The 267,931-nt window shown below is 36.8% G+C and overlaps 29 protein-coding genes, 3 non-coding genes and 1 pseudogene across 39 annotated transcripts; 10 read left to right on the top strand and 23 right to left on the bottom strand.

The window, feature by feature from the left end:
• Positions 1-533: 533 nt before the first annotated feature.
• Positions 534-37,832, bottom strand: LOC146137128 (ubiquitin carboxyl-terminal hydrolase 32-like). Of its 2 annotated transcripts, XM_083393237.1 has the most exons (32): positions 37,694-37,832; positions 36,779-36,906; positions 36,021-36,126; positions 35,131-35,252; positions 34,464-34,626; positions 33,955-34,086; positions 33,204-33,311; positions 31,705-31,892; positions 29,394-29,551; positions 28,807-28,897; positions 26,849-26,942; positions 26,583-26,716; positions 25,392-25,495; positions 24,736-24,841; positions 24,336-24,438; positions 24,126-24,268; positions 23,984-24,065; positions 20,121-20,207; positions 19,901-20,053; positions 19,394-19,485; positions 17,200-17,373; positions 15,112-15,286; positions 14,544-14,695; positions 13,953-14,257; positions 13,540-13,609; positions 10,691-10,872; positions 7,064-7,274; positions 5,886-6,077; positions 4,433-4,550; positions 3,475-3,752; positions 2,405-2,503; positions 534-1,169 (listed from the first exon to the last, which is right to left on the bottom strand). In XM_083393237.1, the coding sequence occupies exons 1-32, from the start codon at positions 37,749-37,751 to the stop codon at positions 999-1,001; spliced, it is 4,479 nt and encodes a 1,492-aa protein (XP_083249363.1). In that variant the 5' UTR covers positions 37,752-37,832; the 3' UTR covers positions 534-998. The 2 variants fall into 2 exon arrangements, with proteins under 2 accessions (XP_083249363.1, XP_083249364.1); XM_083393238.1 differs by lacking the exons at positions 35,131-35,252; positions 36,779-36,906; positions 37,694-37,832 and having other exon boundaries at positions 36,021-36,095.
• A 1,117-nt stretch (positions 37,833-38,949) lies between these two features.
• Positions 38,950-51,717, bottom strand: LOC146137129 (IQ motif and ankyrin repeat domain-containing protein 1-like). 2 transcript variants are annotated; one of them, XM_083393883.1, is made up of 12 exons: positions 51,558-51,717; positions 50,938-51,079; positions 50,696-50,777; positions 49,399-49,563; positions 48,845-49,016; positions 48,149-48,294; positions 47,198-47,337; positions 46,957-47,104; positions 46,322-46,430; positions 45,958-46,189; positions 41,845-41,973; positions 38,950-39,761 (listed from the first exon to the last, which is right to left on the bottom strand). In XM_083393883.1, exons 1-12 carry the CDS (start codon positions 51,622-51,624, stop codon positions 39,593-39,595), a joined length of 1,701 nt encoding a protein of 566 aa, XP_083250009.1. In that variant the 5' UTR covers positions 51,625-51,717; the 3' UTR covers positions 38,950-39,592. The 2 variants fall into 2 exon arrangements, with proteins under 2 accessions (XP_083250009.1, XP_083250010.1); XM_083393884.1 differs by lacking the exons at positions 50,938-51,079; positions 51,558-51,717 and having other exon boundaries at positions 50,677-50,778.
• A 391-nt stretch (positions 51,718-52,108) lies between these two features.
• Positions 52,109-54,506, top strand: LOC146137130 (IQ motif and ankyrin repeat domain-containing protein 1-like). The gene is made up of 5 exons (XM_083393730.1): positions 52,109-52,155; positions 52,228-52,323; positions 52,729-52,969; positions 53,430-53,558; positions 54,290-54,506. The coding sequence occupies exons 2-5, from the start codon at positions 52,272-52,274 to the stop codon at positions 54,444-54,446; spliced, it is 579 nt and encodes a 192-aa protein (XP_083249856.1). The 5' UTR covers positions 52,109-52,155; positions 52,228-52,271; the 3' UTR covers positions 54,447-54,506.
• On the bottom strand, positions 53,270-65,963 carry LOC146137131 (uncharacterized). Its single transcript, XM_083393729.1, has 18 exons — positions 65,817-65,963; positions 65,115-65,234; positions 64,486-64,567; positions 63,288-63,468; positions 63,003-63,073; positions 62,686-62,804; positions 62,053-62,231; positions 61,562-61,757; positions 60,918-61,040; positions 60,403-60,547; positions 59,085-59,298; positions 58,264-58,423; positions 57,282-57,466; positions 56,772-56,962; positions 56,138-56,242; positions 55,940-56,077; positions 54,710-54,842; positions 53,270-54,563 (listed from the first exon to the last, which is right to left on the bottom strand). The coding sequence occupies exons 1-18, from the start codon at positions 65,887-65,889 to the stop codon at positions 54,528-54,530; spliced, it is 2,451 nt and encodes an 816-aa protein (XP_083249855.1). The 5' UTR covers positions 65,890-65,963; the 3' UTR covers positions 53,270-54,527.
• A 14,067-nt stretch (positions 65,964-80,030) lies between these two features.
• Positions 80,031-81,314, top strand: LOC146137132 (transmembrane protein 203-like). The gene has a single exon (XM_083393731.1). It carries the CDS (start codon positions 80,118-80,120, stop codon positions 80,523-80,525), a length of 408 nt encoding a protein of 135 aa, XP_083249857.1. The 5' UTR covers positions 80,031-80,117; the 3' UTR covers positions 80,526-81,314.
• Positions 81,315-84,288: 2,974 nt separating this feature from the next.
• LOC146137133 (uncharacterized) lies at positions 84,289-89,401 on the bottom strand. The gene is made up of 4 exons (XM_083393365.1): positions 88,193-89,401; positions 86,948-87,086; positions 86,647-86,740; positions 84,289-86,347 (listed from the first exon to the last, which is right to left on the bottom strand). Exons 1-4 carry the CDS (start codon positions 88,307-88,309, stop codon positions 86,116-86,118), a joined length of 582 nt encoding a protein of 193 aa, XP_083249491.1. The 5' UTR covers positions 88,310-89,401; the 3' UTR covers positions 84,289-86,115.
• A 7,171-nt stretch (positions 89,402-96,572) lies between these two features.
• Positions 96,573-101,931, bottom strand: LOC146137134 (neo-calmodulin-like). The gene is made up of 5 exons (XM_083394316.1): positions 101,856-101,931; positions 99,600-99,775; positions 98,096-98,208; positions 97,260-97,395; positions 96,573-96,650 (listed from the first exon to the last, which is right to left on the bottom strand). Exons 2-5 carry the CDS (start codon positions 99,766-99,768, stop codon positions 96,610-96,612), a joined length of 459 nt encoding a protein of 152 aa, XP_083250442.1. The 5' UTR covers positions 99,769-99,775; positions 101,856-101,931; the 3' UTR covers positions 96,573-96,609.
• Positions 101,932-104,558: 2,627 nt separating this feature from the next.
• On the bottom strand, positions 104,559-120,749 carry LOC146137135 (coiled-coil domain-containing protein 81-like). The gene is made up of 17 exons (XM_083394310.1): positions 120,534-120,749; positions 120,162-120,380; positions 119,991-120,088; positions 119,765-119,923; positions 118,612-118,700; positions 117,903-117,967; positions 116,023-116,164; positions 112,204-112,340; positions 111,750-112,030; positions 110,550-110,657; positions 110,120-110,203; positions 109,865-109,950; positions 109,554-109,632; positions 106,857-106,981; positions 106,351-106,452; positions 105,745-105,912; positions 104,559-105,115 (listed from the first exon to the last, which is right to left on the bottom strand). Exons 1-17 carry the CDS (start codon positions 120,598-120,600, stop codon positions 105,019-105,021), a joined length of 2,106 nt encoding a protein of 701 aa, XP_083250436.1. The 5' UTR covers positions 120,601-120,749; the 3' UTR covers positions 104,559-105,018.
• Positions 120,750-121,124: 375 nt separating this feature from the next.
• On the top strand, positions 121,125-131,105 carry LOC146137136 (copine-3-like). Of its 3 annotated transcripts, none has more exons than XM_083394313.1 (16): positions 121,125-121,259; positions 121,884-122,047; positions 122,274-122,453; positions 122,854-122,931; positions 123,437-123,508; positions 123,842-123,918; positions 124,319-124,415; positions 124,775-124,861; positions 125,307-125,393; positions 125,663-125,722; positions 126,057-126,190; positions 127,555-127,658; positions 127,933-128,072; positions 128,903-129,033; positions 129,265-129,382; positions 129,953-131,105. In XM_083394313.1, exons 2-16 carry the CDS (start codon positions 121,892-121,894, stop codon positions 130,058-130,060), a joined length of 1,629 nt encoding a protein of 542 aa, XP_083250439.1. In that variant the 5' UTR covers positions 121,125-121,259; positions 121,884-121,891; the 3' UTR covers positions 130,061-131,105. The 3 variants fall into 3 exon arrangements, with proteins under 3 accessions (XP_083250439.1, XP_083250441.1, XP_083250440.1); XM_083394315.1 differs by having other exon boundaries at positions 129,265-129,370; XM_083394314.1 differs by having other exon boundaries at positions 121,129-121,750.
• An 814-nt stretch (positions 131,106-131,919) lies between these two features.
• On the bottom strand, positions 131,920-134,301 carry LOC146137137 (troponin C, skeletal muscle-like). The gene is made up of 5 exons (XM_083394317.1): positions 134,253-134,301; positions 133,499-133,642; positions 132,835-132,949; positions 132,543-132,685; positions 131,920-131,954 (listed from the first exon to the last, which is right to left on the bottom strand). Exons 1-5 carry the CDS (start codon positions 134,299-134,301, stop codon positions 131,920-131,922), a joined length of 486 nt encoding a protein of 161 aa, XP_083250443.1.
• A 2,334-nt stretch (positions 134,302-136,635) lies between these two features.
• LOC146137138 (heterogeneous nuclear ribonucleoprotein R-like) lies at positions 136,636-145,023 on the bottom strand. Of its 2 annotated transcripts, XM_083394312.1 has the most exons (13): positions 144,820-145,023; positions 144,015-144,124; positions 143,392-143,523; positions 142,900-143,013; positions 142,070-142,246; positions 141,473-141,608; positions 140,938-141,038; positions 140,662-140,766; positions 140,170-140,319; positions 139,859-139,980; positions 139,198-139,443; positions 138,165-138,253; positions 136,636-137,313 (listed from the first exon to the last, which is right to left on the bottom strand). In XM_083394312.1, exons 1-13 carry the CDS (start codon positions 144,977-144,979, stop codon positions 137,288-137,290), a joined length of 1,668 nt encoding a protein of 555 aa, XP_083250438.1. In that variant the 5' UTR covers positions 144,980-145,023; the 3' UTR covers positions 136,636-137,287. The 2 variants fall into 2 exon arrangements, with proteins under 2 accessions (XP_083250438.1, XP_083250437.1); XM_083394311.1 differs by lacking the exon at positions 136,636-137,313 and having other exon boundaries at positions 137,338-138,253.
• Positions 145,024-146,201: 1,178 nt separating this feature from the next.
• LOC146137139 (PEST proteolytic signal-containing nuclear protein-like) lies at positions 146,202-151,068 on the bottom strand. 2 transcript variants are annotated; one of them, XM_083393389.1, is made up of 5 exons: positions 150,983-151,068; positions 150,013-150,182; positions 149,387-149,470; positions 147,531-147,586; positions 146,202-147,034 (listed from the first exon to the last, which is right to left on the bottom strand). In XM_083393389.1, the coding sequence occupies exons 1-5, from the start codon at positions 151,002-151,004 to the stop codon at positions 146,908-146,910; spliced, it is 459 nt and encodes a 152-aa protein (XP_083249515.1). In that variant the 5' UTR covers positions 151,005-151,068; the 3' UTR covers positions 146,202-146,907. The 2 variants fall into 2 exon arrangements, with proteins under 2 accessions (XP_083249515.1, XP_083249514.1); XM_083393388.1 differs by lacking the exons at positions 146,202-147,034; positions 147,531-147,586 and having other exon boundaries at positions 148,029-149,470; positions 150,013-150,154; positions 150,983-151,049.
• On the bottom strand, positions 151,049-152,282 carry LOC146137140 (mortality factor 4-like protein 1 pseudogene; annotated as a pseudogene).
• Positions 152,283-154,305: 2,023 nt separating this feature from the next.
• Positions 154,306-156,335, top strand: LOC146137141 (small ribosomal subunit protein mS23-like). The gene is made up of 4 exons (XM_083393184.1): positions 154,306-154,451; positions 154,877-155,065; positions 155,537-155,644; positions 156,088-156,335. Exons 1-4 carry the CDS (start codon positions 154,402-154,404, stop codon positions 156,236-156,238), a joined length of 498 nt encoding a protein of 165 aa, XP_083249310.1. The 5' UTR covers positions 154,306-154,401; the 3' UTR covers positions 156,239-156,335.
• LOC146137142 (chitinase domain-containing protein 1-like) lies at positions 156,081-162,726 on the bottom strand. Its single transcript, XM_083393181.1, has 9 exons — positions 162,601-162,726; positions 161,145-161,297; positions 160,566-160,695; positions 160,251-160,295; positions 159,713-159,881; positions 159,229-159,324; positions 158,351-158,602; positions 157,723-157,846; positions 156,081-156,811 (listed from the first exon to the last, which is right to left on the bottom strand). Exons 1-9 carry the CDS (start codon positions 162,715-162,717, stop codon positions 156,713-156,715), a joined length of 1,185 nt encoding a protein of 394 aa, XP_083249307.1. The 5' UTR covers positions 162,718-162,726; the 3' UTR covers positions 156,081-156,712.
• Positions 158,779-158,853, bottom strand: Trnai-gau (transfer RNA isoleucine (anticodon GAU)). The gene has a single exon. It is a non-coding gene; the product is annotated as a tRNA-Ile (tRNA).
• Positions 162,727-162,734: 8 nt separating the features above from the next.
• Positions 162,735-164,698, bottom strand: LOC146137144 (DNA sliding clamp PCNA-like). The gene is made up of 2 exons (XM_083393183.1): positions 164,666-164,698; positions 162,735-163,986 (listed from the first exon to the last, which is right to left on the bottom strand). The coding sequence occupies exon 2, from the start codon at positions 163,930-163,932 to the stop codon at positions 163,144-163,146; it is 789 nt and encodes a 262-aa protein (XP_083249309.1). The 5' UTR covers positions 163,933-163,986; positions 164,666-164,698; the 3' UTR covers positions 162,735-163,143.
• Positions 164,699-164,969: 271 nt separating this feature from the next.
• On the bottom strand, positions 164,970-173,459 carry LOC146137145 (cyclin-dependent kinase 8-like). The gene is made up of 11 exons (XM_083394816.1): positions 173,428-173,459; positions 172,418-172,643; positions 171,553-171,663; positions 170,233-170,424; positions 169,682-169,823; positions 169,211-169,325; positions 168,608-168,779; positions 168,158-168,255; positions 167,510-167,600; positions 167,118-167,240; positions 164,970-165,658 (listed from the first exon to the last, which is right to left on the bottom strand). Exons 2-11 carry the CDS (start codon positions 172,619-172,621, stop codon positions 165,449-165,451), a joined length of 1,458 nt encoding a protein of 485 aa, XP_083250942.1. The 5' UTR covers positions 172,622-172,643; positions 173,428-173,459; the 3' UTR covers positions 164,970-165,448.
• Positions 173,460-173,816: 357 nt separating this feature from the next.
• LOC146137146 (uncharacterized) lies at positions 173,817-174,846 on the top strand. Its single transcript, XM_083394282.1, has 3 exons — positions 173,817-173,967; positions 174,038-174,180; positions 174,619-174,846. Exons 1-3 carry the CDS (start codon positions 173,946-173,948, stop codon positions 174,733-174,735), a joined length of 282 nt encoding a protein of 93 aa, XP_083250408.1. The 5' UTR covers positions 173,817-173,945; the 3' UTR covers positions 174,736-174,846.
• A 356-nt stretch (positions 174,847-175,202) lies between these two features.
• Positions 175,203-179,017, bottom strand: LOC146137147 (uracil phosphoribosyltransferase homolog). The gene is made up of 5 exons (XM_083393669.1): positions 178,855-179,017; positions 177,529-177,704; positions 176,609-176,770; positions 176,205-176,303; positions 175,203-175,815 (listed from the first exon to the last, which is right to left on the bottom strand). The coding sequence occupies exons 1-5, from the start codon at positions 178,998-179,000 to the stop codon at positions 175,709-175,711; spliced, it is 690 nt and encodes a 229-aa protein (XP_083249795.1). The 5' UTR covers positions 179,001-179,017; the 3' UTR covers positions 175,203-175,708.
• A 3,985-nt stretch (positions 179,018-183,002) lies between these two features.
• Positions 183,003-187,739, bottom strand: LOC146137148 (uncharacterized). The gene is made up of 3 exons (XM_083393563.1): positions 187,573-187,739; positions 185,589-185,685; positions 183,003-185,304 (listed from the first exon to the last, which is right to left on the bottom strand). Exons 1-3 carry the CDS (start codon positions 187,701-187,703, stop codon positions 185,089-185,091), a joined length of 444 nt encoding a protein of 147 aa, XP_083249689.1. The 5' UTR covers positions 187,704-187,739; the 3' UTR covers positions 183,003-185,088.
• A 1,996-nt stretch (positions 187,740-189,735) lies between these two features.
• On the bottom strand, positions 189,736-189,817 carry Trnas-uga (transfer RNA serine (anticodon UGA)). The gene has a single exon. It is a non-coding gene; the product is annotated as a tRNA-Ser (tRNA).
• Positions 189,818-206,395: 16,578 nt separating this feature from the next.
• LOC146137150 (choline/ethanolamine transporter flvcr2a-like) lies at positions 206,396-207,820 on the top strand. Its single transcript, XM_083393734.1, has one exon. The coding sequence runs from the start codon at positions 206,396-206,398 to the stop codon at positions 207,818-207,820; it is 1,425 nt and encodes a 474-aa protein (XP_083249860.1).
• A 774-nt stretch (positions 207,821-208,594) lies between these two features.
• LOC146137151 (choline/ethanolamine transporter FLVCR2-like) lies at positions 208,595-210,361 on the bottom strand. The gene has a single exon (XM_083394021.1). It carries the CDS (start codon positions 210,343-210,345, stop codon positions 208,900-208,902), a length of 1,446 nt encoding a protein of 481 aa, XP_083250147.1. The 5' UTR covers positions 210,346-210,361; the 3' UTR covers positions 208,595-208,899.
• A 2,323-nt stretch (positions 210,362-212,684) lies between these two features.
• Positions 212,685-212,766, bottom strand: Trnas-cga (transfer RNA serine (anticodon CGA)). Its single transcript has one exon. It is a non-coding gene; the product is annotated as a tRNA-Ser (tRNA).
• A 356-nt stretch (positions 212,767-213,122) lies between these two features.
• Positions 213,123-218,922, top strand: LOC146137153 (chromatin assembly factor 1 subunit B-like). The gene is made up of 10 exons (XM_083394047.1): positions 213,123-213,335; positions 213,828-213,945; positions 214,541-214,643; positions 214,943-215,143; positions 215,420-215,569; positions 215,842-215,929; positions 216,334-216,469; positions 216,809-216,947; positions 217,656-217,938; positions 218,172-218,922. The coding sequence occupies exons 1-10, from the start codon at positions 213,210-213,212 to the stop codon at positions 218,301-218,303; spliced, it is 1,476 nt and encodes a 491-aa protein (XP_083250173.1). The 5' UTR covers positions 213,123-213,209; the 3' UTR covers positions 218,304-218,922.
• A 188-nt stretch (positions 218,923-219,110) lies between these two features.
• On the bottom strand, positions 219,111-224,498 carry LOC146137154 (delta-aminolevulinic acid dehydratase-like). Its single transcript, XM_083393366.1, has 6 exons — positions 224,395-224,498; positions 223,654-223,806; positions 223,245-223,403; positions 222,714-222,887; positions 221,946-222,122; positions 219,111-220,387 (listed from the first exon to the last, which is right to left on the bottom strand). The coding sequence occupies exons 1-6, from the start codon at positions 224,489-224,491 to the stop codon at positions 220,131-220,133; spliced, it is 1,017 nt and encodes a 338-aa protein (XP_083249492.1). The 5' UTR covers positions 224,492-224,498; the 3' UTR covers positions 219,111-220,130.
• A 617-nt stretch (positions 224,499-225,115) lies between these two features.
• LOC146137155 (uncharacterized) lies at positions 225,116-227,842 on the top strand. Its single transcript, XM_083393735.1, has 7 exons — positions 225,116-225,175; positions 225,534-225,675; positions 225,782-225,818; positions 225,984-226,180; positions 226,544-226,730; positions 227,244-227,343; positions 227,642-227,842. The coding sequence occupies exons 1-7, from the start codon at positions 225,158-225,160 to the stop codon at positions 227,840-227,842; spliced, it is 882 nt and encodes a 293-aa protein (XP_083249861.1). The 5' UTR covers positions 225,116-225,157.
• A 6,702-nt stretch (positions 227,843-234,544) lies between these two features.
• Positions 234,545-236,103, bottom strand: LOC146137156 (adenosine 5'-monophosphoramidase HINT1-like). The gene is made up of 3 exons (XM_083393475.1): positions 235,945-236,103; positions 235,395-235,499; positions 234,545-234,748 (listed from the first exon to the last, which is right to left on the bottom strand). The coding sequence occupies exons 1-3, from the start codon at positions 236,050-236,052 to the stop codon at positions 234,581-234,583; spliced, it is 381 nt and encodes a 126-aa protein (XP_083249601.1). The 5' UTR covers positions 236,053-236,103; the 3' UTR covers positions 234,545-234,580.
• A 2,378-nt stretch (positions 236,104-238,481) lies between these two features.
• Positions 238,482-244,654, bottom strand: LOC146137157 (syntaxin-16-like). Its single transcript, XM_083393301.1, has 9 exons — positions 244,468-244,654; positions 243,878-243,978; positions 243,719-243,771; positions 242,914-243,020; positions 242,372-242,534; positions 241,712-241,815; positions 241,076-241,219; positions 239,848-239,928; positions 238,482-239,543 (listed from the first exon to the last, which is right to left on the bottom strand). The coding sequence occupies exons 1-9, from the start codon at positions 244,549-244,551 to the stop codon at positions 239,442-239,444; spliced, it is 939 nt and encodes a 312-aa protein (XP_083249427.1). The 5' UTR covers positions 244,552-244,654; the 3' UTR covers positions 238,482-239,441.
• Positions 244,655-246,135: 1,481 nt separating this feature from the next.
• Positions 246,136-249,146, top strand: LOC146137158 (uncharacterized). The gene is made up of 5 exons (XM_083393488.1): positions 246,136-246,348; positions 246,946-247,057; positions 247,365-247,497; positions 247,920-248,080; positions 248,500-249,146. Exons 1-5 carry the CDS (start codon positions 246,218-246,220, stop codon positions 248,701-248,703), a joined length of 741 nt encoding a protein of 246 aa, XP_083249614.1. The 5' UTR covers positions 246,136-246,217; the 3' UTR covers positions 248,704-249,146.
• LOC146137159 (uncharacterized) lies at positions 249,061-254,019 on the bottom strand. Of its 2 annotated transcripts, none has more exons than XM_083393487.1 (7): positions 253,738-254,019; positions 253,358-253,441; positions 252,876-253,016; positions 252,288-252,431; positions 251,608-251,945; positions 250,675-250,824; positions 249,061-250,183 (listed from the first exon to the last, which is right to left on the bottom strand). In XM_083393487.1, the coding sequence occupies exons 1-7, from the start codon at positions 253,952-253,954 to the stop codon at positions 249,761-249,763; spliced, it is 1,497 nt and encodes a 498-aa protein (XP_083249613.1). In that variant the 5' UTR covers positions 253,955-254,019; the 3' UTR covers positions 249,061-249,760. The 2 variants fall into 2 exon arrangements, with proteins under 2 accessions (XP_083249613.1, XP_083249612.1); XM_083393486.1 differs by having other exon boundaries at positions 252,288-252,434.
• Positions 254,020-255,452: 1,433 nt separating this feature from the next.
• Positions 255,453-265,738, top strand: LOC146137160 (DCC-interacting protein 13-alpha-like). The gene is made up of 18 exons (XM_083393443.1): positions 255,453-255,585; positions 255,987-256,085; positions 256,218-256,277; positions 256,468-256,539; positions 257,058-257,122; positions 257,489-257,612; positions 257,912-257,965; positions 258,230-258,322; positions 258,880-258,962; positions 259,468-259,638; positions 260,061-260,223; positions 260,624-260,816; positions 261,434-261,747; positions 262,439-262,475; positions 262,814-262,941; positions 263,348-263,497; positions 264,725-264,910; positions 265,227-265,738. The coding sequence occupies exons 1-18, from the start codon at positions 255,535-255,537 to the stop codon at positions 265,329-265,331; spliced, it is 2,148 nt and encodes a 715-aa protein (XP_083249569.1). The 5' UTR covers positions 255,453-255,534; the 3' UTR covers positions 265,332-265,738.
• The last annotated feature ends 2,193 nt before the right edge of the window (positions 265,739-267,931 follow it).

A 267,931-nucleotide genomic window follows, 5' to 3' on the forward strand; every position in this document is an offset into this window, starting at 1 on the left:
TTTCATCCGGTTTGTTCAACCGCTCAACACAATCACATTTTTTCGCGTTTCGCGCGAACTTTTATATGACTTCTATATATCTTTACAGCTGTGAAGTTCCTCATAACATATTTGTTAAAATCAGCCTAAAAATCCAGCTTTCACATTGCCAATTCATCTGCTCATTTTTGATAAAAGATGTTACTACGTCACTTGCCTGGTGCAGAGATCAGACGGTTTACATCGAAAAACGTTAAGACTTACATTCCTGCTTGTAACATTGCTGATGTAATTTGAAAGAAGGAGAACAAACTGTTGAGAAAAAATTTAGCAGGGAATTTATGGCCTTTGTGTTTGGCCAACGACAAAAATATATATGTTTTGATTAAATGAGTTGTCGCTTTAAATTTACCAAAGTTATATACCGTGAAGTTAAAAGGGTAAGCCCTTTCACAAAACAAGAAAATAATATTATTTAAATTACGCCAGATTCGAAGAGTAATGAGCCATATTAATTCCATCACAAATATTTGTTTCAGCTTCTTTATTATTGATCATAGATATTTATAATCACAGCATATCAAGGTCACCGCTAGAGACGGTAGAGGTGCATAGAATCACTTAAAAACATAGAAATCTCAATAAACACAAGTGCCATCTCGATATTTACAAGGTGATTCCCCGCCTGGGAACGTTCTTCCCATACTTCGGAAAACAACGCAACATTCATTAGGGGGCGCCAAACTGCATAAACATCGAGCACCTTCGAACCTAGGGCGGGTGTGACGTCATAATGAAAGAATACCTGGCTCATGACGTCATGTTGCCTGGGATACGTCACCCAGGAACGACGTCATAATGCGGAGGTAATTGGAACAAATTTTGCGGAACGCTTCAAGGAGTAACTGTTCTACATATGACGTCATACAACGAGTACCTGGCCAATTGACGACGTCACACAACGAGTACCAGACGTGTTCCGCTTATGACGTCATACATTCTATTGTCTATTGTTTACGTCATTGTATGGAACAATAGCGTTTGTAGTCGGAGTTGAAATCGTCGTCCATGGAGTCGGTGTTGATCGGGGGCTTCCCCTCGGTAGCTGGCATGAAGTCATCAAAAGTGATGTCATGACGTTGGTAGAACAACGTGTAAGCTGTCTCCACGCTCAGCCCATCCGCAGCAACCTGTAACGTGTTTATGTTACTACAAACCTTACTGAATACTTTGTCAAAAATGCCAATATTAGGAATTATTACGAATTCTTAAATAGGTTTAGGTTAGCGATTGTTCAAAAGTGTTTTTACATTCCGAAATTGCTTCAACGATTTTGCTTTTCTGCATATGTGTACATTAATCTGGTTTGTTGCGACGATGTACTTATTGTGATTGTAAGTACTGGTGAGTAATGACGCTCATGTTGAAACAGTGTTTGGCGCATTCTGTCAAAACAGAGTTAGATAAGAATAATCGGCTTCGCTGCTAGGGCGTGGCGAAAACATGTTGATTTTATCCCATAAATTGAGCGTACTATTGTGCTAAATATGCCAGTTTTGATTCGTGTTTCTGCAGTAGCATATTTTGGTTTACTGAAAATATTGTAAGTAGATTTTCATAATGCCAATATTAACCCTTCTTTGATGATAGTCAATAGCGCTCATCTAAAACATATAACACAAGATATTCTGAGGTAGTACAAATGTGGTGATTTTCCCAAGGACAGAATAAGATTTTATTAAACCTGATAGAACTCACAGCGGCTTTAATTTTAGAACATACTAATTACGTAGGATATTAAAATAGGTGACTGAAATATAACTCGCTATATTAATTGGTGCCTTCGAGTTTCCGGTTGCATTTTTTTGCATCCTTTTGAATCGTTTTTCGGTTTGATTTGACGGAACAATTTGTTGTTTTGGGATAAGACGTGCGTTAATTTCTTTTTTTGTTGAAAATTGGTTAATTTTTGTGTTTGTTGTTCGGTTTTTGATTCTAATTTTGCGACATGATATTTATAAGAATTTTTTTTTCAAATTGGGTTCAATATTTGTTGGACTGTTTAAAATTGCAAGGGTATTTTAAGATAAAAATGATTAAACTTATGTTAAAATATGATTGATTTCACAAACAGCGTCGTGACTTTGCGATAGCCATTACGATTTGCGCCGTCTTTTTGTGCAATGAACATAAAAACTTAGTGTTTTCTGTTTGTCGAATTGTTTGTTTTGTCTTGTAAAATCGTTTTTCTGCCTAAAGTTGAATTGTTTGTGTTCCCCACTGTAGATTGTTGTATTAAATTACATGGCAATGGTTGGAGCCTCGTGTATTAAAACGCAAAATATACTAGAGAAGTTAATAAGTGATCGAAATATAACTAACAAGTCGCTACAGGGGTTTGGTAGCAACAGAAACACACACTCACCTCTTTGCAGCTGCTGTCGTTGTAACAGAACCACTTTCCCGTTCCTTTGTTCTTGGCGTAAGCGATGTAATGCCCCCCTCCAAGTATACCAGAGTGGCACTAAACAAAAACATCGTTATTAGTACAATATCAACATTATATAAGCGATGTAATGCCCCCTCCAAGTATACCAGAGTGGCACTAAACAAAAACATCATTATTAGTACAATATCAACACTATATAAGCGATGTAATGCCCCCCTCCAACAATACCAGAGTGGCACTAAACAAAAACATCGTTATTAGTACAATATCAACACTATATAAGCGATGTAATGCCCCCCTCCAACAATACCAGAGTGGCACTAAACAAAAACATCGTTATTAGTACAATATCAACACTATATAAGCGATGTAATGCCCCCTCCAACAATACCAGAGTGACACTAAACAAAAACATCGTTATTAGTACAATATCAACACTATATAAGCGATGTAATGCCCCCTCCAACAATACCAGAGTGACACTAAACAAAAACATCGTTATTAGTACAATATCAACACTATATAAGCGATGTAATGCCCCCCTCCAACAATACCAGAGTGGCACTAAACAAAAACATCGTTATTAGTACAATATCAACACTATATAAGCGATGTAATGCCCCCCTCCAACAATACCAGAGTGGCACTAAACAAAAACATCGTTATCAGTACATTATCAACATTATATAAGCGATGTAATGCCCCCCTCCAAGTATACCAGAGTGGCACTAAACAAAAACATCGTTATCAGTACAATATCAACATTATATAAGCGATGTAATGCCCCCCTCCAAGAATACCAGAAGCTTTTAAAATTGGTAAACCTGTCCAATCGTAATAATTTGACGCCAACTCACAAAAACAAAACTTACAGTGATCAAATTACTTTACTTGAAACAAAATGGAAGAACCAAAATTTCTAAAAACCTGTTCAATTGTAAACAAGTCTTCTAAACACGTAACTTGAGTCCGCTTTTTTTTTGATATAGCATAGAAATCTTACCGATATAGCATAGAAATCTTACCGATATACATAGAAATCTTACCGATATAGCATAGAGATCATATAATGGAGGAGAATCTTCACGAAAAGATGGCTGGCGACACCTAGCGGTTCCGACAGGACGAACTTTTTGACCTTCAAGCCCCTTCCGCTCATCCAGTCCGTTACTCTCAACTTTTCGCTCATCCGTCCCCTTCATTTCATCCGTTCCGTTCGTCTCATCCGCAAACCTTATGTGTTTCGACTTGGGGGAATTCCTCCTGCTTGCGTCAATTTCTTCGTCGTCCGAAAGTTCATTGACCTCGAGAACCGAGCCTTGATCTGTGACCAAACAAATGATAATTTCCAGGTTATTTCCCAAGACGATTAAACAATATTTTTAGTTTACAAAGAGTTTTACAATTCCGATATTATCGGACGAGTATCTACATAATAAAAGAGAAAGTTTGTGAGATGTGTGTGTGTGGCAAGATGTTCGCACAGTCGGTGATGATCATAATAAGAAATTCGAGCAGCGTAATGTTGCCCCGCTTTAGCTGAGTGGTAGAGAACTGGTTTCGTCAACCAAAGGTCGTGAGTTCAAACCTCACTGGTGGAAAACTGTTGTGAAGCTCACTTTCAATTTACAATGTGTTGCATTACAATATTACGTCACACTCAATGCGATTTACAACATGTTCCAATGTGATTTGTCACTTACCAAGATTGTGTTGAAGCACGTATCCTAGGCCCCAGCGTTAGTTAATTTAATAAAGGTATATTTAGAAGTTTTTGTGTTAGGCAGAGTTTAAGTAAAAGATAGTCCAAGTTTAACGTATCCGCGCAAAACTTTTTTTCAAGCGCAATTACCTGCCGGGAAATAAAAAAATTAAAGTAAGTATTTCCCTTAGTAAATAGAAACAGTTAAATTAAACTGGTAAATTTAACCTGGGCAACGCCAGGTATTTCATCTAGTACCCGATATTATCGGACGAGTACAGACCCGGTATTATGTGCCTCACCTTGCTGGTTGCACGACATGAAGTGCGAAGGGTCGAAGTTTGTTCTCGGGAAATCGACAACTTTGTGTGATTTAATCCAACGACCGTTTACGAACTGGAATCGCTTCAAGTGGATTATCTGGGTTTAACAAAACACAGGCGCTACATAATGTATAGGAGCACACGCAGGACTATGGTTCCAATAATCTGGAACAACTAAGACGTTTTAAATGAAATCAATCAATGATTAATCTGAAATGATCGTCAATCTACGATCATTAATAAACGATCAATGATCAATCAATCAATCAATGATCAATCAATCAATCAATGATAAATCAATCAATGATAAATCAATCAATGTTAAATCAATCAATGACCAACCAATCAATCAATGACCAACCAATCAATTAATGATCAACCAATCAATCAATGATCAACCAAACAAATCAACCAATCAATAATCAACCAATCAATCAATAATCAACCAATCAATCAATCAATGATCAACCAATCGAAATCAACCAATCAATCAATGATCAACCAATCAAAATCAACCAATCAATCAATGATCAACCAATCAAAATCAACCAATCAATAAACGATCAACCAATCAATCAATGATCAACCAATTAATGATCAATCAATCATCAATGATCAACCAATCAATGATCAACCAATCAATGATCAACCAATAATCAACCACTGATCAACCAAGTAATAAACGATCAACCAATCAATCAATGATCAACCAATCAATCAATTAATCCAGTGATTCCCAAACTGTGTGCCGTGGCACACTATTGGGCCCTGAGAGATTGCCAAGTGCGCCGCAAAACTTTTTGCAATTTTTGAAAATAGAGTATTTGTATTACCAATAGGCATACACGCAAGCATTTTAAACTTAAATACGTACTACCCATTACAAAATTGATAATATTGAGACATTTATGTAGTTTGTCGCCTGTTAAGGACGATTGTAAAATAACTCTATTGTTGTTCTGTTATGCGGCGAATTATTTAAGATATTTTTAGTTAGTGCCGCTGTCCAAAAAAGTTTAGAATCAATCAATCAATCAATCAATCAATCAATCAATCAATCAATCAATCAATCAATCAATCAATCAATCAATCAATCAATCAATCAATCAATCAATCAATCAATCAATCAATCAATCAATCAATCAATCAATCAATCAATCAATCAATCAATCAATCAATCAATCAATCAATCAATCAATCAATCAATCAATCAATCAATCAATCAATCAATCAATCAATCAAACCATGATCAATGACACAATCAATCAATGTTCAATTAATTAATTATAATTAAATCAATCTAACATTTTGCCAGTAAGAATAGGTTGCATTTAGTTGCTAGTCGTTCCTACCATGGCAGTTAACCTAAATTTGATATCGGACATAATGACTTGATATCGGACGATTACCGATATTATTATCGTCGACTCACGAGTATGGGAGGAAGCCTCCATATGTCGAGCTTTTTCTTTGCAAGTTGAGGTTTCTTGCACTTTCCGCAGTGGTAAAGCTCATCCCCGCCCAACTCCTCCTCTGATGTGAAGGCGCGGAGGCAACTGTCGAGGTCGATCCGCTGACGCTCTCCCCTCTGACCCTCCTCAACACTGACGTCATCTATCACCTCCTGGGGCAAAGGTCACATCCAAACTTACTGGTTTTGAAACGTGATTTAAACGGTTTGTTTCCAGTAAGGAGTGGTTGACAATATTCGGTTTTGGCGGTTGGTTTAAATTTGCTTTTTAAAAAACATCGAAAATTGTTCACGTGAACCACTAGGACAGGGGTGGGCAAACTGCGGCTTGCGAGCTATGTGCGGCTCGCGGCATGTTTTTTGTGGCTCTTCTAGTCGAATCGCAAAATTCCAAAAAAACTGTAAAGGCTGCCAAGAGTGCCGTTTAGGAACGTTTCTCTCTTATTATTTTCTTTCTTTAGGCCAGCATTTCGTTTATGACGTTACACTATAGAAATAGAATCAGAAAACGCAATTTTATTGCTAAGGTTACAGAGATTAGCAAAATAAAATACTGATATTGATAACTATTCTGGCTTGTGCGTGTTATTTTGTCATTATTATTGCTGATCTTACATTATTTACCGTTTTTGTATCGAAATAATTTTGAGGCTCTTTGATACTTGTATTTTCTGCAAATGGCTTTTCCATTGAATACACCCACCCCTGCACTGGGATATATTACTTGGCTATTGAGTTATTTGTTGATTCCACACATTTATTTAGGTGCGAACTCTCAGGTAGCTTGGCATAAAAACAATGTTCTATCGGGGAACACATGTCTGCAAATACTTCCACCGAACCAGATATTAAGGTCATTTAAACGCTTATGTGCGGCAGACAATAGCCTCTGTATTCTCCATTGTTAAGTTTGCTACATGTTTCCTGTTTTTCACCAACACAAATGTTCAAATAACATCAGCATAAAGAATCAAGAAATGCAAACGCCTAGTCGACAATATTACTGAGGAATAGCTTTGTGTAAAAATTAATTTATGTTATACGAAGAACATAATATTAAATGAAATGTGTGATAGATCGGGAACAAAACAACATCCTTGTATCGAGTATCGGGCCCGATCCGATATTATCGGACTTACTTTTTCTGCGGAAGGTTGGTATCGGAGGTGCAGTGCTGTGGGATCCCAGTCTATGGCAATGTATCCTGACGACTGGGACCATGGTTGGTCGTCGCATCGGATGAGACATCCGTTGCAGAATGAGAACCAAGGGCATTTGTTTCCGCACGCGAGACCGCATTGTTGCACGCAGCGAAGCGTGAAGGGGTACTGCGACCCAAGGCTCTCGTCGCTACAATAAAGTATTGTTTAGAACCACTACAAGTATATTCAGACGGGAGGTCTAATGGAACACACCACTACAAGGCGTACTATTAAGGGAAGCCCAAATAATATTGAAAATACGCACTAGATTAAAGGGAATAACTAGTAAAGGAATAAGGGTGAAAACCTTCTGGACGGTATAGACCAGGGGTCGGCAACCCCTGGCACGCAAGATGATTTTGCATGGCACGCCAATTGAATTAACGCGCACGTTATATCACCTTAAGAAAGTGCAACCATTACATCACTACCACATCATTAACATTACTATTACATCACTACCACATCATTAACATTACTATTACATTACTAACACTAGCGCTAACTAAATGGTTGCACACATTGCCAGTTCGTGTCACAAATAAGTGTCTTAACTGTGTTGTATTTAATATTATTTTTTGTGGGCGTACTTGTTGTTTACCACTAACCGTTCGTATTACGGCACAATACCCCAAATTTGGCATAAAGTTTACTACGTTAAAGCAGGGCACTCTATCATCAGTGGTTCTCAACCGCCGGTCCGCGTCAACTTTCCTGCCGGTCCGCCAAATATATTACAAATTTATCTCTCAATTGCAAAAAGCAAGATGTTGAAAGCAGCTTGTCCATCAAATTTAGAACTTAGCTAGTTCCGTAATTTGTAACATTGTGACGTAACATAGAGTTAACGGTCTACTTTGGACTTCATCTTACGTCACAATGCTGCAAGTGTTGTGTCCAACTATTTAAAAGTAGGCTACAACTCGTTTAAATCCTAAACTTTAAGACCAGTTGTACGTGAAAAACTTCAATAGAACCATGTATAACACGTATGATATCAAAAAGACAGCAGCAAATTTCTCATTACACAGAAGTTTTCGTTATTTGCTTTTAAGTTGCATAATTTTGTCATAATTACATTTTGGGTTGATTTTAATTTTTGAAGGTCCACCGGTTCGCAAAAATTGTTTTAAAATTGTACTGATCCGTAAGCTAAAAAGGTTGAGAACCACTGTTCTACATTAAAAGCAAGCACGTGTGTTTTTATGCGACTGAGAAACCAACAAAAAGCGAAACTGATAGTTAACACTTTTAGGTATCGGCCTAAAAGCATCGAAGTATATTTAAAAAAAGATACGGAAATTAGATGTCAGATCACAGCAGGGCTGCTGAGTCGGACTCGGGAGTCGAGTGAGACCAGGTAAAACTACCCGAGTCCGACGTGTGCGGCATGCGCAGTACCAAATTTCGAAACTGATAAGGCAGCAAACTGTAAATTGTTAAGGTGGAATAGCATATGCTCGTGGCATATTTTCCATGACCCTAGAGTCGATTGCGGAATACCCACCTTATTTTAGTTACGTAAATTGGTGAAATACAGAGGCTGAATCGGACTCGGGGCGTGATGAAATCTGATATTTTCCCGGAGTCGGACTCGGGTTGTTTTTAACCAAATCCGCAGCCCTGATTGCCAGTGCGAAACCAAACATAGAAAAATGTTTGGCACGCGAGTTGTTAATATTTTGACATTATTCATAAACTGGCACACTGCGTACGAAAGGTTGCCGACCCCTGCTATAGACCCTATAGAGCAGCGTTTCTCAACCGGTGCGCCGCGGCGCACTGGTGCGCCATGGAAGGCTGCTAGGTGCGCCGCGAGCGAAAGGAAAAACCATGTCGAAATAAGTCAAATTTTCAAAATTAATCGGAATAAGACTTTAATGGTCAAAATAACGTTTTTAGTCTCAACGGCTGGAAGTCCCTTTAAAGATATTCAACTCTAAAACCCATATAATAAGAAAACGCAGGCAATTTAAGAGAAATATCAGTACACTTCAAAAATTTCGCGCTCGCTTCGCTTTTAAGGTGCGCCGCCACGTTTTCATATACGTCTCCAGGTGCGCCCCCAAGTAAAAAAGGTTAAGAAACACTACTACAGAGTATAAATAATAATTTTCTGGAATAGAATTATGTGTGACGCTTTTAAATGCTATGCACAGCTTTCTTAACATGTCACTCACCAGTCTTGTGCTTAATATGTCACTCACCAATCTTGTGCTTAACATGTCACTCACCAGTCTTGTGCTTAACATGTCACTCACCAGTCTTGTGCTTAACATGTCACTCACCAGTCTTGTGCTTAACATGTCACTCACCAGTCTTGTGCTCAACATGTCACTCAGCAGCCTTGTGCTTAACATGTCACTCACCAGTCTTGTGCTTAACATGTCAGTCACCAGTCTTGTGCTTAACATGTCACTCACCAGTCTTGTGCTTAACATGTCACTCACCAGTCTTGTGCTTAACATGTCACTCACCAGTCTTGTGCTTAACATGTCACTCACCAGTCTTGTGCTTAACATGTCACTCACCAGTCTTGTGCTTAACATGTCACTCACCAGTCTTGTGCTTAACATGTCACTCACCAGTCTTGTGCTTAACATGTCACTCACCAGTCTTGTGCTTAACATGTCACTCACCAGTCTTGTGCTTAACATGTCACTCACCAGTCTTGTGCTTAACATGTCACTCACCAGTCTTGTGCTTAACATGTCACTCAGCAGCCTTGTGCTTAACATGTCACTCACCAGTCTTGTGCTTAACATGTCACTCACCAGTCTTGTGCTTAACATGTCACTCACCAGCCTTGTGCTTAACATGTCACTCACCAGTCTTGTGCTTAACATGTCACTCACCAGTCTTGTGCTTAACATGTCACTCACCAGTCTTGTGCTTAACATGTCACTCACCAGTCTTGTGCTTAACATGTCACTCACCAGTCTTGTGCTTAACATGTCACTCAGCAGCCTTGTGCTTCACATGTCACTCACCAGCCTTGTGCTTAACATGTCACTCACCAGTCTTGTGCTTAACATGTCACTCACCAGTCTTGTGCTTAACATGTCACTCACCAGTCTTGTGCTTAACATGTCACTCAGCAGTCTTGTGCTTAACATGTCACTCACCAGTCTTGTGCTTAACATGTCACTCACCAGTCTTGTGCTTAACATGTCACTCACCAGTCTTGTGCTTAACATGTCACTCACCAGTCTTGTGCTTAACATGTCACTCACCAGTCTTGTGCTTAACATGTCACTCACCAGTCTTGTGCTTAACATGTCACTCACCAGTCTTGTGCTTAACATGTCACTCACCAGTCTTGTGCTTAACATGTCACTCACCAGTCTTGTGCTTAACATGTCACTCACCAGTCTTGTGCTTAACATGTCACTCACCAGTCTTGTGCTTAACATGTCACTCACCAGTCTTGTGCTTAACATGTCACTCACCAGTCTTGTGCTTAACATGTCACTCACCAGTCTTGTGCTAACTACTCACCAGTCTTGTGCTAACTACTCACCAGTCTTGTGCTAACTACTCACCAGTCTTGTGCTAACTACTCACCAGTCTTGTGCGTGGTTGGTGTCGCTGGGGAGTTGGGGACTCACGAAGCGCGACACAAGCCGCCACACGGTGGCGTACAGCGATCGGTTGGTTTGTCCGGGGAGACAAGGAACCACTAGAGGGAAGCCGAACAAGCTCGGGCGGTGCTTTTGTGACGACAGAAAGTAAACGTCCATGTGGAACTGAAACAATAGATGGTTAATCAGGGGAATCCCCAACAATGACGTAGTTGGACCCCGAAGCAAGGGTTTCGAACTTGGGTTGTTTAAATTATGTTTACGGCAAGATCTGATTTCAGAGAAAATTTAAAGGTAAAATGGTGTTCGGGTCAATTTCATGTATGCAAAATCTTTAAACCTCCGTCTATCGCAATGAATCTCGTTTGCACCAAAGCGCATTTGGAATAAACTAGAGGCAAATTGCAAGAATGTGTTTAAACGTGTAACAACAGTGGTAATTTAAGATGTTTTATTGAGTATTTCAGACGTTTATTGAGTTGTGTATTTTGACCTGTGTATTTATCAAATATTTTATGATTTGTCACTTTTCGCCTTTTACCAAACACTCGCTGTCACTCTGAGAACAAAGCATTCGGCTGTTTCACACATGACAAACGTTATATCGCGACACATATTTTCGTTACAGATAAAAGTATTTTGCCTGTGTGAACGCATTATTGTAACAGTTCCCGGCTGCCAAAAAGGCTCCGGGTTATAAATCATTTCCGTTTTTTGGTGTCGCCTTCTCTCTTTCATGCAAACTTTCAACTTATGCGAAACTTATATCAATATATATCCAGTCTTGTCCAGTTAATAAACAGAATGGTTGCTGCCGCAAGGTCGAGCGATTGTTTTTTGAGCTAAGGTTTAATACGAAGCATATTAGAAGTATGAAGCGGAAGATGAACAATTCAATTTGAATGCAGTATCTACATTGTAGTTGTAAGTTTGATACACCGAGGCACAAAAGACAATTAAATGATTCTCATTATCAACCACATCCACAAAATTGTTGCAACGCGAGTGAGGAAGAAAGAACTCTATTTCTTATGGCCAAGAAAAGTCGTCGAACGAAGCTCAAAGAAAAGATGTACCCTAAATCTGTCCTAAACCACCTACGAACGACCGCCTGAAATCTATTGTGTTTGGAACCTGCAAGAAGCTAGCTGTTGGAAGAATTGATTTCGACGAAAGATACATCGAAAGATGCTCCATATAGTCAGCAAAGCATTTGCTTGGAATACGGAACACTAAATATAAACAAGCTTTGCCGATGAACGACAGCACCGCTCGGAATTATGGAAAACGCACTTGCACATGGATTTCACAATAACTGATTCTGGCAAGTTTATCAGGTGAAAAGCTATTATACTTTTGAAAATATTTAAAAATAAAAAAGTAAAATTACCGACCGAAAGGTCTGTAAGTTTCTTTTATGTGACTTTTTGTTAAACCATTACGTATCGCATTTCGCAAATTATGTATAGCCTATATCTATGAAGTCTAAGCTTAAACGTCGATCGCAGGATCTTTTGATAAATTTTAAAAGAGCTTAATTTTTGTGCTTGGAGCTCAATAGTTTGAAATCAACGCGTTAAACTTGTGAATCACGACTTAATTTTGTTGTGCACGAAATAATTTCGTGTTAAATTTCCGAATTCTTTTAAACATTTGGTACGTTTTGGGTTTTTGTCTGTTTTTCTCTCATCACGCAGCCGCGTTTACACACGAGTTTAAATACCTCGTATCAAAAAGCATAATGATTTATCCACACGCGAAACATTAGCTTTCAAATCACAACTTTAGGAACACCCCATTTCCTGCCTTTTGTTGAAAGCAATAGTGAATAAGCAGCAACTTCAAAGCGTATTTTCTTGTGATGCGTCGTTATTTTAAAACTTACATTGAACGAATTGTGCAAACTAAAAAAAAAATGCAAATTTTTAAGGAAATGTTGCTCAATGTTAAAAATCAATAGAATTTAATTCCGAACAAATAACTGCCCTTCCTTTCTTTTGTTTTCACAGTTTAACGTTTTTTCATCATTTATGACGAAAGGACTGAACAAGACAAAGAGACAACAACAAAACGCCTGTCGTTCGTTGACTTTTCGACAGAAGAAAACATCTTGTTGTTGAACGTGTTGCTAAAAGCTACAACTCGTGACTCATTGCCTTGTTCATGTTCATTTCGCTCAAATCGTATGAAGCACTTTCTAACAAAAGTAAATTGTGTTAAAAAAATAGCAACCTTTCGGGTATATTGCGAAAATCAGCCGCCGTGTTATATTCACGGACGGCAACACATTTTGTGTGCGAGTATCTGTAGCGTCATAAGTAATAATTAGTGGATAATTTGGAATTTATCGTATTGATTATTTTTACCTCGTTTGCTTTCACATAAAATCTGTATTTTATCGCTATAACGTAACCGTTGCTAACCAAAACATTCCCAGCAAAACGCGCCGTTATGTGATGACACACATTTCCGCTGCCCTAAAAAAGGTTTTTCGTGCTATGACACGTAACGTGTTTCCGTCATGCGAAGTGTAAATATATTTATGTGTTGGCGTTTCGATATACCAGTTGGTCGCCAGTTAATACACAGACAGGTTGTGTGGCTGGCCGGCTTCAATGCTGGTTTGTCCATACCAGTCAACAAAAACTGTGTGGATTTGTAATCAGACTACAGCAAATACCTTGAAGTAATAGTGTGGTTGATTGGTCGAGGCAAATTAGTTTAATGAGACTTGTAATTAACTGCTTGCTTCAAACGTGACAATACCAAGCAATAAATCACCAGTTATATTGCCACAATGTGCAACTTTAGGTGGGTGTTGGTGTAACTCACAATTTTCCTGTGGAAAGCGACGACGTATCCAGGATAAGTGACAAGCTGGTGTGTCGGGCTCAGGTCTCCTCTGTGACAACAAAATAAATAACAAGGAAATAAGTGACATTAAACCTGCAACAGCAATGCACATTTTTTGGGTCATATTAAGGTAAGTATAAGATAAGACAGGGTGTGTGATGGTTGTACTTGAACAGTGGATGTCTTCAGGGTAATTGCAATCAGTCGCTCTGTCATATAACATTATGCAAAAGCAAAATAAAATAGCCTGTGGTGAGATTCGAACTAATGACCTTGGCCTTACTGGGAACATCGCTCTAGCAACTGAGCTACACAGGCTCAGAGGGGAGCAAGTCGTGAAACAACCATAGCACCGTTTACGTCATAGGAATTATTAGATCACAAAGACTCACCCCTCCAAAAGCGCGGGTTTGTTGTTTTGTTCCGCCACAACGTCGTCATTGTTCAATTCGTCTTTAGAGGCTTCTGATTGGTGGAAGACCGCTGCGTGGTTGGTCACGCTCTGCTTGTTCGTCTCGTGAACCGATGACCCCACGTGCGGGGCAAAGGTCAAAGGTGAAGCGCTGACAGCATCACCGTTGGGTACTTTCCCCTTGTTGATGCTGGATAGCGCTGCTTTCTTGGGTGGGGGGATTTGGTAAGCGTACAAGTTTCCGAGGGGAGACGAGCGGACCTTGGTGTTGTCCGAGAGAAAGTTCTGCGACAAAACTTGAACGACTGAAACTAAGTGAATGATTCAATGAAACATTTGGGACGGAAGTCGTATAAAATGTAATGCGTAAAAACCACCAAAAAAGGAAATATATTAGGTAATTAAAAATATATATCATGGCAATAACGTTTGGACCGTAACTGCTTTAGTTAATATTATAACTGGATCAACTGAATAACAAGTCAAAATTGTCATAAATGTAAAAAACTGTATAATACTCTAATTTTACCAAGTGACTTGAATGTTGTCCAGTTATAGCTGCAACAATTACCTTGATGGTCGCTCCAAAGACTTCGGCAAGAAGTAGCTCACCAACATCGAGGCGACACCTGGTGGCCAGCTGGCTCCTCACATCGAGAATTGTCCCATCCATTCCGAGCCTCATTCCGTAACGAGTGGGGGTTTCACCACTAAGCGGCAGCACTGAGCAACAAACACCCTCACGATTAATGGCAACTCTATGTGAGGAAAAAAATTAAAGGTGTTGGTGCTTTAAGCATCGGATCGGCTGCGAACAACTAGAGCTGTTCTAAATGGAAGGTTACGAGTAACCTGTAACATGTTTTTCTAGTTGATAACATGGTGCCTCGACATTGTAGTTGTCCTTGCAGTAGTTGGTGTTACTACCTTGTCGCGGTACGAGCTCACCTTGTTGGTTACTTGCTAGTGATTGGCATGGTGTTGAACTTACACTGATGTTAATTTGTTTTAAGTTATAATCTATCTGTTTAAGCCATTGTGTTGCACAAATACATCAGTATCGGCTCCACTAGTTATATGGTAGCAGAGGATGGTTGATTTGGTTAATATAACTGATATCTAAATAGTTCTTTACCCACCGATGACGTCGAGGTACATGGAGTTGTCCATTGGAAGCGGCAGTGAAAGGAAGGTGAAGGGATCAAACCTCACGCTGACCGAGTTGCACTGGAGACACCGAACCTTGGACCTTATCTGGCCGTGGAATAAATCGACCACGATCGACTGGTTCCTGCTCAAGTGGTTCTCCCAAGCCTATACAAGGATAGAAAGAAAAGTATGTTTAGAAAAACCGGGGATTATGGGTCGACCAACTACAGACCAAGTGCCGACCAACTACTGACCAAGTGTCGACCAACTACTTACCAAGTGCCGACCAACTACTGACCAAGTGTCGACCAACCACTGACCAAGTGTCGACCAACCACTGACCAAGTGTAGACCAACCACTGACCAAGTGTCGACCAACCACTGACCAAGTGTCGACCAACCACTGACCAAGTGTCGACCAACCACTGACCAAGTGTCGACCAACCACTGACCAAGTGTCGACCAACCACTGACCAAGTGCCGACCAACCACTGACAAAAAAAGGGTGTCGATCAACCACTGACCAAGTGTCGATCAACCACTGACCAAGTGCCGACCAACCACTGACCAAGTGCCGACCAACCACTGACCAAGTGCCGACCAACCACTGACCAAGTGCCGACCAACCACTGACCAAGTGTCGATCAACCACTGACCAAGTGTCGATCAACCACTGACCAAGTGCCAACCAACCACTGACCAAGTGCCGACCAACCACTGACCAAGTGTCGATCAACCACTGACCAAGTGCCAACCAACCACTGACCAAGTGCCGACCAACCACTGACCAAGTGTCGATCAACCACTGACCAAGTGTCGATCAACCACTGACCAAGTGTCGACCAACCACTGACCAAGTGTCGACCAACCACTGACCAAGTGTCGATCAACCACTGACCAAGTGTCGATCAACCACTGACCAAGTGCCGACCAACCACTGACCAAGTGCCGACCAACCACTGACTAAGTGTCGACCAACCACTGACTAAGTGTCGACCAACCACTGACCAAGTGTCGACCAACCACTGACCAAGTGTCGACCAACCACTGACCAAGTGCCGACCAACCACTGACTAAGTGTCGACCAACCACTGACTAAGTGTCGACCAACCACTGACCAAGTGTCGACCAACCACTGACCAAGTGTCGACCAACCACTGACCAAGTGTCGACCAACCACTGACCAAGTGTCGACCAACCACTGACCAAGTGCCGACCAACCACTGACCAAGTGCCGACCAACCACTGACAAAGTGCCGACCAACCACTGACCAAGTGCCGACCAACCACTGACAAAAAAAGGGTGTCGATCAACCACTGACCAAGTGTCGATCAACCACTGACCAAGTGCCGACCAACCACTGACCAAGTGCCGACCAACCACTGACCAAGTGCCGACCAACCACTGACCAAGTGCCAACCAACCACTGACCAAGTGTCGATCAACCACTGACCAAGTGCCAACCAACCACTGACCAAGTGCCGACCAACCACTGACCAAGTGTCGATCAACCACTGACCAAGTGCCAACCAACCACTGACCAAGTGCCGACCAACCACTGACCAAGTGTCGATCAACCACTGACCAAGTGTCGATCAACCACTGACCAAGTGTCGACCAACCACTGACCAAGTGTCGACCAACCACTGACCAAGTGTCGATCAACCACTGACCAAGTGTCGATCAACCACTGACCAAGTGTCGATCAACCACTGACCAAGTGCCGACCAACCACTGACCAAGTGCCGACCAACCACTGACCAAGTGCCGACCAACCACTGACTAAGTGTCGACCAACCACTGACTAAGTGTCGACCAACCACTGACTAAGTGTCGACCAACCACTGACTAAGTGTCGACCAACCACTGATCAAGTGTCGATCAACCACTGACCAAGTGCCGACCAACCACTGACCAAGTGACGACCAACCACTGACCAAGTGCCGACCAAGTACTGACCAAGTGACGACCAACTATCGACCAAGTGCTGACCAAGAACTGACCAAGTACCGACCCACCTCTTGATGGCCAACTATCGACCAAGTGCTGACCAAGAACTGACCAAGTACCGACCCACCTCTTGAGCTACTTCCTCGTCAGGCCTTCCATCGCTGTCTTTTAGTTCAACGTACGGTTTTTCGTGTACTCTGTTAAGATCCTCGTGCAATCCGTCCAACACAAACGCCAGAAGTTCTTGTGAGTCGTGTTGAGAGAATCCGTTGAAGCGGGGAGCGTACTTGCTGATTGTCCACTGCACAACACAAGCCGTGTATGGCTATTCAGTGTTTTTAAGTGGGTTTACCACCCACGAGCTGTCTACTGATGGTGCGATGATTATATCAGAAAAAAAACCTACAAGACCATTCAATAAAATAAAGTATGTTTGTCGATCCTGAGAAGTGCTTACTATCATTAAAATAAGTTACACGATTTGCATCAAGGTTGAACAATTTAACAAGTTCGAGCCAACCTTAAATCAAGTGGAAACCACCCTCACTTTGGGGGACTTACCCTTAGTTTAGGGGACTTACCCTCGGTTTAGGGGACTTACCCCTAGTTTAAGGGACTTAACCTTAGTTTAGGGGACTTAACCTCGGTTTAGGGGACTTAACCTGGTTTAGGGGACTTAACCTCGGTTTAGGGGACTTAACCTCGGTTTAGGGGACTTAACCTCAGTTTAGGGGACTTAACCTCGGTTTAGGGGACTTACCCTCGGTTTAGGGGACTTAACCTCGGTTTAGGGGACTTACCCTCAGTTTAGGGGACTTACCCTCAATTTAGGGGACTTACCCTCAATTTAGGGGACTTACCCTCGGTTTAGGGGACTTACCCTCGGTTTAGGGGACTTACCCTCAATTTAGGGGACTTACCCTCGGTTTAGGGGACTTACCCTCAATTTAGGGGACTTACCCTCAATTTAGGGGACTTACCCTCGGTTTAGGGGACTTACCCTCGGTTTAGGGGACTTACCCTCGGTTTAGGGGACTTACCCTCGGTTTAGGGGACTTACCCTCGGTTTAGGGGACTTACCCTCGGTTTAGGGGACTTACCCTCGGTTTAGGGGACTTACCCTCGGTTTAGGGGACTTACCCTCGGTTTAGGGCAGTGGTTCTCAACCTTTTTAGCTTACGGACCGGGAAAATTTCAAAACAAGTTTTGCGGACCGGTGGACCTTCAAAAATCAAAATCAACCCAAAATGTAATTACGACAAAAGTATTTGCAACTTAAAAGCAAAGACTGGAAACTTAATTCAATAAGCAATTTTCTTCTGTCTTTTTGATATCATACGTGTTTTACGTGGTTCATTGAACGAGTTGTAACATTACGGAACTGGCGAGTGGCGAAGTTGTACATTTGATGGACAAGCTTTTAACATCTGGCATTTTGCAACTACGATATAAAATTGTAATATATTTGGCGGACCGGCAAGGAAAGTTGACTCGGACCGGCGGTTGAGAACCACTGGTTTAGGGGACTTATCCTCGGTTTAGGGGACTTACCCTCGGTTTAGGAGACTTACCCTCGGTTTAGGAGACTTACCCTCGGTTTAGGGGACTTACCCTCGGTTTAGGGGACTTACCCTCGGTTTAGGAGACTTACCCTCGGTTTAGGGGACTTACCCTCGGTTTAGGGGACTTACCCTCGGTTTAGGGGACTTACCCTCGGTTTAGGGGACTTACCCTCGGTTTAGGAGACTTACCCTCGGTTTAGGGGACTTACCCTCGGTTTAGGGGACTTACCCTCGGTTTAGGGGACTTACCCTCGGTTTAGGGGACTTACCCTAGGTTTAGGGGACTTACCCTCGGTTTAGGGGACTTACCCTCGGTTTAGGGCACTTACATTCTGGTTATGGGACTTACCCTCAGTTTAGGGCAGTGGTTCTCAACCTTTTTAGCTTACGGACCGGGAAAATTTCAAAACAAGTTTTGCGGACCGGTGGACCTTAAAAATCAAAATCAACCCAAAATGTAATTACGACAAAAGTATTTGCAACTTAAAAGCAAAGACTGGAAACTTAATTCAATAAGCAATTTTCTTCTGTCTTTTTGATATCATACGTGTTTTACGTGGTTCATTGAACGAGTTGTAACATTACGGAACTGGCGAGTGGCGAAGTTGTACATTTGATGGACAAGCTTTTAACATCTGGCATTTTGCAACTACGATATAAAATTGTAATATATTTGGCGGACCGGCAAGGAAAGTTGACTCGGACCGGCGGTTGAGAACCACTGGTTTAGGGGACTTACCCTCGGTTTAGGGGGCTTACCCTGAGTTTTAGTGGGGCTACCGTCTTGCTTGTACCGCTCCATAATTCCTGGGTGAGATCAGAATACCGTTTAGCGATGTGACCCTTCATGCCTGCCGCAAATATCAATGGTAAAACACTGTTGGCTTACAGTACTGGCATTCCAGCGATTTTTAACCTACCATTTTTAATATGCAACATTAACTGCCTGGCAAAGAGAAATCGTTTCAATTTTATGTTTTTGGGTTAGCGAAAATCAGTTAAAGCTGTTAAAGTAAGAGTAAAAAAACTTGGAACTTTTTTGCTGTCGTCAATCATAACCTATTTACTCACACTATCGTAGTTTTTCAAAAATCTGTTCAAGATGTTTATAGTTTTATGAAGCAAAAAAGTAGAAGCCATTTCTAACTGTAATCAATAAGAATAAAATGTGATTAAATATTTGCATTTCCGAAAACAGCTTGAGCCTGTAGAAAGGGGCTGTATTTACAGGTCCAGGCTTGAGACTTTTAGTTGAGGTTTGCTCACCAAGCGGGTTTGTTCGGTTGAGTTCGTAGAGATGTTTCTCTGCCAGGAAGTATTGAGTCAGGGGTTGAGTGTTGCTGAGACATTGGATGCTGGAGTTCATGAAACATGTGTTGCCAAGGTTACTGAGACCCGAGGTCCCTCGCAGAACCGAAACTAGAGGGCAGCAAAGGATGGTTCCATGTGGGTATTCACACAACTATTGAAGTAAGCAAGTACTTACCTGCTGACCCCTGACTCTTGACCTTCTGCTTGTGGTTCCGGGCGATTTGTGAAAGTTCTTCAGGCCAACTCATGTCAGCGTTGCGCACTAATTAACAGAACACACAGACTTGTGCTTAGCGAGTATACAAACGCATCAAGACAGACAACATTTAGCAACAAGCACAAACAAACCCACTCAGACAGACAACTTTTAGCAATCAAGCACACAGAGAAATTTTAGTAACAAGTACAAATAAACACACTCCGACAGACAACACTTAGCAACAAGCACAAACAAAAAAATACACTCCGACAGACAACACTTAGCAACAAGCACAAACCCATACACTCAGCCAGACAACTTTCAGCAACAAGCACAAACCTATACAATCAGACAGACAACATTTTGCAACAAGCACAAACCCATACACTCAGACAGACAACTTTCAGCAACAAGCACAAACCTATACAATCAGACAGACAACATTTTGCAACAAGTACAAACCCATACACTCAGACAGACAACTTTCAGCAACAAGCACAAACCCATACACTCAGACAGACAACATTTTGCAACAAGCACAAACCTATACAATCAGACAGACAACATTTTGCAACAAGCACAAACAAACAAACACACTCAGACAGACAACACTTAGCAACAAGCACAAACCCATACACTCAGACAGACAACTTTCAGCAACAAGTACAAACCTATACAATCAGACAGAGAACATTTTGCAACAAGTACAAACCTATACATTTAGACAGAGAACATTTTGCAACAAGCACAAACTTTCAGCAACAAGCACAAACCCATACACTCAGACAGACAACTTTCAGCAACAAGCACAAACCTATACAATCAGACAGACAAATTTTGCAACAAGCACAAACAAACACACTCAAACAGACAACATTTTGCAACAAGCACAAACCTATACAATCAGACAGACAACATTTTGCAACAAGAACAAACCTATACAATCAGACAGACAACATTTTGCAACAAGCATAAACAAACAAACACACTCAGACAGACAACACTTAGCAACAAGCACAAACCCATACACTCAGACAGACAACTTTCAGCAACAAGCACAAACCTATACAATCAGACAGACAACATTTTGCAACAAGCAAAAACAAACACACTCAAACAGACAACATTTTGCAACAAGCACAAACCTATACAATCAGACAGACAAATTTTAGTAACAATCACAAACAAACACACTCAAACAGACAACATTTAGCAACAAGCACAAACAAACAAACACACTCAGACAGACAACACTTAGCAACAAGCACAAACCCATACACTCAGACAGACAACTTTCAGCAACAAGCACAAACCCATACACTCAGACAGACAACATTTTGCAACAAGCACAAACAAACAAACACACTCAGACAGACAACACTTAGCAACAAGCACAAACCCATACACTCAGACAGACAACTTTCAGCAACAAGCACAAACCTATACAATCAGACAGACAACATTTTGCAACAAGCAAAAACAAACACACTCAAACAGACAACATTTTGCAACAAGCACAAACCTATACAATCAGACAGACAAATTTTAGTAACAATCACAAACAAACATACTCAAACAGACAACATTTAGCAATAGGCACAAACAAACAAACACACTCAGACAGACAACACTTAGCAACAAGCACAAACCCATACACTCAGACAGACAACATTTTGCAACAAGCACAAACCTATACAATCAGACAGACAACATTTTGCAACAAGCACAAACCCATACACTCAGACAGACAACTTTCAGCAACAAGCACAAACCTATACAATCAGACAGACAACATTTTGCAACAAGTACAAACCCATACACTCAAACAGACAACATTTTGCAACAAGCACAAACCTATACAATCAGACAAACAACATTTTGCAACAAGAACAAACCTATACAATCAGACAGACAACATTTTGCAACAAGCACAAACCTATACAATCAGACAGACAACATTTTGCAACAAGCACAAACAAACACACTCAAACAGACAACATTTTGCAACAAGCACAAACCTATACAATCAGACAAACAACATTTTGCAACAAGCACAAACCTATACAATCAGACAGACAACATTTTGCAACAAGCACAAACCTATACAATCAGACAGACAACATTTTGCAACAAGCACAAACCCATAGACTCAGACAAACAACTTTCAGCAACAAGCACAAACCTATACAATCAGACAGACAACATTTTGCAACAAGCACAAACCTACACAATCAGACAGACAACATTTTGCAACAAGCACAAACAAACAAACTCAAACAGACAACATTTTGCAACAAGCACAAACCTATACAATCAGACAGACAACATTTTGCAAAAAGCACAAACCTATACAATCAGACAGACAACATTTTGCAACAAGCACAAACAAACACACTCAAACAGACAACATTTTGCAACAAGCACAAACCTATACAATCAGACAGACAACATTTTGCAACAAGTACAAACCTATACAATCAGACAGACAACATTTTAGTAACAATCACAAACAAACACACTCAAACAGACAACATTTAGCAACAAGCACAAACAAACAAACACACTCAGACAGACAACACTTAGCAACAAGCATAAACCCATACACTCAGACAGACAACTTTCAGCAACAAGCACAAACCTATACAATCAGACAGACTACATTTTGCAACAAGCACAAATCTATACAATTACACAGACAACATTTTGCAACAAGCACAAACCTATACAATTAGACAGACAACATTTTGCAACAAGCACAAACCTATACAATCAGACAGACAACATTTTGCAACAAGCACAAACCTATACAATCAGACAGACAACTTTTAGCAAAAAGCACAAACCTATACAATCAGACAGACAACATTTTGCAACAAGCACAAACCTATACAATCAGACAGACAACTTTCAGCAACAAGCACAAACCTATACAATCAGACAGACAACATTTTGCAACAAGCGCAAACCTATACAATCAGACAGACAACTTTCAGCAACAAGCATAAACAAACAAACACACTCAGACAGACAACACTTAGCAACAAGCACAAACCCATACACTCAGACAGACAACTTTCAGCAACAAGCACAAACCTATACAATCAGACAGACTACATTTTGCAACAAGCACAAATCTATACAATTACACAGACAACATTTTGCAACAAGCACAAACCTATACAATTAGACAGACAACATTTTGCAACAAGCACAAACCTATACAATCAGACAGACAACATTTTGCAACAAGCACAAACCTATACAATCAGACAGACAACTTTTAGCAAAAAGCACAAACCTATACAATCAGACAGACAACATTTTGCAACAAGCACAAACCTATACAATCAGACAGACAACTTTCAGCAACAAGCACAAACCTATACAATCAGACAGACAACATTTTGCAACAAGCACAAACCTATACAATCAGACAGACAACTTTTAGCAACAAGCACAAACCTATACAATCAGACAGACAACATTTTGCAACAAGCACAAACCTATACAATCAGACAGACAACTTTCAGCAACAAGCATAAACAAACAAACACACTCAGACAGACAACACTTAGCAACAAGCACAAACCCATACACTCAGACAGACAACTTTCAGCAACAAGTACAAACCTATACAATCAGACAGACAACTTTTTGCAACAAGCACAAACCTATACAATCAGACAGACAACATTTTGCAACAAGCGCAAACCTATACAATCAGACAGACAACATTTTGCAACAAGCACAAACCTATACAATCAGACAGACAACTTTCAGCAACAAGTACAAACCTATACAATCAGACAGACAACTTTTTGCAACAAGCACAAACTTACCTTCGAGTAATATCTGGGCGTTGTCGGCGATCTTGAGCGTCTCAAGTTTTGCTGACTCATCCTCCAGCAAGTTGGCATTGTTCTGCAACAATCAAAGCATTGTTATTAATGTGTTCGTTGGCCTTACCACAAGGTGTCGCACCTCGTCGAGTAGGTTCCACAGGCGCATGTTGTCCAGCGGAACCCGAAGCCGGGTCGACAAGAACGTGCTCACTTGCCCCACCGTGTGGCGGCGACTGAAGGTGGCTCGGTGCATCACGTGACGTTTCGGCGTCGAACCGCTCCCTGCAACAATCGCCATTGTTCAAACACAATCACTTGCCAACAAACAAACAAGTGGTGACGTCATTACCGATGACGTAGTTGAGCGATTGTTTGAGGATTCCCATCGGTGTGGCGCCCCCTAGCGGACCTCCTGACGTTGAATATTGTTGGACTTGGGGCGTCGTTTGCAGCTGCGAGACAAACACCATTGTTGGTTCATTGTGACGTAATTGAGCAGCTGAGATTGTTCGTTTTAATGTAATTTAAGTTACGATTAGGAACTTAGTGCAGCAACAAAGGTTAGGGTAATACAATTCACAAGTTTAAGGAAATTTTAATCTCAACCATTTTTTAAACAAATCCTCTTAAATAATTAAAAAAAAATCGGTTGATATCTTGACAGCGAGATTTTTGGTTGATGGTTCGGAAATAATTTACAAAGTAAACAATGCTGTTTTGATTTATTGTTTTGTGGGTATTCCCCGAACCTGGTGCCGCAGCAGGACAATGTGGAGCCGGTGAATCTCGAGCCAGGGACTTTCCCCTGGGTTCGGGGCCGGGACGATCCGGGGCAGACTCGGGGATCCCCCGTACCTGGAAAAACAACAAGGATTGTGACGTAACTGAATCATGTTTGTGACGTAACTGAGGCAGGCAACTTTATCAGAAACAAAGTTTATAAAAGTGTTCAAAGCAGTCACTTATAACCAGAGATGATAAATTACCATCCAAACATCAGATTAAACAAAAACGCTACATTAAACGAAACACCAGATTAACCAAAAACACCAGCTTAACCCAAAACAGCACATTAAACAAAACAACCAAATTAAACAAAACAACCAGATTAAACAAAACAACCAGATTAAACAAAACAACCAGATTAAACAAAACAACCAAATTAAACAAAACAACCAAATTAAACAAAACAACCAGATTAAACAAAACAACCAAATTAAACAAGCAACCAAATTAAACAAGCAACCAAATTAAACAAAACAACAAAATTAAACAAGCAACCAAATTAAACAAAACAACCAAATTAAACAAACAACCAAATTAAACAAACAACCAGATTAAACAAAACACCAAATTAAACAAAACAACCAAATTAAACAAGCAACCAAATTAAACCAGAACTGACCAGTGATGCAAGGCTCTCCACACAGGTTCTGGTAGAATCTCGTAATCCACTCCCCGCTCCAAACCATCCTTGATTCTTCCACCTTCGTCCGTCAAAGTACCAACCTAAACAACAAATGAAGTGAGGGTTACAAGATGTTTGGGAATGCACGGTGACGCTGCAGACACGTCATAACGAACTATGTGACGTCATAACGAATTATGTGACGTATTCCATCTTTACACAAACCACTTGACAATGTCAACACAATGTATCTTGGTTTGTCTCCCTTGTTTATTTCAACATCGCATATTTAAAGGTTTTGTTTAAAGCATCCGCACACAGTGACAAAGACACGTATGTATACAGATATATAGACACGCAATGACAAAGACACGCATGTATACTAGGGTTGTTCAAAAAAACACATTTTTGTCAAATTTCAGTGGGGACCCCCTGGAATTGTTAGGTTGCGTCTAAAACCCCACAAACCAAATCTGAGCACGTTTGGTTCAGTATTGACCGTGCTACGTCAATTTGAAAATTCAGATTTGGGATAAAATTAAAAAAAAAAATTAATTGTCCTCCCCATAAAAAAATTTTTTTTCTTCTTTTGCTGCATTGCTTTGCAATTGAATAGCCATAAATCAACCTGTTTTGCAGTAAAAAAGTGAGTAGTCATGGTACAAATGTCACATTTCAACAACATTTGTAGGCTGTTATGTATGAAAAATGGCTTAAAATTTTTAAATAAAGTAGATGCAGCAAACATGACATCAAATTAATATAATAGTGCATTTAATAATTCACACAATTATATCAATTACTTATCTAAAGTTCAAAAAATGCGCTGAAAAGCCATTTTTCATACATAACAGCCTAACAAATGTTGTTGAAATGTGACATTTGTACCATGACTACTCACTTTTTTACTGCAAAACAGGTTAATTTATGGCTATTCAATTGCAAAGCAATGCAGCAAAAGAAGAAAAAAAATTTTGTTATGGGGAGGACAATTAATTTTTTTCAATCTGAATTTTCAAATTGACGTAGCACGGTCAATACTGAACCAAACGTGCTCAGATCCATTTTGTGTGGTTTTTAGACGCAACCTAACAATTCCAGGGGGTCCCCGTTGAAATTTGACAAAAAAGTGTTTTTTTGAACAACCCTAATGTATACAGATATATAGACACACAGTGACGGACAAACCTTTAGAGATTCGTCTGCGATGATGGGCGAGTTGTTGATTGGGCCGGGTACCAGGGGGGTATTGTTGGCCATCGCAGGGGGTTTATTCATCCGGTGGGCCTTACCGGGATGCCTGGATGTTCCCCTACTCACATCTGGAATTAACAAAAATAGAAACAAAACATTAGAAACTCATGGATTCTTGGTGAACCTAATAATATAGTTTGTAGTTGCGCAACATGTGTGTAACGTAAACATATTCTCACACAAACCTATAGAACACTCACCGCTGCCAACCGTGTCAGTGCTTTGCGTCGAGGCGATTGTGTCGACTGACTGGGATTTTGTCATCTTGCCATCAGAGGGAAGCAAAGAGTCAGTCTTCACATAACAAAGTAAGTTTTACTATTTGGGTTGCTTAAACTTAACCAGGCAACCAATAATTGTGCACAAATTCAAAATGCCATTCGTAGTTTACAGTTTCAAAATGCTAATTCTCCATATGAACTAAAATGAGCGTACTTACATTGTAGTGAGCGTACTTACATTGTAGTGAGCGTACTTACATTGTAGTGAGCGTACTTACATTGTAGTGAGAGTGTACTTACATTGTAGTGAGCGTACTTACATTGTAGTGAGCGTACTTACATTGTAGTGAGAGTGTACTTACATTGTAGTGAGCGTACTTACATTGTAGTGAGAGTACTTACATTGTAGTGAGTGTACTTACATTGTAGTGAGAGTGTACTTACAATGTAGTGAGCATACTTACATTGTAGTGAGCGTACTTACATTGTAGTGAGCGTACTTACATTGTAGTGAGCGTACTTACATTGTAGTGAGCGTACTTACATTGTAGTGAGCGTACTTACATTGTAGTGAGCGTACTTACATTGTAGTGAGCGTACTTACATTGTAGTGAGCGTACTTACATTGTAGTGAGCGTACTTACATTGTAGTGAGCGTACTTACAATGTAGTGAGAGTACTTACATTGTAGTGAGAGTACTTACATTGTAGTGAGTGTACTTACATTGTAGTGAGCGTACTTACATTGTAGTGAGCGTACTTACATTGTAGTGAGCGTACTTACATTGTAGTGAGCGTACTTACAATGTAGTGAGAGTACTTACATTGTAGTGAGAGTACTTACATTGTAGTGAGTGTACTTACATTGTAGTGAGAATGTACTTACATTGTAGTGAGCGTACTTACATTGTAGTGAGCGTACTTACATTGTAGTGTAGTGAGCGTACTTACATTGTAGTGAGCGTACTTACAGTGTAGTGAGCGTACTTACAGTGTAGTGAGCGTACTTACAGTGTAGTGAGCGTACTTACAGTGTAGTGAGCGTACTTACATTGTAGTGAGCGTACTTACATTGTAGTGAGAGTACTTACATTGTAGTGAGAGTACTTACATTGTAGTGAGTGTACTTACAATGTAGTGAGAGTACTTACATTGTAGTGAGCGTACTTACATTGTAGTGAGCGTACTTACAGTGTAGTGAGCGTACTTACATTGTAGTGAGCGTACTTACATTGTAGTGAGCGTACTTACATTGTAGTGAGAGTGTACTTACAATGTAGTGAGAGTACTTACATTGTAGTGAGCGTACTTACATTGTAGTGAGCGTATTTACATTGTAGTGAGCGTACTTACATTGTAGTGAGCGTACTTACATTGTAGTGAGCGTACTTACATTGTAGTGAGCGTACTTACAATGTAGTGAGCGTACTTACATTGTAGTGAGCGTACTTACATTGTAGTGAGCGTACTTACATTGTAGTGAGCGTACTTACATTGTAGTGAGCGTACTTACATTGTAGTGAGCGTACTTACATTGTAGTGAGCGTACTTACATTGTAGTGAGCGTACTTACATTGTAGTGAGCGTACTTACAATGTAGTGAGAGTACTTACATTGTAGTGAGAGTACTTACATTGTAGTGAGTGTACTTACATTGTAGTGAGTGTACTTACATTGTAGTGAGAGTGTACTTACATTGTAGTGAGCGTACTTACATTGTAGTGAGCGTACTTACATTGTAGTGAGTGTACTTACATTGTAGTGAGCGTACTTACATTGTAGTGAGCGTACTTACATTGTAGTGAGCGTACTTACATTGTAGTGAGCGTACTTACAATGTAGTGAGAGTACTTACATTGTAGTGAGAGTACTTACATTGTAGTGAGTGTACTTACATTGTAGTGAGAGTGTACTTACAGTGTAGTGAGCGTACTTACATTGTAGTGAGTGTAGGCCTGCCAATGTTTCCACCACTTTCCAGCCACAATGAACCAGGTCTCACTTGGCTTGTATCCGTAGTGACTCGATCTAAAAGCAGAAGTTAATAAGCGATCGCCATAACATTAGCTGCCTATGAATTTCAGTGTGGAGGAGTAAACTAGCACACTTAGCATGAAATGCATGTTGTCTTTCCAATAATTAAGCTGGTGTTGCTACTAGTTAAGTTTTTATAGCCTTTTGTTATTGCAAGTAAAGTTATGTTTATCACGGTTCTTTGATGTCTTTCAATTAATGCAGAGTTGATAAAACACCAAAGAACATGATTAACAATCTTTTATTCATGAATAGGATTTTTTACACTCATTTTGTTAATGAAACCCAATGTTTTAAAATAAAACATAGCTTTGGCTTCTTGTAAATGGAATAGCCACTATAGTTAGATGTCAGTCAATAAACTTCGAGAGCCAACTTAATAATGCTTTTTAGATTCTGTGTTTGTTAAGTCTAATGTTATCCATTCTATTGAAACTCTTTTACTTCATGATATATAAATATTGTTGTACGCCTTCTTGCATCCACCAACCTCTGCATCCATCCCCTGATGATCGATCCTTCCTCCAGGGGAGTTGACGGCTGCAGACCGAGGATCACGTGACAGATCTCCACCACGATGCGCAGCAGGTTGCTAGGCAACGGGTCCTCCAAGCTCCACAGCTGGTACTCCTCCAGGGAAATACCCTCCTGCGTGGATGAAAAAGTTAAATTACGAATAAGAAATCTAAAATGTGAAAAAGATGTATAATCCTGCAACTTGAATTTTTTATACTTGAATAATTTTTTTCATTTCAATATGTCATAATGATGGCAAAGATTGCAATGTCATTACAATATTAATTTACTAATGTAATTTGAATTGGAAAGGAAACAAAAAATAAGTTTGATACTTCCAATTATCCACAATTGATGAACTGGTGAAAGTTTGTAACTTTTAAGACAATCAAATTGTTTTTTGACAAACAAACCAAATTGGAAACCAGTAATATTTTAACCTAACATTAGAATCCCAGTGAGACACCCAACATTATAATCTAGGCCAGTGTCCCTAATCTGCTGAGTCAAATTTTGTGAATGTGATCAACATATAAAGGTGAATCAATTATATTGATGTTTGTATTTAAAGCGCTACCGACTAAAATGCAACACATTATCAGCAGTGATCAGTGACAAACTGTGGTAAGCTTGCAAAGTTGAACCACCGATGCATATTATGTCAGAACAGATCCTTCACGCTTAGTTAAGCAGAAAAGACCAAACAGCCTAACAACAGTAGAAAACAAATGCTTACTAAGCATTAGGAGCATTCCCAATCATAATTTGCTTGCTGCAGTAATTGTATTCACTGTTATTTTGTGGAATGTTGCTTGCATGGTTTGTGATTTAGATTTTCACTCATTCTAAATCTTCTATTAAACATTGCATTTTACAAAAACAGCATTATCTATCCAGGGATGGCGAACCTTTTCATCATGCGGGTCACTAACACGACCTTAATCCTTACAAAATGCACAAGTGCTCATATATTTAATCATTTGCTAATTTTATGCAAAACTCTGCTGCTGCGTCGTTCTAAGTGTTATTTATTTTTTCAAGGTTTGGGATGATTTTCATTCAGATTCCCTCAAATATTAAAAACCCAAATAGTTAACAAATGCTGCAGCATTTTATATGGGATTACAGGAGTTCAGCAGAAAGCTTTTCGGCATGGTTTATTGGTTTCAGGGTTTTTAGAACTTTTAGTTTGCAAACTCTTAATTTCCCTTAAAAGATCGTCACCCTTTACGCCAGGGGTTCACAGCCGTTTTGTGACCTCGTACCACTTGGACGCTCTGTACTGACACGCGTACCACTTTTCGCAGAACAACTAATTTGATCGAATTGTATTTTATTCAGAAGAAGAATATTGTCCTATTTTTAGCTTACAACTAGCATTATTCTGATGTAGCTGAAGCTATAAAACAGTAGATGATATTTATCAAGAGCAATCAAAGTATATCTATTTCTATATTTGACATAATTAACGCCTACTGTCCCACAGCGTTGTACGGGATTTGAAACAACTGTGCACAATTGACATGACCTGTATTTTGAAGATCTTATTGTTATGAAACAACAGAAATAGTTACGTAACAATTAGAATAGGCTTTGGTATTATTTTTTTGTAAACAAAACCAGATAAACAAAGTATAAAGTTGTGAATCCATTTTTCATGAAAAAAACGGAAGCTACTCGTGTACCACCTAAAAAAACTAGTTGGGGCATTGTGGTAATCGTTTGTATTTTGGCAAACAGACTACGCCATTCTCCGGCAGGGCGAATAAACATGAAACAGTTTAGGAAATACTGACCTAAATATTATATAAAAGATGTGTCCGAAGCAGACAATCAAGAAATATTCTGTTGTCAAAAAAACTTTTAATAAATTAAAAAGGGTGAAAAACTTAATTTTTTGACACCCTTGCACTATCCAACTACAACTAACTTGTATAAGTCATTCAGTTTTATTTTTTTCCAGGTCACAAATTTTAAGGTGATTTTAATCTGTCCTTCAGAATTTCAACAAAGTATGCAGAGTTTATGTACAAGCATGTGTGAGTAAAAGGAAAAGTTTATTTTGCTATATAACTGGTTTAAATGTTCTATGTTTTCCTTGCTCTCATGTGGTTTGATATTGGTTTATCCCTTGCTCTGTAGTTTAACCTCAAGCAGTAAGGGTCGCTACAGTTGCTTACATATAGTAATATTTTTACTATATTTAATATTGTTGCTGTTTCTTTTCATATTAAATAAATTGCATAAGTTCTGTAAATTATCAGACTTTGTTAAAGTTGATTAACCTTTGATGCTGATTGGTTCATGACGCGACGGACAACTTCCTCAACCCTCTCTTTCTTTGACTCGTGTTGTGAGAAGCAAGTTTGCATCAGGTTGGCGTCCTCCACTTGCAAAAGCAACTCAGCCATCGCTGTCATCTCAACCTCGTTCAGTTTATTGTCGCGGTCAGCGTCAAATATTTTAAAGCAAACTGAATAAACAAAATGTTGATTTTAACAAAATTGTAAAGCCATATCATCCAATAATATCAACTTGTGAGAATAAGTAATGATATCATATTAGTGTAAAATACAATTAGAATAAAAATGAAACAAAATCACAAATTCTATAATAAAAAGAAAGCAGGATATACCAATTGCTTTTGAAAAGCTGTGTATTGTGTTCTAACTATTTAAGTATTGCTGCAATTTTTGCAGACTGTTTCTCTTCAGGCCAAATTTGCAATAAGAAAAGGTTATAGCACTGAAACAGCCATTCTGTTGTTTCACAATGATAATATTAACTAATGAATGACCAGACTCAACAATAGTAAGTAGTTTTGTTGTGCTTCAACTGCTACGTTTACTGTTGATTTAAAAGTTTTAAATGGAGGATGTTTAAGATATTTAACCAGCTGTGACTTACAGAAGGTACATAAAAAAACACAACTAACTAATTCTAATTTACAACCCACAAAAAAGGGGAACAGGCTTGACCAGTATGGCAGAAGGCTGGCGACTTGGCAACTATGGCTGAAGCATCAGCCAGAAAAAAAGAATATTTTTTTGTGCTTTTTAATCGGATTTGGAGCTGCATGTTTTCACACAAGTTCGACTGAAAACAGCTTATCTATAACAGTTTTAGAGTAAGAAAAGCAGACATGTGCACCCCAAGTTGTACCTTCACATGTATTTGTTAATGACATAATGTCACAAAAATGTGCACCTTCGGCGCACTGTTTTCTTGTCTAATTTTATTAATACCCTCGTTTATCACCAAAAGGTTGATACATTCCTTAGGCAAACACATTATTTAAGTTTGGGGGTGCGACAAAAACTGAAGAATTTAGGCCAAAAATGCTTGTCACTAGAAGGCTGGCAGAAGCCTTTTTTTGACAACCTCGTTTGAGATGCTGTCAACCAGAAAACTGGAAATCGGATGTATTGGAATTTCCATATTAAATCATCGCATAAATTTAAAGTTTGTGATTACCCAGCTCATATTTTTGTAATTTTTACTCTGTGCAAAATATAGTCCTAAAATAGTTTGCAAACAAATTTACACAAATACCCCTGTTAAGAATTTGCTTCGTAAATACTGGCAACTAATTGTAAGCTGACGGACAACTCTAATTCAGAAGTAAAGCGTCTTACAAAGATGATTTATAGTTTGAAAAGTTCCTTCACTTAAGTGTGAAGTCTCACTTGTTTGACTTGTGCATTTAACAGTGAAAAACAATTATCAATTAACATTGCCCATATTGGCAATAGTAGGTACAAACAACAACTAATTATGAACTTACACTTTTGTCTTTCTGCAGTGGGACCACGACAGCAAGCGGAAACACCACACGATATCTCCTTGAAGTCGATGTGTCCGTCAGCATTTTCATCAAACGCAGCAAACAAACCTGAACAAATGAAAAAAACAACAACATTATAATAAACTGAGACACAGAAGTTTAGCTTCCAAAATGCAATGTTTATAAACATTTTTGTTTATTCATCGTTTTAATAACAGAAATCCTTAATTAAATGACATAAAATTGCCCGCAATCAAATATGGTGCAAATAATTGACTTTACAATTTGCATTCATGTTCAAATATAATACAAATATTTGTAAAATCAAAACCACTTTTTGTTTGAGTGATAAAAATAGCAACTCTTAGCATTCAGATTCAGATTCAATTTATTTTTGTGCATGTTTGCAAACATCGAAAAAAACAAAATAACATAAATAATAACACAAGGACAGCGAAAGGACCATTCGGTCATCGAGTCGAGCTGCCCCTTGCATTGTTAAAATTACTAAAAATTACTTAACAAACGTTTTAAACCATTAAACCATTTTTAGTGTTATTTAGCTGTACTCTAGTTTAAATACCACTGGCCTGTACAAATAAGCAATTAGTGCTTTAAAACTGCAGGAATTAGCAATTCATTAACTTTTAACAAGCAAAGAATTACACCATCATCAAATGGTAGAGGTTCGTGAATTATATTTTATGAGCAACCATCAAACAGCAGAGTTAAGTTTTGTGAAGTGAGGTACCTTGAACGAGTGCAGGTGGTAGCGGAGGTGAAACGAGGGACTGGAAAAGTGCGATGTCGAAACGACCACTTTTTGATTGCGACTTGAGCTGCCAATATCGCTTCTCAAGCTCTGTGATGTCAGACTCTTCAACTGGAAAGTTAATGTTTAATTTATAGGTTTGTGCCACACAACAAACATTCCCTGATCAGGCGATAATCATAACGGCCTGATTTCCTTGAGGATATGTTCATTTTATCACTGTTAGCTTTGGTGAGCTTAAGCGACAATAAACAATTTTAACAGAACATAAATAGATGTAAAAAACATTAAAATAAAGTCCTCAGGTAAATATATTTTGACGAAAAATAACCGCTCTCTAAGCTTTATTCTTAACCAATAATAACACAACAAAATATTTCAAATAGAATATATAATTTGTTCAACATTTTGTTACTGTTCTTTAAAAGGAACAGATATTATTAGTTTAGCAACATCACTAAACAGGTGAAGAATTGCAGAAGACTCACGATGTGTGACGCCGGCGAGGGTTTGGTAGAAGTTGGGCATCTCATTGTGGTCAGTGAGGCTCACTACAACGCCTCCGGTGTTCACAAGCCATCGAGTGACCGATGTTATTGTTGAGTATTCCATAATCCACACTCGGAACTGGTCGTACGTCACTTTGTCAATCTAAATAAACTCCAATGATTAAACATTGTTTTAAGTGTAGAACATGTGCATACAATCGAGGGCAAAACAAAATCAGTTAATATCACAAGTATTTAACTCAGATGTAGATTTTAAGTTATCCCGGGAAATTCTGGATATTTTATAGGTTTGGCTTAGATCTAACATCACATTTCAATGTAGAATACTTCAACATAAAAACTTTCTTTCATATTTGTGTCCATGTTATGTTTTAGATAGAGCAATGAATCACACTTTGTTTAGCAATTTTAAATACTTATTATACTAAAGTTTTTACAATATCAATCAACCTATTTATAATAGTTTTGGGTTAAATGATTTAACTAGCAATTGAATTAATTTGATATCAAGCAAGTTTTGGAATAATGAAATGATTTCATGTTTTAAGTGAAATCAATCAATTTATATTTGATATAAGTTTTGTGCACAGAGACTTTTGAATAATTTATTATCTTCATTTAAAATGTGTTGTGTGATATTACTCACAGTCTTAAACAACTTGAATGCTTCAAAGGGCAGATCAGTTTTTTCGCAAGCCGACACCATGGCTGACATGCTCTGGCTTGTAACGTAGGCTCCGTGTTCGTCGCAATAAACAGCGAACACAACTGAAACAAACATAAAGTCACTTCCTCAAATGTCGGCAGCAAATTAATTGCCAACTGTAGCTGATGAAATATTATAGAGAAACTTGGAAATAAGCAATCCATGCTGGTTAGTGGCTTAAAGTTCATCAACCAAAAATGACACATGACATAAAAATATATTTGTCTTAAGGTCAATGATTTCCAAACATTATCTGAGATTGCTTTCTAGAGGAAACTAAAGTGTAAATAAACATATTTCGTAGATAAACCTGACCATGAGCCCAACACAAATGTTCAAACAACCAAAACAATTTAGTAGTATTTTGCCTTGAATAAAAAATTTTGTTAGACATTTTGTTCAAAAAAATATCTGTCAATGTGCCCGACAATACAATTTTATTACTATGAGCAAATCCAAACCCAAGGATATATGAAGCTTTATTGGCAAACTAAGAGCAAGGTCTTTTTAAAATTTCCTTAAAAATCAAAGCATCTCAGTCTAAAATTTTGCTTAGGAACAACATAATTAAATTGAAGTTAGGGAAAAAGGTTTAGGTAACTGATCTAAAATAAATAATAATTGGCTGCTAGGTGCACCTTGACAAAGTGCGATATGCACAACAAAATAGAAGGCTGTAGCTGGTATGACCAGGTGAGTATTAACACAACATTTTGAAAAAATATATTTAGGAAATAGTGTTAGGTGCCTGATGACTACAGTAAATACAACTTTCGGCAGAAGGGACCAAGTAATATTTGGTGTAGCAAAAAGCATCTTTAACAACTTACGCTTTAATCTTTCCTCCGATCTTCCTCTAGTGAGCAAGGTCAAGGTTACGAGAAGGTCACGGAACGACATTCCCCGAGTGTTGGTCGACATAATTGTAAATATCCTCTGCACAAGATAATACAAGTTAAACCACTCAAAAGAACATCCGCAAAATGCAAATTGATGTCGCAGCAACAATGTAATGCTTCTAATAAACATAGAAAGGCAGGAAATAGAGTGTTTGAATATAATCAGCTGCGAGAAAATACAAGTGATGTTAAATCAGTCAAACACCAAAATCACTTTGCTGTAAATGAATCTTTATAAATAACTTGTATGTGGAAAAAACACTTGTAAAATAACATTACCATAAATACAACCAGTTATTGCGCAACCCAAACTAGCATGTTGTTTCAGGTTTGTTAAAGCAAAACTTTGAATAACAACTACCAAACAAACTAATAAACAACACGCTACGCTGATACCACCCAATGTGTGTAAAATTGTGGATTGTAATGACATGTGGCCACGACAAAAATGAAACTCTTGACAATTTCCCTCATTAGAAATGTGTTTAGCAGATGAATATTGGGAGACATAACCCAGTCAAAATGCATTAACCAAGCTTTCAACAATAGAAAACTAATATTCTGTTTGACATTTAGGCACAAAACACACTTTTAGAACTTTATGGGAATTTGTTTCAGCACAAAGTGAGGATACATTACATTAGTACATTTATCATGAAACATACAAGTCACAAGCAAACAATTATCACCTGAGCTAACTTGGTTGGCACATTTTCTCCGAGCACATCTCTAATGAAGACAAGTTCCTTCATGATCCCAACGTATCCACATGCTCGCTTGTAAGCCTCCTGTATCCGTTTCAACTCTGTGTCTGTCACTAAAACACACAAGGTGTCAGGTACACCATGGCCACCCGGCATGCATTATATAGCAGGTATACATTGGGTATGTTTATATAAATTGTTACTTACATACTTACATACTTACACCATGATCACCAAGCATGTAATATATGGCAGTTATACACTGAGTATGTTTTAGGAATTTGTAAATTGTATGCCTGGATTTTCATAAATCCATATCTATGGTTGAATTGTATTGGGATTCCGAACCTAAGATGTGCATAAAACTGGACTGCACCCCTTAAAACCTGATAATTTGGTGTTTAACACCAAAGATCTCCACAAATAGGGCCATAAAATGCAGACTGCTGCCAGGTTGGAAAGTTTGGCCTTTATCCCCCGAGCAGTAGCACTTTCAGCCGCGGTCACAGCCGCGCATTTTGTAGAAAATGTGTTTAGCCGCGCAAATCTGACTCGAGCAAACGCGCAAAACTTCTGTATGAAACTAAATTACCTAAAAATGAGTAATACTGCTAAAATATAAATATGGGTTTTAACAAATTTACTATTTACGAGAAGTATATTAACAAAATAGAAACGTTAGTATGGCTCCAGTAAAACTGACGTCACATTCATTCACTCATCACTTGTGTATAGGGATGCTCAAAGTAGAATATCGAATCCTTGGATTCAAATCCAATTCTGCCATTTATTTCGGGTAATTGAAACCGATATAATTAAATGTTTTACCGCCGATTGTTGCGCCTAATTGCACAAACGCGTGTGGTAAAAATAACCTTAACCCTGAGGTTAACATTTTACCTCTTTTAACAGCTTCATCGTAAGATAATATTGATGCTCTTGACTCTTTGGCCCCCATTATGACGAATAATCTCAAAAGCAGTTTAACAAAAATAACACTTTTTTGTTTTAATAAAATTCCATCTATATTAAACACATTATTTTCTACACAACTGAAAGAAAAAAATGCATTTTAAAAGTAAGCAATGCCTTGTCTTATTATCACATAAGCATTTGTTAATTTTATTAAAAATTCAAAGTTAAATTCATCAAACTTTAAAAGTTCAACAGTAATATAGAGTTTGTATCTTTATATGATGTGTTAAATAAAAACTATTGTTGGAGGAAAATACATTTTCATCAGAATATTTTTAAAGAATCACACATTCGTGGGTTAGTGTATTATATCATAAAATATTACACACTTAGGAATATTAGAAAAGCAATTCTAACTCTTTCACCAGCTAACACAAGACATTCTAAGGAGCTTTAACTAATTATTCTTCCTTATAAAAAAATTGTGCAATGAAAATAAATTAGAGGGCTGATTTACCAGCATATATTTGTTGAAAACTTCAAGCAACTTGTGTGAAGCGTTCAACCGAAACTCAATAAAACGCACCAAAGAGAAGCATGCAGAATGAAAGTTCTCTCTGTAAAATCTCAAAATGCTTGGGTCTGAAACTTTCACACATGACTTAATGTGACCTTACTTAGCTAGAAATTAAACTTTTACTAAAATAAATATTAATAAAATTCATATTATTTATATTTATTTAGTCATACTCGGTCTTCTAGATGCGGAAAGAGAAAGTGACTCATATGCGTGATACATGTAAAAATCTGATTGTTGGCTAAATTAGTTTTAAGTAAAGTGTGAATATGTTTTATCTTTTTTTAGTTCCGGAGATATTAGATGATGTACTTTCCTGCTGATTGCTCCCCCTTGCTACAAAACGCAACTTCACTATTGGCATCACGTTGTTAAAGTATTTGTCTAAGTCACGGAAACAAAAATAAATCAATAATCCAACTGTCGTAAAATTATTATTGCGATATTATGAAAAAACTGTTAAATTTCAAGCTTTACAAACAAACAATGTTTTAAAAGTATAAAATAATTTAAACAAAATACGTTTTTTTCTAAAATTCCAAAAAAGTTTGTCACAGGATTACGTCCGATGACCGAAGCGGAACTTTTTCTTATATCCCATGATAGCAAACTCAAAAATTATTTTGGGTTTAATTTATTTATAACAATTTGGAATCAAAGCAAACAAGTTATCAATGTTTTATTTTGATTTAAAAAAACGATCGACTCGGGCAGTATATAACTCGCCGCGAAAACAAAACGACTGAGCTAAACAGAATAAATCATTTATCGCGTGAACAAACTAACAGTAAATTGAATAAAAATTCTATACAAGCTACTAAGCGATTAAAATTTCTTATAAAACATTAAAATGTTATTTTCAACTACTAATACGTCAACTAAATACTAATAAACAGGTTTTTTTCTTGTGGTCTTCTTTTTATGTTTGTGATCATATTTTAAAATTGATTACTGAAAAGGGGAAATTAACAACTATTTAACAAATTAATCAAAACTAGATTTTAACAAAACAATAACATTTAGAAAATTAATATGCGACACACAAACAAGAGGCAAAAACAGTTAAAAAAAAGTTGGCAAAACGTTTGCAGCAAAATATTACAGTCGCTTAAAACAATAGGTAAGATGTAAAAAGTGATATAATGTTTTTCTTCTTTCAGCGAATTGTCGCTCGGCAAATGGTGAGGTCATGTACCATGTGAAATTTAGTTAGGTAAATTAATAATATTAAAAAAAAAAAAACGTGAACTAATTGCTGTTGTTGAGCGGGTATTCCCCTCATTCATGAAACGATTTATGTTAAAAGTTCAAAGTTCAGGCAGGACGATCCTGATTGGGTAAGTTTTCTCAATAAGAAGGTCCGATGGATATTTATTCTTGGTGAGGATTACGAAGAGAAAGTTCTGTACTCTGTGGTGCTGGAAACGGGACTTCTGGTAATCGTCCGGATCTGTAGGGTACACAAGCTTCATGTACCTGAATAAAAATCATATTTGGAAAGTTGCGGTAAATTGTAGTTTCTCTGTCAGTTTGTAGTTTCTCTGTCAGTTTGCAGTTTGTCTGTCAGTTTGTAGTTTGTCTGTCAGTTGTAGTTTGTAGTTTTTCTGTCAGTTTGTAGTTTTTCTGTCAGTTTGTAATTTGTCTGTCAGTTTGTAGTTTGTCTGTCAGTTGTAGTTTGTCTGTCAGTTTGTAGTTTGTCTGCAAGTTTGTAGTTTGTCTGTAAGTTTGTAGTTTGTCTGTAAGTTTGTAGTTTGTCTGTCAGTTTGTAGTTTGTCTGTAAGTTTGTAGTTTGTCTGTCAGTTTGTAGTTTGTCTGTAAGTTTGTAATTTGTTTGTCAGTTTGTAGTTTGTCTGTCAGTTGTAGCTAGTTTGTCAGTTTGTATTTTTTCTGTCTGTTTGTAGTTTTTTTGTAAGTTGTAGGTAGTTTGTCAGTTTGTAGTTTGTTTGTCAGTTTGTAGTTTGTCTGTCAGTTGTAGCTAGTTTGTAGTTTGTCTGTCAGTTGTAGTTTGTCTGTCAGTTTGTAGTTTGTCTGTAAGTTTGTAGTTTGTCTGTCAGTTTATAGTTTGTCTGCCAGTTGTAGCTAGTTTGTCAGTTTGTAGTTTGTATGTCAGTTTGTAGTTTTTTGTCAGTTGTAGGTAGTTTGTCAGTTTGTAGTTTGTTTGTCAGTTTGTAGTTTGTCTGTCAGTTGTACCTAGTTTGTCAGTTTGTAGTTTGTTTGTCAGTTTGTAGCTAGTTTGTCAGTTTGTAGTCTGTTTGTCAGTTTGTAGTTTGTCTGTCAGTTTGTAGTTTGTCTGTCAGTTGTAGGTAGTTTGTCAGGTTGTAGTTTGTTTGTCAGTTTGTAGTTTGTCTGTCAGTTATAGCTAGTTTGTCAGTGTGTAGTTTGTTTGTCAGTTTGTAGTTTGTCTGTCAGTTGTAACTAGTTTGTCAGTTTGTAGTTTTTCTGTCAGTTTGTAGTCTTTTGTCAGTTGTAGGTAGTTTGTCAGTTTGTAGTTTGTCTGTCAGTTTGTAGTTTGTCTGTCAGTTGTAGGTAGTTTGTCAGTTTGTAGTTTGTCTGTCAGTTGTAGCTAGTTTGTCAGTTTGTAGTTTTTTTGTCAGTTGTAGGTAGTTTGTCAGTTTGTAGTTTGTCTGTCAGTTTGTAGTTTGTCTGTCAGTTTGTAGTTTGTCTGTCAGTTGTACCTAGTTTGTCAGTTTGTAGTTTGTTTGTCAGTTTGTAGCTAGTTTGTCAGTTTGTAGTCTGTTTGTCAGTTTGTAGTTTGTCTGTCAGTTTGTAGTTTGTCTGTCAGTTGTAGGTAGTTTGTCAGTTTGTAGTTTGTTTGTCAGTTTGTAGTTTGTCTGTCAGTTGTAGCTAGTTTGTCAGTTTGTAGTTTGTTTGTCAGTTTGTAGTTTGTCTGTCAGTTGTAGGTAGTTTGTCAGTTTGTAGTTTTTCTGTCAGTTTGTAGTTTTTTGTCAGTTGTAGGTAGTTTGTCAGTTTGTAGTTTGTCTGTCAGTTTGTAGTTTGTCTGTCAGTTGTAGGTAGTTTGTCAGTTTGTAGTTTGTCTGTCAGTTGTAGCTAGTTTGTCAGTTTGTAGTTTTTTTGTCAGTTGTAGGTAGTTTGTCAGTTTGTAGTTTGTCTGTCAGTTTGTAGTTTGTCTGTCAGTTGTAGCTAGTTTGTCAGTTTGTAGTTTGTCTGTCAGTTTGTAGTTTGTCTGTCAGTTGTAGCTAGTTTGTCAGTTTGTAGTTTGTCTGTCAGTTGTAGCTAGTTTGTCAGTTTGTAGTTTTTATGTCAGTTTGTAGTTTTTTTGTCAGTTGTAGGTAGTTTGTCAGTTGTAGGTAGTTTGTCAGTTTGTAGTTTGTCTTTCAGTTTGTAGTTTTGTTTCAGTCTACTTGTTTTATGACGTCAGTTCATGATGTCATACTGAAAAAGTCATGCTGACCCTGGTCCACGCGAACTTATTTTTACTTTAGATGTCCTCGTTACAAAAAGTTTAAGAACCCCTGGTTTTAGACAAACGTTTCAGTTCAAGGGTGAAAAATCAACATGCGACAATACGGACACAACGATTGGAGACCTTCGAACGTACCTCTCATCCTTTATAATATCCTTATTCATGACGTCATCCATGAGTTGTGGTGATATTTGCTGGAATAGGTCGCTCACTGTGTCGAACATATCAACCTCAAGCATGTCAAGCACTAGAGGTTTGCCGAACCTACAACACATTATTCACAATATTGTTTTGTGTAAATAAACAATCGACATTAAAGTTTGGGAAAATTACCTTTTACTAAAATCAAAATTAATAACATTATTAAATTGCACAAAAAAAAGACCAATTCGCGTTATTTTGCATCAAGATAATTATAACCGCATCGTGATATATGGCAACCTTGCTGAGACGTACAACGGCCACAGTATGTGACGTATAACTGAACCACCGCAGTACGACGCAGACAGCCGCAGTATGACGTAGACAACTGCAGTATGGCGCAAACAACCGCAGTGTTACGTAGACAACCGCAGTATGACGTAGACAACCGCAGTGTTACGCAGCCAACCGCAGTGTTACGCAGACAACCGCAGTGTAACGTAAACAACCGCAGTGTGGGGATGAAAGCAGGTACCTTCACGTGGTCGTCCCCGTAAGTATCAGAGCTAATCTGAGAAACAGCCCTGAGAAACGAAACTTGCTACTTATGCGAAGATATGAAAACGTCAAGTGCTTCAACGTCGAACCACATCCACGAATCCCACACTGTGCCCTTTTCAGGGCGGACAATCGTCAAAGATAGAGGATGTCGGTTCTCCAGTTGAATGTAGAGGGCCTCACCAACGCTAAGCTGGAAGTAATCACAAGACTGGCGGAAGAACATGATGCAGTCTTGATTCTACTCCAAGAAACCAACTGCGATACAGATGCTAGGCTAAAGATTCAGCAATATCGCCTTGCGGCTTATACCACTAGCCGGCAACATGGAATTGCCACATTTTTTAAAAATTGCTTTAACTACACCATCAAAGCAAGATGCCCTAAAGAAAGCGACATTGAATGGCATGCTGTTGAAGTACAAGGAACCACGCACGTTAACGTCTACAAGCCGCCACCTGTAGCACTCGAGATAAATTCGCTGCCCATACTCCCTGCCCCTTGCCTGTATGTAGGTGACTTCAATTGTCACCGCACGGACTGGGGGTACCAGACCAGCAATCGCGATGGAGAAACCCTTTCCAACTGGGCATCAACTAACAACCTGTCACTCTTGTATGACCCAAAAGACCCCGACAGTTTTACCTCGGGACGCTGGAGCACTGGAAGCAATCCAGACCTTGCTTTTGCGAGAGTGCCTTTTGGATAAGGTCATCAGTCGGTTCCCTCGGTCACAGCACAGAGTTTCAATAACATCAATGGCCGGTCATTTAAAACCCACCCCAAGCAAACCTGTGAGACGGTGGAATTTCCGAAAGGCACGTTGGTTGCTCTACAACAAGGCAACACACCACATGGCAAAAACCTTGCCAAGCCCAGACTCGCAAGACCCAAATAAGGCCTATTACGCTTTCGCAGGAATGCTGACACGCGCGGCAAAACAGGCAATCCCGCGGGGATTTCGCAATAACTACGTCCCATGCTGGGACCAGGACTGCCAGGACCTGTATAGCCAGTTTAAATGCTCCAGCAATTTGGAAGAAACCAAATCAGCAGCCGATGAACTGGTAAACCACCTAGACCGAAAGCCCCAAGCTCGCTGGATCGAGACAGTAGAGTCCATCGACTTCACACACGACTCACGGGCCGTGGCAAGGCTGCTCCGGGCAAGTGTCCTGTCACAGCAAACGCTATAGCTTCGCGTCTAGTGAAAAATGGTCGCAATGCCAAAATCCATCGGCAATCCAAGACAAGTCTGGTAAAGAAACTATCAGAGGTTTGGAGATCACCGACTGCAGACGCAAACCTCTCTAGCGAGTTTACACCCGAAGAAGTCCGCAACGCCCTTCGGAAGCTAAAGCCCGGCAAAGCACCTGGCCCCGATCGCCTCCATCCAGAATTTCTCATACACATGGGGGACTCTGCAATCCATTGGCTTGCAAAGTTCCTCTCGTCGTGACTGAACCGGCTAAAAATTCCAAGGATATGGAGAAGAGCCCTTGTGATAGCCATACCCAAGCCAATCGACGATGCGAAGAGCTACCGCCCAGTATCCCTGCTAAGCATCCCTTTCAAGATCCTTGAGCGAATCATACACTCACGATTAGAACCTGTCGTTGATCCCCAATTACCATCAGAGCAAGCAGGCTTCAGACGTGGTAGGTGCACATCAGACCAAGTCACCCTCCTGACGCAGGATATTGAATACGGTTACCAAGCCAACAACAAAACAGGCGCTGTATTCTTAGACCTGACAGCTGCCTGTGACACCATATGGCACCAGGGCCTAACCTACAAGCCCTTGAAAACCGTCCCTGACAAACGCATGGTACAGTTTATCATGGAACTGGTATCTAACAGGAGTTTCATTCTCCGTACCAGCGACGGCCAACAAAGTCGTTTAAGGCGGCTAAGAAATGGGGTCCCACAGGGTTCTGTGCTTGCACCGATGCTCTTCAACATATACATGTATGACCTTCCCCAAACCACTGCCCGCAAATACTCATACGCAGATGACATCGCAATACTTACGTCAAGCCGGAGTTGGGAAATTGTCGAAAGTACTCTCATCAAGGATGTCGGCACACTCTCAACATACCTTGAAAAATGGAGACTGGTGCTGAGCGAAACAAAGTCTGTCGCCTCCGCCTTCCACTTAAACAACAGGGAAGCCTCCAGGGAGATACGCATCCTATGTAACGGCTCCAACCTTCCCTTTGACCCGTGCCCAGCCTACCTTGGAGTAAAACTGGACCGTTCCCTCACGGATCGAAAACACCTGGAGGGTTTGAGGAACAAGGTCTCATCCCGAGCAGCTCTAATTAGAAGACTCGCTGGCACAACATGGGGTTCCAGCAGCAATGTTTTGCGATCTACTGCACTAGCACTTTTTCAGCAGAATACTGTGCGGCCGCATGGTCCAGGAGTGCACACACCAAACTACTGGACGTGCCAATAAATAACTGCTTGCGGACCATCACTGGCTGTCTAACAGCGACCCCAGTAAACAACCTCCCAGTGCTAGCAGGGATTGTGCCAACTAACATAAGGCGAGAGGGAGCAACCTTTGCTCAATCGCGCAAGGCACTCTTGTGGCCTGACCATCTACTGCACAGCAAAATCTCAGGCTGTGCGCAGGCAACGCGACTGAAGTCACGATACTCCTTTGTAACCGCAGCACAGTCATTCAAGAAAGCAATCCTTGATGGCAAAACTGCGTCAGAATGGAAGAAGGAAACCTGGGAAGAAGAAGAAGAAGCTCACAAGCTACTGCCCGGATATCTAACCAACACGAAAGAAGAAGAGGAAGAACCGCAGTGTGACGTAGACAACCGCAGTGTTACGTAGACAACCGCAGTGTGACGTAGACAAACGCACTATGACGTAGACAACCGCAGTGTTACGTAGACAACCGCAGTGTGACGCAGACAACCGCAGTGTTACGCAGACAACCGCAGTGTGACGCAGACAACTGCAGTGTTACGTAGACAACCGCAGTGTGACGTAGACAACTGCAGTGTTACGCAGACAACCGCAGTGTTACGTAGACAACCGCAGTGTGACGTAGACAACTGCAGTGTTACGCAGACAACCGCAGTGTTACGCAGACAACCGCAGTGTTAGGCAGACAACCGCAGTGTGACATAGACAACCGCAGTGTTACGTAGATAACCGCAGTGTGACGTAGTCAACTGCAGTGTTACGCAGACAACCGCAGTGTTACACAGACAACCGCAGTGTGACGTAGACAACCGCAGTGTTACGTAGACAACCGCAGTGTTACGTAGACAACCGCAGTGTTACGCAGACAACCGCAGTGTGACGTAGACAACCGCAGTGTGACGTAGACAACTGCAGTGTTACGCAGACAACCGCAGTGTGACGTAGACAACCGCAGTGTGACGTAGACAACTGCAGTGTTACGCAGACAACCGCAGTGTTACGTAGACAACCGCAGTGTGACGTAGACAACTGCAGTGTTACGCAGACAACCGCAGTGTTACGCAGACAACCGCAGTGTGACGTAGACAACCGCAGTATGACACTGACCTTATAGCGCCGATGAGTGCCATCCTTATAACATCTTGTTGCATGTGATGTGGGTTGAGAGCGCACAAGTAGTTGGTGTCCCGGTACCTGAGGAACACCCCGGCCTGGCCACTAGGGTCGATCAACATCGGCCACCGACCACAATCGCGCAACCTGTTCCCAACGTCACGCATCAGTACCTCGTCAAGCTCCCGGATGTTGCACTTCACACCAGGCAGCTCATCGTCGCCACCTAACGGCACAATATTAATATATGCTAAGTGGCGCCTCTGCTACGACGGACACCTAGGTTGAACATTTTACATTTAATTTCGACTTGGCACATTTCAATACATGAATTACGTCACGGCTTTCATGACGTCACCTTGATTTTGTTGTTCGCGGAGCGTGAGGCGAGCTTGCTCCAACTTTTCGCGGGATTTCATCGCATTCAGCTTCGCGATCTCCAACTCGCCTTCCGCGTCCTTCACCGCCTGTGACGTCATAGTAAACAATAATTAGAAGCGTGACGTCACAAATGGATAATGATCACTAGTGTCGGTGGCTGGTCGCTATGTGAGTTGTACTATTGGACATTTCGCGGAAAAACTAAAACTTGTCACAATTCGACGTTTGCATCTGGTCACGTGACAAAACTACCGAAGCGTGAAGTTGTTGGGAAAGTTGTTAAAATAAAAACTTAACGTTTAGCTTTTAGCGTTATGCAGATGGAACTTGTGACAATTACGGAGCCTCGGCTCACAGAATATTTTGTCGCAAACTAGGTCATAGAATACAAGTAAGGTGGTATAGTGCGATTACTTGATTCGGAACGAAACGATTGTTGTCTACATAATAAGGATTAGTGACGTCACAATACGTTAAACACAAAGGAATGTTTGAATTGTTGTAACAATCCACTTTGCGACAAAAACAACCACTTAAATCCACAAAACAACTTTGATCACTTAAACCCGCGCGAGAAGCCCATTCATGTGGTATTATGACGTCACAACGCACCGTTAGTGTGAGTTGGGGGTTGTCGAACCCCCCGTGGACAGCCTTGTCGTGTTCCTTGATGCGCTTCTCAAGTTCGATGTAACATTTCTCCAGAACTTTCTGCTTCGCGTCGTGAATCCGCTGAACCTCGACCAGTTCACCCTGCAACCTGAGCAGGTACAGTAGCAAAAGTAAGTACAGTAGCAAAGTAGGTACAGTAGCAAAAGTAAGTACAGTAGCAAAAGTCAGGCACACAGCTTACTTGTCGGTCTCAGCATTCTTTCGCTTCAAATTTTCCTCCAACCTCCGTTCCCTCTCTAGCGCCATCTTCTGCAGAAGTGAGTCGGTCATTGTGACGTCCCAATTGTCTATTGTTTCAACAATGGCTTCCACCGAGGCGACCTTCATAGAGGTTGCCAAACAATTCAGAAAACTTTACAAGAAGTCAATGTGTTCTTTAAGCTTTTAGTTTTAAAAGCAAAATATTTCGTCATTTCAATGTTGTACCATCATTGGTTATATTTAAAAGGATGATTTTAATGAACCAAGATTTCCCAGGGGTAACTCTACTAATTGTTTGAAAACCACTGCCATAATACAAGTAATGTGGTGGTTCTCAAACTTTTTCGCCGCGGACCACTGTCGTCGCGTAACACTTGGTGTTGAAAGGAATTATTTTGATTCAATGTACGATGTTTATAAAGGTCAAACAATCGAAAAAAACTTGCGCTAGACGCTGAAATTAAATTACGCTCGCGTACCACTAGTTGTATGTGCACCACAGGTTGATAACCACTGGACAAAGCTTTAAATAACACTGTTATAAAGCATGGTGGTTGTGATATTAGCGTTTACAAAAATCGTTTCTGAAAGCAAACTAACTGGTTCAAAGCTTTTAACGAGTGTTTAACAAACTTTTCTCGCGGCGGCCCAAATGCTAATCGTAAATATAAGATCGAAGCTCGGCGAATCATTTCTATTTACTGAACTGTTCCAAGTGGACGCAATATAAGACAAACAGCATAAACTTGTCCCAATTCAGTTCCAGTTTGAGCCATGTTACTGCCGCAGTTCTCTTAATTTAAAGAAACCTTGCCCAGATCAAATATAAACTACTGTAGATGGCGGACTAACCAAATCAAACAGCGAAAACAATTTAGGTTCGCGGCCCATAAGTTGGGAAACATAGAGTAAACAATACAAAACCACGAACCTGTGCAGGTGTGTTTCCATCCTGAGCGTAAATCCTCGGGTCAGCTCCAAAACCCAACAAACACTCTACCGCACTCATGTGGCCACCAAACGCCGCCCGGTACAGGGGGGTTCGCCCCCACGCCCCGATCGTGTTCGGGTCCGCTCCTGTGACGTCACAACAAAAGAGGCTCATTGAGTGTTACGTAACAACGAAGTTTTTTGATTTGAGGGAAGATAGGGTAAACCACTGATGCTTCTCCATAATTTGGTAAAATATATTAAAAGTATATAACATTAAAAGGCAATAAATACAATTATTTAACTGAAGCATTGTTAAACTGATGTAACCCCACTAGCGACTCTTAAACTTTTGCTCGGACACAAGCTTAGGAAGCTCTGGTATAGAATATGCATTTTTAGATTATTTATGGACAAAGCTTTACAACTAAGCTTAAAGCATGTAAGAAATAAATATTACAAGTGGGCATCTAAAAATGTTAAATCGTCGGGGGATCGGTTTGGACTAACTAATGTAGTTCTTCAACCTCACCAATCACTAGGAAAATGGGAGAAGGTTTTAGGTAGTAACTGGAGTTTACGGAAATTAACGCAATGGTGACATTATTGCAGCTACTGTATGTTGTATTCTTCTTTACCACACCTAACAAAGGAATAATTTAAAATCTGCATCTAGCTCTGGGAAGAAGGTGTTTACCGCTTTCGACGAGGAATGTGATCGCCTCAACACTGCCTCCACCAGCAGCTTCAGACAGTGGAGTGTTGTTGTTGGCGTCCTCACACTCGATCACCGACATAAGGTGCTGGTTGCGAACTATCTGACCGATCTCATCACCTGGAATTCCGTCCTCTGTGTCACGATCCTCAACCTTAACACAAGGAACTGACTGCGTAAAGCACCTTAACCTTAACACAACAACTAAATCACGAAACAATAAACGTGTTTCATTGATAGAAATTTCAACTTTTATCTTTAATTAACCTAGGTAAAATAAAGAGAATGTAAAAAAAACACTTCAACCATGTATGTTACTCTGTAGTAAGCTTTATAAAAATGGACGTTTAAAAGTTTATCAAAGTGTTGTATGTGTTAGATCGGTGCCTTGAATGGCAAAACACGGCTGAAATTGCCATACTAATCGGTCGGCACCGATAACAGCCTAGTATCGGACAAGAACCGATACTATATCTTGGAATAGAAGATCGGCTTCAATCCAAGTGCTCATCATTTAAAAGCTTCCAAGGCCTTACCTCTTTAAGTATAAGCATCATCTCGTTGACCTCCCCATCGAAGGCTGCCTCCAACATTCTCTTTCTCCTCTTCACTTCCTCTCGCTTCCTCCTGCGCTCCTCCTCTTCACGCTCCAGTTGTTTCTCAGCAGCCACCTGCTCTGCTTTCACCATGGCAACAAACGCCTGAAAGTACAAGTTGGTAAAATGAGAGGCGCTTCGCCTCAAACATCTCGCGACAATGACTTGGTAAAATGTTAGTTGATCAAGTTGAGTAATTGTGAAAGATACAGATTAACTTCAACCATACTGTATCTGGTGTTTATGAAAGAAATGTTTCTTTAAAAAATTATTTATTAGCAAGCAAAGAAGCTGTGCCATACTTGTTTTTTAAGTTTTGATTTATTTAATAATCACATTATAATTCAAAATTAATTACAAAATGTTTTTGACAACATAAAACCATGATGATACTTTTTTATGCCAGATATACTATGGTTAATACTCATTTGTAATTTGCACAGCTAGTCAACTTTCTTATAAGAAAATATCAACACTCAGGCAAGTCAGATTACTTCAAATAAACTTAACGTGTCCCTAGAAATAATTCTGCCACAACCAACTGAAGGTAAAATAAATATTCAAGAACCAGATTAAAACCCAATATAGACCTTTAGCATCTACTGAACATAATAAGTCAACTGACATACAAAAACTTAAATATATGGTTTGGTTAGTCTCAAAGTTATTGTTTCAATAAATACAACCTGGCTCAGTTGTAATCAACAAATTCGTATCTGGAACATCATTTCCTAACCAGAGGGTATTGGCTATTGAAAAAATCTCAATGGTTTTAAAAAAAATTAAAGGTGCTTGTCTAGAATTGTAACACATTTTTTGTGTGCTAACATTATGTAGGTTAGGTGAGAGGGTTTAGATTCTAGTGGGCTAAGTAATATTATTATACTTATTGTATTTATTTCTTCCTTGCAATTTCAACTTGACAACTCATTTCGTACTGTTGAGAAAATGTGGTAGGATTCTAGCCGCGCCAAGTTAAAAAACATATTTAATAATAAAGTGTGAACTTGTTTTGCAATTGGCAAAATTAGTTATTTAATTTTTGTATTTTGCAAAGCGCTACAAATAAAATATCAAAAGAAGTACAATCAATGTAAGACATGGCTTTCAGTGTATCCAAAGAAGTGTTTATAATAATTACAATGGTAGTATTACCTAATATTTTACTAAATAATACACTAATTTACTAAATAATACACAACTAAACAATGTTTTTACTTTTATAAAACGTTCTCACTTCTCTTTGAAGCTTTTCAATTGTGTCTTCATATTCTTGTTTCTGATTTTTTAACCTTTGAAGCTTCTTTTCAGCAAGAAAACTAAAAAAAACATTATAATTGAGAAATGTAATGGTTGAAATACTATAGCAGTCAATTCACAAGTTTTATTATGTACAGCAATAGGATAAATATTATCAAACAATTTGCCAAATTGTTTGACATCCTGTATATATAATATCGTCCACTAAATACATCATACCGTTTTATATATTTCTGTATGATTATTGCAGCTAAATCCTCTTTTGTCGGTCCTTTCTTAACTTCCTTCTTCGGTTCTTTTTGTGCATTTTTTACCACTCCTGGCTTCTTGGTGTTTGAAGGTGGAACTTTTTTAGAAGAAACTAAAATATTTACATATCATTAATAACCGAATGAAATTAAATAACTATTGAATAATTGAACTAAGTGCACATTAAAGGCCCAGTCTGCATTGTTTGGGTTGCAGGTGTGCATCCAAGGATTTTGCACACCTTAGGTTGGAAATCCTATACAATTGGTTGCTATTTCAAAAGTGCACACAAATTGCTTTCAATGTATATGCCACAGAATGCAGACTGGCTGGAGGTACCGTAGCAAACACGAAATACAAAAATACTTTGGTAATTAGGTTTAATAAGTTTCTAAATATCGGAACCAAATTCAACAAAAAACAAAAAAGTGGATTATTTTTTTTCGATGCAATTCTGCATTTTCAAGTCTTTAACCACATTAGGTGTTGACAATTTACATACATGTAATAAAAAAATCCCCTTTAAACCATATTTTGCACCAAAAATATTAGGCTTTAAAACATAACCATGGATTTATAAGAAATACAACCTGGTGTTTTTTTGTTTGTTGCAGCAATTCTTGGTGCATTCTTCACTGGCGCTTTTTTCGGCGGCATTTCGAATAGTAGTAAATTCCAAAACACACAAAATATATCTTCAAGCTAGTTTCTTTGTTAACGTAACTGCTCCATCGCTGTATCTGTTGCAAAGAGCTAGACTATCAGCTGCCAGAAGAAATAATAAAAAGTGCAAAAACGTCGCGTCCATTGTTTCCGATAACAACCGTACTTGCGACATCACGTGGACAGAATATCGTAAGACTGAGAAAACTTGAATTTATTAATGTGGGGAGCAAGTTAGTAAATATGTCAAATCCCAACATTACTTTTTCTAAAACGAAATGAAGAAAAACAAACAAACTACCTCCATAGATATATTTAATGTTAACCAAGTTTCAATCATTTGTATCTGTGTGAAATAGTTTTGGACACATATTGTTACACAAAGAGTGGTGTCAGGTTTCAAATTTTGCACAAAACATTTCCATTGTTAAAGGGCTACTGAAGGTATTTTTATTATCAATATCGTCAGGCGTTTAATCGCTGATTGATAAGAAAGCCCAACCTTGGGTAAATTGAACCTTAACGGTGAGCGTTCAAATTTCAAGCATTTTGCCAAAGTAAATATTTAATCGTGATATCACAATCGGTTTTGTAAAGGTTGACTTAAATTGTTGCTAACACCAACACAAGAATAAATTGAGATGAAGCAAGCACAAAAAAAGAAAACTACTAAGCCGAAGGGACAGAAAGAAGGTAAATAAGTTTGTCATTTTATGTAATAATAACAATAAAAGTAAGTAATCGATTAAGTTAAGCTATAAATATTAACCTTTGCAGATATTCTTACAAGTTTATTTCATTTGTTCAAACCTTTTAAGTAGCCCCACTTACTGCTATTTCCGGACAACTTTGCACAACCCATACATTGTATGTCACTTAAGATAAAACAATGTTCGCTTTTAGTGTATTTTTAATAGTTGCTTAATTAATCATGAATACCTTTGATATATACATATATATAAATACATATATGTTTTATGATTATTGTAAAACATAGAAAATATACTTTATTTGAATTGTGGATATCCGCCCAAGATTCCAAAACTAACCGATGATTTAGTTGCCATGGCAACAACCTAACCCGGTGTTTCCCCCAAGGTGCAAAGCCTGCATCGGATCCGCAAGATGTCGCCACGTGCTCGCTCAAGGACATGGCCAAGGTCATCCTGGACCACGAGGGGGTTGAGATCCGTGCGTCGGGCAAGTGGGCGCTGGTGGTTGACCCCACGGAGAGGGCCCGAGTGTTCCTCAGCTACCGGAACGCAAACTGCCTGTGCGCACTCAACCGGGACGAGATGGAACCGGCCCGGGTCCGGATGGCCCTGCTCGGCTCCATAAGGTGAGGGGGAAGGGCCAGGAACCTTTGGCTGCGATGTAACCGGTTTGTGGTTGGCGCCGAACTTTTAAAGATGACGTCATACATTGACGTCATAAAACAAGAAGATTTAAGAAACCTGCCGTTTTCGGTCCAAAAAATGTAGAGGCGCTTTTTTTCAATTTTTATTTCGTAAGAATTAATCAGTAGGCCTACCCCTGAAATTAGCCCACGTAGTCCAACAGACTTAGTTTAAGAACCTCTCTTTTAAATAGAGCGCTTGACAGTTTTGTTAAGACAAAATAGTTTTTCAAATTTTTTAAATCTATTTATATTTACAAAATCTTTACACGAAGTAAGCAGCCAATCAAAAGAAAAGAAACAGTCGATAATACGACGCATGAATCAAATAAGAAGCATTTTAAACGAATGAGAACAAACTATTGTTGCGTAATAATCACATGCACTTGCTATTATGACGTAGGTTCGGAAAACCCTTTGTTATCGACATGATGGATGGCGACATGTTCCAAACCATTTCTGACGTATTCAATGGAATCAGACAAGGATTAATGGATGACGTCATGAGCAAAATTATCCTCAAGGAAGAAAAGTAAGACGGTGTTTAAAATATGTTGTGGATAATCCCAGGTGATGTGACAGTGGCTTCCTGCTTACCCTTCGCGGGACTTCGGAGTGTGATTAGGTGGGGGGGGGGGGGGGGTTATAAGGGGTTATAAAGATCTTTGTCCTTGGGAAAATATTCGCAACACCGAACTAAAGATGGTTGGAAAAAAAAACACCGAACTAAAGATGGTTAGAAATATACAAATCCTTCAGAAAGCTCCCGCTGCTCAATTGCTATTAATATGTCCGATAATATCGGATCGGTGCCGATAGCTGATACCAAGTTGTACTATCGACACTCGTCCGATACTAGGGTGGTATCGTTCAGACCCGATACCAAATGAATATGGGAATTCCATTCGTGATTTGTATTTTATCGCAGTGAATCTACCTTGAAACTAAGTATATTAAAAAAATAAAAGTTCAACAACTGAAAGTAACTCAATTCCCTAACGCTAAAGCAATTTTTCAAAAAAAAAAAAATTACGTTTCAATTTCTTCTATTTTACTTATTTGTGCATAACAATGACGTCATTCGGTATAAGTATCGAAAATTCCGGGTAATATGTTATCTTTGGTCGATCCGAAGCCAGCTCACAAAATAACCACTTGGGCAAGCCTTCATAAAAGTAAAGAGCAACTATATAAAGATAAACACCATCACTAGGCAACACGAGCGCGTCAGCAAACTATTATGACGTCACTGTTACGTCACAGATACATGGAGCTCGTAGAAGAATCAGACCCGGAAGAATATCAGCCAACCAGGTTCGAGCATCACCACATCGAAAACTTCCAGTTCATTATGACGTCAAAAGTGGCTCCTCAGCCCCAGCTAGCGGCAAAAATGTTCGTTCTCACCATCACAGACTAGCTTAGTGATGTAACAGTCGCTTATAGATCGTATTACGTTGAATAAAAACAATAAATTCCTGAGAAGATTTGAGTGTTTAGGTCACAGCTTGCTGAATTCAGAATCGGCTTGAAAGTTCTGCAAAAAAATTAACAACAAAAAAGCATGAAACGTCTGCTGTGATTTTTTTTTGCCCAAACCAGAATTACTTTATTAGAAATAATACTCGATTCAAAAAAAAATTAGTTTTTATTTCTACGGTTTATACAATAATAATTTCTGACCTGGTAGTGTAGCACGCCATCTAGTGCTGTGCTTGTTGACCGCTTGATGGCAGCATCGAGGAGTTTGACGAGTTGTTTGAAAGAAGGTCGAGACCAAATCTTCCATTTCCAACACTTGGTCATTATTGAGTACCTTGAACAAACATCGGTCGGTAAGCCTACTATCCTTAGTGTGGAATGTGGTTGGACGTAAGAAAAGCCTATCTACGAACTAGCACAGCCTAATCAGCCTAATACAGGGGTGGGCAATTATTTTCAATGGTCCACGTGAGAAACAGAAATGTATTTTGGGGGGCCGGGTCATAAAAGGACCTGGAATATAGAGTGTGACCTATTAATTAAATCTGTAAATACCCTTGTTTGGACGATAGGTAGAGAGTGGACAAAAACATGACCTACCTCTTTCAAGGGTAATTTAATTAATAAAATATTCTAAAACCAAAGTAAAACGGAAAGTTTTAGAAAAATCAGCCATGGCCGGATTAAATTGCTTGGCGGGCCTTAGTTCACAATATATAAATAGTTTGAAATATATAACTATATATATATTAGTTCACAATATATAAATAGTTTGAAATATATAAATATATATATATTAGTTCACAAAGCCTGGCCTAATAAATATGTGACGTCACACAAGACGCTTGTTACAAGTCGCCGACTGACAATTATCCAAACTAGTTTGTGGCGTTTCGCTCCAGCGAGTTTGTGAGGAATTTGTTGAACGCACGAATTCACACAAATGTATTTGTATTCAGACAATATCGCGCCGTTCCATGCAAGAAAAACAATTTAAACAAATATTAGGCGCTTTAATCCAGACGTTGGCAACTGGATTTATTTTAGTTTTTTAAAATTAGATCAGAAATAAAATTAGAGCAATTCATTTTTTCCAAATTACATTAGATATATTAGATTCCCATTTTCTAATTAGTTTAATTTATTTTGAATTAGTTACTGGAATAAGTTTAATTGAATTCTTTGAAAATAATAATCTAGTCGTCCAAATTCTGCTCCAGTCATAACCGACCTAACCTCGCCTTATCACATTAAGCAGCTTTGTGTAATCTTGAGCCAATACTTGTCAGTTACATGTTGTGGACTCTAAAGAACGTTGTTATGTTCGCTTTATTTGTTTAAGTGTTTACGTCATAGTTTGTGAATTGCTGTTCAAACCTGGCACCCACAATACGTCATAGTTTGTTAACCTGGCATCCATAATCTACTCACATCTCGATCCCACAAGTGTGCGGTCGTCTCATCCGATATCCCTCTTGCAACTTCTCCAACAATTCACTGTCTTTGACGTCATAATGCGGTGTGCAACCGAGCGTGACCATCTCGTAGAGGACATTCCCGAACGACCAGCTGTGACGTCACAATATGGATTATATTGTCTCAAGGTGGCGAACCACACAATGCACTTACACGTCACTCTTGGTTGTTATAGGGACTTCCCCCTGGCTCATCCGCTCTGGACTCACCCACTTGAATGGAACGTTCTTCTCTTTGTGCGTCATAATAGCTCCGTACCTACGTCATAATCAAGTAGCTGACGTCAAACATTCTTAAATAATAAAATAGCAAACCAAAGCTTGTTTGTAATAAAATAAAATTTTGGCAATTTGCATTTTGACTAGAAATAATCTGGGGCAACCCCAACCGGGAAAGTCCCGGGTGAAGTTTAATGTGGTATGAATCCTTTCAAGTTAAAAAATAAAATATGGCAGCAGTTTGTGAAGTTAACTACAGCGAGAGAAATCTAGCTTTGTTGGATATCTGGAATGAAAAATATTTTAATTGTGTTCAACATAACTTCGACTGAAGTTAGTTAAATGTGGATTGTTAACAATCCGAGGTTTCTAGGTGTACAATGTCGTTAAAAGTATGACGCCAGAAAGACTTTCCTGTACATCACCTGAATACGTCACAACCTGAATACGTCACAACCTGAATACGTCACAACCTGTATACGTCACAACCTGAATACGTCATAACCTGTATACGTCACAACCTGAATACGTCATAACCTGTATACGTCACAACCTGAATACTTCATAACCTGTAAACATCATTAGCAAGCCCGAAGTCTGTGACCTTGCAGATCCTTCCCTCCCCCACCAACACGTTCCTGGCGGCGAGGTCACCGTGGATGACCTTGATAGAGGTCAGATATTCCATCCCATGAGCGATGTGTCGGGCCATCTCAAGCAAGGCGAGGTTGGTGAGCGCGAATATCGGATCAGAGGAAGGCTGTAACAAAACAACTTTAGAATAACTGGATGTTGTAGCAAAATATTTATTCTAAAAAAGTTGAAATAAAATACAAAAGGACATTACAAAGTGGTGGATTGCAACTTTATCCAAATTAAAATTTTTTTTTTTCTATTTTTAGATTGTTCTTGAAGTAAACAAACTTAAATGTGGATTTGCTGCTCTTTAAAAAAGCTTTAAAATTGATTTAGTTTTTATATTTTCTTCTGGTAAAAAATAACTACTTTTCAAGAATAATTTATATCGATGGAATAAGAACTAACAATAAAAGTTTGAAGACAATTAAAACGACTGTTACGTCACGAGCTTGAAGTAGGAAGTGACGTAGGTCTCCGTATGTGACGTATTCGGTGACGAGTAGGACTGGATCACTTCCGGTGCAACATCCCAGCACTTGGATCACGTTAGGGTGAGTCCCCAAGTTGAGCATGAAGCCGATCTCGTAAATAAAGTCGCGAAGTCGTTCTTGATGGTTCGCTCCGTCTGAAACAAAACGATAAAATATTTGTGTGCTTTGCCCTAAATCCTGTTTAAAACCTGTTTAACGTGGTTCACGCCAGACAATGTCGAAAAATTCGACAAATTCTCCAAAAAATATAAATTTTAAAATTCGCAAGGATATAGCCCTACAAAATTTTTTAATTTGACTAAAGTAAAAAAATGTAGATTAGCCTAATCATATTACAGAGGATATAAACCCCCTATGACCTTATGTTTATTTTTTTTAGATTTTATGACATTTAGTTAAGATCAATCACTAGGAATGTTGGAATAGGTATTAGTCTAATATATATATAAATAACGAAGCCTGAACATATTACAGAAGGTGTTGAAATAAATTACACGCATGAATAGCGCCAAGTCAAGCGGAACCATCATTTGGGGAAGTTCGGAAACCCCTTGATAATGACGTCGTAAGCAACGAACAGACTATTAGTGGATGCCACGATGTACTGTTTGCAAGGAATGCTTTAAATACAAAATACTCATCAGGAACCACAGACTGTAACATCTAGCAAAATGTAAAGAAGATATTTTAAACTTTCATGGTTACTTTGCAAATTTAATGATCGACAACTGAAAGTGTTGGAACAATAATATAATTTTAGCAATTAATAAGAAAAATAACGTTGCTGACCGTCACGAGAAATTTGCAATATTCTGTGTCTACCTTTGTGTTTATTTGTTGGATTTTATGAAGTAAAGACCAACCGAATGTCGGAACAAGTGTAAGTGTAATATAAATATTAATACCGTTATCACAACTTGTATCAATTTACCTGGGATTGTTTTGACCGCAACCTCCTTGACCTCTAAACTCGCAGCAGACTTCATCTTGCCTCTGTAAACAACTCCGTAGTTCCCACGGCCCAGGACTTCCCCGAACTCGATACTGTTCCTGTCCAACTCCCACTTGTCGATGAAAGTTGGAATATTGCTCTATAAACAATAATTTAAAGTTGATAAAAGTTGGAATATTGCTCTATCAACAACAATTTAAAGTTGATAAAACTTGGAATATTGCTATATCAACAATAAATTAAAGTTGATCAAAGTTGTAATATTGTTCTATCAACAACAAATTAAAGTTGATAAAAGTTGGAATATTGCTCTATCAACAATAAATTAAAGTTGATAAAAGTTGGAATATTGCTCTATCAACAATAAATTAAAGTTGATAAAAGTTGGAATATTGCTCTATCAACAACAATTTAAAGTTGATAAAAGTTGGAATATTGCTCTATCAACAATAAATTAAAGTTGATCAAAGTTGGAATATTGCTCTATCAACAATAAATTACCACAGTAAATTTATGCGTTGACAAAACTTATCTACAGAAAATTACAGGTCAAGAAAGTTCTACTGTTGCTATTATTTAGTTAATACTGATACAGCCAGCTTGAATATTTAAGCTTTAAGCCCAAATCAAGAAATGCCATTTTATTTCTGTGGAGATAACTTTTTAACTTATTACAAACAAGCTTAAATTCCAACGATTTAGCATATATTAATGCATTAAAATTTGTGGTGAGTTTAAATAAAAACACTACATTTTTTACACTCATAAGGTACGAATGACGTCAAAACTACGTCACTTACATCGATGACGTCACCACTGTGAATAAAGTTGTTCTCTGCCCCGAGTTCTTTGTTAGCGACGAATTGCTCCCAAGTAAGAACTTTGCTCCTCATTATCCTCTCGCGCCGTTTCCATAGGCAACAACCGATCGTCACCACCAAAAGCAGTAGAGGGCACAGCACAACTATCACCACCAACAGCGCTAGAGAGAAGCAACCACGGCCAGAAGACAACCTGGGTCAAACAGGGGTGTTAGGGGATTCCCCGACAACAACCTGGATCAAACAGGGGTGTTAGGGGATTCCCCGACAACAATCTGGGTCAAACAGGGGTGTTAGGGGATTCCCCAACAACAACCTGGGTCAAAGGAGGCTGTTAGGGGATTCCAGACAACAACCTGAGTCAAACAGGGGTGTTAGGGGATTCCCCGACAACAATCTGGGTCAAACAGGGGTGTGGGGGATTCCCCAACAACAATCTGGGTCATAAGGGGATGTTAGGGGGATTCCCCGACAACAATCTGATTCAAACAGGGGTGTTAGGGGATTTCCTGGCAACAACCTGGGAACAATCTGGGTATAACAGGGGTGTTAGGGGATTCCCCGACAACAATCTGATTCAAACAGGGGTATTAGGGGATTTCCTGGCAACAACCTGGGAACAATCTGGGTCAAACAGGGGTGTTAGGGGATTCCCCGACAACAATCTGATTCAAACAGGGGTATTAGGGGATTCCCCGACAACAATCTGATTCAAACAGGGGTGTTAGGGGATTCCTCGACAACAACCTGGGTCAAACAGGGGTGTTAGGGGATTCCCCAACAACAATCTGGTTCAAAAGGGGTTGTTAGGGGATTCCCCGACAACAATCTGGGTCAAACAGGGGTGTTAGGGGATTACCCGACCACAATCTGATTCAAACAGGGGTGTGAAGGGATTCCCCGGCAACAACCTGGGTCAAACATGGGTGTTAGGGGATTCACCGACAACATCTGGGTCAAACATGGGTGTTAGGGGATTCCCCGACAACAACCTGGGTCAAACAGGGGTGTTAGGGGATTCCCCGACGACAACCTGGGTCAAAAGGGGGTGTTAGGGGTCCATCAAATCACGTTTATTGTGACGCAATATAAGATTTATCGTATCCTAGAAGATACGAGTATCGACCGATGTCCGATACTGAGACTGAAGTTGGAAAGCAGTACAATTAAGACGACCTTCACATGACTTCAAGGTCAAATATCTCAATGTAACATTATGTTTAGACATTTATTTGGGATATTTTGAATTATCTTCGATATATCGTTTATCGTAATTATCGGACAAATTGTAACAAACCCGTCGCCAAAGAATCCTGGAGGGCAGCGACAGGTGGCTCCGACCAGTGGTGCCATCTTGTCCACACAGATTGCGGATTCTATGCAGGGGTGGTCAAACTCAGGGGAGCAATAATCCGTGTCGGTACAACCTTCGCCAAGGTCATCTGTAGAAGTCAAACAGTAAGATTTCTATGCCAACTTTCAAGTGTTTTGTATAAACTTGCCTTAACCGTGTAAGTACAACTCTAAACCAACTACGGTTTACACAACAAAACAAATATGTTGTCCTAAAAAGACTTTAAGAATTATAAGTGTTCATATACTTGTAAATATAAAGGTTGCTATTACAAATTACAAACTAAGTGTGTTCGAAAATCAAAATAACAAAAATTGGAACAGTTTAAGTCCTAATATACGTGAAAGCAACTTCCATTTGTCCTGCTCTTTACGATGCAAGTTATCGGTGCACGGTAGAAAATATCGGACAATCAAAATCAAAATCTGAACAGATCTAGCGACCAAGTGTTGGCTCACCTGTAGAATTAGTCCTACCGTTGCCACGGTAACCAGTGACGCATGAGCAGTTCGCGTCCAGCGTTCCAGTACTCGTGCAGTTAGCTGTGACGTCACAAACGCCATAGTCACAAGCATCGATTTCTGAAATATAATACCTTTTTTTGAAACATCTTCAATTTTCGGAGGGCCTTTCCCCTGATGAGATTGTTCTGGTCTGATCAACAGTTACGTCACCAGTGATAACATCATAAAAATATAAGTTCGCAAATATACAGTACAGCGAGTCCAGGATTTAATATCCAGCTTGGCTTGCATGTTGAAGTTCCATTTACATCGCACTGTTCCATTATGTCAAACATTTTACCATTGTTTTTTGTTTACATCAAAGCGTTTCCAGCTTGTAAGGTGACATAATTAGTTTCAGTTGTCAACAAAAGTCAACCCATAAATAATACAAAAAAATTGATTAAAAATCAAGATCGTAAAACGTTTGGTTCACCACATTTCATAAAACGATAATGCCTAATTGGTTGATCTTATGATTTGACCATTGGCCTCTAATCAACTTCAAAGTATTGTTTGTTTGAAGAGTTTTATCACAAGCATTTTATATGATGCCCCGCATATTTGCCGGTTTGCATTACCACCTAGTGTTAGTTCACCTGCTGTGAATGTTGTGCTCGCTTGACAGTTGACAGGGTTTTTCGAGCAGTGACCAGCACTTGACTCATACAATGTCTCCACTTTAACTTGGTACGTTGCCCCTGGCAACAATCCTGTGACGTAGCTGACGTAAGCAACACCGCCGTCACAAGGTGTCGCGAAAGATTCGTCTTGTAGTTCGTAGATTCGAGGAGCCTAAAAAGTATTATTTGATCAAGTCGATTCTTTTTTTATCGAACACGGTGCCCGATATTTAAACGTCACACGTAACATCAACAAAAACAGCCAATCAATATCTGTAGTATCGTTGCTAAGAAATTCGATATTATCGTTGCTAGGGAGTCCAATAATATCGCCGCTCATTTGGTAGAATCGTTGGTAGGATAGATAACAACATAATTACCGCTTTTACCCACAACGATATTTTTGGACTCCATAGATCGGCCTTCCTAGCAACGATAATATCAAGTTGCCTAGCAACGATATTCACCGTTTCGTTCGGGTTGGGCGAGCTCCCAACATCCGGGACAACAACGAGCGTCATGCTTTGCAGATCACGTGACGTAGGAGCGAACCACGTGACGTTTACGCCGATGCTCCCCTCTGCGAAGTTGACGTCATAACCATGCACTGTGACGTTGCGGGGAGTGAACAATGGAAATCCCAAATCTGTAATTAAAGTTATGTTTGTGTTACAATAAAGAGCAGAATAACAAATGAAGTATTCCCTTTTTGCAAGAACTTGGCATTTGTTCTACTTTTTCTCGCGCATCCAGTGGATGAAGCTGTGGTTGACGAACTACAGTTGCAGGTATGGAGCCAGATGGTAGTGAGTGACAGCAAATATTCCCGGATCAGTGACAGAAAATATCCACTGACCTTATGTGCAGTTGCTGTGATCCCATATTCAGTAATAGCGATCCTGTATGTTTTAAAGCAGCCTATTTATCAGCTCGTTAATGTCAGTTACTGTATTTCGGTATTTTGTTGCAATTATTCAGTAATTTAAATGTTTTAAAAAACGTGAAAATTACCTACTGAAGGTAAATTCGCCCCCCCTCTGCTTGTGACATCATACTTTTTTACCACCTCTGCCCCCCTCTATTCCTGACGTCATACTTACCGCAGCATAGCGTTGCGCCATCTAGTGTGGAGATGTTGCGGTCTTTCGCCAACTGATCGGCGCAGCTTGTGATTGGTTGGATCGGGTTATGACGTGCGCTGACGTAATTACTAGACCGACTAGAAACAAAGTTTGACTTCGCAAACAGGTATATAATAATATATTGGCGTAACTTAAGATTTAGTTCAACTTTAAGGTGATTCAAATTCCAAACTAACTCGGAAGTCTGCGCAACAATTACTCGAAAACACGACAATGACGTCAATTATTGATTTGTTTCGAAGATTTATTTTTACAACAAAGAAACAAAGATTTACTTCACGTAAGGAACAAGTCGAAAGTCGTAGGCAGTGACGAAGCTGGATTCGAACCAGAAACTTCGGGAATTCTACAAAATAAACAATATCCTCTGCTAGCTTTTAAACCTGTTTTAAAAAATAAATATTACCATCACCAATAACACAGCCTCCTTAAAATGGGGTTACTATTGGTAACCAGATGGTAGTAAGCATCATTAGGGGGGTACTTGGGTTCACCTTGGGACCAGTGACCAAATCGAATTCTAAAAGTAAAAAACGTACTACCGAATTCCCCATTCTCACCGCGGGCAGCGAAACGTAACCGTCATCCCTCAATTGTGACGTAATACTTGTTCCTGTGCAATCGGTGACGTTGTGGCACGTCACAATGTCGCAACCACAGAAACCCTCCATGACGTCACAATTATCTGGAATGGAATTACTGCAAAGGTCCGTATCAGAAGATCGAACCCAGAACTCATTTCTACAAAAAGTATAACTTTATCAACAAAAAAATATTTTAAAAACAACGTTTAAAGTCAAAACAACCAGGGTTTAAAGGTCACAACCACCAGGGTTCAAAGGTCACAACCACCAGGGTTCAAAGGTCACAACAAAGAGGGTTCAAAGGTCACAACAACCAGGGTTGAAAGGTCACAACAACCAGAGTTGCAAGGTCACAACAATAGATTTGCAAGGTCACAACAACCAAAGTTGCAAGGTCACAACAACCAGAGTTGCAAGGTCACAACAACCAGAGTTGCAAGGTCACAACAACCAGAGCTGCAAGGTCACAACAACCAAAGTTGCAAGGTCAAAACAACCAGGGTTTAAGGCTCACAACTACCAGGGTTCAAAGGTCACAACAAACAGGGTTCAAAGGTCACAACAACCAGGGTTGAAAGGTCACAACAACAGATTTGCTAGGTCACAACAACCAGAGTTGCGAGGTCACAACAACTAGAGTTGCAAGGTCACAACAACCAGAGTTGCAAGGTCACAACAACCAGAGTTGCAAGGTCACAACAACCAGAGCTGCAAGGTCACAACAACCAGATGTGCAAGGACATAACAACCAGAGTTGCAAGGTCACAACAACCAGAGTTGCAAGGTCACAACAACCAGAGTTGCAAGGTCATAACAACCAGAGTTGCAAGGTCACAACAACCAGAGTTGCAAGGACACAACAACCAGAGTTGCAAGGTCACAACAACCAGAGTTGCAAGGTCTCAACATCCAGGGTTCAAAGGTCACAACAACCAGGGTTCAAAGGTCACAACAACCAGAGTTGCAAGGTCACAACAACCAGATTTGCAAGGACACAACAACCAGAGTTGCAAGGTCACAACAACCAGAGTTGCAAGGTCACAACATCAAGGGTTCAAACGTCACAACAACCAGGGTTCAAAGGTCACAACAACCAGGGTTCAAAGGTCACAACAACCAGAGTTGCAAGGTGGTTTGTTCGACGGTTTTAAGTTTATCTTATTTTAACGCTCACCTTCCAAGGGAGCAGTTTAAGATCGGGATTCTTGTTTTTCGTTCATCTTCAAGCAGAAGAAGAATCCCATCAAGGAGGATTCCTGGGTGAAGAAAGGGCGAATATGGCGTCAGATCAAACCACAACGTCATAGTAAAATGCGATTGAACTTTCGATTGCAAATATAATTGATCTTTGCAAACTAATCTATCCGCCAGCCCTCAGCACTGGACCAACTTACCTAAATGTTGTTTAACAGTGGTAGATAACTAAAACCAATCCCTTCATACTTTTGCTCTTTAGAAAACATAATCAACCGATTGCACAATTTCCTCTAGAACTTGACCAACAACAAACGTCTAATTGGTAATTTTATTGCCAATGTTGAGATTTACTTTCTTGAAGCCAGGTCTACGTTAAATGGTTTAAACACTGACCCAAAAAACCTTGGCTATTTTCACTGCTTAAGCGATTTGATATACATTTATAATACAGTTATATAATACAGTTAGGCAGTTTTGAAACCACGATATAATTTGTTTTTTGTTTCGAAGCTATTATCGTATTAACTTAAAGTAAACTGAAAAGTCAAATTTTTGCACTGCAAAAATCCAACGAAGAAGTTTATTTGACGAGGGACATAAACTCACCGTTGTCGTTTTTTAGATCCCATGAGACGGCGGTTGTGATGGTGAGTTTTGGGGGATTTCCCGTGATCTGGGTGCGGTTTGAGAACGAGATGTTTTCAGCGACGATGTCAATTGTGACGCCTGCAATGAAACTTACTCAATGTACATCAAGTCACGTGCACAGCACAGAAGCAAGAGGCGCGGAATGACGAAACAATACAAAGAAATTGCACTTCTAAACAGCGCCAGCAAAAAATGATTAAAAATTTCGGTGGAATCAAAACTTAATAAACCACCAGCCGGTTTTCAGCCTCTTTTCAGTAAAATAAACCCAGTTATTAACCTACAAAGGGTTATATGTTTTGCGCTAATGTTGCTTCACATAAACCAGCTAACAAGTATTTCGCTGTTGTGACCCTGGACTAATTTATACCAACGATAAACAGACATCGTGGTAAGACTAACCAAAGCACATACAGCGGTAGGTAGCATTTTGAACGTTTCGAATAAATACGATAATGGCTTAGTATTGATAACACGTCTAACTACAACATCCAGCCATTATGAAAGCGCAGACCATCCGCGCAAAATATTAACTTACTTCAAGGAAGTAAAATTATATTCCATAAGACTTTTGCAATTTACGAAATTGTAGAATTATTTTACTTTAGTTTAAAATAGATTTTATAAGCTAGTAACAAAGGTGCTTAAACAAACATGAACCTGGTCTGCATCTCGCCGTTAAAGCCGCCACAAAAAGCGACGACGCGATGCACACAACAAACCATCCATTCATGATGTCACAATGAGAATAGCCCCTTGAAGCTCGACCTTGAAACGAAGTTAGAGGTCAAAGTTTTCACTAAACGCCTAAACCTTCCTGCGAGAAAATTTCAACGGTTATTTGCCTGAATCTAAATAAGTGGGAATAAAAATGTCTGATTGTAATAAGTCAGGTTGTTTGATACTTTTAGACAAAGAACATCGCAATCCGATCCCAAATGACGTCATCACTATGCGCAAAATAATTAAAATTGAAACGTCGAAAAGCATTTTTCGTTTACCAGGTCCAAATTAGCTTGAAGTTCAGTTACCCCCATTTGCTAAAACACTAATTCATAACTTAAACTTTCAAGATAGAAATCGCTGCGGGCAAATACCGATACTAACACTTGGTATCGGGCATCAGGTCCGATATTATCGTTCCTAGTGATAAGTGTTTGACACTAAAATGCAGGAAATATTTAAAACGTCAAACAGAAGCCGGTAGTGGGTTACAACATGGATGGAATTTTGGCCCAACCAGGAATTGCCACGTGGCGCTAATCAAAACAATCAACTCAACAATAAAAACGAAGAGCGGCATTAAAACCGGTTGTTCGACTTTTACTTTATAATTACATTATTTTTCTCAAACAACCTTCTTGCATGACGTCACTTCACAACTCGCCAGTTATATCAGCTGTAAAATAATATTTCTAATTGAAATCTAGAAAACGTTACTTTCTAAAGTAATAAACTTACAATAGTTCGATCTGAACTAGCACAACTATCTATTATTCTACTCAAAAACACATTTAAGCGACAGACTGGGAAGTGCTTTGACCAAGGTTAACACTAAAAACAACCAAACCTAAAAAAATAGACATAACCTTATTCTGGGATAAATGTATTTCCTAAATTCCTATATTTAGAACAAAGTGTGAACTGTCAAAGCATCGGAACCCACACATCAGTAAAAGGGCAGTATGCGAGGGTTGAAATAAAAATTTGATGTCTTCAACCGATTACAAAATTTTATAAATGAGCAATTACAAAAATAATAATAGCTTCAATTTTAAGTATGTTGCGTCTCACTTTTTACTCCTATGATTTAATTAGCTTAGTTTGTAATTAAAATATTTAAAAGCCACACGCTAATTACTTCTTTTTAGACTTTGATATTTCTTCAACTTTTAATTATTTAATGATTAATCATTGGTTAAAGCTCGCGAGTCATGTTCACTCATGAATTCACTTGTAACTTCTCTCATAACTGCTCGACGTAAATCACCAGCTAACCTGCTCTGTTAGTTCCCAATGAGGGAGTGCCACGTCATGCTGGGCTGCGCTTCAATCAGATCGCAGCCAATCAAAACAGGGCAGAGCAAACAACGTGAAAGGCTCGTCTGTCAAACTTCAGCGAAACTTGATTTGGTTTCTGCAAATATTTTGACAACTTTCCAAAAGCAGAGGAATTCTCATCCAAAGACACTTTCCAATAAAGTAGCAACTATATTAAAAATTGTTTTTGTTTAGAAACGTCGCCCTAAAATACTTTACCACGGGTTATTTTGGATGTTCTTTGTGTGGACAATTTCACTCACTAAGCTTGCCTTTATTAAAAATGTAGTTTTTACAAATTATTACAAATCGTATGTGACGATAATTTACCCGATACTGGATATCGAGTATCAGGGTTGATCCAAATTTTCACTAAATGCGTAACAAATAAAATAACGCCGCAAATAAGGAGAGCAATAAAACTTATACCTCCACAAACGACTAAATTATGGAGAATCAGAGATTTATTAAACTCAACTGAACAAGACAAAGACCCGTCGATAAAGAACTAACATCTTTATAAATAAAGCCACAATTATAAAAGTGAAACCTCGCAAAATATGAACAGAATCACAAGCGTATTATGCCAAGGTGATCTCAACCACAACAGGGGTTAGGCTAAGGTTTAATATAAACGCGACATCGTTAGTCTGCCTATAAAAGTTGAAATAACTTCAACCTTGTGATTCACGCTCACATTTAGGATCAATGTAATTTATACGATAATATAAAATGTTGGGTATAAAATTGTGGTTTTAAATCCACATTGAAATAGGGCTATAATTTAAAATCTGTAACGAAGCAAACGAAGCTATTTATTGGCTGAAATAAACATTTTTTTAAAGGATGTGATTCGCGGCGACAGTAAAAAGTCACGAAGTAGTTTGCGACGAGCAGCATTAGAAGCATTGCTCCAACGTGTCGAGTGTAGCAACCACGATTATCTAGTCACCCCCTACACACACACCCAACGCACCCCTATCCTCTAACCCCAAAAACCTTAATGTCTTGAGGATGACAATCTTTGACCGTGGTCACGGTTCACCTGCGGTCACGGTTGATCGCACACGTGCATTTGATTGGTTTGTTTTTCTTCTGTCAATTGAAATCACCTCGACCTTCACAAAACAACCTTTAGACACGATAGTAGCGGCGCAACTCGACCGTGACATAAAGTGCAGTGGACTGTGAACGAAAAACACATCCCCGAGCTCCTGACGTCACAATCGCATGACTTCGGCAGATAATAGCGTGCATTATTGCGTAACAATGCTTGCGTCGCGCTGGGCTTTGTTACAATGACAAACGATATTTAATTTTAAACAAATGGCGGGAATTTACGATAATTACAATCCAACTAACGTGCAAAATAAAAGTGCAAATACTAAACTTTAATATTCTGTTTAAACATGACAACGTTAGGTGTTTTATAAACACACGAGGCATACATCGACACAATCCGGTGTGACTGACGAATATGTTCTTACCCTGATTGTTTAATGAAGTGTGTAGTGAGGCACAGAACAAATATCGGAGTAAGTTTAAATGTTTAAACTTTCGTTTAAAAAAGTAGAAAAAGCCTTGGCAACAAAATTCAACTATAAGAAGTTAAAATAGAGATATTAGAGTGTCAACCAATAGTGTCATATGCAGAGCTACCGAACTAACCAAGCAAAAATATTGTTGTACCTTGGATCAATTTCGGGGCTTTTAACCAAGGGGTAAAATCAATTCTGAAGTGGAAAACAAAATAAAGTGTGAGCGCAAAACAACCTTCGACATAAATATCGTGTTGGCCTCTCGCGCAAAAAGCGATCTAATGAAACATTAACGGCCGAACTGTGAGTGACTGCGTGTATTCGAACCAAAGGTGTGAAAATGTGACGAACGTGCAATAGGGGAAAATACACAGCAATAAGTGGTGACGTCATACGGATCCAAGGTGTGACGTCATGGTGACGTGGCGTTTGTTGATTGTCAAACCACTGGAATCATCTCGGTGTATTTCTGTGACGAAACGTTGTACTTAAAAGTTAAAAAAGCGAAAGTTGCAATTAGGTCAAGAATTTAATAAAAAATCACATGCCTTTTATCCTGCTTCACGAAATCATAAATTATATTTAACAAAACTTACGAATTAAATTAAAAAATAACTTATAATTTCCAAAACTTACAAATAACCCCAAAAAACTCACGAAAGAATTTACGATACTAACGTATTATCTCACAAAAAGTTACCTTTACGAAACTCACAAATATACTGGATCACGAATTATTCACAAAACTCACGACAGTGTTAATTTTGTCGCTGATGGCGGACTCCTTGTTCCGCAGGGTGGGGTTAGAGAGGAGCTCCCCTATTCTTTTAAAAGAAGGTCTTTCGAAGGAATTCCAACGCCAGCATTTCGTCATAATGCTGAACCTGGTTTGTCAACAATCGTTGTACAATGTAAAAGAAATTATTTGGCGCTTAGAGATGGTTTTCACATTTTTGTCAAAAAGTGATGGTGATACTCACATATGATCGTGACACATATGTTCACAGCATAATATTGGTTTTTGATCGTGATTCATTTTACCGTGATACTCACATATGATCGCCGCATGATACTGGTTTTTGATCGTGATTCATTTTACCGTGATACTCACATATGATCGCCGCATGATACTGGTTTTTCCATCCTGTATCCACTTTGTAATTTCTTAAACAAATCTTCATTTTCAACATCCGGGTACGGTGGGCAGCCAAGCGTGATCATCTCGTACAGCAAGTTCCCGAACGACCACCTATTACGTCATAATATAAGCACGTTGTTCACCTATTACGTCATAATATAAGCTCATTGTTCACCTATTACATCACAATTTAGTCCAACTGTAACTTCCACCAACCAATATAGTTTTACTCAGACGGTAAACGAAAAGCTAGATTACAAAGAGGGTGACGTCATTATTGATATGCTGACGTCATGTACTTACACGTCACTCTTGCTTGTGATGGGGACTTCCCCTCGCATCATACGTTCGGGGCTTACCCACTTTATTGGAACGCACCTCTCAGTTTGACCTCGTATGACCCCGTATCTGAACAACAAGAAAGATTTGACAAAATACTCAAAACAAAATTGAACTTCGCGCATTGGAGCAAATACCAAATAACAGTTATGTTGTGTTGAAGTTTGGTACTTTTATGTTAATCAGTTGATCCCGCGTTTTGTTAAAATGCATATTTTAATATTTTTTTGTTTTCATTCTAACTGAATAAATGCATGGCTTTTCCCAGAAATCTTTAAACGTTAACTAATATCCAAAATCTAACCGACATCAACTAAAAGCTTGTGTTAGGTTTTATCGCATGTAAACGGAGACCAACGACAACAGGGCTACGTAAAATAAAAAAATAAAAATTTCTGACAACAAAAACTTAACCAAAGCAATATTTTTCTTAAAAATCATTTCTTTCCGATCATGTGTCAGCCGTAAGCAAAAGTTGCAGATCAACACACCTTATTTTTCACTTTTTTTCTCATACAACATTCCTACGAGGTTGTCACTTGACACCTGACGTCATCACCTGTATACGTCATTGGCGAGCCCGAAGTCTGATATCTTGCACACGAGTCCCTCCCCCACCAGCACGTTCCTGGCCGCGAGGTCGCCGTGGATTATTCGGTTTCGCGTCAAGTAATACATCCCATCAGCGATCTGCGCGCTCATCCCGTATAAAGTGTGCTCAGTCAAGCGGAACATAGGCTCCTTGGCGCATTTGTCGGGCTGCAAAAAATATTAAAACATCAACAAATTGAGTCGACAACGAACATCACAATTGATTAAGTGATTAGGCTTGCCTTTGAGGCCCCCAGGGTACTATGATACATACGCTGTTATCGTTGTTCAAGTACGAGATTTGAAGGGCTAGATCACGGTCCTACGCACTTGTGTAAGGATGTATCACCAATTAAAAGTAGTTAACAATTTTTTTCAGTAAACTTACCATTTGTTGAGCTCCATACTCAACAACTCAAAGGCCTCTAATTTGCTCCGGTGTACAGCTAATTACCCCACTTATCTCATGACCCCAACTCACGCCATGACCTCATGACACCATGATCACCTGGCCTACCCCAACTTACCCTTCTTGCGTCATAGAGGAAGTGCAGAAGGTCGCCGTACTTTGCCAGCTCTGTGACGCAATAAACGGGTTCCTTTGTTGTGCAACAACCGCGCACCGATACCACGTTAGGGTGTTCCCCCACGTTGAGCATGAAGCCGATCTCAAAAAGAAAATCCTTGATGTTGTTGCCACTGGAGGCGCCCTCTGTGGAGGTCAGAAGGCAAAGTTTAAAGGTCAAATGCAAATAATCAAAGGTCAAGTTGGTGCGCCATAGTCCTACTTAACGGCTTGTCGCTGATCTCTCGTGTGCACAACTTTTACACAAAACATATAAGAATGGCCGCGTGGCTAAGAATCAATCGTCTCACACAACAACTAAACAGGACTGCTATACTTGTGCTTCAAACTAAGGAATGCTCCTTAAGGGCTGCAACAAAAGTGTAAAACAATGAGTTATTACAAGTTATAACGTAAGGGTGAAACGGCAATAAAAGAAATAAAACCAGAAGAGAAGTGAACCAAAGCGACAAACAAAACAATAAATTAACAAAATATTGAAGGTCATTTGAAGAGGTCAAATGTCTAATTTTAAAGGTCAAAGTTCGAGTTTTAGAGGTCACACTAGACTACCTTGCAGCATTTTCACTGCCACCGGTTCCTTCTCCGATACGCTCGATTTGTAAGTTCCAGCGTAAACCACTCCGTAATTACCACGACCTATTACGTCACCAAGAATGACGTCATCGCGATCCAACTCCCATTTGTCGCCAAATGTTGGAAGGCATAACTGTAAAGATCAAGTTCAAAATATATTCTTGGAAGGAATTAAAATGAGTGATTTTTTAACTGCTTGGTGGTTCAGCCGCAACTGTAAGATTAAATGCTAGCACGAGCTAAATTACCAAACTACAGGCAAACAATATCACGAGCTTTCTTAGTTTGTTCGGATGAAGCACTTGTTGTACGTAAAAGGCTTGCCAACATTACAATACAATTTGTCAAGTTATTTAAAGTTCCAATATAATTGCTAAACCAATTGCGGCACCCAACATCCACTATCGATGTTAACAACCAGCGTTCCACAGCAACTAATTTCCGATTTACACAAAACACGACTTTCAACAAATAACAATATTCCGAGGGTCGGTGGTTCACCTCCTGGTCAATCAACTTCGCTTCGATCTCATATTCTAACGATCTGTTCGCCACAAACTGCGACCACTTGAAGTCGTAGTCGCGCTTGTGCTTGCTCCATTGATGACGTAACAGTAGGAAGGTTATTAGGAGGATTATGACGACACACGTTGTCCCGACAACCGCCATTTTCCAAACGTTGCTATAGCAACCGTCACCTGAAATAAGCCTGAAAAAACCCACAGATTAAGTAAAAACTTTCAAATGCACTGTACGCTAAAAAATAACTATTTTTATTTGCTGTAAAACTTTCAAATTATTGTAAAAATAAAATTCGGTATAACAAGTAGCAGGATTTAAATGAAGATATTCGGCGGTTCTTACTCACCCCTCCCTGAATCATACGTTTGATTACCACAATTCCTATTAGCTTTCTTTGCTACTTCAATGTAGAACAAACCGGTTTCCCAGTTAACCTTTTAAGCTGCAAATATTTCACAACCCTGCTAAAAACTCACCCGTCCCCAGAATGCAGCGTTGGGCATCTGCAGAAGGTGCCACGCCCACTCCCCGCCTCTCTCTCGCACCTAGCATCCGGAGCACAGGGGTTCAACTCAGGGGAGCAATAATCCAAAGCGGTGCAGCCATCGAAGCTTTCTGGACAAATGAAGGTTATCGTTAATAGTCGGAGAGCTGCCCGATACTTGACATTATATAAATACCGATACCGATGTATCGGACGAAAAGTATTGCGATCAGACACGAAATCACGTCAATGTTATGTTCAAAAAAACAAAACAAAAATAGGTGAAATTGGAACGTCGGCATTATTTCAGCTTAGAAGGTTTAGCGTTGAAATGTTTAGGAATCTCGATTTGTTAGCCAACTACAAATCCTTTCAAGATTAAAACGCTACCTTGCGTCGGATATTTCCTCATAATAATTTGGCATCAGGTATCGGCTACGATCCAACGTTATCGGACAACCCTCACTTTAAGGATACTAATACTTGCGAATAACTCACCGTTGCCACGTACGCCGTTGCCCTGGTAACCGCTGGGGCAGGTGCACGTCACGTTCCACGTTGTGACGTCTACAATCGTTCTACAGGTGGCACTTACGTCACAATAGGCGTAGGAGGGATCACAGACGTCAACATCTGGGAATAATGACGTCACAAATACAAAGGTTATTTCCTTGTTTTAAAAGAGAATAAGGATTTATTAGTTTACAATGGTTTGGAAATTAGTGCGATATCCTTAATATGTAGCGAGTATGTTACCAAAGATCAGGGGCCACCGAGCTCAAGCCGGGTAATTGTAAGGCCTGGCCAACGCGGGCCAGGCGAAAAAAATGCGCTGTTTATCAATTTAATTATAGTTATACGAAGGAAATATAAATAACTATGCAATAACAACTGTAGTGGGCCTTGATAAATTGTCGTACAGCATTTTCGCCAAATTTAGTTTTAATCTGCTTTCGCAAACATCTCATCTTGATTATGGAAATCTCTAGCGGAACAAACTTATTAACACGGCGGGCTTGGTGGAACCTGCGCTAGATCCGTCGAGCAAAACCACTCACCCGTGACGTTGAGCTGGCTCGACCAATAGCATTTGTCGTTGTCACAGGGGACTTTCCCCTTCTTGTGGAAGGTTGTTATGACAACCTTGTACGGTGTGTTTGGAAACATCGGGGTTAAAGTTGCGTCATGCTTCACTAAATCACCCCCACACAACCCCGGGGTAATTGAGGGGCGAGGGGAGATTCGACCCTGCAAGAATAACTCGTATCACGTCACTATCGCAATTGTGTTATAAATATGACGCCATTGTGGTGATTATATTTATTTATTTTATGACGTCATTTTGCAATTATTTTACTATATGATGTCATTGTTGCACTTTTATTTAATAAATGACGTAATTTTTACTATTATATTTGTTAGGTGACGTTAGTCATATATTATTTTTATGTTGCAACAATTGCGCTTCATTTTTTTGTGATGTCACACATGCGACTTACAGTTATCACAGGGTGATTCCCCTTCGATGACGCGGTGACTTGGTAGCTGATGACGTGTCTTGAGTTGATTGGCTGGAACCAATGGAGCGTGACCTCTAGAGCCCCCCGTTTAAAGTTGGGGCGAGGGGGGTCAAAAGTGGGGGCCCGTGCAAAGTACTGGGGGATTCCCGCAGCTGAGAACAACATGTGACGTAATAGGGGGGTGTGACGTGGTCAGGGGGGCGAGTCTGTCTTGGTTGGTTTTAAGGGTTCTTACCACAGCAAAGCTTGGAGGCTTCTGATTGGTTGATGTTGTGCGTGGCCAGCAGAGCGGAACAGTCGTGGGCTCTCATCGTATTAATTCCATCCGTGTATTTCAACGCAACTGCGCCTCTGGGCAAATATAAGATAAAATGCATTTATTGAACACACTAAACTAGCATCTACAATCATTTCTAAAAAGACATTTCGCGGAACAAAGTTTTAGATCAACTAAGCTGCACTTTAAAAAACAGAAGTGGTTCAAGACATTGTGGAAATGCCAAGAAGTAAACATTAAAAAACTAATTAATCCCGACCTAACCGATTAATTACCCTAAAATGAAGCGAACCTGTAATAAGGAATGATCTTTAGAATGTATTCTTGGTGGAAGTTGACGTCGAACACCAACTTTCTTTTTTCCTGGAAAAACAAATGTTAAGTTACAAATGGCTCTTTTAATGTAGATCCCAACAAAATGAATTCGAAATATCTTAACAAAAGAGGCTGTACGAGTTGTTATCATTGTGATTGTATGTAAACAATTAAACATTGCACAAAAAGTAAAAAGTTTTAAAAATAAAAATCAGCAACTAAGGTTTTCAAAGTTTGTCTAAGATAGTTCGAAACCTTTGCGCTTTTGGGGGGAAATTAAGAATAGATGAACAACGCGCTGGAACAAACCTAGATCCTCAAACAAACAATATTGTTATTATTTTGAAACATCGAGATTCTATTATCAAAAAAATGCCGTCCTTAAGAGAATAAATGATTAAAAGCGATATTGGTTTAGCTTTTTTGGTTAAATACTATCTAATTTATCCACTCACCGGATTTATGGACACCATCCCATAAGTCTGCATCCAGTAATCGATTCCCCTGCAGTTTGCGTAAGTGGCGTTCTGGCATGGCGAGTGGCACTGACACCTGCCAGTACCACCCTGGCAACTTGCCACCGTGCCAGTGACATTACAAACCACGCCACTCTGTTGCCAAAAACTTCCAGTCCTGGAATAATTTTAAAAGTTTTAAGATTGAAACATGCGTTTTTCCTAACATTTTAATCCCGATTTTTTGGGGGATTAAAAATTAAAACAAATTTTTATATATTATCTGACTACTTAGAAACGATATTGTTGTGCTCCCTAGCAACGATATTATTGTACTCCCTAGCAACGATACATTATCGGACTCACTGCAGGTTACAAATGTTGTTTGGTAGAATCGATGGAACTGAAGAACCGGAATTTATTTTGCGGAAATGAAGAAGAAATCCGTCGATGTTTGATCCTGAAGAAACTTAAACGAATGAACGAACAAACTTGCAAAGAAATAAACACCAAAAAATAAACTTGCTCAGATCAAAATGCGAACTTTATTTTGGTAAAAAATGTCATCCTAATAAGTTCGGAACAAATTCTTACCTTTTAATTTTTTTAGTTTCCATTCTGCCACAAGTTGAAGTGAAATATTTACTCCGCTGCTGCTGTTACGTAACAATGGGGTGTAGCGATGTGTGACATTACTAAGAATGACGTCATTGATGAGTGCTGAAAAACGAAAGGCAAAATATGTGCTAAAATTCATAAAACAAAATGCTAAAAAATGTGCTAAAAATCATAAAACGAGTTTGTCGCAACATGACAGTGTTTCAAGAATTTTCGTTTTAACACGGCGAAAAATAAATGTGAGGTTAATCTAAAAATGTGTTTTAGAAACTTGGTATTTGTTTAATTTAAGACTAATTAGCTGTGGTATATTTTTGCCTTTTCAGTAGTTCGGACTCGGAATTGCTACAAAATGCAATTTCTGCAAAATTATCTACTTTATAATATTTTTTGTTATGCCATTATAACGTGAGATACCCCATTAAAGTTTTGAAACATCATAAACACGATGTACGTATTTTCGTTTGAACTTTACAATCGCGGCCAATCAGTTGTGGATTCACGGTGGTGCTAATATCTTTATATTCGCCCAATGAGTCAAGTTTAGTGCGGTAAAAGTGCTGTCAACCATAACCAACACAGGAACATTGGAAAACCACGTCTCCACTTTTAGCGAACGTTTTGTGAGTTTTGTCACGTATTAGAAGAATATGGCCAAATATAAAACTGTTATTTTTATCAGCAGAGCGAATGATTATTTGGCATAGATGGGGTTTAGTTTATAATTAGTTACTTCGGCTGATTTACATTTAAACTTTGCAAAAGATATATTAACAGTAAAGAGATTACTTAAAATGATCGGTGACCTTTATCGTCATGACAACTTTATAGCAAAATATATACAGTCTTATGCGAGCAATAAAATAAAATAAAGGTTGCGCTCAAATTGAAAACACAATCATGTTAAATTAAATCAAAATAAAAAAGTCTGAACCGGGGGCGGATCCAAGGGGCACGTGGTGAAGTCCCCACCCATGAGAAAAGCATTTCAGCCTATTTTAGCTACGTAAATGCATTTTATTTTTGCGAATTTCATTTAAGGTTCTCGTATGTGTAAGCCCATTTTGTAAAACGGTTCCAGCCCAAAGGTTTCGTGCGTCTAAAATAAAAGTTTGTAAAGGCGTTTTTTCGCGAATCGGAAAAACTTGTAAAGTAGCTTTGTACTGAAATTAACACACTTTCAACTTGAAACTTTAACATAATAAACACACTGTGTGGTGTTCCCGGTTTGACGTAAGCTTATGACGTCACGTTTTGACGTAATTTTGTGACGCCATCTTTGGACAAAAGGCCACGGCGTTCCTACTCTGAACATGTACTTCAAAAACATTTTCTATTTTAAGGCAAATAAACCATTATATTGTAGTTAGTCTTTGCAAAAATAAAAGTTTAAAACGTTTGTATTCCCCCTCAGTACAATATTCTTTCTTATAGTCGACAACATTTTTTACGCACTTTTATACATGGCATATTTTCATTATTTGTTTTTAAAATATTTAAGTGCCAACATTACTACACGTTTCCGTCAATCGCATTAACACTTTTCTTAATTGACATTTTATCTGCTTGCGTTTTTATAATTAAATCAGTTTAATGGGGAAAGTCCAAATACATTCAAGCAGAAAGCGGACGAGTATTTTTATTTTTTTTTAATATCTTTTCTTTTATAAATTTCATGGCATTTCTTATATATATCAGCATTAATATTTTAATTAGACGTTCATGGACCCGAAAGATGTAAACCAAACATCCACGATAAGGCAGACGCACCCCTCATTTCAGCACACATACACCGGAGCACAAAGCGACAGACAAACTAACCTTCCCTGCAGGGAGGAACCCTTCTCCTTGCTTGAACAGCGACACACAGACACAAGAGGAACACGGGACAGAACAACATTCCTCGGCGCGATTGAACTAGCTCTGTCTATACAAACTTTACAGAAGGTTTATTAAACGCGCGTTCGTGACGTGAGCAAGTGTCGTCACTTCCGGTGACGCCATGAAATTATCGAATGCAAATCGCGACTGACCTTACTCATGATTGGTCGGATTAGAACATCTGGCGTTTATGGAGATGTAATTCTGTTTGAAGTAATAAACGCAGCAGCTGGAAATAGAAAATTATGTGGTCAAAAAATCATAAAGCTATTCTAATAATTGTATCTATTTTACTTAACATGTAAAGCGTCAGGCATAATTGGAATCAAAATATCTCCTATATGACTATTGTTTTATTTTAATTCATCGATTTGACGTCAAACTGTACGAAACACAAAAGGATTAACGCAAAGAAAAACTGAAGAAATAATGAAAGAGGTGATCATAAGCTGCAGACCTTTTGTTATGGCGCCAAGTTGTTATCTTGGGTTGCGTTTTTCTTTCCCTTTTTCCTTTGTGTTTATCGCGCACTTCATACAACGAAGTTAATTTGGACAAAACGAAATGAAAGGACTTTGCATTTAATTAAAAAGCAACAGCCTGGAGATCTGCTTCGATTAGTTCAAATACGTCCATGGGGGGTGAATTGTTGATACGTAGCTCTTAAAACACACGAGAACATGTTTTGGGAACTCTATTTAGTATTTAGGCCAATGTCACTGCTAAAAGTTGCATTTTCTTGCCTTTCCACTGGAGAAATTTGAATGGGAACTTTTTTCGCCAAATTAATTTTAAACCTGATCTCAATTTCTTACCATTGGCCGTATTTTCGAGGTACAAACGCAAAAAACTTGATTTAAAAAATAGTTTCAGAAAACAATCTCATTGCAAATTTGCTCCATCAGCTTCTACATTGCGTCAAACATATTTTGTGTTCTATGACGTAATTTGGTAAAATAACATATTCAACATCAGAGAGTTCAAATAGCAAGAACATTTCAAATAAGCAAGAATAGTTAATTGCTTTATGACGTCACGGGGTTATGTGTCACGTCATACTTTAAACGTGCCATGAAAACGTATTTATTAGAAAATGACACACATTTCCTTTTACCGCGGGAAGTCCGTTTTGGCGCGAACTTCCTGGCATGACGTCATTTGTTGATTTATTTAAAAACACCTGTCAGTTGTAAGAAAGCTCAAAACATGCAGTTTATTATTTTAATGTAGTCTATATATTAAATCCACAATTTATCCGGGTCTGTGGAGCTTGGTCACAATCTGATGAACTTTCTAATCGGACTCAACTGATCCGTATTAAGCTTCAATCGAAACCAAAAGTGCACAGTTTGACAAAAATATATATTTTACAACTAAGGAAGTCTTATTCTATTCCGAAACCAATAACTTTGGGGAAAAGTACCCCAATCCAGTACCACATGACGTCATTACTTCTTAAACAAGCAAAATAAATGAAATTGAAACGTTTAAAGCTAGTTTTTCCAGTTTATGGAGCTAAATTTGCTTTAGGGTCAAAAAGTTATCTCGCGCTGTTTGCCTAATTTATTTTGATAGTTTACCTTCAAGATAGGAATTGCTGTTGGAACGCAAATCGTGGCTTAAAGCCTTGCATCAATATCGGGGGTATTGGCTCCGATCCGATATTATCGGAAACCCTAACCAAAAAGTAACAACTACGCCACTAAAAGTGCTAGAGAGTTTAAATAAACAGTGCTTTAACCGCAAGGTGACGCTAGAAAATTTACTTAAGTTTCTAAGCGCTTTGATTTTTACCAACATTTTAGATAAATATAATTCTTACAGTTTCGTATCTCTTGATTTGAGACAAAAACTCAAAAGTTTTACCTTTTTAGTCCGTCAATGTGAAATACAAATATTTTGTATAAATACGATGTTATTTCTCATTTCAATGTTTATCTCAAAAAATGGCTGTTAAATCGGATGATACAAGTGTAAATCGGATACGAGCAAGTTTTAAAGTGCAAATTGAGAAAATCAAAACAAAAAATTTAAAATGCAATTACTTCGAATGTAGCTCGTTTTATGAAGAACTAGCAAGAATGCTTTATTGCAACCGGGACCTGATCAAACTAACCGGCTTCTCTGTCTTCGAGCTGTGGCTTCAAACAAGCGCTCTGCTCGTTTTCACAGTTTTCCTCGCGCTCAAAGTGGAAGGGGATGTATCGTGGTCTTGGTGGTCTGTCTTCATCCCACTTTTTGTGGCTGACGGACTGAGCTTGTACCACAGCGCCGTGATTTTGGTTCACGCAATAGCGGTGGGGGAGCGCAAGCATGCATACAGACGGGCGTTCTGGGTCGCTCTCTGCTTAGCTTTGTTGTTCCTCTCCAAAATGCTGCTGTGTCAAAACTTGGAGAAGAACTCGGCAAGTTCAGGAGCTTCGCTTATTCTTGCCCCGATTTTCACGATCTGGCAACTATTTCCCTTCCGAGCGTGTAAAGTTAACTGAATGAGTGAGTTTGGCTGACCAGTGTATCAACTGCTGCTATTTGAGGATGATGATTTAAAAAATACAAGTTGTGGGAAGTTTGTGTGCGATTTGGTTCCGCGTTTTTGTGGGTTCATGTTATTGCAAATAAAATAGTTTTAAGTTTTATAGGAATAAAATATGGTCTCTGTTTCTTTTAAACCCAAGATGTAGTAATCGTTTGATTTATTGAATATAAAAAGAAAATTTAAACATTAAGTCTGTTACATCACATAGATATATACAACTTTTACTTCACATATCAACTTTGCATGTTGCTTAACATCCACATGCAGAACTCTGTGTTGCCAACTGATATTTAATCGCTTCACCTGTGCGGAGTTGTCGGTTAACCACCATTGGTCATAATTTTTATTTGAAATCTTTTTTACCTTGCAGTTATGGCGAACACACTTACTATGCTTTCTTATTAGAAAAAGGTTGATGTGATATTAAATCTCTAACTGCCTTTTGTTTTTATTGGTCTTTATTTTGTGTAACACAAAATCAATTGTATTTTTTTTATGTAAAAATAAAATATATTAACTCATTTAAAAATAGGATATTGTATAAAACCACACAGAAGCTTTAAGCATTATTTTTTTATAAATCTACCCACAATGTTTGCTAATAATGCTAAATCTAATTTTAAATTATATATTTAAGTTTTTCTAAACAAATATAATATATTTATATTTAGCTGAGTGAGTAGTATTTTAAACAATGTGTGGAGTCTAAATAATGCTCGCTAACAACTGTCAATATTAATGTAAGAAAAATAAATCTAAATGGTAAATAAAATAAAACATGTTTCACTTTGTTTTGTATTTATTTAAAACTGATTTGTTTATGAAAATAATCAGAAGAAAACAAACGATTTTCCTACGTATCTCGGTCAAAGTAATCGATTTCATACAAACATTGAAACAAACATAACTTTTAACAACTTAATTGATTAAAAAATGATGTGAATTTTACTATTTTAGTTTCATTCAGTTGTTTGTTTTCATGGAAGAAAGTAGCAAATAAAATTAACGAAATAAAAGCCAAATTCACCTTGAACTGGCAGAAATAGATTTAAAAAATAAAACTAAAACTTTTAGAGTTTTAATATTCTTCTCCACATCAACATAAACCGACTGATAGCTTCCACAAACTCTCCGTGCTAAACCTCGGAGCAATTCCAACACTTGTCTTAGAGTAAGCTAAGCAGCTTAGATCTACGATGATTTTGCTACGGATGCCGATTCTATTTCTTTGCTCAAATCTTTCCACGGATATTCAATCATCGACGGCTTAAAGTAGTTTTCAATCGGTTGCTTATTACTAAAGCTCTTCCGATTGCCGCCCCTACCCCCCGCAAAACGCCTGTTTCCCCCACGTGGGTAAGGAGAACTGTGCCTGGCATTGTTTGGGGTGTAAGGGAGGGGGATAAATCCGCTGTTGCTCGAATCAAAGCTATTACGGTGACCAGGCGAGAATTTCTGATTCGAATGTGGACTGCAACTCTCGTTATAACTCTGTTGGTAAAATGATAATGGTCGCAATAATGTTTGATGAGTTTTTTTAGCAAATTTATTTTAATTATTTGAAGACTTTGTAAAACGATTTCATTTCAAATAAGAATTCAATTGATGGGAAATTATACAAACCTTATTAGGGCGATTGCTAAAGTTGTTAGGGGAGTTAAAACTGTTGTTTGGTCGCGTTTGGTTCCATCTGCGTCGGTCATTAAAACCACCCGACGAGTACCTATGAGCTCCCCTTTGCGGCCCCCAAGGGGGCGACTGCCATGGGGAAGACGTGTACCCCCCAAAACTTTGGGGCCCTGACTGTTGATGGTTTGGGGTGCTTTGGTTGCGATTCTAGTGAAAAACAATAAACTTTGCAAATAATTTCACCTGAGAAAAATTTTTAGAAAATTGTATTTAATGTAACATAATGGCAATAAACAGAAAAACTTACATTGGGAGAAAAATGCCTTTGATTCATTGTTAGATTATAACAAGTCCTTTATATAACTTTATAAATATTTCTTCAGGCAACAGTAAACTTTATCTATAGATAATGATATTGGATTAAAATTCTTTTTCAAACAAATTAGGATCCCAAGGTTGTTGTTTATAAAAAATAAGGTTCAACAATTTGCAACTTGAATGGATTATTAGGTTTGGAAAGAGAGAAAAACCTAAGTTTTTGTAAATCAAATTATTACAAAAAAGGCAATTTATATGAAAAATTGAATTATAAAAAAGAAAAGTCAAGAGTAGTTTCTCACTGAAACTCTTGACAAAAAAACAGCACAAGCAGAAAATTCTTATAAAAATACAACTTGTGCAATTATGGTGGGTTTAATATGAGCATAAACTTCCTTCCTATACTTAAACCATTTAGTAACTGCCGTCTTAAATAGTTATAACAACATAAAGACAAAACCTATTTAAACTCTTTATTTTGTTACCAGTTACATAACTAACATCTTGTTTTGTTTTTTAGTATTAAAATATGCTGTTTCCGCAATTAAAACAATTCCCCAGATTATCAAGACAACCATCACGCATCACCAGTCTAGATTAAGAATAGTTAATTCATTCTGTTAAATTGGGCGCTCTTTCACTATTGTACGTGAAAAGTTATGCAAAAAACAAAACAAAATAATACCGCATACCACAACGCATATTGTTTGGGTTAGGGTGCGGGTTAGCGTTTGGGTGAGGGTGGGTCAATTAATATTATGTTTATTATTAATAATAACTTGACCCACCCTCAACCAAACGCTAACCCGCACCCTAACCAAAACAATATGCGTTGTGGTATGCGGTATTTGAAGAAAGTTTTTATTTTATTAATTTTTACGTACAATAGTGAAATAGCGCCTTAAATTGTAACCTATAGATGTTTAACTGAAATCCACTTTTCTAGCTAATGTTGGTCTATTGAGCGATACTAATTAGGGCTGGATTACTGGATACTTATTGTACTTATTTTAGGAGCTGTATTTTACTTTTAAGACCAACCTGACGAACTTTCAACAACAAAATGCTTTTTTCCCAAAGTTGAGAAAATTTTCGCTTCTCGCTTATTCTTAGACTCACACCAGTCTCATTACATAGAATACTTACAACGTTTCATAGAGTACGTAAACCACGAATTCTTAACATATTTATCAGAAAAGACTTGTTATTATTTTAATTCCTTAAACAGATAATACAAGAATTGATTCATTTAGTAATATTATCTTCGTGAATTATTTTATCCAAAGGTAAAGCGTAATTGCGAATACAAAGTCAAAATATGATTTTTTCGGTTATATTTTATATACTTGCTGCGTCACGTTAGCGAAATATATAATTATTTGTTAAATAATATTTTATACTTGAGTTTTTATTTTTAAATCAATTTGTAATCATAGCATCAGTTAAGCAATAAATGGTAGACGGAAAACTGTCTTTAATTTTTTCAAAAACATGAAAGACATTTGTGATTATGTCACTTGTGGCGCTAAAGAACAATTCTGAGCACTTTAAATTTTCCCGGTTGTTCGACTAAATCTGCATTATTTACGTACACTTTGCACTTTGCCAACATTAGCAACTATCTAGACCATTTAGCTAAAGTCGCCTTTACTATTTTCTAGAAATTCTTCGTTAGTTTTAAGTTAAGTGCTGATTTCTTTATTATTCACTGTTCGCACGTTTTATTAAATATATTTTGTTGACTTGCCAAAAATCTGCTCATTTTGTAACTTTTGTATAAAGGAATATATTATTAATATACAGAAACACACACAAATCGAATCATTGCACTGAGGTAAAAATAAAACAAAATTCGGCGGAAAAGCTCATATTCGAGATAAAAAACAAACACTTTTCAGAAATGCAAGTCGTGGAGATACTAGACGAATAATTTTGACAAATTTGTGTAATATGTTGCTATTATTGCGAAACAACTGTCGCCCTCGAATACTAGTTAATCGAAATGAGTATTTAATACGCGGTATTTTCACCTACCACCTTTGCACACGATTTTCATCGTTGGTTCGTAACAACAATATAATTGATGGCAGTTGTGTCACATAAATGTAGCAAGCATTCATTTTAAAAAGACTAAAATAATAATGAACAGTTAAATAAGTTTTTCACAAAACACATTCCTGCGAAGTCAGCGTGTTTAACTTTTTATCGCTGCACATGGAGATGCCCGGTATCTTGGGTAAAATGTATCCGATCCAATACTAAATGACGAAAAGAAGCAATATTATCTATCGGTATCGGGTATCGGTCATGACCCGATATTATCGGACACTCCAAGCTCCATTGCTCAAGGGCAATCGTAGGAAAATGTAAGAAAACAACAAACCGTGAAGAAACATTTCGAGGTGGAAACTTCCCGATAAAGTGGGTTTTAAGTGAAGCAATGGAACACAAATAAAATAAACAACAAGCGAAACTTCGTGATTGCGCCTCAAGGTCGGAAGATACAGAAAATTCAAAAAAAAAAAGTTAAGGATAAAAAGTTATAAACCACGTGACAGGGTTGCGGTATTTATTGTTGGCTTTAATGATTGACTGTCTTACAAAACTTTGAAATTGAAAAATTGTAAAATGCGCAAAAACCCAACCTATTCCCAACCTACCAAACCCCTTTTGAGGATAATAGTTGGAGTTTGTTGAACAAATATGAAGTAGTTTAAATTGTTGAAGTATTTTAGATTGTTGAAGTATTTTAGATTGTTGAAGTATTTTAGATTGTTGTGATAATAATTAATTAACGCCTGAATGAAACAAATTCTTTTTGTTGTTTAGATGTGACAAATAATAAAACATGAAGAAAATATAAAAAAAAAAATGCAAACCCAAATAGTTAAATTGTCTATCGTTTAAAATAAACATTTAATCCACAACATTTTTAATTTAAATATAAATTGAATATGAAACCACCTTATTTAAAATAAACAGATTCGCGAAGTTTACCAAATGCTATTTACTTCTTTAAAAACTTATTTCTTCTATTTACAAATTTGCAAATTTCATTCACGTTTTTATTTTCAGGAATAACCTTAACATATTTACAGCCGGGGAACTCCCTACAGCAGTCGGCATCAGTCCTTCCAGTCAAACGCTTTTTTGCTTAATAATTATACTTGAAACTTAGTTAAAATAAATCTGATAAAGTCGTTCGATTGGGGATTCCCCTGCGTTCGACCAAGTGTGAAGAAATGCGATTTGACCTAGAAACCGTGGTCAACAAGAAGGTTCCATAGGTTCCATTGGTTCCATTGGTGCAATTCTTCCATTAGCCATGGTTCCACTGGTTTATCTCTATTCCATCGGTGCCTATGGTTCTATGGTTTCAATAGTTCTAATGTTTCCACCGGCGCCGTGGTTCCAATGGTTCCATCTGTACATGGTTCCAGTGGTTTATTTGGTTCCATGGGGCCACGGTTGTTCAACTGGTCTAAGTGATTCCAATGGCATCAATGGTTCCATGCTTCCACAGACTTCAATGCTTTTAACGGCGCCGTGGTTCAATTGGTTCCGCTGTTCATGGCTCCATTGGTTCCACTGACCTTTCACCTGGCCGAGTAAGATCGTTTGAGTGAGGTTCCAGCTTGATCGTGGGAACCGACCCCGGAAGTGTTCCTCGACTTTCGCCTCATAATGCTTTGGTACACACGCGACATGGCGCCTCTGGTGTCCGACTTGTGCAGAGGTTCGTCCTCAGCTTTCAGCATCTTCGCAACTGACCTTGTGACGTCATTCAAGGACGCAGGTTTGGCGCCACGCCTGCCACCGTCGTTGTGACTGTAACACATACATCGGAATAGCACACAGTGTAGTTTCTGACAGAAAGGACATTCTTGGACTATTTAGTAAACCAAAATTTGCGGAAAACGAACGAAAATCGATTTAAAGTAAAATAGAAGAATAAAAACGCGCACATTTTTAATCAAACTACAACCTGTAGCCATTATTTTACTCAAGAAACAAGAATTTTGGAGTAAAATGAATAAACCACCTAAAATACTTAAAACATCGGGAAGTGTTCACCTCTTTGATGCAAGATATTGCTTATTACTTTGAGTTAATTACTTCGAACTCACTTGTGCAAGAACTCGGCGAGTTTTTCGGCTCGGTCCAAGTATTGTTTGCATTTGGAAAGAATCTTCTCCTTAAGTTTGTCGCTCTCAGCTTCATCTGGAACAAGTTGGAACATCACTGACCACACTCAAGAGTTAAGTGCACTTATGGTTAACTGACAGTCAAGTACACTCACAGTCAAGTACACTCACAGTCAAGTACACTCACAGTCAAGTACACTCACAGTCAAGTACACTCACAGTCAAGTACACTCACAGTCAAGTACACTCACAGTTAAGCGCACCCACAGTTAAGCGCACTCACAATTAAGGCTCTCCAGGAAGTACACGAGGGCGTGTTGGTAGAGTGATAGAGCTTCTTCGTAATTTCTCGCTCGATCTTCTTCCACGGCTCGTTGCACCAGATGGAGGGCGCTCTCGAGCGAGCTCTGACGTTTCACCATCTACGTCACAAGCAATGACGTCACTAGTGATACACGGACGCACAGCAAACGCACAGGTACAAAGCTTTCAATTTTTGCGGCCCCGAGGTTCCAGTTTAAGTTAGTCCTTTACTTTACACGTTATTCTTCTTCAAGAACACTGAACAGCATTTATAGAATGTTTAATATGAAGAAAAGCGCAAATAAATCATTTCTTTCACCGCTAATTAGAAAAGGGCGAACGTTAAAACACCTTTAAACATTTACAACTGAATAGAAAGTTTCATGTCAATTATGTTAGACTTCTTTTCGCAATTACCGACTTAGATTACCGTGTAAAAACATTCAACTGCGAATATTCTCACTTATAAAGGGATTTTAGCGGCTGGATCGTGTAAGCGACTTAAGGAACCGTCAGCTCTCGCCTTAAGAGCCGGCACCTACTTACTCGACAAAGCCCTTTATTCGCTAAAACCGATTTTAAAACAAGGTTGAAGCCCAGGACCCAGGAAAAAATAAGGTTGATGTAACAATTAGGCCATTGTTAAGGCATTTTGAACAAAAACAACTACGTCAGCGGTGCGCAGTGGAGCGGAACGAGGAATTTACAATCGAAACCGAAGAATCGAAACTTTGGGAAAATACCGCAGGTCACGTGATGCTTACCTGGAGGTCACGTGGGGGTCACGTGAAGGTCACGCAAAGTTATTTTAATTTAAACGTTCAAAGAATTGGGAAACAAGCTCAAAGTAGTACAGCGGAGAAAAAAGTCAAATCTATAAGATTTGAAATAATACCATTACTAAAAATAATAAAACGGACATTAACATACCAGCGTCGAACCGGTCGTGTCTTCTGGTGTACGGAAGTACTTGCTACGTTCATTTTTTTAGTTATTTCTTAAAATTACGAAACAATCTTAAAAATAATACTTCGCAAAAAAAAAACGTAAATAGTAGGTTGTATAAAAATGAAATGTTGATATTAAATTTTCAACAATAATTACAAAAACATTTCCAGACTTCATTCGGCAACATTTACATTATATTTCACTGTTGAAAACCGTGTTCGGAAATAATTGCGATCGTGCTTTGACGCACTTCACGACCCACTCATGCGTGACTCACGTTTTCCGCGCCGCTGCGTCGTTTCGCTTCAGTTCCCTCCAACAATGGCATGACGTCAGTCTGTGTTGACGTATCTTTCAAGTTGACCACTGGCCACTTGCAGCAGCAAAGACCCATCGGGGAAGTCCCTAGTTTAAGCTCTTTATGCAAATATGTTGTTACGATATTTATCTGAAAAACTATTTTTTATTAATTTTAAATAGAAGTATTTTTTTATTTAAATCAATAAATTGACGCAAAACAATTTTGCGATGTTGTTTCATCATCTCATAGAAATCCCATATTTCCTTAAGGTTTTGGCGAGCGCTGATAAAATTTATAAGACCGCAACTATTTCAAATAAATATGTTATAATAATAATCGTATTTGTAAAATATTTCATTTTATTATTGCTAATGCACATTACTGCTAAATAATAACTGAAAATTCTCCAAAGAAAAACAACTTAAAAAAATCCCGCACGTAACAAGGTGTTCTACGTTTGCTGCAGCGATCGCCCACTGCATTGTTGTTCATTGTTGTCGAACAATTGACGCGAGCGGCAGGCGCCGGGTTTAACCAGGCGGAACGCCTCTTGTTACGAAACAAACAAAGTGCTTGAATCGCGAAACAACATTCTGGGTCAAAGTTTTTAGCGAAATAAATTCTAACGAAGCCTCGTTAATTTACAAACATCTTGTACAGTGTTGTAAAACTCAACTTGAGTCGCTGTTTTTAATGACGTGCAACATTTTCCAAACTTAAACAATTTACAGAAAAACGTACGCAAAAAACAACGCACATAAAAGTGCTGCTATAAAACATCTTATTTATATATAGTACCATCACCTTAGTTTTAGACTTGAAAAAATTAAAAAAATCTTATTGTTTTGTTATTTTTGAGTTCACAGAAAGTATTTTTTATTGTTACGCCATAAGCTAACAATATTTGTTTCTTTCTATGGATTAAAAAACACCAAATTAAAAGATAAATCTGTCTAGAAATGTAACCTTTTGCAAAACTATATGATTGTAAATTTGTAATCTGGTTGTTATGCGCCAAATTTGGCGGTTAGCGGCAACAAAAAGTTGGCAACTACTGGGCTAGAATTTCCATAAATACTATAGTTTGCCATTTGTGCTGAAAAAAGTTTTTAAAATAATTATATAGCATTATGCCACACACTAAATAACATATTCATTGCTAAACAACCGACGCCATTTTATCAATTGTGAGCTTAATTTTGATCAATTGTGAGCTTATGCGGTGCGTTCAGCAACATCGGTTGTTAAACACGTAAAACGAACATCAAAGTACAGAAGTAATTTGTCAAACACTGTTTTACTCAGCCTAAAATCCTCCAAAAACTTGCACTCAAACTGTTAGATCGAAATATTGCCTTAGTTTCACTTTTACAACGAGTTTTGGTCAAATAACACGCACATACACACACACACACACACACACACACACACACACACACACACACACACACACACACACACACACACACACACACACACACACACACACACACACACACACACACACACACACACACACACACACACACACACACACTTCCACTGCGGAACAACTTTGCGCGACTTCAATCGATGTGAGCGAGTAATTAGAACCCAGCGGTGAAAAGCTGCTTAATATTGACTTTATCTTTAATTGATCGTATCCCTTCAAACAGGAAATCTCCATTAGACCGAAGCTTTAAACTAATTTCAATCGAGCAACAAAAACAAGTTTTTGCTGTGGGAGAAATACTTCCCTATATAAGAATCTATCGAAGACAATAAAATTTAAAAGAAATATTCTTGCTTCAAAGTGAACTGTTCAATAGAAACAGGTTAAACTGTTTTGGCATAAAAGATAAAAAAAACTATATTTATTATGTTAAAACCAAACAAACTCTTACTTAAAAACATTTTGTAGACTTTTAAATAAGTATTAATTTGTTTTTCAGCTTTCTTTAAGCTAATGAACTAACAAAGATTTGTTTAAAACGTTTACGTAATATTACAGAAAACAAATAAAACGGTCTACGTTATTTTATCTCAACTTTATCTGCTTTTACAAAAATCATTTCAAAACAAAAAAGTACGAATAATTGTCATAATTAAAAAATATTCGCAAAAATACCAGCGTGGAACTCGTGAGAGGAATCACGCAGTTTGCTTTATTTCAGTTGAGTGGAAAGCTTTTAAACTTTTTAGTCACGAATCTTTTCGAAACATTACGGGAATCTAAATACGCTGATATTAAGAATAATTTCGCCAATTCAATAAACAGCGAAATTTCAATGCAACATTGTTGTCGATTCTTGCCAGTGTGACCCAGTTTGAAAAACATCCAAGGAATGCCAACGAAAATTCGGCAAAATTTAATTCAGCTTCTCATATTTCTTCTGAGAGCAAGATCGAGGTTTGGATATTTTTCTGCTGCTGTTTTTACGTCTATAGTTTAACTTATTGTACAACAATGCGAATGCAAGGCGACCAAATACCCACGGAACATCAATGTTTTTGCGGCTTCACTTAAATCTACTGCAGTTGCAAAAACAAAAGTAACAGCATTTTAAAACGAGAAAGTATCCATAATAATTAATTGGGGATATCCGGTACTTGATATTCTATTGCGATACCGATCATACAAATCTATTCAAATAACCGATATATTATAAACAAAATACCGCGGTCCAATCCGATACAGATGGTGATGGTGTTAATCTGGTATAATGCTCATATAAGCAATATACATGAAATAATGTGGAAAGGTAATTTTCCAGTTGTTCGGCAAAAATTTTTCCGCATTTTCCGCAATTCTGGTGAGTTGTTTTTCTGGTCAATCTGCTTCAAAACCAGGGAACTTTGCGCAACCTTTAAGTTTGTACGGTTCCCTTCTACCAACTGCTACAATAACTCGAAGTTGAACGTTTTAAATACTGTGTAGCTTTATTGTAGGTGACAGCAAGCTTCTAGAGATTTAATCCCAAGCAAGGTATTGGCCGTTAGCAACAACAACTATAGCATTAAAGGTTCACTGTTTAACTGACTGAGCAGAGCAAACCTCACTTGATGCCTGCAGCAACTCCTCGCCTCACTGATTCCACTTGATATTATGGAAGTTTGTGAACGGTGGTTCGTGAACTTATTTTTAATTTATTTTGTAGCTCACAGCGCGCTAAGAAGATCAAAAACATTTCGCGACGCACTTTTTGCGAAAAAATTATAATAACTGAACAATCACTTTTAATACATACAAGCTAATAGAAGGCTAAATACCCGAATATTGTCAGTTTTCTAAAATATACTGTGCAACCCAGTGTCGCCTACTTGCTTGCATGTCTGTTTATAATAAGTTCTCTAAACTACAACAGTTTTGCGTCACATTCCGATGATTAACCCATCATCATTCTGTCGATATCTTGTAACTAACATTAATCCAACTCTTGCTCGTCAGAAAAGTTCAACTAAATATCAAATATATCATAAAAGAAGTGTAACGCCAGCTATAAGTCGTACTCAGCAGCGCGACCAGTTAGATGACAACATCACCCCTTGCCTGACAAGCACCCTTGTTTCACAAAGCACCCATGGGGCTCTAACAACTCACCCAGCCCCAAACACAACAGACTATGTTCTGGTCATGCACCACTGATCACGGCTGAGCCAAACTCCTGTATTGTGACGTAACAACCACAGAGCGGCGATAAATCGTGTCTTTGCTTTGTCGGAAATCGCGATTTAACTTTCTGTTGTTAACGAAGTAAGACTTGTTCATAAAACTTGAGCAAACAAATGAAAAAAAAGTTTGACGCAATTAAAGAATATAGCCTAAGTTCTCGTTTATTAAATGGCTGCCTAATATTGCTGGTTCGCCGAAATTTATTTCTAAAGTTTGGATGTAGTACGAATAATATTCCTAATACTACCATACGTTTAAAAAAGATTTTTCCATATTCAATATTTAATAGTATTTGCTTCTATGTAGATTTTTTTTTAACTCTATAAAGAATATTTAATTATTGTATGTCATTTTTATTATTTTAAAACGAAAAAAAAACACAAGCTCTTGGTTTCGCAAAGCTTTAAAACGAAAGGTTTGAAATATTTAAATGGTCTAACGCAGAAATTTTTTCTTTTTACAACAACCAATAACTTCTAGAACACGACTCGGCATTGTGACGTAACAGAGCTTCGACATTAGTGATTATGTCGTCACAACGAGAGTCACCGAAGCGTGTCGAGGCCAGGTATTTATGGATCCACGATTTTCTGCTCAACTGACCGTAAATGGACAATGCCTACTGTGACGTCACACAAGGGCGCGATCCGACGATCAAATCGCGGGCGAGGCGGATTTCGGAAAAAGTTTAAAGTAACTGGTCCGGACTAAAAAGGTTTAGTTAAACTATTTCCTGAAAAATGCGCCATCGGTTGAAAATGTCGGTTTGAGATCAAAAGGAAATTATATTTCTATTTATGAAATATTCTCTGTATTTTAAAAATCTCCATTTATTTACAACAAAATCTCAAATCTTTAAGAACTAAAAACTCTGTTTACCTCAATCAAAACACATAAAACACAATGGAACTGTCGCCGGACTTAACTTTCATGTCAAACCCGCAAACTTATAATTTAAACGTCTGTGTCCCGAGTACAAATTGACTTATTATTCTAATTCATTGTGTGTAGCGCCTGCTGTTTGTCAATATTATGTTGAAAAAAGAAGTAATTTTCAAAGAACTCAGAACTACAAACTTATTAAATATAGCTACATCATGTTTTACTTTTGTCCCGCTCCTTGGCAGCCACCCACCCTTGTTGTGATGTTATTTGTTAGGCATGTACTTCCGCTCCATACCTAAATCGTATAGTTCCAAAAATATAATTATTACTTTCCTCTTTGTTTTGCAACACAATTCCTCTGGTACCAACTAACTTGCGCCACCTTCCGTCTTTTCGCTCAACTGTCTGTTTCATCTGCACTCCCAAAATAACTAAAGTTCAAGTCGAGTAATTTGTAAAAATTGCAAATCAGGCACAACTCGAAAATCAAAAATCAGTAATCTAAGTATTACAGTTTTTGTCTTCAGAACAGAACTTATATAGGCAGATAATTGCTTAGTACTCGCCCCAAAACAAACAACTATCCTGGATGTGTTCGACACCTGAGCGAAACCACAGCGGCTTGCGTCTATCTGTTCACTTCCTGCATCGCGCGTCTTTCGTGGGACCGGAAACATCGCGCTGCGCATTGTTACGTCAGTAATACACCATTGTTCACACCTCAAAGCATGCCGAGGCTTGCAACGACTAACTTCGCGAAGATCTTACGTTAAATAATAATCGCACTTCGCAAGTGAATAAATTCAGTTGTTTGTACACAAGTGTACGATACTTTTATTCCGATACACGATATTTTATGCAAAACGTATCGTGGTTCGATACCAAATGACGTCATTAGTATAGTCAAACTGAAGCAACCTTATGTGCTTCGTCTTGCCACCTGGTATCGACCTCGATCCATTATTATCGGACAGCTCCTCTTGTAAGGGTTGGAAAATGCCTCAATATAACAAACAAACCTACTAATACATTGTTAATCGACTTTTAGGGCAACAACAAAAATACTAAAAAGCTTAAGAATCAAAGCTCTAGAAAATAATAAAAACAAACAGGCCTGAACCGTGAGTTGTATCTTCAAAATACCACAACAGACGTTACACAATCACACAGCACCTCGTATGAGCTCAACTAAAAATCAACTTGCCTTGTCCAGCACATGACCATGGGGAATCCCCAACCTGGGGCTCTATGACATCACAACTGACAGCTTCTTCGCCTCGCTTTATTGTTGCGCCACTATGACGCAATAGTTAAATCTATTTTTTCGTTCATGTTGCAATCATTAGCGTTGCGATTCATTAATATTTCGATTATATTTTTGGAAACTTAATTATTTAAGTCTAAGTTACACATTTGGGATCATTATGAATAGATTTGCTGGGCTTGTTGCTTCCATTTAATAAAGTGTGCTGGAAATTCCTCTGCGCCAATTCTCTTGGGCTTATTTTCGGTTTTTATAACTTTTTGCTTAAAGGAAGTAAAATATCATCTCGATTTACCTTAAAACAACAACGGCAGAATATTGTTCGACAATCTAACAATTATCCATTTAAAAGTAAAAGTGACCTGATTGTTTTTTAAAAGGTTTACAACTTTTTGCTGCGGCGTTTTATTAAGTTTTTGCGAAAAATGTTAGACGGTTGCATTTTGATACTTCAATTTTTTTCTTGAATGAGACTTGACATCACAAACTGTTACATCATAGTGACGTCATACTATTTGCTTCACTTGCTAAGGTTTTGACGGCACGACTCTTTACTGACACTTAGCGATTGATCAACATTTAGTTAATTTGTTGCTAGGTGGCGCTGTTGCTGCGGCCGACAACTGCACGATGAAACTGAAATAATAACAAATAGCTCGTAGTCAACTAAAATGGCCATAAATCCACATTTGGGCCGCGGTCCACAGTTTGCCGACCACCGGTGTAACCCAGACACATCGGTTCATTGTACTGTCTTTGGCAAATGGAAGTTTTTTTTGTTGAGTATTTTAGCATTCTCTTTAATTCAAATACAACTTTCGTTTTGTGTCCTCATACTTCTAATGGGCGTAAAATTGAAAGTTTTGCCAATCCAAACCAAATGTACGCATTTTTGTAAAGCATTAGCGCGGTTGATTTTTAGCTTATGCTCGCCCAAGTTCACTAAAATCATCAGGTATTTTTGAAATACATTGTTTATGACGTCACGTTGTGACGCCACATTTTAAAGCCATCCCTAAAACTTAAAAAAAACACTGCCCCCCCTTTTTTGTACTACTGGTTTCAAATGCACATGTTAGTGTAGCGTCATAAGTAATAATTAGTGGACAATTTGGAATTTATTGTGCATTGCGCAATTTCAGATGTGTTGCTGTTTTCGTTTCGGCGCTGATGCCACTTTTGAATGCGCCGTTTAGTGATATTTCACATCCGCTAAGCTAAAAGCCTCGTGCATGACAAATTTCCGTTACAGATAAAAGTATTTCACCTGTGTGAACACGTTGCTGTCACAGTCCCGGCTGCCAAAAAGGCTCCGGGTTATAAATCATTTCCGCTTTTCCGTGTCGACATGTTTGCATGCAAATTCTCAACTTTTATAAGCAGAGCGTTATATTAATATACATCAGTCATGTCTAATATATAATAGAGCCATGTCTAGTTAATAAACAGAACGGGTGTGGCTCGCTGGCTGCTTTGCTTGCTGGCTTTGAGCCAACGAAAACCGAGTCAAATTATATCAGAAATACGAAGCATCCAGATGAACAATTCTATCTGAATGCAGTATCTACATTAGTACTGGGTAATAATGATATATTTGCATTTTTGTACTGTAATTTTTTTTTAGTTACGAAGAATAAACATGGGGTGACGTGCTTGGAAAATAAAAACGACGCACCAGGGAAAACACTTAATGAGTCCTACAATCAACAATGTGTGAAGCGCAAAGTTAAAGTTTATAACTTTTGTTTCGAACTTTGGTGTTTTGTAAATACCATTTATAACTAAACCTTAAAAGCAGAGGAAGGTTTAGCAATTCACCCCGAGGTTCATAGTTGCTTGTTCCACGTCTGCGTTATTTGTGACGCAACAGACGTTAGCGCGTGCTGCATGCCCCCCCCCCCCGGGTATTTATATTCGCAGCTGTTACCCCCCTGGGACAAACGCGGTCAAGCGGAACGGCTCACTATGGTATTTAGTTGATCAACTTTTCTAATATTTTGAAAGTTATTTATAATAGAATAAATTACGTGATTCAAATTTAAGCTTAATTTGTTGCGAAGTTTGCAGAAGCAGGTTTTCGTGCCGTTTTTTACAACTTTTAATATAACTTCATTACGCTTACGTCGCAGGTGTGACGTCACTGCAACGTAATGATTGGAAAGCGACCGACATTCCTAGTAAGGCCGCCCTAACCAGGGTAGTCCGACAATATGGTGTCGAACTGATATGGCCCTGGACCTCTATGTAACACTGCGATTTCCACTTCGAAAGGTATTTTTTACTTAATAGTCTAAACTAATAAAGGGGACAAAAGTTTTCCCAACCGTAAACTAAATTTAGTTCAACGCTAGGAAACTAGTCACCATTGCATCTTTCCATCATTTTGTTCATTTCACCATAACAATGACGTCATTCGGTAATGGGTCGTGGTTCTTTTTTAAAAGTGAAAAATATCTATCGGGCATTTCTAACAGCGGAAACTAATTCTGCAAATGCTGTACAATGACGTCATCACTAATCTTGTTCTATGACGTCATAAACAAACCAAGCGTCGCTCAAAACAAGAAGATATTTATTTGACAAGAAGCGATGTTAAAGGATTTCGCAATCTCCCCGCATCATCATCACGAACTCTGCAAAAACATCAAAGTTTATGTTTGTTTCATTTGGAAGCTATAAACTTGCGATTATAGGTTAGTTTGGTGATCGTAGTTGACATTATTTGATAAGATGTATTGATATGCACTTGTATCATCATTAGTTAATGTTTTTTCAATATCTTCACATTAACTGATGATGATACAAGTTAGTTTCAAATCGCGTTTTTAAGATTTAGTCCGAGTTGCTTTTTGGCTTTGTCATTCAATTATCATCACAGATCCGTTCATGGTGTAAGTTAGATAATTCTAGTTGAGTAACACAAAGAATAAGAGCAATATAAAAAAAAACTTTTCATAATTTATTTAGATTTATTTTCTATAGTTTTCTAGTCTTTGGAGTAATTGTAATCTTTCGAGCATAATAAATAGAGGTTTTAGTTAGAAGTAGAGTGACCATCAAAGCCCATACAGAAGTAGGGAGCATTTTGTGAACGTTTCGAATTTTATTTTCCTACTTGTATAATTCGGGAAAACAAAAACGATCTTATTTTAATTCTCAATCAATTTTGAAAAGCTAAAATAAAACGAGCTGCCCAGTCCCACCCTGTTGAACCCCTTTAGTTTCCCCCCAGTTGTACCCACCCTGGTAGTCGATCTTTCCATCCCCGTCCTTGTCAGCTTCCTTCATCATCAGAACGCATTCGTCGTCAGTTAGGGGTTCCCCCGCTCCTTGCATGACGTACTTCAGTTCGTCCCACTCGATGTAACCGCTGCCGTCCTACCACAACACAACACACTGTTGGTAGGACGATAATAACGGGTGGGAGCCGATACCAAGTGGTAGTATCGGTACATAGACACTTTACTTAGCGAAAGATAATAAAACGAAAAAATATCGGTGCCTACCAGGTAAATTAATATCGGTGCTTACCAGGTAAATTAATATCGGTGCCTACCAGGTAAATTAATATCGGTGCCTACCAGGTAAATTAATATCGGTGCCTACCAGGTAAATTAATATCGGTGCCTACCAGGTAAATTAATATCGGTGCTTACCAGGTAAATTGATATCGGTGCCTACCAGGTAAATTAATATCGGTGCCTACCAGGTAAATTAATATCGGTGCCTACCAGGTAAATTAAGGCATGTTTTGAGATTTAACGTAGAGTTTTCTGCCTTGAAAGGTGAATTTCTGAGTAAATATTACACTTTAATCCAAGTTAAATAAACTTCTTGACATAAAACCAGTCGCCCTTTGACATTATTAATAAAAGGCAAAGCGTTTTTTAAATTACTCTTTTATCTTTTAAATTTCATTTCATTTTATGTTATTAAAAGTTCAATCAAGCTTTCATGGCACCAAACAAGCACCCAAGGGACCAACGTACGTATCACTCAGTTTTGGATGAAAGTGTCGCGTTTAACAGGAAAGAAATCCGTGACGTCACGTCACAGGGATGACGTCACAGCGGCTCACCTTGTCTAATACTTGGAAGGCGTTCTTTAGTGCTTCCTCGTCGTCCTTTTCGTGTTCGCTCGCCCAGATCTTCATGAGGGCGATGAACTGGGGCTTGCCCATCTTGCCCGAAGCTAAATAACGGAATGTTACAAGTCCTGTGTTAACTTTTTGTTAGGAAAGAATCATCTATATAAACCAGCGTTTTTCAACTGTTTTTTTGTCTTTTAAATAATTTAATAAATAAAACATGTATTTTTACTTTTATTTTAAGCTCAGCTCATTAATTCCACAGTACTTTAAGTAGAAAACACAAGAATTCCCACAAAGCAACAATATCTAAGTCAGATAATCTATAGCAGTGGTTCCCAACCGGTGGTAGGCGAGTAGCTTCCGGTTTTTTTTCACAAAATCCTGGATTCAAAACTTTATATTTTGTTTATCTGGTTTTGTTTACATAAAAAAAATTTCCCCGAAGCCCATTCTTATTGTTACGTAACTATTCCTGTTGTTTCGAAGCAATGCGATCTTCAAAATATAGGCCATGTCAATTGTCGACAAGGAGCACAGTTGATTTGTGAAGCCGTACAGCGCAGTGGGACAGTGAGCGTTACTTATTCTAAATGATTGCTCTTGATAGATAGCACCCACTGTTTTATAGCTTAGTCTACAAATAGCATTAAACAGTTGTAAGCTAAAATAGATAAAATATGATTCGATCAAATTAGTTGTTCTGCAAGAAGTGGTACGCGTGGCACTAGAGAGCGTCCAAGTGGTACGAGACCGTAAAAAGGTTGGGAATCCCTGATCTATAGCCTAATACCACAGTACTAAGACCACCGACATAATAACGCCAAATGATTGGGGGACACATGTTTCCATTGGCCGTTTGCTGTCGACATTTGGGCGTCGCTGTTTTAGCCCCGGATATTTTGCCTCTGTTTGGGCTTATAGGCGGTAGTTGGTGGAAAGATGGTGCTAGGAATTGGGCTAGGGTTAAAAATATTTGGGGAGTTAGTGATAGTTATGGATGGTGTTCGGGGTTAGATAAAAGTTTTTTTGGCCTTATTTGGGCCATTTAGGTCTGATTCCGATTTCGTCATTTTTACGCCTTTTTCCTAACTGTCTTTTATTCCGAAGTTGATGTTGTTCTTATTTTGGTCTCAAGGCTGGATTATCTTCAAAGATATGCAACTGTAAAGCCTATATAATGTAAAACTAGAAACAATTTAAGAGAAATGCCGGTACACCTGAAAAATTTCGCGCTATCTTCGCTCGCGAGGTGCGCCGCCACGTTTTCAAATGTATCTAGGTGCGCCCCCAAGTAAAAAGGTTGAGAAACGCTGGTATAAACTGTCTGTTATATCGGGTCGGAGCCGATACCCGATGCCAAGTGGTAGTATCGGTATTTGTCCAATCCTAGGGTGGTACCTTTAGACATTTCAATTTTTTCTATTTTAACTGTTTGGGTTGAAAAACGTTTGGGTTGAAAAACGCGATGACGTGATGCGTGATGACGTCACACCTTTTAGTTTGCACTTGCGCACGACCTCGTCGATATCGCTCTGCATGGGGTTCCACCCAAGCAGCCCCATCATCTGGTTGAGCCCCGAAACAGGGAGTTCCCCTTCACCCTCCTCGTCGTACATCTCGAAGCACTCGTCGAACTCAGCTTCCAACTTTTGTGACGTCATAATGATGCTGGGGGTAACAATGGAGGTTAGGGGGCGAAAAAATTAGGTGCGAGCTCTTGATACGGATTTATAGACTTGTTTAGGTGTTAAATTTGAATAGAGCATTTCTGTTTTTTTCCAAATTAGTTAGAAATTAGAATTCGCGATCAATTTAATTTAAATAGTCGGAAGAATAATTTTACAATTGATGCAATGACTGACAGCAACATTTTATTGGTTAATTTATATAAATCGCAGTTTATTCTAATAAAAATGTCAATGACAAATAATCCTGTTGTTAGACTAGAATTGTAGCTCACAAGCAATTTATAAAACAATGAAGAATGAGCCGCTTATTACTCGAATTCTCTGCATTAGGAATTAGAAAACCAGAATTATCTAGATGTCCAGTTTTGATTTGTGTCACGAACAACACGTAAAAACTTAGTAATGTACACTGGGAATATTTGTTTAAGTAAATAAACTGTGTCGGCCTCAAGATTATCAAGTACGACACGGAAAGAAAAACATATTTGTACAAAACCGACTTCTTGTGCATTTATCGACCATGAAACCTCATAACATCATTCTAAACTAAAGTGTGACGCGCAAACACTTTTTTAAAAGTTAAACCATAGAATTCAATATATAGAAGTTAACCATTTATAATAAACAAGGTTTACTGTTAACTTGCTTCTTTAGATGAAACTTATTTGTATAAAAAATGCAAAAATCTTAACGCGACAAAGTTTGAAGCAGCGATTTTTCAACTATTTGTGCCTCGAGAGATTCCTAACTGTGCCAAGAAACTTTTTGTAAATCTATAAAACAACTTTATTGTAAGTTGCGCTCAGACAAGCAACACTTGAATGAATACTACCCATTATAAAACCGATAACATCATGGTGTTTTGCTGTAACCTGTTGCCCTGAATAAATCAGTTTACGCCGCGAATTTTGTAATCAGAGAAGGATGACAAGAACGTACAGGTTTTTACTGCGACCATATCAACGTTAGGGAGAATACAAATCGATGTGCACCAGCTATGTATTAAGGCGGTTGTCAAATTGTATTTGTATTGCTTTTAGTAGAAAGTGTCCCGAGATATTTGTATATTTGCGCACAATCTAAAACTTGAAAAGTATGTTAGAGAGTTAGCCTGGTAGTAAATAATCATGTGTATTGACTCGTAAATCTTTATGGTAAATTTTAGCTCTTTTTGTTGCCAAAGTTTCGTGGAAAAGTATTGATTGGCGTATCTGCAACATTCATTACTAAGATCCACTGCGGCAAAAATTCGATGTTGATATTTTTGTTATCCTAATAATAGTATTACTTTTGCAGTGCGGATAATTATTCTATGTTCAAATCAAATTAGAATAACTGAAATTAACAAAAAAATACATTAAATATGTTAGAGTTAGACGTTATCTGCTTATAACATACTTCTTCGCGTGGAATGCAGAATATACAAAATAATCGTTTTAAACTTGGCTTTATTGCAAATATGCAGAGGTTAAAATTAGCAAAGTTTGTCTGGTTTGGTCAAAACTTTGGTTAAAATGCGAAAAATAATGAGATTTGCAGCAATTTATAAAAATATGCAAGACATGTATGAATGTGACAGCGGCCAACATTTCAAAACCAGGCGTTCATATTTCGAACGAATTCCCCAGAGCGCTTTTTAAATCACCAGACTATAGTAAGTGATCCTACTTGGGAATAAACCTCAAATATTAATTTCTTTCTCTGAGAAGATCCAGGAACAAATAGAACCGTAAAAACAAGATTTTACTTTTAATCGACGCAAAACCAAAGAGACAGTAACTATGAGAATAAAATCGCTTTTGTTGCAATAACGTTGAGGGTTTTATGTTACACAACCAGGCCAATTTAATGATTGCTTGGTTTAAAAATAAAACTTACAAATTAAACACAAATATAAAAAACGAAAAATATGATTTGTCCTGCGAAAGCGATAAATTGTCAGGGTCGTCACAATAAAGCCCATTATTACGTCATAAACTCGCGTTTAACATTTCAACATAAAAACTCGAAAACTAATTTCTTAAAGTAACGGGAAACTTAAAATTAATAATTTATCTCACCTTTAGTTTGTTGCAGATGTGAGGAACCTTCTTGTGCAAAGCAGAACAACTCAACTGATTACTTCGCCCTGAAGCCCCAACACAAACCGTCATGCTCCAAATTTGGATCCCATTAATGCTCCCTAGGGGGCGCACCGAGAGACATCAGTTGCCGCATTATGACGTCACAATCTAGAGAGTTCTTCGCGCACTACGTCACAATCGGCGTCTGTTGCGCAATAACGCTTTCACTTTGTGGCAATTTGCAAATTTGTTTGAATAAGTGAAGTTTGTTGTTTGTTCTGTTATTTTGTGTGGTTGTTTATCAGCGAACAATAAGATCTATGACGTCAGAAAAGCTTTTTTAATTTGGATTTTTATCCAAAAATGATTTATCCAAAATCTTGAAAAATGATTTATCCAAAATCTAGTTAGTTCTTTGGAAAAGCACCAATTTCATTAAGTTTGCGATTTAAACAATTAAAAAAAACGTTTTGGGGAACTTAAACATAAATGGCGTCCATCGAAAACAAATATATTATTAAAAAACAAAGTTAATTCTTCCTAATTATTTTTAGTTCCTACGCAAAATACGGCATTTAGGGTAAGTAGAGATAGGTTGTGAAAATGTGTCGCGTGCTTCAAATCTCAAGTCGCACTTCTCTGATTAATTAAAACAAATATAAGCGGCTCAAATGCGTCATCTGGTGGCCAATAAATCATTCCAAATGTATCCGCACGGGGCGCTGTTGCTTCACACATAATCGTTTAACGCAAATTGGCTTGCTGCCAAGTAAACATCGGTAATAAAAAAAAAATAACTAGATATTTGTAATAAGATCCTCACAATTATTTAAAACAATAGAAATACACAAATGTTTACTAAATTGTGTTACGAAGTGTAATTTGTGGCGTTTTTTTAATGCAAATGGTAAGGGTCTGAAATGATGACAAATACACACTGCCCATTTTTACAAAATTACACTACTATTTTTTCTGAAGTTGTTATTTATACTTATGCAAAAGAATTATTATCAAAACTTAAAAAAATTATCCATAAAGTAGCACCTTTGTTAAGTTATATTATGCCCAAATATTACTGATATAGGCTTAATAATATCCCTACTTATTGTTGATACTTGGCATAAAGAATAGTAAGTCAGTATATTTATTGGAATATTTACTTGTCTAGCAAAATATACTTTGTTCAATAAAAAGGCCCTAAATAAACAATATTATTGGATACTAAATGTAAAACATATTTGAAAACCTCGTCTAAAACCATAACAAAAAGCACTAAATAAAGGTAACTAACCAAATAACTTTGTCAAAACTAGATAAAGTCTATTTGCAATTCAACAAAAAATTGTTAGATTTCCACAATGACTTTGGTTAATAAAACTTACTTCAACATCATGTCAATTTTGGGGCTAATGTACACATTGGATATGTAGATTTTCTTTTAGGGTTTGGAAAATAAAAGTTGTGGGTTCAGTGGCCCAAATAATTAGTTTATAACAGTTTTTAGCTCATCACATGCCACAAAGCTTTACAAAACTCTACAAATGCTGTATGATTATTTAACATTTTCACTACAATTTAAAAAAAATAACAGAAGACAAAATATAAGCTGCTGAAATATTTTAATAAGTTGGTGTGTGTTCGTTTTGGCTGCAAGATTTTAACTAAAAATCAAAAGACAAAAATAGATGTAAATTTGTTTTTTAAATAGCTCATGGCTCACTGAAAATGGTCATTGTGGTCAACGACTGGGCCATCATCCAGTTTTGGAACCACTGGATTAGCAAGCAATAACATACGACAGGCTCAATATTGAAGCAAGGCTATATTTAATATATAGATTGATCATGAGAATAAATTTCAAAACTTACATTTTGATGAAAGTCAGTAAACATTGAGGAAAAGAGATCATACACATTGTTGTACTTGGTTTTGGCATCCAAGATCTCCCATTAGGACATAAATCGATGTTTTATCCTGGAAACACAGAATTACTACAAATTTATTTCAAACTTAAAATCCCCACTCACAATATATTGTCGCGTTACGTCATATTTGTGATCACAGAATAAAAGGGAGGAGACTAGGAGTGTCTGTTCTGGTCTTGACTGCGAGACTACGGCGGTCTCTAACGGTGAGAGCAAGTACTAAGAATATACAATAAGCAACCACTTAATACAATCCAACAGGAATCTGGTTTTGGGTGATAAAGTTCGCACGACAGATGTACAGAGTCCACTTATTTTCGCTAACACACTTGTTCCACCATCGCATGTATTTCCTCCATTGCAAGTTGTGTAGATATCATACTCAACACCAGACCAACAGTAATTCCACCCGTGGTAGACCAGAGCTTGCTTGATGTAATTACCGCGTGACTTCAAAGGTCAATTCAAACTGATCTGGGCGCATATTGCGTTTGCTCCAACGCTCAAGGCGAGCAGATAACAGTTATCTCCAACATTTTACAAACTTATTTCTCTAATCTATCAAATCTAATATTTTAGAGTTGCAAGGCTGCGGAGTCGGTTAAAAATAACCCTAGCCCAACTCCCGAGTCCGACTACAGTTAAAAGTTTATAACTTGTCAAATGACTGGATGGATGTGAGGCTTTAACGGATTTTATATTTTGCACTTGGCTTGGACATGAGTTGTTTCAAAGTGACTTGCAACTAAGAAAAACGACGACAACACAATTCAATTCTTGGGCCTTTACTTTGTAACAATAAAATCTCGAACCACAATGCTTATGACATCACAGCGCTACAATTGTAAAATAAAGCTTTGTGACGGAACAATCAACACACAAAAGGCTGTAACCATGACGACAAAGAACGGGTGTGTATTTACAAGTGAGTTGTTTATTTTCTAAAATATTCTACTTATAATTTAATCAGCAGTGAAAAGCAGAAAGTGCTTCAGAATAAAATATATTTATTTAAACTAAAATAAACAAAAAAGGCCCCTTTTTTAAAAGGATTATTTTTGACTGTGCAAAATAAGTATTCGACATTTCTTTCCAACTAAAATACTTTATTTGAAAAAACTTTGCAAATAATTATGGCACATTTGAACAAAGTGTACAAAGCACAGAATTCACAAAACATTTGTTTCTCACATTATCTTTATTATATTATTATCACTAAGTTTGTTGAATGGTGCCTAAACCATGAGCCTGGATCCAGGAATGTAGCGGGATTCGCTCCAAATGTTCGATTCCCCGCAGTTCACGGTTCGACGCTCACACTGGCCACATCGTCTGCACAAAACATAAGCGCTTTAATCCAACGAAATTAAGTTTCATCAGTTAAACCAGTGTTCCTCAACGTCTTTTGGCGGCGACACAAATAGTAAGCGTAAATATTTCAGCGGAGATTTGGCGACGAAATTATTTTCACTGAATTTTTGTAAGTGACAAAAACATAATACATTATTATAAATCATTGCGAAATTAATTAATATGAGCTTTATCTTGGTGGTAAGTTCGGAAATAAGTTTAAAGAAATGTTGTTCCTAAACAATCTTATTAAATTTAAGCATATTAAACTACTGCATCAACTATGGTTAATTTACATTTACTCTTATCCTTTTGCAGTTAATGGAATTTGCCAAATAAAAATGCATTTTACTGCACCTCAAAATCCCCAAACACCCCACAAGCCCCAAACACCCCACAAGCCCCAAACACCCCACAAGCCCCAAACACCCCACAAGCCCCAAACACCCCACAAGCCCCAAACACCCCACAAGCTCCAAACACCCCACAAGCCCCAAACACCCCACAAGCCCCAAACACCCCACAAGCCCCAAACACCCCACAAGCTCCAAACACCCCACAAGCCCCAAACACCCCACAAGCCCCAAACACCCCACAAGCCCCACACTCACTTGTACTTGTCGGTTTGCTGAAGGAGCAACATCCCCGGAGTCCTCATCCTCGATTTCTCTTCGTGATCCCGGTGCATCTTGTCCACGTGGTGGCGCTGCCAGTTACCCTCCAACGACTTGCGCATTTCGAAACTGCGCATGTGGCTCCCGATCCGGTCCTCGATCAACCTGGGGAATCACCGGTTAAACGCGCCGGGAAAGTACCTACTTTACCCGATAATTTGGAGACAGGTATCGGCCGTCGATCCGATAACAATGTTGGACTAAATAGGAGCAGATAAATTAATTTCAACAATATTATTCAGCTTAATGTTACTTCACTTTAGGGAATTCAGTCATTTTTGATTTTCTAAATATTATTTTTAAACTAATATATATTTAAATTAGAAATTGCTGCTTTAGAATACGATTGTTGCGCGAGTGAAATTTTTGCTAAATAGAATAAAACGGTTGCGCAATAGAATAAAACGGTTGCGCAATAGAAAAAAATTGTTGCGCAATAGAATAAAATTGTTGCGCAATAGAGTGAAATTGTGCCAAAAAATGTTGCGCAATTTGATTAGACTATTGTGCAAAAGCGGCCTCATGTGACCCCGGGTAACTCACTCCTTCTTAGTCCTGTCCAGCATTTCACTCTCATCCTTCTGTTTGCTCAGATGTTGGAGGATCGTACTTTTCTTCTTCTCAGAAACCATGTCAAGTTGACTCCTAGTGGACAAAAAGCCATCAATTAGCAACCGCTAGGTGGCGGTGGCACTACAACACTGGCATAAAGCGAGGGTCACAACCTCACGAACAAATGGGGCAATGTCGGTAGTCTGCTTTACAAGGTTAAAGGTCTTTAACAGCGCGTTCACGAATTGGTTGTACGATGCAAAAAAGGTTTGTTGAAATTTCAACTGAACGACAATTTGTTGAAACTTACCATAGTTTTGTTAAATTGTTTTTTTTGTTTCATTCGTTTAACGGCAATAAAGCAAATAAATAAATTCGACGCAAAGCTTTTTGGCCCTTTATAAAAAAATATAGTTCCTTTTCTACAGAAGTGATCCGCTTCTTCTCCATTATTTCCATCACAGAAAGCACTGTGACGTAACAAACAAGTGTTTCACCTGAGCAGCGCGCGAGCTCTCTCCCTTTGTTCGAGCAACTTTTCGTTTGTTGCGTCAAAACGCCCGAAGATCGGCTCCTTCGAGTCCGGTTCCGCTTTGGGGAGGGGCAGGGGCTTGCGTTTCACCTGTCATAATGAGACAGTGTTACGTCACAGAGAAGTGGTTGTCGGCAAACAATGGAATGTGATAGCCATTGTTTTTAAGGTTTTAATCAAGTGGTTGAAGCAGTCTTTTAAATTTACCCAAAGGTTTTAAAACACAGTTAATTAGTGCAGATAATCAGCTGTTAGTGCTTGGGTCTAATAATTGTGATCTAACTTCTCGAACAATCTCTCACAACACAGCCCACTTTTGTAACAAAAGCAGCAATTCGTATTTTTGAGCGGGCTCTGTAACGTTTGTTACTGGTTTTGTAAAATGCCAATAACAATTTTTATCAGCTGTGTTTGTTTAAAATAAAAATAGTGTCAAAATTCATTAGTAGTTTCCAAGCCCAGAAAACTGGAAACAAGCAACTTGTAAAGAACTAACTTAAACCTTAACTTGGAATAATAGGATAAGGATTGTGATCGAAATACAAAAAGAGTAAAATCTCCAGTTTATCAAAGGTTTTCAACTATGGGACCCAGTCTTAGGAGATTTTACACCTGGGTTTGTTTGTCTTGTTTGGTGTAAAACATGGCAACTTTTAACCACTTCTGTTGCATCTAGATTATATTTCATGCCGAAATAACAAAAAGTGTGACAAGTGTCTGTAAAGTTTTCATCCCACAAACAAAACACCCGAAATAAAAAAACTTAAGTTATGGTAAACCGGTATGAAAGTCACAGTTTGCTCTTTCCTTAAAGAATGAATGACTTTTTGATTTAAAGTTGTTTAAAGTTCGCAAACACAGCGACAGTTCAACCCGTTTATTCTAACCCCACATGGTGTCTGCAGTTTTTTTTTAGAAAATTTACGAACGAGAACTGGATCTTCATATATTGTTCCGAAATAAAACTAATCTTTGGCCGGAAAGAATGTAGGTGATCTTTCACTAAGAAAAGCATGAACTATGTTGCAGAAGCGTCAATAGAATCACAGAAATATTTGTCATTTAAAATCGTGTAGGAACAAATTATAACAAAGCTAAGATAATTGTGAGTTCATTAAAAGTGATTCTAGTTCAAATTCAAATCTAATTTGAAAAGACTGAAATATAGCTCCTTTAATAGTAATCTCATCTTTAAAAGCTAAAATAAATCTTGTCCATTTTTTTATCTATTTGGCTATGCATCGGGGGAACTACCGTGCTGGAACTCCCCTTTCCCTTAGATTCGAACGGATTCAAAAGTTGAGCTTTCGGCATCCTCAGGTGGCGCTTGCTACTGCCATCTACTGGACTGTTCAACTTCTTGCGCACCTGAATCTGGGTGAAAATAAACTCGACTGAAAATATGACCTGAAGTAACCTTAACTTTAAACTTTAACTAACCTCAAGTAACCGCACTTAAAAAAATCCCAGGCAACCTCAGTTTCAACTAATTTCTGCAGTAACATTAACTAACCTCAGATAAGGTTAACTTTATCTAACCTCAACCTCAATTTTAACAAACTATAGATAATCTTAAGTATATATAGCTTTAATTTACATTAACCTCCGGTTACTCAACTCTCCGTAACCTCAAGTAACCTTAACCACTTATGACTTGGGCAAAAGGATTTTGCGACAGTTGTGATTTACACCAAAAAATAACTATATTTCTCCATTAACACCTTTTATTCTGAAAAAACAAGGGGTCCTCTTTTAATTAGTATTCTAGTAAGTTAAACTTTAAAGAATTTTATATTTGTCATTGGGTATAAGATGGATGTTTAATAACAATTGAAACAACATTCTTATAATAAATATAAACAACGATCCACTAAGCCATTGGTCTCCAACCTGTGGGTCGTGATCGTGACCCAGAGTGGGGTCGCCTAAAATTTTTCCGGGGTCGCCATAACTCACCAAACTTCAGCTGTTTTAGTACGATTTATATATTTTGTTTTCTTTACAATTACGTCAGACTAATAAACGTGACTGACTACATAGCAAAAATAAGCTTGTGTTTATTCTAGATAAAAATAGGTGTTTTAACTCTTAAGAGCTGGTAGGTTACAAAGATTTCAGCAAATAAGTATCTACTTTTTGACTTTAAACTTACCCAACTCTGTCCAATTTTGTGAGTTAACTACTCTTTCGTCACGTGGCTGTGTTCACCAAAATTCCGGTTATTGAGAATATTAAGAACGAAATATCGTAAATCGCTTGCAAGTAGTAGAGCTTGGCGATTATGCTTATGCAAAGTGGAGCCGCGTTTCCAGAAACTGGTTAATTCTAGGCAGGCGTAACCACCACGCTAAATGCAATTTACTATTGAAAACATATTGAAATTTTTGTGTTCGTTCGTGTGCTAAATTCAAAATCAATTTAAATAAAACTTTCTAAAATAAATCATTTTGGTGCACATAGCCACAGTTATCTAGAATTTGTATAGTTTACGCATATTTCTTAGTGTTACTTAGTTTCAGCATTATTTGAAATATTTGTGTACCTATCTGAAAATATGGGGCCGCAATGTAATTTATGATTTCATTCTATTTAAATTGGGGCCGCTTATTAAAAAGCAGCTTAGCGCTGGGAACTTATAAGAAGAAGTGATAATGATAATCACCTGGGCGGAGAGAGCTCGCTGGTATTGAGAGATCTGGTCGGACTTTGCGCGAAGATAATGTTCCCTCTGCGCCGCCAAGCTAAAAATACACAACAAGTTTTAAAACATGGTATTTAAGTGACCAATTAAATTTGGTGAATTCTGACGTCGCTTTTATCGCAAATAATCTACAACAAGCCCGGTTTCGATCGATTATTTTTAATCTTTTCTGTTGTATTTAATTCAACTTAACAAGGTAGCAGGAAAAAACTAAATTACGAAACACGCGTTGTTTACGCAACGTCACAAGTTTATTGTGACGTCATACTTACTCCTCGGCCAATTGGATTTGTTCCAATCTTTCTTGGAACTCACGATCGTTTCTGTCGTTTTTGTCGCGGACCTTGCGCAATTTGACCTTGAAACAAGCAGAAATTGAATATTAGACTTTAAAAATAAAGATGCACTAAATTGTTGACTTGAGTATGAGGAGATACTAAAAAGTGTTTTGTCGCAATTTGCTAAAAAATAAACAATACCATCTTCTGGCATGACGCAATACCAGATAGTTATGACGCAACAATCACCTGGCTCTCGAGCGCCTTGCTGTATTCTTCCTGCTTGTAAAACCTCAGCGGGGTCAAAGGTCGGTTTTGGAACACGTAAGATTTCTATGGACGACAAAAGTACGCGTAAGATTTCTATGAGCCAGGCTGTCCCGGTTAATTTGCATATAAACAATAAACTGGTTGAGTTCAAACAAAGGGACAAAACAAATTTCTAAAATATTACAGAAAGTTGGTTGGATATTTAGAAGTTTAACATTGCATTACAATTTTTTGCATTAAGCAGTTTTTGTCTAATTAGAAATCTGGAAATTAGGCGGAATGTTGAAAGATAAATTCATTGATTTTGACAAACTTTTTGGAACACTTATTTTCTACAATATAATACAACTCATCGGCGAACGGTGCCACCTTATCAGTTCTTGAGCAAGACAAACAATCAACTGCTCACCACGAAGTCGGTCTGTCTCTTTCCTTTATTCTCACGAAGGCATTCTGCAACTCCGAGGTTGAAAGCAGCAACCTTCTGGTTTGACTGGCGTATCCCGTTCTGGTTGGCCTGCAACAAAACGTTGGATTAGAGAAGTGCACAGGTATACCACTTCAGTTAGTCGCTTAAGAAACATATTTAAATGCTTACGATTTACTAAAGTTTACTTGTTTTAATGCTTACTAAACTATGGCGGGGGTAATTTTGTCGGCCCAAGGCATAATTCCCAAATAAAGGTAAAATAGATTTAAAACGATGTCGGATGCAATTCAAAACTAAATTTTGATTAAATTTTCATTTATTTCATAAATCTTGCTGCAGTGTTTGTCATATCGTCACCAAATTTCCTAAGTCATTTTTTTATGATTTTCGGAGTTTTTTCCTAAGTCACTCCTTGTTACCATCCCATCCATAGAAAAAATGCTTCATTTTTAGGTCATTTCGCATGCGCTTGTGCAAAAAAATGACCCAAGCACTTTTTCTGTGGATGGGGATGGTAACAAGGAGTGACTTAAAAAAAACTCTAAAAATTATTAAAAATGACTTAGGCAATTTGGTTATGAGCGTGACGGTATATTATTACTATTTTTTCATAATCCAAATATATTCTTTATTTCACGCCCTTCATTTTGTTCGTGACAGTTAATCGGCCATATTTATAAACAGCTGGTGGCTGCGGCATCTGCTCTAGTGAGATGACCTTCTCATCCTTCATCTAACTTTGTGACGCCATTCCTACTTTTTTCCTTAAACCACGCCTCTTTTGTACATACAGATCGGCACAAACACACCGAGAACCTCAGGCTGCTAAATAACCCTGAAGCCGTGGAATATCCCGCTAAAGATACACTTGTCTTGAACTTATCAGTCACTTGGTAAGGAAAGAAGAAAATAATATTAACTATGTTCTTTACTAATGTTTTTATTCCTTACTGTAACCATTGGCATTTATGACGTCTACTGTGTGTATTGTTTATACAGAACATCGAAACAATGAAACCAAGATAATGAACCTGATGTTTAACTTAAAGCAATGAGGCTCTTGGGAGAAACCGGTGAAATAAATAGAAGAAAACAACGGACAATTATCTTAGAAAGAAGAAATGTTACCTGCCCCCCCCTAAAAAAAGCTTAGTGAAAATAGAAGAGCTAGATTGATACCTGCTCGAGTAGTATTGCTTCCTGGTCTTTCATCTGTTGATATTGTTGGAGGAGCGAATCCTGCTCGTGCTCCTTTCTTCTCCTTTCCTCCTCGAAGGACACAGGGACGTTTCTCATGGACCTCTGCATGCAAAGGTAGCACAACTCCTGACCCGCCCTGTGGTGGTGCAGGGGGGACATGCAACTCCCCTCACTACGAGTTGATGACGTACGTCGTGACATCAGACGAGTTTTGGGGGGTTCGGGGGTCTGCAGGGGGGCTATGTCATCATCAACTCCACCTAAAACAAAAAAATGGGTAAAAAAGCAAGGTCATACATAAATATGCTTTTACCTTCGTTATTTCCATTTCATATTTTTTATTCTCTGTTGTAAAGACATATATATTTTTCACTGGCAGGTTAAGAACGCCATGTCAAGTGCTCGGAGTTTATTAAAGCCTTTTCAATTTCACCTGCACCTCCCTGCTTTGCGCTCTCTTGCGCCGCAGGTGTTGGGGCGTTGGGGCAGGTGGTCTCCGTGGCTTTGGTCTGCTCGACGCCCCTGGGGGTGGCCGGGGGTCGCAGGCCCATGCTGGGGGGGCTCGACATCCTGCGGAAATAAAAGTGGGGAATAAGTTGCTGCGAACTAACAACGGGAGGTCATGACGTGAGAAGGTTTGTTAGAGGGAGAATAAATATCCCAACAAGCATCCACATTGAGTGGTTCCTCTCCGGGAATGTTTCGACGGGAATTTCCCGGGATTTCCCGCGAAATAACAATCCCGAATCCCGGGAAATTTCTTTATAATCCCGGTTATTCGGCAACATAGGAATACTTTAAAAACACGTTTTTGACTGATGAAGAATATTGGGGCTTTGAAATTATAGACTGGCCAACTATAGATAATTCCTGGTGTATTATTATTCAACGCATTAGAGCAAAATGCGACAAATTGTAATCCTCATCGAATTTGTGAATTGCATGTGTGCTCTAATTAATTTTTTTAACATAACTTGACGTCATAAACTGAAAGCCTGCGTTACAAGCGAGTTGGAACTTGTTCAGACCCGAAGTTACAGCCTGTGTATTCACCCATTTTCGTGGCTATATAAGGTGGATATTCAGCAATCCACTTAAAGGGGTAATTCATCTACTCACAACGCATGATTAGAAAACATCTACAATTTGCTATTCAACCTCAACAATTTACAGTTGGCGGCCATACCAGTTTCTAAATTCGGTATCGCATGCGCACGTCGAACTCGGGTAGTTTTAAATAATTTTACTCGAGTCCCGAGTCCGACACCTCAGCCCTGCCTGGCTGAAGTAACTGGTTTGTTGGCAGCTGCAGCATTTACCTTAGGTCGTATAGTGAGGGGAACATTGCGTAGGGGGCATCAGGGACAGACCTCCACCGGAGATAATCATCGCGCGACTTACCGCGCTTAATAACCGGAAGCGACGTATTGTCCCACTTGTATGTCGTCATAATACCTACTAGTTATTGCCTAATTCCTACTGAAAAATTGATGTGATGCCTTGTAGAACTGATGTCTCACACCTGTTGCTTCTAAAATTGTAATCTTCCTATTTTGGAAAATTAACGCTCGTTTGAACAAAAACCTATTTTTTTATGAAGCCTATTTCATAAAAAAAAAACAAAAAAAAACGTTGAACTTTGAAATTTAGAAACAATGATAATGTATATTCAATTAACAACTGGCTTAAAACAGATATTTTTTTTTGCTTTTAATTTTTGGAATTTAAAAAAATACTTCAAATATTCTAGTCTGGTAAATTAATAACTAACTTAAAAATAACTTAAAAATAACTGAATTCTTTTAAAAGCTTTCTCTTTTCTTATAACTGAAAACTGCATTGTACGACAGTGTTTTTAAATGAACAAAACACAAGACAAACTGGATAAATCAACTCCAATTTAAATAATATCAGCCATGCCTTCCTATTGCTTTCGTAATTCTCATGAATTTTGGAGAAATTTCGCCTAAACCCATTCCAAATAATCTCAGCCATATAAAACTACTGCAGTGGGCGACCCAAGCAAATCAAACGACGACGCGATGTCGCGAGGTTCTGAACTGTTATACGACTTTCCTCTGGTGGAGAACTCAAAGTATCACGACAATACGCAACTAAACCTAACATTAACTGAACCTTTTTCCCACCGACCAATACCGTGCAATACATTCCCCGCCAAATCGCAACTAACAAATTGCCTATTGGCGCGAAACATAGCGTCCACGGTTACCATAGCAACCGAGGCCGTAAACCCGTCATTTCGGGGGTAATAAAAGCTCTTGTTAGCTCACAATGGGATGAGTTGTCTAATGATTAGCTAGGCTCGACACAGAAGTGAGAATTTCCCGGTTTATTTGTTGAAGCGAGATTTGTCTTATATTTGAGAGGTTCTTGTTTACTGAGATGCTCTTGGCTCATATCGCAGACAAAGAGTCAAGAGCTTCACAAATAACGCACAATGTTTGAACAGACATTCTTCATAACCTTATTAAACCAGTTGAATGAAATATTCAAGAGAAAAATAAAATTATGAGAAAAAATGGATTTGAGGGGAAAAGATTTTTGGCCGACAAAACAGATTTTTCGGCTAAAAATCGTATTTTTTTTGACTGAAAAATTAAAAAGTAAAAAAGCAAACGAAAAAGTGAAACAAAAATTGTTGTACCGATTAGAAGGCCAAAAAATTTTGCTGATTTAACACAAAAGATACTTCTATTTGCTTTAATGAAACCTAAATGTACTTAAACAACCAATTAGCAAAATGAAAAATCGCTTAACATTTCTGTAAATGTTGGTTGTATTTTGAAAAAAATGTCATCATTGATTCAACCAAGAGCGAAGGGTGATAAAACAGCAAGAAGCCAGACTTCAAACTGCGCTCCGCCCTTAAAACGTCAGCAATCAATTTACAGCCCATGACGTAACAATGCCACACGCGTAAAGTCACAATACGACGCGAAAGCAGGCGGGAAGTCATTGGGAAAGTTATTTTTATCAATCACAGACGTCCATCGATCGGGTCGCCTATAAAGAAACAGCTAATATTTCTGGAATGAAATTTTGCAGACAGTGAACCACAGTTTTTTTTTCCCTGTATTCGCAATTCAGTGCTCGACCGGGACACGAAAGTTAATTGAGTTGCTTTAATTCAAGGCCTTTCCAGGAAGCTTAAACGCCTCTTTGTTGTTTTTTAGCTAAAAAATTCACCCAAATGTCGTAGTTAAAAACACCATAACTTTTTACTACTTTCATCCTGCTTTTCATAATGCAATGAGGCAGTTAGTTGTTTTCCGAACAAATAAAGTAGACTTGGACAACTGGAAAATCGTGATTAGCTAGTTCGACGAATTGTGTAAAAAAACAACCCTAACTTGGATATTATTTCTATTTTAATGAACCCGCCACTTTGCGCTTTTCAGTTTTTTATTGGTGGGAAGTTTTAAGCAACAAAGGTAAATAATAAACTCTAAAAATCTTGGTGTGCGAACAAATTATATTTTAATTGAAAAAGGCAATTTTATTAAAAAACGAAAAAAAATAATACAGAAAAACCAAAAAGTTTTAATTTTCGTTTAAATTTAAAAAGATAAACAATTTTTATTTACCCAAGCCTGATTTTAACAAAACAACTTACAATTGCATTTTATGTTTGTTTTACGTCGCGCTTCCATTGTTTTCCATTGTTAGAACACAAAGTATCGGTAACAATAGTTGTGTTTGTTCGCAAACAATCGGCTGCTGATTTATTCGCGACTCGTTAATTCCAACTTGAGGGCGACGCCATTGTCAACCTTCTATTACGTCATAACCAAGTAAATCACTTGCAAGTCAAGAAAATCGTTTCACGCCTGTTTAGCTGAGGGGGGTCAACCCGGGGCCACAAAGGGATATTTGGGGCCACGAGCGCGAAACAAGCGAATAACACGGTTTCAATTTGGTGAACTTTAAATTTGAAAGGATTCCTGACTCATTATGTTATGCATATACAAAAGGTTTGCATATTGCTTGAAATAACAGCAATTATAGTTTTAATATAAATAAATTGTACTTAAAAGAGCTTATGAGCCACACGGCGCAACACGCCACACTGCCACAGTATGCAATGGCGCTTGTGGGATGGATGGAGTTCCTTAAATCGGAAAAAACAAACAAATTAAATTCGGATGTATGTACGACTTCTTAAGGAGCAGATCGCAGTTGTACGCACTTGACTGGAGCTTGTGGGTTTATAAACACAAGGAGCTATACTTACTTCCTTACGGGGGATCCTCTGACCCCCTCTCGGGACGGCATGGCGTCGTTGAGTTCCTCGGGGGTGAAATTGACGCCCACAACGGGGTGAGGGTGAACCACTTCTCTGTTGCTGGGGCGAGTTGGGGGAAGGGGGATCTTTTCTGGGGAAATATTTCAAAAAGTTGTTCAGCTTTGTAGAAATGTTTTCTTAAGCCAAGCTGGTGTGTGCATAAATATATCAAAGGTAAAACAGTGGGATCCTAGTAGAACTTTTATTGTCGCGTACTTTCGAATGCAGGGACCACCAACCAAGGCCCGCGGCATACTTCCATATTGAAGATAAAAATGCAGTTAGAATGTTTTGGGTTGTAAGTAAAAACTATTGATGACATTTTCAACTGTAAGACTTTTGTAAAGGCCCTCTACAGGTTTTATTCCAAAGTTATTTATATTTTCTTCTTAACAATAATCAAGTTAATCAAGGTTCAACATTTTTTTATCCGAAAATCCTAACAGTAATCTTGCCCTTAATGAAAAAAGTTTGGTGACCCCTGACCTACCGCGACCCTGGACAGGCTGAAGTTTAAACCGCTTTAACCAGGGGCAGATCGATTTTTTTAAATAGGGGGGGATTGGGGGTTCGGACCCCCCCCCTTTCGTGAGTGACAATATCGTTTTTTTGTTCGTTTTTGTCAACGTTTAAACTCACCGTCCGAAGCTGCGTGTTTTTTAATGTAATTGGGTCACGACTCACGCGTCTTAAGCTAATGCAAAACGAAGATCGAGCGCAAAACGCCGTTTTTCGTTTCTTGTTTGGTCGACCGTAAACGCGGGATATTTTTTCTCTCGTATTTCGTTATTTGTTCAGGTTGGCTGATTGTGTGTTCGACAATTAACAACTATAAATCAAGCGGTCTCCGCCTTTTCTCGCTTATAACGTCGAGTTAGGCGGTGCTGATGTTTCTCGCAGTTTACCAATTCATATACTTTTCGACTATTTTAACTACGTAAGTGCGAAAAATTTTTCGCGCGAAATGACTTTTCTGCATCCGTTTTGTTTACATTTTAATGCTATCTTTTGAACTAGATCAGCGCTGCTTTACCGTTGCGCCGTGGAGGGCTGCCAAGTGCGTCGCGGGCAAACTTGCGCTATAAAATTAAAAGAAATGCCCTTATACCAAAAAATCGCGCTCGCTTCGCTCGTCAGGTGTGCCCTCACTTAAAAAGGTTAAAAACACTGATTTTAGAACTATTGAATTGGCGTTTTTATGTTGTGCTAGTCGAATAACACCCGGGAAAACGATCTTCGTTTAGTATTGCAGGTGGCGAAAGACGTGCTTGTAATTTAGCGTGGTCCCGTACATGGATCTACCAAAATCAATCACATATATTTCACGGTCTTGTTTTCGATTTACTGAAGTTAACGATTGCACACTAAGCGGTATTATTTATGACGTCATTAACGTCAGACGGAAAAACGGGGAATTCCCCAAGTTGAAAATTCGGGTCCCCCCCTTTTTAAATTTCTGGATACGCCCCTGGTGCCGAAAATAAAAAAAATAAAAAAATGTTAAAAAATATATGTCCAATATACGTCTTCCCTTCGTCCGCTACCAATTTGTCAGCCTTCCACGGCGCAACGCTAAAGAAGCGCTCATATAGCTCAAAAGAAAGCATCAAAATGTAAACAAATCAGACGCAGAAAGATCATTGAGCGAAGCGCGAACATTTTTCGCACCTACAGTCTAGTTTGTCAAAGAGGCGGCGGGCCGGATCCGGTCCGTGGGTTGGCGAACCCTGCTTCAAATATATAAACATTTTGCCGCGTGTAAAAAGTGCGTTCAGCGCTCCCCCCCCCCCCAAATGAGACAAAGACCCAAAGCCCCTTAACCCACTTACCCCCATCGCCTTCCTCCAACGCGTGTTCAGTTATCGGCGGAAGAAGGTTGCTCGATCCGTTCAACCTGGACAAAACATGGCCGCCAAATTAAACTGAGGGGGAAACCAACTGGTGTTACTATAAACATCAATCAATATACTCTAAATTTGTTTTGTGATGTTTATTGGGGGTTAAACTACAAAACCTATTTGCAATAAATTCAACCTAATTGTCAGGCTAACACATCTCACATGAACCAAAGACAGTTTTGTGCTTTTTGTAATAAATGTCGCTGTACAGAGCATAGTGTTTGGCACAATACATTTTTATGTTTAAATACTCTTTAGTAATACTTAAATGACAACCGCCACACTGAGGAGTCTGACATTTCAACAGAAACATTCTTCAGTGTCAAATTACCCAATCTGAAAAAGCTCTTCTGACAAATATTTATTCTGTGCCGACGTTTTGTGAAGAAGATTACCCGAATCGGTAATCAAAACGTCGTCACAGAATGAATAATTGTCGGAAGAACCCTCTTTATAATTAATATCATGCCTGGCAGCAGCAGTACATTCACTAAAAAAGCTCATTAAGTATTTCCATTGGACAACCCTGTCAGTATTACCAATAGAACTACTGATAAACACACAACCCAATGGCACAGAATGGTCCTGTTTTAGCTGCAACAATTATGTTTGTAATACAAATAAGATAAGTGTGTCTTACTTGGGAAGGGTAATGGTGTTGGTTCCTGGTCTGCGTTGAGCACTCAGAGTTGTCTGGTTGGACATCACAGAATCAGCCGTACCTGGTCGCTACAGAAAAAATAACTTTAACAGGTTTCTAGTGATGTTGACAGAACATAACAAAAAACTGATTTCTATGGAACTCTGCAACTGAAACTTTATTTCTTTAGCTAAATTTAATCTGCAACAAAAAGTTGCCAGCTGAACTTTTCGTAATAAGGATGTGTGATTATATCAGATTGGTGCCGATACGCTACTCGTCCGTAACAAGATTGATATGAGCGGCGATCAGCGGCGATCTAAATTATTACAGAACTTTAAGCCATGATTAGTAGCAATCAAACACAGAAATATTACCATAAAATAATCACAAAAAGTAAGGTTACAACTGGAGCAAACTAAACTTACTAATGCTAAAAAATAAATTTTGCCTAATAACTGGGAAAAATGCCTTCAAACTTTTTTTATTTTATCTATTTTACTTTGGAGAAAACTAAAACAGTCATTTAGTTTAGAAAAACTTTGTGTCCAAAATACCGCCTACGGGAATTATTACAAAATTCCAAGTATGGGATATTCCAAATCTAAACTCTTAATAATTTCTGAACTCCTGCTTTGCTTCGACGTACCTTGGCTCGTTTAAAAAATAACTTTCCGCTGTGTTTTGAAACCTCACTAAGAGCTGAACCAGAGAATAATTCCTTTGAAAATAAATGATGATACTGGTAAAGAAAACTGTTTCAAATGATAATGCTCTGAAAATCACTCAAAAATATAAAATAATCATAGAAATACTTTGAAATGAAAAAATGATTTCTAGTGTTTCCTGTTGACCTCAACTGTTGTTTTCTCTTTTATTGTTTATCACTATATATATATTACTACATATTCAATTTTTCATGCTCTTCAAACATTGTTAATTACCCTGACATAATCTACTTGAATTAAGCATAGCAGAAAAAAGATAAAATATAATTAAATAATACATTTGTGTACCATTAGTTTAAACTAGACCTAGATGTTATGTTTTTTTTATTTTGGTAAAAAACAGATTTGTTTTCATGTGATGAAAATACTAATATCACATAGGCTGAAAAATATTGTGGGTAAGCAATACTATATAAATCACTTACATTTTCCAAAACTTTGACTAAGTTTCCTGATCCATCCATGCAGTTTAAAAAATCTTTAAAGAACTTCATTTTAACTTTTGAGTCTTTAATTCCCAAAACTCCGATTCCACGAAACAGGAATTCAACATTTTGTTGATTTGCAACAGCTCGGGACAATGCCTTAATAGTTTAATTTTAATTTAATTTTCGTTTTTATTTAAATAAATCGAAATAATTGTTTAATTACCTGTAAAACTTCCCTTACACATGTTTCAACCGTATCTCTGTCAAAAGGGCTTTCAACGGCCAGAGCAGTAAAGTTAAGTTGAACAACTGGAATCTCACCTTGAAGCCAAATAAAAGTATTGTTAATTCTTTTTATTACATTCCAACAACTAAACAAACAATCACAACTTACCAGTTGTGTGGTGTTTAGTGTAATACAGTGCATGAGTTTGGGCAAACTTTTCAGACAAAACAAACACAGGTCTTTGGATTAAAATGAATTTGTTATTTCCAATGTCCATCTTTTTATGGGTAAAAGTAAATGTTCCCAAGTTAGGTACATGTACACCCTTTTGTCCACACATCTGAATTTCGATAAATTCAGCAACATTTTCCCAAACACTGATGATATCTAAAAATATTTTTTAAAGATAGGATCCAAGTATTTTGAAACAAAACTGTATTTAGTTTAGACATTGGCTGACTACCAAAACTAATTTATTATCTACGTATGTGTGACGTATAAAATATATATTGATTTAAAGTCAGCACATTTCTAGCTCACCTTCTTCTGAAAGATTTGGTATTGCAGAGAAACGGTTTTTCCTGGCTTCGGAAACTAAGCTATGCATTGCTTCCGGTATTTTGGTGCTTCAATAAGTTTTCAGCTATCGAATCATATAATCATGACTTTATTTTGTTGGTTGTATATTTTCTTGTTTTTAGTTGTATGTTATAAAGTACTTCAGAGAGGTTAACTTTGGAAAAATATTCTCTTTAAGTTGCGGGAAATTCGTCGATCAGCCAAACTGTTGCCAATGGTTACAAGGCTAGACGCCCTTTAATTGGCCCTTTAAAAATTATTCATGCGTATTTTTATTTATTTTTTATAGGGATTCTTACAACAATAATTTAAAATTACTAATAAAGCAAAGTAAAGCTAATAGTTAATTTTTGATTTACAAAATTGACGGCTAGGTTTCAGCAGCAAATATTCATAAAAATGTACATCTAACAAAAATAATCTAAATAGCGCAAACATATTTTCATTTAATTCAACACGAAATAAATTAAGTGAATTGAGTTCGTGCATTTAAATTTATTTTGTTAACAGATTTATTCATAAAAAAGTTTGTGTTCCGCTTAACTGCTCAATTCCACTCCAGAAGGGAGTGTTTGTTTGTTTACTTCAGATTTGCATCAGAGTCTTGTTTTTGAATATTAACATCGGTTATTTGCGACGCAATCAAATATCCCTCCAAATACTAAGTAATTCTATATCGTGTAAAAGGTAAATTGATTTTCTTTCTGAATTTGGTGCCGAAATGGTTGGTTCAGTTTGTGAAATGTTATTTGTTTAGTTAAGCCTGGTTTAGCTGTCATTGCTAAGTGATTCGAATACATTATTTGCACCATTATTTGTAAATCGAACTTTTAAATATGTATATTTTACTCTTGCCATGTTTGTTAGTAGTTTAAAGTGCTCCATTTTTCAACCTTTTCAAACACAATTTAAAGAATGGATATCAATTCGCAAATTAATAATTTTTATGAGAAATACAAAATTACTAAATTTGTACAAAGGGTTTTTAAACTTATTGAAAACTACTACAGGCATTGATAGATATTAGTCATATTATTTCTCCATATTATGACACTCTTTGCTCAGATCTTTGGTGTACCAAAATTGTCAGTTATACAGGCAAGGTTGTTTGCACATCTGAGCTTCAGAATTCCACAAAAGTTTGGATGGAAAGCTAAGTTGTGCAATTTATCATTCAGGTATGCACAAAAATTACTTTGAAAAATTTCAGGTGTGAATCTGCCACAGAATTGCAGATTGGTTTTGGTTTTCCAGGGTGTCACGATTTTAACAACTCCACATAAATACAATTGCATTTTTTCTTGTTGGAAGGTTATAAGATGGCTGGCCAATATCCAGGCGGTGGCGCTGCTCCTGCGAGTAAAGTCGAACTCAGTATTTCCTGCACAAACCTGCTGGACCGTGACATATCGTCAAAGTCTGACCCTCTCTGTGTTCTGTTGTTGCAAGATCCAAGATCAAAAGCATGGACCGAGGTAAAAAGGGCATTAAAATAAAAAAAATAAAATAATTGGGCGCTGGTCTAGAATCCTACCACAACGCACATTATTTGGGTTATGATAGGGGTTATAAGAACACTTGGGAAAGTACTTGATTTTAAATATTAGTTAAACCAAGAGTTGATTTGCGTCTGTAAATTATTTACCATGTTTCCTTTAACAAAAATAATGTAATTTTACAAGAACTTTTGTATTTTTACAGATTGGGAGAACTGAAAGAATCAAGAATAGCCTCAACCCAAACTTCTCGACCAAGATTGAGATGCAATATTTCTTTGAAGAGGTTCAGAACATTCGGTTTGGCATCTACGACATCGACAACTCATCAACACGTTTGGACGACGATGATTTCTTGGGTCAGGTCACATGCACACTGGCACAGGTTTGATTCTGTTGTATGATAAACATTCAGTGTTGGGAGTTGTTAGTGTATTGTGGTTCTAGGGCCGGAAACCTACTTAGTAATTGAACAGATGTTACTCAAACTTTAAAGGCAATTTATTCTTGTCAAATTGGGTATATAATGGCTTCAATAAAAATCTTGATTGGTGATCGCAAAAATGTTGGCAGATTGAGATTCATATAAAGAAATGAGATATTGGAAAAACAAGATTGAATTTAGCTTGGTAAACCATAAATATACAAACAAAGTAAAGGTATAGGAGCTCCCTTTAATAAATGTTGACTTCACATCACGCCGCTTGCAATGCCTGCCTGGTTTTAAGTTTCTTATAAAAACTAATATGTTTTTTTACTTGAATAATAAAACTTCTTTCCAACAGGTTGTTTCGAGCAAAACCTTTTCATCAAAGTTGTTTCACAAAGATGAGAAACGTGCAGCCGGCAAAGGAGGCATCAAAGTAAGTTGCTTTACTACACAGAGCTATTAAATATGGAAAAATAAGTGTTTCTCTTTTCTAATCCATATCATCATTACTAGGAATATTCAATGCTTATTTAATCTGATGGTGATACCTACTGTTTTGGCCAAATTATTCCTAATAAATGTCAAAGCCAAAAAGGTTTATTAAATCGACATCATCTTAATAAGCTATATTACAGATCTGTGCATAGTCTTCCTAAAATACTCTTTTTTGTCCAATAAATAAACCAGAAACAATTTAACATAAATAATTTATGAAGTCCTTTTGTTTTGGCTGAAGGAGAAAAAACCTTTATTAGTAAACCCACTTCAGAATAATTCCCTGTAGATTTTAACATTTATGTTTAATCTTTTCTTTCTTTTCATCAACTTTTGTTATTTTACCTGGCTGGGATTAATAACAAACACATTTTGTCCACATTTATATATCAATTCTATTTACTGCATAGATATATTTAAGCATGAATTTTTAATTTTTCAAGGTCATTGCCGAAGAGGTCAAGGACAACAGGGTTGCAATAATTTCACTCAAAGCAACAAAACTCGACAAAAAGGTTTTCTCCCAACCCAAAGTTGTTGGTTTTTTTTTTTTTAATTTGTAGCCAAAAAATATTTCGAAATGCAAGAATAATATGTCAATTACTATCTTTATTTTACATTTGGCTAGGGCTTTCCAGTATTCTCGGTTCAGTAATTTTCTAGTGACTATGATTGGTGTTAAGGCTAGGGAGTGTTGTTGTTAATGTTTTCGCAACTGTAGAAACAAATTGGAATGTGTAGAATGTAGATTAAAATTTCTGAAGCAGATTCTTGTGTAACATAACGTTGTATTTACCACACAACATGTTGCGCTAACACAGAGTTTCGTAACGTGATATTTGTGACAGGATTTCATGGGCAAGTCGGATCCATTCATTGAGATTTGGAGAAAAAACGAAGATGGTTCTTGGACGCTGGCGCACAGGTTTAACAAAAACTAAATATTAGACTGTTTTAATACTGACAGAAGAACTATTCCAGATAAAAATGCCCATTTTAATTAGTTTTAAAGACAAATATAGCAGCTAACTATTACCTCACATTTGGGAATTAAAAATGGCAATATTGCCCCTAGTTTTAGTTGAAATTAACACAACAGTGCTTTATATATATACAAACACTTTATGAGTGGATTTTTCAAAATCTGTACGAACAACACAATAAATCCAACCATGCAAACTGCTGCAGTCGGTGACCAACTAAATCAAATATCTACAAAGATTTAAGAAACACTTTCTAGATAAATAGGTTGGAAATACTAAGTTAGCAAATATCCATGAAACAATACACAGCCCTGATTTTAATTAACCTGTGTTATGTTGCAGATCTGAGGTAATCAAGAATAACCTGAACCCGGTTTGGAAACCTTGCACAGTTCCACTGCAAGCTTTATGTGCTGGAGATATGGACAGAGAGATTAAGGTAGAAACTGGTTTGCCTGCATTGTACTACATTAGTGGTCAACATTATATTCCTCGTATTGCATTTAAAGTATTGCATTTAAACACTTTTTACCAAGCATATTGGTTGGATGTTGTAGTTGGACGTAGTAAGAATATCAAAGCGCATACAGAAGTAGAAGCAATTCGAACGTTTAACCCTTTTGTCATTTTCAACATTGATACTTTTGTATGAGCTTTGATGTTCTTATTATGGTTAAAACAAGTTTTTGACATTATCCTAAAAGTATTTTTTAACTGACTTTTTCTGTGTTTTCAGCGAAATATATCTCTTTAAATTTTAAGAAACAATTTTTATAATACCTGTTTTCCTCTGTTTAGTTTGTGTGCAACGATTGGGACAGCGACGGAAGTCACGATCTCATCGGTGAGTTCATCACGACACTGAAGGAAATAAAAGACTCACAGGTAGGTTCATGTGTGAGTAAATTGCAACAAAAACCTAAGGCACGTTAAAAGATTTGTTAGTAATAAAGTTACTTTTGTTTTACCATATTATCAAAAAAATAAAGTAAAATGTAACAGAAAGAAAATGTGTATGTTGTGATTTTAACTCTAACTACAATCTTTGTTTTATTTATAGATTCCATTGTTTTATACCACATTGCATTACTAATCATGCCGTAAAATGCAATTATATTGAATTTTATAAATACAATTTATTTTATAATAATTACTAAATTATCAAACTGGTTTAGCATCAATCAAGGCCAAATACTACCTTCATGTGAGAGTATAGCTTGTGTTTAGTGGCTGTTGTATGTATTTAGGGCATATTAAACCCTCCCAAAGTTGTTATATATATACGGATAAATGTAGAGCCAGATGTTATAAGTTAAGTTTTATTTTGCAGAAAGATTTTCCCTGCATTAACCCAAAGAAGAAAGCCAAGAAATCAAAATACCAGAACTCTGGCATCATAAGCTTCATGGCTTGCAAGGTAAAAACATGTTTTCTATAATGTTAAAATTATTAAAATATATCTAAATTACTAAAAAATATATATATTCGACTCCAGTGTTTAAAGTGTTTGATGCAGATTTGTTTTCAAAGTGCCTATTGTTTTAATAAACCCATTTTTGATGGTTATTGTGTCACAGAAATGGTCAATCCTCTTTGTAAATATTTACGATTTTTATTTACCATATACAGGGGAATATGAGGTTATAAATAGCAGCCTGAGTGCTAATGTTTAATCTTTTTCTAAAGGTGGAAAAACATTACACCTTCCTTGATTACATTTTCGGGGGTTTGCAAATCAACTTTACGGTGAGTAAGATAAAAATAAAACTCCTGCTTATTCCACAATTCACTTTGCACAACCTTAAATAAGTAAAACAGGTTTTGGAACAATTGTTTTCTGTGAAAGATCACATTAAAGCATATTTGCAAAAAGTAAAATTTCCCAGCTAAAGCATTTTTTATCAAACAATCCAGAAAAACTACCTTTGCGTATTTTAATTTGCTCATATAGTGTAGTAATGAAGTTTTGCTTATATATTTGCTCATATAGTTAGGAAGTCATTTAGTGTCGGGCAGCTAATTTTTTTGCCGATAATACCGGATGTCGGAGTAAACACAAACTATCGGTTATTTGTCGCAGGTTGGAATCGACTTTACTGGTTCAAATGGCGACCCACGATCCCCCGATTCACTCCACTTTATGGACCCCAGGGCACCCAACGAGTACCTACAAGCACTTATGGCTGTGGGGGCAGTTGTACAGGATTATGACAGGTAAGCAACGAGTACCTACAAGCACTTATGGCTGTAGGGGCAGTTGTACAGGATTATGACAGGTAAGCAACGAGTACCTACAAGCACTTATGGTTGTAGGGGCAGTTGTACAGGATTATGACAGGTAAGCAACGAGTACCTACAAGCACTTATGGCTGTAGGGGCAGTTGTACAGGATTATGACAGGTGAGCAACGAGTACCTACAAGCACTTATGGCTGTGGGGGCAGTTGTACAGGATTATGACAGGTAAGCGACGAGTACCTACAAGCACTTATGGCTGTAGGGGCAGTTGTACAGGATTATGACAGGTAAGCAACGAGTACCTACAAGCACTTATGGCTGTAGGGGCAGTTGTACAGGATTATGACAGGTAAGCAACGAGTACCTACAAGCACTTATGGCTGTAGGGGCAGTTGTACATGATTATGACAGGTAAGCAACGAGTACCTACAAGCACTTATGGCTGTAGGGGCAGTTGTACAGGATTATGACAGGTAAGCAACGAGTAACTACAAGCACTTATGGCTGTGGGGGCAGTTGTACAGGATTATGAAAGGTGTGCAACGAGTACCTACAAACACTTATGGCTGTAGGGGCAGTTGTACAGGATTATGACAGGTAAGTAACGAGTAACTACAAGCACTTATGGCTGTGGGGGCAGTTGTACAGGATTATGACAGGTGTGCAACGATTACCTACAAGCACTTATGGCTGTAGGGGCAGTTGTACAGGATTATGACAGGTAAGTAACGAGTAACTACAAGCACTTATGGCTGTGGGGGCAGTTGTACAGGATTATGACAGGTGTGCAACGATTACCTACAAGCACTTATGGCTGTGGGGGCAGTTGTACAGGATTATGACAGGTGTGCAACGAGTACCTACAAGCACTTATGGCTGTGGGGGCAGTTGTACAGGATTATGACAGGTGTGCAACGAGTACCTACAAGCACTTATGGCTGTGGGGGCAGTTGTACAGGATTATGACAGGTAAGCAACGAGTACCTACAAGCACTTATGGCTGTAGGGGCAGTTGTACAGGATTATGACAGGTAAGCAACGAGTACCTACAAGCACTTATGGCTGTAGGGGCAGTTGTACAGGATTATGACAGGTAAGCAACGAGTACCTACAAGCACTTATGGCTGTAGGGGCAGTTGTACAGGATTATGACAGGTAAGCAACAGTGTATGGAAGAGAAACTTACGCGCACTGTTTGCTGTTTGGTAGTTGAATTGACATTAAAAGCATCGCGAAAGTAAATAAAGCATAATCATTTTCACTTTAATGTTTGTTGAATATTAACCAGGATTGCTGCCAGTAATTCAACTTTTTTATAATACTAAAGTATTTTCATTTCAGCGACAAACTTTTCCCTGCATTTGGATTCGGAGCGAAACTTCCATCTCAAGAAATCTCGCACGAATTCGCGCTCAACTTTCAGCCGCAGAACCCCTACTGCGCAGGTTAGTGCGCATGCGTAGAACCCCTACTGCGCAGGTTAGTGCGTATGCGCAGAACCCCTACTGCGCAGGTTAGTGCGCGCATGCGCAGAACCCCTACTGCGCAGGTTGGACGTTCTGCAATTAACTCTAGTATGTGAGAAATACAATTTTGCAACAAAACCTACAAATATTATTTCGTCCAGTTGATTGAGCTTCATGGGGGAACACTTATTCCTTAGCATTGTGCTTCACCACATATTGTCGCTTAAACAGCATATTTACGTTGTTTACGCAGGTATCAACGGGATAGTTGAGGCGTACAAGATGTGCCTCCCCCAGATAAAGTTGTGGGGTCCAACCAACATCTCACCCATCATCAACCACGTGGCCAGGTTCGCATCACAAGCTCAACAACAAGATAAAACGAACCCCGGGGTGAGCCGCCTTTAAACAATTCCATCTCCCTCCACATGCTGCACATTTGTGCAAGTCAATGTTGGTTCCCCAGAAACAACTTTGCCAACTGAGATGAACCATAAAAGATATTCTATATATCTCTTAAACAGCTTTCCACGTGACAATAAACTAGCTGTGGTTTCGCGGCACAACACAATGATATTATGACTTGACAATCGAACCTACCCCACGACAAGACAACACATAAATACCGTAATGTTACTGTTTTATCAGCTGTTAAGAGATAATGTACATTTACATACTATTTGTAGAACGCTTGGTTTATTTTCTAGGTTTTTAAAAGTTTCGCGGCACACTTTTGGAGAATTGTGCAATATGCGCGAAGCTATAATGTTTTTGGAATATGTCCAATGCATTGTATACCTGTGCCGTGATGGCTAAGTCGTTGCTTTTAAATGAACTGACTCAAGTCGGTAAAATGACTTGACTTATGCCTGAATAAAGGACTTGAAGTGTTTTTATTAAGCATTTTTAAAATTAGGTTATTTATCTAAAGTTTTGCACATAAAACAATTTGCTTGCCGCATGTTTCATCCTTTAGTTAAGTTATTTCTCATAAACCGGACGAGCTTACCAATTTCAATACTTGCTCTAATTATAAGTAGGACTTAACTTGACTGAGTATTTTCAAAATGAATTGTTTACAGCACTGTTTTGTCCTGTATAACAGATCCCCTAACACTAACAGAGCTACTTTGTCTTACACCATTGTTTGTTAAGGGTTAACAGACTGCGTTGCTACTGTGTTAGCGTTTGTAGCGACAAGTAAAGGCCTACTTTGTTCCCAGAGCTACTTTGTGCTCCTGCTGCTCACCGATGGAGTGATCACTGACATGAACGAGACAAGGAACGCTGTGGTTGCCGCGTCTTTCCTACCAATGTCCATCATTATTGTGGGGGTAGGGGAGGCGGACTTCAGGTGAATACCCTTAATAAGACGAAATGAATATCTTTTTATCTTTTTAGTAGGCTAGGCAACTGTTCTAACCGAAAAGTGTTAAAAACGTCGGATAAATGTGGAAAAGAATGAAAGTTAATTCTTCTAAAGTTTGATTAATTGTTTAAAAATAAGAATTTTAAAGATGTCGAAAAACAATAATTAATTGGTTTTCTTTCACGTTAACTTTTTATGCTATTGTTTTATTTTCAGTTCGATGGAAATGTTGGATGGCGACGACGGCGTGCTGAGGACACCTAGTGGACAACCAGCGGCCAGGGATATCGTGCAATTTGTTCCTTTCAGGAAGTTTAAGAAGGTTGGTTCTGAGGTAATATTCTGGCACTGTGGGGTAAAATATGAAAAAAAGTCAAACATGTTCCATGACAACGACCGAAAATTATAAAATAAACAACTTAAACAATTTATAATTTTACAGGGATAGTTATTGTTTTAAGTATATATCTGTTTATGATCGCAGCATTTTGTTGCTTAGCTCATTGGCGCCTCATTCGGTTAAAATGTGAGTAAACATGTACCACGTGGTGGCGCACAAGTTCCGGTGGTGATATTGCATCAAATGAAATACGTGCAAATATCGTTTGTACCATCTATAATTAGAAACATAGTAGTTAAAGTAATTTAAAATGTGAGGTTTCGGTTTGTGCATTGGTGGTGCGCCTTACCCCCGAAGCACGGTAATTGCTTTATGGGTTAATTAACTCGACTTATATCTAACGGATTATTATACATCACAAACGTAATTTCACACTTATCTTCTCAACCTTCAGACGATTTCCCCGCCAAATTTACCAACAAATACACGCACAACCGACCATTATGACGTCGATAATGCCTATTGTGTTGTTGGAACGTTGACACAATGCTTATTTATTTGCAGGCGAGTGGGTATGCGCTGGCCAAAGCGGTCTTGGCCGAGGTTCCAGGACAGGTCACCGGGTACTACAAGGTTAGGGGGATTACCCCGGCCAACCAGGCCCCACAGTAGGGGTCCAAGGACTTCCCCGCACCCGCAAACACGTGGAACCAGATCCAACCCCGCCTTGACGTCACAATTCAACGTTTGTTGCGTTTCAAAGCATTTGTATGCAGTTGTTTTGATTTGATTTCGTGTTGCCATGGAAAGGTTGCTACAAAGTATTTAAATAGATTTGCATATTAAAAAAGATCTTTGAATTTATTTGACGTCCTGCTTATAAAGTAGTAAAACACAATTTCCAACTATTTGTTATTGTGTTGATCACAACAGTTATTCTGTTTTGTTTTAGGATTTTAAACACCTATAAATTTTTGAGAAGTCTTTCAATGCATTTATTTTTTCCTAAAGCTTTGTGGCGACCGTTCATGGAGATGTGGCGCGTTTTTTTGGCAACTTTTAAACAAGTAATTTGTCGCAGTCAGTAGAAATCCAAACTAGGGCTGGTAAATGCTGTGCTTCACTCATTTGCCGGATTGCTTTTGCGCAGCGAGTTGCTGTAATTTTGTGTTTACTGCAAAGCAGGGATGAGAGACTGGGGCCGCACATTTTATGTTGGCTTGCAATTTTCAAAACCACCTCCAAAAAGTGCAGTTTGCTTCCTAGAATGTCAACCATCACATATAACACTTTGTATATTTTGCCATAGTCTTTTGTCGCTTTTGGCTCTCCCGAAAAGTTGTGCAATTCATGCGGTTGCCCCCCTGCTCCGACGTACTGATGTCATGCCCCCCCAACACACAACCCCCCAAACACACGTCATCAGGTGCTTAATCCACCACACCTTTCCTCAACCGGGATTCGAACCCGGTCCTGAGTTTTCACGCTTGCAGTGTTTATCTCCAACCAACTGTGCAATTGTAAACAACTGAGATGTTTGCGGGAATATCGCGTCTATAATGTGCTATTATTTGGTGAATGATGAATGCCCTGTAGTTACCTTATACACCGAATGCACTATTTTTGTTCCGGTAAACGTATTAACATGTTCCGCTTCATTGACGTTTAATCCTCGTAACCTCGTCGTTTTAACGTTGAGAATAAATGTATGCTACCTGTAGCCCTGACGTAACCGCTTGAGACCTACAAGGCACCTATATCTTGAAATCTATAAACCTCTAGTAATAAGACCAACGACATAATAAAGCCAAATACGCAGTAATATCCAGTTCAGCATAAGATCAAAATCGTCTGAATAAGAACGAAACTTAAATAGAGGGTATGGGACGATCGAGGGTCGTCAGTCTGGCGTTGGTCGTTTTGGTGACGGTGTCTGGGCACCCTAGTTATTTTAGCACCGGATTTTTGGCCCTTATTGTGGTTAGTGGTGGGTAATGGGCGAGGTTAAAAATTGGTTAAGGTTGAAATTTAGGTGTTATTCAGAACTGTGCTTAATTCCAATCTTGGTTTTATGATTGGATTCCCAACATTCATTATAACTAGAACCAACTGAAAGCAGAAAATAAGTAAAACATTATCAGTTTAGTCGAGAGATTTTTGTTGAATCCCGATTTAGAGTCTCCACTTTTCTAATTTTGAGTCGTGCTTAGAAAGAGAGATGATTTATTTGCACTAAATAGGCGAGAGGAAAAAACATGCTTCACACGAAAGTTTATTACAGGAGACATTATCCACGAACAAGTATAAGACAACATTAAAGGGGGTTAATGGTACCACAATTAAATAGAAACAATTACAGAATCAATTTCATGAATTTACAGAACTTTGTCACTTTCTTTACGTTGTTAAATTGTTCAAAGTAAAGATCTTTCGACGAAAATATAAAAACAATTTCCTTGAATCTTCTTGTTAGTTGTTGTTGTAATTTTGAGATTTCTAAAAATGTTGTCTTCTTTTTGAATCCTTAATGTTTATGCGGAAACACCTTCCATCCATATTTGCCATTCTGTACAAACATAATCGTTACGTCATTAAATATTACGTCACAGATCTTACATAACAATCATAAACAACTACACGCTCACCAAAAAAAAATCCTGATTAAAAGCAATTTATAGATTGAAGAATTCTTACGTCATCATTAACCTTATTGCGTCAAGTCACTCAAAGTATTACGTCACGTGTAATAGATGACGTGTACATTACACTTTAAGCGTGCTTTACTTTATTATTAAACCTCTCTACCTTTCAAAACTTCTACGTCACAACAAAGGATTTCCGACATTTTATCCCAATATCTGATACTGAATGACGTCATTATTATGCTCAAACTAGTAAATTAGATGAAATTGAAACGCCCAAAGGTAATTTTCCAGGTTTAAATGCCCAAGTTTGATTTAGTGTTAATAAGTTTGGTCAACTTCAGTTGTTAATCGACTATTTCGGAAAAAACATAAAATGACCTTTCAAGGCCGGGTGGGCACCGATACGACCCCAGTATCGAACAACTACCTTTACAACCATTGGCATCGGGTATAAGTTCTGGTCGGACATCCCTAGTGACGCTGTATTACGTCACGGTATTACGTCATACCCTCGATATCGATGACGCCATCACCGTTCTTGTCGGCTTCCTTGAAGAGTTCATCGATTTCCCAATTCTCGACAGGAGGGTCGGCCGTGCATCCCATGAGCGCTTCGCGCAGCTCGTCCCAGTCGATGTAGTTGTCGTCATCCCTGCGTACGTCACAATTATCATCTGTGACGTCACTCGTACCAGCGGGTCAAACTTGCTACCATACTTTTATGTTAGTGTTATCAATTTAGCAGCTCTTGGAAGAATTTAAGTCATTTGTTTGAAAATTCCACACAACTTTCGTACTCACTTGTCCATGAGGCGGAACAAGTCCTTTAGTTCCTCTTCATCCGCGGACTTTCCTTCTTCTGCTATCTGCATCACCATCATGATGAGGAATTCATCAAAGTCAATTGTGCCGCTTCCTGCAACATCAAGCATCAACAACGAGGTAATTATGAGGCATAAGTAAACGTTTAAGCAGGGATGCGGGGTCGGTAAACCAGAGTCCAGCCTGACTCTACAGCCGGTAATCCGCCCTTTAACCAACTAAAATACCGTGGATGTTCAGCAATTTACTTATAGGGGTGTATAGAACTCATCCACCCAAAATACAAAGTTGGAAAATATCCATCATTTGCTATTTCATTATTTCATCTTTACAATCTTCAGTTTGCGCCCTTATCGGTTTCGGTAGCCTACTACGCATGCGCACGTCGGACTCGGGACTCAAGTAGTTTTAAGTGGACTTACTCAAGTCCCGAGTCCGCAGCCATATTATTAAAAACAAGTGTGAACGACGCAACTATATAAGTCAAAAATATCAAAAAAGCTAAATTTCTTTAAAAAAAAAACAGGTTTCCTAAATTGGCAACAGCATATTTTCCTAAAAGATGAAAAATTATTATTTTATACTATTTTATATTTCGTAAAAATCTATTTCGTTAGTATCAAACTACATCGGATGAGCGTACCGTCGACGTCGACTTCTTCCACAATCTTTGCCAGTTCTTCTCGGTTTGGGGTTTGCCCCAACATCTTCATGACGCGTCCAAGTTCACTCGTACTGATGTCGCCGCCTCCATCCTCGTCGAAGATGTCGAAAGCTTGCTTGAACTCTACATCAAGCAAAGTGAAATTAATGTTAGCTCTTGTAATTAACTCCAAACATGGTAATCAGGTGGAATTGTTTGAGGACAAATTGTATTAAAATCTTGGCAGGCTTCCGCACAAACTTTCCTACTTTGATCAACAGGGTTATGCGAAAACCTTTCAAGATGTTAATACAATTTGTCGTCGCACAGAGCACTTGAATTCTGGCTTAAACCTAAACAAGCTGACAATAGTGCAGCGATTCTCAACCGTGACTGTCGGCATCCTTGGCTTAGTTTGACCTTATTGCAGATTTTATTTAATTTTATAAAGTAAATTTGGGCAACATTAGTTTTTCTGCAACCAGAAAAAAAAACACTGCTTTATTGAAAGGCAAACGCAGAAAAAGAAGATATCACACAGGGCATTATTCGTTCCATATTTACAAAACGTGTCAAAAAAATGTTAGAAAAAATATTGAAGGCGACTTCTAAATTATGAATCTGCCAGAACGTCCATTTCCTCACCAAAGCATTGAACTTTTTATTCTGCCCTCAAACTTTTTTCAAAAATACACGAATTCTTACTTTGGCATCAAATATTTCGCCTTTGTAAATCTATTATGACGTAACTTACCGGATATTTGTTCTTTGGTCAAAGAAGCTCTCGCGTCTTCCACTGTCATCGACTGTAAAACAATGCAATGACGTCACGTTAAACAAAGGAACGCTGTATGACGCAATAAGGATTATTTGTCACCACAAAAGTAACATCACTTGCATTATTATAATAAAGATAAATCAAACGAAAAAACATTTGAAGAGAAAATTTTTAAAGTCCAACCTAAAGAGCAATAAATATATGGCGCGGATTCGACATTAGAAACTATTGTTGCAAACTAAAGCAGTATACCGGCGAAATATGCGCAGCTTCACACTATACTTAAACAGAGTTTTAAGGAACCAAAGCAGTGTTTCAAATTTGCTAAAACGATTTCTCAAAACATAATCGTACATTTTATAGAAATAGTTGCGATCTGCTAAAAATAGTTAAACAATAAACCTGCACAAGGAAACATATATATTCACCACTTACCATTTTGAAGTAATTTGAAATCTCTTGTTAGTAACTTGCTGCTTGATGAGTGAATCACGAATGAATGGAACCGAATTTACCGGCGCACAGTAGACCTGAGGGGGATTCCCCTAATGAGGTGACGACAGCGGCGCCACATCTGCCGGGGAATCCCCGCTGGGCTCGTTAGCGCCTTGCAAGTTTGACGTGACATCTTTCCCAGTTGTTAGTCGCTTCAGAGGTCATAGGTCACCAGACCACGGGCAGCGGCATAATTACCCATTCCAGTATACTGTTGAAATACTTCATTAACTGATGGGGCTCTGTTATTGCAAATGGAGGTGACCACCGTAAACGTCTGTTTCGGGAATCCCGGCATATCCACCAGCGGCCGGATACCATAAACATCAAAACAGACCTTTTGATTCCAGCCCCATACAAACAGGTGCTGAAAGATAACAAATGAGATGTGCGGCGTCGCTGAATACTTAGCCGAAACGTTGAACAAACCAATATACAGTATACCAGAATAACTTAATTGTAGTATACTATGCCTGGTAGCAATAGCATATTTACACCTCATCAACTTCTGTCGGGTGCAAAACTATCGAAATTTTAATGAAATTTTACACTGAACGTCAATTTTACAAATCTCACTTAATATATTTCAGAATAAACTCCGCTTAAGCAAAACAATTCAGCTGTAGTTGTGTTGAAAAGCCGTACAGCTTTCAACAAATGCTATTCAATGCACAAAGTTTGGAAGAACCAAATCCCGAGGAGATTAACATGCCAGAAACTTTTACCTAGGGGTGAAGGGGAAAGTCTTACTAAAAAGGAATAGAGAATTTTAGAGATGACGTCACTCAGTAGCAACGTGACGTCATAAAACAGGCTTCTCAGAAAACCTGTTGTTCTCTGTCGATCCCGTGGGTTAATATAATAACATTTAAACGCGAAAGAGCATTTGTGGATTTGGGCTGAAAATTGTTATTTCAATAAGGACTAAAACAGTCCAAACCGAAAAATGTGATTCGCGTGAAGTAAAGTGACGTTGCTCGTAAATAAAGATAATGCACAAAAAGTTTAACTTGGGCGATCGCCTTATTAAAAGAGAATATGTTTTACCGGTATTAGCAGACCCGGCTTACCTAACCATTGTTTAGCAGGTAAGTTTACCAACAGTTTAATTATATTTATTGATCCTAAAACATGCACAACTGACTTTAAAAGGGCGGTTGGATAACAAAGTGCGAAGTAGTTACGTAATATAAGCGACAAAACTGCAGTTAAAGTACAAATAAAGCTCTTGGTCTCAAGTAGGAATATTGTGAGGAAAGCAAGACGAGCTGCTGGACACAGCAGGGGTTCTTATGATGGCGTGATAGATTTAGAATGCAAACTGTGGGAATTACGTCAAATTAATCATTGACAAAACAATAAATACAATGAAACATATGTACACACATAGGAGTGTTAACAACTGAGATCTAGCAATTCTGAAGCTGCTTTTTGACCAACGATTACGGCTTGACAAAACAAAGCAGACTTTTAGTATTTTTTTTAAAAGGTGTTCATGAATCATGGATAATTCAAAATAATGTCAAGCTCCGTTAGTTTGGTTTGCATTACAGCTTTTTCTGATTTTTCTTACAGCTTTTTCGATGTTTAATAGAAATGATCTATTTTGAAACCAGGTGGCTATTAAACATCGCCTAAGGTTGTAAGAACTTTGGCGCTTGTCAACCTGTACTAGAATTGTAAGGTAGAAGTCGTTGCGTTTAATGCAAATTATTGCTGAAATTCGTATCACCAATACCCCCCTAATATCGGACGAGTTCCGATACTTCCACTTGGGATCATGCATCGGCGCCGATCCAATATTATCATACACCACTGGCCACAAGCATTAAACATTTCACTCAAACATCTCCACAAGTTTTTCAAAGGAACTTTTATTGCTGATTTTTCGCAGCAAAAAGCAAACGGAGCCAAGATCCACACAAAAGCAACAAATTCAGGGGGGCGCAAGTTTAGGGGGGCAGGGGGGTCAAACAGGGCGCCGGGGGTGAGCCGCCATCTTGTTTTGAAGCTAGCAAAGCAGGTTTTGATGAAGCGGCTCCGGGAATCGTGGACGATGCAAAAGTTTTGGCAAAAAACGTCGGCACAAGTTCAACTATCGGTTTGGGGGGGTTTCATGCATCGCCCCTCATCAAAATATAGAAACTCACTCATGTGGAACACAGTTACTATGACTTCATAATCGTTTTGCTTTGAACCGGACAATCGGCTCACAGTTGAAATAAAAAAGCGTAAAAAACTCATCAAAAAGTAAAACGCGGAAAAAAACTGGGGTTTGGGTGAAAAAGTGGGGCCGGAGGTAAAAACCCCGAAGCGGTAAAACCTGGGTAAGACATCTTAACATGATTGTTAGCGAATAAAGAAACAAAGCACGATGTGTGTGTGACGTCATAACGGTGGTAGAAATGACGTCATAGGGGTAGAACTGTGCAATTCCCACCACTAGGTGTCAGAGTGGCGTCACGCTTCATTGGTTTGTGCTTCAACAATGGAACAAGCGGCTCATTGTGATCCCTTTATGACATCACCATCACATACTCTTCTGCAAATAAACAAAATGTTGAAGCAAAAAATAAAATGTCCGAAAATAAATTGGCAGCAAGTTTACAATTTATCAAAAACTTTGATGAACCAGAAATTTCCTGCCATTTTTTCTTTAACAAAACAAACTTTTTTTAGAAGATTTTACCAATGTTTAGTTTTTAGGTTTTTTATCAACTTTTTACCAGAATTTGAAGAACTCAAACGTTTTTGTCGAACGTCGATTTGAATTTCGAAGCAGCCAATCAGGTGTCCAGAAATGTTGGCTCCAAATTTTGAATTTTGTTGACTCCAAATTAAAGACAATTATTTCAAGATCAAATTGTAATTTTGTAACAATTTTTATTTTACAGCAGTTACGATAAAAATGTGGCAAATATTTTACCAATGTTTCGCGAAGGACAGTGAAATTTAATTTCATTTTCGTTTTAAACAACAATTCGAAAACTCTATAAATTTTTACGCAAGCCTCTTTACAACTTAATAATAAATTTGTTTTTTAAGAACCGGATGCAACTTATAAGTTTAAAGGTGATCATAGTCGAGCAATGAAAACTCAAGTAGTTTGGTCAAAACGTAATCGATGATAAAATCGCTTCAAATTTTGCACCAAATCCAAAAAATCCACCGAAAGCTGTTCGGGGAGGGGTAAATAAATTTTCAGTTAATTGTCTTGGAACAATGGCGGTTTGTTTCACCATTGTGACTCGACACTGTCCTGAAACCACTGATCGTTCGAAGCGTCCGTGTGCAGAGGTTGTTGCGCAATTGGGTCGCTGCCCCACCCGCCCCCCATTTTCGGGGCTTTCCCCGATGTGTTGGGGGCCGAGGGTGCCTTACGTTTATTCCCACCTCTGCCCCGGGACTTCCCCCTTCCGTATCCGCCCCTCTGGCCGCGGTTGTTGTTGTTGTTGTATCCCCCGTTGCCACCGCCGTACATTCTGCACAAAGTGATACATCGTCAACATGTGAACAGCTCTAACTATAGGATTGTTGCACATTTTAAAAAAATTCCTAAAACTGGTTATGAATTGCCACTGCGATACATTCTGAACAATAGGGAGGACAACTTGTGTATGGCTGTTATTTCGATAAAATATATTCAAGACAAGACAAATTACCTAAGATTAAATTCCTTGACGAGTTTTAAATATAATAATTCAAACAAAAATGCCATGGCCAACGCAATATAAAATAGTTGCACGAAGTACATTCTATACCAGTGGTTCTCAACCGCCGGTCCGCGTCAACTTCCTGCCGGTCCGCCAAATATATTACAATCTTAAATCTCAACTACAAAATGCAAGATGCTGAAAGCAACATTGTGACGTAACATAGAGTTAATGGTCTACTTTGGACTTTATCGTACGACACAATGCAAGTGTTGTGCCCAACTGTTTAAAAGTAGGCTACAGATCGTTAAGTCTTAAATTTTAGGACTAGTTGTACGTGAAAAACTTTAATAGAACCATGTATAACACGTATGATATCAAAAAGACAGCAGCAAATTGCTCATTGGATTTAAGTTTACATTCTTTGCTTTTAAGTTGCATAATTTCGTCATATTTGCATTTTGGGTTGATTTTAATTTTTGAAGGTCCACCGGTCCGCAACATTTGTTTTGAAATTTTTCCGGTCCGTAAGCTAAAAAAGGTTGAGAACCACTGTTCCATACTACACTTCTAGCTCTTATTGGCCACGTTTGGATAAGAAAAACTTTTAATTTGCCCTTAACTCATTGCACAAGGTATTTACAGCTTTCTTTTAATCTTACGAACTAAATCAGTCTTCACAATCCTAAAAGTCAATCGAAAATACAAACAAGAGACCAGTTTAAGATCTCCCAGAAATAAGCAACTTTAAAAAATATATTTCAAGTATTCACCCTCTCTGTGGTCTTTGACCTCCGTATCGTCCTCCGCGCTGCATTTGCATTCCATAGAAATCATCGTAACCTCCCCCGAAGCCGTAACCTCCCATGTAATCGCCGGTGAAGTAATCCTCTCCGTAACCCCCGTACCCCATCATCGGCATCGGGGCGCCGTAACCCCCCATTCCACCGTGACCCCCTCGGTGCCGTGGACCACCCTGGCGATGACCCCCTCCGTAAGGACTCCCCATTCCCATACCACTGGAAGAACAAGGAGTTTGTTAACAAGGTAAAATATTTTTTTATGCAAATTAGTAAGGCAAGTCGTAATAAGAATATCAAAGCCCATACATAAGTAGGTTGCATTTTGAACGTTTCGAATAACTCTTTATTCATTTTCAACATTCTGTATGGGCTTTGATATTCTTATTACGTCTTACTACAACCTCCAACCATTATGCTCCAAAGTAAGGCAAGTCTTACATGAATATATTTTTACAGTCAGATACAAATTAGTCACACAAACATTTAGTTTAAATCAGATGTTTAAAAATGAGTGACTTTGTTTGTTTTTAAAGAAATTACTATACTGTCATAGTAAAATTTTGGCAAATATTATCCAAATTTACCGAAAGCAGTAAATCAGTGAAATACTGAGTAAAATATAAGCACTCACTAGTTGTTGTTCATCATCTTGCGTTCCATCTGTCGTTCCTTCTTCTTTTTATCGACGGGTTTTGCGAGGCTGATCACAATCGCTTCACCTTCCAAGTTCAACCCGTTTAATTCCTCCAGGGCCTGAAGGGAAAAACAGAATTTTGTTGAAAATATGAGAGGCATGAAATTTGCAATTGTGATTTGCAAAAATAATTCTATTTCTTAATAAACGTTTTAAGTGTTGAGCCATTTGAAGGAGACCATTACCTACGAAAGCACAAGAACCAATCCTTTTTATTCAAAATGTTTAAAATAAATGCAGATAGTCACCTTAAGAGCGTGGTCCCTTTCCTTAAAATGCACGAACGCGTAATCCTTGATCTTCTTGACACGCTCCACTTCCCCGTAAGCGCTGAAGGTTTGCGTCACGATTTCCTCGGTAGCTTTCATCGAGAGATTCTTCACGTAGAGCACCTTCACCTGGGGATGCACCAGTCGTGAGAAAAGCTCTTGCTTAAATAAACTACACTTTGTTGGTCGCGAAAAATAATGCTAAACGTCAAACACTAACGGCCAATTGTTTTGTAAAACATTCAACGATATACTCATGTGGGACTACAGAAAAAATTAAACAAGATCATATTACATCGTGGTAAAAAGTACTATGATTCAGTTGTCCAGTAACGACTATGGCCAGCCAGAAGAGAGCAATGTAATCGCACTAAAGTGTGAAGTAAGTAAAACAGTGGCAGAGAACAATTAAATATGGTGGAAATTTACAGAAAACCTGTTGTTTTCAACAACATTTTGAAAACAACCTACTTTGGACATGATCTCGTCCGATGGTTCTTCGATCGGGTCGGCCCAATCGACCGATATCGTGTTGTTGAAAGCTTTCAGTTTGTTCGAGCTCAGTCTTCGACGGGCCTGCAAAGTTAAACCACATTGAAAATGATAAAATACTTATATCAAGAAGAACCTTCATTAACATGAGCTTAACCAACAACAACGTCTCTGTGGATTTGATTTCAACAATGATGAAGTCAATAAACAGTTGCCGAAAAGAGTTAATTCTAGCGGAGCTAGTAGAGTTCTTACCTGTGAAGCGGATTTGTGGTCGACAAACTCGAGGAAACAAAATCCTCTGTTCTTATTTTTATCCTCGGTTTGTAAATACAAGATAACATCACGAAGTCCCTCTGCAACATAAGGAAACAACTACAAGCTTACGGGAGGTAGGGAAGGGGGCTGAAGAAGATTAAAAGTGGTAGTAACGATACTTGTCTGATAATTACCAGTACTATCAGCACTGGTGCAAAGTGGGAAATTTCATGAAATTCAAGTTCAAGGCTTTTCACTGAACAGTTTAAGAACTCATGCTTTAAACTATTTAATAATAATAAATGCCTTATTACACGATGGGTAAATATTTTTGCATCATTCAGCAACTTCTATCTTTAGGCATTTCAACATTTATTTTGGAAATCTGTTTTTTTCGGCCAAAAGTTTGCTAATTTTCAGTTAAAATGACTAAAAAAATTCCAATTTCACCTAATTTTTTAAATATTACAGATTTGCAATATCTGTTTTAAACAAATACATGTTAAAACAGGCCGATGTTATTCGCACTCACGAGTTAGCGAGTTAAACTCCTCGAAGATTTCATCTTTTGTCCTCGTCTTTGGAATGGAGCCGACAAAAAGTCGCACGTTGGATTGCGAGACGCAAACTCCGAGGTGTTTCTTCGGAGCAATCTCGTAGTTGTCGAGCTATACGGAAATATTGTGTTGCAATAAGCAATTGGTTTAGCTAAGATACAGAGTAACTTATAAATTAACTAAAGTTAAGATGATTGTTAAAAAAATTATTTTTATTTTTTGCGTTGGTGATCTGCAAAATCTGACAAAATATGTGACTTTGAGAAACTATAATAACATTAATAACCTCAATTTATATAAACTTTAAAGGTTTAACTACTCCGGTATAACTTAGAAAAATATTCAAGTACAGTTTACAGTAATCAATAGAGCAACTAAAATTTTTTTGCGGATTAATTAAATTGTATATATATTACATTATGTAAAATAAACCAATAAAATAGTTGTGAAAAGTTAGGTACATTATTTCAAAATCGGTGCAAAAACAAAACCTTTAAATTAAAGAAATATTTAACTTGAAAATTTGGTATTTTACAATTAAAAAATTCCAAGTTAAAAGCTTTTGAGTTCACCTGTTCGACGCATTCTTTTGCTGCTTCCTTGGTGGTGTAGGTGGCGAACCCGTAGCCCCGGTTCTGGCCGGTCAGGGGGTCCATCATGAGCCGGAAGTCCCAGAGCGTCCCGGCCTGCTCAAGGAGGGGAATAACCTCATCCTCAAACACCGTGCGAGGGATTCGGCCGATGAATACCTGTTTTTCATATTCACAGTTGCTACACATTTAAATGAATTCAATTGAACGACATTTAAAGAAAAATTATTTCAAAGACTTAAAATTGGACCACTCAACATTTTTTAATATAATTCAAAAACAAAAACGTATAAATGCTATGCTCAACCTTCCAACAAATAGTTCAAATCTGTGTTTACTACGGAAGTTTTAACACAACTTGGGCTGCTTATAAAATAGAAATACTTTTCCGTATGCAAATTACCCCAAATACATTGCGGAAGTGTCAAATTACCCCCAAATACATTGCGGAAGTGTCAAATTACCAAAACAAATTATTCTTGATTATCCACAGTGTTATGTTTGTTAATAAAGAGGATATAGATCTGATTAAACCTTTTTGGTAGTATTTAAAATAAAATAGATTTTATCCACTTCCAATTAATTTGAGATAAGACGACACTTTCACAAATTTATCCCTATTTTCTCAGTTAAGTTTATTATTTTGTGTTAAAACTTAACAAAATAGATGCAGTATCAATCAAATTGCCATATTGAGAAAAGCCAGTCAAACATCGCCAGGTAAGATTAAGAGACCGCTAATTTAAGTTACAACATATTCTTGTGATTTTCAACACTTATTTTTTTTAATTATGTTTAAGATTTCTATTAACCTGGCATCCAGCCCCGGGTTCCTGGCCGTCGTAAACGTCCTTGGGGGGAGGCCCGCCGTACCGGCGCTGCCCTGTGGTGACATCGAGTGTATAGTTGGTGCGCTCAAGAAGTTCCTGCAAATTAAATCACAAAGGGGGTGAATTTTAAATTCCAATCTTCATGCAAGTTACAACATCAGAATATGCAACTCGATAGTTTTTCTATCAGCTGTCAAATATGGTTCTATATTAGGTTCTGAGAAATTTGGCTCCAAAATTTAGGAAAGTTGCAAAAGGAATAAGAAGTTATGGTCCTTAATCATTAAATTTGCATTTATTAATTGCTATTGTCTTAATTGTGTGGCCAGACCTTCGCTGCTATACTTACGCTTGGCAGTTGGTTGCCGCAAAAAAGGGGTAGAAACGCTGATTTAACGTTAAAATACTTAAATTCAAAGGAAAACTTGATGGTTAAAATATACAAGTAGAATAGCAACTTAATTTTTTTTTTACCTTTATTTTGTCCTCATCTGGGCCAATTTTACCGAGGTTGTTCCCGTTGAGTTGCCCTTCCCTCTCGGCCTTAACTCGTTGTCGGTGGATCTTCATCACTCCACACAGGAACGCAGACTTGTTTTGAACATGCTGAAAGTATTTGCTGCCATTAAGTGGTTGCCACAAGTACAGGGAAATAATACGCCACACTAGAGGTTGCCAAACTACTGCCCGAAGCTACACCGGGCCTATTAGTTCCTGTGGTTCCTTAATGTTCCCAAAACAGGTTTTTAATATTAATGGAAATCCAAGCTAAACTTTAAAGTTTTATAAAGCTCATTACATAAGTTGGTAAATAATTGTTTTTCTTCGTTTAATAGCATTGTTAAATATCATTATTTGAGCCTTTGTTGTGTACCACGATCGCCAACTACTCACTTAAATATTTTGGGCCAAAACTTGATAATTTGCCGATGCCTTTTAGTCCATTTTATAATTAACATTGTTGTGTTCTGGTTTTACTTTTCTACTAATGTGATATAAACAACATATTTGGATCCAGATCTGATGAGCCGACATTTTAATTTGAACATCCCTACTCTTGGCTGCAATATTGTTTTAATTGCCATTAATTTAGTCACCTGCAAGTTTGAGTCGTTAAATTGCTTGAGGACAGCCAGAGCTCCTTCTTCGTCGAGTTCCTTCAGCGCATCAATCGCTCGTTGGTCCAAGTCGGCAAACTGGACAAGTTCTGCAACATAAAGTGAAAATCCGATCACTTTTTTGTTATAATTTTATAAAGACAAAACAACGTTATGGCCAACACAATTGCAAATAGTTAAAAAATTGTTTTACTATGGCAAAGCACAATTACATTATTTTTTTTGTTAAGTAGAATGCACACTGACTGCCAGCAAGCAGGTTTTCTTCAAAAAATACCATTTAAACTTGACCCACTGCAGTTTACTACCAATTTAATTGGAGTTTAGTTTTGGAATAAACTTGAAAACCTTTAAATTAGGCACAAATATGCATTGATGGTTTCATTTTTAAAACACCATTTTGTGCAGAAACAAATATAGGTTATAATTGAATAACTATTACCATCTTTATATTGTTTGTAAAGAGTTTTGATCAAAGTTTGGAAACTATGCCCATCATACAAATTATTGAATTTTTGTTAACTAATTGCTTTTGTTTAAGGTATTTTTCAATTAATAGAATTTATCGCAAAATAAAACAAAATTACATTCAGTATTGCCGGACTGCATTGCAGACCATTATAAGAGAAGATCTTGGTCGTGAAATATTGCACCATAGTGAATTTAAAATAGCTTTTCTGGTGTGTTATGTGTATGATTTTGACAAAACAATTTAAAGTTTTAAGGCCACTATTTATAAAATGCATCATGAAGTTGTAGGATTTTAAATCCACAAATATCTCACCATCTTTGAAAACGTTGTCCAGAGCATTTGCAACTTCTGCTGAAAGTCCAGCTTCGATAAGTTTGTGGTAACTCTCCGAATGTTCGACTTCGGTTGTTTCGTCGAAAGGCGCCTCCTCTTTCGGCTCAACTTTGATCTCGGCCTTAATTTCAGCGCTCATTTCAACAGTTTAAGATTCCAAAACACAAAACTCTTAACAATTTGGTTCCTATAAGAATAACAACAAATATTTCACGGTACTCACAATCACTATGGTACGTATTATGTATCCTACATCACAGATTAATTTAAACAATCTAAAAACTCTCTTAAGTTGCGTTCATTTATTCAAAAAGAACCAGAGTAAGTAAACATTTACAAAATAACTACGTAAATTTTGCATTATTCTGACACAAGAAAACTATACACAACATTTACGGGCTATTTTTAACGTTACATTTGTCCCAAACTTAAAATAACACTTTTGGAAAATTGATTGTTTTAGCGGAAAAGCGAATTCGCCTTTCAAGGCTCACGCTGCAATCACTCAAGCGTGAAGAACCTCGTGCGCTTCTCGCTTGGGAACCACAATGCTGAAATCCAGGGGCAAAAACGCGGTATTTTTTCACTTTTATTTTTTCGGAATTTCTTTGTATGTCTCAATTACATAATGACTTTATATCAGAGATAAATATTTCTAGCAATTGATTATTGCATATACCCAAGTGAGTATTGTTTAAAATCTGGGACGACTGGTGAAATGGTGCAACGCATAAAGTCAGCTGCATGTTGCAACTCTGACTAGGGATGTCCAGAAAATGACATTTCAATTCGATGCCCGATTGATATTGAGAAAAAGTATCGCGATTAGATACCTAATGAAGTCATTGCTATGGCATCAAAACCGTAGCAAATGAAATTATTAAAGGTAATTATTTCCAGGATGTTAGACAAAATTTGCTTAAATGGTAAAAAGTTTCGTTATCCTCCATTCGATAAGCTAATATTTTTTACCTTTTACGGTAGAAACTACTATATTAGATTGCAAATCATAAAAAATATTAGCTTGACATCGGATCGGCACCGATACCAGCCTAGTATCGTGCGAGTTACGATATTATCTCTTGGTATTAGGGATCGGCTTGGGTACGATTATTTTCAGATATCCCGAGTCTATTTTTTACATTCTTTGTGACCTATGTTGAATTTTTTGACTGCTCTAAATTAGAAATTTATGGCATTACGACTGATTACTGAAACCTGTTACGATTTGAATTTGCTGATGGTCTGCTTAAGATGAGAATTACTTATATAAGTTTAATTTTACCAACTTGGCCCTAACTTTGCCGCGTTAACATCTATAAACAGTCTGTAATACAACTCGTTTCAAACGCAACAAACAACGATTTTATATCTTTGTTGCGAAACAAGCACAATAGACAGCGGCTGAGCGTTCGGCGGGTTGGTGGATAACAAGTGAAACAGTCAGCGCTGGTCAAAGTTACTATCGGTTTTTACCAATGGTGAACTAAGCTGAAGCGGCGTTCCAGCACAAGAATGTCAACACACTTTAAAATCTCCTTCATTGTATTTGAACTAAGATTTAAGCTCTCTATTCATGTACTACTTTGAATGATAACATCAGGTTTCTTAAGGTTATTTGTTTTAAACGTCCCAATATGACGTAGCTTAGTGACGTATTTTTTTTTTAATTTTGTGTATTCCGGTAAGAAAACCAATTTAGTTCCATCCCTGCTTTTCCTAAGAAGGATCGATACAAACGAAGTCCTTGATGATCCTTGAGGCAGCATGTCGTAAATAAAACCAAACGTCCTTCTCAATATCGCAAAAAATGGCGATGGCCGACTTGTATTGCGCTCGTCTGTGGAGTTTTGAAAGAACAACTTTGCTGGTCGCTGATGTTGGTCAATTCCAGTGGCGCTGTGTTTTACCTCCAGCTAAAATATCTGGCAGTTGTTGGAAAAGCACCATCGCCTGTCAAACGAAACCTAATTCGACGCCATCTTTATAGTTTTAAGTTTCGGAGGTGGTGTTTTTTTGTGAATCCACGTTGGGATCCGACACAGTCTGAAGCTTCCCAAAGCGCCTCTAATCCATTTGTTTCTTATTCTTTTCGGTCAAGTCCTTTTGCTTTAGCTCCCACAGCTTCTGTGTGTCGCAGAATCCCAGCTTTCCTTTGTTAAACGAGTTGGGTCCAGCTGAAGTCGGAGTATCTCTGCAAAGTTCAGAGTAGAATTCAATTAGGTTGATTTGCAAAACTTGAAAAAGTATGGACACCTCATAAACCAGTGTCTGTCAGCATTTTTTTGCGTCGACCCAAACACTAAACTTGGGGCGAGTCAATTCTCTTTACTGAACTTTTAGTTGCTTGAAGTGAACAAAACAGAAGACATCAACATGAATCGAGTAAAACGTTTTCACATAATTCATGTATTATCATTGCTTCCGCAATATTCAAAATTTGTTGTAAATATTGTTCACAGTCAAATGCCAACAAATGCAGCCATGTGGACTACTGCAGTCGGCGACCCACAAAATCAAACGGTCACACAATCCTGGGTGCTATGGGTTGGGAAACACTGACTTAAACCTAAACGGTATTAAATCAGGAATCTAAAATTGCATCCAATCAAATTAAATACCCAATGGTCGTATGTATGTAGTAGCTTATTAATTTATTATTATTAGATTTTCAAGGTTAAATATCTGACCTTCCAACATTCCTCATTCTCATCCTCGCTTCAGCCGGCATCTCCTCCGGTTCGCTCTGTTGAACACCAAAACATTTTTAACATCAACATTAAAACACGCTGAAAAACATGAAAAAACTTTTAAGTCAGTGTTGGCAAAATAAGACGTCTAGGTACGAACAGGATACATTTAAAAAAATCTTCAACAGTATTGTTGTATTTTATTAGTAAACCAGGATAAATCAAAAGAATATTGTTCTTTCTCCTAAAATGTTCCAATTTTTGTGAGGATCTCAAGTTTTTGTAATATTTCATTTTCTTACTCAATTGATACAAATCAAACGCAAGTGTCTAGCACACATGTATGTACAAAATGGCTCAATTGAGTCAGGTCATTATGATTTAGTGCAATAGACAGGGCAGAAACATGGTTAAAGATTTTAAATTGGAGGTGAAACAAATGAATCTTGTTTGCTCAAACTCACTATTCCCCGTACATTTTTGATTTACCTTATTAGGCTTTTGGAAACAAATTTATATAATGTGTAAACATTTGTCATGTACAATAAATTTAGTGATATATACATCGCTAACATCAAAAGTGTTGGAAAATAAAGATATTTAAGTTGGGCAACTTTAATATTATGTTTTGATATCACCACAAAAGCATGTAACTATCATTGATTAATTTTCAGCAAACTATTGACTGATGACTTTTGATAGATATAACAACTTAAGAGATGAAACACAAGTTGATGTAAAAAAAAAACTCTCATCAAATTAGATTATAAAGCTGTACTAGCCAAAAAAATAAACTAAAAAAGAAAATGATAATATAAAGTCTGCAAATTGATCAAGTGTCTGACCACAAAACAAATTTGTGCAAGAAATGTCAGTCCTTTTGTTTAAGAAATGGTTCTTGGAAAAGTTTGTTGAGAGCTCGGGCTTTTTTTCCTCCGATTCCGGGACAAAGACCCAATTGTTCCTCGGTGCTTTCGGCCAGGTCGGCCACGGAACCGAAAGTGGTCAGGAGGGTGTTGGCGTCGCTGCTGTTCACCGTTCGAACTGAGGAAACGACCTCGATGGCTCGCGCGTTGTAAGCAACAGACGGACGTGACTTGATCCCATCAGCCGGCTTGCTCTCGTAAGCTTTTAATGTTTCGATGTAAGTCGCTGCTTCATCGTTGCTAAAGGCGAGAAGCAATGTTACGTCGGAGACAAGACATGCTTTAGCGAGCTCGCGCACGGGAAGCGTAGATTCCTTGACGTCGACCAAACAAAGAAGGACGCGGAGTTTAAACGCCCCTCCTTGTCGCAGCCGCTTCAGACGCTCGTATATGTACTCGGGTTTCAAAGCATGGTAACGCAGGCTGAGGAACAAACAGCAGGTCGTGGTCCCAAGGATATAATCGACAGACATCGCAGATGTTGTGTCGGCGAACTTCCACGGAACTCCGCCGATAAGTTCGAGAAGTGGGTTTCCTCTCTGACACGGATTCACAACGATCGAATTCCCGCTCCCCAACATCGAAGCGTGCGACGTCGACATCTGCTTCATCGCTGGCTTCTCTTCATCGGGTTTCGCGCCAAGGAATCCGAAAGCGTTCACGAATGTCTTCGGTTGCTTGCTGCCCTCTGGTGGTGGTTGTTTAGCAACAGGGGTGTCCTTATTGTCCTGGCTTTCAGGGACTTGGTTGTCGAGCCAAGCGCTACAAATGTCGTCATCTTCATCGTCGAAGAGTTTCTCAATTTCTTGCGACATTTTTATGACTTGGTAGGAATTATTTCAATGAATGATCTTTGTTATAGAGACCGATTGTTGGGCTTTCGATGAAGGTGAATGAGATTTCTATCTGTGAAACGTTTGTAAAACTTACGTCGCTGTCGTCGTTGAATATCGCAGCAGCTTTTTTAGATTTCGGGAGAAGTTTTGTATTCTTCTGCGCAGTCTTGTCTTCTTTCTGCGCAACAAAGAATAAATAAAATAATGCAGCTTACTATTTTGTAATATTGCAGTGAGGCCGAACTAAGACCAGCAAGGTATTTTATCCAACATGCAACATATACTTTAATAAGGCTATAATATTATTACTAAAATTTAATTCAATGTAATGTTTGTCTTATGCAAAACTTAACTAAATCTGTTGAAATTTTAATCTACAAATTCCATAAAGCTAACTATCTATTTTTGCTTTCTTTAAAAAAAAAAGTCTGACACAAAAAAAATTTAGTTAGTCAAAACAGTTAATTAGGCCCTTAATGAATCAATTGGTGTCCCTTGTGATAATACAAGATTGTCCACAGACTTGGACCACCAGTATACTTAATTTTAGTTGAGTGGATTATAATTGTAAGTTTATAACTAGAGCCTTTTTCTATTTTTAAGATTTAAATTACAATTAGAATTACCTAATTCTTGGAAACTAAAAAAAACAAAAATCTAAAAAAAAACTAGAATTATCGTCCAATCGGCTGTGCATTTAACAGACACATAAACCCAAACCTTGCCAAGTTTAAGAGTTATCGGAGCTGGCTGCGTCTTTTCTTCGCTGCTTTTTTTCTCCGTCTTTTTAAAACCAAACCTCGCGCCGGCCGAAAGATTTATCTTTTTTTTCACCACTCCCCCAATCGGTTCGGTCGAAGATCTTTTGACAGATGAATATTTGGATGAGCCTAGCGGAAAAAACTGGAACTCGTGAAACACAAAGTCGGAACTCGCAACAAATTAACTTTACAGTGAGACTGACTTTCATAAAAAATATTGATGTTGGACCACATTAATCCACAACACTAGTCTTGGACTCTAGCAGTGGTCTCCATCCTTTTTAGTAACCGAACCCAAATTAAATTACTTATGAAATAAAATCAGCATTTACATGCGACCCCAGTTTGTTTTCCGATAAGTAATTTCTAAACTTATTAAGAATGTTTTTAAATATTAAAGATAACTGTGGCTACACATATATGTACAGAAATGAGAAGTTTCAATTAGGACATGGATTTAATATTAACACATGAAACGCCAGTTTTAATTTTTTTCAACATTCAATAAACTCAAACACAAGCGAAATGAAATTACTAAAACTGCAGGAATTAGTAAATGATGGCGACCCCAGAATATGTTTAGGCGACCCCACATGGGGTCGCTACCCATAGGTTGGAGACCATTGCTCTAGATAAATCTTTATAGAAAAAATATGGTGTGTCGAGGTAATGTAAAATAATTTAAAAAAAAATGTAATAGCTAAAATTCAAAATATGACTAAACGGCCTTGAAAACGTTTTACATAATCCCAAAGTCCCCCTAACTTCAGCACTTACCCCCCAAAAAATGCACTCTGAGTCTAGTGTCAAAACAGCCTCCCCAAACACCGCCATTTAAAAAAATATGGAGCATATACGTCAACACTAGACATATATATGTATTTTTATTTTAAAATGATGGTATTAAAAGACCGCAAACGTTTACTCACCCTTTGATGAATCTGACATCATTAAGGTTTAAGCTTTTAAAATTTCATGGAAATATTTAAAAAAAATCTGTCGGAAACAAACAAAGTTTTAGAAAAAAAAGTAAAAATGGTGGAACAAAAATAGAAAAAGTGATTTGAAATAATACTTAACAAATAAATATAAACAGACAAAGGGTTAAGTCATTGCTTTTCTGTGATAATCTGCGGGCGCAGTCTCGTATTCATTTGCATTATAAAATAAATTGACATTGTTCTTAACGTAAATCATGACATCGTTGACCCAAAACAATAAAGCCTTTAAACTTTTTGGACCGGGACCAGCGTCCGTTAACAAAACAGCTTTCATCTGAATAAAAAAGCGAATGAAATGTGGGATTCCGTACAGCTGGCTGGCGCTTCGGTGGGGAAACTTCTCCACGATGTCTCCGTACTGAGGTCGTTCAAACTTGTACAAGAGTTGAGATCCGAGCATTACGTTAAAGTACTCCTTCAAACCGTTGCTCATCTCTCGAAGTTGATCAACTTCCGTGTTTTTGTCCTCGCACTTGGCTTCCATGTACTTTTTCAAAATTGCTTCCACGGTGAAAGTTGCTGGGAGTTTGAACAAAAGTTTTTGTCGCGTTATGAAATCCCAGTCGTCGACAAGAAATGGTTTCAATTCGTCGGGAAGTTTCAGTTGTTCCTGGAAAGCTTTTGACAATGAACTTTCTGAAACATCCTCGATTGAAGTGATGCGTGACCGTTTGCGCTTTGGCTCCACCTGGAGGACAATTTGTTGCAAGTTCGAAGTCGAAATATTCTCTGGAGGAATTTTCCTTTTTTCTGTTGTAACCAATTCTCTTTCGTTCTTAATTCCTTTCACACTTCTCGTCCGTTTCTTGTCTTTGTATTGTTTTAAAATCTCTTTTTGTTTTATTAAATTTGCGTCGTTATACTTCAGAACCCTCCCTTCATTCACCCATTCATCCCAGTGTTTGTTCCATCCATTATAATGCACGAAATACCGAGCTTTTCCGTCATTTAGTTGCTCCGCCTTCAAACATTTAGCTTCGTAAATTAACGGACCTTGGTAGCAAAAAATTCGCTCGTTTTCCTTAAACTTTAAATCTTTTTCTGAAAGTTTTGGACTCATTTCCACAAAGCAGCAAAAGTTTTTAGTTATGTTTTATTCAAGTATAACGAACTCGCTTCACACAATAATATGCTACAAATGATTGAAATAACCAGATGGTTAACCATAAAACAATAAATAAATTACTATCTCAATCAAACGTCTCGCAATAAGAACATGATTCATGAACCCAATTCACTCACCTTTTAGCAATTTGACCAAAATATTTTTGGCAAAAACTTTTGTTAAGTTTGAACAAATTAAATTTTTTTCTTGTAATTTCGGGAAATAAATGTAATTTTTAAAACTTTTAGCATCCATTTACCATAAACATATTATTTGCCGAATTATTTGTCAAAAACCATCGTATGGGGAAAATAACATTTCCTAACAATTTCCCAGTAGTATATTCTTTTGCAAATAGGACGCATGTCCGATGGTATAATGAATATTTTACATCGATTTCCTTTACTTGCTAGGCCGGTCCTAGCACATCGAGTGTGCAAATTCAGCTTCCTGCGGAATTTGCGCTTTATATTCTACAGAACGGTCGAGCTGCCGATTTTTCAAAGGTAGAATACATCTAGCAGTACAACAATATGCACTTGTTTGAAACAAAAGTATAAGGAAAAAATATACAAATATGGGCATTAGCCAACATCAAGTGTACGTCACATTTTAAATAACTTAAGTGAAGTTCAGTTTAATCAATCGCAAAGCGAAAAATGCGTTTATTTTGTTAAATTAAGCAAAACTTTAATCTTAAATGTGAGCTTAAATATAAGATAAGATTAGCACTTTTGGCTCCACAACTGTACTGTTTGAAATATTTGTAAATGGTTCTAAATACATATTTCTATATATCATACAGATTACTATTATATTAATTAGCAGTGTTACTTAATATATGAGGCAGTTGTTTAAAAATATGGTAAGCAGTGTTACGAAACATGACGAAAATAACGAAAAGATTATTTCGCCGAAATGACAACGATTGATATTTGGCGGATTTTCCCCGAGATAAAAAAAAACTTTAGTATTCTATTATGACACATTAAATGTATTTTAATTTGAGCTAAACTATAGTAATCATGAAATAAAAACTACATCTACATAATAAAAGAGAAGGTTTGTTAGATGTAAGATGTTCGCACAGTCGGTGATGATTATAATATGAATTTCGAGCAGTATAACGTTGCGCCGCTTTAGCTCAGGGGTAGAGAACTGGTTTTCGTGGTCGTGAGTTCAAACCTCACTGTTCGAAAACTGTTGAAACGTTCACTTTCCGTTTACAATGTGTTGCATCACAGTGTTACGTCACAGTCGATGCGATTCACAAAACGTTACAATGCAAATTTCAACATGGTTCAATGTTACCAAGATTGTGTTTAAGCACATATCCCAGGCCCCAGCGTTAGTTAATTTGATAAAGGTATATTTAGAAGTAGAGTTTAAGTAAAAGATAGTCCAAATTTAACGTATCCGCGCAAAACTTTTTTTCAAGCGCAATTACCTGTCGGGGAAATAAAAAAATAAAATTAAGTACATTTCCTTCATAAAGTAAAATTTTAATGTTTCCAACTAAGACTATTATGTTTGGGAACTTATTGATGCCTGTTACCGCGTAAAGTTTAGGTAGAGTTCGCAAATTTACGAAGAATTTAATTTTTATTTTAAAGCCGTTTGTTAGCGATAGTAATTGAGGCCAAAGCCTAATGACTCTGCAATGCTTAGCAGAGTTCGCGAAAAAAAGCTTTATTGCAACAGTTAACAGTAAGTATTTGTTTTTTCAATTAGGATTTTTCTTACATTTGACGCAGTTTAGCACCTGTGTTACGTATTTGCTTAAATCGGGGCAGCTCCTTGACGAGGGGTTCAGGCTTTCCACTAAGACTGCCTGGCAAAACCTACGCCTTACTGTATATACCCTACTTAACCTGGGCAACGCCGGGTATTTCGTCTAGTTAATTATAAAGTAGTACAAATACCAATATTATTAAACTAACAAAAGCTATAGTTGTAAACCAACAACATAAAAGTATTATCTAACCAAAAACTTTATTTCACCTAAAGTTTTTGGTTTTGACATATGTATTGTTAAATTAATGTCTTTAAAAGACTTTTTAATTTTTAAAACATTTTCCCCAAATAAAAAAAAAACCTTAACTCATGGAATAAATATCACGTGTGTTACGCATGAGTAAGCAAAGGTACAAACATTTTTTGGAAAAAAAAAACTTTTATTTTTATTTAATTAAACATTAAGAAGGCGTACTTTACAAGGGGTTTAATGAGGTAAAATTAAACGATGGCGACTTTTGCGACACGACTGCACAGATTGGGAACAATTTACACCAGGTGACTTCACAAACAAACTAATTTTCTATCATTCTTATTATATTACATGCTTAACTTAAACATATGACGTGTTTTAGAGAGTTTACTGAACATTGTATTTTAGATTTGTAGCGCTGAGTCCTACCCTGATTTACCTAAAAAACAGATTCAGATTTGCCAATATATTTTCACCACATTTTAAGCTAACATAAGTGCCTATATTGAAAAGAATTTTTTTTAATTAAAAATAAGCCAGACGAGTGCATATTCGATATTTTTTCTAAATAGATAGTGCTGTGGCAGAATTCTAGACCAGCGTCAAAACTTTTGACACCACACACCCAAGATCTTGTCAGAACGTGCCATGAAATGCAGACTGTGCCTCAAGTTGTTCAACAGATGAAACTAAAAAAATCATCACTTGCATTAACTTTATTGTTTAACAGAACAAGAAATTCGTTGGATTCTGGGATAATGAAGCATGAGGATCGTCCCATTTGGTTTGATGTCTATGAGGCCTTTCCTCCGATCCGAGATCCATATTACATCAGAGACAAAGACCCCGACAAATTTGGACTTATGCCGCAAGATTTCAAGGTGCAAGAAATATTCTACGCTGAAGATTGGGTCCGAGCGTAAGGAATCACTTGTACTTGTTGAATATAATTTTCTGCTAATTTGTCAAATTTGTTTGTGGGAAACATAATGATTCTTTACAATACATTGTACTAACAAAATGTAAAAACAGCAGTTGTCAAAGTGGAAAAGCATGTAAAAGTCGTTTTGTTGGATTTGGTGGTTTCCTCTCTAGTGTATAAAATGTTTTGGTTTTATTGCAATGTTGTATTTTAGTATTTTGCATTTTGAATGATTTAATTATACAATTTTTAATATAACTTGTAAATTGCAAATTTTAAATTCATTTTGACACTGAAGAAGTTTAGGTTTTCAAAGGGTGCTGTCAACAAAAACTTTAGGAAACCCTGGTATTAAAATTTAGTAACTTGGGTACAAATAAGTGCTTCTGTCAATTATTGCAGACGGTTTTCAATTATCAGAATTTGAAGTTCAAATAGCTTTAAATCGTAATTTTGTTTTATTTGAAGAATGATTAAAAAGAACAAAGTGCACGAAATGGATCCGTTCAACACCTGCTCAAACACAATCAACCTTCTTCCAAGTTCAAGGAAAGGAAAACCAACATTTAGCAGATTGTAAGCAGATTATAAAGTTGTATTTATTATTTTTTTTTGATAAGTTTAGCGTTCAAAGCAGAATCAATGTGTTAGGTCACAAAGTATGGCTAAAATCCCTATATTATCAGATTGGCACCGATGCGACCCCAGTGTCAGACTTCCTTAACTCAGTTTTTATTCAATGCCATGCTGTAATATATCTTTGCTTAATTAGGAAAACATAAGTTGTATTTTTTACTGTTGTTATGATTAAGTTTCCATAAAGGGACCTATATTTTTAAAATGTAAGCCAATGTTTTTAAATGAAAACGAGAGAATAATATCTAAAAATATTTTATGCAATTCGATATAAAAGTGATTCTTTAGGTAGTTATGGTATAATTAAGGTCATTTAAAAACTTTTATTTATAAAGCAACCATCATCAAACATATTGTGATGCGTTGTTTTTATTTCTGTTTAGATTTATCGATAGTTTCAAAAAATTGGAAAAAGAAAATGAAGAAAGAGATCAACAGGAGATTTTCCAAATGACCATTGAACGTTTGTCAGAAGAATTAAAGAAAGCGATAGAATTGCCACCGATTCAACAGGATTCTCCGACTGTGCAATAAATAAACAATAAACCTCTTTTTTACAACTAGTTGTTGTTTGTCAATTTCTTTAGATTTACGTTGGCAAAGGGATTATGAAGTTGCTTTCAAACTTGGCTAAGTTGCCTTCTATAAAACACCACAACATATTTTAATTGGCATAAAATTAAAATTATATTGCACAACACTTGGGTAAGGGGAAATTAGGGCTCTGGTCTGGAATCCTACCGGAATTTTATATTGCTCTTCCATATTCAATTATTCATTGCAATTTAATTTCTGACATCCTATTTCGTTACTGTAAAAAAACAAAAGCAGTAGGATTCTTGACCAGCGCTGAAATTATTCAAACTTTAAGGGGTAATTAAGTGAATTCAGTACCTCAATTAAACGTCAGAAAATTTAAATGTGGAAATTTCAGAAACCTTTCTTTTATAGTGTAACAAAACATAAAACCACAGTTAAGTTGTAACATGATCCATAAGCTTGTTGGAATCACAGAAGGTCGTAGAAGTAATCGAGTCCTTGACCGATCTCCCAAATCGCGATCCCGGTTCCAAGTTGTTGGGCCAACTCCAGTCTTGTGTGGATCGACTGGCAGCCAAAAAGTTGAAAGTTTACAGAAAAATAAAGAATAATAAACTAGCTTCGACAAATAATTAGGAGTAGAAAACAGAACATGAGTTTGCGTAGATTCAGGAAGATTTATTTTATCCAGGAAAAAATTTTTAGGTTCAACAACAGCACATAGTTTTCACCAGGGCTTATGCTTGTATGTTGGCTTCAAACAACGCCGCCAAAGGTTTGATAAAGAAGAATTATAAATAACGGAAATGTCTAGTAAATCTTTCAAAGAACAGCCTTTCTGTAAAACTTTGTAATTAATGTTTTGAGTTGAATTGAATGGAATTCTAAAAAAAACAAGTTTATTAGATAAACATGGGGAATCAGTTAAACTAATGGGCCATAAAAGCTGAATATTTTTGTTGTATTTCTGTGAAAGTCATTTCATATTTTACAACAAGTAGTTTGGAGTGGGAAAAGACGTGATTTGATTTATATTCAAAATAGACAACATATTTACCAACTGCTATATTACGCCATTGGATGAACAACATCCCCTTCAATGGGCGAACAGACATGAAAATAGAAATAATATTGGGGTAGAGCACCATTAAATACCCCACTATTGTGTTTTAAATATGCGAACAATACAGTTTGAAAGTTGCCCAAAAAGTGTCAGGTATCGGGTATCACAAATAACATAGGCTGATGACCCCGAATACTGCTCCGAGATACAGTTTTATTTATATCAATCATGTTAAGAAATGATAGCTTTGATTTATTTCAAGCCAGATAGCATTATTAAAAGAGCGTTGGCCGCCTCTTAGTTCTCACACACTTTAAATCAGCTTATAAGTATTGAGGAATGAAGCACAGCAGGGGTTGCCAAATACTATTCTGTGAGGTAAAGCATGAAGTGATGACATAAACCACGTAGCTACCTTGAGTGTTGGGTAGACAATGTGGGTCCGTTGACCTTGCATGACCTCCTGTTCAACGACGTGCTCTTGACTCGCAGTTTGCCAGACAAATTGCGACGGGTAAGTTTCAAGCACTTTAATGAACCTAAACAAAAAGTGAGGGAATGTTCTCCATGTTTAAGTAATTTAATACATGTGCTATATTTTATACTGACGGACCCAACATCGGAGTGTGGGCTGGCTTTTGTTTTTGACAGAAGTGGTCAGAACTTTACGCAAAATATGACGTCACAAAATGCCCACTGAAAATATAAGTTTATATGCAAAGTGGTGATATAGTTAAAATGTCTATTAAATATTAAAACTAACTGACTGTCGGAATTTATGTGGAAATAATTTCCTAAATTGCATCCACAGAAATGTAAAGTATTTCTTGGAAAGATTTATCGATTGTTTTAGGGGGGCTGACCCCCTAAGTTTCTATTTGGGATGCTGCAAATTAAATATTATTAAAAAAATATATATATTATTATTTAGTTGAAATTATAATTTATAATGTTTTAGTGTGCGGAAAATATTTATTGCCTAAGATTGGGTTTTCAGTTATTATTACGAAAATCAGCATGAAAACGATATTTTTGTGACTTACTGTTCCCCGATAACCGGTGCTGCTCCTTGTGGTGAAAACAAGTATCCATAAAAATTGAGCCCGAGTAAGATTTTGTGGCGATTTTCCATTTGTGGGTCGAGGTTTTCGACGCACGCTTTCATCCAATACACCGGGGAGTTGGGGCCGGCTTTACCCGGCTGAACGGAGAAGTCGTACGTCATTATGCTGAAAGCGTCCACTAGAGGCGCCAGTTTGGTAAAGTGCTCGCGTGTGAATGATGTCGACTTGCCGCTAAAAAAATTTGTTTTGCTTAATTTAAAATATTAGCATTAGTCCATTTGTGGATAGATAACAGTATCTTAAACATTTGCATTCATAAAGACCAGTTATTTGTTCACTGAAAGCCATCGCAGACTCAGCGAATCTGTTGATCAATGATGCAAGCAGGGCGGGCTTGAAAAACAACTAGCCTGCAATGAGGTTCGAACTCACGACCTCCGGCCATATCGGGACCGTCGCTCTACCAACTGAGCTAAACAGGCTCAAAGGCTCAGAGGGAAGCAAGTCGAGAAACGACCATACGCTTGTTTTCAAGTATTTAGGTCAGTGGTACCCAACCTTTTTGGGTTGCATAGCATAGAAATTATAAATTGTTTTGAGTCACCCTTACTGGTATTTGCTCAGTGCTTACTATAACGATTCAATAAACTAACTAAAAACAGCACACATAAACTGTACACAAGGTTGAAAAAACCTTGATTTGTTGGACTCTTATTGTACACAGAAAATTGTGTCAAGAAGCTTGAAAACTTAAAATCTAGAGGAATTAGAAATATCTCTTAAACCCTTGAGCGTTACAATTAGCACCGTGGTTAATAACCACTGATAGTGGATTTTACAATAACATAACAACTTACTTGACTGGACTTATTGAAGGTGGAATGACAAGGATTAAGGAGAGATCCTTTTCACGGAACATCTTACTCATGTGCTCAAGAACATGGATCACATCTCTGTGGAAGGAAAAAAGGAATGTTAATTTTTATAAAACTTAACAATTCCAAATAAAACATGCATGTGGTACTGAAGGATAAATAAAAATAGATACATTTGGAAAGTTTAAGAACAGGGGGGGCTGTTTTGGTTGGGGTTTTGCTGTGAAAGTTCAAGTCTGAAAAGTGAATTAGCTAAATGATGAAAAAGTTTTTACCAGACACATACAAATACAACAATTGTGATCTTGCCCTTCTTAAAACGATTTCCTATCAACAATAACAGCCTGGGTAAGCGATCGACAAACTAACAAAGTAAAAAAAAAAGTTCAGGAAATTAGAAAACAGTCCACAGTTTTAAAGCATCTGTATTGTTGCTAAAACATTTTAAACAACTATTATTATTTACTTTGATTTTCCTGACGGCATTTGACTCCAAATTTCGATCACTGCTCCGTCGAAGCCGTAATTGTTCAACGACCTCATCATAGTTTCAATCATTTCTTCTATTTCATCTTCGCTCAAGAATAGAGCTTTGTAGTCAGACAATGACCAATTGTCAAACAGCACTCGCGGCACTGTGATAATTCAAAGATTATTAAAATTACACCAAACTAAAATATAACGGCAAATAAGAATGTTCTTTAATGTCATATTATGACCGATACAAAATTGTATAATATCGGTAGGAGACCCATACTGTAGGGGTACGCTGTTTAAGTTTTTCAATCACATGTTTCTACTTTGGTTCTACTTTTGGCTTTAGGAGAGTATTATTTCAAAAATTAAGAATAACAAGGCTTTGAATGCAAAAATAAATTTTGCCTGAAGTTTTAAAAATCATTTCGAAAAATTCAATTTGATGAAACTGCCTTCTGCAAAACCAACTCAAGCGAGTTTTGTTATAACAATAGGTGAATATTATCACAGTTATTATTATCACTCACATATCTGAACATCTGTGTTGGCTTTCCTCACATCTTTCACCCAACCTAAAAATACACAAAACATTCACGTTTATAAAAGCATTTGTACTATGATGTTAAAACACATGTGGTTTTAAGGTTTTAGTTTTGGTGACCGCTGAGACATTTTAAGAAATCTGAGGTGAGTGTTGTCAGAAAACATAAAATACAAGATAACATTAAATTAAGTTTCATCTTACCTTAGTAATATTAACGACACAAGGCATATTTTAGTAGTAGTTTATGTTGTTTCTATGAAATGTAATGGTGTTAAAATTAGATAAAAGTCCAGCTTACCTTTATCGATGTCGTGTGTTCCAGTGACATGGAACTTTCCTCTCGGTTTTCGTTTTATTTGGAGCCAAACCGGACTGATCATCGAAAACTTGGAGAAGGTTTTCGCGACGTCGTAACCATGTGAGTTCCACTAGAAAGTAAAATTACAAAATCTTACAAAAATTACTGGGTTTTTCAATAAATTGAGCACATCGAGGAAAAGCAATGATTTGCAAAAACATAAATATTGAAAAATGTTTTTCTTGAAATTTAATCATAGTAACACACCCTTGTACCGAAAGGTGAACTATAAGAAAAACTCAAAATCAGAAAAAGCAATATCAGATACTTTATACTTTTGACATATATTAGCTTTTAATGTAGAATCACTGCGTTGGATTAAAACCATGTCTAATTAATTTGGTATCAGATCAGCACTGGTACCACTCTAGTATCAAACAGGGCCGATACTACCACAGCTTTGTATCAAGTATCGCCTTATATCCAATATTATCGGACATATTACAATTAATCTTTACTGCTATTATTATGAATTTGAGTGCTATACAAGTGTTTACATAAAATGTGTTCAAAACTTACCGGCGTCACATATCCCAGAACATCTCCAGAAGTGAAACGCCTCAAACCTTTCTCCTTCTCGCAATACTTTGCATGATTCTCAACGACGTCGCTTGCTTCGATTTCTTCATTCACCAAACCCCGCTCTAAAACATTGGTCTTCGCCAATTTAACCTGAAAACAATTTATTGGTTCATAAAAAATTGCTACTGACTTCTAGCTGAAACTGATATCTAAATTAATAGAGAAGTAAGCTCATATTTCACCATTGTTCTTTATTTAATATTGTCTTTTTTGAGACAAAATGTTTGTACAATTAGCAGATGAAGCTATTTTAAAGTTGGTTTTAGGTCAACTGTTTTACATTAATAAATAAAATAAGCACTATTTACTCGATAATTAATAAAATATTTAGGATTGGACAGAAATTTTGGCTTAAGGCACAAAAATACCTACAAATTGACATTTTTGCTACATTTTTCCATGACCTCTTAAACAAGATTTTGTTTAACCCAAGTAGATTTTGCTTATTCAAAATAAAATGATTTTAAACAAGTCTCTAATGTAGTATTGTGTTCTACTTGCAATAATTTTTAAGAAGTTGGTTTCATTAATTTTTTTAAGAAGTGGTTGTTATATCCAAAGCATGCTAAGCCAAAAAAAATGATGAAACAGTGGCAATAATACCATTTATACCAGGGCATCCCAACCCGGGATTCATGGCTACTCAACAAATCGGTCTACCTTTTATTATGAACTAATACTTTCAGTGCTAAGTGGCAATAAAGTGGACCATGTTTGAAAAGTATGTCAAGTGCACCCACAAGTTTTATTTAACAGACCAAACCAGCACATAAAAGCAAAAATGTGCATTAAATCCATTGATCAAATCAATTTTTGTTATTTTTTTCTGATTTTGGTGGGTATCTGCCGTGGCCTATTATTATCTGAATAAGTTCATGACCAATCAACAAAATCTAGCTGAGAAAGCCTGATATAGTTTTAAACCTAACTCCTTACGTGTTGCACAAAACAATTTTTAAAGCAGTGATTCCCAACCTTTTTTTACCATGCTCATTTCAAATCCTTAATTACAGGACCTAAAATATTGTCTTCAACCCTAAACCAACAATTTTGCCAAAATAAAAGTAAAAATGCTCTAACACAAAAGTTGCATTAAACTTCTGAATAAGCTGACAATTTCCAATGAACTCGGACACCATGAAACCTTTATAGCCAAGATTGCCCCATTACATTGTAGTACCTCACCACCAAATATTTTTGGCATGGACTGCTCATCTAAGACCTACCAACATGTCATTTAGTGATAAACATTGGCGGCCTAGTGAATTTATAATAAAAATAGATGTTTTGGTGTATATATTCTCCTTTTTTGGCATGAAATTTTTTTTTCAAATAATGTAATGTGGTCTGGGCCAGGTCGGGAAGCACTGCCTTAAACGTCCCGACTCCTGACCTTTGAACTTTTGTCTTTGGATTTCTTTTTCTTTGCTTTTGACAGAGTTGAAGAAACATAATAAGCACAAGCCAGAATGATAAGTAACGAAGCTAACTTTATCAAAGTAACCTTCATTGTGGTTTTGTAAACTCTGAAAAGGCAGTGTTTATTTTAACGTTATTTTTTCGAGTGTACAAAGTTAACACAATAATAAAGTAACAAACAATTTTCATAATGTTGTTTGTAACCGCACGATGCAGATAAAAAAAATGAAACTAACCGGTGAAAAAACAGCGGCAGTTACGAACAATGGTTTAAGTTTTGTAATTTTACAAATTCACGGCAAAAACATTTTTAGGCAAGGTCCTGTCATTTATAAAAAATCTTAATAAACAAGTTTTAAAAAATAAGTTGACAACCAAAGAACAAAATAACAGTTTGAAACACGCTGCAATGTATGAGACATGCAATGTGAAAAAAGTTTCTGGAGGAATATTGTTAAACTTTGTGAGCAATTTGTGAATTTGTTCTACTGTTCAAATGTTGGCGCCATTTTTTGTCTCAGTCTTCATTGTCCTCATCTTCAATCTTTGGGGCAAGGAAATATTTGATGTGGCCCATATCTTCGACTTTGTACTCGACCACAAGCGGAACATCGTTGGACATCGAGAGGCAAACAGTTCCGGAGAGTGGCGTCGCTTTTGTGAACATGTTGAGGTACTTTATCGCAAAAGTGAGCTGAACCGGTTCGGTCATTTCGATCGAAACTTGTTCATCCTCTTTGTCGGCGCTCAGGTTCTGCGACAACTTTACGTTCCCGGTTCCCATGTCGCCCTTGGCCGAGAATTGGACTCCGTCTTTTGTGCATGTGATCACGACGCACTCCCCAATCTGACTGAGGTCACGGCAGATTCGAGCAAACTCGTGCGACGGCATTTTTATCGTGCAGCTGTACTCCTGGTCGGGAATCCCCAGTTGTTCGCAGTCGAAGTCCATCAACTTCATCTCGTAGTTTGACACTTTGTCGCCCTTCGGTGACTCAAACATCATATCCAGCCGATCGCTTGTGTCCTCTGCTTTAAGTGTGATCACGTCGTCATTTCCCGCGCATCGCAAAATCTTCGACAGGCTTCCCATGTTGATTCCCATCGCAAGATTACGATCGCAGCGATACTTCTCGAAGCCGTCGGCTCGTAGTGTGAGTTGTACGAGCGAGACGTGCGAGCCGTCCATCGCTTGCAGACTTATCCCGGCCGACGTGCAATCCCATTGTGCTTCCTGGACGATATCCTTCAGCGCTTCCTGAACTTTTTTGAGCAAACTTCCTTGAACGAGTCGTGCTTCAAACATTTTTGTGAGTGGAACGGAAAATTACAGGATTTAAAGTAATCAGAAAGTTGTTGGCTTTAAAAGTAAAAATATAAATCAAAAGTTGAAAACATATTCTATATTTAGAAATTAGTTTCTCTATTAAGTTCAAAAAAGCAATTTACAAGTTTTGGTAATATCTTTAACACATTGTGTCCAGTTGTGTAAATCAGTTTAACTTTTCTGTTTTAGAAGGCTTAAAGATTTTTTAGTATTCCAATATTATTTTTTAAAGCAGTTTCAACAAACATATGTTTCTTAACTTAAGTTAATCACTTCAAAAAATTTTGAATAAAGCTGTTACATTTGACCGCTAATAAGTAAAAATAACAAACAAGCCTTATTTTTTAAGATTTTTGAGTTTAATTATGAAGTTTTCCTAGCGTAGCTGGTTTATTAAACCTAGCAGATCTCAACTTATTGATTTAAAAATGACATTATTCAAATACAACAAGATTATTTATGGAATAAACTAAAAAGGTTCAAGTTTTACAAATGTTTGAACAAAATTTCAGCCATTTGCCAAAAACAAATCCTTAAAACGCCGTTAAAATATCCGGGAAAGTTGAAAACAAATGACAAACCATTATTTTAATGCAAGCAAAAGAAGCTTATAACATTATCTCAGCGAACAGCCACCGTTTTCAAAAATGGCGCGGTTAGTCTTTAGACCAACTGCTTCCACAAAAAAAGCGAAGAATGAAAAAAAACTCACCGAAATCCCGTTTTCGCGCGCTTTCGACGCGGGAACTTTCTTCCAATGGCGCAATTTGACTGTGACGTAATAAAAGATAGCCAACCGTCCGCGACCATGCGTGAAATTTATTTATTTTATTTCTGTTTAAATGGTACTGCTGTTCAGATCCGACCATTTTTTAATGATAAGTTAAAATAGTACTGAAAATAATTCACAAGCCTCAAAATAATAAAACATAATCATTTTTGTGTTTTTTTTTATTGCACAAACAATAAAAAGCAGTTTGGACAAAATAAACAAAATGATAACATAATTTTGCCACAATTACCGAATCCACTAGTTCAGGTTTGAAAGTAACTTTTTCTTTTTTTACTTCTTTATTTGAAATTTGCTATGTTAACTTAAAATACTATGTAAAAAAAAATATTTCATACATTCATTTAATTTATAATCACAAGATACTGCCCTTCTCAAGGATTGGTTGTAAACCTTTACATTCAGAAGCAAATGAATTAGAACATATACAGAAATGTTCAGTACAGTGGACATAATACAACCCAACATTTAAACATTAAAGGTTGTCATTAGTATTTCTATGTAAAGCATTTCTTGCAATCTTAATTTTTTTGTAGGTTTTAAGCAGAATAGATGATGCCATTTTAGAGTAATAGCATTATCCTGTATTTAAATAAAGTTGTGTTAGATATTTTTAAACCTTGTGGTTCTTTTTGTAAATTGAAAAGAGGCTTTTATGTTCAAAGTTACAAAGAAACTTCAAAAGCAATAAATCTGCAAAGTTATTTAAAATCGTATCAGGTCATTGATGCTGTTTATTTGGTGCTGTAAATGTTGTTGTTGTCGTTGGTTTGAGTTGGTGTTGTGATGTCGGTTAACCATCCCAGATGAACTGATAGCTGGGTTGTTCTGGCCCTGTTGACCCATTTGGCCACCGGCGCCACTGGAACCGGGAATTTCTTGTCGGTAAGAATTCCCATTTTGTGTGTTTCGCATCTAAAACCATAATAGCATAAATGGTTTAAAACACTTTAATAAACTACCTAATAAGTAGATATTGTTATTTCAGGTGAAACAAAAAAATAGAACAGCTTTTCGCTACTAAATAATCAATTTTAAATTTACAGCGAATTTCTTTCTTCAAAATCTTTGTGGAAAAAATGTCTGAAGAATCTATTAAAACATGTTTAATTAAAAAATGATAAATTTCACATTACAATAGGTAATCTTCAAACTGCACAGCAATTTATATTTATAAAGCCATTTTATGATATGTTTCAAGGAGAAATATCGACAGTGGAATCATCCTTTATTTAATTTAAATTATATCATGCTTTTATTCTTAAAAAAAAAAACTTTATTTTATTTTATGTTTTTTGCCATCTTCTGCAAATGAAGAGTTTAATTTTTTAATAAACATTATTAATTTCAATTCATATTTGAAATGAAAAAAGAGAAAGAAATTGTGTTATAGTTTAAACTGAAAAAATTCAGCAATTTCTATATTTTTTCTAGTTTAATAACAAAACAACATTTTAAGAACCAATTTTGCACCAAAACCAACTAAATTTTAAAATGTTAAGCGTGCAGATTTTATTCAAGACAAATTACATCCACTTATTGTTAGGCCAAACATACAAACTATATTGCCATTTTATCTGTCTTTGTTTTAAATGACTAAATATTTAAATAAAGTTGTAGCTTTTAAAGTACACTTATTTTTGTAATGTTTAAATCAACTGAGTCACAAAGGGAACACATTTTTCAGTTGCTGATTCCCAAACATTCCAACTGATGTGAATGTATCAATTTCATGCCAAAGAAAAACTACACAAAGGTAAATCAATAGACAGGAGCTGAAAAAAGTTGCTGGAGATTTCAAACCTACCTGAAAAGTTGATTATTCACTGCAGAGAAAAATATTTGGTTTGTTAAAATAAAAGTAGTTGGTTCATAGTTCCTGAATCACCAGATGTAAATATGGAGGTTTTAATACTTCATGTTTATCCTGAAAAAATACTGGGAATTACGAAGTTCATTCGAACAAAACAGGATGAAACAAAACTGGTTAGAGACTAGTGTAGGTTTATAACTTGAACCTTTCCAATAAAACTAATTATATTATAATGACACTTGAATTTCTTATTTTTGTCAAAATTAGACCAACAATAGTCATATGTAAGATAGGGCTGCAAAATATGGACTCAAGTAAGACAACATAAAATGATCTGAGTCCTGAAGTGCCAGGCACATTTGGCAGGAGTTGGACTCCAGTTATTTTCCCAACTCCACACTCTGACCACCGACTAATAGAATTTTGCTTGAACAAGATGCAAGTAAAAATTTAAATTTATTAAATAATCAAAATCCAAGGAAACGGACCAACCTATGTTTTTTACCCTGGACGCTAATACCAGTCACCTGTGAATGTTTATACAACTTAATAGATTCTTACTTGTTGCTGGTGATGCATGACTGACTGATCCTTCCCCGAGCTGTACTTCAACCTTTTCGGAGGGGGCTGTCCTGAGTGGGAATCGCCCATCATCACACCCTTGCCGTCACGACCCTGGCCATGCTACAAGGGGTAAATAATTAAATGTGGGGCAAAATACTGAATTAGAGGAGTAAAATATTTGGTTGTTCAAGAAGAATTTTAGTTTTGACAAATAATTTTGTTTCCAAGCAAAAATTAGCAGATAGCCAAATAAAAGGGATTAAAAACTCTCAGGGAATAATTTAATTTAGAGGGATTGGAAAATTTAGTGTAGAAGTTATAGGTCAGTGAATAATGTTGAAAGATTTTAATTTACTGTTAATTTACAGACAAATAAGTTTAAACTTTACCTTCATTGGTTTCATTTTTTCTTTTTCTTCGTTGTCGTCGTCCGTGAGGAATTCTCTCTTGGGATAGGGGATTACCCCACCTCCAAACACACTAGTGAAAAAACTTGTGAGAAACTTTCAATTATATACTTGCCTATAGATGTACTTAAAGCAACTCATTAAAGACATTTCAAAAGGTTTAATTCCTGAACACCTTAAACCAGCGGTTCTTAAACTTTATTTTCCAAATTCATTGATTGATAAATTACTTTGGCTGGAGAACAGTTTCATTGAATTTTAATATTGATAAATTATTCGAAAGCTCCTAAATGGTTAGATTTATTGAGATTAGTTCTGGCCAAAAATTGGCCCAAACCTTTTTTTTATATCGTGCTTCCTTACAAAATGTTTAGTGAAGAGAATTATGCCGGCAAAGCTCTGCTGTTATACTTTTGGGTCGCCGCAGAAAAAAAGTTAAAAACACTGGGTTTAAATAACTAGTTAATTACTTCAGTTACCCAAGGACTATTTACATCAAATTAAGCAAGTTTTGTAATGTGCGGCTTCTCCCAAGAATGAAGGGGTGAAATGTTGGGCTTTTATTGCTCCCAATAAAAAATGCTTATCATGTTTAAATTTTTGGCTTAGTACGCCACATAGAAAACTTACTCTTTCTCGTGCTGTGGATCTTCGGTGAAGTACGGGTCGTTCTTCGCTTGATCGGAGGTGATACGCCTGAGCGGGTCCATGATGAGAAGTTTTGCGAGCTGAAATATAAACCTTGTTTAAGTCTATAGCAAAAGCATTTTTCATTGAACAATCTTATAAACAACCCACTTTAAAGTTGTGCTTGAATCTGCTAAATTCAATTTGCTAAAACCATTTCTATTCACCAAATGTGTTTGAATGAAATACCATCGGTTATAATTCTTACTAAATGTAAATGACAGACTTTTATTCAAATACCTTGGATTTGTTTTTAAGACTCTCGTTTTTTTTAAATTGTTTATTACACAAAATGTAAATAGCGTGATTATGACATGAATTGGGCCACTGTTCTGGAGTAAATGACTTTATGGTGTAAACCGCATAGATGTGTTGTGACAAACTGAAACTCACCAGTGAGTAACATTTCTGGTCGGGTTTGATTTTGTGTTTGTCAAGATATTTTACAAGCGAACATCCCAAGTAGTTCTGCTTACGAAAGTCTTTCTGGAAAGTTGGAAATTCTGGCATTTTCCGAATGTCCTCCCAATCTTTCTCCATCGGAAATCCCATCACTTGAAAGATTCTAATCAAAAGCTCAAATAGTTTATTTTTCTAAACAACATAAAACTGTCAAAAAAGATGAAAAAAATAGCAAATTTATTATAACTATTTCCACCTAACTATAATGTCAATTTGTGGAAGAGTTGGGTAGCAAATTATTTTACAAAAATAAATATATTTTTAGCAAACAACTAATTATTATAACATATCATAAACTTTCCATAAAATGTTAATCAAATCTAGGATTTTCAAAGTTTAAAATAAATTGTATTCAATTTCTTATTTCTACTATTTTTTTGTTATTTTTTACACCTAAAAAAATAACAAACAAACTCATAGTAGCAACTGGTGGCTTAAGTTTAAACAAAGCAATAAAATAACAGGTTATTGCAGGATCGATTTCCAACATTCTGTTCACATTGTGGAAACAAATAAATAAAAATTTTCACGGACCTGTCTAGCTGGTCGTGGTGGTACGGGTTCGAAGCTTTCACATCTTCCTGACGACAATGGAAGATCGGTTCAGAGGTCAAGAGCTCGGCGAAGATGCAACCGATCGCCCAGATGTCTGGAAATAATAAAAAAAACTTGAGTCATTAAAAAATGTGGATTTAATAAGTTAACAAATTGGATTGTTAACATCAGTTTACAAGTCAAGACTTCCATGATCTAATAAAAATAAAAATTGTATTAATTTAAATTGTAGTTATGTGCATTTGGCTTAGATCAGTTGGTACAATTAAAAAAAAATCTCTAGCATTTAAAAATGTTCACTCACAAACAACATTTTCTGTTCACAAGCTGTGTAAATATTTAAATATAACTAAACTGTGGGTAATGGATGTATCCTACCGAAAAAAAATTATCAGTCAATAAATTAGAAGTTATTGCACGGGCCTCGAATGAACAAATTTAACTAATTACCGATTGCTTTTGTGTAATGTCGAGCACCTAGAAGTAATTCGGGGGCTCGGTACCAGAAGGTCACCACCACGGGGTCAAGGTCAGCCAGCGGTTTCAAGGGCGAATTAAAGAGACGGGCAAAACCCATGTCGGCAATTTTTACCTGAAAGTAGTTTTATTTACAGGAAGAATATAAATAGCTTTGCAATTAAACTATTTTAAAGATATTGATTTATTTTCATTTTGTGCTTTAGTAAAGTTGGTATCAGGATTATACGTCAGTAAATCTATGTAAAAAAAAAGGCTTAAATCCAAACGTAATAGCAACAGAAAGTTTTTGTTGATTAACTAATAAGAAAATATTCCAGGAACTCCTTAAAAAGTTAAATATTGTGTCTAACTAAGTAATTCATGATTATGATATGTTTCCAGGACTTTTTTGGGGGGAGTTACATATTTTATCGTTGTGGATCAAAAAAAAATCTCTGGTTTAAAAATTTGTTTAGTTATTCCTTTTTTTGTTTACTGGCTTTTCAGTTGTGTTTTTACTATTTTGTCCAAACCCAACTGACCCTTCCTCTTTCTGGGCCTTCCCCCATTACGAGAATATTTGCGGGTTTAAGATCTCTATGTAAGACCCAGTTGGTGTGAAGATAATGGATTCCGTCAAGGATTTGGTAAAGTAACGACTTTACGGTCACTGGAGGGATGTTACTCATCGGCTTCTTGTTCGCTTTTGAAGCTCGGTGGAACTTAATGATGTGCTGCAAAAAAATGATCCGTTAAAATTAGGAATGGCCGATATTTCATCTCAGCTGAAAAAAAAACTGATGCCAGGTGGTAGCATCAATACTGGTCTTTCAGCAGTAACAAAAATCATGCACTGCAAACTTTAAACTTATTAAAACTTATTTTATTTTTCTGAAATTTCTAGATAACTGTAAGTACTAGGTAACAACCCAGAGAAATTTAAGACAAAAGTTCGTGTATTTTTCACGGTTTTAAATTTAATTATGTTAACAAAACTAAGAAAGAATATCGCATTTGTGGCCTTTCAAAGAAATCTTGATTTATTTTTATAAAATTACTTCCTAAAAATTGTTTTATGTTTAACTACAACCTCCAGCAGTTATGCTAAAACAGTGGTTTTCAACCTGGGGGTCGCGACCCCCGGATGGGTCGTTTGCCTTTTCTCTGGGGGTCGCGAAGACGACGATCAAAAATACAAATCACTATTGCTAGAATGCGAATTAATTAGCTTAAAAAATTAACTTGTAATGATAGTGAATGTTTAAACAGTGAGCAGCCTGTGAGATAGAATATTATTTTAACAATCTAGGCTTTCTATTGAGATCCCGGTCTCAATCATAGGTAGCCTACGGCGGTGCTTGTCAACCTTATTTGGAACAGAAAACACTTAAGTTTACAAAATAACTTTAAGCGAAAACTTAAACCTATAATTCAAGTTGCAATTGTTTATATTGCACGATGTTTATTTTCAGACTCATTAAAGATAGAAATCACAAGGAAAAAACTATTAACCGTTGTGACAAGAACCATATTTTTTACATCACATTAACGATTAAACTAAAGTTTATCGTAATGCGGCGATTAGGGGCTTAAACCGTAACTTTATAAACTAGTACATATACTTTTTTCGTTAATCCGTATAGTTTAACCAAATTTACAACAATCGGTCAAGAAATGTGATCGATTTACCAATTTAAATGGGGGTCGCGACAACCAAAAGGTTGGGAACCACTGTGCTAAAATGTTTAAGAAAACCTTTTTTTTATTCAAATATTATACCAAGAACAACAAAACCCTTACACATCCACAAAACTTAAAAATATAAACAAATATGATCAGACCACTTTACACAATTCACCCACCCAGAGGTCGTGCTCGGCAAAATCAAAAAGGAGCCAAACTTTCCGGTCGGCGTGGGACAGAAAAACCCCCTGAAGTGAGATCACGTTTGAGTGTTCAAGCTCACGAAGCAACTAAAAAAGAAAAAACAGAGGCAGTGGTGGAATCTAAGCTCATTTTTGACGGTTCACTTATGTTAGGTCTCTGAGATAGTTGGCTAAGAGTAGGGTTCCTCTTCTTCCCGGATTTTTTCACTCCCGGAAAACGGGATTAAAAAATTAAAATTCCTTGGAATCCTGGGATTCCCAACAAAAGAATTATACTGAAAATTATGTCATTATGACGTTTAAAATTATTTTATATTAACTCCAAAGATTTAATTAGGCTTATTTATGTTCTGCATTCTTACAAGACCTTCTCGTAATAAAACCTGCACCCTTATTTGTTTTTATTTAAAAAAAAGCGCATTTTTTGGTAGAATAAATTTAATTATGTTTTTTCCACTGGTAAGCGCAAATAAAGCAACTCAGGCAACGGCTTTAACAGGGTTGGTAATATTTTTTTCTTTATGTCAGTCAAAAATTTGTTAAGACGTTGGGTGATTATAATATTGGGATAATTAAAACTACTCGGGCCAGGTAAATTTAGAAAACAGTTTGCAAAAACACAATAAATCACAGAACCAAATTAATTACTAAGATTGTTTTGCGAAACACTTTGTTTTTTACATGCTTACTAGTTTCACCAAAGAGGTAAAATTATAAGGAAAATGGGAAAAACTAAGTGTTTTGGAAAAACATTTCTCTTTTTTAAAGGTGACGGCTATTATGTCACTAGTAATATGATAATTTTACAATTTAACAAAGCAAAAAACAAGCAAACACCTACTGCAATTTCTCTGCAAGCGGACATTGATATTCCAGTCCCTTCTATTTGCTTGAGCGCATATTCGCGTATCTCCTTAGGATCCTTACTCGTAGCTTTGTAAACGTGTCCGTAAGTTCCCCGTCCGACCTTTCGACCCTCGTAGAAGTAAAGATCCTCAACCTTTTTGCGCTTCGAGTTAAGAAATTGTTTAAACTCAAAATCCATGATCTGAGTTTTTTGTTGTTGTCTAGAAAAATGTGGAATTATAAATGAATGTCCCGAACAATTTTGTCTCTAAGAAATCTTGTGCAAACAATAAAGGTAAAAAAAAGAATTTTGGTTAAATCAGTATAAATTAAAATTAAACTATTTATAAAAAACATATATAAAAGTATATAAAAATACTTGTTAATTTTAAAATGAAATGATTTATGGTTTGCACATCTTTTATTAAACAGTCTAAATGTTCACGACAAATTTATCTTGTACAGCACAATGAAATTTCATTATACTAGATACGTGTAGTGCCACACGATATTCTCAGATGCCTATTAAAGTTCTAAGCCCAAAATATGCAATACAACCCATAACAGACTCTCAAGCCCATAACCCAATATGACTGACTCTCACCAATACATATCTTAATGGCTGAATTGTTTTTTTTATTTTTTTAGTGTTAATGTAATTTTTATATTTAGTGTTAATGTAATTTCTTTACTGTGCGGTTATATTGTTAAAAACATCATGAGCCAATTAGCATATGTGGAAGTTTAATGGCCATTCTCCTTAAATAGTTCTTATAATATAGATTTATTGACTAGAAATAAGATTAAAATCATGAAAAAAATAAACAAACCTAATGAAGCAAAAGTGAAATAGTTTTGACAATAAAACACATATACTATAAAACGACCATAATTAATTTATTATATAATCTACAAGATGTTTAATGACTTGATTACTAGGAAAAATAGAAAACAAATGACTAAGAAGTTATGCGAATTAAGATTATTGTAAGATTAACAACTAACCTGCCTTTTGATGAAAAAACAGTTTCACACAAAGAGGACCAGTACTTGTTTGACCAGTACTTGTTTGAGTGATGTTAACGATTTTTGTCGTTTTTTGCTGAATTATATTTGGGATTGTCAAAACGTTTTATAAACATTTGTCAATTAAAATCTTTAATAAAAACAAAAACATTAAGTGTGCAGTCAACCATGTTGGAATTATGCAATGGAGCGGAACATAAAAATTGAGGTTACCATAAAATAAAAGTACCGTAGCAAAAATATATTTTTTTTAAATAAATAAAGTTAGTTGTAAAAACGTTTCGAAACAAAAAGGATTACATTTCACGATTAAAATTTTTTTATCTATTAAATATTGATTTTAATAGGTAATTAATACTAAATTTTTGTCAACACAAACCTGTGGTTCGCGCCGCAATAAATATTTATTAATCTTGATTAAAAACATTTTGTCAAGAACATTCCAAGATTCGTTTTTTGGATGTTTTTGTTTATTTGGGAAAAGTAAAGGATTAAAGATGCGACAATTGTTAGGAGCAGGTAAGGATTGTGCTATATTGCCAATAAATCAGTATTTTTACCTAATATAACGTTTGTTTTGTGTTTTTAGGTCGCAGGATGTTCTTGCAAGCCAAACCCGATGTTGCTCCGAAACGGAACATCGCTTTGGACCGAGACAACTACACGATTAAATACCCGAGCGCTTACATCATTATTCCTGGACTTTTAATGGTTGCTCGATGTTTTTACATGGTGAGTTGATTAAAAGGGAAAACAATCTACTAGATCTGTCATTTGTTTAGCAGCTGTAGAAAAAACCGTTAACAATTTTATATTTTTAAGTAGGAAGCAGAAGTTTAAAAAAATGAATATGTTATTGCTGCCATCTGGCATGCATTTCATCAACTGTAAAATTGTTTTTCCGGCAAATGTTTGATTGTGCAAATTAATGGTTTCCTGTGGAATAATTTATGTTTTACTCAAGTAACCAGTACTTTTTCAGTTTATAATTTGTGTCACACAGTTAAGTATTATTATCAACCTTCAATCGAACAAGCGAAATTAATTAAACACAAATATTATTAATTAGAAATTTTATTAATTTAAAAGTTTAGAATATTGTTGCTGAACATGCACATGTGCGGTTCTTTCAATCACATCAATTTGTTTCACAAGTTTTTTGTTTTGCAGACTGAGGTGATCCGACGTAACATCGACGAAACAATAATAAATCGGCTTCCTCTCGCTGAAAGACCACGGGAACCAATCATGAAAGATCTCCGAAGTTTTAAAAGTTTATCAGTTTAAGAAAATATATTGTTGTTTCCGGATTGTCTTTCTAGTTTGACTCTGTTTGAAATAAAATTGTAAAAAGATGGTTTCTCCATGTTTGGGAAATTTTATCAGTTTTACTCTGGAGTTTATTTTTGTCTTTTGTCTAAACAGTTCCAGGATAACGTTTTGGAAAGTCTATATTGCTTTAACTTTTGACTGGGGCCATTTGTATTTAACATTAGGTTTGGTGCTGAACCCTGTTTAAGAACTTTTAATTGAGAAATATGACCATCTATGTCAGAAATTTAAAAGCCACTGAACCCCGGTATTTCATCCACTTATGAACTAAGTTTTTTAGTTTTGGTAAAGCTGTAACATATTAAAGTGCACCGAGTTGCCTAATAAATAATCATCATTATTATCAAATAACCCAGGGGCGTGACACATCTCTTTCAAAACACTTTTGTGAATAAAAAGTTAAGGGCAGATACAACCTCGCACAAATTAAATTCACAACGCAATAATGCACAAGATTTTTGAGCGGTTTTTCATTACCTGCATTTTTGCATGATAATTGTTACAGTAACAATTTATTTACAGACTAAAAACTCATGTTTGTAGTTGTATTAAAATTCCTTACAAACAAGTAGCACCATTTAAAACACACAGAAAAACACAGGTATTTCTTCCAACATGAGAATGATTGACCGAAACATTGCACTAACGAGGAAACCACCACATTCGGTAAAAATTCAGTACAAAATCTTGCTAAAATACAGAATGTTTTAAAACAATACAAACTGAAATCCAGTACAAAAGTTATGCTAAAAATACGCCAATATGGCAAATATCTGGCAAAAAAATTTGCTTGAGTTTGACAGAAAAGATTGCTGAACATTCAGCAAAGATGGCAGTCAATAAAAAACAAAGAATAAAAATAAATTGCGACTTATCATTCGATTTGTTGCCAGAAGCTTCTGGAAGTTTTGCTACAATATATATTTTTTTAATCGGTTCCAAAATATTTTTGTCCAAAATGGACTGGGGCCACTGGATAAATTTCGGTTGTGAGGATACGGGCTTCAGGATATTTTGAAACAACAGCATTCGTCCCTGTAAAAAATAATTATATTGAGTGTTTTAAGTGACATTAATGTAACGAATCCTGTGCCACCCACTTACATATTTGTGAAATGAATGGCATTTATTACGAACTGACAAAACTGGTTATTTTATGTTTTAAAAAGTATATTGCAATAAAATAAACAACTTTCTACATTAAGGAGTACTTTTTTGCTATGTAAGTTAGTTACACAGTAATCTACTACTTTCTATGTGAAAGACATTTTATTTGCTGAAAATCCTTGAATCACTATAAAAAATGAGAATATCCACAATACGCTTTCCATACGAAGTTGAATCATTTTTTGGGAATTAAAGAATGTAATTTGTCAATGTCATTATATTAATGGCTGAAGGTCAGCTGTTGACCTTGTACTGACCTTCAGGGGTTGTGAACAAGGTCAAAAGTATGATGTTTTTTGGGGAAACCCCATGTTCTTCCAGTATTTCCATTGCTTTCAGAGCCGTGTTGCCCGAAGCTGAAATAAAAACAGAAATTTGTTTAGAATTTACAAAGCAAAGCTATCAGTCTATGTTAATGTAAATTTGGATTTGTTGTGTTACAATTACAATGCGAAAAGACTAAAACCTAATTTTTCACACATTATGTAATTAATTTTTTTCAAAGAATTTTATTTTTAAACTTTAAAATGTTTATAAAGATAAAATCTTTATAAAATATAAGTGGTATAATACATTTGAAAGGTTTGGAAAACTACTAATTGAGATGCATTCCGTCCAGCTCGAAAAACAAACAATATCGCGAAAAAAAATCATAACTCACACAAGATGGGGTACATGAGCAGCACGTTTCTACTGGCGATATCTTTCGGTAGTTTCGCGTAAAACACCTTCGCCTGGTTCGTTTCTTCGTCCGATTGGATTAGAATCTTTCCGAGCCGAATCGAGCGACAGCATTCTCGCAAACCTTGCTCCATCGCCTCACCTGGACGAAGTGGGTGTTCAAGATTATTTCTTGCAACAAAGTCTGGTTATATTGCTAGCTCAGTGGTTTTCAACCAGGGTTCCGCTAGTACAGGCCAGGGTTTCCGCAATTTCTAAATTGTGTGGCTAATTGAGGTGTGTTTATTACACTGGGTTTCCTCAAGCCAGTGGAACGTTTCCATAGGGTTCCACTCCAGCAAAAAGGTTGAAAAGTACTGTGCTAGCTAGTTATACCATTTAAACCAGGGGTTCTTAAACTTTTTTAACAGAAAGCCTTAAAAAAAATTTTGGGTTCTCGTGGACCAGGGGTGGAACTATTCGAGATGATGTCATAAATATCATAAAACAACAAGATAAAACCTGCTGTTTTTTGGCCAATAAAAACAAGCCAAAACAAAAATTGGTTTCTACATATGTTTAATAAATTCTTCTGTACACTTTATTATAAAAATATTCAATATTTCAAAAGACATCTGTAAGTTTTGGTAACAATTATTTGTATTCAAAAAAGAATTGTTTATTTTCACCTAACCACATTTTCTTTGCAATATTGCCAACCTGTTGTTCCTTAAATCAGAACTAAATATAAAAAGTGTCACAGAAAAATGTATTTTTATAACATAAAGTAATCACTGGGCCTCACTAAACTACCTAAGCACATTACCAGGCGAAATGTTTTTATCGATAATTTAAATAATCCCTAGCCCTCACACAACGCTTTAATGAACAATTTTTTTTTCTCCTAATCTACCGTCGTACCACTTCGAATGATGCTTACTCCGCAGTTCCCCTTGTCAAACTTTATCCCATTGTAGCTGTGTCCGGCCGGGGTTTGCACGACGTGGTTCGAGTACGGGAGAAGATTCAAACTCTCCTCCACCACTAAACGGATGAGACGATCAGCACTGAACACAAAATCTGATCGGGTCGACGTCCTGGAAACAATAAATTAATGAACAAAATTACAGTTTGCATTTAAAACCATAAAGACCAATTTTAGAAAAATAATGCTTACACTTTAATATATCAGTTATATAGTTGATAAATTGAAATATATTCTAGACATTTTAAGCAACAAGTAATAAAGTGCATGAAATTTTTTAGATTAGTCTGGAAAGTAACAGATCTTGTAGGTGCATAACAAAAAAGTGAGAATAAATAGGGACATCAAAGTGTAAAAATTTCACTGATAACACACAGAAACATAGGGATACATATTTCATTACGAAAAAATCTAGTGGGTGCAATTGACATACTTTCTACAGTGGTTCATTGCAAATTTCAGCAGAAACTTTGTTACAGCCACATAGCTTCAAGCTACATAAACATCTCTTTCTGCCATGACGAAAAAAAATCTAAACGTGCAATTTACTAATTAAGGGGTGGACAAAAATTGCTTTAAAATTTTTTGGTGCACCTACAACGGAATGCAGACTGGCTCTCAATGTAACCTCTACTTTACTTGGTGCAACATTTTGGGATGCAGTTCAGATTATTTATTTTGGGGTTCAATTTTATAAGGTTGAAAAAAAACTTGGGGGTGCACTTGCCGTTGCCATACTTTTCAGAGTGGCTAGTTAAGCTTTGTACAAAAATTGGCGCTAGTCTAGAATCCTACTAAATTTTCGTCAGGGGGTTTATATTGCTAACAATAATTGGGTGAAGGTGCGTGTCATTGTTTGGGTTTGGTGGGTCAAGTTTCGTTACATATTTATGCTTTTCTTGCCACTTCAACTTTGACAACCTGTTTTGTTAGTGTTAAAATACATGTGAGAGTGAGTAGGACAGAATGCAGACTGGATTTCTATATAATCTCTACTTTACTTGCAAATTCGGGAGTATTTTTAAGAATCTAATAAACACACATGAGAATCACAAATACAATCAACGATATTAAACAGAGCTCGAGAAAAACTGTTTCTTTGCACATTTAACGACTATGCCTCTAAACGGAGAAAGTATTGTTGTTTAGTTACAAAATGATGCAAAATAAACTTAAATAAAATATCGAAATTACATTGTGAAAAATACTTGTGCAAATTATCAAATAAATATAATTAAGAAAATAGTTTTACGAAATCTTACCGGTCTCTCACTATGGTCTGTAGTCTTCTAACTTGGTCATTTACTTTGATTATTCGAAGTTGCCTGGGGTTTTCGTCAAAAAATACGTTTTCATTGCCGTCATTATTTACGTTTTCCGACATATTTTTTTCTGTAGCCGTCGGCATTTTTTGCTTCCAACAAATTTTTTGTTTATTTTTTTTCACGATTTTGTCTTCGTTTAATCCGTTCCTACAGAGACAACTAATTAATCGATGTGACAAAAAAGTTTGTTTTAAAATTATGAGATTTTTCATTCTTTGCAAAACTAATAGCGTAGTAAAAATACATTTCTATGAAATATTAATTGTTGATTTTAAATCTCCCTAAAGCAATTTGAATTTAATTTTTGAGCGCATTTAGAAACTTTTAAGGTGAAATAAAGTCGTAAACGCGCTAAACTTTGTTCGTCAAGGGATTTACTTGCCGATTTTACCCAAGAGTTCTTAATCCTTGGTCCGTGGACACAGAAGCAGTGGTGAAAGTAATCAAGGGCGGTCGGGAACAGCGTTCCGGTTCTGCCATCTCCTTAGATGTATTTAAACGAATTTAAGCTGCATATCCTGGCACAACTTTGAACGATGACTTCGTGTTTCTGTCCTGTTGTGATGTAACTTTATGACGTCATCTTTAAATTTTTTCTTAGCGGATAGCATGACATTTTTTTAGAAATGACGTCACAAAGGTTCGTCATAACGTGATGTCTAAAACAAGTAACCTTGAAAACCTGACCTTTCGTAAGCATCTGAAATGTTTGATTAAACACATTTAAGAAGATGGCGAGATGGTTCGGCGAAAAAATCAGCATGGTTTTAAAAAAAACATTTTTTACTGGTAACAAGCAAAAACTAGTTTACCGAAACGCCTTTCCGAAACGTTCGAAGTCCAAAATCTGTATGTGTTTAAAATAAAAATAGCTAGATTTAACAGTAGTTGACTTTGTAGTGTACTTAAATATTTCACGGGTTGTCTCAAAAATAGTTAAAATATTTCGCACCCAGCAAAAAACGCAACGTACTCATTGTTAGCACATACAACGCTATTGTTACGTCACTTCCGAAGCAAAGTGTTGTTCAGATCATTCATTAAGGCTGCGATTATATTGAATTGATTTATGCAAACTGAAACGCCAAGCACTTCATCAGACGAATAACATTAGTTGGCAAATGTGGCTTTTAGATTGCAGTAATACCAAATTGCGTAGTCCAAGGGGTTTCAAGACAAATACTTCATTTTTGGGTAAAGTTTACCATGTAAATACAAACTTTTTAAACTTCTATTTGCTTTTGTCATGTTTTCGTCTGTTTTAATAAAATCTATTTAACTGTGTTGCGCCATGCGACTAAATATTTATTTAAAACGTCCACAAAATGCCACCTACTTCTGTATTGACGTATTTTCTTTTGCATAATGTTCTTGAATATTTAAACAACATTATCTAGTTTATTAAATCTTGCGAAGAAATATTGAATTTTGTAAAGCATCCTAAACCAGTTCTAAAAGATCCTACATTTTTTACGTTTCTATTGATCACTCGCAAAGCGACTTGGAAGTTTTATAAAAGTGGGTTCCTGTTGAATTAGGGCCAAAATGTCGTTACGCCAAATGCGTCACATATCTTTAAGTTGAAAGTTTTTCCAATGTCAACCAAATAAAAACATTTTTTGATTGGATTTCAGCTGCATATTCGCCAGCAAAAGTGGTGCATCCATTTAGAATCCATGTTGCTTTGATCATTTCCAAACCTCAATGGTGCAAAAATTATTATTAAATTAGGTTTGGCTGACTGAAAAGTATGAAAAGCCTGCTTTGAGAACAACAGGTATAATTGAGAATAAACTTGGTCATAGCTAATTTTTTTTTATTCCAGGCCTGTACGTTGCTTGACATCTGTGACCTGAAGCGAGATTACGTCATCAGTCATCACTATTCTTAACAAGCAAAGAGACAAAGAGATGAAATTACAAGATTAAAAGGAAATTTTTCCAAGATAAAAGGACAAAATTTGCTTTAGCTTTGAAATATTTTACTAATTTACCTTTAAAGTAGAATCACTGCATGAGTCGCAAACTAAGGCTAAGATTGCTAAATTGAATTGATATTGGATCGGCGCCGATACAACCTTGGTATCGAACGATTATATCGATACTATCAATTGTTAGGTGTCGGCTACGATACGATATTATCGGTCATTTCAAATACAAATAGATCTTGATTAATGCAGACCAGCTGCGATACCGCCCTATAGTATCGGGTTTATTGGACATCCTTAATTCTGAGCTTACTCTTGTTTGGTCAAGCAATCCACTGTTCATGGTCTCATCTCAAACTTGCACTTGATCTAATGTTGGCAGCTTCACACGACAAGGTGATATCTGGCGATTTTTCGTATAATTCATCAAATATTTACAAGGAGCGGCGAAAAGGAGTCGGATTAAGACACAAGTGAAAGAAGATTGCAACGTAACAACGAATTAAAAGGAACACAGTGCAAAATATAATATATTCTATGACGTAACACACCACACACCATCGTAACAATGCCCCCTCACCCCCAAGTCGGGCAAATTAAGCGGGGGGGGGGGGGGCGAAAACTAGCTGAACCATCAAAGCGACAGGCGACAATGTGTATAATGCGGTACTTTTAAAATGTGAGGAAAACAAACGAAGCGAACAACTTTATCAATTCCTCGCATAATTCTTTGCTCTGCAAATGCGCGATTGTAATTTGTTTAACTCATTAATAAATGAGCGAAATATGTGGAATTATAGAGGAACCAATGCTAGCTTTTATTAGAAATATATTTACGTTCGGGTTTTATCAGTTTTAGTGCAAAATAAAACAACGTTTTTTTCAACCAAACTTGTTTTCATTAAACATAAATTTACGTTTAAGAAAACAAAAATGATTTTTGTTCCTTGCGATAACCAATTTATGTTTCCGACCGCATCCCATAATTTGTGCCCCCCCAAAAAAATTCACCCCAAAATTTTTCTTTCCAAAATGTTATGAAAAACCACGAAAAAGAAGTTTGGTTGAAATTAGTTAGAATGCAATCGGGTTTTGGGCAAATTGCTTCGCGCAGTTTCAGTTTGCACTTTTAGTTTCCTAATTATTAACCTCCTTGGGGCTTGTGGATCAAACTGCGTTTATGTGATGCAATCGCCCTACTCGAGTTTCGATTCATTCATCCTACCGCTTGCTTTATGACGTAACAGTAGCTAGCGCGATGTGGTGAAATTATTGGAATGATGCAAGTTGTTGAAGCAGAGAGGGACTTTCCCAGGAAATGGAGTGAAATATCGAAACTACGGGGGTCACGTTTTGAGTCTTGAGAGAGAAATGAAAACGTTGAGTTGTATGAAAAATTCAAACCTTAGAACCTAATTTACAAATATTTTTCCATAACTGTTGTTGTTTTGAGGTTCTAAACACACAAAAAAACACTATCTTCCAACTAAACATTTTTCTTGCAGCAAACTGTACATCACGTTTATATTGTGTTTAATGTTCTACTGATGCTGGTTAGCAGCTAATTATGTGGCCAGATGTTTGTGAGGAAATGCATTGAGTGAACAGAGGAAGCTTGGAAACAAGGGAAGTCAAGAATTAACAAGATAAATTAAATTTTCTGCATAATTGGGCATTTTTTTCTTTCATCAATAACATCAATAACAGGCACATAATTAGTGAGGTCACATTAAAGTTAAATCATTATTTTCAAAATTAGCATTTTTATTTAAATTGTTAAAAACAAAGTTGTCCTAATTTACCAGCAATTAAATCAATCTCAAGCCATTATGCTAAATAAGTATATCGGTGTCACATTCTGTTGCTTTCTGTTGAATTGTTTACAGTATAATAGACAGCTGTATGACATCACAAACGTGCTGTGATATTTGTTTACATTCAAGGTTCCACAGACATTCTATTGCTGCAGACTGCAACCAATAGGAAGGGTTTGTTTGGATTTAAATGTCTGGGTGCAAACATAGTTAAGTAATATTGACTAAATAAACCAGGACTTTGCTATAAAACAACAATTGGGAACAGTACAAAATAATAACGGATGTTATTCATTACTCTAGCTTTTACATATAAAGTATTGCTTTTCAATGTACTATGCTTTTCAATGTACTATTTATGAATTAGATAAATACAATTTTGGTTTTAAAAAGAAATGACAGCCATGTCAAAAATCAGTAAAATGTTAAGACTTAAATTTGTTTCTAAAACTTCACTAACTGGTGGCTGTTGAATGTAACTTTACCAACAAGTAAAAAAATATTAATAATAGTGGAATATTGTTTGGAAGAAAGATGTTTTTTTTGCACAACACAACATACTTTTGTAAAGGTTTCAATTTCGTCAAAATTATATAAATTCTAGTAATCAGTGCCCAGCCAATAAAGTAATTAAATTTTCATGAAATGTCAGCCCAAAGATCTGTCTGCTTCACACGAGCAATATTGAGTATTTTACAACGACTTGGTAACATGATTTAACAATTAATTCCTTAAATCGTATTTCTATGTGTTATCTTTTGCTGTGTATGTCACAAGAAAATGTTTTTTATCCATACTAGCAATTTTCATACTTAAAACTTTGTTTGTTTTAACTGTTACAAAACGAATTTGGTTAGAGGCATTTACATAAAGACTGTTTGGGGGATATTTTAACGACTGAAATGGTTTCTCAATTTTTCCAATGATTTCTTTAAAAATGTTTGATTTATTAATTGCAGCAGTTTAAGCGACTATGTTTATTTTTATAGACTTGGGTGAAACAGTTGGGGTCTCCCGAAATTCCTTATACCCCCAAAAAACTTAAAAACTGTGCACATATTCGCCTGTACTTTGGTTGTGTGACACCGGCCATATATTAAATAAAGCCACACATTAAAAAAACACCGTAAGCCGTTATATTTCCCTTGGCCAAAAGCGATCTTTGGTCAAACATTAACCATATACCACCGAACCAACTGTTAACATAGATTTGTACATATCATAAAAATGAAAAGGAAATGATATTACAGGAAATGTAATTATTTGCTTTGTAGCATCATCTGTATATTGCTTTGCTAAAAATTTAGGAATAATGTTAAATGGCGCTGTAATGTGTATAACATTTAGAACTCTTTTGGATTTCAGTGTTTTAAGCCTTTTAAGGTAATAATCTATTGCTAGTTTATCCACAATTTAAACAACATTGCTTCTTAAAATATTGCCATCACTTCTATTTACTAGGGCCACATTTAACAACTTTGCAATACACTGTTTTAAATGTTGTGTGTCTATTGTGAACAGATAAATGTTAATATATAATTAACGCAGTTTGATCCACATTTTGAAACCCCAAATATTGCCAGGATGTTACATAAATAATTTTTAAACCCACGTAAGTTTGGACACGCATGAAAATACAAGACTAGTTGGCATTTTACAAAGTGAAAGAATTTCAAGGCGAAATTAAATTAACCCGAAAAACTACATTGCGACACCAGAAGTTAAGAGATAAAGTCATATTAAAAACAACTACATATTGTTTTTTAAGAAAATGAGTGGATTTAACATTTACAGTATTGTTTGTTATTATTAAGAATATTTGATGATGACAAAAAACAACTGATCGCACTTTACAGTTTTTTATTATTTGAGTCATCTTTTCAAGCTAAAAAGCACTAGATAGGTTGATTGTATGTCATTTTTCAAAAAGATATCTTTAATTTTAAATATAGCTATGCTATGACACATTATTAATCCATTTAATGGGTTTTTAAAATGGTACTATAAAAACAAGAAAATAATGAGAATAGCGATTGCTAACTCCACAGCAAGCCTAATACTAACAATCCAGCTTTTCCAACGATTTTTTAAGAATCAGCCTTAAATGTCACCAAAGTTGTTTAGTGCAAATGGTATATGAAATTTAAAACACAAGTTTATAGCATATAAATTTCCGAAGTGAGTAACTTGGCATAATGGGCAATTTTTTTGGGGGTTGCCTAAAACACAAAATAAATACATTAGCAAAAAACAATTTCTCTGAAATACAGAAACTCTTCTTGTGTTGGTTACCAAAAAAGCAAGTTTTTAAACACGACCCGGTTTTTTGCCCGTTTATAATGAGCAAACATTTGGAAAAAATGCCAATTTTTCCCACCTTTATAGATTTAGAATCGTCGTTGATTGTCGTTCAGTCGGAACTGTGATAAACTACGTCGGAGCAGCAAAAAGTCTGTTCATTGTTGCGTTCAGCGTTTGGTTTTGGAAATATTGGCCGTTGTAATGAAAACTGCCGCTAATCAAGCTAACCACAACCTTGCTGTCATCGTTGCGCTGCGATGAAGGATTACTTTGTACACTAGATGGCACACCAGTGTTTAATTCCTCGTTGAGGTGACCGTCCAATGATGCGTTGAAGAAATTGGCCTGAAAAAAAGCAAGATTATGTGAAAAGTCTTATTATTTCTTTACACAAGCTTTTAATACTGTAACCAGTGTTAATCTCACAATTTTTATGTTTACTTAAAATATGCTAAAATTGATTAGTGGCCACCAAAGCTTTAATAAAACAAACTGTGACTGTAATATTTACAAATCTAACCGAACAATTACCACTTGGCATTGAGTATTGACTCTGATCTGAAATTATCGGACAAAAAACGTGCAGGAAATAGATTTTAAACAAAACTTTAGAAGTGACAACAACTTACGTTCATCCAGAGACTGAGATGAATGAAAAGAACGCCGATGAAAAAGCTGATACTGAACAACGTGAAAAAGTGGAAGAGAATGTGCCTCTCGTGGCCCCTATAACAAAACAATCAATGGTTGTATTAAAAGTGTTAATGTGAGCGTATGTGCCATATGTTGGTCACCCATGTACTAATGTGAACCTTTGGCTCCCAGCCTATGGGTGTCTGTTGATTTGGTCGGTTCACCGACTTTAGAACTTCACATTATTGGATTTATATACTTGGACTCTGGCTAGCTTTCACCAAAATTTGAGAAAACTGCAGCAATATGGAAGCACTGCCAATAATAATTAAAATTAAGCTAATTTAATGCTAATTAATATGTATTTTTTGTTCACTTGCAAAACGTTCAGTGAATATTATAATTGTGTCACCTAAGCTTCGTTGCATTTGTGTTGCAGTAAAAATGACTTGAAAACATTTTACTAGAGGAGTGACCCCCAACCTATTGTGGCCTATGGCACCCCTCAAAAATAATAAATAGATTTTGGGCACCCGACTGGAATTTTCGTTATTTACTGAAAAAAGAGTATTTTACTAAAAATGTTACTATAACTAAAACTGGAACACCACAATCAACTTAAAACACGTAGGAAAATGTCGTTTGATGATCTCATAATACACAAAAAATAATACACAAATAGTTGTATCAAGAAGCTTACCAATTGAGCAAAAATAAAATTCTTACAAATTCTCAAAATACCTATCGTCACCCTTGAGCATTAGAAATGGCACATGAGGGTGGCGTGACACCCCGATGGGGAACCACTGTACTAGAGTGTAAAAAATCAAACGCCAATTTTTGAATATTTGTAGTGTGCCTAAATAATATGTAAAACTGCAATTATTTGTGTTTTACTAACCTTTTTAATGAAAAGAGTCGGTTTTAATTATTTAAAGAAATTTTGGTCGATCTAATTTATATTTAACATTAGTGCTTTGTTAATTGGTTGTCCAGATTTTTTAATTTCATTAAACGACAAGATGTGTTGTAAGATACAACCGAATGAGCTGAAAATAAAATTATTACGAGTATAAAGCAATTTTACTCGCAAAATATTCAAGCAAAACGGTACAAACGATTAACGAGTAAAACTGAACTGTTAGGCAATAACGTACCCCTTTATGGTTAAAAGTTAGATTTAAAAGAACAGGTTTAAACCAGATTAGCAATAAGCTAAAAATAGCTTGTTATTTGCAGTGGATGCTGACGGTGGTATTTAGGTAAACCTAGTCCTTTACATTTTAACCGGCTTGAACCCAAGAACATTCGGTAACATTCAGGAATATTTACTCAGTTAATATTTACAGAGCAACTATGTCGCGACCATAAAAGGTTGTTCAAAACTGTTATTTTTAGTTAATGATGAAATTAAACTGGCGATAAAAAATGTATATAAATGAGAATATAGATTTATATTATTAATGGGTAACTTAAACATACTTTGGTATATTTTAGGCTGTTTAAAAATATTACAAAATACAAGTGTATACATATGCATCACAATAAATATCTCTGGAAAAATAAGGATCAACTTTGGAGTCAACAGGATTCTTCAGATGTTTTGACATTACTTTTAAACCGATTTTGCATTTTGATTAATTTATAAGGACACAAAGTTAGAGTACAACTTACATCAGGCACAATAAAATTTAACTTAAATATAAACTCTACATGATATCTGAAAACCTTTATGTACCACAAGTGGCACCAAGGTTCACAGGTTGTAAGTCTTAATATTTTTTGGTTAGTATGTTGATAGGTGCCCCGAAAAAAGAGTTTTCAAAACTTCAAATTAGGGTTAGCACTTAACACTTTATAAGGAAATCAATGGTTTTTAATTTGTAACCAATGTTATTTCCATAGCAGGCTTGTAATTGCCAACAAAACTCCGAACATAGAGTATTCCTCTGGAAATTTAGCGCACATAACTTCACTTACCTTATTCCCTCGTAGACCTTGTCGTCTTGTACTTGTGGTTTCGGTCGATTATTTGACGATGAAGCTTCAGAGTCAACTTTATCCTCACGATTATTCAATCGTTTCCGCATAACGCCGTTATGTTCGTCCATGCTCAACTTTTAATGAATTTACATTTAAAGAAGGCTAATCATATCATTATTACTAAAAAACACAAAACAAATTTCGGATTTCAAGTTTCAAGTCTCAGTATTTAGAAGGTGTAAAAAAAGGCGTCTGTTCTTAAAATAACCATCGAAGAACAAATGTAATCATATTTAAGCCTTGAAACGAAAAACTTGAAAATAAGTTTGTGGGTTCCCAGATTGAAAACTTTAAATATCCCATTAAAGTAATGTTCAGCTCAACATTGTGAAGCTATCATGAAGTTTCTGCTAAATTTTACTTTGGTGTAAATAAAGTAATATTTTAAAAACCCTAAACATGGCCAAAGTTTGTGCATTCAAGCATTTTTTGTGGCTGAATACAATTTACAGTTATTTTCCATAAAATGTAGCCCAACTTTCTAATTCTAACCTAGCTTCTTGTAATACTTTTCAACTCTTAAGACTGAAAACATGTATTTTCATTTCAGTATCTAACATGTCAAAATTAAATATTAAGCAGAATGAACAAAAAATCAAATTAAAGCTATGTTAAAATAGAATTACGTTATCAATCTTAATATAAAATTTATAGTTTTTAGGGTCCTGACTTTCATATCTATCATTAAATAGCATCTTAAAACATATCTCAATAATTTTACTATGAAATGCCAATGCAGCATATGTTGGTTTGAAAATTGGTTAAGTTGTTATAACAGCAGAAAAAAAACTAGTAAGGTTATATAGCAATACATCTCATGTGGTTTAACTAACCGTGACAATTCATTCCTATGCTGCTCAATAGACTAACCTGCAGTTAGAGACAAATTTGCTTTTCACATATTATGTATAGCTTTCAGAAAATGCTATTAGATGTATTTACTGTGGATTCACAAAGTTATTGGAAAGCATTTTGATTGATTAATGAAAACAAGTTAGGAAATTTGATCTAGATTGTTTGCTGAAATTTACTATTTGTGCTGGTTGGTTTGCTAAAAAGCAGTTGCACTTTGCATACTTCAGTAGAGGTTTATAGTGTACAAATACAAAATGCAGGGATTAACCTTCTAATCAGTCACCTAAAACATTGTTTTAAACGACTTGTCACTAAGGCAAGATTGCTTGATTGGAAATCATTTCAAAAACAATTTAAGTCTGCCCTGAGTCGTTCTTGAATAGCGTATCTTTTTCAACCCTTTAAAAAACTTTATTTAATTTACAACACACGTGAAGTCACTGGTTCTCCAGGTAGTAAGTGAGGGTACCTCTCGGCCAAATACCCCCTTGAAAACTTATTTCTGTGGCACGCACGTTCCAAAATGCACCCTCAAGTCACGCCCCTAAAAACAAACTTGTGTTTACTTTTCACAATAATGACGTTTCGTTCACGCTTGAGTGGTTTCATACGTTGTTAACAACGACGTCACGAAATTAAGATTAAAGGTGAGAAAAAAATATGTTGTAAAAAAACGTTTGTAAATATACTAAATGAATAGCAATGTGTCTGTTTTCTAACCTTTAGGTTATTATACAATATAAACTAAATAATTTTAGTTGTCTAACTTATTAAAGTTAAAGATTAATTAAAGAGCAAACAGTAAATTGTTTACCGCAAACACACTTGGGTTACGAATTTTCATTCTCATTTTCTGGCAGCAATTTTCATTTTTTACCTTAATTTGCTGTGCATTTAGTTTATTTATATTGGATTTAATTCCGGTGTATTATTTTGATAATTTCTAGTATTACGATAATAATTCTACACTTGCCTAAAAAGCCTTAAATTTTCAAATTTGAACTACACTGCGATTTAAAAAGGTCGAAATAAATAATTGTCCAATTATGTCATAACTGCTCAAAAATTCAACGGCAATTCACGAATAAAATTAAACAAAATTACATACAAGTTCAAAATTCTTGTCATCACATATTTTCTTTACATAAAAAAACGTGTTAAGCTTTAAAATCGTAATGTTTTCTAAACTCAACGATGGTATTACAAAAAGCACGTTTAAACATTTTAATCTGAGAAAAATATAATCGCTGCGAGTAGGGTTCGAACCTACGCGGGAAGATCCCATTGGATTTCAAGTCCAACGCCTTAACCACTCGGCCATCGCAGCCACGAATGAAACAGGGCGAAATCGCGCTTGTAAACAGCGGCGCGTAGTTCCAGGGCTTCCAGTTTTAACTATGTTTCATACAACATTCTGAATAGAATTAGTTATGAAACTGTGATCTTCGCAAATCAACAATGTTAATTAAGTTTATTTACTTGATTGCAGTAATATTGGAACTGAAATGTATTTCTTTGTTTATACACGTTTCAGTTTTGGATTTACATTATAACCTTTTTGTGTAGTATGGATGTTTGTAAGTCTTTGTTGAAACGTTTGAAAGTATTTCTGTACTACTTTTGTTTTAGTTCAAAATTCAACAGTTTATGGATTTGTGCTCTAAATATTACTGACTACGTCGGCAAAAATGTATGATCGGTTGTTTAAATATTTGTAGTTATAAAACTGTGATCTAATTAGGACAAAGCCGCCAAGTAAGTTTAAATAAAGAATTACGTAAATTTGTTCTTTACAAGTGATGAAAGTAAGCCGGTGCGGCGTTTCAGTAACATGTTATTTTTTCACCAATGCCGTCCCGCCCTTTTCTTAAACAGGATTAATCTAAAATTTCCGTTGCATGTTTGCGCACGGCATCGAGCAATAACCTCAAGTTACTTGATTTAGACGTCACGTTATGACGTAACTATAACGTCATCTCTGAAAATTGTTCTACTTACAGCCTGCTTTAACCATTAAGATTCAAGATTTTTGAAGGAAAAAATTATTTTAATTCGACAGAACCGAGCGAATAAGAAGTGACTTTCCCAAACCAACTGAAAATCGTGTCAAAATTATTGTTTTATCGAAACTTTTCACAACAAGAAAGCTCCACTGTCTTCACCGAAAAAAATTGGCAACGCATCAACACTTCCTTCTGTGACGCAATAGTTGTTGTTCGATGACGTCATAGTGGCATGTGGAGCTTCTAGAAGAGTTTGATTGAAACTTTCTTCCAATTGAATCGCTTCGTTCGATTGTAGATCGGGCATTCTGTGACGACATAATGAAATGCGTCGCAAGTCAAAGTTGGAAATGTTAAAAAATTAACATTTGTTTTGGGTTAAACCGTCGTTTTTCAATATTGAAGAGTTGTTGACCCCTAGCGTATACGAACTCAATAACATTATTTTTGTAATTACAAGAATTAAATACGAATAAGCATTTATTCACTTTGTTGCAATCGGTATACACAATCATTTTTTTTTAATATTTAAGCGCACTGGCACAAACAGTGCTAATAATTTGTTTGAGCCGAAAATTCTGGCTTTGGAATATCAACTTTTGCCGAGCTAGATCGATACAAAACCGAAAGTAAAAAATTCTTTCTATCCACATACTGTAGGTATATTTTACTAAAAGTTGTTTGCCTTAAACCAGGGGTGAGGAGCATACATAGTACTGCGGGCGCATGGATCGCGCAATGTTCCGGGCGCCCCACAAAAACACAGTACAGTTAAGTTTAATAAGTTTATATTTGAATTTTTTATAAATCCAGCTGCAAACTCTCTTTTGTAGTAGTGGTTTGTTTTTTGTGTCCCACCCCACAAATACATGAAGCGACCACATTAAACAATCACGTGGTCTGCACTTGCCAACCCCTGTGAACCTAAAACAGAAATTCTTACGTTTCCGACAAAGTTTTGTCTGAACAAGTCTCGAATCTTTTAACTCCACTAATGCTGGATGCTGATTGGTTGATTCGATTACTACTGTGAGCTGATTGATCAATTTCCACTTTGCTGCAATTTGATTGGCTAGTAGAGCTCCCGCCTGCCTCCAGTGGCTGGTTGATTTGCACGGCGTAAAGTTTTGGGGGGGCATTTTGAGGTTGTGGGGTTCCCATGATAATTGGCGCTCCATTCGTGAACTGCTGGTTCTGGAAAGCTTGACCCAAAATCTGCAACACAATGGAACATTTGTGGCGATGAAATGCTGTGTTATAAAGACTTTATCAATTGCTACTGAGTCTCACTTTTTAGTAATCCAAACATATCAAATGTCAAGCCACTTGCCACTAGGGATGTTCAAAGTAGAATACCAAGGTATTCTAGAATAATAGGTTTCGAATCTAGAATAACGAATCCAGAATATCGAATCCTAGTATAATTTTATTAAATTATTTAACCTCGATTTTGTTTGGGGAAGGGATTTTTTGCTAACAGGTGTACATTATAATAAAAAATCTCCCATATGTAAATCTCCCATTCTTAACAACTGTAATTTGAAGCAGTTGTGTAAACTGTAATATGTCCACTGTCCAGGTTGTTGCCAAAACTTATATGTTTGCCAATAGTGAGAACAATGCAACACCGAACACAGAACTGTTTAGCAATTCGGTCCTGTTTTTGAAGCATTGTTGGGTTTTTGTGCTTCTTTTTTTGACTAAAATGATGTTATGCAGTCAAATAATGTACTGCAAAGAATACCTATTGACATAACGAATACTTGACAATTACGCTGTGCATTACAGTATAACCTCGCTGAATATTGGCCTAAAGTTGACCTTAAGTAATCCTATAGCGCATTTGGTCGACACCCAGCACCTCTTACAACGTAATGTTACGTTTGCAACTTAACGCATTTAGGGAAATGTGAACTCCCCACCTGAAATTACACGTTAGTCGCTCGCCCAATAATGCTTGATTGACACCTAATTATTAGACGAACGTTATCGCGAGACGCGAAGTAATTGGTCGCCCGAAAAAACGCTGACACTGCACTAACTGGTTACATTTAAAGCAATCACTATAAATTGGTCGCCGCAGCGACAGGCCAACTTACCACACGCGTTTGTGCAATTAGGCGCAACAATCGGCGGTAAAACATTAAATTATATCGGTTCCAATTACCCGAAATAAACGGCAGAATTGGATTCGAATCTCATCTGGATTCGAATCCAAGGATTCGATATTCTACTTTGAACATCCCTACTTGCCACACACCCTGACACTGCTGAAACGTCACTTGACTTGCCTACCCACAACTACCACAGTGTCACTTGCCATATATGTCCGCCACTTCTTGAGTGTCACCTGTCACTTGCCACAAATACGTGACACACAAGCCTGCCCAAGATCGGGTGTCACTGCCACTAGTCATGCTTACATGCCACACATCCAGTGTCACTTGTCACATAAACTTGTCACTAGCCACGCCTACCTGCCACTGTTCTGGTGTCAAGTTGATGTCACTTGCCACTAGTCACGCATACCTGTCACTAGTCACACGTACCTGCCACTGTTCTGGTGTCAAGTTGATGTCACTCGGGTGAACTGCTATGAATCCACCATCGCACAGTTGGGGAAGGTTTCCTTAAAACAAAACAAAATGTTAAGCGAAAACTAGTAAGTGACTAGGGATGTTCAAAGTAGAATACCGAATCCTTGGATTCGAATCCAGATGGGATTCGAATCCAATTCTGCCGTTTATTTCGGGTAATTGGAACCGATATAATTTAATGTTTTACCGCGGATTGTTGCGCCTAATTGCACAAACGCGTGTGGTAAGTTGGCATGTCGCTGCGGCGACCAATTTACAGTGCTTGCTTTAAATGTAACCTAGTAGTGCAGCGTCAGCGTTTTTTCGGGCGACCAATTACCGCGTCTCGCGATAACGTTCGTCCAATAATTAAGTGTCAATCAAGCGTTATTGGGCGAGAGGCTAACGTGTAATGTCTGGTGTGGAGTTCGCAAATTCCCTAAATGCGTTAAGTTGCAAAAGTAACATAGCGTTGCAAAATGTGCTGGCCGTCCACAAAATGCGCTATGGGGTTACTTAAGGTCAACTTTAGGCCAATATTCAGCGAGGTTATGCAGTTATGCGCAGTGTAATTGTCAAGAATTCGTTAAGTTAATAGTGTTACGTGTGTATCAACACAGTAAACACCTAAACTTGTTAATTGTCACAAGCATATAATCTCAAAGTTCCACTATCATTAGGAGTTATTACGAATTATTAAATAGGTTTTAAGACGGCGATAATTCTTAAGTGTTTTTGTATTTCGAAATTAATGTAGTTATTGTCTGTTTCTTTCTATCTTTTTCAGGTGTACATTACCACGACTTTATTTCGGTCATTTAGAGCATACACTGTTAATGTAGCCTGTGCGTGCGAGCGACATTCGCTGCCCGAAGCGATGGCCACTCGGGCAAGATAAGTGGACGCCCAGTCCCGTGTGTTTATCTTAGCAAATTCCTGCTGGCCTAGTCTGCAGGTCTTTGAACGACTGATGGACTTTTTTGTGTTTCTAAATTACCAACTTGGCCAGAAGTAGAATTGTTAGCGTGATGACTTTGCTAAATTGTATTGCATTTTGTGCTATATATTTGAGAACGATTCGGTTCTAATATGCCAGTTTTGATTCGTGGTTATTGCAGTAACATGTTATGATTTGACAATAATATTGTAAGTAGATTTGTGTAATGCCGATATTAATGCTAACTCTTGTTTGTGATAGTTATTAACGCTCATCTTTTACACTTAACCCAATATATACTAAAGAGATACATTTGTGTTGTTTGATTATTCCTAAGGACAGAATAGAATTTATAATTACCCGGATAGAACTCACTTAGCGACTTTAGGTTTTGTTACTTATTAAACGAATATAGGATACCACCAATAAGTTTCTCAACATAACTAAAAAGTCGCTACATTTAATTGGTGCCCTCGAGTCTTTGGTTGTTTTTGAAACACTAATTGGAATTCGGGTAATATTGTGCAATTGAAGGTTGAAAAATTTGGAAAATTTTTGGATAAAAAGTGCGAAAATTTCGTTGTTTTTGTGTTTGTTGAAAATTGGTTGAATTTTGTTTCTGTTGAGTTTTGAATTGTGTTTTTGCAAAGTCATGGAAAAGTCAAGTTCAATTTTGTCATCGCTAAATAAGTTTAGTGTGTCGAGCGATCATTTGCTAAGCGTTTCAATGCAGGAACAAAAAGTTCAAAGTTTGATTGCAGAATTCGAGCAAAGCAATCTCGTTGTTTGTTTAAAATGTTTTTGGACAGATTTTTGGAAATCATTGATAAGAACTAAAATGAAAGAAAAATTGATCATATTGTTTTAAATTTTTTGAGTTTTTGTAAGAAAGCATTGATTTTTGAGTTGAAATTGTTGTTTGGAAAAAAATAATTTAGAATATTTTTGCGTTGTTGCAGTTTGGCAATTTGAGTTTCAGAATAAGATATGATAGAAACAAATACGGTTTTCATTGATTTCTTTTCTAATTGGGTCCAATGTTTGTCGGACCGTTTAAACTTGCAAAGCTATAAAGATAAAAATAATTGAAGATTGGGAATACATAGGTTTACAATCAGCGTCGCGACCTTGCGATAGCAATAACGATTTGCGCTGTCTTTTTGTGCAATGATTATAAACCGATTTTCGAAATTGAAGTTGAAACGCCGATCGTGAGATCTGTCAAATCGTAAGTGTTTTCTGTTTGTGAGTTGTTTGTTTTGTCTTGTCGAAATTGTTTTTGTGTTCGTCAATGGTGTCGGGTCGTTGCCCCCCATATAAATTAAAAAAAAAGGTTGAAAATACTTTCCCTTTCAAATAAAAAAATATAGCCGTAGGAAGGACTAGGGAAGTTCCTTTAGCGGCGAAGGAGGTCGACTTATCCCTCCTAAATTGTAGTGCGGCGGAAGGGTTGAAAGGATCCTTAGACGCGCACTATCTTTTGCATATTTAAGTGGTAGGGCCGGTTTGCCTCACAAATGTGTATCTGGGGAGTGAAGAGTCCCCTTTCGTGCTAGTGTAGCGCAATTGACGCGTTCTTGAGTAAAGATGTGGTAGGGCAAGGGCCTCACATGTGTTAAAATAAGAGATGTAATATTCCTCTTAGTAATTAAGTGTCGAAGACGATGACGGGAATTCCATCTGACGACAATAGGACAGGGATTGTCCTCTCGAGACTTAAATGTCTGATACTCGTGGGCGAGTTTGAAAACGTGGCAAATTTAAGAGCGGTTGAAGCCCTCTAGATGTCTGACGAGACGTCGTTTTTTTTGAGAAGGGATGGTTAATGCCCCTTTAGAAATGAGGTCGTGGACAGGTGAAGGGTTAAGCCACCTGACGACTAGATAAAAAACGTGACAGCTGTAGATTTGTGAATTTTGTATAGTAGAGAAAATGCTCAAGCAGGTTCTTTTGCATCCTAAAAGTTTTGACCTAAGGCCTGATCAACCTTTTGTAAAAGCGTAGGGAGCAAGCGAAACCTGGGCAATATAAAAATATAAACTGTATAAATGTACGATAAATGTATCTTTGTTTCGGGCATGACGGAGTCGCTGACCCCGTGTGTCCATGATATAATCACTTGTTTTGTTTGGCAGTTTTCGTCTATGAAGAAGGTTTTGTTTTCAGAATAGGGGTGGTTTTAAATTTCAGCACAGCAGCCATTTATAAATGTGACGGTCGCCGATGCGTCAAGCTTTCATGCGTTAAAGATGAAAGCAAGAAAAATTCTAAGTGCGATGCTCGAATCTCACTTTCATTTGACTTGCGACAGCCTAATACAGGTCGCACGAGTTAAAGACTTTCTTTCAGACATTTTTGTCATCTTTAAGTCAATTGCCAGGAGGTGGACTGAAGTTCATCATCAAAAGGGAAGTACAATGCTACAATAGACAACGCCAATTGGTCAAATTCCAGTTGGGTGAAAACAATAAACGGTGTCATCAAGACAGCAAATATTGCATGTGAACAATAAAAATTCAACTATTTTTGATTCTAGAGAATGGTCAACATATAAATAAGCTTTACATGGTGATGTTGAAAGCTATCGATTGAAAATTATGAAGACAGAAATATTTGCTAGCGGTGTTGATTTTAAAGGGATAAGGGATAAATAAACATTTACGCTGGGAATTTAATGTTTAAAGAACAGCTTGATAACTTGTAATTTTAATTGTGTTTTGTTTTTTGTTTAAAAGAAGTTCTGCTTAATGTTTAATTATTAAAATCTGTTGATATATTTCATTGGTAAAGGTAAAGAGTAACTTGTTTATGCAGAGTTATGTTAAAAATCATTGTGTTAATTCCACGATTAATATTTTCATGTTAAATGTTTTCTTAAATTTGCAAAAATTGTTTGTTTTTCAGAAGTATTCGTACACTTTGGAATGGTCCAGTGGACTACGCCGCGTCTAAACCACTGCAACCTGAACTAGTCGCTAAATTCACCAGGTTGCAGCCTTTATTCATTTGCGGATATACTCACTGAGTATATAAAAACATCGGGACTTTGAGATTGCTTGGCAATAAACCCCCAAGGTTCGGTTGCAGTTGAGATTGGCAGCTATACAGCTCAACCCTCAACCCCCAACGAACACAAGCCGTGAACGAATTTAAACACCAGTCGAGTGTGCACTTCTACAGCAGCTGGTTCGAGACATTTTTGTCGCTTGAGGCCATCAGCGTTGTACGAACATGGCCTTGGCTCCCATTCGCTGAACAGGAGGCCATTCGTCATTCCAATTAAAGAAGTTGATCTCGTGTACAGTTGGAAACGCTGCAGGAATCTTTGGAAAAACCTACTCACGGTTTTCGCCAAATATGGAGCACCGGCTGCGACCATCGTCATGCTTTTTGTGCGACTACGATGCAACCAGACTTTTTCGTCCAAGAGACAATATCACATATTACGCGACATGTTAATATGCATTTTCGGCAAAGGTTATTTTTTGGACGGCAATAGTGTTACGTGTGTATCAACACAGTAAACACCTAAACTTGTTAATTGTCACAAGCATATAATCTCAAAGTTCCACTATCATTAGGAGTTATTACGAATTATTAAATAGGTTTTAAGACGGCGATAATTCTTAAGTGTTTTTGTATTTCGAAATTAATGTAGTTATTGTCTGTTTCTTTCTATCTTTTTCAGGTGTACATTACCACGACTTTATTTCGGTCATTTAGAGCATACACTGTTAATGTAGCCTGTGCGTGCGAGCGACATTCGCTGCCCGAAGCGATGGCCACTCGGGCAAGATAAGTGGACGCCCAGTCCCGTGTGTTTATCTTAGCAAATTCCTGCTGGCCTAGTCTGCAGGTCTTTGAACGACTGATGGACTTTTTTGTGTTTCTAAATTACCAACTTGGCCAGAAGTAGAATTGTTAGCGTGATGACTTTGCTAAATTGTATTGCATTTTGTGCTATATATTTGAGAACGATTCGGTTCTAATATGCCAGTTTTGATTCGTGGTTATTGCAGTAACATGTTATGATTTGACAATAATATTGTAAGTAGATTTGTGTAATGCCGATATTAATGCTAACTCTTGTTTGTGATAGTTATTAACGCTCATCTTTTACACTTAACCCAATATATACTAAAGAGATACATTTGTGTTGTTTGATTATTCCTAAGGACAGAATAGAATTTATAATTACCCGGATAGAACTCACTTAGCGACTTTAGGTTTTGTTACTTATTAAACGAATATAGGATACCACCAATAAGTTTCTCAACATAACTAAAAAGTCGCTACAAATAGTAACTTTGTATTCTTTGCAGTACACTATTTGACTGCATACCAGATAACGTTAGTAAAAAAATAAGCCCCAAGACCAAACAATGCTTGAAAAAACAGGACCGAATTGCTTAAGACTTCTGTGTGCAGTGTTGCATTGTACTCACTATTGGCAAAAATATAAGTTTTGGAACAACCTGGACAGTTGACATATTAAAGTTTACACAACTGCTTCAAATGACAGTTGTTAAGAATGTTAAACATATGGCAGATTTTTTTTATTATAATGTACACAAGTTAGAAAATTGTTTCGGCGATTTATTGCTGTGATTGTGGGCCCTGTAGGGTAGATTAAGATTAATTCCTTCCCCAAACAAAATCGAGGTTAAATAATGTAATAAAAATATACTAGGATTTGCTATTCTGGATTCGTTATTCTGGATTCGAAACCTACTATTCTAGAATACCTTGGGATTCTACTTTGAACATCCCTATAAGTGACATACAATAAATATAAAAACCTTAGGTAAGGCAGTATCTATTACGTAAAGTAGCGCATGATTTTCTTTTTTTTTTCATTTGAAATTCGCTAACCAATTTATATGGATACTTGCATTACTAATAGAACTTAAATGTGTGTTAACATATTATTAAATTTATAATTAATTAATTTTGTACCCTTGTTAAAATGTTATTCATATTAGTCGGAACCGGTTATATTGTTAAGTACTTTGTTCAAACTTTGTAGCTCGTATCCTATTTTACCAATACTTACTTTTTTTCGTTTATATTAATTTAATATTAATTTAAAGCTTACCCGCATACTTGTATATTGCAACTTAAAAAATCACAAATTAATTGCACAAGACTGACCTTGGTTGTTAGTTTGTAAATTTCTCGCTCCGAGCTGCAGCTGAGCAACCCCACCTAGTGGCAGAGGGGACGCCATTGTTTGTTTTGTGACGTAACTTCCGGTCGGCACCTGCAGCGCCACCTGGTGGAACATTGGGACGAACGCGGGAGGGGTTTGTGGCAGGAAACCTTGGGGGAAGGGAAGACTCAGGAAGATTAGTGGAAAACAACTTAATTTTGTAAAAAAAGAATCTTAAATAATAATAATACTAGCAAAAAAATTCTAAAAAAATAAAAAGATTCTTCGATTTTTTCTATTTTGAAATAAATACAATAATTTTTTTGTTTTTCTTAAAAAAAATAAAACAAAAATAATTCACCAGATAAGCCGTGTTTATTTTTGTACCCTAAAATTATAGTCATTATATCTTACTTAAACGCAGCACAAACCTGCCAGGTTGCCAGGCAACGCTCGTTGGTAGGGGATGTGCGCATGCGCGAAGTTGCCAGGTGCCGTTGTCCTAGCAACGCGCGGTCCTTTGCGAGAAGGTCGGAGTCCAAGGCACATGAGGTGGTGGGCCACGGCACTGGGAACAAAACGTTTGGCGCTACACATGTCTGTGTGTTATAAACTGTGTGGTTTAGCGTGTGGCTTTGGTAAATGCTAAACCATTATACTGCAACTAATTTATCGAAGTATGCACAAATAGTTATTCTCCTGTAGGTACAGAAATTGCTATATTGAGACAGATGAAGATATTTATAAACCTTTTCGGTTCTTCAAATCAGGGCTGCGGAGTCTCGAGCAAGAGTTTGTAAAACTTACTGAGTGATGCGCAGTAACTTTTAAAACTGATATTGCCGTCAACTGCAAATTGTAAAGGCGGAATAGCATATTGTGCACATTTTCCAAACATGTATTGTGGGTGGATGAGTTGTATTGTCACCCGTATAAGTGGGCTGCGGAATATCCACCTTATTATAATTACGTAAATGGAAGGAATACAAGCTGTAGAGTCGGGCTCGGGTTATTTTTAACCAACTCCGCAGCCCTGCTTCAATTTACCCTAATAAACACTGTTGATGCGCAAGGTAGGGCTTAGAGTTATTACTAGGGTGTCCAATACTTGTTGGTTTATTCCGACTCCCCTTGGCCGATATATTGGGTGAAAGCTCGACTATCCGGTCCACAACAAAATGACGTCATTACCACCGGTCAAACGTCAATAAACAAAAATTGGTCAAATTGAGTGCAATAAAATAATAATTTATCAGATTATTAGGCCAAAATTTTCATCTGTGTTAAGAATTCTATTATCTCCGATTTTTAGTGTTACATTCTCAAAATATTAGGATCGCAAAGCATGCTTAACAACACAAATTTTGTATCGGATCGGCACCGATACAATCCGATCCGATATTATCGGGCATTCCCATTGACAACAAAAGCACGGTTGGGCGAAAGCTACTTAACTTTGTAATATTATCGTTCAACAGTTTCACCTGATTTCCAGATTTCAAATAAGGCAAGCATCAAAATTAATAAAGCTTGGCGAGATTTTATCTGTCTTTATATAGTGCCACCTCACATCCCTGTTTAGAATTGAACAAATACGTCCATTTACAGAGATTACCAACAAAGCACTCACTCGTTGTAGTTCCTCATGGCGGCCATGCTCTGTTTGGACGCCTTCGCCACTCTACAGTGGAAGGGGGCAGGTTGGCGCCGGACCCGTCCCAAGTAGGCCTGACCCCCCCTGAAGAAGTTGGCATGCGCGTACCTCTGCCAGTCGATTGGATCGATATGTTGGTCGATATCGAGCGATACCTGCACAATGTACGATAAGTATCGGGTCGGGCACGATAAGTCGGTAGATAGTATTTTCAGGGGGGGGGGGCTGGATTAGCGATGACCGATCATTTGTAATTTAGTTGGAACCAATTAGCTCTTTTTTTACAAAATGACGTCACAACTATGGTTGAAAAAGCAAATAAAATTTAGATTAACGTCGCGTCGGATCGGCACCGGTACCACCAGAGTATCGGACGATTACGAATAGGCTACTACCGCTTGATATCCGACACTTTAGACATCATTACTATGGCCAAATAAACAAAGTTTTAACGATTTTTAGGGTTTTCGTCAGAGCTTGCCTTTACGTTAGAAAACTTTTTGATAAATTTAGACTTCAAGATGAAGTCGATGCGTTAGATCCTAAACCATGGCTGAGATGATCACATTAATATGGAATTATTTATTGGCTCCGATCCAATACTATCGGGCATCGCTAGGCATGCCTCATTTATTAGAGGTCATGACAAAAGTTAGTAAGTTAAATCTAAAATGAAACAGTTTGCAAAAATCAACAAATGTTGGGGTTAGTGTATTACAAATAAAATTACGTAACTTTTTAAATCACATTTCATTTTTAAGTTTAACAACAAAGTTTAGGTGACTACCAGGGGCGGATCTAGGGGGAGGCGATATGGCCATGGCTTTGTGGTTTTGCTTGAATCTTAAATCCAAGTACAATTAAAAGCTTTTTTGTTGTTAATGCAAATCTGTATTAGAACCAGCCTGCCAATATACTTCATCCGGCCCGCCGCCTCTTTGACTAATTAGACACGAGTCCATTTTAAATACTTTTTGACTATTTTAAGTGTGTAAATGCGAAAAATTTCGCGCTTCGTGCCAATGATCTTTATACTTTTAGTGTGTTTACGTTTTGATGCTCTTTTTGAACTAGATCAGCGCTTCTTTACTGTTGCGCCGTGGAAAGCTGCCAAGTGCGTCGCGAACAAACGGAAAACGTGTTCAAACATAGGCTAATCGACAAATATTTTTAACCATTTTTTTTTAAATGTAACAAAAACAAGAAATTTAAAAGAAATACCGGTATACCAAAAAAATCGCGCTCGCTTCGCTCGCCAGGTGTGCCCCAAATGGTTAACAAACACTAAAATAGATTAACTTTAAAGATCTATCGTGTTTTCTCAAAGTAGTTTTATTACACTTTTTTAATAGCAGTAGGGGGGTGACGACGTGTGGACTCGAGTTTTAAACCAAGTATACGTTTTTTTTAGCGATTTTGCGCCAAGACTTAACTGCCTCCTTAAAAGTTATTATTATAAACACGTTTTAAAGTCAAAAAAAATCCGAGGCCCACCTGATTCACAATTGTTATAAAGTTGTAACAACACAAAATCTCATTTAACATATGTTGTGCGGCCCGCAGAGAACTTTTTGAGTTTGGTTTTGGCCCGCGACTACTACACAAAGGTTGCCGACCCTTGTGTAAGGATTTGAATAACCTATCTAATGTTAGGATTAACTCTGCATAGAGTTTTGCCCATTTCAGCAACCTTATTTGGCAAAAACCAACTACAGTAACTTAAAAATTGAGAGAAGTGTCATGAAAGAACCACAGCTGACCGCAGCAGACAACGCTATGGTTTTATTGTGACGTGGCCTCGGCGCTTTTTCCATGGCATGTGCGGTTGCTCTCGCCTTTTCGGGAAAAAGCAAGATGTGTAGACAATAGACATGGTGGCGTCTTTCAGCGATATTCTTCATACCGGGTCAAACTAGGAAACCGGCCCACTGTAGAGGCTAACCTTATTTTTTTTTCGTGCTTTCAAACGGTCTGTTTTTCGCGTTATTTTGTAGGAGTTAGTTTATTCGGCCAGCCGATGTTATTTTTACCTGAATTATGACGTCACGCAATGGTATACTTTTGTGACGTCATATCTGACAAAAATTCATGGCCCTCCCCAAACTGAAATCCTAGATCCGCGCCTGGTGACTACACCTTAATAGCTAAAAGTCGTTGAAATCCATTTATGATCATTATAAAACACAGTAATGAAAAAATACCGGATTTTTAGGTAACACAAATAACAACCCAAGATTTACAAATTGGGGTTAAAAGCAAAAATCAAATCACTGATACTTTACAGGCATTTTTAAATGAACATCTTTTATTTTACAGTATTTATAATATATTTTTCCACAGTAATTTATATGCTTACCTTACGAAAGCCGTACAAATTCAGTTGCCTTATAAAACTGGTAAAAGTCATAGTTTTGAAACTATCCGAAGTCGGAATCCTGTCGTTTCTCAGTATTTCTTTCTCGAATTTTGGAACATCTATAACGATATGAGTGCCGTCTTGTGCCCACCATATTGAGCAGTATTTGTCACTGCTGGTCAGACGAAACAGTTTGGTTGGGAAGCAAGCATAGCTAAGCTCCTTTCGATGCTTGCCGTACCCGCAAACCGTTAACGCTGTTGCATCCATTCCTATAAGTTTTTAAATAATCACAATCAATCAGTTCTAGAACGCTTTGCAGAGAACATCCTTCTTAAACAAGTTTCTAGATAGTTTGAAACAATGCTGTTTAGTTGGAGTCCTGTTATGTGTTTATGACGTAACAATACAAGGAATTCTTAGCGAAATGTCAGTTTTAGAAAAAGGCGGCAAACTTTTGTTTCGCAATCAGCTCTTTGCTGATTTTGTAAATTACAAAATATGAGCAATACTGCTGTTTACGTTTTCATTTACAAACGAACACACTGCACATATTTTCACTTTGCTCATTTAGACTTGCATAGTTTGGCAAAACTAAACCATTAGGTAGTTTTTACTGAGCTGAAAACTTGCAGTTTTTGGTGTGGGGTTTGCAATACTACGCTGTTGAAGTGGTGGAGTTAACACACCTGGGACCTACATTAACTTTATAAATCTCCTTATTAAATGTGATTTACTTACTTCGTATTCCTAAAACAGGGTAAAACATAGAATCTTTTGATAGACTTTAATATTTTAAGTCCTTGTACAATTTTGCGACAGTAAGTAAATATACATTTGGGACCGTGGATACCGTGTACTTGCTCTGATGTTTAGATTCACATTTAAAGCCGTAATGTTTTAATTTAAAACCGGCATGTTATTTACGATAGCGCCCAATTTCAATCATTAACAATTTAGTCACAGCCATTAGTGAAAGTACCCGAAACGCTGAACCATTAAAAATATGTTCTTTTTCACCAAGTCATTCCGTCATCTTATTGAATGTGTTTAAACTAATATTTCAGTTGCATATTTTGTGCACGACTTCTAACGGCAACCTCAGGTTTCCTAGGTAACCCAACGGCACTAATTATTCCAGGGCAGTTACACCATAAGGGTTACACCATAAAATGCTGTTTTGTTAAATTTAATTGCGTTTTTTAGTAATATGCGAATCTCTTTCATGCGCCTCATGTGCCACGTGTCCTTATAAATTGAAAGTTTTGTCAATTTAAATCAAACAAAACAAAAGCGTTTCTCGCGTTTCGTGCGGTTAGAGTAGGTAGAGTAGCTGGCGCACGAATTCGTTTAAGAACAGCCGGTTATTATTTGTTGTTCTTTGCGTTTACCTGGAAATGTGCATGACCCCCCTCCAAACCGAAATTAACCGACCTGTCTGTATGTAGGACTGTGAACTTGTGCCTTAGATGGAATGCTAGTATACTCTAAGGAAAAATTGCCGAGCTTAAATAGGTCACTTAAGTATTAAAAAGGTAGAAAGTTCTTTCAAAACGCCAATAGGCCACAGGTTTTTACAGGAAACGTTTGCTATCCATCAATCGCAACTCGCTATATTACTTGTCTGAGCGCCTAAAACTTCCTTATGTGAAATCATATTCAACTAAGTTACTTCTCAAAAGAAGGTCACTCTGTATCATTGAAGCAGTTTTACCATATCAAGGTTTTGCAGCTACTTATAGGCGTGAGGTGTTTTAAAGATTTGGGTATTTCTAAGGTGAATTACCTTTTGAGATTTTACATTACTGCAGTCATAAGCGTTTAGATTTAGAATTTAGATAATATCATTAATGTTTACAATTTTACGCTGAATTGGTAGAGTTTTTGTTGTGAATAGATTTCATAAACATATTTTTACCCAAAAGCAAGTGACACTGTTGACAGATTGTATTGTGGCCTGATGAAGGTTGACGGTTGCGCGAAAGCTCGACAATATTAAATCTGTCAACAATGCCACTTGTTTTGAGTTAAATTTAAATAAAACAAGTACAGCATCAACCAAGATACTTTTACCTGGTTTGTGATATTTTATTGTTACAGAAAGCTTATTTATATTGTATTGTGTTTAGAAAACATTAAAGGGCATAAAATATACAATTGGAAGGTGCGATTGAAATAAATGAAAGGTATGACGTATTTTCGGATCGATGTGTACATTGTTAAAATACCCGGGTGCCACATTATGAAGGCTGATCGTTGGTGATCTAATAATTTGTTGTGGCGTTAAACAACGGACATTTCGCTGTTTTACTGAAGCTGTTTTGTTTTTCGTTTTATGATCAGTTGGTTTATTTGGTTAAAATTTGTTCGTAAACCTCAAATCTGCTGCTGCGATATTTGAATTAAGGTAAACGTTAAGGTAAAAATAAGTTACTTAGAAATGTTGAAATGTTCAGTGTTTTGCGTTTTAAGGCAAATAAAGTCTGTTGTGAAACCTTTTCTCTATAGTTTAAAAAATTTGAAGATGTCAACTCTAAACCAGATAATTATATGATTTGCCTGTTGGTTTTCCAAGCGGTTGGGAAATATAAGTGTATTGTTATATAGGAATAAAAAGGTGCTGAGATTTCAGTTTTTGCAACCAGTTTGAGAAACACTGCCTTATTCCATTTGTACGAGCAGTAATGCATAGTTAAGAGCAAATAGCAGTCCTCTGAATATTGCAATAGTTTTCATGCAATCTGAAAACCACATCAAAGTGGAAAGACCTCACGCAGAAAAAAACATTAAAAATCAAATCTGAGGAAGTAATTTTCGGGATACCATACAAAACGTTCGAAAAGCAGAATATTGTTTTTTTATAAAATGCGTCAAAGTGTTGCTTTAGGTAGCAAAAGTCACCAAATTTTTAGGAAGTTTTCTTATGACTTGTTCTTCTGTTAAGGAACTTTGTAACGATTCGTCCGATGGTTTAAGCTTGCCTTAATTCTATCTTCATGGCAACAATTTTGGATTTATTTTAACAGTTTAATAATTATTTCAATAATTTTTTCTTCTAATTTTTAATTTTACTTTTATTTCCAGAAGTTTTATTTGATTTTTTTAATTTACTATTTCCTACATTGTTGCACTTAGTTGACATTTATGTCTCAATCTAAAGTTTCTAAACCATTCCATTGTACTTTCCAGGTTCTCGTGTAGTTTCAATTAAACCAAACTGACTTGTCACAATGGGAGCTCCAGCTAATAGAGAAGACATGTCAGACAACCTTGCCGGGGAAGCACCTGTAGGGGAAACCCCGCTGAAACTGGGGGTGTCCCGGCGGAGGTGGATCATCCTGTTCATCTCATGTACCGCGATATTTCTCCGCGGTTTCAACCAATCATGTTACGGCCCGATCAACAGCGTATTCGTCAAGTTCCTCTCTATTCATCCATGGCAGGTCGATTGGTTCATCCTCACGCAGTCAGTCGTCTTCCTCAGCATGTCACTTCCCCTGTCATGGGTGACGTCCCGATTGGGATTCCGCAGGTCCTACGTGCTGATGACGTCATCACTCATGGTGGGGTTCGCGCTCACAACGGTTGGTGTGTCGATGCGCAGTGGGTTCGTCTCTGTGATCGTGGGCCAGACCATCATGGGATTCAGCAACATCATTTCCTGGTCTATACCGCCACCTACCGCCGCAATCTGGTTTCCCACGGTCGAAGTCGCCACCGCTGTAGCGCTCCAAGTGGTGGGCCGTGGCATCGGCGAGTCGATCGGTTCCGTGCTCACCCCGGAAATCGTCAACGTACGTCAGCATAATGACGTCATTGGCTTCCGACTGACGTGGACCTTTGTTACGTTCACACTGATTGCTGCGCTGCTGACGGCTGCTGTTTATTTCTTCGTTGTCGACGCCCCTGTGCTGCCACCTAGTGAAGCGCAGGCCAAGGCCATCTTGGAGAAGTCAAGGTCAGGTGACCTTCAGCAGCAGACCTTCACGGAAGCACTCAAGCGTTACAAAGAGGTCATAAAGGAGTTATTTTGTGACCCCTACTTTGTGTGCGTTTGGTTTGTGTTCGGAGCTGTAAACCCTGTGTTACGCAACAATAGCGTGCTTCTTTCGTCAGTTCTCCACACAAAGTTCGCGGGTCACGCTTCGTTGAACTCGAAAGCGGGTTTGGTTCTTATGGGGGGCTGGATCACCTACACAATCGGGGGTTTCATTGCTGGCCCCATCATCACAAAGACCAAGAAGTTCAAGGAGGTTGTGTTCTTCAGTGTTTTCTTCGAGTCCCTGACCTGCCTTGTGATCCTTATAGGAGTAAAGTACGCGCTGATCATCATGGTGTACGCGGGGGTTGTGGCTCAGGGGCTCTTCCTAGGGATGGCAAACACCTCGCTCTTTGAGATCCTGATCGAGGTCACCTACCCCAAGCCCACTATGCTCGTCACCATGGTGAACATCATCGGGATGGGAATATTCCGACTCATCTACCCGATCATCGGACGCGCTCTACTCACCTACAGCGGCCCAACAGCCTCCACAGCTTTCCCATTCGCCCTCACCTTCGTAGCTTCCATTGCTGTCCTCATAATGCGGCCGCCATACAAGAGACTCAACGCAGAGAACCCCAGTGGCGAGAAAATGGCGCTAATCGAGAAGTGACGTCATAAACTTGTGGGTGACGTCATAACCCTGCTCAAGTGTCGGTCTTAGCCCAAAAAGTTTTTTCGAAACATCGTCTAACAAACTTTAGGCTCCATCGGTTTCAAGTGAATTTGCTACTTTTTACGTATTTTTTGTATGTTTTATTGCAATATTTTTAAGATGTTTAAAGGGAACGCTCAATATATATATCCTTCGACAGTGTTTTTTTCAAGGTGTTTTGGGGGACCGAAACGGTCCGGTCACCCAAATCAAACCTTAAAAAAACCCTGACTACAGATATTACTATATTCACATACTGAGATGAAATAGTGGCGATATTTTATATTTTTTAAAACCTTGAAATGGTTTCTTTAACTTCTGGCCAAAATATATACGATTTATTTGTCGCTTTACGGCTGATAAGTATTTGGTTGAACTTTTATAAGTAATAGTTAGTTTGATGTTATGTTTTCAGATTCAAATTTCTACAACAATATAAAGCTGTATTTAGTCGATTCGAAACCAAACATTGTTTAATTTTTTTTCCTAAAGATAAATAACTATATAGATTAAAAAACACAATTATTATATTTATTTGCTGCATCATTTAGTGGTCGCTTGTATTTTTATGTAAATTCATTGTATAACGATGTTTTTTTTGCGTAGTTTCTGAACTATATTCACGTTTTATTATTTTATTAAAAGATCGAATAAAAGTTTTACCGTTAGACGGCGCTATTGTAACCTCCGTGATTCCTGTCAGGCCACAAATCAAACCTTTAGGACAAAAACTGCTTTTCTTATGATTTTATTCACAAACGTAGAAGACATCAAATGTACAATTGTGATACTGGGACGTAACACTAACAATAAAAGTTGGCGAAAGAGGTCTAAACAAAAGTAAACAATTAAGTTTAAAAAGTAAAGAAACCTTTAACACGAATTAAAATTACCAGAGGAGCTTTTTTTTGATTTATATTACTTTCACAATTTTTTTAAAGTTGTACATTAAAGCTTAAAGATTTATATAGGAGCGTTTGTTTTCCTGATTTAAAATTTTGAAAGCAAAAATACAAAATAAAGCGACAAGATAATATTTAGTGGACTCCATTAGTGGCTCCGTTGGTTCCGTTATCCTCTTTAACTGGGATGAGTTGCGTGGTTTCAGTCAACTTCTCTCTCAACTCAGCTTCAAGTCGCTTGTAAGGATATTTCATAACGAGGATAACGACGGCAGAAATCATAGTGAGGACGAATGGGAAGGCTGTGGATGCTGTGGGTCCGACATACATGAGAAGTACGCGTCCAATGATCGGGTAGATGAGTCGGAATATTCCCATCCCGATGATGTTCACCATTGTGACGAGCATAGTGGGCTTGGGGTAAGTGACCTCGATCAGGATCTCAAAGAGCGAGGTGTTTGCCATCCCTAGGAAGAGCCCCTGAGCCACAACCCCCGCGTACACCATGATGATCAGCGCGTACTTTATTCCCAGCATAATAACAAGGCAGGTTAAGGACTCGAAGAGCGTGCTCAGGAACACAACCTCCTTGAACTTCTTGGTCTTTGTGATAATGGGGCCAGCAATGAAACCTCCGATTGTGTAGGTGATCCAGCCCCCCATAAGAACCAGCCCCCCCTTGGAGTTGAGCTCCGTTTGACCTTTGAACCTGCTGTGGAGAATTGACGTCAGCAGCACGCTGTTGTTACGTAACACAGGGTTGACAGCTCCGAAGACAAACCAGATGCACACAAAGTAAGGGTCAGAGAAGAGTTCCTTAATGACCTGCTTGTAAGTTGCGAGCGCGTCGCTGAACGACTGCTTCTGGAGGTCACCTGACTTGCGTTCCTGGATCAAGGCCTTGGCCTGCGCCTCACTGGGTGGCAGTGGAGGGCCGTCTATGACGAAGAGGAAAACCCCAACTGTGAGAAGAGCAGCGATTGCTGTGAAAGCCACAAAAGTCCACATCAAGCGCATCTCGATCTCGGAGTTTGGTTGACGTACGTTGACGATTTCCGGGGTGAGCACGGAACCGATCGACTCGCCGATGCCACGGCCCACCACTTGGAGCGCTACAGCGGTGGCGACTTCGGCCGTAGGAAACCAGATTGCGGCGGTAGGCGGCGGTATAGACCAGGAAATGATGTTGCTGAATCCCATGATGGTCTGGCCCACGATCACAGATATGAAGCCGGTCTCCATGGAAACGCCGACACACGTCAGAGCGAAACCAATCATCAACGATGCCGTCATCAATACGTAAGACTTACGGAATCCCAATCGTGACGTCACCCATGACAGGGGAAGTGACATGCTTAAGAAGACGACTGACTGCGTGAGGATGAACCAATCGACCTGCCATGGGGCGATATGCATGTACTTGACGAACACACTGTTGATGGGGCCGTAGCATGACTGGTTGAAACCCCGCAACATGATGGCGGTGCATGAGATGAACAGGATCACCCATCTCCGCGTATAGACGCCCAACCGCATCGGCTGGTTAATGTCGTAAACATCGGTCTTTTCGTCGTTAGCCATCGCCACCCTAAGCCTTCAACCTGGAAAACAATAAATTTAAGTTTTTGTTTTTCTATTTAAAAGAAGGAAAAGATTGTGTTACATACAAAAAATCTAAAAAATCTAAATGTAAATATGCGGCCATCGCCAGCCTAAACCAATGGTGTATTAAAGGTTTTTTGCTTTTAAGTTAAAACAAAAGAAGTAGGGTATGTTTTAAAATTAAAAAAAGAAGTGTCGATCTAAACCTTCAACTCAAGCAAAAAATCAGTAAATTACTATAATAAAGAAAAGAGATTGTTTCTTTTAATTAACCTAAAATTATTTTTAACCAATTTAAAATCAAACGTTTCTGTTTTTTTTTTTTAAATTAAATCTCAAAAAAACAAATTCGATGTTACCCGGTGAAGTATAACTTATAATGTCTTAGATCTTTTCTTTAAATTGAAAATCGGCTCGCCCAGTGCCAAATAAATTTAGCCACGGTCGGAATGTATCCAGATTACAAGCGGTGGCTAAAAGTTCTTGTGCTTTTTTTTCTTTTGTTAATTTATCTGGTTGTGACGGATTTCTGGCTAAAATATTTCGTATCAATAAAACGTTTTTCGCCCAAAATTCATACAGCTTTTAGTATATTAGCAGCAGAAACATTTTATCGTCCTAATAAAAGGGCGATATGCTTGATAGTTTCTCGTGTTAAAACCTATTTCTACCTGCTTTTATTATAATATCAGGGCAGTAATCTCAGTATCGTAAAAATTCCTTACTTTACTAAAAAGGTGATATTTCTAGTGGTCTACTTTGACAAATTAAAACTACCACTTTGGTAGCTTAACAAAATCATGATTTAAACAGAATACTAGAAATTTTTATTTTAAAGAGTAGAAAATCTGTAGTTTTTTAAGTCTAACTTGCCGCTACGTATTTTAAAGTTTAAAAAACTTGGAAACATTTAAATTTGATACAACGCAAATAGGAATCGTCTTTAATAAAAGTTAAAAAAAAACATTTTTAACTGTACAAAAGAAAATAATTCTAGTGGTTTTATGAACCAAATAAAGCTAAAACTAAAGTAACTTTAACAAAAACATTATTCGAAACAACAGAAAATATCCAAGTATATATTTAAAAACTAGAAAAATCGATTCCATTAATCCAAACAAATCAAAAATAGGTAAAAAAACATTTTAAATCCACAAAAAGCTAATAGTGGTCTATATTAAAAGTAAAAAAACCCAAACCACTTTGAACCGAGCAAGAGCTGACCTTACACCAGCAAGCCTCTCCCATTCTGCCCAAACCCAGCTCAACATTAGCGCGACTTTCGCCAAGGTCGCGTGTGTGGGGGGTTAGACCCCATCCATCAGATCGCGCGTTTCTGTCGTAATTTCCGGCCCCAGCTGTTTACTGTTGGATCGCGTTATGGCGCAATACACCGGTTTCCAGCGAATCGACCTAATTAATGTAAAACATCCCAAACCTGATGGATGTTTGCTGCCAGGGGTTCGGCTGTGCTGCGGATGGAAAGAATGAAATGTCGACAAAACAATAAAACAATGTTTCAACTAAAATCAGTGAAACTAAAGCGGAAAAGCCGTTTTAACGAGCTCGGTGCGTTATATGCATTGTTCTACACCAGGCCTACAAAACCTTTTCACAATGTTTGATAAATGCCTTCTTAAAGGGCTACATTTTTGTTAAATGTTCCACGCCAGTCATATAAATTTCAAGCCAAAATTGATTAATCTGCTAAGCGTTTTAATATGTGATATTATTATGTGTTGAGAATATTAAAAGTAGGTTATTGTTTAGGCACATTTCCAACAATGTTTGGAAAACGCCATCTTTATTTAACATTAAAAGAAACATCTAAAATTACTATTACTGCAAAAATACCTAACCGTGGTTGTATTAGCACTTACACCTAAATGTACCCAAAATAATTCACAGGTTTTTGCAGCATATTGAATATTTTTAGCAACATTTGATATCAAACAAACGCCAATAACAACACCATGTCGCTGATAGGGGAACTTTGGTAAAAAATATAACTTATCTAATGTTTCGAACCGTGCTATCTTTGTCATTTATTTAAATATGATTAAAATAATTAATGTAATGCCAATGTTAAACTATGTTCTAGGACTAGGTAATAATACATAACAGTAATAGCTGTATAGATAAGAAAAACAAAAAACTATCAATTTAGAATTGATATCCCTGAACAAATATCTGTGTACGCCTCGTATTGAATGCTAAAAACAACAGAAAAACTTAACTTCCTTATGTTAGTTACTTTGTATTTAGTGAAACACAAGTAAAACGCAAAAATTGTGATGTTTTCTCGAAAATTAAAAGAACGCTGCGAGCAGGATTCGAACCTGCGCGGGAAGATCCCATTGGATTTCGAGTCCAACGCCTTAACCACTCGGCCATCGCAGCGACGATCAACATGGAGCGAAAATGATATATTGACTCTAACCATTGTCTGCCATCCTGGATATTTCACCAATCACATACAACTTTGTCTATTCTTGGACTATTTGGTTTAGGAATGTTTTCAATTTCAAGTTTTATTTGTAGATGATCTGATCTGCTACTGTGGTCCTTAAATTGTATTACAAATGTTATGTATTTAAACACAAAATCGGTTTCCTTATAAATAAAATTTACAAGTGCGTTCAAGCGTTTAATGAAAACAAAGGGATTTGGCGGGAATTGTTGGGACTTTTGTGGAGTTTTTGCGCGAAATTTTCAATTCATATTTTTCTTCAACATAATTTACCCCAGAAAAAAAACGTGAAGGATTAAAAAGACCAGTTGGGTAACATTCAGAGAACTTGGCGATAGACAAAGGTGGTGATATTCCTGGATAACATCTAAGTATGAAGGTTATCACGCCCGAAATCTCTTGGCACGGTAAAGAAGCAATCTTCTCAATATCAATCCAGCCTGCTGTTGCCAAGCAACCACGACGATTGGCCACAGCCGGACTCGACAACAATGTCAGGGTGAGAGTTAAACTGTTAAGATATTAAGTAAGGCACTTACTGAAGTTGCTCTGGTTTTGCATAAGTACTGATAAGATACCAAGTTCATCCACTATGGAAAGTATGGCAAGTCCATCCGCTATTTTTTCCAACAGACTAGACCTGCACCCCTAGAAAATGAATATGCACCGGTTTTTCGTATATGTTATAATGGCGGGTATACTTTTGACCTTAGTTAGAAGAAATAAAACTTGACGCACCCAAACAATTTGCGTTGAACAAATAGTTATTTTGTAGGATTCTAGACCAGTGTCCAGATTTATTAAACACTGTTATTTGTCTTGGTTATAGCGAGGCATCTCTTGCCGAGATTTTTATTTCATTGTAAAAAGGTTGTTGATATTACACGCTAAATAGCGTCACTGATGTGGTTTTAGCAAGCATTTCCTGCCTAAGATCTCTGGCAGAAAGACACTGAATTTTTTGCTTTGAAATTTTACAACTTTGATGTAGATCTGGGAATATCGTAACGGAGAAGTGAGGTTTCTATCCAATCTGAGTCGTCACGATCGAGCGGTCAACATCGTAAGGTTCTCAAACAAAGCAGGGTTCCTTGCCTCGGCTGGAGATGGTGAGTACGGTCACTCATAGAGTTGTTAAACACCACCAGTGCGGCTATGGTGGACAAAACACACACATGTATTTTCAACAACCAAGAAAATGTGACATAAATTATTTGCATATAAAACATAAAACTGTCAGTCCATGATGGAGAACAAGAAATGTTTTTGTTTAGGTGAAAATTTATTTGTCTACATTTGTTTTGTTTAAACAATGATTTTTTAAATTAGACAATTAGTTTGTATGAAATAATGTATATACTGGTTATTACAGCTTTTAAATTTCCTACAAAACTGAACTAAATTAAAGTCGGAGGGATGTGAATTAAGACACTGATATTATGGCTAAAATATTTATCTTATTTCTTCAAAGACATGAGTATAAGTATGATTGTTGAAAATGAATAAATATTTATTTAAAGTGTCAAAATGCCACCTACTTCTAACTACAAACTCCATCCATTATGCTTCATAAGTAGAAATGGCTGATTTTCATTAGAACAGTTAAAATGGCGACATGAGTAAAATAAATTTGATAATTTAGCTTTATTTTAGTAATAACTTGTGAAAAACAATTCGCCAATTTATTTTTGTTATGTTTTGTAGATGGTAACATCTTTATCTGGAAGTTAAGTGAAAAAGACGAAGCGCCAAACATCTTTGAAGAAGGACAAAACGTTGAGACTTGGTGCACAGTTAAAACTCTACGGTAGGTTCTACCTATTGGTAGAAAGTTAGAATTTATGAGGTACATCAAAGTTAATGGTTAAGAATTGTTTTAGTATCATTACTACGAGGAACTCAATAGATCCAATCATTTCTTAAAATCAGTTGAATGAATGAATAAACAACATAAAAATGACCCCAAAAAGACTTAATTGTCAAAATTACCCCTTTGGAGTTTTTTTATTGTCTAAGAACCACTAATCTAGGTTCATTTTTTGTCATGGTTTGTTTATCTTTGTCAAACTCTTGATGAATATTTATTTTTAATATTGTGCCCACTAGAGGTCACCTTGAGGATGTGAATGACCTCTGTTGGTCGAGCGACGACCAGTTTCTTGTGTCGGGCTCGGTCGATCATACTGCTATCTTGTGGGACATCGAGAAGGGTCAAAAGGTCACGATATTCAACGATGCGAATCACTTTGTCAACGGCGTGACCCTTGACCCCCTTGGGCAGTATCTTGCAACGATGAGCTGCGATAGGTAAGATTTCTACTTTTCTGTGTCTGTTTTATACAATATTTTAAAGCGTACAGGATTTCCATAATTTCATAGAAAACAAACTAAAAGAATTTTCAAACAAAATTTCTATGTTTCAAAAACCATAAATCGAGATATTTTTTTTTGGAGTCGGAGTAAAACTATGCACATGCATCACCTAATTTGAAAACCGATGAGGCCGCACACTGTAAATTGTAAAGGCAAAAATCGTGCCAGTATTGTGGGTGGATAAGTTATATTACACCTCTATCATTTCAGAGCTCTGAGAATTTACAACCTCCAAACCAAGAAACTTGTTCATTGCGTTTCGAAAATGAACCAGCCGTGTTCATCAAAAGATGAGAAAGCAGATGAAATAACACAAAAAATGCAGCGGATATTTCACGACGAAACCGTTGTACGAAGGAGGTCTGTAAAAACATTCTACATTGTTGTAAATAAACACTTACAACTTGAATAGTTCAGTTATCAGTTTGCTTAAACTAAAGGAAAGATATGCCCCACTTGCTAGTCTGGAGTTATTTTGCCAATAAAATAGTTCAGTAATTTTGGCTTTTTATTTAGTCCAGGTGTTGGCAATCTAAAACTTTAATTTTAACTCACAATTTTGTTGTACAATGTTTTATTGTCACTATATTAAACTCGGCCTAATTTTTCTCTATTTATTTATGTTGCTTCAGATTAAGCTTCACATCGGATGGGAAAATTCTCCTCACCCCAGCGAGTTGTTTGCAAGTTGAAGCCAAACAAAAGCAAACAACACAACAAGTGAGTCGATAGTAATTTACATAGGAAAACATAATTAGTCTGCTAAGTTACAACATTTCCATGATGAAGATTACTGAATTGGTCATCGCAACATTGGCACATTTATATTTGTCGGACTAATAATTATGTTAAAATTTAAAATAGTAAAAAATATAATTGTACGATATCTATTTGTCATTAGGATAATAAAACAAGTAAAATGAAAAACAAAATAATAATACATTTTTTTTCTTTTCCTATTGTATTTAAAAAAAATGTAAAAATCTGTTAATTAAGATACTAAGGCATGTAGCAGTGCTAATTTCTACATTTTAACAACAATTTCCCAATATATGCACTTTTTGTTTAATTCTATTGGACTATATTCAATGAAATGTAAAACTTAAGTGTTTATTTATGTTCAGATCAACACGGTGATGATATTTGGTCGGCATTGTTTGTCGAAACCAGTCGCTTGCCTTCCTAACCTCTCAGAACCTGCAAACATTGTGGCTTGCTGTCCCACCCTCTACAAACTAAGACCACAGATCAATGGAAGAGGTGTGGATTTATTTTGAAATAGTTCAAATTTTTAACACGTCGCTCTACGAACTGAGCTACACAGGCTCACAGGGGAGCAAGTCGAGAAACGACCATAGCACCGTTGCCTGCTGCATTATGTTTGTAAAACTATCCTGTGGTGAGGTTCGAACTCACGACCTGAGCCACACAGTCTAACACAAGAATGTGTCGATTGTTTTGTATGTATGCTGTGCAAAATCAATTAGTTATGTTTTGTAAATATCAGTGTTTTAACTTAGTATTAAGCATTAAATTAAGCACAATCCTAAAAATATTAATCATAAGGAACAAGCAACCTTAAAACTATCCACTTTGCAGAATCTCCGTTTAAACTTGATTACCGGAGCATCTTCGCGATTGCATCTTGTGAGACGGTCCTGCTTTACGACACTCAGCATATTCAACCCTTCGCCATGATCTCCAACATACATTACGCTTCCATAACTGATTTAAGCTGGTGAGGAATTTTACAAATGTTTACCAATTACTTACTTCAGGATAACTTGAATTCATCTGCGTCATTTTTAAAACGGGAAAACTTTGATGCCAAATTATTATACATCAGTTATAAATTTGCTTCAATAATATTTTAACCCTTTTATTACCATGTGGTATTGTTATCACACACTGTTAGCCTAACACAGTGGTTCTTGAAAATGTTGTGGAAAGCGACCAGCGATAGGAATCAATTTTATTTATATACATGATAATCAGATTTTGAGAGCTGCCCTTGGAAAATAACGGCATTGTGACCCACTGTTTGGGAATCTCTGGTTTAGGCCATCTTAGTAGTCATGTGAATTGTGGTTAGGGAATCGTCTGGTGCCAAGCTGTAGTATCGGTGATGGTCCGGCAACAAATTAATGTATTCAGCAATGTTACGCGGTTCAAAGGCAGCTATTTGTTACTTAACAACTATTAGGTTAACAACTAGAGAAAACTAAGCTTCTTAACGCAAAATCAAACCAAGGCTACAGCAAGTTTCTTTTGTTTCGAGAATAACAATGACGTGGTATCGTATTACGAAGCTATATTTTCAGGTCCTAGGTCTCTGAGCGATCTTGGTAAAAATTTTGATTTTAATATTAATAGAATATGTACAATTGTACATTATTTAAAATTCAACTAAATCTATTCAAAATCTATTTTGCTCACAACAATCCAGGTGTCCTAGTGGTGAGTTCCTGACGATTTCTTCGCGCGATGGTTTTTGTTCGGTGGTCCAGTTCGAGGGGGGTGAGTTGGGGGAGGTTTACCAAGCCCCCAGTGTTACCATGACGACAGCGGAAGAGGGAAAACCCCCAGCCCCCAGTGTTACCATGACTACCGAAGGAACCCAGGACGTTGAGGTGAGAAGCGGAACCGAGGAAGAAGTTGCGGATAAAGTTGATGAAATGGAAACTGAACTTGAAAATCGTCCGGCTGATGTTGAGATAAAAGAAGTAAATGTAAGAAGTTGAAAGTATTATTTGCTAACAATATTTGTGTTATTTTTATGGTAACATCTATCAGCACAAAACAAATAAGCGGAATGTTGTTTTAATTGACTTGTCGCAAATGCATTATATTATTTATATCTAGTTTTCGTTGTCCAGCAGTTTAGTTACTTCCAATAATTTAACCGATTTGATCGACAGCCTTATCTTTAGGTCTATTTAAAATCACTTTTATTTCGTCACAGAATGGCGGCAAAGCGGAAATGACGTGTGACGTCGAACCGAAATCGCGTCGCGTTGCCTTGACGACCATCCAGCAACCGGAAGTTACGTCACAACCACGAAGAATTGTTCTGACGCCAATCGTCACCGAATGATCGGTCACACGTCCGATACTTTGGCCGATATTATCGCGATGTGATTTGAACTTTTGAGGATGTCCGGTGATAAGTTTATAGATAATCTAAGTATCGGGCATTCCGCCATGAAAATAAAAAACGTAAATTACAACAAAGCATCAGGATGAAATCCGCATAGTGAAGCACTTTTGTCCAACGAAGCACCTTGAAAGCCCCCTAATAAAAAACAATCTTGAAATTATTATATCGTGGACTAAAGAAACTTTCATCAAAACCGTGAATTTATTTCTGTGGTTAAACTACGATACAACGGACTGGTATCGATTCTGATATTATCGGACACAAACCATCCATCTCTGTGTTTGTATTCTAGCAAAATATTTATTGTTCGCCAGTGTTTGTCTACAATGAAAAGTGGAAAGTCTTGCCAAATGCTACATTGGATCGAAAGCAAGGTTAAGAAAATATTTAAGTTCTTTATTTCTTTATCTGACAAAACACAGTATAAGGTGCATATTTCGGTTCTCTCTACAAACACTTGCAAAATAAATCAATTAGCCTTGTTTTGACATGTGTATTTGAAAGATAACGACATTTTTTAATTTTGCATATAAGCTATAATATGATTCATAAATAAAGCAGCAAAAAGCGTAATCCACAACAATAACTGCTCAATTGAACATTTTTGCGTAAAGTTAAGATACGACTGATTTTGACACAAACTTGAACCAAGATGCTGTTATAACATTCTCAGATAATGTTTATAAAGCAACAATATCTACGAAGAACAAGATCTTAGGTGATGAAGTTAGGGGTGGGGGTTATTATAGGTCTTATACCGATTTAGACGTTTATGTCGTTCTAATTTGGTCTTATGACATGGGGTGGGTACTGTGGGGATGACGTCATAGCTTCATAGGTAGAACAGACAAAACATGAAAGTTTAAGGAATGTTTGGAGATAAATACAGTATTAATGCTGGTTCAAAAGTTGATTGCATTGTGTGAGCGTTCCAATACAACAATACGCAATGTTTACGTCATAATGGTAATGATATAGAGCAGTGATTCTCAACCGCGGCTCTCAACTGAACATTTTGCGGCTCTCTAACCGAGTGAACAATTAGTTAGAAGTTGCAGAATTACAACAAAGGAAGTAAGATAAATAAATATTTTTTAATAATAAATTGCATAAGAAGGATCCCAAGTACGAAGTACTAATGTTACCGGCTACTTCCATCCGGCTCTTTAAAATAATTTTGTGGTTTATTACGTCACAATATATTTAGTTCTGATCGACCAGCTATGGCAAACACTGTTAATTAGTTAGCCTAGGCTAGCGTAATGTATAGTTGTTGTTTTCTTGTTGCTTTCTTGATGTTTTTGGATTATATGCCTACTGTTGTTTTTTATGCGGCTCCTTGCAAACCTTAGGTTTGAAATGCGGCTCTGGCACTAAAAAAGGTTGAGAATCACTGATATAGAGCTTTAGCAAAACATACAAGTATTGTGAAATTCAAGTGTACGGGCCACAAAAATATGTCAACGCTGTAGTAGTATTCAGGGATACCGCACAATTTCCTGAATTGCCATTTACAGCTTTTAAAGACTTAATTCAGAGCATTTGACATTTTTTAAATATAATTGAAAAAACAAAACAGAATAAATGTCATGTTTAACACAATAATAATAATTAGTTGAAATTTTGCACTTTCCAAGCAAGTAACTTAGCTTAAGCTGGACATAAAACAAATTCGAGAACCAAGCAAACTGGGGTATTTTTAAGACTTTGTGGAAACCGTGAATCACACCTGAAGGTGATTTGACTTCACAGTCTTATCATCCTTCACTCTTTCAACCAGCGAAGCAGCGCCGGTGCGTAGTAAGTGATTATGACATCACACCCGGCCCTACGTAGCGATGTGAAGTGTTCCATGACGGCGGCCCTCAGGTCCACCACCCCTCCCTTGGCCGCCGCCCACAAGGTGGCGTACTCCCCAGATACGTGGTACGCCGCTAGTGGCAGGTTTGGATGACGCCGCTTGATCTCAGCGATGACGTCAAGGTAAGGAAGACTCGGTTTCACCATCAGCATGTCGGCCCCTGTGACGTAACAAGCGGCTTGTTTACCTTTGAAATCGTGAATGTGTGGGTTTAAAGCAGGGGTGACGAACACGTGGCCCGCGAAGCATTCGGGTGAGGACAAGGCAGTCTTAAAGTTTCCTGTGACCCGCTTCTACTCTTTGCGATGCGATATCAAAAGCTGATAGCCGAATTAAATAACGCGTATATCAGCGGTTCTTAACCGGGGGGCTGGCCAAGCAATTCTTAAGGGGGCGCGAGCTTTACTTAATTATTTGAATTTTTTCAGTGATTTTAATGGTTTCGTTTAGGTTAGGCACCACTCCTACAGATGTACAAACTCTGTTTTTTTCCCAACTTTACCTTTGAAGCTGCCCAAAATTGTCGCGCTACGCGCGTAATTTCAATTATCTACTTTTTTTCTTTTCAAGTACAAATTATTTTTGATTACCATTGCATGTTTTCTGTCTATATGTTATACATATATCATCGAAGAAATAACGGCCCTATTTAATTTCAGTTTTGCTAACTAATAGATAAATGATAAAAGTTATCCCTTACTATTTTTGTTCCATATTTTATATATGATAACAGGCTAGCAACAGGGGGACTCTTTTTTGCGCAAATCTATAACGTTTTTTGTAATATTGCCGTTGTATTGTGTGTCGTCACATCTTTTATTTGCGCTTGACATTTTTGCGCTCCACATCACAGCCTTACAACTTGTGGAGTCAATTTACTCGCAACACGTTTTATTAAATCAGCTCGATAAAAATCAATGTGTCGAGCACAGCAATTTGTTGTGTGCCCAATGATAAAAGCCTCCTGAATTGCAATTTAGCCAATTCAAGGAAATCAAACCCAATTTGTTTCGCCCTTTGCGCGACCAGCAATACGCTGAACTATTTTCATATTGTCTCAGTGATATTAATCATAAAATGCCGAATTGCTTTTCGTAGGGGCATAGAAAAATTACAAAAGGGGGCGCGGCTAAAAAAATGTTAAGAACCACTGGCGTATATCAGGCAGGGATCGTAGAAACTGTTGTGTAAATCCATACAGTAACCATCAGTTCAGGATTCAACTGTTTATTCACGGTTGTGCCATAAAATATACTAATAATAATTAAATTTAACACCATGAGCCTGTTGCTGCTTCACTACATTGCAGTAGTAACTAGTTGAGTGTAAGATTGCCATTGAACATTTTTTTTATGATTTTAACAGGTTTTATAGCATGAGTTAAAAGCTGTGTGGCCCGCTTACTCAGCGGTAACTCACAAAGTGGCCCGCGACAGCAAATAGGTTCGTCACCCCTGGTTTTAAAGGTTGAAGAGCTAGTTGTTTTTTGTGAATTATTTTTCACAAAAGAGCGGTACTTTGACGCATTATTAGCAATATAAAAAATATTAAAGCAAAAAAAATTTAATCAATTTTAAAGAGTAAAAATTTAATACGTGCCGTTTGTTTTTAAGATTAGAACTTTATATAAAGTTGAAAGAGTTATGGAAGTATTCAAAAAAAATTCAGTTTGAAGATTGCAGCATATTCTTTAGCATTTCGATTATTCCGCAACAAACCTTCTTTTGCGTCACGGTCTGCTGCCCTGATTGCGAGCCCCCTTGCTCCGGGGGGTAGTTGGTAGCACTTTCGGTCCCCTGAGGCCGGCGCCGAGTGTGCCGCGTCCCTGAACGGCCCGTAGAAGCTGGAAGCGAACTTTGCGCTGTAGCTCAGCACGCTCGTGCATTCGTTCAAGCCTGCGGAGGTTAGGGGAGGTTGGTTGGACTATGGTAGAGGTGTTTTTGGCAGAGTTTATTTAGCGAAGCACATTCCTTTAAACCTTGTGGATATAATTAAAATTTAAAACACAAAAATAACCTTGAAAGTTTCACCTTTTTCCTAGTTTAAAACATAGAGCAATGCTTTGTATGCGAACTTTGAACTCTGAAATGAATGGGTGTGCTATGGTTAGCTAGAGCGATGCCCCACCTCCTAACTTTGTACATGACACTCCAATACCAAATGGCGACGGGCGACGGCGTCATTACTTTTTTGAAGCGTTCTAAGGTTAAGTTCCAAAATTGGCTTTAGACTTAGGTGGGCCATTTGCCACTTTTAAATAAAAATACTTGAGCAGAAAAGGTTGGATTGCAACAACGACCTAGTCATATACCACCGTTGTATCGGGCGAGTGCCCGTATTTCTCTCAGATAAACAATTACAGCCTAAATGAATAAAATAGGTAACGCTAAAACACATGGAGAAAAAATGCCTTGAACGTTAAAATTTTATAAGCATAGCGTTATTTGGTACGGGGAGAAAATGTTCACCAACTCCCGGTAGCTGACCTGCAGCTTCGAGTCCCTCCTTAATCGCCTGGATCCGGTTGTCCATCATGTCGCTAGGGGCAACGATGTGTGCGCCCGCTCGAGCGTAACTAACCGACACCTCCGCTAGACGTTTTATGCTCGCGATGTTGTTGATCAATCCGTCCTTGTGCAGCAAACCACAGTGGCCGTGGTCTGGGACAGCCGGAAACATTAATTAGCAACCTTTTTGGTTTTCTCAAAAAAGCACAAAGAAGACCAAAATAAATTTAATTCAAGGTCTACATCTAAAACAATGTTTTCGACATGCCCTATTTACCACATCTAAGATTATATAACAACAGTTTATTTTAAAATGTGTTTACTCAAGAAAGGCTGTTGGTTGTACTTGTAAACATGTTTATAGAAATGTTGTACAACAAGGATTATTGAAGTTAAGAATCATAAAATCACAACGCTCAAAAAAAAAATGTTTCAAGTACAATAAAAAATAAAAACAATGTCATCGTACAAAGCCACTGTTTAAAGTCCACTTCAATATACCCATCTAACCTGTGTAAGCACATATGCACACATCCACTGCCACTAACAAGTTGGGGAAAGCACCTCTCAGCTTCCTAATCCCTCGGATCACCGGCCCGTCCGGATCGTCGGCGCCGCTGCCCCGATTGTCCTTGGACACATTTGTCGGAACACCAAACACAATAACAGCTGAAAGACAAAAACTTTATTAATCAAATGGCCACTGTATAAATTTTGGTTATTTGCACAAGTAGCTAGTCAAGTCATTCGTATCAAAATCCATAGTGCATTGTTTTGTTTATTATTAAGTCTTCCCAAAACAATAACTCACAAGTCCACAAAAGTAATTGTTAAATAATTGTTTTCATATGCTTTAGTATTTCACACTTTTAATAAAAATCTGAAAACCGACATTCATTGCTGCAGACGCTTTAAAGACCTTTCAGCGGCAAGCAATTCTCTCCATTCACCAGCGGGGTAAGGTATTTTACGAGGTGCGCGACCCCGTGACGACCTTGCTCCGGTAGAGACTCCAACGGCTCGTAAACGTCGTCGCCAGCGTCGGTGATAAAAACTGGGTACAGCAGGTTGTCTGGAAAGTATAAATCGGATTTAATAAATATGGAGCTTTTGATATATTTTACTCCAATGAGAGCATCATTACAAAGTAAAAACAAATAATATCGGCTGATATTCTGTAAATGAGGAATCAAGTTTTGCTATAAAAACACTAAATTACAAACAAGCCTTATAAACTTCCTTATCATGTTTGGTGAAAGGTAATACATTAAGAGTTGTATAATTAAATAGGTAGACAAACCAAACTAAATGCAAAACAAATCTAAAATTAATTTGGTAAGTTCATTAAATTCCTCAAGCAACCCAACCAGCAAAATATTTTTTTTACAACCATCTCATAAAAATAGCAAGGCTGGGGAGAGCAACAGAGACCAGATTTTTTATTTTCCCAAGCATGAAAGAATATTAAATTGCCTAAATTAAAACTAATAAACAGTTGAATGTGGCAAATAAGTTATTAGCTTGCGCTGTAGCAACTTTTAATGTAGCCGCAGCTATTGCATATGTGTTTGGTGTTTGCTGTGACTCCTCAGGCCTGCAAGATAGAGCCAGTGATACCAAGTATATAATTATTATTGTATTTTTTGTACTAAAAACTTACCAGAAGTGATTGATGTGTTTCCACAGTTCCAAGCTCTCATTGTTGGATGGTGGATAGAGGAATGCAATCTGCCGCTGAAATCGATACTTGACGACATACTTGAATCTTAATATTTACTTGATAACAAAGATAACTGGAGTTGTCAAGCTAAGCTAAATATTAAACGAACCGATAAAAAATAATTGGAAAAAGATATTTAGAACAGGTATTTATGTTAGAGTAAATAGATTAAACTATACATTAAACAGGCGGGTGTACTTTTGATATTCAGCCTTTTAAACCAATAAGATCCTTTATTTATTTATTTCATGCAATTACAATTTTAACAAACTTGTTTTGTTACTTCTAAAAAAAATCAGGGCCTGAAAGATCGGCCATACTTTCCAGACTGCTGCAGTGTAGTCAACAGACAATTGTTTCACAGATAAATAAGATAAAAACAATATTCGAAGCAAAATACTATTCATACACCACCACTTTTTGCATCGTCATGCCATGTTTGATTGAGTCAGCAAATTGTTAATGAAATTAACGTGAGCCAATTTAACTTACACAGTTAATAAAAAGCAAAAAGTAAAACATTTGTCGCAAATTAACAGATTTATTTCAAAAAATAAATTATTGTCGCCAAAAATTTGTGTTGCTAAAATGATCGAAAAAAATAAATGCTGAGCAATGGTACGTCATCGCAGCGGGAAAATCCCTTTCGTTTGGTTCTAGTTTAAAACTATTTTGTTTACATTTTAATTTGTTTTGGTGCAAAATGGATAAACTAAAACGGGTAAGTTAATTTTTCTGCGCGTATTTTAAAGCAAAAATGTTCTTGGTATACTACAGAATGTTATGCATTTCAATATTCCCAAAATATTGATTTGCCTAAAGAGCTATAGCCCCACCATAAATATATATATATATATATATATAAAAACATGATTGCATAACACCTTAAAATTAAGGCTACATGCCAAGATCATGGCTAAAGTCCAATAAACTGCAGACTGGTCACGATTTCTTAATCTTATTTTGTTGTTAAATGAGAAAAGGAGTATAAGAGCCACACCAGACCTTTTATAATTAGGTCTTTGTGCCACCCTGACATTATTTGGCTTTTTTTATTTAACATGTTAGGAATGTTTCAGATAACTTTGGATTTGAACATTGAAGAACCTCAACACATTCTGTCAGTAATTTCAGCACTTTTTGTGGAGTTTATAAGCTTGCTTTTATTTCAAAGATCACAAATTCCAGAAACAATTCAAATGCTCAAAAAATCATCACAAGGTAAACTTGATGTTGAGAAGAGTTTTTTAAACTTTAAATAAAATTTAGACTTTTTAAATTCTTACCATTTTCTGCTGCATATAACTTCATATGTTTTGGCTTTCAGTTGAAAGCAACTCAAAAGAATCAGAAACATCTTACAGGTGAAAAATATGATTTAAATTTATAAATATTTATAGTTTTTTTTTCAAAGTAAGCTTTGTTGTTTTGAAACATAAATCTAGGTCCCTGCTAATAATCCATGTCAAATAAATTAAAAAGACCCTGTTTTGAACACATTTGTTATTTTAATTCTATATTGATCTCAGAACCAACAGGAGAGTTCCCACAAGAAGGTCAAAGTTCACAAAAGGTTGCAGGGAGATTATTGAAAGCCTCCAACAATTACCAACTCATCTCGCTCAGGTTCTTAATCACTGCCAAGATTTCCAAGCAGTGGTGGTTTTTGGGTCGACACCCGCTACAACGAAGGAGGCTTACTTGTTCAACATAAACTGCTGCCTCGGTTGGTGGAAGTTATACGTAAAGGGTTTTTTTTATCTTGGGTTATGTATAGCACTGACCTATCCTATGTTATGCTCTTAAACAGTTAAACTCATAAATTTTTAATTTTTTCAGGATATCATGACAAAATTCACTTAAAGCATTATTATTTACACAAAGTTTCAACACAAATTATATTTAAAATTGTATTGAGTGAAACATTGTAGTTCTAACTATTTTTAATAGATTCTGTGCTAATGGTGTAAACTTAATTCAAAGCTGAATAAGGCAACAATGTTTGGCTTTGGATGGCTAAGTACTTTCACATGATTATACCATTGTATAAATATTTTTTTTTGTAGCACTTGTACTAATTTTCTTCCAGATTGTAAAACACCATGTCACACCCCTACTACCACTGTGATGCAACAATACAGACGGCAGTTATGTTTGAAGATGATCGGACACGACTTTACACGATGCAAGGAAATGGGGATTACAAAGATGCGGATATTCGTGCGAGCCGACCGAAACCTCGCCTCCAATGAAATTGTGCCTTGGGAGCAATGGAGGTAAGAAAAGCAACATTAAAGGTATGAGGCAGTAAGAATGTCAAAGCCCATACGTAAGTAGCTTATTAGTCTTACTATGTCTTACAACAACCTCAAACCATTACGGCAATAGCAAAGATTTTAAGTCCGGTGTTTAGGAACCTTTGTGGGGCTTGCGGAACATAACACAAATTATAAATAGTTCGCTGCACCCTTGCTTGTATTTTTGCTGAGTGATTAAACTGTTTTTTTTCGTTTTTTTATTGAATTTTATCGGAAGCTTTCTTGAAAGAACAAAAATAGGAATCCTAAAGAATCTGAAATATTTCTCGGTAGCCCGGTAAAGCAGTGGTTCTCAAACGTAACCTATTGCAGTTGTAGAAAAATAACGATTTAGGTCCACAAATAGGGATGCAAGAAATTATGGACGCTAAAGTTACACCTTCTTGGTTTGCCGCAAGGTTAAAAAGCTTGAGAACCTCTGGTTTACAGCAATATTTTTTACTTTTGTTTTGTGAATTGCAATGTGTTTAGATTACCGGCCAAGAAGCAAGTGATGGAGATGTGCGTGAACATAACAAGACCTGAAATAAAATCATCTGCAATCACAAAAGAGAGAATCAGGGTGGCGAAGGTGAGAAGTCAGGAGATGTAGCCTTTAACTGCAGAAATATATGTTTTCAAAAATGTCACAGCTTTAACAAAATCGGATTCAAAAAATGTGGAACAAACTACATATTCAACAAAAAATTATGGTAGCAAACAAACTTTGGACAACTTTATTAATGAAAGATTTTACAACAGTATAGAGGATGGTGTGGTTAACCCTCTATATTGGCTGCGAATCGTGCTTATATTTTACAAAATTGGACTGATAATGTCAAGTACAGGTATATCACACAAAAATATACATCCACGAGGTTTTCTTACAGAAAAGGAAAAGCGTCGAAGCTGAAGAATCGCTCGAACAAATGTTAAAGCGAGCCTCACTCGACGGTTGCCCCGGCAACGACAACTGTGACGTCACACCCGAGCAGTGTGACGTCACTATCGAGCCGTCGTCCCGCCAACCCGACGATGACGACAACATTTGGTTTTTGCTTCCGACCTGCTTGAAAGGCGTCAAGTGTTGAGACGTTTCCTCAACTACAGGAAGGTCGCAGGAAACCCCCGGAAGCGAATTTTGCTTCGGTTCTTCCGTTTTAAGTGATTTAGCCATTGAGTTGCAAATTGTGACACATATCAGAATAAAATGCTCCGTTTTTCGAACTATTTGCTCAATTGGTTTTGCGCTGCTAAAAAGGAGGTGATGGGTTGGAATACGTCATTCATACGTACAGTCGCAAATTGTTAGAGGCCGCATTCAGTTTGCTTGTCACACTTATTACGGAACAAAATGCTCCAAATAAGAACCCTAACTTCCTTGTCGTTTGCAATTTTCGATTTTCAAACCCGAAAACACCACATGTTATGCACGTTTTTCACCAATCTGAGTAAACGGGGCTAAAGTGGCGGGAATACTGAAGTGTTCCAGGTTACACTTAACCAAAGTTATTGTAATAAAAACTTTAGTTGGTAGGAATCGCCTGTTGGAGGTCACGTGACGCTTGACGGACAGAACACGCTGTTGCCTGGCAACCATTTGACGAAAGTTTAAAGCGGTGACAAGACCAAACCTGTTTAAGTCCATGCAATCCGCATTTATTAGGTTTGCTCTAATGTGGACTCGTCAAAACATGTGCAAGTGATAAAAATGCGTAGTTTGTAAACATACGCAGTTCGATTGATAATCTTGGGTGAAAAACAGCAAATTTGCCATAAACACTACAATGACTTAGAAAGAACCGGATAAAGCGTTCTGTATTATTACTTATTTGACATTTATGAAATAAAAATAAAAATTTATGAGAGTTTTTTTCTTAAATATAACCTAGTTAGCCTATTTTAGGCCAATGTGGGACTCGTTTTACTTCTCCCGACTTAAGTTAAGGTTTACTTGCCTCGTGGATTGGAGCCCAAGAGAAGTTTGAATGTAACGATTCATATGGAAGTGCATTAAACCAAACCTTGTCAGTTGCGTTGCTTAGTGCCTTGCATAAGTGACGAACGGCTTATGTGCTTGACGATAGCGACGAATGGTATTGCAGAGTTTGCTACCAACCAACAAGTGGCTAATAACGACCAAAGAGGGGGGGGTTGATTTGCTTTTTGGAGTTTTGTATTAACTTTATTATAAAATCTATAAATACAACCTGTGGAAGAAAATGCTGTGGAGATACTGTCTTTTAATTGACCCTAATCCTGTGAACATAAAAAAAACGTTATAAAAAAAATGAAAAACAACGCGAGCGAACACTGGCACCTGCAACAAAACACTTTCAGCCACAATTGACATGTGCCACTCCTAAAAAACAAAAAAACAACGCGAGCGACAATTGACACCTGCCACAAAACACTTTCAGCGACAATTGACACCTGACACTCCTAAAAAACAAAAAAACAACGCGAGCGACAATTGACACCTGCCACAAGACACTTTCAGCGACAATTGACACCTGACGCTCCTAAAAAAACAACGCGAGCGACAACTGGCACCTGCCACAAAACACTTTCAGCGACAATTGACACCGGACACTCCTAAAAAAAACAGAAAACAACGCGAGCGACAACTGGCACCTGCCACAAAACACTTTCAGCGACAATTGACACCGGACACTCCTAAAAAAAACAACGAGAGCAACAACTGGCACCTGCCACAAAACACTTTCAGCGACAATTGACACCTGACACTCCTAAAAAAACAGAAAACAACGCGAGCGACAACTGGCACCTGCCACAAACCAAAAACTGGCACCTGCTGCTTTAACAAAATCAGTATATCAGATAAATCTATTTCATTGTAAAGAAACTATTATAAAAAACGACTGACACCTGGCACAAATGATTTGCCACATAACAAATGCATCAGTGTCAATAAAACATTATGCTTTAATTATACTTGAAACATATTCACCTTGATTTAAGTTCTTTCAGCTTCCGTGAGAATTCCAGCTTGATGATTCAACCGGTGCCTAGAAAAAAAAATAACAATTATTATTAGAATTGCCCTTACTTATTTCAAATGTTGGGGCAGGGAAAAGGCATTATGAATTATTTTAAACCCTCCGGCAATATTTCATCTCTGCAAGATATTTACGCATTCATTTACCATTATTCCAGATAAAGTGGTCAGAACTTCAACGACCAGCTTCTTCACGATTCACGTAAATCGCTCTTACATCTGCCGCTAGGTATCGTTGTTCAGCTGTAAAACACGTCGCCAGTGAAAACATAAAATACTAACAACGGAACAATCTACCCCCGAGTTTTAATTGATGACGTCACAGAAGATTCCACCAGGTGGCAGCAGAGGGTCCGCTAAAACCAGTCGTGAAAGTAGGAATATTCCATCCGCCAGATGACAGCAGAGATCGTGTCTAAAAAAAAACGGGTATTGAAAAATGATTTCTATCGCTTGTGACGTAACAAAACAACTACAACGTCACTGAAGAGGGACGTGACGTCATGTACTTCTCGCCAGTGGGCGGCAGAGAGCGCGGGGAATCTAAAAGTAAATTAATCTTAAATATGTGCGCAGTTTGTTGTCTGCGCAACTTAGCAACTTACCCCGGCAAACATAGGGGCATGTGTGTGACGTCATAGTTTTCATCCGGCAGGTGGCAGCAGTGAGCTGGACCTGCAAGAATAAGCTAAATAAGCGAAGGTTTGTTGTTTGAGATAAATGGAGCAACAACTTACCTGGAGATGAGGTTTCTAATCCACTTGTCATCACAGATTGCTGCTTGTCACTTGCCACTTACAAACCTAAACTAAACTAACGTCTCTTGCAAATTTATCGATTATATCGCACAGAAAAACCTTACGCAATTCACTACCGACGCCATGTTTGATCCACGCTGAACGTGAAGTAATTGGTGTCAAAGAAATGTGGCTGCAGTTTGAGGAGAAATCGCTCCGACCGATTTGAGTCACGGTTTAAACCAGAAACACCGCAGATAAATTCGCCGCGTAAACGATCTTCACGAAATCGTTGTAAAGCCTTTTTCTAATTTGACGACTTCAGTTGCGAGACGAATCAACAAAACAAGCGCAAAGCATTTCTGAACACGATTAAGTTGAACCTAGCCGAGCGAGTCCGTGATCCGCGTTTTACATCGCATCCGTAAAAGCCTATGTATGACACAATATGCATTGTTACGTAACAAACTGCAACAATCCGATAGACGTGATCGCTGCGTTACAAACACTATTGTTACGTCACTTGGTTATTGTCGTGGTGTTCTTTTTATGAAGTCACAGGAAGTCCCCGGAGGTCGGAGAAGAATGCCTGCAGAAAATCAAAGAAAATGGCATTTAAGAAAATCAGATAAATTTTCATCGGATATTCGACAAACACTTACGAACCTCGATGAGGGGTGAATGACGTCAGGTTGGTGTTAGCTTGGCGTCATTATTCTCCTGTTGTATCCAAGTAACGTCATCCGCGTCGTGGGTGACGTAAGACGAGAGTGCGGTGCTGGCGAGCGTACTTCTGCGCTGAAAAAAGTGGAAAACATTTGTCCCTCGAGTGAATCTAATGTTGAGTGCAGTTTTAGGGAACGAACTGTTAGTCGGAAAATGTAATGTTAGTTTGGTTAAAGAGTTAGGATGTTACTACTGCTCGTAAAATCGCGAAGTTACATGGACGTATCAACGTGTTCAACCACATTTCTTCCGCTAAATCTTAATTTTGCCCCAAAACCAACACAAAAATAAAATTTGGACGTCGAACCAACCTTGAGGATTTCTCCTCTAAAGACGCTCCTTTTCCTCCTGCTCCTCTCCTCCCTCCTCCTTTTCCTCCTCTTCTCTCACTTTCCTCGCTTCTCTTTAACTCAACCCTGGAACAAACAAAAATGTCGAACTGAAAATTTGCGTAATTATATATACGTGACGTCACAACAGCATGCGTGATGTCATACTTCATAACAGTGTCGCAGTGAACCACGCGCTGACGTCATCACACCCTAAACTAGCGGGCAACACGCATCACCTCCGCCGGGATTCCAACCCAGGCCCCAGAGGATTGGTGGCTTTATAATAATGACACAACAGACAAATCGCTGTTTATCAACTGATGCCAACGATATTGACGCCATCAATTGTTACGTCACTAATACTGCACAAAATGTTTTTGGCGGCGGCTATTCAGCTAAGTGATGCTCAAATTAAAATAGTCCAAAATAATTTAAGTCCCAAAACTTTTCACGACAAAAAACTGAAAATGCTCACAACAAAAAACACTCAACAACCAAATAAAAATAATAAAAACAGTCCATTATAGAAACTGAATAAAGTAAACAATAAAACAGTCTACAATTAAAACTAAATAATGCACACAAAAATAAACTGAATAAAGTCCACCATATAAATATAAATACATTTGCACAGGTAAGAATCTAATATAGTTCACAAATGAACAAGTTCAACAAATAAGGTAAATGCGATTCACAACAAGATTTTCTCGCAACAAAATTGCGCGACGTCAACTCAATAACAAAGGGAAGTCTGCAAACTCAAAATGAGACCCAAGCAAGTAATTATCAAGTAACTGGTGCTGCGGATATACTGGACACAACAAAACTACAGACTACAGATGCCTGGAAGTTCTTTAACTAGCTTCTAGTCTTGAAACTGGCCTACAAAAACACCAAAAAACATTCACCGCGTAAGTTGTGATCTCTGTTTAAACAATTCATTGCCACAAACCACAACAAAACCTGCAAAAATTGCTTCACTAATTTAGCGAACATTTGCAACAGAAACATAAAATCACGCGTTTTTTACAAAAAATGTTAATTTCACAAGTTCAACAGCACATTCCCAAAACGGGGTATTTCTCTGTGTAGCTCTCATATTTTGCCAAAAGTTCCAAGACATTGTGACACAACAAACCGTTTTCATCAACCGGAACTGAAAAGCATCTTAAAATATTGCATATTTCACCAGGGAGGCACATTGACCACCGCACTATCCGACTCCACTAAAGCAAATAGCTATTGCATTTCAAAGTTCATATTGTACATTCAAAAAAATCAACATAGCTCGCCTTCAATAAAATAGCTTACAACGCTGTAAAAACTTTTTGAGGGCACACGCAAAACGAACTCGGTAAATAGCAAATAGGGACCCTCGATTTCAACAACATCAATTAGCAGGCAACAAACTCACAAATGTTTCAACAAATTTTGTCTAAATTCAGGCTTCCACACCAAACTTAATTGCAACTTAACCAAGCCTCATCTAAGGCTAATTTTTCTAACCACAAATTCTTGACCTAACCTCCAACAGTTGCAAGTAACCACGTGTAGTTCAATTAAGCGAGTTGAACAAATTCAAGCAACATTTTGCTTTTTTCCCCGTTTGAAACTTGCCGCGAGAGGGTAATCACCCGTGGTGAGAAGGAATGTTGGCTGCTGATTACTTAAATAATTGATTTAGTAATTTGTAGCCTACACAATTTCTAAAGATAAAACCGTACGCTTCAATTAGGACCTAAACTCTTGGAAATCTGTATTGTCGTCAATTAATGCACTAAATTCACAACAATACGGTTAGCATGTGTTTCAATCCCTATATTTTTGACATTTTTATTTAATTAAGCTACAAAACTGCCGGGCTTTGTCCAACTCCTCTTGAATGTATTTTGCCTAAATTTCAGTTGCATATTTGCCACGACATCAAGCTCAGAAGTTAAAATTTCGAAACTCACAAAGCATTAAACCGTAAATTGTAAAGGTTGAATAGCATAAGGTGGAATATTTCCCATCCATTTTTTGTGGTTGAATGAATTATACGACAACAATGTTAGTGGCTTGTTTGACACCTGTGGTTTCAAAGCCGACTTGATGAGCGGGCTCAAAACCAAAATGTGCACGTTGCGCACTGTTGGACTTGGTGAAGTAAGTTAATTTGGCTGGAGTTGTTTTCAACTGACAGTTAAATGTTAACTGACGTTTCTTCGTATGTTCAATGACCGAATGAGCATCTTTTTTTCTAGGCCTAAAGGTTTAAAACTGAAGAGACAATGTAGGAATCTTTAAAATAATGTGAAACGTGAATGGGGCCAGCTGAGGTATCCAGTCACATACAACTGCTGCTAAAAAGCACATTGGAGCAAACTAACTAGTTTCCTTGCTAACGAATTGATCCGCAACCAAATGACGTCATGACTATGTCTAAAACGAGCAAAATAGATTTAAATTGATGTTAATAAAATTTCCTTTGCCAAGTAGAAATCGCTACGTTGTTTTGCAAATCATGTCTAAAATTTTTTTTTGTATAGGACGAGTGCCACAACCTTGTATCCAGTATCGGTCCCCACATTTTGCTGACATCCCTGCTTCTATCACTTAGCATCTCGTATCGCCCCCGATCCAATATTATTTTAAAACTTATGATCACAAGTATTTCCCTATTACAGGGAGCTCCTAAACTTGTTTTACCGCGGACCCCTAACTTTGCGTGGTCCACTGCAGGCAAAAAAATTCAACAATGACGTCATCACAGTACAAATAGACTTCATAAATTTGCTGATTTTGGTCCAAAAATGTGAAAATGAAATTGAGTCTAATTACATTCAGTGCAAAACCGTTTTATCTTTAATTAAATTGTTTTCCTTAATAAATTGATTAGTTCTTTAATATACACTAATTAACTAAAAATTTCAATTAGGCCTTCATTGACCCTAAAAGAAGAACACTGCTCTGCTACAAGTCGCATATCACACACAAACAGCTAATTGCAGGTTTATTATGTGGAAACCCCCCATCTTAACCAGGGGGCCACTGCAGTTGTCGCCCCCCCAGAACGTGGAGGTGGACGTGGTAGACCGACTGGGCCCCGTCCTTCCCGTTGTTAAGGACGACCCGGTACCCGGAACCGGCCAGACCTTCTTGCTCGGCGCATTTCCTGGCAACGATCATCAGGTGACCAAGAAGCTGGAAAGATGTAAAAAATAAAATATAAGTAAAAAAAAACATATAAGCAAAAAAAAATAAAATACAAATTGAAAAATAAAATACAAGTAAACAATGAAGATAGGTAAAAAAACAAATAAAAGCAAAAAATAAATATATTTAATTGAATAGAAAAAGTAAATCTTATCACTTTCAGTTTAAAGAACAACAAAGTTTGAAAACCATTTTTGCTTGTAGCCTAATTAAGCAACCTTAAAATATTTAGTAGCCAACTTTCAACCGAATTTTGGTGAGATAAAATTACCACGAGAGCATTTAACTAAAAGTTAACTTACAAATAAATTTATTGTTAGCCTTGTCTTTGTGTTCTTAATAATTTAGTGAGGCAATCTTGTGTGGGCGAATTTAGATAAATTCATAAACACACCCCACAAATTAGGGCGAGGTTAAATGAAAAGAACGTACAAATAAATTAAACTTACTTTTCACAATTTTGAAAAAAAACATAAAAATTCAAAATAAAGTAGGTTGGTGCAAATTTAAAACTATGGATTGTAAAAATGTAAGGCAACTATTTTTGTGTTAATTCAAGAAAAGTTTAGGCCAAGGTCTGTTAATAGTGCCAGGTAAACAATGTTTACTTTATTGAGTAAGAATCGAGACGCACCTGTTCGTCGCTATCTTCGCAGGTTGAAAGTTGAGCAACAGGTTTTTTTGGGATGACGAGAAAATGCTTCGGGGCTTGTGGGTTGATGTCGCGGAACGCAAGGCACTTAAAGAAACACATTTAAAATGTTCGGTAAATTTAAAAATGCATACAAATTGACCGAATAATTTTAGCAGTTATTTTTTGACGCCAGGTCACTGGTAATTAAAAGGTTAGACTTTTTCAATCTTACAAAAAAACATTTACTTTAAAATTGTAAGCACAAATTTAATTTGATAGAAAGTTATCTCACAAGACACTTCAATAAAAAATAATTGTGATCTGAATGTAGTTTTGAATTAAAGAAAGATTAACCAGGAAATATTTTGTTAGATATGTCACTGCAAGTTAGAAACTTAATCCTTAAATCAAACAACTATCTACCAGATATACATAATCTTGATTAGGCAGACTGACTTCTGCAAGCATTTTCATAGGTACCACTACATCATATATATGTGTATGTATACTTTGTATGTTTTTATTTCAACAACAAATACATTGGTCTTACTTGTTCATCTTCGAATATGATGTCCGATGGGATTTCCTTCCTTATTATCTTCCCGAATATTGTGTCGCCTCCGGCTTGAGCGGATTGTGCTTTCTCAACCTCGCCCATTGCAAGGTCAAGGTTAACTCAAGGTCACAAATGTAACAAAGTTCAACCAACAGACCTGGAATGCACAAAAAGTTTCTATATTACAACAATATTAATGTTGTCAACAAACAAATATGTTTAATATAATTGCTTTTAACTCTGCGATGTTAATTTGTCTTCTTAAGCAGATAGGTTTTCACATTTCATCAGGCAGAATATTCTATTTGCATCAAAATTTTGCCTAACACAAGCAATCGTCCTCTAGTTGTTTCTTAAACTTGCTCCACAACTGTGTAGCTTGGTCGTTAAGATGGGGTCTGATTTCTCAAGTAAAACTGATGTGAATGTTACATTGCTTCGCAAAGAATTTGTTTAAAGTGTCTATTCAACCAGGATATTTTGGGTACACAAACATTTGTTATACACCTGTGAGTGATTTGACATTTTAAAGATATGGTTGTGTGGTGGTATTAAAAAATTTAATTTCTAGAGCTTTGCATTATTTTATATGATTTATTTCCTAATTGATTAAAAAAATTACTTGGTTAGTTGCATAATAGCTTCAGGCCAGTGCATTTAAGGCAATCTTCACAAAGTTCTCGAGTAGGTATCGCTAAAATTTTTAGATGTGCAGATATATCAAGGTGCTTGACTGCTTGTACACTAGAGGTTCAGAACCACTATTTAGCTTTATTTTTTTACATTTAGTTGGACAATTTAAATCAGCTGTGAACAACAATTATTGTAAAACAATCTTGTAGAATGAATTCATTATTCCAGAGTTTAACTTTGATTTTTCAACACTTGTAAATGTAAAATTGCGCGATTGGCAACATTTCTAAGTTTCCAGGGACTTGGGTGAAGAGTGCCAAATTTTCAGGTGTTCATAAAACCTTGATGTAAGTTTGTAGTCCCTTAACAACTTATTAACAACATCCCTGTAGGTTCTGGGCAAGCACCACTATGGAAAGCATGGCAAGTGCACCCGCGATTTTATTTCAACAGACTAGACTTGCACCCCTAGAAAATGACTATGCACCTGTTTTTTCTATAAATTATATTGGTGGGTGCACTTATGTCCTTAGTTGCACCAGGTCACCCCAATTTTTTGGTCGTGAGATCTCGTCAAGATCTACCATAGTTTTTACCATACCAGACGAGAACATGCATTGCACGCCTAGTATATATATTTGTGGAAAGTGCCTCTAACTCAATATGGGACTGGATCCAAACTTTGGTAGAATTTTTTGAAATATACATGTTTAATCTACCTTTTCAGGTGTGCACACAAATTGTTCTAAAAATATCGGATGTGCATCTGCCACAGAATGCAAATAAGCTGCTTTCAGGATTGGTGTTTGGGATATTTCCTAAAATGGACTTCGTTATGTCACGTCAACCATAATGTCACGAAAATATTTGTTTGGTGCTGTTCTAGAACCCTACCCCATTTATTTTTACAGCTGAGAAACGAGTTCTTAAAGTTAAAATTACAACAAAGAAATAACATGTAAGAAAATGTGGCAGGATTTTGGACCAGTGCATTCTTATTTGCAAATCACTAATCTATATACTGTTTTACGTGGGCCTACTATAACGTACGCTAGTACTTAAAAACTTAAATATATTTTCCAAATTTTAGTATCAGCTTGTCATTTGCCGCACAGTTGTGGGTGATTCCCCAAATCCAACTACGTCACAAAACTTGAGTTCATGTTTCATGAAAATTGCATATTTTTCCAACAATTGTAGTTCAAAAGTACTTGGGGGTTCTTTTATGCTTGTATCTACTCTCTTCGTCAGAGACCGCCCTGTATTTTGCCGAGGCCGAACAACCATCTCTGGTTTCGTTCCTTCCATTTATGAACTAAACAAGCTGACCGTACACTTCGTAGTCGGCAATATATATATCGAATGCCCTACACCCCAGGGCTGCGGAGTCGGACTCGGGACTCAAGTCTTGGGTAAGACCACGTAAAGCTACCAGAGTTCCGAGTCCGGCATGCGCATGCGCAGTACCAAATTTAAAACTGATATGGTAAAGGTGGATGAGCATTTGGTGGAATATTTTAACCATGTATTTGAGTGGCTGAATTATACGACACCCCTATGAGTGGATTGCTCAATATCCACGTTATTTCAGTTGCGTAAATTGGCGGAATACAGACTGTAGAGTCCCTTCTTACCGATAACGCAAATATTGGTAATAAGAGATAAAAACACGTTTTAACTCTTGAATTGCAGCTGATTTACTTGTGTAAATATAGTAATGACGTCATTTGGTATCGTATTACACGCGATACTTTTTAGTCCAAAATTCCAAGAAACATAGAATACTATTAAGAAACACAATAGAAAACAACCATGACAATATAAATAGTAATTTTTATTGCACTACTTGAACATATCACGACAACATAAAATGTTTGTAAAACACGCAAAAGTAGCCAATAAAGTTACGATGTAACGCATGAAGTAGCGGGTCCACTAGCATGAGCACCCTATCACATATTCTACAATGGCACAGTGTAGTTGCACTTTAACGTATAACTTTTTTTCATTAAAAAAGTATTCAAAAAACAATAGCCTAATGGCTGAAGGTTGTAGTTAGATTTAGCAAGAATATTGAATCCCATACAGAAGAAGGTAGCTTTTTGAATTATGACTATTTTGACAATGAATAAAGAAATATTGGAGATTTGACATTTTTACAACGTTTTCCAGAAAAGTAAAACAATGGATTCATCGAAAAAAAAGGCAAGAAATTTGGAAAAGCAGCCTTTTCATAAAACTTAATTAACATCTACAACAAAAATAAAAGATGTTTTTTGATGAACAAGTATTCACACAATAGAATCATATTCCATTTAAAGTAATAATTTGCTGGCATATACGGACATGGTGGTACTTAAATAAACCAATAAGATTCATAAGTTCCCTGAATGTATTTAAACGACAAAAGTTGGGAAAAATAAAATAAATGTTTTTGCAATGTTTGTTTAAACAAAGTAATGTAATATATTTAACTTGTGTTCAAACTATATCATGCAAAACATTATTTTCTTTCATAAACGTTGGATTATATTTTTATTTCCTTTTTTTCTCATTGGCAATTTAAATAGAAATAAAAAAATAATATTTGGAAAAATCTTGAATTGAAAACAAAATAAATCTTGAGTTAAAAAAAAAAACATAAATTTTTTTTCATTGCTATTTTAGTAATTTTTTCACTTTTTACGACCACGAATATTTAAAATTGAGTTAGACCCATTTTTTTGTGATTTTTGAAATGCTAAAATGGCTCAAAATCTGTCAATCAGCTATTAGGGACACAACTCCTAACGTTGTTAGCAACCTACACATCAAGTTAGCTCGACAGTTCGACGACTTCCACATTACCAGGCTGCGCTTCACGACTTGACCGCGATTAAAATGATCATTAGGACAGTCGTGATGACGGCCATCACAAGAATTATCATCAACTTCTTGTTCTTCTTCTGGTATTCTTCGGCCTAATAAATAAAATTAAGTTTAGCAAAATGTAAAAAAAGCATTTGTAGTTGAAATTGTACACAAAGCATATATCTACGGCGGCTAATGCCCGGCAAGTTCACTAACTTAACACTTCATTTTGACGTCAGCTGAATGGACAACTGCCGACATGTGTTTATTTAGCAAATCACCTGATTTATCTAATTAAAAAACATGTTACTAACTGAACAGTGGATCGAGGTAAGAAAGTTTCTTGTTAAACTTTTATTGGGAATAAATAGACAAAGATGTTAAACACAATTTTTTTAACAAAAAGTCGCTCACCTTTTGAAGTTGCCCTAATCCCGATTCAGTTTTCACAACAGTTTGTTCAACATTGTAGTCAATTCGGTCGAGAACTGAACCCTGGAAGAAAAAGATAAAAGCTTAACACAGGAGGCTTAGTAGAGGGGTTGTGGTTCAATTGACAAGAATTTACCCAACCACTGAAATATTCATGCTAGATTGCTCGTGTTCGTACAAATGTCATCTAATCCTTATGAAGCCTGTCTTCCTGACCAACGGTCGCGATTCATCGTAACAATATACAGGGCGTCTTCAAGAGACTAACCCAGTTGTTTTTGAACTTCAATTAACGCGGACCCCTTAAGGTGTTTTTGCTTCTTGTGGGCCAGGGTCGGCAGGAAATTTTTAAAGAGGACGTCATAAAACAAGTAGACCTGGGAAACCTGCTGTTTTTGGTTCAACAAATGTGAAACTGATAGGAATTTTAAACACATTAAGAAAGGCGCCAAAGCGTTATCTTTCCGATTAAAACTCTTTACAAAATTATTTTCAGTTACGCCTTTATTGACCCCCTAAAAATTAGCCCACGGACCCCAGTTTAAGAACCCCTGGACTAATCAAAACAGTTGATCAAATAAGGATTTTCATGCAATCAAGGGGAGAAAAATATGGTCTGCGGTGAGGTTTGAACCCACGACCTCTTCCACAACGCCCCAATCGTCTGTTCAGCTGTTGGGTCAATGGCCCTCGCAGTTTGTTTGCACAAACTATCCTAACAAATACCTTTTAGAAATACGACACAAACACTTTTAAATTAAAAAAGTTCACGATTAGGACCAACTACGCGCAATTTTTAACGCTTCGCCGCCGTCTTCTTGTTAAAGGAACGCCAAAAACAATAATATGATAATATTTCAATTGTTTTAATTTAGACAACAGCAGGGTGGCGGAGAAATCACCAAGGAATACAACGGTGAATACTGCGAAGGGTAAGTAGCATTTTACATTATGCCATTGCTTAAAAAATATAATAAACTTTACGAGGCTTTATCAAATCTTAAAAAAAAAACAATAGCAATTTAATGAAAAAAAAGTTACTTGACTTTCTGTTACACAAAACTGTACTTGGCACATGTTATATTATTGTTTTTGGTGTTCCTTTAACTTTTGACGTAATATGTGAAGTGAGGTTTGAAAAATGCCGCTAATGGTAAAATCACAAAAACGCAAGGCTAACAAACCTTAAGAACAGATTTTAGCGGCTTACCTGTTCAACAATGATGTTCCCGAGGTCCCTGAATATTTCCGACAGTTCGTTGATGCTTTGGACAACCGATCGTATCTCCTCCTCACGTTGGTCGATGTTCACAGCGTTCTGACTCACAAAAGTCACTTGGTCCTGGTTGAAACCCTGCAAAAAAAACATTATTTGATGTTGAGATTAAAGACAACACTGTAGGGGCGATTTAATCATATGTGAGATTCCAAACTATTAGGTTCTAAAAAGTATAAATTTGTAGATTGGTAGCGGCTCAGTTAAATAAGAACTAAAAACGTCTGGAGGAAACTATAAAGTTTAAACGATATGGGGTAATATTTAACTAAATTTTAAACATTTGTTTACTAAATGGAAACAAATATTCGCTGTATCTACATTCTACAATAGTATTTTTTTTATATATTATATAAACTAGCATTTTTCCTTGTACTAAACTATAGAACTTCATGTAATGTTTGTTTTGAGAATATTTGTATTTTCCAAAATAATTTAAAGCACTAAATCTAATAATTGCAAAAAAAAACACTTTAGATGAAATAGGTGCAGTAAAAACTAGACAAATGTCCAATGAAAGAGGGAGCTGTTATATTTTCACCGATCACTATATATTATTTGCCCTCTCACCTTTTCAAACATTTCATCGTCAATGTCGTCTGGGTTTTCCTCGACCATCAAAGCTGTGTTTTGACCGAAGAATCGATGGGATCGCTCCTCACGACTCTTAAGTTCTGCGATTGTAAACACCTTCTAACGCAAAGTTGAAATCTCTTGATTAAGGGTTTCCAAACTTTATAGTCTGCGACCCGTTTTCATTTTAAATCGCTTTTTGCATCCATATATGTTTTACAGTAATAAACATTGTTTTTTTTCTTGTTGTGTGTTTCTACATTTCTTGAATAATTTAGCAACTCGGGTATGGATTATATTAGTTTTGACATCAGCACACCACAGTCCATAATCAGTTCAATATTTTTAAATGTAGCACTTTTTAGCTTTGCTAGCAGGGGTTAGGATCGTGACCCCCAGATTACATTTTTACAATCGGTCACAAGTAGAAAGATGATCATAAAGAACTAAAAAATTATGGTTACTCCTTAAGATCAAGGGCATTCACAGCATAAATAAAGAATGAGTGAAAGGAACAAATATGACCCATGTGTTGTTCTTAGCTTTTACCTGTATTAACGTGCTAAAATTAATGTAGAAATGTTTAACGATGGCCATTTTTTAAATAAATTACATTTAATATTGTGTAAAATTGTTTTTAACCCGACACCAACTTACTTTTAAGATACGATGACTGGCATTTCCTGAAGTCAGTTGTCATCGCTTGCAAAGTCGCAGCAAACGACGACATCGCGTTCTTTAGAATCAGCTTTTCTTGGTTCCTTGCTTTCTGACATCGACGACCGATCACTTGGATGCTGTTGTTGCAAGTGTGGAAAAGCTGAAACGATAAATTTACTTGTTAAGTCGTTATGTTTTAGGAATGATTACATAAGCAGATTATCAGAAAATAATTTTTCAATATAAAAATGAATTTTTGATAAATAAATATAACTGCCAAAAATTAAAAAACAACAAGATAAAACGCATTCAAATTGTGCAAAATACATTTTTCTACTTTAAAAGTAATTCAGGTGGTGAAAGTATGTGATTCAGGTACATACCATGATACAAGCATAAAGAATGTTAGTACAAAAAGTTTCCACTGATGATATTTTTTAACCAACCACTACTTTTAATTTAACGAAAGTGTGGAAGTTCATAAAGCCCTCTTAAAGTCATAAGAGTTTTGGTTCAACTAGCCTCAACCAAATATTGACCTGTGTAATTTCTTGTGTCAGGATTTCAATTGTGTGTTCCTCGTCCACATTGTCGTCTAATGTCGGTCGATTGAGATGTCGGTCGTGTAGGAGCGATAGTTCGGCCACTGCAAGGCAACAACATCACATTTATCTAGCAATTGATAGAACTGTGGTTCCAATTGTGGTGCCATTTCTAGTGCCAAAGGATGGCGAGAAACATTTAAATATCTTCAAAAAAATAGATAGTTTCATCTATTTGTATTTTTCAAAGTAATTAAGCTATATTTGCTTATGCATGAATACCTTTAGTTACCTCCAGTTCCTAAACTACTATATAACAATCTTTCATGGGAAATCTGTGTTGGATTTCAAATCACAGCTGAAATTTTATAATATTTCAATTCTGTCTGGAACCTTTCGATTCAACTTTTGTACAGTTAGGTAAACTCTTGGTACAGTTAGGTAAACTCTTGGTACAGTTAGGTAAACTCTTGGGGAGTATTAAACAGATTAGATCAATGCTTTCCGACCGAGTGCCATTTTTAATGCTCATGGATGCTGGAGATGTTTAAAAACTCATTGCAATTCTTTATTTTTGCTCTATTGGCAAGAATATTTTCCTACATAGTGTAAGTTGCTGACTGGTATGTTGTTTCAACTCTGTTTATTGTGATATCACGGTAAACCACTCGCAAAAAAACTACTAAGGTTGTTGCAAACTATTTATCTTTTGCCCAGGGCGCCAAAAGGTTGGAAACCTCTGGAATGGTGCAAACTTAAGGTTTTAAAATAGTAACCGCAAAGTTATAAAAACCTTACTCACTTTTCTCTTTGATTCTTTCAAGGTCATAATTTATTTCTCTGGAAGTTTCCGTCCTTTATAAAAATTTCAATTAAATTAAAGAAGAATTCATTTACAGTGAAAATAAAAGATTTAATGCAAATTTTCGGTAGAAAACACCTGAACATTTACTCGACCTACCAATCGTTCGAGAATGGTTTCTTGAAGGTTACGGCCGATTCAACGTCGTGGTTTTGTTTTCCGACCAGAGCTACTCTATCATCGTCTTCAAAACTCTCCGACTGCAAAAAAATTCCTGGGTTGGTTTTGGTAGAATCATAAGCAAGAAATAATCATGCTATCTAAATATTAAGAACAATAAAAGTGTAGAAAACTTGTGGTTGTAAACCTATTTTGTCATACATTGTGAAAAATGTTGATTATATGTTTCATCAGACAAAGTAGCCAACAGGAAAAAAATGTTGGTTTTGAAAGAACGCTAATCACTAACGGTGAGTATATGCGACAAAAACTTAACTTAATAAGCCAGCAGTGGTCACTGCTGGTTGTAGTTGGGCCCGACTGCATTTCATATAATTTTGGGCCCCCACAGATTTGAACCAAAATTTTTTGGTAGAAATCTTCTGCCAAAATTTTGATATTTTAGGCTATATGACGTCACTGGCATACTTTTGGCAAGCACTTCACGCTTATATCTTTGGCTAAATCTAGGGAGTTGGGTATATTAAATAGCACATTAACTTAAATAATGACATTAAGCTTCAACTTACTGTGTGGTTGCTGAACATGTGTTTGCTCTGCATCGAATTGTTTCGCATCAGAATAAATGCATCGGTTAACGAGCGGACCGCCATCGTGATGTGTCTTTCGCTGGAATTATAGGCTTAAAAAAGTTGCTGGCAAACCATTTCTAGTATTCAATCATCTATTTTATGAAGTAAATTTAAATAGAGTCGGTTAAAAAATAACCCGAGTCCGACTCCGGGTAAATGTGCGATTTTGTCAAGTTCCGAGTCCGGCCATCACTCTACAACCTGTAGTTCACCAATTTATGAAACTATAACCCCTTCGCTAAGTTTATCACTCAACTGTGGTCATAGCCGCGCATTTCATGTAAAATGCGGTCCGCCACGAAAAATCGCTTAAAGGCATAAAACTTTTGTCGCGCTTACGGTTTTCAGTATAGTACTCCATTTTTAGCCGTGCAAATTTTACAAATAACGTTATTACAGCCGCGCAATTTCAAGCTGCAAAATCGTCTCCCCCGCGCAAAATCCAAAGTTTCCAATCTGGGCAATGGTGGGAAAACAACAAACTGGCAAGCAGAAAAAATCTAAAACAATTTTTAATGGTAAAAATATGATTGAAATCTAACAATAGACACAACAATATTTGGCGCTCTTTCACTATTGTACGTTAAAATTAATAAAAAAAAAATTTTCTTTAAATGCTGCTTACCACAACACATATTGTTTGGGTTAGGGTGCGGGTTAGCGTTTGGTTGAGGGTGGGTCAAGTTATTATTAATAATAAACATAATATTACTTGAACCAGCCTTACCCAAACGCTAACCCACCCCATAACCCAAACAATATGCGTTGTGGTATGCGGTATTATTATTTTTTTTTTTTTTGCATAACTTTTCACGTACAATAGTGAAAGAGCGCCCAATATTTATCTTACCATTTAATTTAAAACAATAATGTAATAAACTAAGAGCAACCATATTGAGTTAAACCTTTTGAACTGAAAAGTAACAGAGCTAGGATTACCATATATTCTAACTTTTTGTGGTGTTTTAACAGCTCTATAAAACAAAGAACTAAAAATCTAATAAACCCAATTTTTTTAACGTTTTTAAATCGGGTATTTTTACTGATGATCACCACAGCCGGTTTTCAAGGATTTATTTTTAGCTTTGTCTTGTATGTAAACTTCATACATCGCCTGTACTTATGTTACAATTAAATTAAACAAAAACAAAATATTTTCTCATATTTAAGTTTGATGAAAATTACTGCTTACATAGAATACTTACACGATTTTTGCTTACATTTTTATAGAGATCTAAAATATATAAAAAACCTTCTTCGATGTAAAAACAAAGCTAATGGCATCTTTGTAAAAAAAATTCTTCTTTTAACCAAATATTTTACTGAAAACATATGATTTTCTACATTTATTCGCTAGCCTGTTATCAAAATTACACGAAATATTTTATTAATCAATAAATAGCAATATTGTATTAAATAAATTTAGTAACTTCAAACCAAAGAGTTTTAAAAACTCTTTGTTCAAACTAACTATAACTGTAAGTAAAAAAAAGAATAAGAATTAAATGAAACAAATTTTTAAACTTAACCTTTCAAAATTTTCCACGTGACTTCCAAAGCTACGTGGCCAAAACAGGGAATTTTTAGGGAAATACCCAAATCACCAATCAACTGTTGTAATTAAAGTTTCCAAATTTGTTTTTTTTTGTTTAAATTCTGTTGTTTTCGAGTTTTTTGGGATGTTGTCATGCCTGCCTTGCAGTTGAACCGCCTACAAGCTCTGCAATTCGTTCTAATTATGTTTGCTTTACCTGCACAATACTTACTGTACGAATGGTCTGGAAAATCAGAACATGTCAGAGTCGCATCCATTCAAAAGTAAGTGAGTTTGTTGGAAATGTAAGATTTTCAAATGCAAGCAAAATAGTAAGTATAATGTTATTTTTTTCTGTAGCAACTGCACATCTACTAATCGCTAAAATTACTCACATTATCTGTTGTTTACCCAGAAAGTTTGGCCTCCACAGTTGCACACTCAGCCATGCACGCTTTTCATGTCGCTATGAAATCTGTTTAGCTTAGCCAACTCAATCAAACATAATAAACCTTCATCCATTCTGTGGCAGTTGCACAGGAGATTTTTATAATGCAATTTGTGTTCACACCTGAGTTAGTAAATTGTCGCCTACGCCTAAATTCCTGCTAAAGATTGAGGAATTCCTGAACCCCAGGTGTTTATTAAACCTTGATTGCAAACCTCTAAATTTGGTGCTGGAAAAATCTCTGTAAAAAGTGCCTTGGAATACAGACTGCATCTTCATCTGTGATTACAGCTTTTAGTAGTGAATATTTTAAAGCCGCATGATTTTAGGCTGCTTTAGCAAATTAACATTCTCACCCAATATCCAAAGTTTCCAATCAGGCAAGTAATTAGATTTATTTTTCAAATCAATTTATTTTTTGTTGTTTTCTCAGCTTGATAACAGAGAGTCAGTCGTTTGCCAAGAACTACTTTAATCTCGTATCGTGGCAGGAGTGGATTCATCAAACCGTGCAAAATATCTTAAAGAAAAGTATAACAATTAAGGTAAAACTGGCACAAAGGTACTTAATAATGGTGCGGTCTGGAAAGTATGTCAGATCTAACGGTTCACGGCTGAAAAAATTGGGTGACCAGGACCAAAGTCAAAAGTGCTACTTGTAACAAATTGAAAACTAACGATGAATATATAATTGTTTGGTGCCATACAGTGGCTGATAGCTGTTTTTTATTACCAAATCTATCAAACATTAAAATCCATTTGGGAAACATTTAAACAATTTGATTTATTTTACCAAATGGCCTAAAATAGTTTTTTTAAATTAATTAAACACCGAAATATAATTCAATCCAGGTTGTCAAAAATTCGAAAAAGCAATCCAACTCACAACGGAAGAGCCACGAAGCACCACAAAATAACGAAATAAATCGGGAGAGTTTGGCCGCTGAGGTTTTTAAGTACAGGAGTACCGATGGATTTTTTGCCTGTAAGAATTTAAGTTTTAACAAGGCATCAAAGGAAAAGAAAAATTGATTATTGTCATTTTGCTTGTAGCTTTGGTTCAGATATGAAGATTTTAAAAAATGTATGCAAAATTATAAATCATTAGGTTGCCTTTTTAAATTATAATAAAACTGTATATTTAAAAAAATAAATTGAACCTATTAAAAACCATGAAATTATTAAATCTATATTTAAAATGTTTTTAAGAATATCAAAGCCCATACAGAAGTAGGTTGCATTTTGGACGTATCGAATAACTATTTATTCATTATTTATTTGAAACGTCCAAAATGATACCTACTTCTGTATGGGCTTTGATATTCTTATTACGTCTTACTACAACCTCCAACCATTATGCTCCAAAATGTTTTTACTTTTAACGTCTGTAAATTTCTTAATTTTCAGCGTCAATAGAGCCAAGGATTCGTAAATCTAGCAAGGTCAAATACAGGGTCGGACAAGTTATTCGACACAAACGCTTCGGTTACAAGGGTGTGATCATTGGTTGGGACAACACTTGCAGGGCCCCTGCATTCTGGATCAACCAAAACCATGGAAATAACAAGGTGGGGGGTAATAAATATGTTGTAAAACTTATTGCTTTGAATACGAAAAAACAGGGTTTTAAAAGTACTACTGACCTTGACTTGCCTTACACTACAAACCTCATTTGGCCAACAAATTTTGGTAATATGTTTTTCAAACCTATGTTGATTCAATGTTTCACTTGCTTGATGTGGATCAAGTTGATCCACTAACTTAAAGTTGTGCACTAAGTTTTTATTTGTTGTAACCATTTTTTATGTTTGTGGCTAAAACCTGCAGTTCCCAAACTGGGTCCTTTAGGAATTTGAGGCCAATAATTGTTTCGAGAAAGCAAGAGTGGTCTGCCAGGTCAAAAAGTTAAACCACAAGATAATCGCGTATTTTGATGTTAATTTGTGCCAACAATAAAATAATTTTTTGACTGTAAATTTACTTTCAGCATTGGAAGACGCAACCAAACTACGCAATCCTGGTCGATACGAGAGACCGAAGCTCGCAAGTCACCTATGTGGTCGAAGAAAACATAGAAATCATAACAAACACCCCTGTCAAACATCCAGAACTCAACGACTACTTTGATTTCTATGACGGTGCTCAGTATCACATGCGACCATCGTTAAGAATAATTTACCCAAACGATTAAAGAAGTTTTGCCTTAAATTAATTTATATTTAGATGCGATACTTAAATGGATAAATCCATTTTAAAAGTGAAAATATTGACGGAAAGAGGAGTATAACAAATAGCGGTTGTGTTTAATGTCTTCCCCAATCCAATGGCTTATTTAAAGCCAATATAGACAAGATTTACTTTGAAATTTATTTTGGTGCATTAATTTGTAAGTTTATTCAATTGTACACAAAATGCTGCTTTCATTTTGTGCTGGAACACTAAATATTTTTTTACATTTATCTGCTCTTGTTAAAAATCCAACCTGTTGAATATCAGAAACAGTTTTCTGTAGTAATTACACATTTTTTTTCTTAAAGGATATATTTATTTGGCAAAAATTGCACCACGCTTTTACTGTTAGTAACTCTTTCACCAGAATACAACTGTTTTTTTACTTATTTTTCCAACATTCAGTGTTATTACAGCCAAAGGTAAAGGTGGAAAGAAAATATGCATTGCCAGAAATTTGCCTAAAAGTTTCAAATTTAAAATTAGCAAAAAAATTTTCTACAATTTTGTTAAAGAGGGGTTTACAGCGATATTTTCATGAAGAAAGAAACCATTGTTGATTAAATTAAACGATACAACAAACATAAAATGTACAACACTCAGAAATATGTTTTCTGAAAATAAGTAGCTGCGTATTTTCTAACTAGCCTTTTACTAAACAAGTTATTTAAAGCAATAATAATTTCAAAGCAGTTTAGGAATATTTCAACCTAAAAATTTACCGGTCGTGAAATCTGAATTGAGATTCATTTATTAAATGATCAATTTTGAAGATAATCGATTCAGAAATGTTTAGAAATATATAATGGCTTTTCATCCACAATTCGTCTCGGTTTGAGCAAGTGTGTTCACAAATTTGGTTCAGCTTAAAAAAGGTATTTTTAACATTATTAGTAAAGTATGACGAGGAAACAAAATAGCGCAAAGACGGCAGAATATAAGTTTGAGCAAAAACCCGGCATTTTTCGGCCGACGTTTCAACAGAAGCAGCTTGCAACGAAAGTCGGAAATCGCACGACTCACTGGTAACCTACCCCTGGTTGCCGGGGGCGATAACCCCCCCTGCCAGCAAACATCCTGCGATTATTACCACCTGGGGGAATCCCCTGACCCCCTGGGGGCATGTAGGCGCCGCTAGGTTGGGGGGCTGGTGGACCCCGGGGTTGCTGGTTGTAATTTGGTTGTCCGTAAGCCCCTTGGGGATTCCCCGGGGTCATTTGAGGTTGCCCCGGTGGCATTTGGGGGTTACTCTGGGTCATTTGTGGGTTTCCGGGTCCTGGAGGCATTTGGGGGTTACCTTGGGTCATCTGTGGGTTACTTGGTGTCATCTGGGGGTTACTCTGGGTCATTTGTGGAGCACCTTGTGGCCTTCCATATTGAGCCTTGGGTGATTGTTGATCATAGGGGTTGTACCCCGGTGTAGCCCCTTGGGCTCCGTACGTCTGAGGAGAAATAATATTTTGTGAGAAATTAGTATTGGCAGATGAAGTGTCTTTAGGCTTCACTGAGAATCTTTTTAGGCCAAAGACAAACACAATATTTTGTGAAAACACAAAACAACTTTCTTTTGTTAGAAATTACGTTTCCTTTTTTCTTTACCAAACCTTAATTTTGCTTTTATCTGTCGGGCGCTGTTCATAAAATCCTGTATTTGTGAGCTTTTTGTATTGTATTATAACAGACCAAATGTGGTGGTGGTAGATGCTGTTTTATTTAGTTAATTGGAAGTGTTGATAGTAATATTGGAATATTCGGAACAACTAACTTTTATGTGGTACTTTTTTTTTTTAATTTATTTAAAGCAACTCTGTCAGTAATCTTGCTGAACTTGTCACAAATATTACTTTGCCAAATATTCCTTTATTACTCTCAACACTTCCGATTTACTATAATCAAAGGGGTATAAGTTAAACTCCACAACAAATCGACTTACCTGTCCTTGTGGGTTTGAGGTTGGGGGTGCGTACGACCCCTGAGGGTTCATCGGAGCTGCTCCCGGTTGCTGTGGTGCCCCCTGGTGTTGGGTTGGTTGTGCGTTCTGCTGTCCGTAAGCTGCCGAGTTTATGAAGTTGCTTGTTGGGTTCTAAAAAGTAAAACAAGTTCAACGATAAAACAAAGTGTAACTCGTTTTAAACCTGTGCTTGAGAGGCAAAGCATCAAAGCTAGAGGCAAATCGTGTGGGCTTGAAATTGCAATTTGGTACAAAATTTCCAAATACCTTGAGTTCTTGATTGACAACTGGAATTCATTTCCATGAAAAATAAGAAACTGCATGCAGAAACGGTGGAGTTCACACAATTTAGGTTTTTCATTTCTTCAAATGTTGGCTAAATTTCAATTTGTTTGCTTAACTTGGGGCTGAGATTTTCATTTGCCACAACGCTGATTGACAACTACTTGCCCAGGTGGCGAGTGACCTTGAGCATAACTTGGTTGTGTTATCAGACTGAACTCAATTTGTTGATCAAATTATGTTAAACGTCAATCTCCCAAAGGCTAATTAATATTGCATAAATTGCCAGCGATCCACGCTTACATAACCATGTTAATGCACTGAGATAGTGAGGCAGGTTAAATCAATAGTAAAAAATAGTTACGTAGGAGGAAATTTCGCAGGCAGTGCTCCAACAATTTTCGTGAGTGTGTAATTCGTGCGGACACAAGCTGATTGTTGTTCATAGCCTTTTTCGCGGCGATCAAATTACTAAGCGTAAGCATAACATCGAAGCTTTGGCATCAAAAAACTTTTGTATATCAACAAAACTTAAAGAAAGTTCAAAGTAATTCATATGACCATGACTTTTAATTGTTAAACTCTCGCCAGCAAACTGAAATCCAATATCACCCCTGAAGCAACTTAACTTACTTGAGAACTGGGTTGTTGATTGGTGGGTTGGGGCTGTTGGGTCGGTTGTGGGGGTCGTTGGTATGAAGCGGGGGCCTGGGGGCTTGGGGAATAACCCTGGGAAGGAGAGGATATCCCGAACGATTGGTTAATTGCGTCGGAGTTTGGGTGTTGCTGTTGGAAAGCCTGGATTCCTGGTTGTTGTTGTTGTACGGCAATCGGTGGGTTTTGCTGTTGAACTTGTTGTTGCTGTATAGGTTGTTGTTGTATTGCTTGTTGTTGTAGGGATTGTTGTTGTTGTCTTAGCTGGTTTGCTGATGAAATGCTGCTCAAACTTTCACTGGGACTTGTCGCCCTCTCTGTGAGAAAGTAGAATTTTGAGTCAGAAAATTTGTTCAATTTTTAAATAAAAATGAAAACTGATTTGAAATGGCACAGCTTTTTTTAAAGCAAAACAGATTAAAATATTTTCTTTGATAAAACAACACTTTTGGTTAAAGATGCAAATTGTTTTTGACTTTTAACTATTAGTGCTACCAAAGTGTAATAGCGAACTAAATGTTTTGAAAATTATATTACCATGGCCTTGTAAGTTAATGACAACAATAACTTTAAATGAAAAAAAGTGTTATTCAGGATGTTCTGTCTTAGTCAAAGTCAGTCATACATTAACTGCTAGAAGTAAAAGTTATTTGTCTTACCTGGTTTTGGTGTGATGTTGTTCTGCACTGGTTTGCTGACCAACGAGAGGGGGTCGAACGCGGGTTCGTAAGTCGGTTGGGGGTTCGGTACCGGGGCTGGGGTAACAACAGGAAGGTCGTTGACCGATGAAGCCTTCGCAGAATCTTCTGTGTTGAAACAAAAGGATGTATAGAATTGTTAACCTTGTTTGTTCAGTCCAGAAATGTTGATGTTATGGGGATCAACAATAGAAACTTTTTCAGCTTGCAGTGATTAAGATTTAAATAAAATTGGCACAATTTTTTCAAAACCCACTAAGGGAATAGGTGGTTTTCAAATTTACTTACGAGGGTCTATGAAGTTGTAATAAAAACTACAAATTTGATTTTTTATCATGAATAACTAATTTATTATCAAACTGTGCGGGGACTACTTTATGCCCCCCAAGCAAGTCTGCATTTATGATGATCCTTTTCTCAAAAAATTTAGGTGTACAATTTAATAATCCAGGTGTAGACAAAAATTACTACAATTTTTAGTTCTAAAATGCAACGTATTGCAATCTGGCTTCAGGCCAGATCAGTAAAATCATTAAATCGCTGAAATACCTTGCGTGTCGTCCGCTATCACTGCGGCTTCACCGAGCTGATCCAACAACTTGTTCACTTGGTTTCGAATCCCGATCAAGTTTCCACGAATTCCTTGAACATTCACCGGCTCAGACTGTGTAGATTGAGGGTTATCTTCGGCTAAAAGAATGGGGTTAAATTTAGAATTTTTTGTCAATAAACCAGGTAGGCTTCAATGCAAGTTAGAACGAATGAAATGAACGAATGAAATGAACAAATGAAATAAACGAATGAAATGAACGAATGAAATGAGACAAGTGCGGCTTTTAAAGCAATTATTATTCCATCACAAGCACTCACAACATACGGTTACATCGAAGGGGACTAAACTAGGTAAAGGCAACGATTAAAATATGTACCACTACCAAACAATTCACAACAATCCTTTAGCGAGAGATTTTTTTAAGAATTTGCTAAAAAACTGAACATATATTGAACAATTTTTTAAAAGCATAACTTACTAAATATTGTCAGTTTTAGAATCCTGCTTAGCTGTATCGCCAAATTCATATCGGAGTCATCAAATATTGTGATTAAATCTCCATCTGAAAATAAAACAATAAATATATATTAATAAAATTCCATATTTTATGTCCGAAAGCAAGCCTCTTAAAAACTAAGGATATTTTAACTTGGCTTTATATTAAGAGTCAAATAGCATGGGTAAAGTAGAATGTCTTATTCTTATGTACTCTGAAACTTTAGACTTTATTTATTATTTTTTACATTTTATTGTTTTAAAAAAATTATACTATTTACACTAAAAAAACAACAAAACCATTGTAAATACGAAACAAGGGTTTTCCTAAACACCAACAAAACAGCAGTTAAGTTTACCAACCTTCGTCTGCATATTTGATGGTAATATCGTCGTTAGTTTGAAGTTTTCCACGAAATACGCGCTGCATCATCAAAATAAGTTCATCGTAAGTAAGCTCTTCGTTGTAGATCGGAATGCGACGAATGTCGTCCCCCAACCTCGCTTTAATTATCAGCTTTCCCGTTAAATCTGTGCTGCCTGAACCGTTGCTTACGCTCGCCATTGAGCTAGCTGACATAACTTGCAAAAATAGTAATAAAAAAAGAACAAATCACCTAAAATTTCTTGGCGACGTGTTTTTTTTCACGAAAAGCAACTTATTTACTTTTCAGCAAACGTCAAACAACTCGTGATTTCTTTAACGCTTCATCAAATGCCGGTTTCAATTTCGCTCTGATTTAAGAAGGTTTTTGCTTTTAATCACATTTTTAAAATTTCTTGCATTTTTATTATATGCTACCAATTTAACAATCTTGTTTCTGTACTTTTAATATACAAACACTGGGGTAAAATATTCGTTAAAACTTTGTAAAATATCGAGTTTTCGTTTGAGTTACCTCCTTGAAATTATGATTTACTATTTCTCTATTGACGTGTTTTATCCTGAAGTAGAAACGAATTTATACGGAAACAAAATGTTTTTTAAATCACATAATTTTTCATTTTTGTCGCATTTTTCACATTTGAACATTTCTTTTACCTCAGTTCACTTACTGAACTTTTCAATTTTTTGTACAATTTGTAATTAGGTAAAATAACACATTTTCCTCAATAAGGGGAAATTGAAACGGGAATTGCGTGAAATATTGGAAAAATAGTCGGTTTCTTTAAATTGAATGCTCATTCTTAATTTTAGAATAGATCAATCTTATAAAATCAAAATAAATTCGTTTAATTTTTAAATCCACTGTACCGTTATAATGATATGTTTTATTAAATGTTTTATTAAAGAACCCTCCCCGCCAAATCAAATCCAAACCGGTTTATTCTTGACAACAACAGTTTATAACGTTACAATAATACCGAACGAATTGTTTATATTACATGAGGTTTACATTCGTATCGTAACCCCGCCCTTCCTTAGTTTAGCAACTGAATTTCACTTTGTACAGAAATGCGCTGTTGTTTATTTCTCCTAAATCACGTGCCAAATTCTTGTAGTTATTAAAATAAATGCGTATCAAAATTTAAAGGTTTAGAAAAGTAGTTTGCTTACAATATTGGAACTAAAAAATAAGTCAATGAGAACAGCTTGAGCCGTGGTCTAAATTTTGTAAAATTAAGGCAACTTTAAAAGGTTGCAAAAAGAGGGCTATTTACTTAAATTAAATACAAAGCATGATTGACAGTGTTGTTAATGATATCTTAAATGCACTTCTTCGATTTTTTAATGACTTTGACTTTCATTAAATTATTTTTAATAAAATTTTGTTATATTTATATTTGCCAATCAAAATATCACTCAGGTTCAAACAAGTTTACAGACTTTCATAATTTAATATTTTATTTTGATGCGAATGACTTGACTTTCTATCAAAGACCTTTCTTGTTTCAAATTAAAACATTGCAAAACCTTCCAAAACACAAACATTGGACAATAACTAAAACATATTCAATGCAACAATTCTTGACACTGTTAGCTTAATTAATATTGTTACTAAAGGGCATCGCAGTTTAACATGTGTTCTATTTTTGGATTCAAAAACAAGTTTTAATATCTATACTTTTATTTCCGTAGTGGTAGTTTGTAAATAGAGACATGTTAAAGATTTAAATTACTGTTAAGAGAATATCATTTTTCAAGACTTTTGAGACAAAATGTCGTCAACGAACTTGCAACTAGAAGACTGCCTTGAGGACAGTCCACAGGTAAATTGTAAATGATAAACTACCTACATATCACTTTACGCAAAAGTTTAATGAAAATTGAAACAGGACATTAGTGTAATTGAGGGCAAGTCTAAATATAGTTTCCAGTCCGCGTTCTGTGGCAGGTGCACATACAAAATTTAAAAGCAATTAGTGTGCACCTGAAATAGTAAATTGCAAACTTGACACCTTGACGGAAAATTATTCTTGGTTTGTATAGGTTGTTGAATTCTCGTAGGATTTTAACGCAAGTTGTGCATGAAACCTCAATTGCACTTCTGCAAATTTAGAGCTACATGCACAAGAGATATTAGCATAAATTGCCATGAAATGCAAACTGGGATGTTTTTTCTTACGTTCCAGTAATTTGTAATAAAATGTGTACATTGTTTCTTCCACAGACAAGAGCATTAATAAAAGTTTTTGAAAAAGATGCGGACACGTTGGTTCAGTATGCGCAAAGTCTTCATATGGCCTGCAAACAAGTGACCCATGCACAGGTATATACTTTGTTTTATGCTTTTGGCAAGTCTGACAGAGTATTTTGTAAAATATTTTGGAGATTACTTTTTGTTTGACCGAATTCTTTAACACTGTGCTAAAAACTTTCTTAACAAACTTTATAAATGTAGATGGAATTGACAAACGCAACCCAAGATTTGGCCGATCAGCTGAGGGATTTTCAAAATGTGGTGCGTTAATTCAAGTTTTACTGAAATAAACCAGAAAGATTTTAAACTATTGCTAATGTGTTTAAAGCTTTATTTCTTATTGATAAAAAAAACTGTTAATGAATTGCAGAAGTAAAAATGATATTTAGGTGCGTTAGTGTTTTTGTTAGTGCTATTTCAGTGGCAACTAAAATTAAATTTTTTTTTTCAGAAATTTGTGATTGGAAACCAGGACGAAGTTATTTGCTCGACTTTGAAGCAGCTCGTCACAAACGTGGACGAAGTGGGTGACTTTGTTTGTTGACAGATTTAAAACACAGGAAGTTATTGTGATTTAACAGTGGCTTTAAATTGAAGCTGCTGTGTGCTTCTGTCGAGTTAAAATTTAGAACTTCCAGGTCAAAACACAAATTTTCAATATCTAAGTTTGACCTTGTCTGTTATCGGCGAGCTACATCTGTATTGCTGTACACTTACAACGTTTAGATTCTATTTGTTTACTTTGTTTTTTCCGTCAGCAGTGTATACACATAAAATCAGTGCCTCCTCACGATGTTAAAAATGAGTAAAGAAATATTGCGAAACATGCAAAATATTCATTGGCTTCGGCATTCCTACTATCCTGCTATTTAATATTTCAACGCTTGACAGCTGTGAATCTTGCAAAAATTAAGATTTGTTGTTTGTTCTAAACAAAAGTTAAAACATTTTGTATATGTTACTATCTCTTAGTATCGTCCTGATTGTATTTTAAGTTAATTTATACTGTTAAATAAAAACATTAAAAATTTATGATTGCAGGTTTCAAGTTACAATGCGGTTTTACAAACGCAGCTCTCCGAAACAATGGACTACAACACTTCACAGTAAGAAATTTAACTCCATTAAATTGCATGAACCTGTTTGTTTCCCGCAGGTTTACAATATGTAAAGTGTTACTTTGATTGTTTGATAAAGCTAATGGTATTTGTTTCAGAATGCCTAATGTCTCATTTTGTTGTTTGTAATTATACACTTATTGAACATGTTAAAAGCATTTTAGTAGCAGCTTGTACTATTTATATCTGACCTATTTGGCCTCTGGCAGTGCGGCTTAACTGGTGGGTTGTTTACATTTAACGCAGATATTTTAAGTCGGTTGAGAAAAATATGATTTGTGAAGCATCTGTGAAGGTTGTTTGATAAAAAAAATGTTATTATGGGTGCAATTTATCAATAATAATTGTTTTTAGATTTTTGAACAAAGATTTGAACGAATATTTGCGTTTAAAGTCAAGTTTTCAAACGAGCGATAAATTACACGAAGAAGCAGCCGCAAAACTTGCCAGGCTTTCCAAGAAGCGACACAGCGAAAAAGTAAGATAAAGAGATGAATTTAAATTGTAAAAATATATGAAAAAATTGGCACCTGAAGAAATAGTTTTTTTTTACCGGGCAAATCATGAACTTTTAAGTTTCAATTCTTAATTCTTTGTTTAACCTTTTCAGTGTAGTTGGGTTTATTTCAATAAAATAATCAGTCAATATTTTAAAATCTTAAAGAAATGCATTATCACAAAAGAATGATCATATGGTTTTTGGGTTAAATGTTTGTCGCAAAAAAGATTAGCTTTTTTTACTTAGAATTTCAAATTATTTTCAACCCATGATTGCAGAGTTGGCAGGAAGCCACCGACCAACTTTTTGCTTCACGCAAGTCTTTCCACAACGTGAGTTCACCTAAAATTACTGTAGATTTACAACTTTTTAAACTTAAGTTTACTGCAAGCATAATAAAGGTTAATCGGGTAGTTTTTTGTAGTAATGTAATTGATAAACAATGCAACTTTGTTGTAAATATATTAATTAATTTTTTTTAGTTACAAAGTTAGAAATGCTTGCCACAAAAACATTTCTGTAATATTTTCTATTTTTATAACCTATAATTTTTTTACTTAGTTAACAAAAATTGTTATTTTATTTATGTTTTGTAGACTTCTATGTTGTATTGTTCGTGTCTCAACTCTCTTCAAAACAAGAAGAAGATTGGATTACTTCGGCCGATCATAAGTTATCTGCAATCCCAGGTAAATCAACAATTTATATTAAATAGGTTTATATGCCCTCGCAAAAGCAAGTATTCTTCAGATTTTCCTGGCATAATCAAAGTCAGTGATTTCTTGTATTAGAACGAATCATTTGAGTTAGGAGACTGATGATGTATTTTTGACAACATATATTTATCTTAAGTTTAATGGTGAAAATAACGGCCCAAATAGACGTTAAAAGCGACATGCTTTATTGTTCAAACGTTTCAAAATTGCCGAAAACGTTTGAAAATAAAGCATGTCGCGTTTAATGTCTATTTGGGCCGTTATTTTCACCATTAAACTTATGAACAGATCCGTATATAGTGTTCCAAAATATTTATCTTACATCTTATAAAAATGAATGGATTAAATATGACAGCAAAGTCGAAACTTGAATATGAAAGTGTATTATAACAAGTTGGATGTGAAAACATATACGTTCACCTATATCAGTTGGAGACATTTTCTGGCTTTTTTTAAAAAAAAAGTTAGGATAAAGTTTTATTTGAGCCTGTTTTGGTTTAAAGTATCTTTTTCTCACCAATTCTTTTCAGATTGGATTTTTTCGAATGGGTTCGGAAGTCAGTCAAGCGGAACTGGAGGAAGTTCTGGGGAAACTTTTGAGCGATTTGTCCGAGTAAGTTTGGCAGAAGTTAGCTCACTTGTGAAAATATTTGTTCAACAAGATAAAACAAACATGAATTAAGCTGCAGCTACAGAATGCATTAATCTAATTGTTTTGACTGTTTCGTCAGCAATTTCCACTTAAGTTCTTAAACCACTTACATGCATACAGTTAAATGAGATAAAAGTATTCTATATTTTGTTATTTTCTGTGTGCACTATTTCAGGCTACAAAAACACTAGTGTCTGGTGAGGTTTGAGTCGCTACCAACTGAGACAGGCTCAGAGGGGAGCAAGTCGAGAAACAACCATAGAACCGTTGCCTGCTGCACCCTGTTCGTAAAACTAGCCTGTGGTTGGGTTCGAACTTACGACCTCGGTCATACAGGGACCGTCGTTCTACCAACTGAGCTACACAGGCTCATAGAGGAGCAAACAACATTAGTACTGCAGCCGTCGCTTTGCTTCGACTAAAACACTGTGGTATCTAAATAAAAATGGTTGCATTTTTTCAACAGATTGGAGAAAAATACGGAGGAAGGTCGCGACCTTTCAATAGAGAAGATGGACCAATTAGACGCAAGTAGCACAAGGTCGTATATCCCCGACCCCCCGGCTTCCATGAACTTCCCCGAGATTCCAATCGATCGAGCAAAAACACAAATTAGCAGCTACCTTTTCCACAGAACGTGAGTAAAACTGAATTTTGTTATTGTTATAGAATTTAAACTTCCGAATTTATACTTTTTAATGAGGAACAACTAACTCTTCCACTCTTTTGGTGTTTAGGTAATACAGCCATGACTGTAAAAAAAATAATATTTTTTAACATTTTTTAAAGAAAACTTGATTTAACAACTATAGCCAGTTTTTTTATAAGGTCAGAAAAATTAGTAAAAAATGCAAAAACATTGAAAAGTTGTGTTTTAATACTAAATTCTGGGTGCCATGTTGTCATGCAACTGATTTAAAGCAAATAGCATAGTTTTACTCAAATTGTGTTCAATCCAAACACTTAATGGAGTCCAAGTCAAGTAATTTTACCCAAATCATTCAGTCACTATGTCATTACAACACTGCTGTCATGCAACTTGTTTCTCTGCTATTACAGGAAAGGTGCAATTTTGTCGCAGTGGCATCGCAATTACTTCTTTGTGCAAGGCGGGAACCTCATGATGCAATCGAAAAACGAGCTCGCTGGACAGAGATTCGTCGATTTAGACGGCGCAACGATTCGTCCAATAGATATTGACGATAGAAGACATGTGTTTGAGGTTTAAAGCTGCTTGTTGTTTCAACTTTGTTTGATAAATCCTATTCATTTTTATATAAAACTATCATTTAAATTAAACATACCGCTGACTATGCTTTGTTTGGCAGAAGTTACATTGTTTTGATTATAATTGCTTTTGATGTAGACTTTAAGATAAACTTTCTTTCTTTTGATGTAGAAGTTTAGTAGAAAATTTTCTGTTATAAACAAAAGCCTTTTTTTGAGACAACTTAATTGTTTTTAATATTTGCACAAATCTGCTGAATAAGATTTTAATTTGGATTACCATGACAAATAAGTTTTTGTTATTACAAATCTCTAGTAGTTGAAAAAAGTATTTAACAGAAAAACCAAAAAACTCAAATTGTTTGAGCTCAAAATATTTTGCTTCTATTTTTAAGGTGACGGCATCGAAAAGCAAAAGTTGTGTGGTTTTGCAAGCAGAGAGTGCCCACTTGTGTGAGGAATGGATCGCTACTTTGCGGAATATATCGGCCGGATTATATTTGCTGCCGAACCCTCGAGAAGCAGCGATGCAAGTGAACCAGAAGGAAGCTCAACCTCCGATGCAAGGCACGTTGGAACTCACACCAGGTGGGAAAACAGATTATCTGACTAATTTGAAGATATAGGCTGTGTTTTTAAGGTTTTTTTCAAGGACTAAATTTGTCTCAAATTTCTACAACGTCTCTATGTTTTGATTTTTACATACTTGAATGAAATAGTTGCGATGTCCTTAAATTTTCCAATGGTCTCTCAAAACATAGCTTATACTTGTGTAACTACACCCAAAAATTTAGCACACCATTTATTAAGACTTTTGAAAAAACATAGGTTTTTTGAAAGTCTTTTCAATACAATTTAAAGTCTCTTAAAGGTGTAAGCAGTCCGGTGACAATAGTTTCTCCACTTGTTTGGTAAAATGCCAAGAAAAAAATTTTTTAAGCAACTATCAGGCAACTTAATAATTTCAATCACTTTTGGGAGGTCTTTATACAATTTTATTAAATTTTGTTATTATCAAATTCTACTTAAATTCCTTTTTAATATAAAAATTCTATTTTTTTAGACAATGTCCAAACTTTACAACCAAATGAAACCCCAGGGAACACAAACTTCTTCAATTGAAATTTATTAAAAAAAAACCTTTAAAAAAATTTGGTCATCTACTTGAATTTCTCTGTTTTTAACCAAAATCATATTTTTTTCAGAGAATGCCCAAACTTCAGCCCCAGATGAAACCCTAGGGGATTCCCCGAGCCCCTCGTCCCCCAGTTTTGAATCGAGACACGAGAGCGTGAAACCATCGATGTTCGAGCGAATAAAAATGGCCGCTTCGAACCTGATGGCCCCGGAAAACCCCCAACGTGAGAGCCGGTCCAATTCCAGCTCGACTTACGAGTATGGGGAGCCACCTAGTGTTGAGAGTTTGAGGTTGGAACCGAACGAACCAATTTTGTTCGACCTTCCGTCACCGGTCGAGGAAACTGTGAAGTTAGAAGTCGCCGAAGCGGAAAATCAAGATGTGAGTTTATTCCGTTGCTTTGTAAGAAAAGCCCAAAAAACATTAACTTTTCGAATATTCAGAAAGTCTTTTGATGTTTGATTTACTAAATGTTGAATTTGACTGTTTATAAAACCGTGTTGGCATTTACCAAGGTATAGACTTTAATGATCTATTTGGGGCCAACGTGATCGATTTTGTTTTCATTACGACTTCAGATGTGTTATTGCCTTGTATAAAGTTGTTATTTTAAACCGATTGTTGATATAAATACATATGTGCTTTACATGTGTATATCTAGTGTTTTCATTTTACTAATCACATATAGTTTGCAATGAATTATAACTTCAACTGTAAGGTTGGTAAAGTCTTATAGTTGAGGTTATAATGAATTGTGATTTGTGAACTATATGTAATTAGTAAAATAAAACACTAGATTTGAACAAGAAGCCACAATCACATTCATGAAAGCAATGGTAAAACTAGATTCCTACGTTGGACGTCATTGGTTGTTGATACTGATTTGTTCCAATCTGTGCCATAGGCAATTATATTATTTTGACAAATAAACCCGGTTAAATAATTTATCAGCCAGTGGTATTTATCTAATCTGCACCAACAAATAATTTGGTGAAAAAATTACTTTATTCTAACTGTTCAGCAAAATGTTAAATGTCTTGGTGCCGTAAAAATAACATTATTTCTGCTTTAGGATGAAACGCAGCAGAGCAGTGGAAGTGAACAGCAAGGTAATTTGTGTTTCTTTCTTACTATAAACACAAATTTCATGCATTTATTGGCACACTTTTAACGCAAAACACTGGGCCGTTAGAAAACCCCTAGCCATACAATGCCTTCATCTGCAATCAAATTATTTTATAATTAATTTGGAAATTTGGAAGAAATATTATAAAAGAGGAAAATAGTTTAAAAAGTTAGTTTTCTTATTCAGAATTAATTAAAAGCTTTTGTTGATTTTACAAAAAGCTAAAAAATTGTTAAAAATCTTGTGTACTTGCTTAAAAGCTTTTTTGTTCTATTTTCTAAACGAGCATTTGTGTCGCATAGAAGTTGTACTTTTACTCAGGTGGTGGGGATCCCTCCCAACCCCGTCGTAACCCTTTCACATCCGATCAACACCAAGCTGCTGTTATTAAACCGGACGACGTCGCGTTTAAAGCAATGTTCGTTGTCAGGTTCCTCGGATGCAGAAAGGTGGGTTGTTTAAACATATTGCAGGATTTCTAGTTTTATTAATTTTATGTTACACGAAAGCTATATTGTTCTGTCAAAATTGTGTGTTTTGGGGGCTGTTCTAATTAAAAAAATTGCAAAAAAATAGATTTTTTGGTATTTAACCTTGCTTTTAGCCCAAAGACGTTTTGCGTCTCATCGCAACATCGAAAAACAAACTAAACAATAAAAAGGCGTTTTTTCGCTTTGTGCGAATCGATAAAATCTTAGCAATGTAGATTTTGTATTAAAAGTAACCCCTTCCCAATATCAAGGTTTAACAAAATAAATGAACCTTCTTAAATCCCCCCCTCAAAAAAATAGATCCGCGCCTGAATAAGGTTTTCAACAAAATATCTAGTTTTTCACCGTATATTATTGTTGTCAGGTTGACGTTGACAGCAACATGGACAGCATTATATCAGAGACCATTTGTCACGTGATGGCTGCTAGAGCGTATCACAAGATGTTCCGCATGAATGAACTACATCTCATGATATCTGATGCTTCGATACGCCTCATTGACCCCACTTCACAGGTGAACTTTCACCCAGTTTCATTAAATTAAGTAAAACTATTAAATGAGTAATATCTTCATTCCTAATATGTTAATGTAAGGAACCTAGTAATACAACAATGCAATAATATTTAAATTAAAGTAAATTTATAAGAAAAAACAGGAAAAATTAAAGCTACAGTGTGATAGTTGTCAAACACGTCACAGTTGTTGAAATTTTATCCACTCTAGCTATAGTTTTCCATTTGTTTAAGGTCTAAATATTTTTATAAGCTCATGAATAATTTATCAGCATACTTTTAAAAGCATCATTATTTTGTTCCCAACATTCACATTACAGCTTTTTAATTTGAAAATTTGACACTAAAAATTCATAAGTGCATTTTTCACCGTTGATTTTTTGCTTTGTTGTAAACCTGGAGTGTTTTTGAATGTTTAGCAGTGAGAAATTTTGTCAGAGTTATTTTCCAGTTGTTCGAATTTGGTCATATCTGTTATCTCAGTCAATTTGTTATCTCTTTGTACTTATGACGTGGGACGCTCCTGTAATGCTGAGCATATTTTGTCCTAATAACCTAAAATCATTTTATAGCCCTCAACAATTTGATAAAGTTTGCTTGTTTCACATTATAATGACGTCATTTGGGATCACATCGTATATTTTTGCTCAGAATAAAAACCGCTGTTCTAAAAGGGGAGTAAAATGTTAAATTATGGAATCTCTTATAGACAGAAGTATAATTTATTAATTTTTGACAATCAACAAACCATGGATCTTTTAAATCAAAGATTGACAGTGGCGTACACCTAAATGTATATATTGCTAGTGGACCGAGATAGACAAGTGAATTCAGTTTTTATTCAAGAATATACAAGATATCACCTGGCCTGCTTTTAATTGACCGGACTTAAACAATTTTGGGCGAGAAAGTGACGTTTTTTTTCAGAATTTTTCTTTACGAAAATAAATTAAACTTGTGTTAAACAAAATATTTTGCAAAATTCTTAACTTAGACTTGAACATAATGTTGTGTCCAGACATTGTATCAATTGTTGAATTGTTCTTCCGGCAAACATAGTTTATTAAATGTAGCGACGTTTCGATTAACTGATGGAAATTTCATGTATTGTAGAGTTTATCGAAACGTCGCTACATTCAATAAAAAGAAGAATTAACTTGAAAAATGTTTTTCTTTCGTGCTAAACTTTGCCAAGATGTGAATCTCACACGAAGTCGATTTATTCCAGTTGAGTCGCGAAACTTTTTCCGCTTCTTCGGTGCTTCGCGCGAAAACCCTCGCAGACAATCCGCGATTGTTGGGCTTCATTGTACGTCACAATGCAACCGCGATGTGCTACACATTCGAGAGCAACGCCGACGGGGATGACGTTTGTTGCGCAATAAACACCGCGCGCGTCATGGAACAAAGCAAGGTATTGTGACGTCATAATGCAATTAATTACTCGACCAGTGATTGACTGATATTCCAGCAAATTAGAATTTTTCCCCAAAACTTTAAACTCGTTAATTGACTTCAGGATTGTTTAAGATAAAATGATTTTAAATTGAAGCTTTTGCCAAGGTAACAATTATGTTAAATCCTGGTAAAGTTCGCAGCATTTTGTTTTCAAATCTTCGTTTAGTCAAAAAGATTTTTATCAAAGTATCCAATTCTGTAAAATTCTATTTAAAAAAATACAACTAACTACCGATATAACCACTATGACGTTTTGTGTGGGTATTCCCCAGATCGAGCACGAGGAAAGTTCGAAACAGCGCGAAATCGAGAATGACCTTGAAGCTCAAAGTCGAATGATGTCAGCGTCACAAGAGAAAACAGAGGACGAACAATGAACCATTGTTGCGCAATAATGGGCAATTGTTGTGAAATAATTGTTTGAAGTAGGTTTCTCGTACTTTCCCAGCTTGCTGCATTTTTTCGACAACCCAACCTTGCTTATCAGTTATTTAAACGAGCAAAGAAAACGTAATGAGGACTGCAGAGAGCAATATATACTTTAAGTTACTCTTCGTGGCCCAATAATACAACTCCACCTGCTTTGAATAAAATTATATGCTCTCCATGGCTATAATTTAAAAAAAAAATATAAAATAATTAAACCGGAGGATGACCTTTGTTAATATTTACTCTTCTTCCATTTAACCAAACTTTGTAAATGACAGTATTTGTGTAATTTTAAATAAGGTAATCTGGTGGCCCTATGTTAAGACAAATTGTGTTGAATTCTCGACAAGCTTTCGCGCAAAAGGCTGTTATTTCCAAACACGAAAACTTTTCGAGAAAGAAGGCACTTAAGAATCATTTCACAAAAAACCCTTGCTCTAACTTTTAAAGCCCAAATAAAAATGTTGTTAAATTGTTTAAAAATATTGTAAATTAGCTTCGATTTCTTGTTATTTCTGCACAGTATTTTACATTCCCAGCAATTCCTGATATCTGTACAGACACAATTGTGCTTGTTTTATGTTGTACTGATGTATGCGGCGCTTTTCACATAACTTCTTGTATTGTTTTGGTCGATTCACTTTAATGTTAATTAAGCTAAGTGCGAGAAGACAAAAAATTCGTTGCAATATTTCACGCAGCCTTCCTATTGTACTACAACGGTGTACGCTTTCTAATGACGTCATGGCTTGTGACGTAATCCGCTTCGTTAAATTATTGTTTAGCAACAAAACCTTGAGGAAAAGCATGGTTGCCACAATTTTTAATGTGCAAGTTCAGTGTTTAAAAGTGCCGTTGTCGAACAAACTTTTTACTTGTTTTGCATTTATCAAGGCATTCGTTTAATTTTCGAATTACATTCTAAACATCTCCAATTTTAGGTCTTTCCAAATCTATAAGTTTTCTTTAATAAGTTTTTTAATTTATACAATGTGTGGTAACCATGATAAAGCACTTTAATAAATCTCCATTAGGCGGAAAAACAATGTCATCGTTTTATCGTAAAAAGGTGGTGATTTTTTAACCTGTCCAAAACTTTTGCAACTGTCATTCATAAAAATAATTATAAGTGGTTTTGACGCGCATATCCAAGCCCTCTGGCATTTGAAAGCATCATTGTTTCTTATTATGTTTTACCTTTGTGAAGTTACATATTATTCCTCTTTATAAACTAGTGAGCCTTATGAGTTTCTGTGTTCATATTTAAAGTTAAAAATTGAAGATTTCTATAAAACTATTTACATATAAAGTATGATAAACACAAATGCACATTTTTTATTATTCTGTAATTTAGAGCAACTCTGTGAAGTTCATATTTATCTTTGTTTAAAAAAGGCAGACTTTGATTTCGAATTTTGCAAATGCGTTTATTGTATATAAGTCTATTCTACGTTGTACTTTGGTCGAAGCAATGCAAATGGTTTCACGAAATTTTCATTCGGAACTTTTCATTCTAAAAGTTTACGAAATGTGTTGTACTGGAATGCTCGCAAACGTTTCAATAAATCTGGAAGATTAAATATGGCGAAATTTCTTCTATTTTAATTTGGAATTCAACGAAGTTATTTTTTGTAAACTTAATTAATGTCGATGGTTGTAAAACGAAACATTTATAACTTTCAACAACCGCTATAACTTGTAGAAGCGGTGGTGGAAGTAAGCTGGAATGGAATGGCGTTCCGCTAAAATGTTTTTTTACGTACTATATTTCGGTACAAAATTTTTGTTATGTCCTTTTCAACCAGTCCCGCCATTACCTTAAATTTATTTAAACTAAGATTTTAATTGAATCTTTGTTCAATGATTCTTAATGTTAGGTTGTTTTAGATTAGATGTATTGTTATGACGTAACATTTGCATGCGTTAAGAAAAATATTCTACTTTCATCACTGGCTGTTTGGTGTATATGATGTAGAAGTTTAACGCCATTGTATTGTCAGTTGTCTGACGATCAGCGTTCATTAAAGTCACACACATTTACTTGCTTATTCAAATAGTTTTGTAGAACGCTATAATCTATTTTGGTATAGGCTATAATGGTGCACAGTTTAATAAGCGGGTCTATTTAAATGCATCCTGGCAAGTCCTTGGCACATAAACAAAGCGTCGAAAATATTACGAAACTTTTGAATCAGAAGAGTAACCAAGTCGTACTTATGAGGATATTTCACAAATATGTAGGTTGGTTTTACAACAGGGGACCACAATGTAATGAACACAACGACAGATGGCTTACCTTCTGCTTGGAAACAAATGCACTTCCACGATCTTTTCGTCGGCGTAGATTTAAATGCAAGGTTCAGTTACATAATGCAAAGTTTATGTTTTAAACCTTAGTTTGTTTTCTGAAAAATGAGCTTTCATTTCAGAACCATTAAGAATAAAATATAATTTTAATAAATTTAAATAATTCCTCAAAAGGTAGTATTTACAGCGAGTAACAAGGTACGACACAGGTTTGAGATTGAAGAAATATTTGCTTATGCTA

The sequence above is a fragment of the Ascidiella aspersa genome, chromosome 7 (genome assembly GCF_963924565.1).
Source record: "Ascidiella aspersa chromosome 7, kaAscAspe10.2, whole genome shotgun sequence".
Taxonomy (NCBI): Eukaryota; Metazoa; Chordata; class Ascidiacea; order Phlebobranchia; family Ascidiidae; genus Ascidiella; species Ascidiella aspersa.

Coding starts and splice junctions, on each gene's coding strand:
- LOC146137128 (XM_083393237.1), bottom strand. CDS start 37,751: ATGGGGGCCAAAGAGTCAAGAGCATCAATATTATCTTACGATGAAGCT. Junction 31,893..33,203: donor CACTGCAGAAAGACAAAAGT/GTAAGTTCATAA, acceptor TTGTTTATTCAG/TTTGCTTTAAAATATTTGAC. Junction 20,054..20,120: donor CAAGAGTCAGGGGTCAGCAG/GTAAGTACTTGC, acceptor GCTGCCCTCTAG/TTTCGGTTCTGCGAGGGACC.
- LOC146137129 (XM_083393883.1), bottom strand. CDS start 51,624: ATGCCGCCGAAAAAAGCGCCAGTGAAGAATGCACCAAGAATTGCTGCA. Junction 46,431..46,956: donor ACCCCCAACTCACACTAACG/GTGCGTTGTGAC, acceptor ATGACGTCACAG/GCGGTGAAGGACGCGGAAGG. Junction 46,190..46,321: donor CCGCGAACAACAAAATCAAG/GTGACGTCATGA, acceptor TTGTGCCGTTAG/GTGGCGACGATGAGCTGCCT.
- LOC146137130 (XM_083393730.1), top strand. CDS start 52,272: ATGAAGCAAGCACAAAAAAAGAAAACTACTAAGCCGAAGGGACAGAAA. Junction 52,324..52,728: donor GCCGAAGGGACAGAAAGAAG/GTAAATAAGTTT, acceptor GTTTCCCCCAAG/GTGCAAAGCCTGCATCGGAT. Junction 52,970..53,429: donor GCCCTGCTCGGCTCCATAAG/GTGAGGGGGAAG, acceptor ATTATGACGTAG/GTTCGGAAAACCCTTTGTTA.
- LOC146137131 (XM_083393729.1), bottom strand. CDS start 65,889: ATGAATGGATGGTTTGTTGTGTGCATCGCGTCGTCGCTTTTTGTGGCG. Junction 63,469..64,485: donor TTAAACTGCTCCCTTGGAAG/GTGAGCGTTAAA, acceptor TACTTTTTGTAG/AAATGAGTTCTGGGTTCGAT. Junction 56,078..56,137: donor ATAACAACCAAGAGTGACGT/GTAAGTGCATTG, acceptor GTGACGTCACAG/CTGGTCGTTCGGGAATGTCC.
- LOC146137132 (XM_083393731.1), top strand. CDS start 80,118: ATGCTTTATTGCAACCGGGACCTGATCAAACTAACCGGCTTCTCTGTC.
- LOC146137133 (XM_083393365.1), bottom strand. CDS start 88,309: ATGGGTCTTTGCTGCTGCAAGTGGCCAGTGGTCAACTTGAAAGATACG. Junction 87,087..88,192: donor GACGCAGCGGCGCGGAAAAC/GTGAGTCACGCA, acceptor CTTGTGACGTAG/ATGGTGAAACGTCAGAGCTC. Junction 86,741..86,947: donor CTTCCTGGAGAGCCTTAATT/GTGAGTGCGCTT, acceptor AACTTGTTCCAG/ATGAAGCTGAGAGCGACAAA.
- LOC146137134 (XM_083394316.1), bottom strand. CDS start 99,768: ATGACGTCACAAAAGTTGGAAGCTGAGTTCGACGAGTGCTTCGAGATG. Junction 97,396..98,095: donor CCTTCCAAGTATTAGACAAG/GTGAGCCGCTGT, acceptor GTGTTGTGGTAG/GACGGCAGCGGTTACATCGA. Junction 96,651..97,259: donor TGGAAAGATCGACTACCAGG/GTGGGTACAACT, acceptor ATGTTTTTGCAG/AGTTCGTGATGATGATGCGG.
- LOC146137135 (XM_083394310.1), bottom strand. CDS start 120,600: ATGCATAGCTTAGTTTCCGAAGCCAGGAAAAACCGTTTCTCTGCAATA. Junction 120,089..120,161: donor CACTAAACACCACACAACTG/GTAAGTTGTGAT, acceptor TTTGGCTTCAAG/GTGAGATTCCAGTTGTTCAA. Junction 110,658..111,749: donor AAGCAATACTACTCGAGCAG/GTATCAATCTAG, acceptor GTTTTGTTGCAG/GCCAACCAGAACGGGATACG.
- LOC146137136 (XM_083394313.1), top strand. CDS start 121,892: ATGGCTGGCCAATATCCAGGCGGTGGCGCTGCTCCTGCGAGTAAAGTC. Junction 123,919..124,318: donor TCTTGGACGCTGGCGCACAG/GTTTAACAAAAA, acceptor GTTATGTTGCAG/ATCTGAGGTAATCAAGAATA. Junction 124,862..125,306: donor AGGAAATAAAAGACTCACAG/GTAGGTTCATGT, acceptor TTTATTTTGCAG/AAAGATTTTCCCTGCATTAA.
- LOC146137137 (XM_083394317.1), bottom strand. CDS start 134,301: ATGACAGTGGAAGACGCGAGAGCTTCTTTGACCAAAGAACAAATATCC. Junction 133,643..134,252: donor GACCAAAGAACAAATATCCG/GTAAGTTACGTC, acceptor TGCTTGATGTAG/AGTTCAAGCAAGCTTTCGAC. Junction 132,950..133,498: donor GGAAGAAGTCGACGTCGACG/GTACGCTCATCC, acceptor TTGATGTTGCAG/GAAGCGGCACAATTGACTTT.
- LOC146137138 (XM_083394311.1), bottom strand. CDS start 144,979: ATGAGCGCTGAAATTAAGGCCGAGATCAAAGTTGAGCCGAAAGAGGAG. Junction 143,014..143,391: donor CAGATGAGGACAAAATAAAG/GTAAAAAAAAAA, acceptor TTTAATTTGCAG/GAACTTCTTGAGCGCACCAA. Junction 141,609..142,069: donor CAAAAGAATGCGTCGAACAG/GTGAACTCAAAA, acceptor ATTTCCGTATAG/CTCGACAACTACGAGATTGC.
- LOC146137139 (XM_083393388.1), bottom strand. CDS start 149,271: ATGTCGCAAGAAATTGAGAAACTCTTCGACGATGAAGATGACGACATT.
- LOC146137141 (XM_083393184.1), top strand. CDS start 154,402: ATGGCGACTTTTGCGACACGACTGCACAGATTGGGAACAATTTACACC. Junction 155,066..155,536: donor GCTGAAGATTGGGTCCGAGC/GTAAGGAATCAC, acceptor TTTTATTTGAAG/AATGATTAAAAAGAACAAAG. Junction 155,645..156,087: donor AAACCAACATTTAGCAGATT/GTAAGCAGATTA, acceptor ATTTCTGTTTAG/ATTTATCGATAGTTTCAAAA.
- LOC146137142 (XM_083393181.1), bottom strand. CDS start 162,717: ATGAAGGTTACTTTGATAAAGTTAGCTTCGTTACTTATCATTCTGGCT. Junction 161,298..162,600: donor CCAAAGACAAAAGTTCAAAG/GTCAGGAGTCGG, acceptor AATTGTTTTCAG/GTTAAATTGGCGAAGACCAA. Junction 160,696..161,144: donor TTCTGGGATATGTGACGCCG/GTAAGTTTTGAA, acceptor TTTACTTTCTAG/TGGAACTCACATGGTTACGA.
- LOC146137144 (XM_083393183.1), bottom strand. CDS start 163,932: ATGTTTGAAGCACGACTCGTTCAAGGAAGTTTGCTCAAAAAAGTTCAG.
- LOC146137145 (XM_083394816.1), bottom strand. CDS start 172,621: ATGGATTTTGAGTTTAAACAATTTCTTAACTCGAAGCGCAAAAAGGTT. Junction 171,664..172,417: donor CCGCTTGCAGAGAAATTGCA/GTAGGTGTTTGC, acceptor TTTCTTTTTTAG/TTGCTTCGTGAGCTTGAACA. Junction 168,256..168,607: donor ACCAGAAATGTTACTCACTG/GTGAGTTTCAGT, acceptor TTTATATTTCAG/CTCGCAAAACTTCTCATCAT.
- LOC146137146 (XM_083394282.1), top strand. CDS start 173,946: ATGCGACAATTGTTAGGAGCAG. Junction 173,968..174,037: donor GCGACAATTGTTAGGAGCAG/GTAAGGATTGTG, acceptor TTGTGTTTTTAG/GTCGCAGGATGTTCTTGCAA. Junction 174,181..174,618: donor TTGCTCGATGTTTTTACATG/GTGAGTTGATTA, acceptor TTTGTTTTGCAG/ACTGAGGTGATCCGACGTAA.
- LOC146137147 (XM_083393669.1), bottom strand. CDS start 179,000: ATGCCGACGGCTACAGAAAAAAATATGTCGGAAAACGTAAATAATGAC. Junction 176,304..176,608: donor GCTCATGTACCCCATCTTGT/GTGAGTTATGAT, acceptor TTTTTATTTCAG/CTTCGGGCAACACGGCTCTG. Junction 175,816..176,204: donor CTTGTTCACAACCCCTGAAG/GTCAGTACAAGG, acceptor TATTTTTTACAG/GGACGAATGCTGTTGTTTCA.
- LOC146137148 (XM_083393563.1), bottom strand. CDS start 187,703: ATGGACGAACATAACGGCGTTATGCGGAAACGATTGAATAATCGTGAG. Junction 185,686..187,572: donor AAGGTCTACGAGGGAATAAG/GTAAGTGAAGTT, acceptor GTTTTGTTATAG/GGGCCACGAGAGGCACATTC. Junction 185,305..185,588: donor ATCTCAGTCTCTGGATGAAC/GTAAGTTGTTGT, acceptor GCTTTTTTTCAG/GCCAATTTCTTCAACGCATC.
- LOC146137150 (XM_083393734.1), top strand. CDS start 206,396: ATGGGAGCTCCAGCTAATAGAGAAGACATGTCAGACAACCTTGCCGGG.
- LOC146137151 (XM_083394021.1), bottom strand. CDS start 210,345: ATGGCTAACGACGAAAAGACCGATGTTTACGACATTAACCAGCCGATG.
- LOC146137153 (XM_083394047.1), top strand. CDS start 213,210: ATGAAGGTTATCACGCCCGAAATCTCTTGGCACGGTAAAGAAGCAATC. Junction 215,570..215,841: donor GAAACCGTTGTACGAAGGAG/GTCTGTAAAAAC, acceptor ATGTTGCTTCAG/ATTAAGCTTCACATCGGATG. Junction 215,930..216,333: donor AAAAGCAAACAACACAACAA/GTGAGTCGATAG, acceptor ATTTATGTTCAG/ATCAACACGGTGATGATATT.
- LOC146137154 (XM_083393366.1), bottom strand. CDS start 224,491: ATGTCGTCAAGTATCGATTTCAGCGGCAGATTGCATTCCTCTATCCAC. Junction 223,807..224,394: donor AAACACATCAATCACTTCTG/GTAAGTTTTTAG, acceptor TATACTTTCCAG/ACAACCTGCTGTACCCAGTT. Junction 220,388..221,945: donor AGACCGTGACGCAAAAGAAG/GTTTGTTGCGGA, acceptor GTTACGTCACAG/GGGCCGACATGCTGATGGTG.
- LOC146137155 (XM_083393735.1), top strand. Junction 225,819..225,983: donor GAATCAGAAACATCTTACAG/GTGAAAAATATG, acceptor TATTGATCTCAG/AACCAACAGGAGAGTTCCCA. Junction 226,731..227,243: donor GTGCCTTGGGAGCAATGGAG/GTAAGAAAAGCA, acceptor CAATGTGTTTAG/ATTACCGGCCAAGAAGCAAG.
- LOC146137156 (XM_083393475.1), bottom strand. CDS start 236,052: ATGGGCGAGGTTGAGAAAGCACAATCCGCTCAAGCCGGAGGCGACACA. Junction 235,500..235,944: donor TCATATTCGAAGATGAACAA/GTAAGACCAATG, acceptor TGTTTCTTTAAG/TGCCTTGCGTTCCGCGACAT. Junction 234,749..235,394: donor GCGAAGATAGCGACGAACAG/GTGCGTCTCGAT, acceptor ACATCTTTCCAG/CTTCTTGGTCACCTGATGAT.
- LOC146137157 (XM_083393301.1), bottom strand. CDS start 244,551: ATGGCGGTCCGCTCGTTAACCGATGCATTTATTCTGATGCGAAACAAT. Junction 243,021..243,718: donor TGAAAGAATCAAAGAGAAAA/GTGAGTAAGGTT, acceptor GTTGCCTTGCAG/TGGCCGAACTATCGCTCCTA. Junction 239,544..239,847: donor GATTAGGGCAACTTCAAAAG/GTGAGCGACTTT, acceptor TTTATTTATTAG/GCCGAAGAATACCAGAAGAA.
- LOC146137158 (XM_083393488.1), top strand. CDS start 246,218: ATGCCTGCCTTGCAGTTGAACCGCCTACAAGCTCTGCAATTCGTTCTA. Junction 247,058..247,364: donor AGAAAAGTATAACAATTAAG/GTAAAACTGGCA, acceptor AATTCAATCCAG/GTTGTCAAAAATTCGAAAAA. Junction 247,498..247,919: donor TACCGATGGATTTTTTGCCT/GTAAGAATTTAA, acceptor CTTAATTTTCAG/CGTCAATAGAGCCAAGGATT.
- LOC146137159 (XM_083393486.1), bottom strand. CDS start 253,954: ATGTCAGCTAGCTCAATGGCGAGCGTAAGCAACGGTTCAGGCAGCACA. Junction 253,442..253,737: donor CATCAAATATGCAGACGAAG/GTTGGTAAACTT, acceptor TTTTATTTTCAG/ATGGAGATTTAATCACAATA. Junction 250,825..251,607: donor ATCAACAACCCAGTTCTCAA/GTAAGTTAAGTT, acceptor TTTACTTTTTAG/AACCCAACAAGCAACTTCAT.
- LOC146137160 (XM_083393443.1), top strand. CDS start 255,535: ATGTCGTCAACGAACTTGCAACTAGAAGACTGCCTTGAGGACAGTCCA. Junction 256,278..256,467: donor TGAGGGATTTTCAAAATGTG/GTGCGTTAATTC, acceptor TTTTTTTTTCAG/AAATTTGTGATTGGAAACCA. Junction 264,911..265,226: donor GCGTCATGGAACAAAGCAAG/GTATTGTGACGT, acceptor GGTATTCCCCAG/ATCGAGCACGAGGAAAGTTC.